General features: G+C 38.6%; 4 protein-coding genes and 1 long non-coding RNA gene across 5 annotated transcripts in view; 2 read left to right on the top strand and 3 right to left on the bottom strand.

Annotated features, from left to right (window-relative positions):
* Window positions 1–122,896: 122,896 nt before the first annotated feature.
* On the bottom strand, window positions 122,897–212,036 carry CUNH12orf50 (chromosome unknown C12orf50 homolog). The gene is made up of 16 exons (XM_061369304.1): window positions 211,887–212,036; window positions 209,659–209,785; window positions 209,400–209,491; window positions 207,921–208,044; window positions 207,115–207,285; window positions 200,794–200,871; window positions 198,097–198,216; window positions 197,710–197,910; window positions 174,834–174,923; window positions 146,724–146,801; window positions 146,513–146,630; window positions 145,360–145,559; window positions 131,254–131,340; window positions 130,179–130,252; window positions 129,532–129,597; window positions 122,897–122,974 (listed from the first exon to the last, which is right to left on the bottom strand). Exons 1-16 carry the CDS (start codon window positions 212,034–212,036, stop codon window positions 122,897–122,899), a joined length of 1,854 nt encoding a protein of 617 aa, XP_061225288.1.
* On the bottom strand, window positions 148,317–159,713 carry LOC133220920 (uncharacterized). The gene is made up of 3 exons (XR_009727813.1): window positions 159,583–159,713; window positions 157,629–157,786; window positions 148,317–148,459 (listed from the first exon to the last, which is right to left on the bottom strand). It is a non-coding gene; the product is annotated as an uncharacterized LOC133220920 (long non-coding RNA).
* On the top strand, window positions 211,960–220,495 carry RLIG1 (RNA 5'-phosphate and 3'-OH ligase 1). Its single transcript, XM_061369346.1, has 7 exons — window positions 211,960–212,124; window positions 213,883–214,000; window positions 214,316–214,411; window positions 217,736–217,852; window positions 218,244–218,438; window positions 219,404–219,573; window positions 220,145–220,495. The coding sequence occupies exons 1-7, from the start codon at window positions 212,035–212,037 to the stop codon at window positions 220,331–220,333; spliced, it is 975 nt and encodes a 324-aa protein (XP_061225330.1). The 5' UTR covers window positions 211,960–212,034; the 3' UTR covers window positions 220,334–220,495.
* Window positions 220,496–220,936: 441 nt separating this feature from the next.
* Window positions 220,937–269,112, bottom strand: CEP290 (centrosomal protein 290). Its single transcript, XM_061369350.1, has 52 exons — window positions 268,991–269,112; window positions 268,775–268,852; window positions 267,935–268,004; window positions 267,633–267,679; window positions 267,013–267,156; window positions 266,739–266,792; window positions 265,604–265,756; window positions 265,048–265,230; window positions 264,648–264,737; window positions 264,450–264,572; window positions 262,565–262,688; window positions 261,845–262,017; window positions 261,060–261,222; window positions 260,329–260,429; window positions 260,149–260,236; window positions 259,564–259,676; window positions 257,807–257,891; window positions 256,375–256,517; window positions 255,697–255,861; window positions 254,582–254,731; window positions 253,498–253,613; window positions 253,105–253,207; window positions 252,725–252,955; window positions 252,018–252,191; window positions 250,107–250,218; window positions 249,206–249,411; window positions 247,226–247,377; window positions 245,338–245,449; window positions 244,137–244,592; window positions 242,918–243,082; window positions 242,574–242,681; window positions 242,352–242,486; window positions 241,538–241,801; window positions 240,239–240,346; window positions 239,484–239,680; window positions 238,596–238,809; window positions 238,263–238,400; window positions 237,955–238,176; window positions 236,445–236,561; window positions 235,171–235,316; window positions 233,584–233,739; window positions 232,841–232,964; window positions 230,479–230,613; window positions 230,113–230,199; window positions 228,304–228,468; window positions 227,838–227,960; window positions 227,383–227,543; window positions 224,623–224,764; window positions 223,204–223,277; window positions 222,949–223,052; window positions 222,015–222,118; window positions 220,937–221,740 (listed from the first exon to the last, which is right to left on the bottom strand). The coding sequence occupies exons 1-52, from the start codon at window positions 269,090–269,092 to the stop codon at window positions 221,552–221,554; spliced, it is 7,389 nt and encodes a 2,462-aa protein (XP_061225334.1). The 5' UTR covers window positions 269,093–269,112; the 3' UTR covers window positions 220,937–221,551.
* An 8,695-nt stretch (window positions 269,113–277,807) lies between these two features.
* The window catches only part of TMTC3 (transmembrane O-mannosyltransferase targeting cadherins 3), a 24,473-nt gene continuing 13,922 nt past the window's right edge, over window positions 277,808–288,358 (top strand). The window contains exons 1-7 of the mRNA XM_061369315.1: window positions 277,808–277,891; window positions 278,474–278,690; window positions 279,788–280,006; window positions 283,988–284,087; window positions 284,770–284,885; window positions 286,541–286,713; window positions 287,426–287,678. Coding sequence (XP_061225299.1) covers window positions 278,502–278,690; window positions 279,788–280,006; window positions 283,988–284,087; window positions 284,770–284,885; window positions 286,541–286,713; window positions 287,426–287,678 — 1,050 coding nt within the window. The 5' untranslated portion in view covers window positions 277,808–277,891; window positions 278,474–278,501. The remainder of the gene's footprint in view (window positions 277,892–278,473; window positions 278,691–279,787; window positions 280,007–283,987; window positions 284,088–284,769; window positions 284,886–286,540; window positions 286,714–287,425; window positions 287,679–288,358) is intronic.

The raw sequence follows: 288,358 nt of genomic DNA, 5'->3' as shown, positions 1-288,358 counted from the left end.
TTGTGATTCAAGTTAAAGCTTCTTATCTAGTATTTAAGAAGAAAAACCTTGATAGCTTAATGGATAAAATGCTGATCTTTCTCAGTCCACCTTCTAAACAATAAGCCCAAGTGCTGTTTGTGGTTAATCTTACAGAAGCAGGACGCTCAGCAATCAGCAATTATTGTTCAAAGAAGACTTGAAGAATGTTTACAGTGTCATTCTAAAACTATTTTAATGGATTATAAATGTTTTTTTTCAACCATATGACCATATACAACATCATTTTTAAAGTGTAAACTTAAGTGTGTTGAAAAAGAACTAGGATGATGTTGGACTTTAATTGGAGCCTTTTTTATAACTGGACTTCACCAAAGTATTAATCAATATAAGAGACATCTATTCAGACAAAGCTAGAAATAGAGAAATGGAATTTAAACTGTTGCAAAGACTGATCTTGCTTGGTGTTCTCAATGCATTCAGTTTTATATTTGTGACTTACTTTGGAAAAGACTTGTTAAAAGTGGCTTTACAGGTTTTCTTATATGAACAGCATGAAAAATAATGGCAAAAAAAGGCAACTGTATCTTGGGCTGCATCAAAAGTGTGACCTACAGGCTGAGTGAGGTGAGTCTCTCCCTTTACTCCACTCTTGAGAGACCCCACAGGTCTGGGGCCCCCAACATAAGAAAGACTCGGACCTGTTGGAGCAAGACCAGAGGAAGCCATAAAGATGATCAGAGGGCTGGAGCACCTCTTCCATGAAGACAGTCTAAGAAATTTGGGTTTCTTCAGCCTGGAGAAAAGAAAGATCTGGGAGACCTTAGAGCAGCCTTCCAATACCTGAAGGGGACCTACAAGAAATCTGGAGAGGGACTTCTTACAAGAGCATGTAGTGACAAGACAAGGGGGAATGGCTTTAAGCTAAAAGAGGATAGATTTAGATTAGCTATTAGGAAGAAATTATTTACTGTGGGAGTGGTGAGGCACTGGAACAGGTTGCCCAGAGAAGTTGTGTCTGCTCTGTCCCTGGAAGTGCTCAAGGCCAGGGTGAAGACAGCTTTGAACAACCTGGTTTAGCAGAAGGTGGCCCTGTCTGTGGCAGGGGGGGTGGAAGCAGATGATCTCTAAGGTCCATTCCAAATCAAATTACTCCATGGTTCTATGATGATGAAATCAAAATATTAAAAAAACCCAACAAATTACTACTGCTTACCTGGGTCCCTCTAGAATCTGCAATCCTATATTCACAAATTACAGAGACAGATGAATCATTTAGTAGTTTAACTGGGCCATTTTAATTGCTTGGAATTAAGCTAATCCTCCTTATTACACTAATAATTGGGGAGGGGTATTTATAATGTTGTTCATGCTTTTCCTTGAAGATGCTTCGGTGTTTACGCCATGTTGCACACTGTTACTAACCTCATGCATATCATTTCACCTTTGTTTTTCACTGAAGCAACTGAAGGATATGTATCTGCCACTTGATATCTCAAGCAACTAGCAATAGTAGACTGGGTTAATACTGAAGATGGAGAGTCACATTGTCATATATAGCAACTTAAAGAGATACCGAGTACATGTGGACCATTTCTGTTACAGGCATTTTACTTGCCAAACACCATAATGTTATGCTTACTCATAGTCAAACTTCTTGCTTGGAAATTGTCTCTCAGATAAAGAAATTAGAAGTACAAGAATGTTCTTCAAACATCTATGCATAAATTAAAAATCAAGATTGCATCCTTGGAAGGCTTTGGAGAGGGGAAAATATATGCCTCAAGATGGATTTAAATGAAAACATAAGACTGCCTTTTCCAGAAGATTGTTTTTCTTTTCAAGATAGATTACATCAAAATCTGTCTTGTTTTTTTGCAACAGATTGTTCTGCATTTCCATAAAGCATTTATTTTTCAGTGCCCCAACCGACTGCCTGGAGATCTTACGCAGTCTCCGCCCTTAGGGGTTTTTAATATTCTGAGGTTCTTTCCAGCTTGATTTATAACAAACATAGCACATCTTGCTCCTAGAACTGCAAATTTATCTGTCAAATAGTTCTGTCAGAATGTGTGGATTCTTCATGCTCTCAGAACAAGAGAGATTTTGAATTAATGTTTCTCTAAAATTGTGAATAAACGTGTTGGAAGAATTCTCTACTAATCAAAGAATGACCTGAGAAGGATGGGATACACCGTTAACGGTGGGAAAAAAAAACAACCAACCAACCTACTCAAATGTCTGCCAGATTTTTAAAAATACCTGTTAAATGCATGACAAAAATTGTTATCTGGAGTTTAACATTTAATTGGACAATTGCTTTTCAGCATAGTGAGGTAGATTTGACATCTCGTTTCTTGATCACTTAGACAATTGTGGTGGGTGGTACTGTCTATCATAACCAGGCAGCCTGACCTTTTAAGTCAGCTAAAAAGGCCAAACAAGCTAGATTCACTGCTGCACCCTTTAGAAATGACAGTAAATTCACTGTGAGATCTCAAAGCTGAGCATGCATTTGAATAGAAAAATGCTTGCCTTTCACTACTTTTCACAGTAATGAAAATAAGGCATTCCCTTGTCTTTCAATTATATTACCAAAGGTTCAATGATAAAGACTTTGCAAGGTCTTTATAAATTCATATCTATGTAGCAAACAGTAGGGCAATAAAAATATTTTATCTATTGAGCACACAGTGCAGGCAGGACTAGCAAATGAAGGAATCAGAATATTACCCAGTTGTCACAGATAACTTTCTCCACTTTTTCCTCACTGAAGGCATGTTTTTAAAATATGAGAGGATGGATAGAAGCATTTTTCTGTCACCTGAAGATGTAAGTTGAAGATACAGATAGGAAATTGCTGATTACATAATTTATTTTTTTTTTTTTTATTGAAACTTGACCTAATGTAGAATTATTTACCTCTAAAACTTAGTATTTGATGTGAGATACCTATCTGGGGGGATTGGAGAGAAAGGTAAGAAAATAAGGAAACAATCTCCTTGACAAAACTGAGAGGCTATTTCTATCTTTCAAAAAAATAAAGATGGAAGAGATTTATACCTGTAACTGGTATAAATACTAAAGAGATGATTCCTGCTGGAAGAAATGGATGATGACCTTAAAATTAGACAGAATGATCTTTCTGAGTTGTTTTCAGCATCTGTTACTTGATATTCCATTTCAGTATTCCATTTTTTTCTAGGTCTTATTAAAAAAAAAAAGCCACCAAGTGGAGTTCCAAGTGAGTAGGGAAATACAAAGTAGCCTGTGTGCAACAGGAAATTAAATAAGAAAAGATGTCCTTTGTGAAACTGCTCTTTCTTTCTCAGTCACTAAAGAAGTTTCTGACAAAGGCTGGTAATACAGTGGAAAAAAAAAACTATTTTGTCTGAAACAGGTGAAAGTCTTCTTTCATTAGGAGAATAAATACTCTGAAAACAGAACAGTTTATGAGTTTTGCCCATTGTCTTCAAAAGCAGTTTAGATTCTGAGGGACTCTTTTACAATAAAAATTGCTATGCAAAACAAAATGATAACCAAGCAAAAGATATGTATACAAAGTATTGCAGGACAGCTTTTGATCTCAGACAAAAGAATCTACCATAGGTCTTAAAAGCAGTATCACTAAATAAGCATAGGGTCACACTTGTGCTAATAAACCCTACCAAGCTCAGCCTGGTCACACCCCCCTGACTACAGAGCTGTCAAAGGTGTTGTTAGAGCATTCGTTCTATGATATGGTGCCCGTGTAACTAAAATATTATTTGGATTTCTTCTGCTCCAAGGCATGAAATACAGACATAATTTCCTCTTTATTTCTTTTGCAGATAAAGCTTTGCAATTGAAAATTCACTTACACAGCTTCAAGACCCAGACATCTACAAATCTTCAAAATGAAATAAATTTCCTAGTGATCTGATAATTATGTGTGCTTAAAAATATTCTGTGCTGTAGCTATATATTATCTATTGCTGCTGAATGGAAAAATGCTATAAATAACTATTAAGTTAATATAAGAGCTTATTTTTCCCTTAGGAATTAATAATTTATCAGAGCACATGATGGAAGGTACTTTTTCCCCATAGTCTTGACTTTAACTAATACTTACCACATTAGCTGGCTTTTAGTATATAGATGCTGCATACACAAGTTCTCCCCAAAACATGTACTTTAAAAATCCTGATTTTTATTTCATAAAAATCTTTGACCTCTGTAAGACACAATACTTGCTGATAAAAGCAATGAAGCAGTGTATCTACACATTCAGTAACAATATCTCCATCTAATTTTCCTGAGATGCAGGAGTCACACAGCACTGCTGTAGATCATTCAAAGCTGTGTAACCCTTGATGATATAAAGCACTGATCTCTCAGTTTTGATGTGTATTTCTGCCATGAGGCAGAGGTCAAAGCAACGAAAGCAGAAATGATATTTTAATTATATTTCAGTGCAGTAACATAAAGCCAATGCTGATTGAAAAATAGAAGGCAAAGGCTTTAAGATTACTTTTTGCAAGGAGTTTTGTTGCTTCTTCATTTGTATTTGGGTTTGTTTGGTTTGTGCTTTCTTGAAATTTATATTGTGATTGTCAAGGAATAAATGACAGTTAAGAAATCAGTTATTTCAGAAAAAAGTGATTACCTACATTTCTTAGGCGATTTTGAGTCCTCTTCCTCCTCATACCACCTACAGTTTTCTGTTTCAAAAGAAAATGTTGTCAAAGGACGCAGTGCTCAAGAGATTACATATTGGTTGGATTCTGTTGTATTTCAAACAGTTGTTATTGAATTGAGAAAAAGCAAAACAAATCAACTGCTGTCATGTCTCTGCATTTCATCGACTACTTTGGGTTACCAGAACAGAAACCAGACATGTTATCACTTTGTTCTGCAAGTCCAGTTTGCAGTGATAGAATAATATAATTGTAAAATGCTTGTCACTGGGATGAAGCATTCAAGATATAATAGCTGAATAGAAATTCAGCACTTCTACACTTACGACAGGTGATTCATTGCTGCTTAGGAAAGCACTTACAGTATCTTTGTAGCCTAGAAAAAATCTGTTCCTGAAATACTGCCCTAACATTCATAATTTCCTCTTCTTCCTGAATTTCATGTGCAGCCTTTGATACCTCTTCCTTGAAAGCAAATGCAGAGAATAAAGAAGTAGAGCAGTGAAAAGTCTCCAGACAAGTCTCCATACCAACTATCATTGGCACAATGTGTTATCCATTATAGCTTTTACACTCAATTGTTTGAAATCATGCAATTTCTGTGTGTTCCTTTACAGATGGTTGTGCTCTAGGATATTTACCTAAGTCTGTCATGCAGGTATAATTTTTAGTCACACAAGAATAAAGGCAAATAAGATTTTAAAATTTCCATGGATTGCCAAAATACTTTTGACTCAGAAAATTAATGAGCATGGAATATAAAAAGTGTGAAAATTCATGAATACCTAAAGTAAGTTGTTTAAAAGCAAGAAACAGGTGGTAGGACTGTATTTTGAGTCTTCCTACAGTCAACAAAGTAACATCACCAGAGCTCTGCAGAGGTCTGAGCAGGTATTTGTACTAATCGACAGAGCCACATGTAACACAGCAAAGCAGACTGAGTGAAGTCAGCCAGTGAGACTATCTCACATTAAAGATAAAGGCAGACTTTGAAGACTTGTAGAAGCATCTCAGAAGATAGATTGACTGTCTCAGCAATAAAATGTCACATGAAGCTTAAGGTAGATAAACATAAGATGACATATAGAATAATCACAGCTTCGTGTATTATCTTCATGAGAAATGCTGAAATGACTGTTATAAACCCAGCAAACAGTCTTGGCAGGGAGGGAAATGGGAGTGTGTTGGTGACAGGCAGTTCCATGAAACCACCATATCAATGGCAGAGACACATTTCTAACATTGATTTGCTTTGTTATTCAAAATAAGACAGGTCAAAGAACAACTTCATTATTCCACTGTACAGATCCATGAGTTGCTCCTACCTTGATTGCTGTGTGCAGTTATTCTCCCTCATCTAAAGAAAAAATACAGCATGACTACACATAAATTGTTCAAAGAAGGGCAGCAAAGATGATAAAAGGCGTGGAACAGCCTCCATATATTGAAAAGGTTAGTGGTCAAGGACTACTTATCTTGGAAAAGATATTACTTACAGGAGATGTGATAGAAGCTTAGAAATCACAAAAAGCACAACAAGGGTGAATAAAGGCAGACTGCTCATTATGAATTACTCACAAAAGCTATGTGACATCCATTTGTTAGGACAAACCATTGTTACTACTTGAGAAGTTAAAAAAAATATATTGCAGTAAAATACTATCAATCTGTTGTTTTCCTCTGTGTAATCACACCACTTCTTATGCATCCTTCCATATTGAAAACTCTTAAGTTTTCTTACATACTGCTTCTTTAATTCATACCCAGAAGGAAAGCTTAGGAATTGTTCACCACAAAAATGGAGATATAATTACAGGATGTAATCAGAAATCAGAGTCAGAGAACCAAGAATCAGAAAAGAATAGCATAAGTTAGGAAAATTCTATGCTAGTATTTTTAATATGATTGGTAAACTTTATCTATTCTCCTGGAAAAGCATTGTACATAACATGTTTAACCACTCGTGGAAGAAGGTTGTACTGGACAGAAAAATCTTCCTTAAGAAATTCTGAGGGAAAAGAAAATCAGACTTTGCGTACCATATATTTCAGAGACAACTGGAAGTTTTCAGTCAAGATATTTAGGAAGAAAAGTAGTTTTTCCAGTTGTTAATTTTAATTCAAGTTGGTTTTTTACCTAGTAGACTCTTCTGCCTGTCTGTACTGGAGGCCTCACCATAGCCAGATCTGGGGTCAAATTCTCCTGTATGATATATAGGATTAAAATTATTTTTTGGCTTTTAAAAGGCTACATTATATACATGAAACAGGAGAGAATAGATGGACAATACAGATATAACTTGAAAAGTTTATGAATCTTTTGTTTTCTATTAATTATTGTTAAATCACTCTATGTACCTCAGTAGCATGTTACACATACCATGTCCTGCAGAAAACTGTATCCTATCATATATTTTCATTCTATACTTATTAAAATGTTACAGGCAGGTGCTACACAATAAAGCCTGAAAGTTACTATTTTATTTTCTGTTTACCATGTCTTCAAGGTTAGGCTCTGTACAGAGACAGGTACAGAAACCTGGAATTTATGACTCCCACTGCAGTTTAGGCAGGAGATAGCTTCCAAACAGATCAGATGTTGTCAGAATTTCAGCTATCTGTTCATGCTCTGCAGCAGAAAGTTAGATGTCTATAGGATTTTGATAGGAGAAACTTGCCTGCCCAGGGAATTGAGTTTGTTTCACACTAGACAAGGATTCTGAGGATCTACATTTTTAGATTTTTATTGCCTAAATCCTTTTGTAAATCAAATCTTCTTGCACTGACATAGTGTCACTGGGATTACAGAAAAATTATACCAAGTAAAACTTCTTTAATTTTTCAAACTCCAAAGTAAGTATGCACCTAAATATGAAAGGAGACCTCACCAAAAGGGTTTTCTTTAAACAGACCAGTGACGATAATTGGCAGCAGACTGTATTTTCTATACTAACTCTAGGCAGACTTATTTTCTTTTTCATTTTATGGCTTAACCTAAGAGCTAATCCTGGAAAGGATTTTTTCTCACTTAGCAATTATGGCAAGAAATGATACAAGGTCTGCTGTAAAAATGCCAAAAAATGCAATATTTTGTCTCTGAGACAGCATACTGATCTGCATGTTAAGAAAAAATGCTGTTCTTTCTCTATGGCTCAGACTTAAAGCTGTATTTTAAAGGATGTTAAAGTAACTACAACTCTCTATAAAGAAGCACACAAAAAAAGATAAATGTAAAGAAACAGTGACAGGTTTTACTAGAAAAAAACAACAAAGTCTGTGACTTTTTATGAGATACATCTTATATTCCACAATTAAATTCAAATTGGTTATCGCTATTCATCTTTAAGAATACTTTTCAAAACTTTTCTTGTTTAAAAAAAATGAAGGATGAACAGACAATATGAGTGCCATACCTGACAAGCCACCGAGTTATTTAGTATTCTGGAAGAGATACACAGCAGCTATGAAAATGTATGTACCTTTCTTTTACTTTCCAGGAATGAACTGAAATTTGTCTGCGCTTGTATCTAAAATGATCTCTCCTGAAAAGAAAGAAGAATTTCTCAGCTTCTTCTGAGACACATGTACACAGAAGTATTATTTTGTAGTTATGATAATCTACTATAAGATGCTGGGAACCCCAGGTCACTTCCCTCTCACTTCACACTGAAATAGCTGAGCCACTTTAATGTTGGTATCCTCCAGAGATGAGGCTTACAAGAATTTTTGTCAGTTTTTACCAGTACAGTATATTCAAACTCTTCTATCAAACATAAGCTAGAGCAGGAGCCTTAGGAAGGGAATAATTTTTACTGTACTTAAGCACATCTCTGAAGCAAATGTGAAATAATGAAACAGTACGAAAATAAACACCACAGCATTAGAGGCTTGAGATTCTGAACACTGTGACTTGTCATCATTATTGCAAGAACACTAATTAGCAGAGTTTGTCAAATGGAAGGTGTGATAGTCTGTATTTCTGTTTGATTAGGTTTCTTTTTAATTTCTTAAAAGAATAAAAAGGAGATTGCAAAGATGACAGTTCTTAAATGTGCTTAATAAAGGCTGCATAAGTCAGATGCACTGTTGCATCAGTTATGAAAATTTGTCTATAAATGGCAAAGTCATAACTGCAAAAATTGTATTATTCTGTTAATTTAAAACCTAACTTCTTTCATCCAAGAAGTCAGCCAAAGGAAGAAGAGAAAGAGAAATCACTGCAACAGCAAGTGGCTGACCTTATGTAAATAACTTTACATGTTCTGAACATGAGCTGGCAGTGTCTGTTTGAAATCTAGAAGGCCCACCATATCCTGAGCTGCATGAAAAGGAGAGAACCAGCTAGTCAAAGGAGGTGATTCTGCCCTTCTGTTCTGCTCTCATGAGACCACATGTGGTGTACTATGTGCAGTTACAGTGTCCTCAACATAAGAAGGATGTGGAAGTGTTGGAGCAAGCACAAAGGAGGGCCAAGAGGATGATCAGGTGACTGATATGAAGATAGGCTGAGAAAGTTGGGGCTGTTCAGCCTGGAGAAGAGAAGGCGGCATGGAAACCTCATAGCAGCCTTCCAGTATCTGAAGGGGGCATATAGGGATACTGGAGATGAACTCTTGATCAGGAACTGTAGTGACAAGGAGAAATAACTCTAAGCTAAAAGAGAGTAGATTTACATTAGATATTACAAAGAAATTTTTGGGGAGGTGAAGCGCTGGCACAGATTACCCCAAAAAGTGGTAAATGCTTCATCTCTGTCAGTCAGTGTTCAAGGCCAGGTTGGACAGGGCCTTTGGGAATACAGTCTAGTCTGAGGTGTCCCTGCCCATAGTAGGGAGGTTGGAACTAGATAATCTTAAGGTCCTTTCCAACACCAACCATTCTATGATTCTGTGGTTCGTTATACTCTCCTTAGCTTTCAGTGAGTATAATATAGATTTTCTTTAACAGAGATATTGGGAAAAAGAAAAAAAATGTATTTTAGATATTAGTACTAGAAAAGCTAAATAGTTATTCAATAAAGCACTATAAGGCAAATAAACCTATTTGATAAATGCTGTTCTGTTTTCATTAAATATTCTAACAGTGTTCAATGATTATTTGTGTGTGAGTAATCCAAAAATCATCTCTGGTACATGGTGTGGTTTTTAATATTTTTCTTGGTTAAATTCTTTAATAATAATTAGAAATGAGAAAATAAAATTGTCCATATATGTTAACAGAGTTATTTCTGAGTTGCAGTCTACAAAGTTTCTTTTTTAACTTTTAAAAGGTAGATTTGTCTGTCAGTGATATAAAATAGCTATGGTACAAAAACAAAATTAAATCCATAATTGCTGAAATAGTTTAAAAGGCATTTAAAAAATCAGTCCAAACAGCCATATTTACTACAGAAGAAACAGAGAAGAAATCAAAATGCCAGAGGTTTAAGCCTAGCCAGTTTTATTCTAAAGGACAAGAGCAAGAATAATAACCCACAGATACTGAAAAGAAGTTAATGTACTAAAAGAAATTATTCAGCTCAGTTCAACCTAAAGTTACAAAGCCTGAATAATACATATAACTAAATAAACTACATAAGTGCTGTCCCTAAAAACACCAGTTTTACACCCACATATTTGCGTACTGATATTTTAAGTGTATCCCAACATTCGTTTTATTTACATGTACATATAAACATATGGTGGATTAAAAGAAAGCTAAGACAAAAAAGTTTCTTTTATAGGGTAATGAAAGCAGAAAATCAAATGTGAAGGCAATGGAATAAATACAAGATGAATTTAGATATTCTGGATTTTAATCAAAACCAGAAAACTGCTCAGTGATAATTTTAGAATCACGTTATCCTTCTGTCTTTCTTATACTCTTATCTTACAATATAGAGCATTATGGAAACATAAAGAAAGAAAAAAAGAGGTGCAAATCAGTCAAAAATCTGTATCTCCTCTGCCCACCTATCCGATGATTCAGAGAAGTCTACTGATTCCAGCGTTTTCATATATTTTAGCCTTTCTGGACCACATAAGCATTTTTCTTGATGGTGCTGATGTGCCTATTATCTGATGTTGTCATCAGATATGTATTTCTACATTTCATGCCAGCCTCCCCATATCTAGAAGTGGCAAATACTTGAAATCTTTATATGAATTCAGCAAAATGAATGTCAGTTACTATAAGTAATTGATCACAGCTTTAAGGATCAACCTTTCATGCCTCTAGGAGACAAGAGCATGAAAACAGCCATCATTACTGCTGCTCAGCTCTTTCCTTCATAAACAACACAACATGTTACAGATGAACATCAAGAACAAAGATATATCATAATGTTGTGAATTAGTCAAGACAGTTAAGTTCAGAACCTTAGACCACAAGAGAAAAGTAAAATTTACAGTATCATTAGGAAATAGACTGGAAAATGGAGGAAATAAAGTACATGAATGTTCAATGTAAGTTGCCAGTTCAGACATGATAAGATGTTTTAAGGGTCAGCCATACATGACACTAATGGGCCCTAAGAGGACCTGCTTAGATAGACCTATACCTAGTAGAGAAGTTTTACAGACTGAGTTGCTCCTTATTCTATCTCCATTTCTCTTCATTGGGAGATAGCTGGATTTTCTAAAGAGCTGAATTCCATTCAGAAACTGACACCACAGTTTCGTCATCAGCTAGTGTCATAACTTCATCATATCTGGCTGATCTCCAGTAGTCTTAAGCAAGCCAACTCACTGGCCTTTAAAATTAAAGCAAGCAACATTGAATATCTGTGCTCTCAAACCCATTCATGTGCAGTTTTCCTTTTGTTTAGATGCAATACTCCATTGCTGAAATTTAAACCCCAGCAGGCAGTTAAGCCCCACACAGCCACTCACTCACTGCCTCACTGCAGAATGAAGGAGAGGATCAGAAGAGTACAACTTAGAAAAATCGTGGATCGAGAAAAAATAGTTTAATAGTTAAAGCTAAAACTTAACACACAAGTAAAGCAAAATAAGGAATTCATTCATTACTTCCAGTAGGCTGGCAGGTGCTAGTCCATCTTAGGAAAGCTGAGCTCCATCACACACACTGGTTACTTGGAAAGACTAACACTTTAATTCTGAATATCCTCTCTCTCCTTCCTCTTACACCCACTTTTATTGCAGAACATGTTACCATATAGTATGGAATATCCCTTTGATCAGGTGGGGATGGCTGTCCTGACTATGTCACATCCCAACTTCTTGTGCGCCCCGAGCCTGGAGGGGTGGTGTGAGGAGCAAAAAAGGCCTTGACTATGTATGAGCACTACTCAGCAACAGCTAAAACATCTTTGTATTATCAACACTGCTTCCAACAAAAAAAAAAAACCAAAAATGTAGCCCCATACTAGTTACTATGAAGGAAATTACCCCAGCCAAAGCCAGTATATCAACCTGAGTCCCTATCATGATCTTACCTGTGAGAAACTGAACAGATGCAATTTATAAATTGTCTGCAGAGATCTAAGATTGAATAAACTCATGACTGAGTTTTACATTTTTCAACAGGTGATTCCAATCCCACTGAGGTCAGCACAACAAGTGGTTTATTGAGAGGTGCAATCATTATTATTTGGCATTTTCTGGATGCATTTGAAACTCAGAGAGCAACACAAGCCAAAGGAAGAGCTGAGTTTCATTATTCTTAAAGGTAAGCCAGACATATATTTAAACAGTTTTACCTTATCAGAATTCATATAAATTTAATATCAGTGGCCTTTAATATTTCAATTTGGTTGTCAACAAAATCTTTTATAAAAAGATCCAATTTATTTTACATATTACCTAGACAGATATAGCAGCCGTTTTATGCCTTGAACATTTGTACATTTTACTGTTGCAGGAAACAGGTAATAAGGGTCTGTTATTACTGCAAGGAAATGGCAAGAACCTTTTCCTGGTTTGTTTTGGTTTTTTTTCCCCAGAACTATTTTGGATCTTAAAAGCTCAAACTGTCGACATAACACCAAAATTGGTTAGAGAAGTTCATTTTAATGTGATACGTAAAAGAACTGCTCTGTTTTAGCAGTATCTGTCCTCCAATACCTCTGTATTTTTTGCCTTATAATCAGCAATGTACCTATAAAGCAAATTTTTATGACATTTCTGGATCTTTAAAGAGAGAATAAATGTCTCAACACTTATTACCATATAATATGGTTAAACGATAATGTCTGCATGTCAGCACCGAACCATTACCTTGTTGAAAATACTGTAATTGGAACATATATGTAGCATCAAACTTGTAATTTTTTTATTTGATTTGGCAGTTAGCAAAGATTAATTACCATGACCAGAGAAACTCACTTGAAAATACAGTTCTCTATCTGCAAAATCTGACTAAACTATATTTAATTTCTAAGAAAGATATGAATGCTTGCAGCAGGTTTTAAAAAATTGAAGTGCATCAAGTCTCATATGTTGATTTTGGAAGGATATAGTTTTGTTTTTTCAAACTAATACGCAATTTGAAAGTCATTTAGTATTAGTATATAATAGAAGTTATAAGGTATGCTTTAATTTAGCCTATTAGAAAAATAAATATGATTTGTTTATTTATAAATATTAGTAATTTCTGCACAAATAAAAAATTAAAGTACTGTTTACTTGGATGCTGGATATAAATAATTGTATTTTTGATTAGTACATGAGAGATTCTACCTTCTTAATGAAGAATTTAAATAATTATGAATTCCGAGTCACACACAGATATTTACAACCAAAATTGTGATAGAGAGAAACGAAGGGCAAGAGATAAATTAGAAAAATGAAGAAGGAGTAACTTTTATAACCCTGAATTTACACATCATTTAGATACTCCAAGTGTTTGGTTTATTTCAGAGGTTTATGATGTCATTGCTTTTGTTACAAACTTATTTTGGTCTACAAATAAAATTTAGATAGCAGACAACATTGAAGGTGACAGAACAAATTACACTTGATGGTATTTTCTATTCTTTAGGAATTCAAAAACACTCATATTTTGAAGTGTCATAGAAATCATGTACTCTAGCTTTACTCCTGTCCCAGACAAGAAGCCTAGGATAAAAAACCCCACCAGGGAACTTGTGCTGAGAATATTTTAAGCTGTTAGAATGCCTAAACTTAAGCTCTCAGCTGACACTCAACAATATGAATCTAAAGGCAAAAGTATAGGCAAATGACAAAACTAAATTAGTGTACAAATCTCTTAGGTATGGCACATTTTGTAATACTGAAGCATATAATTTTCTCACAGACTTACATTTCCTATGATTTTTAAGTACAACATTCTGATTGTAACACAAGTGATGAAATCTTCTGTTATTACTAAATGTATTGAACATTATTGATTAAATCCCTGAGCTTTTTCGCATACTGTTAGTGAGGTAAAATTTTAAAACACACTAGATGATGCAATATGATGAGAAAGGTGTATAGGTGTTCATGGTTCATGTTTAGGTTAAAGTACTAACACAAACATAGTGGAAATATAGTAAAATAAAACTTTTTTTTTTTTAATAGAAACTGAAGGGATAGGTAAGGACTGTTGAAAGCCAGAATGAATTGGGCATTTTGTGATATTTCAAACATATTAAAAATGGTACCTTAGAAAAACAAAAAGAAGAAAAATGACTACTATTCAGTGAGGATCTCATAGGACAATATAAAAACAGATGCATTGTTGTGGCGTTGACCAAATTTCTGATTCCATGTCCCAAATTCTGCCCCAAAACATACTTACTATTTTGAGTACAACACATTTTTTAGGTAAGTTTTATAGGTATTGTGGATCCCTAACACCCTCTATGCAGTCTGACTCAGTCTAAACATTAATCCTTTCTGAATAGAAATCCATTTAGAGTGAAAGCCCATATTAGGAAAAACCTGCAGTAAATTGTCTTAACATTAATCCTTTCTGAATAGAAATCCATTTAGAGTGAAAGCCCATATTAGGAAAAACCTGCAGTAAATTGTCTGGTGCTCAATGAGAGGAAAAGTTAACAGCATGGTAAACTTTTTGTTCAGTGCTTCAAATCATCAGCCAAGCAGAACTTTTGAGAACAAATATGATATTACAGAGAAAATATTGAATGAGTCAGACACTTTTCTGGAGTATTGTCCTTTTCTATGACTTTTGGCCTGAAAGAAAGAATGCAGATCAGTGCAGACAACTTTAATGTAGTTATAAACTTTGAGTACTTCTGGCCATCTACTGGGGTATTTCCTTTCAATTTTGTTCTTAATAGAAAAAAAAGACATAGACACCAGTGAATATACTTGGTCATTTCCAGCTGTGAAAACAACTTGTTTCTGCTATGTACTACTGGTTCAGCATTTTCCAATCTGCATGACTACCAACAGTATCTGTCAGTCAAACCAAAAGCATAATTCAAAAGAATGCAATCAGTGAAAGAGTTAGTTCTTATTCATCAGTGATGGTGTTCCTCTAGGTGTCTTTGGGAACATTAAAAGGATCCAGTCAAAAAGAGAAAGCAGTATGAGAACTGCTAGAGACGAACTAGAAGTATTTGGGGTGCAAAATAATGATTGGAAAATTCTAACTATAGAAGGAAGAGCACAGATTGTAAGTTTTATTCAGGAAGAGCTCTTAACTGACTCCTTAATACACCTAGAACTAGCCAAAGATAATCCTAAACAAACAAATGCATATAAACTCATATTTATGCTGAAACTACAGTTTAACCAAGGCCTTCAACTTAATGATGAAGCTAACTTTGAATAAGTTAAGGGCACAGATAAGTAAATTCTGTTAAAATTAGAAATAAGAGTTAAGTCTTTTTAAAAATCTTTCATTTCTGTATATGTCTACGATTTGTAACAAAAGGTCTGTATTCATGGCTTAGTTTTCATTTATTTTCCCAGTGTGCATACTGCCTATGAATTTTAACACTTACAATAATCTTTAGATCACTGATTTCTCAGCCAGCTGGTGTAATGCAACCTGTATTATTGGCAGTCAAAAGTACAAAGTGTATTTGTATCTTCATTTCTGGCACACCACTTTCAAGAGACATCATCCAGGGAAAGGAAGACTGTCCATCACAACTCACTAGTGACACAAAGACACTGAGAAACAAAATATATCACTTTTACTATTTTGTTCATTGCCCAATTACAGCAAAGCAATTATTATTTAGCATCTGAGCATTTCAGAACAGGTCTGAACAACCTATTAGCAATCAGAAAATGATCATAACAGATGGCATCACTGTAGGCAGTCTATTGACAATTTTTCTTTACCAGCACAGCTTCCCAAAGGCAAAAATCACAGCTGATAATATCCTAGAGGTTTTACATTCAGCTGATATGGAACTGTGGTTAAAACTTCAGTTTACCTGCTGAATTAATAAAAAAAAAATCAAATAAATAAAACCCACCATATTTTTAGGAATTTGTAAATATTAGTAAGTTGTTAAAAAAATACTATGAAAGCAATCTATGAAGAAAACCTAGGTTTCTATTGAAAACAGAAGTTTTCTAAGTGAGTAGGGATTCCATTTGAGATGGCGGCAACTAAACGCTGGTGTTAACATACAAGCTAGGTGTGCAAATCCCCGTTACGATTAGTAGTAAGCTTACTCCAGATACATACTTGTATTGACCAGAGGTAAACTGAGCACCTAAGGTGTCAGTTTAAAATTGAATTCAGCCCAAAGTAATAATAGAATTAATATAAGTTTGGTTTTTATTAATATGATACTTCTAAAAAGAATCGGGTGAAATAGCTGAGAGGCGTTACCTCCTTCCTTTAAAACATGGCAAATACCATACAGAGCTCATAGAACCATAGAATAGTTAGGGTTGGAAAGGACCCACCATCTAGACCCATCATCTAGTTCCAACCACCCTGCCATGGGCAGGGACAGCTCACACTAAACCATGTCATCCAAGTCTCTATCCAACCTGGCCTTGAACACCACCAGGGATGGAGCATTCACAGCTTCCCTGGGCAGCCCATTCCAGTGCCTCACCACCCTTACAGTAAAGAACTTCTTCCTTATATCCAATCTGAACTTCCCCTGTTTAAGTTTGAACCCATTACCCCTTGTCCTATCACTGCAGTCCCCAATGAATAGTTCATCTCCAGCATCCCTATAGCCCCCCTTCAGATACTGGAAAGCTGCTATGAGGTCTCCATGCAGCCTTCTATTCTCCAGGCTGAACAGCCTCAACTTTCTCAGCCTATCTTCATACGGCAGGTGCTCCAGTCCCCTGATCATCCTTGTGGCCCTCTATTACTTGAACTCACACTACAGGTTGAAAAATACATCATATAGCCATTCCATAGCATTTACTTATGTCAATTCTGACACTAACTCACAGCAAGTATTTAACTCAACCTTACATAATATGTACAGAAAAATGATTATATATCTCCAGAAAATATTTGGTAAACTGTTTAAAGATATATAAATTGATTCTCTATAAAAGATCACATAGATTGCTTACAATAATCATACTCTCACATAAATGACCATAAAACAGAGCTACTTCCAGAGATAAAGGGTCTCAGAATTTAAACTATCATTTTCAGAATTATAGTTTAATAATCCACAAAATTCATATGAAAATCTTAATCTTATTCCATTAGTACCAACCATGCTTTACTAATTTTTATTTAGTGATTTTTAAACCTGAAACATATAAAGCACCCTAATAAATATAGCACAGAAGGCCTGCAGCTGGTAGCATCACTATGATTGAAATTAAATGGTATCTTCGCAAGATTGTATTGCCAAGCACTTTGCCAGACTGCCAGTACTTGAACTGAAATTTCACATGGTACTTAGCTACTTCAGTACACAGTTTTATTTATGTCTCCTTATTTTAACATTTTCCTAAGGTGAGGTGAAAATAAAATTTCTTTAGAAGTCCTTCAATTTTTACTCAAAAAGTCACAGCATTACTGTGAATCAAGGAAAAAATGTTCAATCTTTCAAGAAGTTTGGCTTTTTAATCAGAAGGGTTGTTTTGCCACATCTCTTGATATTTTTTCTGTCTGTTCCCAGTTATTTCAAGTAATCCAATTGGAATTCCTCAGAGCAGAATGAACAATGTTAAAATCTCTCGTGTCTTCCTCTTAAAACAATCAAGCTACACCTTCAAAAAAAATCAGATGTAATTACTGATACACAATGAATTAACAGGAAAAAATTGAAAAACAGTATTATATTCAGCAGAAAGAATATCATGATTAAGATCTCTCCATTTCCAACAAATACACTGTTGAAAATGTCCGCAAAGATGTGTCTGCCAAACAAAAGGTTCATTCTTTATAGCAGAAACAGAGAAAATAAAATTAATTACAATAAGTCTATAAAAAACCTTATTAAATTATACAGACTAACCTTAAATTATTTCTTTACCACAGATGTCAATTCACACTTAAAATGTAGGTAAGCCATTCATTAGAATCTCTTTATCATACAAATAATTTGGTCAAAGTCAATCTGTCTTTGATGCAGTGGTTGTAATTTCTAGAAAACATAACCACTTCTTATGTATTATTCTTGAAAGAAACAGTAATTGTGTGCATTTAAATATAACATTTCATTGTTATGAGTAGTACCACCGACATAGACAAATCAGAAAAATTGGATAATTTGTTCTTATAAAACTATTTAATTTAAATGAATCTTCCAAACTCTACTTTCTTTCTCCTTTTTGACTCAGAGTATGCTGCTACTGAAAACTGTATGAATTCCTCATCCTGTATTCTTTCACACCCTATTTTTAATAACATTTCACACCCTATTTTTAATAACATTTTCCTTATGGCAAAAGGAAAGTACTAGTTTGTTAGATGAGTATCTTACTTCCAACCTTGAAGAAATTCCAGAGTCACCTATTTGTTTCTGTAATTTTAGTCCTGTAATAGATTCTGGAAATCTAGGTGACATTTTGTGTATTTCGTTGTTGCATTTTGTACATTTTGTTGTCAGACTTACAGAAGTCTTTTGTTCGGCAGTGACACCAATTTCTGTCACAACTTCGAATAGTTCACCAGATAACCTGAATTCTGAAATTGTATTAGATATTAAGGGACAGTGTAAAAAATGGAACAAATATCATCTTCTCTTGCCCAGCAAATTCAGTCACAAGTTTATCTCTGCGATATTCCTATCCTGTGTGACACAGTGTCACTGTGTCAGCTGACGACCTTTGTATATTGTGATTTTTTTTTTACACTACATAACACATAGGTTGTTCTTATTATCATATGCCTCCAAAAAGAAATTGCATCTGTCAAATCCATCTCTAAGCTTTGCAGTGACATTATGACAATGCACTGCTATTAGAACATCTTTTCATAAAGCTCTGCTAACTGAATGGTAATTTGTACAGCAATACACTGCGTTCTACACTAAAAATTCTGCAGTCATTCTCTTTTGCAGAGGGAAACTCTTGGATCAGATTGCAGCCTCAGATTACAGTAAAATTGATTTCAGAAGTATATTTTTCCTGCTTAATTTCATCCATTGCATATATTCTCCACATGAAAGCAAGTTATTGCTGATTTTCTGAAAATTTCAAAATTTCACTTGGTAAGAAAATGGTTTGAAGTGTTTATTTAAAGTAGGCAAATATTGTGACAACCCATTTTTTCAGCAGACTTAATTCAGTCCCTGTACACATGGGCTACTCATCCTTCCAGGACCCCTTCTTTCACACCTATGGTCTTCAATTCAGGCCATATATATCTTCATTAAAGATTTATTCAAATTAAGATACAGAAAAGGCTAAGATAGCTTAGCCCACATAGGTGGACATTTATATTCACATGCTTTCAGCCAGGCACATTCAACCCATGTAGTTCAGAAGCTGTGCAGCTGCAGTAGCACTGTTCTTGAGCTAACCATACCATGCCTCTCAGCAGGAGAATGACAGTCTATCTTTTAAGTGAAGGATAAATGAATAAGACTTGTTTTGCCTAACAAAGTGAACATCAAGAGAGAATATGACTGCTATCTCTAAACATACTGGGGGGTAAACACTAGAAAGGAATTAGTTATTTAAGCCGAAGGGCACTGTTGGCACAGGAGCAAGTGAGAAACTCACCATGAACACATTCAAGCTGCAAATCAGAAGATTTATATCCAATAGACAATGAAGTTTTTTATTTGCTTTCCAGCAGTGCAGCCCACTAATAGTTTTTTTCGTTTATCATGGGAATTCATAAGTTTACAAAAGATCCCATGAGTTACTCATTGTAGCAGTGGTTTGATGGAGTGATTCTTTGAGCTCTTTGCTCTCATATTCGTTTGACAGATCTGAATAAATATTTCTTCATTATCCCATGTTCTTACATGTTGTTTTGCAATTAGCATACCTTCCTATTTTCATGCTGTAGATCTAACTTTGATAAAAGACCAGAAGCTGAGACAGTGTAGCTGTATTCTCCATCCCCTTCCTACAGAACTGTCTGTCAAAGCTTTCTAAATCTTAACTCCTTCAGATTACGCTTGCAATTTGAAAAGTCCTTTACCTATTTTGGACTAAAAAATGTACCATTTAAGCAAGATAACACTGCACTGCAGAAGCCAGAATATTATGTAGCCATAAGCTGATTGGCCAAGTTCAAATGCACTCATAATTAAAGCAAATGTGGAAGAATGCTGCATCATGAAACTCTTGACTACAAAACCAATGCAACATTTAATAAAATGAATCATGACCATAGAAACACTTCCCATTTGCACTTAAATACGCCCCACAATTTTGGCACCAATAGCTTTATTCAGTGCATAGAGAGGTGTTACTTAAAGTTGCAACTAGTTATTTTTGCTATCTTTAGATTAATTTGACTAAATGGAAATACCTGCAAAGGATAATGTGAACCAAGGGAGATGGTTCCCAGGGGGGGTTTACAGCCAGAAGAAAAAAAAAAAAAAAGAAAGAAGCAGCTTTTTCAGAGAAGACTTCAGGTCAGGAGTGTAACTTCGGTGTCCTAAAATGCACTTTGAAGGGGCATCCAACCCATGAAACACTTGAGGATCATTAGATCGTTAATGATTTCTGACTATCAAATCAAGTTTCATAGTCTTAATCCAGCTCATCTCTTTTGGTCATCTTTTCCTTTCACCTGATGCTAGATCTGGCATTTTCTGATTTTTCATATAACTCAGGTACTGCTTACACAGGAGTCTTCTGTAGTTCTATCGTGGTTTAACCTCAGCTGTCAACTAAGTCCCACACAGCTGCTTGCTCACTTCCCCTCTATCTCCTCCACAGTGGGATGGGGGAAAGAATCAAGAAGAGTGAAAATGAGAAAACTCCTGGGTTCACATAAAGGCAGTTTAATAGGTAAAGCCAGAGCTGCACACACCATCACTCTGAATGTCGTGTCATCATCATCCTGTCCCATCCCCCTGTACCCCCTTTCCTTCTTCTTCCCTAATTTTATATGCAGAGCATGATGCCATATGGTATGGAATATCCTTTTGGTCAGTTGGGGTCAGCTGTCCAGGCTATGTCTGCTCCCAACTGCACTCCCAGCCTACTCATTAGTAGAGCAGTCGCAAGCCCATAATGCCAAAGTGCAGACTGCTACACCAACAGCTACGAGGCACAATTATTGCAAGAGTAAGCTCTGTTTTCTAGTGTCCAAGGGTGGAATACTCCCAGTACACTTGGAACACATATTTCCTCTAGCATACGTACAGGTCCCTCTGAGTATGTTCAAATCACGGTGCTCTTTCCAAATGTACCAAATTGAAGCAGATTTTTCAAGGTTTTGGTATAAAATTTCTAGATTTATTTCTATTTTGGTTTTTTATCCAAAATTTTGTGTACTTTCTTTAAATTTATCCTGAGAAACCTGTCAGCTGAACACAACAAAACAATCATCCAGATTATTATTGATAATATATTTGGTTTGTCATAATTTATTTCAAATAATTACAGTTTAGTAAATATCTATAACCTTAACCTTATAATTTAAAGTGAAGAGCAATATTAATAAAAATGTTACTAACTGGACCATCCAGTGATTTTTTTACACTGAACTTCAGTAACAAAAATTATTTTTTACATATGAAGTACGTAAAATAAGCAAAACTGCTTTGACGAACTTCAGCACCCGCAGAGATGTCTTCCTAAATTAACTTGTAAAGTCTATTTAAGTTTTTGCCAGACAAAAGACAAAGAACATCTACATGTTATTAGTCTGTTTTCATTTGTAGTGTTTTCTTAATAAGATTTCCATTTGTCTACATGGGTAAATACTTGTTGTACAAAATAGTAATTCTATGGCTATACAAGGTTCAAGAACTTCAAATTAGTTTTCAAGCTATACATCAATTTATTGCTTCAAAAGTACTTAAAGTATTGAATTTATAGGTAATTTTTTCCAAAATGCACTAAATTCTCATATAAAGCTATGCAGCATGATGTAATATCAAACTTCAATTGCATTGAAAGTATAAGAATGTAAAATATTGTCTGCATTTTAGCTATTGTTTAGACTGTTTTCCTCCCTATTCTTTGGAGCAGTACACCTTAAAACTGTCTTGCTTGGATTAAGAGTATTTAAAAACATAAACTAAACCAGATGGCAGTGAAAATGACTGAAAAACAGGAGAAAGCTGTGAACTGCAAGTTTCACCAATAGACTGTATCAATCACAAAGACATTGCCAATTACTCACTTTAATAGCCTATGTCCATTTGGCATTTTTTCCAAACAGATTTTAATTAGAACATTACCACATTGGAGAGTACACATATTAAGACAGGAGAGGAGATTCAGCCCATCCAGTGTTCTTGCCTCTCCTGCCAAAAACCAGTCAGAAAAATCTCTCCTTTCCTCTCCTGATTTGTAGCAACATGGCTCAATTTCTGTTTTTCTCAGAGTTCTTCCTTCAGTTTCAATCTATTTTGATTATTGACTTTTGGGTTTGAGGAAAAACTTAAATGAAGTTTGGCTGAGACCAGCATGGTGAAGTCTTGGCCAGAAGAACAATTGCTGGTCTTGACCTTTGTTGGAATACAGCTTCACAGAAATGGAAGTACAGCTTCACAGAATGGTAAATTATCCATATGAGGAGTTTGACAGAAACTGATAGTATTTTAGGGATGCTGACAGAGAATGATGACACTTTTATTCTGAAAGCCTCCAGGTTAGTGACAAAAAGAGAAATCAGAAAGCTTAGGTCAGTTAACAATGCAGTTCTAATTTAAACCACAATAATAAAATCGTTTTCATATATTATCAGCAATGAACATCTTAACATATCAAATAATACACATAAGTCATTTTGCAAATATATAGATAAAATGCAAAAGATACATTTAAAGGAATGGTTCTCTCAGATCTTTCCCAAGACTGCTGTTTCTAGTCCCCATAATATCCTAGTCCTGCCAGGAAATGCTAAAATTAACAAGGTGAACAACCAATTTGAGTTTAGCAATCTGGCCTGTACATGAAAGCTATGTGATTTCTGCTTGAGTGATCTCCTGACTGTGACTAAAGTTAACATGAGTCAGTTGGGCTCTATGTTGTCTTATTTAATGAGACGAGTGATACCACAGGCAGCAATTTCAACTTCTGATGCTCAGAATCACCGATTTTTACAATAGTTATGGAATCCTCTTTGGATTCAGCCAAACGAGTATACTTTTTGCTGTATACATTGCTGTGTATTCTGTGTGTATCATTGTGTTTCTCTTTATTATCATCTAAACTTAGTGCTTTTCTCTGTGTTGCTTTTGAAGTCTTCAGAAGAGTTTTATGGCTAACTGGCAGTCTAACCCAAATATCATTGACTGTTTCAAAATGTGTTCTACTGTTTCCTGGGGCAACGTATGAAAAGGGTTTCCTCAATAATGGTCAAGCTACTCTTTAGCTCACTAAAAACACCAGTTGTGTGAAGCTGCTAGTGGTAATACCTGGCTGAAGAGTCACATCTTGTATATGAGCTGCCAAAAGCAAGATACTACTAGGAAATCTGAAGGAACCAAAATAACTACTGAATTCAGTGTCTATCCTACACACTTTAAAGGATTTGGGTGGAAAAGTCAGTGTATACTGAACATGATAGTGGGTATAATCTCATCCACATATATCTTAACTGATTGTAACTGAATCACGTATATGACAAAAAGATGCATGTTTCTTCAATTCTGTAAGCTGAAATTTGAGTTGTATGCACTGACACAAGACAAGACACATTATTTCTTCATCTGTCAGAGAAGAGAAACAAATAAATGTTAGGTACAAAACCAATATAAATCATATGTTACCCACACTTGAGGCATCAAGATACAGAGTTCTGTTTGTATAGAGGTGTGAGAATCCAAGTTATGAATGAACTATGGAGCTCGAATCTGCTTTTGGCCAGCAATATATCTGAGGTAATTAACTTCTAAAATATTTGATAACCTGGTGATTCAATATTTTAAATATATGCATTCTTTTGAGTCAATCAAAAAGTGATTTTTTTTCAATACACAAGAAAAAAAGAGACAGTGAGCCTTACTGCTGACATGCAATACAAAACGGAGCCTCAGGGATACTTTTACTATTTTTTTATTTTTAAGTGGCCTCATAATTCAGGCAATTAAATTAGATTTGACTCAGGATGATGGATAGAGTGGATTTATTGGCTGTTCTGACTGACAACATAAGTCTCATTCCATTACTGAGGGATTTTTTTGTTTGTTTTAAGGACAGAATATCTATCAACATGTGACAGAAGGCTTACTAATGAAATGTGTTGTGTCATCAATGTCAGTAACTGGCTATTAGAATCTCTGAGATGTGTGATCATTTTGACTGTCTTCAAATTAATAACATGCTGTTTGTCAGCTTGATGGACCCTCAATTAGCATAAGAAATTCACTGAATTTTGCTCCTCTTGAATATTAGGATATCTTAATTAAGAAGGAAAATTGGCATTATTAGTGCCAAACACTGTTAAAATCTGATACCTTCAGATTCTCAGAGTCAATTTAGGATTCATGTGTCCTTCATGGCAGAAAATTAATGTTCAAATTGAACTTTGGCCCTGTAAATCTTATTTTAGACACAGATGAGTAATAGGAAAATCTCATCTAGAAATGCCCAGGTATACATACAGTATGGTTATTAACTTCAATAAAATCTTCCATTTAACCTAAATGTATAAATTAACAACTGGCACATGGAGTGATGATGCCCTATTTGTTTTTTAGAGCAAATTAGAGGAGATGAAATGTTCATTAAGGAAGAGGAATTGCTGCAAGCCATAAGTAAGCACCAAAAATTAATCCCTTAAACTTGTTTATGTTGTATGTCACATACACAAGACCATATTTTTAGATTTTTCTATTCTAGAGGATGTTTTAATTCCTACGTAACAAGGAGAATATATAATCTTCCCATTACTGATTTAGATGTTTTTGTTACAATGTTTATACATATGCAACATCAGCATCCACATCATTCGTGTAGATGACAACTCACAGTGCAGTTAGTTCTTCATACACTTGTGAAAATAGTTTTTTTCAATGTGCAATAATACAATTTGATGCGTATTTCGATTATGTTCTGCTTTAAAGATATCTAGCAGATGTGGATGCTATTGCCTAGAATGTGGATGGCTCCTTGTTGCAAAGATATTTATGCACATAGTCCTCTACAGACATCCCCAGCTCCCACCATCACCCCCAGATGGATTGCTCAAATAAGTAGCCTAGCTTTAAGCGTGGCTTTTGCTGCTGGGAAGGAAACTGAAAAGTTTCAATCTTTCTCTGGTATTAGCTACTGGGGAATCACAGTGTTTGGGATTGTGTTCAAGCCTGTCTAGTCTATGGGATATTTTCTCAAATAAGATCATCCATCGAGTGTTCTTGCTTAAAAGTGAAGATATTTTTATATTGAGAGGCAAAGATACTTAAAGTCACAAGCCCCAGAATAGGAGATATTCTAATTAAGGCATTAATAGGAGATTATATGCTGACATTGCAAAGCAATAAAGCTGGACTCTTCAAGGCGGTAAGCAAACCTTTAACAATATTGGGACATAATTACTCCAATAAATATAACTTTAAGTATGGGATTTAAAACTGGCTTTTTGCATTTACAATTAGACCTGCATAATGAATTAGATGAAGGGTCTGCTATGATTTGTGTGTAGCTGTTATTTTGACAAACCTTGCAGTTCTTTCTTATCCAAGCAGAAAGCAATTGGATATATGTTCTGTAGAGATAACCAGCTATGACAAGCAGATATTCCATGAACACTCTCTGTAATAAAAAAAAAAAAAATTATATAACAATATTTAAGGAAAACTCTGTGAGAAGAATTTATAGAAATATGCCACCTGTCAGACAAGAGTCATTCTGTTTTAAGAACAGAATACCTAGACATCACTCTGTTCTAGTTTAAATATAATAGTTATATATCTTTGGATGCTTAGATTTTAACAAAGGTTAGTTATTTTGTTTGCTTTTTTAAAACAAAAGGAAAAAAGATACACACAAAATTTCTAAAATAGGTTGGGTGTTTTTTCCTTTTCTGATGATGCAGGACTGACATAGAATAAAGCTGAAGTCACAAACATGTGTTGCAATGCTTCTTGTGAAAGGAATACCAAGACAGGATGTGCATAAAGGAGCTAAGAAATGGATGCCATGTCATCCACTTTTGTTGAGATAGCACATCCATGTCAAGTGTATTTGAGTTACCGAATGTCCTTTTTTTTAAGCATGTACTTTTTTCCAAACATGCCCTTCCTGTCTCTAAAAACCTAATTTAAAATTGTCTTAACTCGTGCAGTTAATTCATTCCTCGGTATATTTATACATTTATTACACAATTATTTGAGTTTCCTACAGCATTAACTTTAACAACTTATAAATCACTTCTCAGGAGATCATTTAAAATTTAATGAAGATGATTGCTGCATGTAAGGGGTACTGAACAGCAATTATGCTTTAGAAGATATGCATGTATTTATTATATGTAAATTCAGCTATGAAACTTACCTGTCTTCTGTTTTGATCTTTGTTTTCATTGAAAATTGACCCTTATATTCACAGAAAAACAAGGTTTTTAAAGTTGTGATATAAGGAAAAGAAAAAATTTAGAAGCCAAATTAAAAAAAAAAAACTATTTCATCATGCATATGCATTCCATTGGAGAAAAAAAACTATAGATATTTTAAACATTTTATGAATGTAAATTCTCATGTGTGAAAGCTATAGCATGCAAGAATTTATATTCAAATACACATTACAGTGAAATCATGTCATGATAAAGCATAGAATAAAAAAAAATTAACGAAGTCCATTTTCTCGGGGGTCCTCAGGCAGACCCTTAGGCCCAGTTACAACCTTTCTGCTTAGAAAGGAGAAAGGATTTCTTGCTCAGCCAGTGTGACTGTTGTGGTTTACAATGCTCCAGAGGGGGCTTATGGAGAAAGGTAGCAGGCAGTAATTAGAAAGAGTAATGGACCTAACACAGCCTTGACTGATGGGGAAGGTGTCTTTACCATGGACTTTCCCAGCTCTTCCAAACAGCTTTGTTTTGCCCTCCATTCAGGTCAGCTATTAAGCCACAGGCTGTGACACCAAATCTGTAAGGATCTGCAGGTTCCGAGAGGACAGTATTTTTCACAGATAATGTTAGCATCTTGAAGGTCATTACATGCATCTGAAACTGAGATGACTCATGTAGACTATTTAACAAATCTTCTGGTCTTCCCGTTGTCATCCCTCTCCAGTTCTATTACGTTTCAAAAGGAAAAAATAAAGCAAAACTCTATAATGTCCTCTCAGATTCTTTCAAAATACTGAAAATCTTTATCATCTAGCAATTTCAGAAGTAGTTATATAACTGTACTAACACTCTTAAGTAGACCAGAGAGACCACTCCTTTATGGAGAGGATATAGCTAACAAACTGAAGCACCAACCGCTAGTTTTCCACAGAAACCAGGTGTTCCCCCACTGTTCTGAGATTTTCAGAGGCCCTTGATCTCACTTATAAACTTGCAACTGCTGCTATGCTATAGTTTCTCATACATCTGTGAAAACACCATCAGTATACGTGCAAGAGGGCAATATGCTTTGAAAAGATTCCCAGTGGATCCATCACTCTAACTTAGTAGCATTCTAACCTCGCAAAATGACATGAAAAAGTAATGTGGAATGGCTGCACCTTCATTTTGTAACCTGACAGTTTGTGTAATATTTTAACAGAAGGTTGTTGGAACTATTTGCTTACTTGCAGAAGGACAGACAGTAAACTATCACTTCCTCCTCATCTATTTCCTCCTCATCTTATTTCAGCTGATTTGTCTAAGATAGTCACCAAAAATTTACATTACGGTGATTAGAACCTCTAGCCTTTCCTCAGTTAACATTCACATTCGTTTTGACGTGGTCATTTAACAGTCATGTACTGAAATTCAGTGTAAGATAAATAAATGCATCAAGCATAAATGTTTTAGATTCATCTTTCCCAAACTTAACATAATAATTCTACTCACAATTGGTTTCAGTGGGACTATATATGGAATGCTGTACATTGGCTGCAGATACATTTTCAGTGTATGTAAAATCGACATCGCTCTTCATTAAGCTGTCATTATGTACCATCATAACTAGCAGGTTATTTAATGGGTGCAGACTACTTTGTGTGATGTCTGTTGCTGTCTATCAAAGATAATCTTCAATATGTATTTCCCTCAGGTTATCTGAGAATGTTTGGGTCGCTCTTCTTATTTTTAATCTCTCAGAGTTAATAAAAAATATACAACACAACATCCAAAACCATATATCAATTACTCTCTTGGTTTTAGAAAAAGACGTGTGTAGGCATAAAAAAAAAAAAAAAAAATAAGTTTTTTTGTGTATCCTCAAAATTCTGAAAATGACTGAACCACTTCAGAATTGCAATTGTGGTGAGAAATCTCTTAAGTGCATTTAAATGTTAGTGCCCTTTAGTGCATAGGCTGATCACTGCAAGCCTTGACATTTGTGTCATTCCTCTCTTATTAAAAAATCTGTTCACTCATTTGGCAGTATTAGCTTCAGAAGAAGCTAATTAATATATATCAGTTTTACATAAATTCTTCTGGTATTTGATACCTTAGGTAATCTTACTGTTGAAAAGTAAACTCATTTGATTACCTAGTAACTGCTCTTTTCCTAACCCTCCTTAGAATTTCATGTCACAAAATAGTCTGTAGTCTCTAACAATGCTCCACAACTAGCTAGCAATTCTGAAGAAAATGAAAAACAAAAAAAGAAGGTAAATTACACTTTTTTAAAAATCTCCGTCCTATGTAGGAAAGTTTAAGAATTTGAGGACTTATTTAATTTCATTCTTACATTTCTTATGGTCTATTACTAAGTGAAGTGGGAAAAGAAAAAACAGACCTAATTGATAGAATTAAAAGTTTACGTATTTCATAATCTCTATCGCATGTAGCAAGCTAAAAACTGTTGATTTGAAGCACATAAGAAAGATCACTTCTTTGGTTTTATGTCACGATGTTTATGTCACTGCACCCTGCATAGAGAAAACTTCGATAAGTCACCTTTCTCCCAGAACTCCTGATATGACCAGGTGTGAACTATTATATTCACATGAGAAATAATTCTTTCATTACCAGTGCAATGACTACCCTCTGTCTAAAAGAATGATATTTTAATATCTTTGGCACAAACTCTGTGGTGCTTCGTCAAGGAAAACTAACTTATAATTAGTGTTTGACCTAAGAACCAGCCAAAACAAATTTCATAATCTGAAAGTATGAATGTAAAAGCTGTGCTAATAGCAGAAACATCCTTTGTTACTAATCTTGTTTCTGAGGTAGATGAATTGGCATCTACTTTTAATTCAACAACCTGTAATTCATGAAAAAGAAATACACCAAATTATAAGTTAGATTTGAAAAGGTTTGTAAGAAAGAGTTTCCTGTGTTGCATAGAATTTATTTTCCCAAGTCAAGAAACTTAGTATTTTACATGTTTGAGTGAAAGTATGCGCTCTTCTAGATTAGACATAAAATGGAAATCTGGTTGATAGATTTCTTTCTAAAAACAGCCAGAACATTAGCCTCTAACTTCTGCAGTCACTGTGCCACTGTAGTTGAAGATAAGAAGTCAACAACAAAAGCTTTCTGCAGTAAGATGCCTTTGAACTTCTACCTCTGTCTTTTCCATCACCTGCTTCTGGATTGTTGCTTCTGATTCCCATCTGACATAGTGAAACAGCTGGCTGATGATAATGTCAAGAGTAAGACAGAAACAGGGGTGACAAGACTCTTTTCCATGTAGTGACTTTACCTGTATCATCAAATTGAGCCAGAAGTTGGTGGGTTCAGAAAATTGAAGTACTATGCTGTACCACTTTGAATAAGGAACCCATGATTTGAATTTGCAACACAAAAAGACTGTATTATACAGGATGACTGTAAACTCCTATGAAAAGACAATCCACAGAAAAGTTGTAAGGGATGTCTTAGCTGGAGAATTTGGAAATCCTATAGCAAAAGGGTAAATTTCACAATCAAGATTTTTCTTACAGCTTTTCAGCCCTAAACTAGCTAGACAACGAAATATTGAAAGGAAAAATTGTTTTCCAAATCCTATCACTGTGTTGATTTTTCTGAGTCACCATTAAAACTATGTTTAACTGTTGTGGTTCAAGCCCAGCCTGCAACCCAGAACCATGTAGCCACTTGCTCACTCTCCCTTCCATTCCTTCCCCTGCTTCCAGAGAGAAGGGAAAGAGAATCAAAAGAATGTAACTCCCAAGGGTTGAGATAAGAACAGTCCAGTAACTAAGGTGTATGCCCTCGGTTTACCACTAGCAGTCATTTTTCTCCTTCTTGGTAGCTGGTGCAGTGCTGTGTTTAGACTTTCGGGCTGGGAACAAAGCTGATAGAAATGATGTTTTGGTTTGGCCAAGGACTTTGTGAGCCTCATGCTCTGCCAGGGAGGAGGGGAACCCGGGAGGAAGCAGAGACAGGACACCTGACCCAAACTGACCAAAGAGGTATTCCATACCACAGCACGTCATGCCGAGGGGGAACTGGGAGTTACCCGGAAGGACAGGGGGGCTGCCGGGTCAGACTCATTGTTTGGCGGGTGGTATTGTACTCTTTTCCCTTGCTAGTATCTCTTATCATTGTTGTTAGTGGTGGTAGCGGTGGTGATTTGTGTTGTACATTGGTTGCTGGACTGTTCTTATCTCAGCCCATGGGAGTTGCATTCTTTCGATTCTCCTCCCCATCCCTCTGGGAGCAGGGAAGGGGGGGCAGCCCCTGGGAAGGGGGACGGGACGGGACGGGACGGGACGGGACGTGGGCTTCGATTGCTTCCAGCCTGGCACCACTCACTGGGAGCAAGTGCACAAGCCATCTGGCTGGGGTTAAACCACGACAGTATAACACAAATCACTGATGCTACCACCAATGATAATAATGATAAGTGAAATAACAAGTGAAGAGAATACGACTGCTCACCATCCAATGACAGACACCCTGCCCGACCCAAGCAGCAAACCAGCCCTTTTGGGTAACTCTCCCAAGTTTATGTACTGGGGATGACACACTGTGGTATGGAATACTTCTTCGGCTAGTCTAAGTCAGGTGTCTTGTCTCTACTTCCTCTCAGCTTCCCTTCCTCCCTGGCAGAGCATGAGACTCAGAAAGTCCTTGGTCAGAGTAAACATTACTTAGCAACAACTAAAAACATCGGTGTTATCAGTGCTGTTTCCAGGCTAAAGGCAAAAACACAGCACTGCACCAGCAACTACGGAGAAAAATGACTGCTATTGCTGAACCCAGGACATTAACCTACACAATAAAAATGATATCATGAAAAACATTAACAATTTTATCACTTATTCCTTGCCAAAATAAACCTGAGGATGTATCCTAAACTGTATATGAACACCTAATAACCATTAAAAGTTTAATTTATACCAAATTTTAGTTAGTCTATTTCACATAATGCCAAAAATATGCTTATAAAAATATTTTCCAAGTTCTAAAACCAATTCTTTTGTGGATTTACATACAAGCATTAAAATGCCTGTAGCAGTGGACTTGATATAAAATTTGGGAAGAACATCTCAAATACATTGTACTTCTGTAATGATCCCTATCAACTTTATAAATCACAAAGTTTATTAAAGGATATATATGGCTCTACCTGACAGGTTCATCTTATTATAATGATCTTAAAGTCATACTGCGACCTCTCTGCACAGTTATCAATTTATGATAAATTTCTCTTTGAGTTTTCTCTATTCCTTTCTAGTTATCTTCCTCCTTATTAAAGTACTGCCTCATGTTTCTTATGCATTTAGGGAGTTAATTTTTACTGTTTCCAATTATTTTCCGGCAAAGTGCTGTACTTGAAGTAATGTACATAATCACAATGCTCATTTATTTTAAGGGATATTACTAGTACGGCTGAACTTTTGTACTCAGATGTTGATTATCTCACAATTCTTTACAGAGGTAAGTCGGCTTTATAAAAAGCTACCAGAAGCATTTGAATAGTAAAGAATTCCTGTAATACTCTGACTAGTGAGTTTTAATTTTAAAAATTTGTATGAAAAACTAAGATATCAGACCCATATCTTAAGAAGCAGTGTGCTGTCATTTTCTTCTTTTTCTACTCTACCAATACTTTTCAGTTCTTTTCATAATACTTTCCTGACAGACAGCTTGCTTCTCATTTCTATGCTTGCCCACTCAGAATGACACTTTTTGGTAAACTGGCAATTTAAACTCCATTATTATTATGCATTAAACTGCTCCAGAATGCCAGTCAGGCATTATGATTTTTTTTTCCCCATCCAGCTGTGCTGAACTACAAGTGCGTATGAAGTAATCGACCTTGTTGTTCACTGAATTGTACAATGCTTTTCTACCTACTGTTTTGTGCCACTCACTTGACTTCATGCATCTTCACAAGTCATGACCTTTATGGTGGAAACTAGTCTCCAACATAGACAAAAACAGCCCTTACAAAAGTAAAATATTAACCATGATCAACACAAAATTTAGGCAACAGAGAAGCCAAGCAAACCTGCAGTACTAAGATTAGAGATTCTAGATGAGACCTTTCCAACAAGAGGGAAGAAAATAAGAATTGCTTTTATGAAAATAAACACTTGAAAATCTCTAGTGGACAAGTTAATCCTTCCTATTCTATCAGAAATGCAAGATTTTTTTTCTCTTGCATGTGGGAAAACTAGGCTTATTGAATATACTGCTCAGAAAATTAAACAAAAAATAGTAATAATGGTAATAATAATGGTGGCAATAATAATAGTAATAATAAAGCTGTAGAAGCAGTTCTATTGGCTAAATTCTATAGAATTACCACAGGATTTAAGCTAGCCATAGAGAACTGTTAATACCTTTCCATAGTAGAGACTGTGAAAAATATAAATCACAGTTTATTAAATAAAGTCAATCACCAACATGTGCATTTTATTTCACTTCTGAGGCAACAATTCTAGGAGCTGCAAAGAAAATATGTATCTGTTCCTCTTTAATTTTCTGACTGCTATAATTTGACACCAGATATCAGCAAACAATCTTTCTGAAGATGCAAGTGCAATTTTCAAAAAATATTTGAGACAAACTTTGTATTAGGTGTATCTCTACAGCAGAGCAGCTGTGGGAGACGAGTGAGAAAAATGTGAACACCAAAGTGAGAGAAGAAGCAGGAGCAGGAGGAGATGCTTGAGGCACAGGAGCAAATTCCCCTGCAGCCCACCATGCCAGAGCACTTGGATGACACCAAACTCAGAGAAGTGGCTGATACACCAGGAGCTTGTGCTGCCATCCAGGGGGACCTTGACTGGCTGGAGAAATGGCTGACAGGAGCCTCATGAAGTTCAGCAAAGGGAGGCACCATGTTCTGTACTTGGGGAAGAGCAACCCCATGCACCACTATATGCTGGAGGCTGACTGTCTGGAAAGGAGTTTGACAGAAAGGGACCTGAGGGTATTGTTGGGTACCAAGTTGAACACTAGCCAATAATGTGCCCTCATGTCAAAGAAGGCTAATGGTATTCCTGGCTGCATGAGGCAAAGTATTGCCAGCAGGTTAAGGGAGGTTATCCTTCCTTAAGGTGAGGCCATACCTGAAGTATTGTCTAATTTTGAAATAAAACAACTGGAATTTAGGATAGGGTAGGATAAGGTAGGGTAGGACAGGGTAAGATAGGGTAGGATAGGGTAGGGTAGAATAGGACAGAAAGAATAAACTTCATCCTATTCAATTTTATTCTATTAGGATGTTTACTAATGTAGATGAAAGCCTGTATAAATGCAACGGGTCCCTATATTTCTTATGCTAAGAAATTTCTTCAACTAAAAGAAGACCACTTTTGAATACTTCCTTAGTATTATTAGCACAAGTTTATATGATCATCATACACCAGACTGACAAAGAGTTAATAAAGCATTTTATTGGATATCGTAGAATTATAAAAAAAAAAAAATTGAACTAAGAAACTAAGTGTTCCCTCATGTTTTATTTCTTGAAGTGACCCAATATAAACTTAATCTTAACTTTGCTTTGGCTTGCTAGCACATGCTATTCATTTTCAAGAAATGAAGGAATGTGGTCTCAAAACCAAAGTAGGAAGCCTAGAAAAGGCTGCTGATGATGGTTCTGACTAACCACCACATCCTTATGCTGTTATCTTCTTAATTTAATACAAGTAGGATTGCTTATCTTGAAGAATGTGTCATGTGCCTAGCTTAATAAATGTTAATAAAGTGCTTAGAGACTCAGAAAAGTCTATTCAAATGCCAAATATTAATATAAATAGCATCCTTCATTTTATGCAGAACATTCTTTTCAAAAACTCATTTCTCAGTAGTACACTGACATACCCAATTTCTAGACTAATGCTATATGGAATTTGTAAGTGTTCCACAGAAAAAAAAAGCAACAAATTATTACTTTCATACCAAAATATATCACACATTTTTACAGTAATTTTGACAGGAATCAGAGGGTTAGAAACATAACATAGCTGACCATCTCCCTTTTATCATTTACCACATGGCAGATTTATCTACTCTGAATAAGCAAATCTGGCGTTCCCAAAGAATGCAGACATGAAAATAGATGAGGCTGAAGTGAGCTGCTGCACAGAATAATATTGTGGCTTTAGAATGATCCTAATCTTTAAAACCAATGAATTAATTGAACAAAAAGTAATGGCATCTCAGCAAAAGCTGCACTCATTTAAAATGACAGCACAGAAACTGCCTGGTAGTAATAGTCACAAGATGTCCATCATGTTTATGTATGTGAAGTACATGGCTTCACAGAACCAAGTGCTTCTTAATACCCTCTATATAGTATTTTTCTTGCAAGGTTTTAAAAACTAATAAAGCCTTATGCTTTAAACATGTCAATAGGAAAAGCATCAAAAATGCTGTTCAGATTCCCAGGTTATCTGTTTTACTAGCACCTGAAAGCTTCAGTAGCATTTTAGTCTGGGTTCTTGAATGGTGTTCTAGTAAAAGAAAATCCTGTGGAAAGGATAATAACATTTTACAATTAATTATATTGGAGAAAAATTTTGTTTCAGCCTTGGCTGTTCTTCCTGAAAAATCCCTTTAGACAATCCTGTCTCCAGAAAGAATTCAGGAAGATCTGTTTTCAGTATGCTTTCCAATTAATTTCCTAGGAATTATTCTGTTGTAGAAACATGTTCTCTTTTCTTTGTGTCAGTGTAAATGTCTATGTTTGTACTTGAGTTTTTATCATGCATACATAGAGTATTCAGATTGGAAGCCTTTAGGCAACAGCGTGAGAACCTCACTTTAGCATATAACTAAAGTAGGGCCCATTAGACCTCTCTTAAGTTCCTTTGCACCCAGATCATGGAAGTCAGGTTCGAAAATGTGTATATGCATGTGCCAGGGTGTACACAGAGCAGGGAGCAGGAGACTCAGAAATGTAGGCACATCTCATTTACAATAGGAGTAATTGTTTTTGAATATATATATGTATATATCCCCCTTCCAACACTTACTAAGCCCGAATATTAACAGTCCACATGAAGTTAAGATTAAAACCCTAAGTCTGCTTGAGGAAGTAAAGACATTATAAATTATAACTGTATTAATGGGTGATTATGTTCATTCTCAGAACATATCATTGTACTTGCCAAGAATCCTTCCTGAAGACACAGAATTAATGGAATGAGAAAAACAAACACTAAACTATGGGTAAATAAAGCAGATTCCCACATATGAGAATATCTAACTATGAATGCAGTGGAGTTAGACAACAGTCTCTAGGATAATAAAAGAAGTACTTTATAGGGTAATCATGATTTCCAAACAAAACCTTTAGCTTTATTCTTCCCTGAAAACCCTTCTTGGTCATACTCATTTTGGAATTCTAAAGAGGATTTAATGACAAGGAGTATCTTCCAACAGAGTATATTTCTGCAAAATATGTTTCATCTGCTTGCAAAAAATACATGGGTTCTGCTAATAAGAAGGGAACACTTTTTCAGCACTTCAAAACACCCTTCAACAGCTTTTCAATTGAACAATGAAGTTCACAGCTGTTTCCTAAAAGAAAAAGACATAAGGAAGAGTAACTGCTGAATTACTCCTGAAAGGCAGTTCATTCTATCTGCTCAGAGAGGAGGAATACAAAGACTTGAAACACAAGTTGAAATACTACTGTAAGAAATATTTCCTCTATAAATCACCTTGCTACTCACAGATGAACTGAAACCTTTCTCCTATTCATCTCTGCACTTTCGAAGCATGAAATATTGCACCAGAAATTTTTAGCAAGTTTGAAGCAGAGGGTGGTTTTTTCCAGGAACAAATATATCACCCTTCGTTAGTAAATATTGTCTAGTGTTCTCAGACTCCTGCATTATCCAATGTACTAGCCAGCATGACTTCTGTTGAGTCAGCCTGGATGCTACCTCTGTTGCGTTTGTCTGTAAATATCAATTTTTTATCAGTATAAACTATATACATTTTTCTGCAGAAAAGACAAGCTTCTGGGTACTCAAGTCTCTCTTCAGTCATAGCCCTACAGCCCCATAATACACCATTGCCATTTTAATAAAAAGGTTGCAAGCTACCTATGGAGAACTGGGGTTTGACAGGCTTGTTCTGTAAAGTTTTAATGAACTGCCTGATTTAACAGTAAATGCCTTTTGTTTTTTCATAATTGGGCAGGTGACTGTGTTTAATTTGTTTTGTTTTTTATCTTAGTATGGCAGTACCGGAATAGGTTTATGACTAACATAATGATGCTGTATTGAGAAATAGGCCTGGTATCACAGCTGAGACCTTAGTAAGTGGAGACACAGCGTATGGCGCAGAGGTGCACAGGCATAATAACATGGGATAATGAGAGATGAAGCATTGGAAACATCATGTCTGTAAACATTTCACCCGTGATCAGTTAATGATATGCAGACTTGAAGCTTGATAAAACTGATGTGAGGAATAATAAGAATAATGAAATAGATACTGACATACCCAGTATCTGAAGGGGAGCTATAGGGATGCTGGGGAGGGACTCTTCATTAGGGACCATAGTGATAGGACAAGGGCTAATGGGTTCAAACGTAAACAGGGGAAGTTTAGATTGGATATAAGGAGGAAATTCTTTCCTGTTAGGGTGGTGAGGCACTGGAATGGGTTGCCCAGGGAGGTTGTGAATGCTCCACCCCTGGCAGTGTTCAAGACAGGGTTGAACAAGGCCTTGGGTGACATGGTTTAGTGTGAAGTGTCCCTGCCCATGGCAGGGTGGTTGGAACTTGATGATCTTAAGGTCCTTTCCAACCCGAACTATTCTATGATTCTATATGTAGAAGGCGCTATACGTGGTAAGTTCAGATGTAAAGTGGAGCTGCAGTCCAGTGACAAAAGGAGCAAAGATATAAAAGTATGCTAGAAAATGAGTGAGAAAGAAAATATCATCATGAAGTAAGTAAAGACTTGAAAGTGCTGACAACTCACCATAACACCGCTGCCCACAGTCACTGAAATCAGACTATTGACCTTGGTACTCAGAACAGGGGATAGCTGAATTACTGGAAAAGGGATAGAAACTGAATATGTATAACAATTACTATTATTAAGAGTTTTTCTCTATACAAGCATATTCTTTCTTTTTCTGAAATAATCAGCTATGGACTTATAATAATTCTTGGATCAGGCTATAAATACCTGAATTCTACTAACACTCTATTCTTGACTTTCACATAAGGTGGGCTTTCTCTTTGCCCATAAACTAACATAACACAGTCATAATATACTTTCTGCTTACAGAATCTGCCCCCTTAGTGCCAATCTCCAAGACAGATGAACCTTTTAGCTCTTCATGATGATAGCTTCCTAGGTAAGGATTTCTGGAAAAATAACAATAAGAAGTCAGAAGCAAGCAAACAAAAATCTACCCCATCAAACAAAAAGCAGTGGATACATGTCAAAGTTCTTAAGAAAGGTTCAGACCCCAGCCATACAAACAAATCTGTGAAAACTGAGCAGTCCTGTACATGTCATGTCTTGCAGCCATGGGTACTGAGTCTCTCTCAAATGGTGCCTGATAGCTAGATTTAAGCAACTAAAGGCTAGCTTTACTGGCCAAACTGTCATTGTTGTCAGCAAACAGCTTCCTAGAAGCTACCTTTAGGTGCAACTGCCATGACACAGGATCTTCAAAAGATCTATATTCTTCTGTAAAACCTGCTAAAAATGGGAAGCATGACTCAGCGACTAAAACAGCATTTGAGACTGATTTAGAGCAAGAGGATTCAGTTAAGCAACTGAATTGTGTCCTGAGTGAGTGCATTGCAGTGTAAGCTGAAATTCTCTTGCACCTACTGCTCATATCTAGATATTTAAATATAGGTATCTGATTCTTGAACAGAACTTCACTAAGGAAAAAAAGATTTGTTTCAATTTTTTTTTTTTTTTTTTTTATCTAAGCTGGAGCTTCTGTTATGTGTAGGTTCATGAATTTATCTTCTGATTCCTACCCAAACCTAAGCTCTTATATAGCATAGAAATTCACATTAAAAAGATTGACATGAAGAAACATTAAAATACGCATGAAGGAGAACCTCAATGAAATAACTACATTTTAAGAGCATTTCTACAGGTTACATTTAAAACAGTCTAGCACAGGGGATAAAGCAATAGTCCAAATGGCCAAACTGAAGACATTTACAGCAGAATCATTAAAATAATTCCCAAAACAAACTTTAGAAAAACAGCCATTTATTGGATTTAAACATCCCTCTATATGAAAATCTTCTGCTGTATGAATCTTTGCTGTAAAATCATCCACTGGAGAAAAACCTGTGCTGTAGAAATCAGGATAGGGATGAGTAATAATTATATGGAATGTGTAAGCAGATTTTGGAGAACATTTTCATGTTTTTTAAAGCTTCTACAGCCAGTTCAGCACAGTTTCAAATACATAAAATATGTTTTATGATCACCAGTGTTCTTCTGAAGCAGCATTTTCCTGGCTCAAACAGGGGGAGGATCAGAGCAACTCTAGTTGTGAGAGACTCAATGATTATTTGCCCTATGCAACGATGCATTCCTCCATCTACTTATTTAGTTACAAAATCCTAATAGAGCTATTGAAATATTTTAGAACTTACATTATAGGGCATAATAAATATAATTGTGATGTTTTTCCTGGTGCTACAGAAATTAGTACATTTCTAGAAGGACATTTTGAAATATTCATTCTCCCAAAAGACTAGTTGAAAACAAGTTAGAAGCCTTTAAGAAAAAGGTTCCAACTTTATCTTATTAATTCTGAATGAGTTTCTGGAGGATAACTCAAGTACAATGGTTAAAAAAAAAAAAAGGCGAAAACTATACATGAAAAAGGAGGAACAAAGAGCAGCATGCTTCAAGCAAAACACATAAGCAGTATATGAATGATATAGTCCCATCTGATTCAGCATGTTAGTGTGATGCGGAATCATAATTTTTTTTTATGTTTTTCTTTAAGGAAAATGTGATGGTACACAATAAAATGTGCTGAATTTGTGTTTATGTTCTGGTTCTTAACTCCAGAAGCACTAACCGTTGATGACAGACTTGCCTAGAGAACTACCAGTGTTTAGCATGCTGTTTTCTTAGGATTTTGCTTTATATGTGTATATGAAAGGTATAAATTTTCAACATACTGTAAAGAGCTCAAATCTGTAGTTGTATTGGATATGTTTGGAAAAGTATCACAGAAATGTAATATAAAGAACAACATGATTGTCTAACGCAGATTTGCATGTATTGCCTGGAGGGAGTAACACATAATACCCATGTGACCATAATCGCCTCAAAACAAAAGCTTACAAAGGCAGTAATGGCCTTCCTGTGGTGATTACCAAATAGAAACCAGTCCTTGGATGCCTCCCTTCTCCCTTAAAAATGGTAATGTATCCTTGCTCTCTAGACATCTCTCTATCCCACATGAGAAAAAGACATGCAGTTACATTGGACCAGAAAACTAAATATGAACCCCACCTTAAAACTCATTACACTATCACCATGACCATTAAAATTACCCACAAATAAGATCTTCGTGAAATATGCTCTCAGTTTTTCTTCCTGACAGGAAAGTAGCCTGGGCTCCAGGTCAAGCATTAACAATTCAGCAAAATATTTAAAAAAAAAATCTACTGAAGAAAAATACACAACATGCAAGACAGTATCATGTTGCTGTTTTACAATATATAGCATCAAACCATCCACAGATATAAAAACACAGTCAGACACTTTTGCCTCAGTTGGATACATCTCAACGTACAACGTAACAGTGACAACAACAGCATCATATAATTTAATATGTTAAAAATATTGAAGTGTTTTAAATGCACCTTTTCCAGAAATATTATGTTACTAAGGGGTGTGTATTTAATTCAGTTGTCTTGCTCTAGTCTGTAATTTTTCAAAGAGAACTGTTGTGCTTTAAGCCAAGCCTGCAATCCAGAACGACGCAGCTGCTTGCTCACTCCCCCCCACACGCACACCCCTTCCTCCCCCTGCTCCCAGAGGGATGGGGAGGAGAATCAAAAGAATGTAACTCCCAAGGGTTGAGATAAGAGCAGCCCAGTAACTAAGGTATAACACAAACCACTGCTGCTACCATCAATAATAATAATGGTAAGGGAAATAACAAGGGAAGAGAATACAACCGCTCACCACCCGCCAACAGATACCCAGCCCAACCCGAGCAGTGAACCAAACCCTTTCGGGTAACCCCCCCAGTTTATATACTGGGCATGACATGCTGTGGTATGGAATACCTCTTTGGCTAGTCTGGGTCAGGTGTCCTGTCTCTGCTTCCTCCTGTCTGCCCCTCCTCCCTGGCAGACCGTGAGGCTCAGAAAGTCCTTGGTCAGACTAAACATTACTTAGCAACAACTAAAAACATTGGTGTTATCAATGCTGTTCCCAGGCTGAAAGTCAAAACCACAGCACTGCACCAGCAACTAAGGAGAAAAATCACTGCTACTACTGAACCCAGGACAGTAACTCTGCTCGAATTCTGCTTTTACTTTGTCACTGGTAGAAGAGATCAAAACAGAAACTATTAAAAGGAATCAGAGTAGGACTCTACACTGGAAAAATAGTGAAGGCATATAGCAGCATCAGATTTCTTGCTTTCAACTGTCAAAATATCTCATCTGAGGAAAAAAAATTTAGCACAAATTGATGTTAGTGCTGTCATTCTTCATTATGGCAAATAAAAGAGCAGGCAGCAATACTCTTATATTAAAACCCTAGAAATCCAAGCTCCTAACTGTGTTTAATCAGCAAAGTCCTATACTAGGCTCATAATCATAATTAAATTATAATTAATATGCTTTACATGACTGAAGAGTGACACCCAGTTCCTTAACATTCTAGTTTCCAATTGAAGCTACTATTTTATTCTAAGTATTGATGCCACATACAGTTCCTTCACTAAGGGAGAAGATAAGCAAACAGGGAAGGCCTATTCTCTCTCCAAAACCATAGCAATTCTGACTATAACAGTCAGATTACCTTAGCTGCTAGAACAGACCTCTAGCAGTGAGATATGACTGTTAAAGTATCTTTAACTGATTGTCAAGCTTCTAATTATCTCCATTAGTCTGGACATAAAAAAACCTAAAAGGATTTTCTACCTCCAAGATTGTTGGTTATGCTCAAAAATTGATGTTCGTTCCCCTTTGATCAAGACAATGTTGATATCATTCCATTAAAAAAAGAAGTTTGAGATAAAATATAATTTGGATATGTCTACTTGCCTTATTTACATGTTTCCAATTAAAATGATTCTATGATTCTATTCTATGATTCTATAAATATTTCTATGTACTCAAAGTGTTCTTTTCCAGATTTACAGCAATGTGTATCACAAAGTACAACTTAGGAAAGCCGCAGTTTTATCAATTTCTTTTCAAATTTTTTCAGTGAATTTTCTCTCCAGATGAATTCCCATTTTATTTATAGAAGTTTCTTATTAGGTAAGCATTTTAGATAGAATATTCATTTCAGATGGATATTCATTTCAGTGGATAGAATATCCATTTCGAAATTAAAACCTCAAGATATTAGAAATAATATTTTGTAAGCAGTAAATATTAATTTAATAATAATTATTTTATTATTGTTTAGCTGGGTTTAATTGATTATATGTAGTAGTTGACAGTCTGGAAATAATTAATCTAATTACAGTTCCAGTAGTTTCCTCCCTGTGTCAGTACATTTAGACATTATCAGATACCATGAATCAGATTTTGCTTTTTGGTATCTTGGCCCTAAATATGAGTAGTCTGTTTTATTGTTGATCATAAGTTTATTGAAAAATTTCAGCATTTCAGAGCTTTCCATATCTTCTGTGGAATACACATGGAAAAAAATGTTTTAAATGGATGAAATCAAAGCAATAATTTCCAACGAAAATTCAATTAATGTATCATATTTTACATTGTTGCTGGCATAATAAGTAGTGTAAAAAATGAAAACGTTATAAACTCTTTTCATTTAACACTTTCATTTCTGGCTTTTATCTTATATCCATAAATATATATAATAATATTTTATTTTATTAGTGACCTCACCAAAATCAATTTTATTTCTGGCCAAAAATCTGACTGTGGCAAAACATTTCAACAGAACTTTTCTGATCATCTCTAATCCAGTAACAGTATGTCCCTGAAAGTAAACTAACATGCACTAGATAGGTGGTCTGTATTTGAAATGACTGATTTTCCATTTCACTTCAATTTGGGTTCAAGGCTTTCTGGGAAAATAAAGAAAATAGGCTCAAAGTGTGAAAGAATACAGAAGCAGAGGTTGAATTTGATACTGGCTTGCAGAAAGTAGACCCACATCTCTTTTCTGCCAGCTGAATTCTGCCAGGGGAATTCTGCCAGCCGAATTCTTCCATACTCCAGATACAAGCTACCACTACCTTGGCCCTATGTGTCTCAGTTCAGAAAACTGGTGGGTGGTGGCTAAAAATATGTTATTATTTCCTGAAACAATAATACTAATTAGTGTGGTGATGAGAAAAATGTATATGACCTTATTTCTAAGCTCACCAACTTTTTACTTATCTATATTTGTCAGCCAAGTTCAGCAACTTACTTACAAAAGAGGAACTAATAAAATTATACACTTCAGAAGTAGTTTTGTTACTCCAGTGAATAAAATGGCATTAACCTACTTTATAAAATAAAACTTATACAAAAGAGTCAATCAAAAAGACCTAGGGGGTTATTTGAGTAAAAGCGTACTTTATTATGAATATTTCATAATGTGATACATAAATCATTGTAGAAATGCCTGTACTGCAAGTTAACTCAGGGGATGTTGGAAAGGTTAAAGCCTAGATAAGTAATAAATGAGGGAAGGAAAAAAAAGTCTTAGTAAGATAAGGTATTGTATCATGACAGATTTTTCATAGAATAGATTTATTAATAATGTCAAGCAAAATTTTGCTAAGGACCTTAGTCATTAAAAGGGAAAAATGGACTCACACTGTCATTAGCCCCTGTTTCTACAGTTAACATTACGACAGATCTTTCTTACTCCACAGTTTTGCTACGTGTCAACAAATGAAAATAACCTTTATTTATTTCTTCTCTTTCTTCTGGTGTTCCATCCCCTTCGTTTTCCAACCCCCATCAGAAAAAAAAAAAAAAAGTCAAGATTTCAGTAGTGTTTTTGTTAGAAAAGGGTGAAGTTTTACAATAAAATAATCATATAGAATTGTAGAAATGATTATATTTGAGAAATTTATAAATCAATAGTGTGGTTTTGTAGATTAGAAAATGTTGTAACCTTGCAGTTTCGTTTGCAGTTTTGTACCATGGTTACTCTATAACAAATGTTACAATGGTAGTCTTGGTAGCAAGAGCTAACATAACCATATATGGTGAAGGGTATAGGGGTGAATTTAGAGAAGTATATTGTGAAACTCTATCCAAGCAGAACCTAGGCATACCAGAGGCAGTCAAGGGAAAATAAGAGAATGCTTGCTTCCACATAATGGCTGGGATATGTCCAAAGAAAGAAAAGGTGGAAAGGACAAGCTGAGGAAGACTTCTTACTTCATCCAAGGAAGACTCCTTACTTCATCAAGACGACCACCAGATGGGGGCTGCACAAGTGCAGAATAGACTGATGTCGTAAAAGACTGATGTGGTAACCCTTGATGCATATGTATTGGTCAATTATGTAATCTGTGTTGAATACGTATTAGTCATGAAATTTTTAGTGTATGAATTGTGAACGCGATGTGACAAGGACGAAGCCAGGTTTGGGTGTGTGCCCCCTGGTTTCCCAGAGCTGCAATAAAGCACCTCTTATAACCATTCCGGTGGTTATATGTAAGTTATTACGCTAACATTTTGAAGAGAAATACCCATTCTGCATTGTTCATATTTTCCAAGTTCATATTATTGAACAAAGTTGGGATTTTTCTAATAAATTAGAGCTCATAGGAGGAATGAACATTTGTCCAAGACGGTATCATGTTAAAGTTGAGGGAAGAAAATTTTTATGATTTTGAAAACTTCAGAATAATACAATGTTTTTCTGTAAAAAAGAACTATGGATAATGTTTGCAAAAATATTCTCAAAAAGCATCTTAAATACCTGTGTTAAATTTTTTTACACTACATTTCTTCGACTAAGAAGCACTTTAAAATCATTCAATATCAGTGATTTACACCACTGAAGCTTAACAAGCTTATTTAAGTATGATTATAGATTCCAATGTATCACTGGACATTAGAAAAAAACATAAAACCACGGAAATGTATGCAAATTGAACTTCACTTACACAGCTCTGAAAAAAAGTGTAAACTTAGTTTATAGTTATTTTATAAACATTCACATAAAACAATATTCTAAAATATATTTTATTCTCACTTCTATTGTTATACATACGGAACTGTAAAACTCCCAAAATCAGTGTATGGCCAAATGTTAATATCGCCAAAACACTATTTAAATAAATATAAACAGCGCTAAAAAGAGTATGAATGGCAAAAGAAAACAATAACCAAGAAGTTACTAATTCAGTCCAGAGACCTCAATAACATGTCTGACCATGACAACTAAAACAGGGTTTGTAATGGTACATATTGGAAAGATTCTCTAAGTAGCTTTGCTGGGGAATTCAGTGTGCATGTATAAATATGGAGCTCAACACAGCAGCACCTTACAGATTACACCACACTTAAGAACTTTCATTCATGTTGGAGACGGAGTATGACTGGATGAGGGCAGCAGCTCTATGCTGCATGGGCCTGAGAGGCTGACAGACAGCCCTCACTCTTTTCTTGACTGCTGACCAATATGGTAAAGAATAGAGAAACAGAGTGAAATACTTGAATTATTGGCAGCAGAATAACCAGAATCTAGCTCTACATAAAACAACAAAGCAAAAAGATCTATTGAGCCTCTTCTCACAAGGCTGACATGGGATTTAACTGTGTTGAAGTCATTTATTTTACTGGAACTCTTCAGTACTCAGCATGTCAAAGGAACACACAACTTGGAGAAAGAGAAAAGGGTGGCTGTAAAAGAACCTTTAACTTACTTTTGCAGGTCAGTTATTACACCTTGTCATGCTTATTTTTAAAAGCAAACAAATAACAACCCCATAGACTACAAAAATAAACGTAGATATAACACAGTGCTGATGCTCAGAATGTGATCCTCTTCAGAACAGCCATAGTAGGGTCACGCATTTTCTGCAGAATAAATAAACTATAACTGTTTACTTCTGACCAAACACAAGTGAAAATATTGGATTTGCATTAGGGTACTCCCTTAAAAAACAAACAAACAAAAAACTCCTTAGTACCTCTGGTTTCAGCTGAAGACGAGCTTACCCATTTTGGAAAGAAATCTGAGGTACATGTTAAGCAAAATTTGACCACAATAAAGACAAGATTGGGGATGGTCTTCCAGTTTCAGAAAAGAGGAAAAGTTTAAATATCGTATTTATTTCAAACATAGGGAGGAAAAAATCCTAGTGATGAAAATGATGGGGAAAAAATTGCTATGTTCAGTAACCATCCTTTCAAGAGATTCATTGATCTGTGCTGGACATCTGTATTGCAGAGTTCACTCCCATATCTTTAGGATCAAATAAATTTTACTTGCAGGGCCTTTTTCAGAGTTTAAGATTGATCTTTTAGCCACACTCATAATTTCTCCCCATTGATATATGACACTTTCCAAGCAGCTGCAATCCATGAAATGTGTCATTCAGCTACAGACACACTCCAAGAACTTACTCAGTTATTTTATTCCCTGGTGTGACTGACCTAAGTTTGCCTGACTCCAGCCTCCCATCTGTTCATTACCATCTCGAAACTGCCCTTCTTTCCCTTTGTTCCTGGCTCACCACAGTCAAAGCCAATTCAAATTCTTTTCTGTACCATTAAAACACTCAGTTGTCCATATAAAGATTTTTTCTGTATTGTAATTACTATGAATTCATACAATTATTTTCCTAGGTAAAAAATAAAAACTGACTCATGACTGAAGCAAATTCATACTGTAGAATATAAATTTAACATAAAGACATAGCTCAAAGGAAATTTGCTACTGCTCAGTCATCTAGCGGCTAACAAAAGAAAATAATAATTTTATACTTTCTTCCAGAAATCCCTTTCTTTATCACTAATAAACTATGGTGAGTTGACAACAAGGTTTAGCAATTTGGTCCGAGTTCTGATTCAAAGAGTTTCCTGTAAATTTCAAAGTTTTATTAACTGGTTTCAGTTCATTTGCATTTTGGGGCTACAAGCCTCCACTCTTTTAGTAAGCTCAGATCCACAGCATTCAAGCACTATGAGAGATATTCAGATTCAGATGTTTGTGGAGGCAAAGATTCAAATCTTTTTATTCAAATAGTGTCCCAATGAATATAGTAATACCTTTCTTTCAGTTTTTCTACCTCACGTAAATCTCTGGCTCAAAAGATATTAATTCTATGTCCTGCTACATAGGGCATGTGCTTCAGGTGGTGAAGAACTTTGTTCCTACTCCTGCTTTGAACAGAGTGCACAAGGATCGTGTGGCTTTTCAGCTCCATATAGCATGCCCCATATAGCAGGAGAATGTTTACTCTCATCTGACCCACAAATATCACCTTAGTGATATTTTTGTAGGAAGCAGACATATGAAAGATATAATTCTTCCTCATTTTTTCTCCAGACAGTTCTAGAGGCAGTCTTCTCCTACCTTGAAGAAAAAGATCCAAGTGGTGCTTCATGAAATAGCAAGTATAGTCAGAAAGTGTTCCTTAATTTGTGAATTTTAGGTTTCATGTGCATATTTCAGCAAGCCATGTTTGCTTCACTATTAATGAATGTAAATTAATGCATGAAGAAGCTCTCAAAGGTTTAGCAGTTCATTTAAGAATCCGTTCCACAAACATTTACCAGTGGAACATTTTATGTCCATCTAATGATCCAGGTTATAAAAATGTGCTCATTAGCATTTATCTTAGGCGATCAGAAATATTAAGAAGTTCTCTGCTGTTAAAAAATGCAGGTTGAAGCCTTTGCAAATTCAGCCTTTTCCCATAAGATGTTTACATTCATCAGTGCAGACATGCTGAACAGTCAGGCTAGCATATACATTTGCTAATCCAGCTTGATAATGCCAGCATTATTTAGGTTACTCAAGTCATTAGGTACACTAAACAGGAACTGCAAACACATGAGGTTTTTTCCACCCTGATTAACTTCTTAGTATTTAATCCCTGCAGTTTAAGAGATCCTACTTGTTTTCTTTTTCAGTTATAAGAAAATATTTAACATTTCCATACTTAAAATTCATCATACTGCATGCAATATGAGGCATTCTATTGGTTGTGCATTGTAACTCCTTTTTTATAATGCAAATTCTGTCGTTAAGACCTTAGAGCTCTCTTATATCAACAGCTCCTGTCAGGAATATAAACCTGCAACTGTGCTAAAATTGTTCAGTACAAGTGGTAAAACTCACAAACAAATTCTGGGGTACACATAAAAATTTTCAAACACTCAGGGGGGAAACAACTCTGGGGAGGAGCACCCACCAGTTCTCAATAATCACTGATGAAGAAATAAGCAAGCAGTCATAAACCACAAAGCCAGTAAAAATCAAAAAATCTAATAAAAGAAGTAGATGAGAACTGATAAGCAGCTTCAGAATGGGACAATATTCTAAAAGGTGATGTGTTGCCCCACAGAAGTGCCACATAGCAATTATCACACTCTCACAGAATATGAAGCTTCTGTAAAGCAATTCTCCCCCAAGCCTGTTAGTAAGATTATTTTAAACCTAAGTGAAGACTTATGAACCCACCCAGTAAAAGTTTCAGAAAAAGACAAAGAGGATGAGTATTCTCCTGGTCAGGAGACAGGTGGCAAACAAAGTCTCAGAAAATGGAACATGTGAAGCTGAAAAAAAATAAAATAACGTGTGAACACAAAAATAACATGATCATGGGGGGGGGGGGGGGGAAATGTTCCAAATGTTCCTTAGTATAGTTAGGCAGGGATTATGGCTTGATAGGAATAAAAGGTTTATGCCAACCCTGAAATAATAGATCCAGAAATAAGCAGGTCTTTTGAAAATGCATGAATTTGCAATGGAAGAAAAGGGGAGAAAACTGACATTGGTAGAGTTGCCATAAAATGCAAGAGCCAGAGAGCATGCAACTCCTAGACCTTTTGCCTACTTTTTCAGCCATTCAGGTAAGACTTAATTAGGAGTCACGTGCTAGGATCACCTTTGTGTTTTACAGACAAAAATCATTGCAGGAGAGGAATTTATAGGCTCTAGATAATGAATAACTTCAGTAACCTCACAAAGGGCAAAAGTCAGAGAGCCTGGATCACCGTACTGCCTTGGGGCTGAATATACACTTTCTGTAGCTTCTTTTCTTCACTCTCCCTCTCCTCTTTGCTTCCTTCAGAAGCAGGAGAGAAGTTAGTCTTCAGATCTGCTCTATGATGTCCCTTCCCTCAGCAGCCTGGTCATACTGTAGACCCCAAGACCATATCAGCAATACAATACACTAGCATCCAAAAGCTCAAACACAGCAATAACAAGTATACAGGACATTCAGGAGTCTTTATATAATTTTGTATATGTTATTTGGGGTTTTTATGTGTATGGACATCATAATTAAGTTATGGAGACCAGTAACGAGTGGTGTCCCTCAGGGATCAATGTTGGGACCAGTCCTGTTCAACGTCTGTCGGTGACATGACAGTGGGATCGAGTGTGCCCTCAGCAAGTTTGCCGATGACACCAAGCTGTGTGGTTTGGCTGATACACTGGAGGGAAGGAATGCCATCCAGAGGGACCTTGACTCGCCTGTGAGGTGATGCCAGCCTTATGAAGTTTAACCATGCCAAGTGCAAGGTCCTATACCTGGGTCGTAGCAATCCCAGGCACAGCTACAGGTTGGGCAGTGAAGAGATTCAGAGCAGCCCTGTGGAGAAGGACTTTGGAGTGTTGGTTGATGAGAAAAGGAACATGAGCCAGCTTCAGTGTATGCTTGCAGCCCGGAAAGCCAACCATATCCTGGGCTGCATCAAAGGGAGCATGACCAGCAGGTCGAAGGAGGTGATCCTGCCGCTCTACTCTGCTCTTGTGAGACCTCAATTGGAGTATTGTGTGCAGTTCTGGTGTCTTCAACATAAAAAGGACATGGAACTGTTGGAACAAGTCCAGAGGAGGGCCACGAGGATGATCAGGGGACTGGAGCACCTCTCGTATGAAGATAGGCTGAAAAAGTTGGGGCTGTTCAGACTGGAGAAGAGAAGGCTTCATGGAGACCTCATAGAAGCCTTCCAGTATCTGAAGGGGGTCTGTAAGGATACTGGGGAGGGACTCTTCACTAGGGACTGTAATGATAGGACAAGGGGTAACGGGTTAAATCTTAAACAGGAGAAGTTTAGATTGGATATAAGGAAGAAGTTCTTTCCTGTTAGGGTGGTGAGGCACTGGAATGGGTTGCCCTGGGAAGCTGTGAATGCTCCATCCCTGGTAGTGTTCAAGGCCAGGTTGGACAGGGCCTTGGGTGGCATGATTTAGTGTGAGGTGTCCTTGCCCATGGCAGGGGGATTGGAACTAGATGATCTTACGGTCCTTTCCAACCCTAACTATTTTATGATTCTATGATTATGAAAGAAAAAAAAAAAGAAAAACACTAAGATAGTACAGATATCAAAGTAGAGGTTGTTAAAATCACCTACTTTATTCACCATTGTTGAAGCAATGCCTGTTCTGAGAAATGCCATTTTCTAAGAGGAGGTTTTTTTCTCCACTTCCTCTTGACATAAATGTCTCCACAGATGTTTCCATTCAGCATTTGAAGTTTATACAGAAACAAACACAGATGAAGTTGACATTAGGTGTTTACTATGAAAAACAGGCACTCCGCAGGTATCAACTGATTCAATATAGCAGCTGAAAGCAGAACACACAGACCTTCAAAACGGAAGACTTTTCTGAAAATCCAACCAAAATAATTCTCTTTGCAGAAAGACATATTAGGTTTTCCAGCTGAGATTCATTAATATTTTAGTCAAGTCTTTCATGGCATTTAGTGTAGCATGTATAATGCAGCATTTGAAAAGTTGCCTGACTCTCTTAGGATCATAATTATTTCTGTAATTTTGAAACCTGGTAGGGTGTGGGTAACTGCAGTAATTATAGGCCAATTTTCTTAATTAATGCAGTCTGCAGAATACTCACACAAGCAACAGCAAAAATTATTAGAGTTGATTTCTATGAAAATTAATTCATAAAATAGACACTCAAACAATAACAAAAGACTCTTCCTTGAACTCATTAATGAAATTTACAATGAAAGTAATGAAGTGATAGATATAGTATCAGCTAGGGCAAAGGGGCCAAATTCAAAATTTAATAGTGTAATATGCTTTTATGAGGGTAAAACCAGAATAATGCAATGGAAATGAAATTTTTTTTTTCTGGAATCATAATTTCCTAATTAGTTTAAGCTACTACTAATATTGACAATATACATCAACAGAACAGGATTCTGTGACTTTTGGTTTATTTTTGGCAAATAAAATTCCCTGCAACACAAGTGAAACTACCAAAGCATTTCATAGAATTAGGCTTAAGTCCAAACTAAAAAAAACCAAAAACAAACAAAAAAAAAACAAAAAACCAAACAAAAAAAAAAAAGAAACAAAAAAACAACACAATCTTGCAATAATTCCAGAGGAATTTTGATAAGAATTAAAACTAATACACGTTAATGTATTTAAGAACTAACATGAATGATTATCAGGATTGGCTATGGAGACTTATAATATCTGAAGTAGTGTTACTAAAGAGAAGTGTTTATTTATAAAAGATGAAAAAATTTGAAAGCGATGGTACAGGAAAATAACTAGCAAAATTTTGTAAGTTTGACTTTTTTGTTTGGTTTTTTTTTGTAGTTGTTGTTTTATTAACAGGTGCCTCTCTTTCTTACTTTAAACTCTTATGGAATCAAAAGCTATAGATTATGAAAATTTATATAAATTATTACATTGGTAATTAAAAAGATAGCTATTGATGCAATCCAAGAACAAGCCTAAAGACATGGATACACATCAAGAGATGTGGTATTAGCTAGGACAGATTGGTTCTACTTTGTTGCATTCTGCACAGTTATGCTGGCATGAAGTGAATTTAAAGTGAGCTCAGATTGCAACATGCAATTATGCAGTACTAGTAATATACAAATTTGTAATCTTACACCATCAGGCACATTCTATGACTACTCTGCCAGCAAAACTTAGGGATGTTTAGAGGTAAGAATTTTGTCATTAATTGTAACTTAGGGTTTTAGACAACCAGCTTCTGACATAGGCAGACCTCTGCAGTTGCCTGCCTGGCTCAGGGAAAGCTTACAAGCTGCAGCGGAAGGCAGGGCTTCTGACAAAGCAATCTTTACAACAGCTCTGTTAAACACAAGTGCAATACTTAGATCTCCAAATCAGCTCATTGACCAGCCTAAGAAAAAAACTGATTAATGGCAATATCAAAACAAATAGCCAAATGTTATAAAAATTCTCTCTTGACCATGATCTGATTTAATTATTTTTTTATTACAGTTGATTAATATTGAGAGGCAATAAGCAAGCAGCGCTGGGTGAACTGGGGAGTCTCCGCTCCACCCAAGACGCACACTGAGATTTCTGGGGTACAGTATCTTATACTCCTTGGTCTTGGGTTTCAGCCAATCCTGTTGTCTCCTTCACCCGAATATTGACATGGTTCCTTTTCATTGTTCTCCTCCTTTTGCTGGGGTCTTATCTTCGGGTGAAGAAACTTCTTTAAAAGTCACTGAATTCCTTGGCAATACATTAACAGGGGATGTCTATCACAAGCTTAACCACCATCTTAGCCCCCTAAATTCAATTTCTTATATAGTTACTTATTCAATACACAAGTTTCACCTCATCCTGTAACAGGATGTATCTCTTGGTTACCTAACCCCTTAAGGCATTCAAGCAGTTAAACAAAGTACCCCTGTAATTAGCAAAGTACCCCTTAAAGTAAAGCATTTGATTAAGAAGGATTATTCCTTTGTTTCTTCTTCTCTTTCATCATTGTATTGACAGGAACATCTATCACAATCTGATCATTCTTATACATCCTACACATGATACAATGATTTCAAGGATTTTCGATTCCACCCAAAGTACAATGATGACAAGGACTCCTAAGTTGCTGACACGAATCATTCCTATATATGTCACAATTCCCCACTTTGTTTTTGTGTAACTGATTGATTTGTGTCTTGGCCTCCAGTTCAATAACTGCCTTTTGAGCAGAGGATAATAATGGAGTCATCTTTGTTTTTAATACCATTAACGAGTGGGTTCCTCCTATTTTCTGGTTCCAATGGCATGGCGGTTAATTGCATGTTTTGTACAACTATATGTATCAATCTGGTGAAACATGGGATTATACATGGAATAATTAACAGTCCTCCAAATATTCCCAGTATCACTATACCAGTTTTAGTGATCCAGTCCCCATTTAAAAATTGTCCCCAAGATCCTAATCCTCCTAAATTGATTCCATTCCAGGTTGGTACTGAAACATGGGCAATCTTTTTCATTTCTCTCACAAGCTCACTTATGGCTTTTCCCTCATCATCTATTTCTAAACAGCAGTTACTGAGATTGAATTTTCCACAGACCCCTCCTTCTTGAGCTAGCAAATAATCCAAAGCCAAACGATTCTGGTATATTGCAGTTCTCATTTTAGTATTTTGCTTTGCAAGTAGTCCTAATTCATCTCCTGTTTTATTTACTACTATTTCTACCACAGTTTGTAATCTTATAATCCTATTCAGCATATATATAGGAGTCCTGTATCCCCAGGACCCATCTTCAGCCCAAATTGCCAGATCATAATAAGAAATTATTCATTCAGGTGGCCACTCATTGTCTTTCCAATTACCAATTTGTAGTTCTCTTCTATATTGTTTTCTCCTTAGTTCACCTGTTTCTGTATATAACTGGACTCCCAAGTGTTCCCCTCAGCTTATAGGTAATAAAAAGAAACTGGGTCTGATGGTTCCTAATATACATGATCCTGTCCAATTTTGAGGTAAAAATGCAAAGGCTATTTTACCACAGATCCAATAATGTCCATCTGGAGTGGGCCAACCGTTTGGTATGTTAGTTCCATTAGTCCAGTTACTGAATCGCTGATTTATTTCTATAGGATTTCCCCATTTTTCCCACCTTTCTTTGCTCTGTTCCATATATAACCCCCTTCACAAAGTAAATTTCCTACTGGTTTTCCACCATTTTCTAAATTCTGCCAACAACTTTTCCCAATTATATTTATTTGTAAGATCCATTGTTGTCTCCTATTTTTCCCTTTTTGATTTTTCCAGATTGCAGGGTTGCTTATATTACTCTCCATCGCCTCCCAGGGCCATCTCTCCCCTTGGTTAGTTCCCCCACAAACATAGCAGTTAGTTACATTCAATGCTTTAGCTATATTTTCAGCAAGATTTACAAAGAGATTTTTAGCAACTGTGGGAATTTCATATTGGACTCCTGTTTCCATTTCATGATAGAAGGGATTGAATAATAAGTGGTGTTGTACTGACTCTCTAGATTTTTCTTTAATTATGACTTGTAAAATCACCCCTGGATCTCCTCCAGTTCCATAAATTGATAGTCCAATTTTTACCTCCTCTTGTCTCCATTGTCCTGGATTCCAGATAGTTAGATTGACAGGATTACAGGAATGGGCTATACAATTGGGAAAAGTTATTCCCTTTTTAATCTCTGCCCTCAATTGGGTTCCCTTGCATTCTTGGGGCCATCCCCAGGTAGGAGTTGTACTCCAACAAGCACAACTCCATTCAGTATGTCCACAAAAATGATAACTTCTTTCGGACTGACTATCATAATTCCAATCTGCATAACAACCCGTAGGTAAATATGATCTCTCTTTTGGTCAGGGACAAATATATTTTTCACATTCTCTATAATACCTCCTCCAATTCAAGTTTCCGCAATTTGAATATAGGTCATCATCAATAGCATCACAGGCATCAAAGGTTACCCATACAGGTTGGCTTAGATTAGTTATTATTTGGCTTGTTGCCATTAGTCTTCCTTCTTCTGAGTTTGTTCTTATCTCTATCCAATATTGATAGGGGAGTTCTTTCGGATTAAAACATACCATTTTAGTTCCTTCTTTACAAAGTCCATATTGAGTTTGATTATATGTACAGTAGCTGGTTACCGTTCCTTTACATTCATACACAGTGTGATAGATCAGTGTTTGAGAGGTCACTCCTCCTTGTCTAGTTGTAGTAACACATTCACTACAGTTGTTGTTTCTAGCAGCCACGGCAGTTTCCCATATGGGTCTTATCAGGACCAACACCAAAAGAGTTCCAGTTAGGATCATAATGCTCAGTGGTCACGGCCCAGGGGTTGCAGCCCTCGGCAGACCTTTTCAGCTGCAACACCTTATTCCCTCCGGTCTTGCCATCTCTGGTAGGTCAGAGGTATATTTTCCATCGGTTATTATGGCAATAACATTTGCCCCGAAACAACTGTTCCAATGAGGTGATAATTTTACACCGAATGCAAAAGAACTGTAACTGATTTCTCAAAAATTATTCTTGGTCCTCACTACAAGCAATAATAAACAATTGAAACTCTGGGCCCAGTTATACCTGTGTTTCCCTTATCATTATACAAGAGTCAATACGAATTCCCTCAGTTACTCATTAAGTCCTTTTGAGGGTCAGCTTGGTGTCTCCAGGTTCAGTCATGACCCTCCATTCTTTTACCGGTCCTTTTACTCATGACACGTGTGTCCACCCTTTTTCAGCAGTTCTTATCACCGTTTCTGTGGTTAAGAGAACAAGAAATGGTCCTTCCCAACAAGGGGACAAACTCTCCTCTTTCCAACTTTTTATTAATACCTTGTCCCCTGGTTGAATTTTATGTATTGAAAATTCCAAGGAGGTGCTTTGTGCTAGCATTCCCTTGGCCCTGAGTTCTTGCATGTTTTTGTTTAAAGTAAGTGATACAACGTTGAATAGTAAGATCCTCCAACTCGGGATGATCTATTGGTAGTCCCTGGGTATATGGCATCCCATACAACATCTCAAAAGGTGAGAGAGAGTCGAATTTGGCATAGTCCTAATATTTAACAACGCCAGAGGAAGACATTTGATCCATCACATTTTAGTTTCAATCATTAATTTTGATAACTGATGTTTTAAGGCTTCGTTCATCCTTTCTACTCTCCCAGAACTCTGGGGATGCCAAGGGGTGTGATAATCCCATTGGATTCCCAAAGCCATTACAACACTTTTAAGGACTTTAGAGGTAAAATGAGATCCCTGGTCCGAATCTATTACCTCAATCATTCCATACCTGGGAATGATATTCTCAAGTAATTGTTTCACCACTACCTGAGCTGTAGCTCTAGCAGTGGGTATGGCCTCAACCCAATGTGTTAATTGATCTATCATTACTAAAAGATATTTATACCGTCCTACTTTTGGTAGTTCAGTAAAATCAACCTGTATCCTTTCAAAGGGTCAGTGGGCCAAAGGTCTTACCCCCTTTGGAGTTTGTCTCATTCGTTTCTTATTAATTTTTTGGCAACTTAGACATCCCTGTATTTCTCGCTTAGCTATTTCAAAAATCCACATACAGCCATAGAATTTTAAAAATTGATCAGTAAGTGCTCTTGTTCCCCAATGCATCTGCTGATGCAATCTGTGCAATATTCTTCTAGCATAACCTTTAGGTAACATCTGTCTCCCATCAGATAACACCCATTTATTGTCTTCTAATTTAGCTCCTAATCTCTCATATTCTTTTATCTCACTTTGAGAATAAGCTTTTTTAGTCTGTTTGTTTGGTTTTTCCTACATATTCTTTAGTCACTAAAGTCAATAAAGCTGCCTGTTTTGCTTCTTCATCTGCTAAATTATTTCCTCTGATTCTAAATTGTAATCCCTTTTGATGTCACAGTATCACAGTATCACAGTATGTTAGAGATTGGAAGGGACCTCAAAAGATCATCTAGTCCAATCCCCCTGCTGGAGCAGGAACACCTAGATAAAGTTACACAGGAACGTGTCCAGGCGGGTCTTGAATGTCTCCAAAGAAGGAGATTCCACAACCTCCCTGGGCAGCCTGTTCCAGTGTTCCATCACCCTCACTGAGAAGAAGTTTCTTCTCAGGTTTAAGTGGAAACTCTTGTGCTCCAATTTGTACCCATTACCCCTTGTCCTTTCATTGTTTGCCACTGAGAAGAGCCTGGCTCCATCCTCGTGACACTCCCCCTTTATATATTTATATACACTAATAAGGTCACCCCTTAATCTCCTCCAAACTATAGAGACCCAGCTCCCTCAGTCTTCCCTCATAAGGGAGATGCTCCACTCCCTTAATCATCTTAGTTGCCCTGCGCTGGACTCTCTCCAGCAGGTCCCTGTCCTTTTTAAACTGAGGGGCCCAGAACTGGACACAATATTCCAGATGAGGTCTCACCAGGGCAGAGTAGATGGGAAGGAGGACCTCTCTCGACCTACTAACCACCCCCCTTCTAATACAACCCAGGATGCCATTGGCCTTCTTGGCCACAAGGGCACAGTGTCGGCTCATGGTCACCCTGTCGTCCACCAGGACCCCCAGGTCCCTCTCCCCTACACTCCTCTCTAACAGGTCGTTCCCCAATCTATACTGGAACCTGGGGTTGCTCCTGCCCAGATGCAGGACTCTACACTTTCCCTTGTTATATTTCATCAAGTTATTCCCCACCCAACTCTCCAGCCTGTCCAGGTCCCTCTGGATGGCAGCACAGCCTTCTGGCGTGTCGGCCACCCCTCCCAGCTTAGTGTCATCAGCAAACTTGCTGATAGTACACTCAATTCCCTCATCTAAATTGTTGATGAATATATTAAATAATACTGGTCCCAGTACCGACCCTTGAGGCACTCCACTAGATACAGGCCTCCAACTAGACTCCGCCCCATAGACTACAACTCTCTGGCTTCTCTCCTTCAGCCAGTTCACAGTCCACCTCACTACCCGATCATCCAGACCACACTTCCTCAATTTAGCCGCAAGGATGCTGCGGGAGACCGTGTCAAACGCTTTGCTGAAGTCAAGGTAGACCACATCCACCGCTCTGCCATCATCCATCCACCGTGTTATTTCCTCATAAAAGGCTACGAGATTGGTCAAGCATGACTTCCCCTTGGTGAAGCCATGTTGACTGCCCCTCATAACCCTCTTATCCTTGATATGCCTTAGGATGGCACCAAGGATAAGGTGTTCCATCACTTTCCCAGGAATGGAGGTGAGGCTAACCGGTCTATAGTTACCCGGGTCCTCCTTCTTGCCCTTTTTGAAGACAGGAGTGACATTTGCTTTCCTCCAGTCCTCAGGCACCTCTCCCATTTCCCAAGACTTGGTAAAGATGATGGAGAGCGGTCTAGCAATGACCTCAGCCAGTTCCCTCAGCACCCGTGGGTGCATCCCATCTGGACCCATGGATTTATGGATGTCCAGATTGCTCAACTGGTCTTTAACCCATTCCTCATCGACTAAGGCAGACCGCTCCGTTGACCTATCTTCATCCGAGGTCTCAGCGGTACAGGGCTCTTCAGGACTGCCTCCGGCAGAGTAGACAGAGACAAAGAAGGCATTCAGTAACTCTGCCATCTCTGTATCTTCTGTCACCAGGGCACCCGTCCCGTTCATCAGCAGGCCTACATTGCCTCTGGTGTTAGTTTTACCTGCCATGTATTTGAAAAAGCTCTTTCTGCTGTCCTTGACCCCTCTCACCAGCTTTAATTCCAAGGAGGCCTTAGTCATCCTAGCAGCTTTCCTACATCCTCTAGCAGCAGCCTTATATTCTTCCCAAGTGGCCAGCTCTTCCTTCCATGACCTGTAAACTCTCCTCTTCCACTTTAGCATACCCAGCAATTCCCTGTTTAGCCACGCAGGTCTCCTGACCCTCCTCCTCGACTTCCTACGTGTCGGGATGCTCCGATCTTGAGCTCGGAAAAAGCAGTCCTTGAACGTCAACCAACTATCTTGGGCCCTTTTACCTTCAAGCAGCCTAGCCCATGGGATTTCCCCTAGCAATTGCTTGAAGAGGCCAAAGTTTGCCCTGCTACAGTCCAGGGTTGCGATTCTACTTGCTATTCTACTGACCCTACCACACAAGATCCTGAATTCTACCATCTCGTGGTCGCTGCAACCAAGGCAGCCCTCAACCTTCACTCCTTCAACCAGACCCTCCTTGTTAGTGAGGATGAGATCCAGCAGCACACCTCTCCTGGTTGGCTCATCCACCATTTGCATGAGGAAGTTATCATCTCTACATTGGAGGAACCTCCTGGACTGCGGATGGGTTGCCGAGTAGTCCTTCCAGCAAACATCAGGGAAGTTAAAATCCCCCACGATGACCACGGCCTGTGACTGTGAGGCCGCTCTCAGCTGCCTATAGAAGGCCTCGTCAACTTCCTCACCCTGATCCGGTGGCCTGTAACAGACCCCCACAACAGTATCGCCCCTGCCAGCCTGCCCCTTAATTCTCACCCACAGACTCTCGACTCGCTCATCATCTGTCCCTGGACAGAACTCAACGCATTGTAGCTGCTCTCGCACATAAAGAGCAACCCCACCACCCCGCCTGGCTGGCCTGTCTTTCCTGAAAATGACATAGCCCTCCATGACTATATTCCAGTCATGTGAGCTGTCCCACCACGTCTCTGTAATTGCCACCTGATCATAATCTCCCGACTTAACACAGGTTTCTAGCTCCTCCTGCTTATTTCCCATGCTGAGCGCATTGGTGTACAGACATTTCAGGGAGCGAGCCAAGCACACCGATTTCACCCTAGGATTACAGGAGGCCTCCCAGTCATCATCAATTCTGGAGCGCTGTCCCACTGAGGCAAGCCCAGCTACAACCCCATCCCCCTTCGAATCTAGTTTAAAGCTCTCCAAATGAGCCCTGCTAATTCGTGCCCCAGCATCCTTTTGCCTCTGTGCGATAAACCTTTCCCACATGCCAATGTCCAGGCCAGTGTCCTATAAAACCAGCCGTTATCAAAGAATCCAAAGCCCTGCCTGCAGCACCAGCCTCGAAGCTCCTTTAACATGAGTTATAGCTATTGCTTCAGGTTCCCTTATAGCTTGTAATATTTGTTTTATTAATTCTTTATGTACTAACCCTTTTCCTTGGGTATTTATCAAGACTCTCTCTTCCCATATTTTTCCAAAGGTATGTACTATTCCAAAAGCATATTTTGAGTCTGAATATAGTTCCCCTTTTATTCTGTAATCTTTTTAATGCTCTCAACAAGGCGTATAATTCACATGCTTGTGCTGACCAACTTGCACTTAATGGGCCAGACTCTATTACTTCCCATTTTCTTCCATTTATAATTGCATATCCTGACTTTCTCTTCCCATCAATTACCCGTGAAAATCCATCCACAAACCATTTTTCTCCTTCTTCTAACTCTTCTTCCTCTAAATCTGGTCTAATTTTTGTTTGCAATTATATCGTATCTATACAATCATGAGTGGGTGTTTCTCCCAATTCTCCAAATAAGAATTGTGTTGAATTTTGAGCTACTGTAGATCTTAGTTCCAAGTCGGGAGAATGGACTAAAAATAGTCTCATATTTCAATATTCTGTTATCTGTGAGCCATTTATCTGCTTTTTGTTGGAGGATTCCTCAGATGTCGTGTGTGGTATAGACCACCAGGGATCCTCCAAAGGTCCCTTTTCTAGCCTCTTGAACTAATAAAGCCACTACTACTACTGCTTGTCTTTGGCCAGCCTTTACTTACAGGGTCCAACAACTTTGAAAAACATCCAACGGGCTTTTTACTTCTGGCCCAATCTTGGGTTAATACCCCGTATGCAGTATATCCTTCTATCCACTGTCTACAATATCCTAATAATCCCAACAACTGTTGAACCTCCCTCTTTGTCCTAGGGGCAAGTAAGGCTATAATTCCTGCCACCCAATCTGGGTCTAATTTCTTTTTCCCTTTACTGATCCAATGTCCCAAATATTTCACCTCCGGTTCTGTAAATTGCAATTTAGATTTTGAAACTTTCAATCCCTTTTCTCCAAGAAAGTTCAGTAGGTCTACAGTATTTTCTCGGACTTCCTCCTTTGATTTTCCAGCTATCAGGAAATCATCCATATATTGTAAGAGTTTCACATTACCCTCACTTTGGAAAGATGTTAGCAATTTTTCCAAAGCCTGCCCAAACAAGTTTGGCGACTCTGTAAAGTCCTGGGGTAACACTGTCCATCCCAGTTGCTGTTTTCTACCTGTCTCCAGATCCTCCCACTCAAAGGCTGGGTTTTTTTCCGCTAAAGGACAAGCCCCAAAGGGGTCTTTTAAATCTATTACACTGTACCAGGTATGTTCTGGTGATATCTGATTCAGTAAAGTGTAGGGATTTGCCAACCACCGGGAACCAGGTAACAGTTCTCTGATTAACTGCCCTTAAATCTTGAACTAACCGGTAACTGCCATCTGGTTTTCTGACCAGGAGAATCAGAGTATTATGTGGTGACATGCAGGGTTCTAAAGTTCCCTTCTGTATCAAATCTTCAATTATTGGTTTCAATCCTTTCCTTCCCTCCAAGGAAATCAGATATTGTCTGATCCTAATGGGCTCTTTTAGAGTCATTATTTCTGCTTCCAATAGCTCAATGTTTAATTTTCCTACTTCCCCTTTATTATGCCAGACTTCCGAATTTATACGTTCCTCATCTTTCTCCATTAATTGGTATAAGTTCACTGTAATCACTCCCTTTTCCACTTCCAAATTTATTCCTAACTTTAGAATCAGATCTCGTCCTAATAGGTTGTTCTCTGCTTCTTCCACTAATAGAAAATCTCCTATGCAAATTTTCTTCTCGGATTCAATTTCTACATTTTTAATAACGGGAACCCTAACAGGTTCTCCTTTTGCTCCTACTACTAGAGTTGTTTCTTTACTTATTTGGCATCCCATAGGGATATGCCGGACCGTAGAGCTTTCAGCTCCACTATCAACTAGGAACATTGTCTCTTCTCCCTGGGGACCTATCTTTATCAAGGGCTCTTTTGTTGTTTTTGTCCCCAGGATATATAGCCCCTGACATCCCTATTCCTTATCCCTAAACATTTTCTCACCCTACATCTGCTTTCTGAAATTTCTTTTAAGATGTCCCTTCTTTCCACAGTAATAACATTCCGGTACCTCCCGAGGGGGGGGGAGGGATGTCGTCTTAGGTTTTTCCTTTGGTTCTGTCTGTTTCCTTTCTTGATACCCCAGTCCTGAAACCTTGGGTATCAGTTTGTGTTGTTCTCATCTCTGAGTTTCCTGCACCGTTGCCACAAATATTTTTGCTTTTGCTTTCTGCTTTTCCTCATTTCTCCGTACATAAACTTTCTGAGCCTCCCTTAACAATTCGTGTAGCCCACGATATTGCCAATCATCTAATTTCTCCAGCTTTCTTCTAATATCCCCCCAAGATCGTGCCACAAATTGAGTTTTTAAAAGCGCTTCTCCAACTGGGGAAGCCAGATCCACTCTGGAATACATTTGCAATGTTTTCCTTAATCTCTCTAACCAATCAGTAGGAGACTCATTTTTCTCCTGATGCTCACTAAGGCTTTATTGATATTCTGTTCTCTCGGAACTGCTTCCCTAATTCCTTGTATTATAATTTCTCTCAAGTCTGTCACGTTTTGTCTGTCACGACCATTCTGATTATTCCAATTGGGATTTTGATTAGGCCATTTTTGCTCTCCAGGAGGACCCTGTTGATGTCACCTTTCCCAATTTCGCATTCCAGCTTGCCTAATCATAGATTTTTCGTCCGCAGTAAATAATATTCCCAATATTGACTGCATCTCCCCCCAAGTATAAATATTAGGACCTAAGAACTGGTCCAATTGTTCAGAAACCCCCAAAGGGTCATCTAATAACCGAACCATCTCCTTTTTAACGGATCTTACATAGCTCCTATTCAGGGGTACTGATATAAATCCAATCCCCCCTCTATATCCTCCCATCGGCACCTCTCAGAGAGCAAATAGAGTTTCTTTTTCTTTTGTTTCCTCCTGAAAATTTTCATTCTCCTGTATTTTTATTTTACTTCTGGTGTGACTGGAGGGAGGGGAGGGTGGGTGCTCCGAATCAGCTCATTGACCAGCCTAAAGAAAAAAACTGATTAATGGCAATATCAAAACAAATAGCCAAACATGCACAAAAAATATAAAACACATAAATACCCTTTTATTCATGAACACACTGTGTGCTAATTCAGCTCTAGAAACATAACCCATAAATGCCCTGTGATATAAAGTCTCCCTGGTTCCTACACAAAATTGCATCCCTCAGTTTGCAAGCTTTATTTGAGGAAAAGTTACTTGATATCTTGCACTTTTACACTTGATAGGACTCGAGAACTATGTCTACTTAATTAATCTTGGTAAGAGACAAGTTTAAAAAACATGGTAGACATATCTAGCCACAGTATCATGAAGGATTTGCTGTAAGTGATGTTTAAGCTATTGCAGTTCCACTTAACTCTGGTAAGAACAACCCCAATGTTAGCGGGAAGTAACAAGGTAGCATCATAGAATCATAGAATAGTTAGGGTTGGAAAGTACCTTAAGATCATCAAGTTCCAACCCCCCTGCCATGGGCAGGGACACCTCACACTAAATCATGCCACCCAAGGCCCTGTCCAACCCGGCCTTGAACACTACCAGGGATGGAGCATTCACAACCTCCCTGGGCAACCTATTCCAGTGCCTCACCACCCTAACAGGAAAGAATTTCCTCCTTATATCCAATCGAAACTTCCTCTGTTTAAGTTTTAACCCATTACCCCTTGTCCTACCGCTACAGTCCCTAATGAAGAGTCCATCCCCAGCATCCCTATATGCCGCCTTCAGGTACTGGAAGGCTGCCATGAGTCCTCCATGCAGCCTTCTCTTCTCCAGGCTGAACAGCCCCAACTTTCTCAGCCGATCTTCATATGGGAGGTGCTCCAGTCCCCTGATCATTCTCGTGGCCCTCCTCTGGACTTCTTCCAACAGATCCATGTCCTTTTTATGTTAAGGACACCAGAACTGCACACAATACTCCAAGTGAGGTCTCACGAGAGCAGAGTAGAGGGGCAGGATCACCTCCTTCGACCTGCTGGTCACACTCTTTTTGATGCAGCCCAGGATATGGTTGGCTTTCTGGGCTGCAAGCGCACACTGCCAGCTCATGTTCATTTTCTCATCCCCAAAGAGTTCTGTTCCCACACTGCACCCACACAACTATTTCATGGTTATAGACACTGTCTCCTTTTTCTCTGAATTCACTTACTATATATGAGACATCTGTAAAAAAAAAAAAAAAAAAAAAAAAAAGAGCAAATTTACTCTTTGTTTCCATTCATAGGTAAATGCAATTTCCTACTACCAACCAAAGTCCAAAGTGCAAATATGACATTTATTCAGCAGGCAAAATGCTCTCTTAGCTTTCCAAAAATATCTTTTATATTGATCATTTATTCTTAAAAGTCATGCAGAGTAAAACGGGAAGAAGGGTTTGGCTTTCTGTTTAAATACAGCACTATTCTCCCTATGTACATTTATTTTTTATTTCTTATGTATTTATATTTAAAAACAAACAAAAACAAAACAAAACAAAAACAAGACAGAAAACAACACCAAGAAAAATAAAATACCACCAGCAAAAAAAACACCTTTACTTGCCAGATTACATCCCTAACTGTTGGATTCTGCTGGTGGGGAAAGCAAGCTTGTTTCTGTTTGTAACACACAGTCCAACCAGCTTTCTCTTCACTTGAACAGCACTGCTTTACCTCACTTGTGCATGGTTTCCATCTGGAAAAATCTTTCTGCGCAATTCTGCAGAACTGATATGTTTGCCTTGGATTTTCAGATGTGCAAGTTGCCCATATGATATTTATTCCATAGCTAATAGCATCAAACATTTCATCAGTGGCTGCCAATCATCCCGAAACATCTAAGATCCATACACTGTAGCTGTAGGACACCAGAAGTATATCTGACACTATCTCGAAATACTTGATGTAGTGGCCATAACCTGTGCTATACAGTCAATGTGCATACAGAGTAGGTCTGACGCTTCAAGAAAGCATCGGACTCCTTCACACATGACAAACAGCACAGTTAGGTTGATCTAGGGGATTCAATCAACATATGGAACTCTACTCATGCATTAATAGATTTGGGAGGCTTGAGATTAGATATAGCTATGTTGCTATAAGTCCCCCATCCATCATAAATCCTCATTCAATTGTAAAATACAGATTGCTTCAGCACAGATTGTGGGAATTGTATTAATACATTTGAGTTGAGCTAATAATATGAGAACTTGTAGTACCCTTCCATCATGATCTATAATTATATGCAAGATTGATAGGATTTTTTTAGTTTTGCCTGTAAAGGGAGAGAGGAATTGGTTTACTTGTATTTCTCAGTGTCATTTAGTCTTGAAGGGAGGGCATTAAGCACCAAAATATTTGTCTTTTCAAATTAAGAATTCAGCAATTTATCTTAAGCAAAATATGGGAGCTGTCTTCTGGTTCTTTGCCAAAGTCTGGGGGGGAAAAAAAAAACCAAGAAGAAATAAAAACACAACTTTCAAATTTAAGACAGCTCTTCATGATTAGTATTCATATTTTTGTAACAGTCAGATGGTCTAATCAAGATCAAGGCCATGAGGCATTATTATGCAAACTAAAATTACAGAGTCAAGGAACTAAAAGCAAATCAGTCACAGATCCTCTGCTATCTGCTCCCAGTAGTTTCCTGTACGCTGCCAGCTAGGAGCTGCTAGAAACAAGCATTGTTATGCTGCTGTGCTCGCTAACACCAATGGACTATGCAAACAGATTAGTGAGCATATTTAAGCAACTCCTTGGAAGTTCATTGATAAATAAAAAAATCCTATGTAATATATACTGTCTTTGATATTTCCCAGGTTTGTAAAATCATCTTAACAGCACATCATGCCCCGTTACACTGGCATGTTATGTAAGGGTGACTGCCAAAATAAGAATGCATGACCAGCCAATTATCCTGGCCCGAGTGCCTTCATAACTTTCAGTATGTCTCCAGTACTACAAAATTTGTACTAAATAAAACCAAAATTGCACTGTTGCTTATGTGCAACCACAGAGGATCTTACAGTTCACACAGATTAGGATTCATTTTCAAGAGTACCAACTTTGCATCTAATGCCAAACCTGAGTGTGCATTTCAAGTGTTGAATGTACACCAAGCATGGTCCAAAGAAACTGATTTCGATCATGATTTTTATCATTAGTAGGAACTTCATAAAATAGTTACCAGATAAAGCTTACCCTAGTCATAGCACAGAAAGCTCACACTGTTTTACAAAGGAGTTTGAATGTGAAAGATTTCAGTGGGGGTGACACGGTGATAAGTGAAGATCTAGCAGTGAAGACTGACATCATTCTAGCTGTTTATAGGTTGTTTCTGTGACACTTTAAAAGAATTTCCTGTATTAATTCCTTCCCCAGCTAGTTCTTCTCAGTCTTAAAAAACAAGTACTTTCTACTTGTTAGCATTTTGCCTTAACATTCTCAGTCACACTTGACAAGACTGTCCAGCTACAGGAGATGGCCTCCTTTCCTACCCACCATGGAAGGTTCATGAACATTCCATTAACTAGGTTGTTACTATCACATATTTGCTTACTATAGTTAACTACATTAGATAGATAATCTGAAAAAGAGACATATGACAACTCAACCCCATCACCATAATGATGATTTTCCATTTCCAGTTATAAATTTGCCTTTATAACTTTAGATTTCCCACATTTCCAATTGCTCCTTTTGAAAAATAGTCAATTCCTTTCATAGGAATTCCAATAACATGACAAATTTTGCTTCTGAAATTTAAAGTATATAATGAATAAACATAACACAAAATATATTTACAGAAATCCTAAACTCTGAAAGCTTCTCTTATTGGTAATCAAATCACATCACTGTTTAAATAGTCTGCAGGCTTAATGAATGCACAAAGAGTCAAATGTCAATGATATCAACTGAAATTGTATTTATATAAAAAGTGGAATTAGATACCAGCGAAGAATTATTGAGATGACTTAATGATGAATCACTAGCAACTGTAAGCTACAATGAAACAAGAGAGAATGAGCAAATACTCATCTTCAAAGCTGATGACAAAAGAAAAAACATATAGCTTCCTGTGTTTTAATGTATATAATAAATGAAATACAAATATCCATCTCCTTACATTTGACAACTTTTTTTTTTGTAATATTAGAATTATTGCAAATGACATTAACAAAAATTACTATAATGAAATTTGTTAGAGGTATTTAATTATTGGAATCTTCATTTACCATGTTCTCAGGTTAATTGTTTCAAAACATTCTTTTCATTGTCAAACAGAGATATTCTTAGGTGATATAATACAAGCAACACTCTCCACATGACTGGCACCTTCAATAGTTCTGGAACAGTCTGTATCTTAGTAAACACGTATCTGCTCTGGAGTTCCAATATATTTTTCTAAAAAGAAGTTAGTTCTTAGCAGAAAGCCTGCCTATGAAATTTATTTTAGATAAAAAACTGCTGAGCAAAACACACCTGAACATACATAACGAAAAGTTTGTTCTAGGTAGCCTATAGGAAAAAAAAACACTAAGGTGATAGCACTTAATAACGAGAGCTATTGAGTGAAATAAGCAACACCAGTAGCATTGATAGGCACGCAGAATGGAAAAGCTGTTTCAGAAATTATAGTACCATGATGTCACTGTTCTTACTCTTACATTTCTGTAATCACGCCTGTTTTCAAACCTTCATTATCATTTGCGACAGTAAACAGGAAGGAGAAAAACAGGAATGTCATTGATGTTCACCTTATCTGCCACCAAAGTTTGGGGTTTGAGTTTACAAGAGTATTTACAGAACTAGTCTTCCTAGGTAATCTTTTCCACTCAATGAAAAAAACACCCACATAGACAATGACTCAATAGTAATTAAGTATATACTTCAGGTGAAACTCAACCTTTAATGCCTGTTAATTTCAGTGACATTTAAAGTTCAGCACATTTTATCTACACTACTAAACTGGATTTCCACGTTAGCCTGCTAACATATTGTATGCATCCCATCACAGCCATTCTGTCAGTTCAGTGTTCTGAAATATCAGACATAACATTGTCTAGTGTATACCTCCCATTTAATGTTATCAACAGGCACAATTTCCAGATCAAGTATATCTGTCTACCTTTCTAACAGAAACATATATGTATTAAGATACATAATGAATTTTCACTCTTTTAATGACTTTTAAATGTTAAACATGAAATGTTGCCTGAGGCAATTTCTCTAGCAGTTGCAATTCTCTTCAATATTTGGAAACAAGAATGATCACAAAATTTTCACTTCTTCAGAACAGCTTGCCATGGGAAAACTGCCAGTGTTCTTCACTGCAATGAAGAATGATCTAGCATTTAAAATTATGATAACTTGATACTATTAATTAATAACATTAACATCTGTAGTCCTACTACCTAGGTTCTATTTGCAGCACATTGTTGGTAACATGCCAGCAAACATTAATATCTAAAAACACAGAGTCAAGGTTTGTATTTCTTAATCAACCTGACAACAGAAAACAAAGATCAATTTTTTTTTCTTCATTATTATAGCAGGAGCCAATATCAGTATGCGTATATCTCCACTCGGAAATCCAGGGAACGATTTTGCATTCATAAGACCATAACTTTTCATCCATAAGACAGTAACTTCTCATTCATAAGACAAATACGTAAGTCAGCTGGTTTATGACAAGCTGGGTTCTTGTAAATTCTCTCTACCTAAACCCAAGCAGAGCTCTGACAAGAAACTGAGCCGCAGCTGCACAAGAGTGAATTTTTTTCTCTTTGTAGCACAAAGGTCTGTCATTCTTACAGCAGTTAAAACTATATGCAGAATCTGCATATAGTGGGATGTTCACCCACCCTCACCAGAGACTTTAGAAGAACCTGATGCTTAACAAGCAAATAGCTCTACAGCATAGAGCTAAAGCCTATGACACAAATACTTGTCATCTTCTGCCTTTTGGCTCTTAACTGAAACCAAGACTCCTCTGCACACTGAATACTCTAAAAGATGAGCTGGAGTCTCTCTCATGATCATGCATTTACAGAAGTCTTTCTGCCCAGTCTCATACTATCAGTAGGGACAGTGATAGGCAGTAATTTCTTAGCTTCTTGCTTTCCATGTACTCTTGGAAAGTAGAACTGGGTGTTTGAATCTTTCAGCAGAGGATGCAACTGAAACCACATTTCTCATTTTTTTGGAAAGCACTCTGAACAGAAGACCATTAATGAAAAACCATATACAATCCACATCTTCTCCATTACCACAGTGTTAAAAGAAAATAGTGAGCTATGGTAGTTTCTTTGAAATGATTGCATTGGTAACCACTGTCACAGGAATATTCTGGACTGTGAACAGCAAAGCACCCAGCCCCTAACAAATAGAATTACTTTAAACACATTCTTTTCCTAAATATGGGTCATTAGGCATTTCTAAATAAGCTTCTTTTTTTTTTTTTTGCAGTATTTTAATATTTGTACTTCTTTTTCTCATGTTTTTTGTAGAAAAGATTAAAGAACATTTATTTTCAGACCTGCAACATGTATCAATCAATGTCCTGCTGATGCGTAAAATCTGAGGGTGCCACCTAGTTTCATAAAACTGTCACTAAGGTACAAACTCCATGATATGCGTTAACTTCTTGATGCTTATCAAAGTTGACACACAAAAGTTATGTGGCTGGACTTTACTACCAGTGCAGCAGGCAACTTGAAATCTGGATGTGGGGCAGATTTTCTCCAGGCAATGATTTTTAGATTTCAGGTTCTGGCCTGCATCCTGTTGTAATTTATCTTTTGAGTATTTTCTCAGACAGAAAATAAACTACACATTTGTCCACCTTTTCTCTTTCTTTGGACTTACTATATGGCCACTACTTACTACTGTTACTTAAATCACCAAATGATTGTAAGCCCTCACAATTACAATCAACAACTGAGCCCTCTTTTTTTCCTCACTTCAAATAATCATCCAGAATGATGTGCAATGTGCTTACAGATGCAGAACTGAGCTTCCTGCTCAAAATCTGTAAAGGTATTAAAAAAATATGGTGAAGAGTATGTATCTGAATCTTTATGTCTACAGCACTAAAATCAAAGCAACCAGAAGATGTGTACAGTAGAGTACAAAGATATTCATTCTTCATCTTTGTAATAACAGGCCAGCCAAATACTCTCACCTAAAGGTCTATCAGTTTCTTCACACTATCTGCACAAAAGAGGGAATGACATAAACACAGTAGCCATTCAAACTTATATACCATTTCAGCTTACATTTCCGCTTAGAAAGACAATCTTCCTTTATTTCATCAAGCAATGAAACCACTCTGACTTTCTACCCACAAAAGCCAATACTGACTAAGTTACTGCAACTGTAAAGATTTCCAGACGATGTGCTACTGCAAGGACCTTAAGAGATCTTCTCAAGGAAAAATCACAAATATTCTGGATCTGTGTAATATTTGTCATTCTTTCATCTCACCTAGGATAAGAAATCCCTAAAAAATTGAACCACAATTAATTTTAATGTAAACCTTCCTAAAACCGTGTCATGAGGAACAAAAGTCTTGGCAAGTTCTTATTCTTATCAAAGATACGAAGTAGAAGGAGAAAGGAAGGAAAGAAGGAAAGAAAACAATGAAATAGAATCACCACACACCCATGGATCCAGCGACATCCTCTCGGTCTGATAGCGGAAATTCTTTTAGCTGTGGTCCTTGCATTCAGTGATCCCGCTGGTACCCACGGTGGAGGGATGCGCTCAGATGACTGCAGGAAGGTTGTATTTTCATAGGATCAGGCTCTCTTGGAAGCCTCCCACAGGTGGGGACTCATGCCCAGAGGGTCTGGCTCACGTTGTGCCCTGGCAGACGCCGCAGTGTCAGTACTCTGTCTGCAGGCAGTTTGTTGCCTGGGCAGTTGATATTCACGGCCTCAGGGCAGGCAAGACAGGGAAGCATCCCCCACCCTGCTGGAGCAGGATCCCTGCTCTTCCCGCCCCCCCCCCCCCCGGGCGTTTGCCCAAGCGATAACGAGCTGTCAGATCGAGTTGTTTTGAGAAAAACACAAAAAAGTGTCTCTTGACCATCATAAATACTCATTCTGGAGATGTTCAGTAGTGCTATTATATAGACAGATAGTAAACCAAACCCTTATGAAAAGGGTTATAGTGCCTTGTGAGAATTGTTTAGGGTTTTTTCGTTTGTTTGTGGGGTTTTGGGTTTGGAGTTTCTTTTTTGTTTGTTTTGTTTGTTTTGGTTTTGGTTTTTTTTTTTTTTTGGGCGGGGATTGTTTGGGGGCTTTTTGTTTGTTTGTTGTTTTTTTTTTTTTGTGGTGGTGGTGGTTTTTTTTATTATTATTATTCTTTGTCCTTATGGAGATTATTAGTATTAGTTTTCCCAGATAAAAAACTTTCAACTGCGATATTTTTTCTCTGAGCTTTCTCAGTTCTATGCATGTAAAGCAGTTGTTCTTATAAAGAAATGCCAAGGTCATGATGTTGGTCAGCAGCAGCACAAAAGCATAAAATGTAATCAGCTCTAAGTAAGGTTAAGTTTGATGGCTGTGTAATAGAAAATAACTGAGGTGGTTGAAGGTAGTTGACATAGTCTTAGGTCCTTACGACCTTAGTACAAAAAGTGTAAGAAAAACAGAACAGGAAAACAGGACCTGGGGCATGGGGAGTATCTGGGACTAGCAGATGTCCAGGATGGGCGCAGTTAAACTAACTGATAGGTAGAAGGACAGGATAATTGCTACGTTTGTGGTGTTAATGAACCCATTAAACTGGTGTAAAAATCTACTGGGGAGTATCTGGGACTAGCAGATGTCCAGATGGGAGCAGTTAAGCTAACTGATAAATAGAAAGACAGGATGAACGCTATGTCTGTAATGTTAATTAAGCTGGTGCTTCAAAGACTGCCAGAAGTTATGAAGATTATTGGAAGAAGTAAACGACTCCCAAAGACCACCGCCACATTTTTGTATGCATGCGGGAAATTTTCTGGAAAATGATGTAATTCATGTGTAGCCTCATGAATATGTATGCATGCCCAGTGACCGTATAAGGATGGCCTGTGTAGCAATACGGTGATAACAGGTTAGGAGGTCAAACATGTATCCTATCTAGCAAAGAGTGCAATTTTTTTGTCTTTGTTTGTTTCCTTGTTTGTTTGCTTGGGCTTTTTTGTTGTTGTTGTTGTTGTTGTTGTTGTTTGTTGTTTTTGTTTGTTTTCGGTGGTGGTGGTTTTTTATGTTCTCAGTCCTGTTCTGGAAAACAAAGGTAAGGGAGGGGGGAGGGAAGGATGCAGTGTATTAATCTTTATATAAAGCACTAATACAACACAACCACTTACGAAGCTGTACTGAAAGTAACAAAATCAAGCTGAAGTTTCACATTTTACCACTTGGGCATACTTGTACCAAGAAAAATCAGTTATGTTTTTAACACACCCGACTATATACTTTAAATACATGGTGGATTTTACTTCGTAAGTATTTTTGAAATATTTTGAAAAAGAACCAAAATAATTCTATAACCAACTGATGGAGAGACAGTGCTTCATCCTTGCCTGCACTACAACTGTTATCTTTAGGCTACTTGGTAGTGGTTAAACAAATTTCTTTCTAAGTAATTACATTGGTACAAATCAATAGAAAACCCTACACCTGCTTCAAAGGAGAGAGGAAGTTTTCTACCAAAGCATTCTTCTTATGCCTTACATAATAATAATTTTAAAAAATTTGAGCTCGAATCTCTGTTATAAAAAGGAGATGACACACAGAGGAAATAACATGAGGTAAAAACAACAAAGTTAAAAGACGAAGGTCTTTCTATATGATGTTTAATATGCTACTAAGCTTACAAAATGGATGAATACAAAAATAAAACATATGAAACAGATTATATTAAACACATGCTTAAATAACACTTTGAGGCAGTACACCTCACTCTACATTGGGGGTGGAATCTTTTTTTTATTTTTCTTAAACTGATTTTACATACAAAAATCACATTTAGTTATAAATTCATACCACTTTTTATAGAAGGAGGGTTTATTTGGTATAATTTTATTCACACTTGTGTTCTGACTGGGGAAATTTCTAAAAATGTATGCAAATATCAAAAAGATTTTTCTTTTCCTTACATTTAGATTTGGTATTGAAGGAATATGCATGTCAGCAGTAACAGTAATTCTTTGGGTTATGAGAAAGGGTATCAAAGCATTAACCTTGCAGTTTGAGAGCAAAATGGAGGCTATTAAAAGGTCCCAAGGTAGGAAAAAGATAATGTATGTTCAAATGTGTCTTTCATTTCATAAAATTCAATTTCTACATTTAATATAAATTACACAAACTTGCACATAAAATTCCATGTATTTTGTAATGACAAACTGCACATTTATCACAGTTTGAGCATGAAAGGTAGCAGAGATTGGAAAAAATATATATGAGAAATGTTTATTTGCTTATAAACACAATCATTCTTTGAAAGAGTTTAGGCCTTAACTAGTGGTTTGAAGGCAATTCAGGCAATTTATTCAAAGGATAATCAGTATCCGTTGAAGACATAATCCTCCTTCTCAAGACAGGCCTCCTACAGACAGTAATTGTCAGCTCACATCTGTGCTTGAATCCAAACTTCAGGCCTGAGCAGTCAGCATCCGAAATAGGGAAGAAAACTTCAGTCTGCCGTAACATTTAGAGTCAATTTAAACTTGACTTGATCTGTCCCATCAACTGGGCTGGTCAGCTAATTCCCTCAGCACATATGCCATTTTGCCTTGCAGTGAGGTTCTAAAGTGAGTGCAACTCAGAATTGCTGGTGTCGCTTTCAGCAAACAGGGCAAGATGGAAGTCAGGTAATATGCTTTGCTTTAACATTTATCTGCAATGAGTAAAAAGTGTCTATGCTGTCACAAGTAATTTCAGTATGATAATAGTGATTCCTTATCTCTTATTAATTGATATTAATGGCAGTTCTGGTATAAAATTCTCAGAAGTCTTTGACAGACAGATCCTCTCATCACAGATTTCATTTTCACTGGATGTAGCATTCTACATCCCAGAAGTTTCTTCACTAAGAATTAGAATTCATCACAGCACTGACAAGTGAATCTGAGTGTGGCAGAACCAAAACTGTGGTTTTCTATAGATACATATCTCATGCAGAGTTCTCTAGAATATAAAATAATGCAAGCCCTGACTGAACTTTTTCATCACTGAGACATCCACAGTATCTCACTCACATCTGGCATTCAGCAAGGGACACGAATCAGGGATGTTGCAGAGAGGCTGCCTGCTCTAGTAAGTCCCACTGACTATTACCTACCTCTAGTGACCCATGTGGGTGCTAGTGATATAGATAGCAGTAGCCTGGAGAACACAGAGAAGAACTACAGAGCCCTGGGAGAAGTGGCTAGCTGCTCTGAAGTTCAGATAGTCTTTTTGTCAATTCTCCAGGATACAGGGGAGGACCCTAAAAAAGCTGGGAGGATTGGACAGGTTAATAAATAGTTAGAACAGTAGTGCCATAGTCAGGGATTTGGATATCTTGAACATGGGACTCTAGTAGGCCAGGTCTACTGGGGGCTGGTGGAGCTGGTCTTGTAGGAGGCTTGCCAGACTGGTCAAGGAGGCTTTGAACTAGATGTGTTGGGGGAGGGGGGCATCATTCCATCCCAGCACTCCAAGTCAGTTGCCAGCACCTATAATAAATGGTCAGAGCAATGTAAAGATATTCCAGCCGCTCCAGCCAATGAGCTGGCTTCATTTGGAGCTTGGCTCAGATGCATCTGTACAAAAGTCCGTAGTATGGTGAACAAACAAGACGAATTAGAGATGTGTGCATGTCTATGGGGGTATAATATAATAGGCACCACGGAAACATGGTGGGATGGCTCCTAGGACTGGAGTGTTGGAATGGAAGGTTGCAGACTCTTTAGAAAAGACAAGCCCAGCAGGCAGGGAAGGGGAGTTGCTACTTATGTTAGGGATAGGCTGGAGAGTATCGAGCTCTGTCTGGGGACAAGTGATCAGTCAACAGAGAGTTTGTGGGTCAGGGTTAAAGGGAAAACAGCAATGGGAGGCATTACTGTGGGGATCTGTTACAGATTGCCTGATCAAGAGGAATCTGTGAATGAAGCACTCTACAGACAGATAGGAACAGCCTCACACTCACGGGCCCTTGTTCTCATGGGAGACTTCAACCACCCTGACATCTGTTGGAATGACGGTACGGCCCGGCACAAACAATCCAGGAGGTTCCTCAATTTTGTGGAAGGCAACTTCCTTCTGCAAGTAATAGAGGAGCTGACAAGAAGATGTGCCATGCTTGACCTCATGCTCACCAACAGGGAAGGGCTGATTGGAAATGTGATGCTCCAGGGCAGCCTTGGATGTAGCGATCATGAGATGGACAGTGAGAAGAGCGTGCAGCAAGCTCACTGCCCTGGACTGCAAGAGAACAGACTTTGGCCTCTTCAAGAACCTGCTTAGTAAGGTTCCATGGGCTATAGCCCTAGAGGGGAGGTGGGCCCAAGCCTGTTGGTTGATATTCAAGGATCACCTGGTACAAGCTCAGGAGTCTTGCATCCCAACTAGAAGGAAGTGCAGCAGGAGGGCCAGGAGACCTCCTTGGATGGATAAGGAGCTGCTGAGGAAACTTTGAAGGAAAAAAGAGGCTTATAAAAGGTGGAAGCAAGGACAGGCAGCCTGGGAAGAATACTGGGATGTTGTTTGTGAAGATAGGGACCAGGTTAGGAATGCTAAGGCCCAGTTAGAATTAAACTTGGCTAGGGATGTTAAGGATAAGAGGAAGAGATTCTATAGGTATGTAGTGAATAAAAGACAGACTAGGGACAACATAGGTCGCCTCTGGAAGCTATCAGAAGAACTGGATACCCTGGATCTGGAGGAGGCTGAGGTTCTCAATGACTCGTTTGCCTCAGTCTTCACTGGCAAAAGGCTCTGACTGCACCACCCAAATCTTGTAAGGCAGATGCAGGGACTGTGAGAATTAAGACCTTGGGCCCACTGTAGGAGAGGATCTGGTTTGAGACCATCTTAAAAACCTGAATGTACACAGGTCCATGGGACCTGATGAAATCCATCCACGGGTCCTGAAGGAGCTGGCAAATGAAGTTGCTAAGCCGCTGGCCATCATATTAAAAAAATCGTGGCAGTCGGGTGAAGTTCCTGATGACTGGAAAAAGGGAAATATAAACCCCATTGTCAAGAAGGGGAAAATGGATGACCCAGGGAACTACAGACCAGTCAGTCTCACCTCTGTGCCTGGCAAAATCTTGGAGCAGATTCTCCTAGAAGGCATGCTAAGGCACATGAAAAAACAAGGTGCTTGGTGACAGCCAGCATGGCTTCACTGATGGGCAATCCTGACTGATCAATTTGATGGCTTTCTGTGATGGGGCTACGGAACTGATGGGCAGGGGTAGAGCAGTTGATGTCACCTACCTGGACTTGTGCAAAGCATTCAACACTGTCCCACATGACGTCCTTGTCTCTAAATTGGAGAGACATCAATTTGATAGGTGGACCGCTCAGTGAATAAAGAACTGGTTAGATGGCCACAGGCAAAGAGTTGTGGTCAATGGCTCAATCAATGTCCAGCTGGACACCAGTAACAAGTGGTGTCCCTCAGGGATCAGTGTTGGGACCAGTCTTGTTCAACATCTTTTGTCGCTGACATGGACAGTGGGATTGAGTGCGCCCTCAGCAAGTTTGCCGATGACACCAAGCTGTGTGGTTCGGTTGATACGCTAGAGGGAAGGAATGCCATCCAGAGGGACCTTGACACACTTGTGAGGTGGGCTGATGCCAACCTCATGAAGTTTAACCATGACAAGTGTAAGGTCCTACACCTGGGTCGGAGCAATCCCAGGCACAGTTACAGGTTGGGCAGAGAAGAGATTCAGAGCAGCCCTGTGGAGAAGGACTTCGGAGTGTTGGTCAATGAGAAAATGAATGTGACAGCAGGCAGTGTGTGTGCAGCAGGCCAGAAAGTCAACCATATCCTCCTACTCTGCTCTTGTGAGACCTCACTTGAAGTATGGTGTGGAGTTCTGGTGTCCTCTTGGAGCAAGTCTAGAGGAGGCCCACGAGGATGATCGGGAGTGGAGCACCTCCTGTATGAAGATAGGCTGAGAATGTTGGGGCTGTTCAGCCTGGAGAAGAGAAGGCTGCGTGGAGACCTCTTAGCAGCCTTCCAGTATCTGAAAGGGTCCTACAAGGATGCTGGGAATGGACTATTCATTAGGGTGCTATAGAGATAGGACAAGGGGTAATGGGTTTAAACTTAAACAGGGGAAGTTTAGATTGGATATATATTCTTTACTGTAAGAGGGGTGAGGCACTGGAATGGATTGCCCAGGGAGGTTGTGAATGCTCCGTCCCTGGAGGTGTTCAAGGCCAGGTTGGACAGAGCCTTGGGTGGCATGGTTTACTGTGAGGTGTCCCTGACTATGGCAGGGAGTTGGAACTTGATGATCTTAAGGTCCTTTCCACCCCTAACTGTTCTATGATTCTATGATTCTGTTCTATGTTTCTATGTATATTAAGATATACAAAGAAAAGATAACACTGAATTTAAAAAAAAAAATATCACACTGTATTAAACATGCAGCCAAATTAAAAGTTTACAATGAATGGCAGAAAGGATAACAGTGTTAATGAATGCAAATTATGAACTACAAATTGAAGAAAATTTGTAAGGTAAGAGTAGGGACGGGAGAGGAAAATAGCACAAGCCACCTAACAATGTGAGGAGTGTGTTTTGAATGTACATTTGAGAAAAATAGAAATTCTTATGAATGCATTAATATATTCCACAATTGAAAGAGTAGATAAAATCAGATAGAACTAATCACTTCTGTTGTATACTGGAAAAGGGGGATGGGTGGAGAGAACCGAGGCATCAATCATAAGAGCATTTTTTAAAAATAAGGTATTTCATTCCCATAGTCCAAACTCAAATCAACTAACCTACACCATTTTAGACACACATTTTTGAAACTCAGAACTAGAGTTTCTAGCATGGGAAAGATCATGTCTTTGTAGCATCCTTACTCATCCTTGTAAGCTCCTAGTCTGTGATCTATCCCCCTTGAAATAATTCAATCTGAGTATTACTTCCTTTCTCTTATCCGTTTGCAGAGAGTATTTTGCTATTAATTAAACCCTGATTCTAGTTATTTGCCATGCAATTTCAGGGGAGTAAAATTATCATTATACATTAAACTGATGTAATATGTAGATGGAGAAAATCATTACAGCTTTCCTTCTCATGCCATCTGGAGGTCATCTTTTTCAATATTTTTATAAGACATATTTCTCTAGTAAACTATTTTACATTATCTGTAACACTTTCATAGCTATGGCTCTTAGCAACAGCTAATTTTATTACATATATTTTCAATCACAGTATCCTTAGAATATGATCTGGAGTTACCTCAATAGAGTTTAAAGGAAGCGAGCAAGACTGACATTAGAATTACAACCCTGGACTTCAGAAAAGCAAACCAGCCTCTTCAGGGACCTGCTTGGCAGCATCCCATGGGAAGCTGCCTCAAGAGGGCAAAGGGATGCAGGAGAGCTATCTGATTTTCAGGGACAGTCTCTTCAGAGCAGGGAAATCGGCCTTTCCACTGTGCAGAAAAGCAAGCAAGCATGGTAGAAAGCCAGCATGAGTGAACATGGAGATCCTGTGTCAGCTGAGATGAAGAAAAGTGGGTGGGATGTAAGGTGGAAGCACCAGTACAAAAACATAGCCTGCACACGTAGGAACAGAGTCAGGAAAGATGGAGGTCAGCTGAAACTGGAATTACCAAGAGGAAATGAGAAAATCGAAATTAAAGGTGTATGCATCAGTAGAAAAGGAAAGGTAAGGAGAGTGCAGCAGAAGAAAGAAGTTCAGTACCACATACACCACTTGGACATGCATAAATCCCAGGTACCAGATGGGATACATGTAGGGTGCTGAAGGAGCTGGCCTATGCCATTGCAAGCCCACCCTTTACTATCTTTGAAAAGTGACAACAACTGGGGGACATTCTTGTTGACTGGAAAGTTGCAAAGGCAATGCACATCTACAAGAAGACTAAGGACCCTTAACTCAGTCTCAGGGAAGGCCATGGAACAAATCCTTTTCTAAGGCACTTTTTAAGAAGTGAAAGACAACATGATTGACAACAGCCAGCATGGTTGTATCATGTCTGATCAACACCATGGCCTTCTGTGATAAAGTTACTGGTGCTGTGGGCAAGGGAAGGGCAGCAGATGTTTATAACTTGATTTTAGCAAGGTCTCCGAAAGTGTCCTCTAGTTGCTATCACAACCACGTGTTATCACAACATCCATGAGCTACAGGCTGGCTAAGCAATGAAGTGGATAGAAAATTTGCTGGACTGAAAGATTCAAAGGCTGGGGTCACTGTGCAGAAAGCAGCTCTGCAGAAAAGGGTCTGGAGGTCACAGCAGAAGACTCGCTGAGTAGCAGCACATCTTTACAGCAAAGAAGCTCCTACACCCTGGATTGTAGTGTCAAGAGGGTAGCCAGCTAATCCAGACAAATGTATCTGGAGTACAGCATCCAGTCTGGGGCTCTCCAGTGCAAGTATAATGTTGGCATACTGGAATAAGTGCAGAGGAAGGCCACCATCTTGGGATGGTTGAAGGCTGGAGAACATAACTTATGAAGAAATGTTGAAAGTTCTACCTTTTCATCCTGAAGAAGAGAAGGCTCAGGTAACAAGAGGGCTCACTTCTGTCTACAGCTACTTAATTGGAGGATAAAGTGAAAGCAGCACCAGACCCTTTTTGGGAGCACACAACTGGACACAGCCCCAAGCAACCTAATCTAAATAGCCCTTTTTATAGCAAAAGCTTGAACTAGAATACCTCTGGACAACCCTTCCAAACCAAATTACCATTCCCTTCCTCTTACATGTATAGAGCGGAACCAATAAACTTCTATGTCTAAAACTAAATCGTTATTCTAAATTTCATTTCAGTCCTCTAACAGTCTACATTTTAGGTAGTGGTGTCCTCTACACTGCCTTTCATTAATTATTGCAATCGTTAATGATTTACACCAGTTCTGTGGATGAGATCATAACTTCATTGGAAGTGTAATCCAGCTTGCTGCATCCTATTTTACAAAAGGACAAATCCTAATCAGCACTGGTTTTGGGATTTAAAAGTGTGATTTGATTAACTTAATATTGACCTAGATTTCTAAAAGCTGCTTCTCTGCTGCTCTCAGAGATGAGAGTTCTTAATTTTTTAAATGAAAGAGCTGATTTTTTTAATGCTGTGTATTAAATTATGTTTCTTAAGATGCTTTAGGAGATCCTATACAGGAAGATTTTCCAATTTGGAGGAGATAGCCCCCTCTCAAACTGTTCATAATTTGAACTCAAAATGGCTTCAGAATACTAAAAGGCAGAAAAAGTTAATTTGCTTATTTGATGTATTCCTAGGAAGATTAGAAATATGTAGGAACATTATCATCATCAGTTCTACTCTCACTTCCACTGTCTTTTGTATATTTAAGTTAGTGAGAGCACTGTATCACCTGTATTCTCTTCCATAATCAATGCAGTAAGTTTCCAAAGGTGATATTTGCATAATTACACATGCAGAGCAATGAAGATTAATTACTTCATATCTAGTAGAAAAACATTTTCTATTCACACTGTTGCTCAAAACTGTTTGGCAGAACTAAAGAAGAATGTAGTAGCCCAGATGTTGTTTCAATGACAGGATCATCTAAATTCAGTGTAAATTTAATAGGCAACAGTTAGAGAAGTTATTCTGCACTTATGCGTGTATAGCTGGCAGCTGTACAAAATGACATTTAGAAAGACATGAAGAATGGCAAGCTTTAGGGAAAAAAAAGGGGAGAAAGTAGAGGGTATGTAGGATCTAAGTAGTGTAAAGGTTCAAAATCTTTAAGTGATGTGGGGGAAGACCTAAAAAAAAAAAAGAAAGGCTAACATAAAAAGACTTTTATAATGTTGCTTTCTCTGAAATTTACAACTTTGCAAAGAAATTCAGTGAGACAGCTGATGGTAGTTAAGCATGTAATCCTTTTTGGATGTTAATTCATTACAAAGTCAGCTCGGAGGATTAAAGTTTTCAAGGTTACCTAGAGTAGGCCATCAAAATGAAAAGCTGTATCTGACAGCAACCATTTCATCACAGATACGGCACTTCGCTGTTGCAAAATCTTCTAGAAATGTATTCTATGATTCTTTTTGCATGATTTATTCCAGTCCCTTCCCAATAAACTGTGAAATAACTTGTCAGTGTTTCTAGACTCTTTGGAACGTGACGGAAGAAGATGAGAACTGGAGTAATTTAGCTTGCTTTATCACTGGCAAGACGGAGTTACCCACATGTGTAAAACATTGAACATAGTCATTCTACACACCTCTGCTGGAATTTCTGTGTTAAGAAACACATTATTGACTCATTTTTTCATAAGACTACTGTGTGTTCCAGTATATAGTGTGACATTACAGGTGCAAATACTTTAACAGGCAAATATACTATTAGCTAAACAGTTCATCTTCTCAATTCAGATCACTGAAAATATTGCCAAAACCTTATCATCCAGATCAGAATAGTCAAATATATGCTTGCAAGTGTATATACATACACATGCATATAGTGAATGAAATATTTTACAAAAATTGAACTATTTTAACCATAAGCATATTTATGTGGTTAAAGACAGACATATCTGCTGGGCACATTATGGCCCTTAGCCAGCTCCTAGCCAGAGATATCAAGCTGTATCTAACATAGGACCGTATCTAAGTTAATGAGCCCAGAGCGCTTGCAGTTAAGAGTAGATGCTTTGCAGAATGGGCAGATAGCTTGCTTTATTTCCTGGAAATAATTCTATAGCCATTCTGAGAGTGAAGATTCTATGCTTGAAATCAGTGCCAAACTGGCATAAAATTGAATCTAATTTCCCCAAAATACCAAAGAATACCCTCAGGTTAATCTGGCGTAAACAGCCATTCTTTACAGAAATCAAGAAACTGGGACAGTGATGGAGATTCTTCATTAAAAGGGTCATCAGATAAAAACAACCAAAGTTGGAAAACAATAGATCTAATAGATCTTCCCAAGCACAACTACAGTGGAGCAAATAATGTTGAGAGAATAATATTGTTAGACAAAATAAATTCTAAAAAATGAGTAAAACTAGTGTCATTACATTAAAACATTATGTTTGTATGTAATGTATCGTGGAAAGACATCGGAACAGGTTGCCCAGAGAAGCTGTGGATGCCCGTCCCTGGCAGTGTTCAAGGCCAGGTTGGACAGGGCTTGAAGCAATCTGGTCTAGTGGAACGTGCTCCTGCCTGTGGCAAGGAGTTGGAACTGGATAAGCTTTAAGGTCCCTTCCAACCCAAACCATTCTATGGTTCTATCTGAAGACTTTATAAAGTTACAATATTCTAGTGTATCTGTTACATACATAGACCTCACTAGGAGATCATAGGATGTGTTTTATTTCCAAGATTGATATTTAGAAACATAATTTGAAGATTCTTCTCCCTTTTTGTATCAAAATTTTACTATGATGAGCAGCAGGTTCATACAATTATTTTCAAACAATAAAGATACACCAAAACCTCTGTATCCTTTTTTATTCATTTCCAGTTTTTGCTCTCTTCTCTTGTGATCCATTTGAGAGCTGCACATAAAACAATTTACAGTTCAGGGTGAAGATCAGATTTCATCTCATGTTGTTCCAGAATCTGTGGGTTCTCTCAGCCATATTCACGTTGTATGTGATTCTCTGCAATCAGCAACTGTCACACATATGCCTCTTTACCCAACATGCCAAGATGACAAAAATGTATACAAATGGACAACACATCACAGTTCTGACATACAAGATTATGTTCTCCACCTACTGAAATTACCTCTACAGTATAACAGCAATCATCTCAAAAACAAACAAAAACCCCATTAGTTTTCAAAACCATATTCAATTATGTGTATAATGGAATTCCTAAATTATTCCCTAAATTTAGAATTCCTAAATTATTAAAAAAAATAAAAATAACTTTAATCTTGTTTTTATACACTGAAAAGTTGATGCATATCACTAAGCTTTTCCTTATTATTCCTTGAAGAAAGATACCATTGTTTTTTTACTTTTCTAATAAACATTTTTTCATTACAATTTAGTATTCCTGTCACTGCAGCTTTTTCAACCTTTAAATGTTAGGATGCATTGCTAGAAAGAAGAAAATCACAAAACTCTGAAAATTAAGTTGATTTTTATTAATTCATCTACATAATTCATAGAAAAAAGTGTTCTTTATTAGCTCCTCCACTGAGAAAAGAAATGTCTCACTAATTTTAAACACATCAATCTGAAAATGCTATCCATGTTAGATAGAATAATGACTGACATTAGAAAGAGCACAATAAACTGCACAGAAAATACAATCACCCATTATTCACTGTCACGTGAATTTATGCTTGTGTAAATACACATGCTTTTTTTTTTTACTGTGCAAACTTTGAGAAGTAGAAATCTCAAGAGTAACTGTGACATAGGTAAGAAGTGAGCTAAAGAATGTGGACTTAGAAATTAATAGACGGATAAAATACTGACTTTTGCATACCTTTGAATTAATTGATGTTATCATGCATTCAGTCCTCGCCCTTGGTCCTAAGACCTAGTCACTTCTTGACAGAAAGCAGGCAAGTCAGTCAGGTTCGATTTATTCATGTTAAATCCATTCTGGCCTGTTCCCACTCACTTCTTCCTCTCAGTTCTGGAAGTGACTTCCATGTGACAGCAGTGTTACATTATATAACTAGTATCAGTCTGTTAAGTATATCTAGCTGTTCTATTTAATTTTTGATATCTAATCATTTCAGATGTGCATTCTTCCTTGAGGTTCTTCCAACAGATGTTGTCATTCTGCTTCCTCTTTCTTCTTATACACAGCATGGAAATAATAGAAACAGCCAGACTGTTTTTCTGATGAAAAGTCTTAACATCTGATTGAATGGATGGAAGGTGGGGAAATAAATAAATGATAGTTTCCTAATATATGCAGATGTCAGCTAGGTGAACCTTTTTGAAGATATCAGCTAGCTAAATGGATTTGAAAAAAAAAATAAAAAGCCTGTCAACATATCTGTACACCCCCACAACAACTTTTTGTAGTCCCTGTGGAGGCTTGCTCGTCTCATCCAACATTAGTAATCACATTGTGTTACTTGATTTATTGTAACTAAATTAAAGGTGGTGGGGAAAAAAAATAATTGTCACTCGGGGTATGAGAAAAACAGTAATTCTCAGAGAAGGAAAAAAACCCCAACAACAAAGTAAAATAAGATTTGTAGAGGGGAAAAAATTAAGTGCTATTATGAGGTTTGTTATTCACCAGCATATACAGGCACATTGCACATTGATGCCTCAGTTACGTTCACTGTTCTAAAAGCATGAGCCATTCTTTTCTTGTCTCAATACCTACCCCATTTATTAATTTATATATAATAAATAGGTCAGCCAACCATTCAATTGATATGAAGGAAGATCACACCTAAAAAGATTTGACTTATTAAAGACTTGCAAATTTTTATCAGCTTTGTATCAGCTATTACATCTCTATTTCTCTATTAACACAGGTTATCACTTCTCTGTAAATATAATCTTTAATGCCTGACAACTAATGTCATTTCAAAGAAACTTACACTCCTATTACAGGTCTCATGTTTCTCAAGTAAAACCCGCTATCGGTCTAAATTGACATATATAAGTTTGAGAGAAAAGTATATCTGTCCATAGAAGTGTAGACCAGTTCCAGAAGCAGTCTATGTATGGAAACTTTAAAACTTTACATCCACCCAGCTCATACTTAACTGGAACTTTCTTTATTTTATTAATATTTTCCCTGTGTTAGATGGTGCAAGACCGCATGCAATATTCTAGATGTGATCCAACAACTAGTACCACAAGCAATAGAATATCTGAAATTGAAGGAGTGAGAGACAAGTTTTTATAGTACCACAGAAATCAGCACAAGTTCACATGCATGGAACAAGGCTACCCTTTCTCATTTCCCCAAAGGGAAGTTTGTAAGAATGTCTTCTATGCTAATTATTTCTTTTGAATAGAACACAGGGCTGACACCAGCAAGTTCAGAAATATTATAGGACATTTCTGAAGATATAGTTTACATGCATTTTCTTTTATGTCTTCCATGTTCTATTACTTATTCCTGGCAAGACACAGCAATTAGTTACAACAGTTATGTGTGCAATATGCATTGGTTGCTCTAAATGGATATAATGCATTGCATTTCACAATTAGTATCTTTGATCCTGTTTCACAAGAATTTGAGCAGCTCTGAAGTGATGAAATTAGCAGGTTCCACAGATTCTATTAAAATATCTTCTCTACCCACTAGCAAAGAAGTAATTCTTGCCCACTGCCAACTTTCTTCTCCCATATTACATTTTTCACACACATTAAAGAAAAAAATAACGTATGGCATATTCTACAAATAGCCTGACATTCAGTTTATGATGAGGCAAGTGTGGAAATCTCCAAGTTGAAAAGGCTTTTTTTAAAGCAATGATTTTATCAAAACTATTTCTATCAGAAATCCACTATTCTCAAGTATTTCGAAGTCGGGTGTTAAAATACAAGACATCAAGAATTATTTAAAGATGTAAAGAAACTGTACTAACACTAGCAGAAAATACACACATAGATATCTACCTTTCTCTTGCAAAGAACTTAAAACATCCCTTAAGTAATTTTTAAGACTTCATCAACAAAGTGAAGCTGGCTTGTAGTTCTCTCCACCATCATTTTTCTTTTGTAAAAATGAGTCCAGTGTTACCTTTTTGCAGTCATTGGGGAATTTCCTCAGTGCACACCATTTTAGAAATAGTAGAGATTTCTGACTTGATCGACTTACACTGCTTGTTCCTCTGTTTGAAATTTACGTCTGCGCACAAAAGTTTGGGAGCCCTTATAGTCAACATAGAGACAAAGAAATTGCTGAATATCTCTACCTTATCTGCATCCTTTGTAGCACTAAATGCCTGTCTCGTTCCATCATGAACCCACATTTTCATTTATTCTTTCACTGCTCAATTCTTATTATCTACAACATCCCTTGTCATTTGAATTCTAACTGAGGGCGATGGCTTTTCTGACACCATCCCTGCAACCCCAGTCAATGTTTCTAAGTTCCCCCTCTGCAGCCTGTTCTCATTTGCATCTCCAGTATATGTTCTTTTTGCATTGGAGCTTGGTCAACAGCTTCCTGTTCAGCCAAGCTAGCCTCCTGATACACAAACAAGCACTTTTCTAAGCATTAAGATGAGCTATTCTTATACTTGAAGGTGTGCTAAGTATGTATGGGAAGTCTCAAGGAAAAAAAGGAAGTATAAATATTACCCAAATTATTTATCTGAAAACACTTTAATATACACCACAGAAATAGGATCTTTTTTTCCATAAAATGCAAGCTTCTTCTCTTTTTTTCCCTGAAGCTTACTGCAAACTTAAAACTAGATTTCAAATTTCACCAGGTATAACCCTGTATGTCCTATAGTATTTGCAGAACTGAATCCAGCACCTATGAAATTGACCTGTGTTCACTGACTTCAGATAATCTCAGATGGAAAGCATTAATGATAGCTAAATAATTGAAATTTCAAAGCAGGTAAAATATTAGAAAATAAAAATGGATCCATATGAAAGATACTGAAAGATATATAGCCTTCTTTTTAGTTCAAATAATTAAAAGATATTATTTTGATTTATAATGATGAAGTTTAAATACTAGTTGCAAAATTCCCTGAAAAAAGTGTCTTAAAGCATATGAATTTTAACAGTGATAAATATATACAAATACTGGTTTAGAGGCTAATTAGAGAGAAATTAAGAATAAATAATAATTTATTATTTTGCTTAATCCTTACAGCCATGAGAAAGCATATCCAGGACAGCTGACCCAAATTAGCCGAAGGGATGTTCCATGCCACAGAATGCCCTGCTTAACCTAGAAACTGGGGGAACATGGCTGGGAGCCACCAATCACTGCTTGGGTCAGGATGGGTGTCAGTTGGTGGGTGGTGAGCAATTGTACTGTGCATCACTGTTACTTGTTTGCTGGGAGATTTTTCGTAGACACCCCCCACACACACTTTTTGTTATCCCCTTTTTATTATTATTACTATTAGTATGTTTTACTTAATTTTAAATATTAAATTATTCTTATCCCAACCCATGGTGGAGGTGGGGGGAGGAACAAGCAGAAGGGAAGTGAGCTGCTGCATGCTATTTAGTTGCTTGCTGGGGTTAACCATGACAAGGTCTCACCAGAAATACTGAGAATGATCAATCTCTCTGTGCCATCAATACTTTCAAGGATCATCTTAATGAAAAAAAATCCTTTTTTTTTTCTTTTTTTTTCCTGCTAACAGTAACAGTTCTCAGTAATTATTCAATTTTTGCATGTTCCAAATCCTTTGGATCACGCAGCAGTCAATCAGGTGAACACATCTTTTCCAGTGCTTCAATTAGTAAGCCTGTATTTTATATTAGCTTCTTAGCAACAGGCAATTAGACATTTAACTTTGCCTAGGATCACATCTTAAAATCAAGACTAAAGCTCAATATTCTCAGTATCTGATCTTGTTTGGTTTTTCCCTTAATAGACCCAACATAATGGACCATGGGTGAGGTGTTATTTATTGACTTGCTTTCTAAAAATCCAGAATTGACACAAAAATGTTTTCAAGTACTTTAATTTCTTCTGTCCCCTTACCAATGTTTTTTGGGTTTGGTTTTTTGGGGTTTGTTTTTTTTTTTTTTTTTTTGTGCTTTTTGGTATTGCCTATTTTATAGAATGATTTTGATTAGCAAAAGAGTAATCACAGAACCCATCTTTCTGAAAATTGCAAGTATATTTTATTTACCATCTTTAGCTCTTCAGTTTAAACAGAAATTGCAGTCATGCAGCAACAGCATGTTCGGTCATTTTCTATAAATAAATAAATAAATAGATAGATAAATAAATAAATCTGCTATTTTTACTACTACTCCTACTAGGTATTTGTGCATATTCAATCCAAAAATATATAGTTGAGGTCATCCTTCAGTACAGAGCTTTTTGACTATTCAGATAAAAGAATAGATGCATAGCTATCTTCCTTTCATATGTTCTTCTAAGAAGCCTATTATCCAGAATTCACATTGTCATAGTTTTTTAGGTTCAATTAATTTAGAATCAGAAATCAGGGCGTTTAATTAATAATTGGTTAATATTCAGAAATACTGATTACCAAATCATACACAACTTTGAAGCAATTGCAAAGATAAGAAATATAAGCCATCTCATTAAGGACCTTACAAAGTAAAAAAACCAACTGTATTTCAGATGGGCTGATGCCAGACACCACACCAAATAGTCAAAAAAAAAAAAATTCTTCTAATCACAAGATATGAGGTTAGATATAAGGAGGAAGTTCTTTACTGTGAGGGCAGTGAGGCACTGGAACAGGTTGCTCAAAGCGGCAAATGCTCCATCCCTGGCAGTGTTCAAGGCCAGGTTGGACAGAGCCTTGGGTGACATGATCTAGTGTGAGGTGGTCCTGCCCACGGCAGGGGGGTTGGAACTAAATGATCTTAAGGTCCTTTCCAACTCTAAGTATTCTATGATCTTACAATAACAGTATCTCTAAAATGAAGATAGTGCTACATTTAACAAAAATAATAGTGCAGTAAACTCTAGTCTTGAAAGCTCACCTATGTAAAATCTTCTCAATTCAAGAGGCAGGACTGCGGTGCATGGCTGGGAAGGCTATGTGCATCTAGAGTAAAATATGTATATTATTTTGCCTTGGACTCAATTTCACACAGCTCAAGCTGTTATACAGATTATACTACAAAATCTTGTAGGTCAATATTAATAGTGTTTGGACAGAATTTAGGTCTATCACTTTTATAGACATGATAATAATTCATAAGGCTGCTGACTCCTGGTCCTTAATAAGGGTTCATTAGGAGAATAACTGATGTTAACAAACAGCTTCTCAGAAATACTTGTGTCTTCTTTATACCGCCAACTACCTTCAGTTCCCAGCTCACAGCTCTTCCACAGGACAGCAACTACTACTTGCCTCGACACATTCAAGGAAATGGGGGAACTAGAGCAAGTCTGTCTTATCACAAATCCAAAGCCATAGGCAACTGACTCTTAATTTACAGACAATTCACTACTATATAATCCAAATGAAGAGAATGATGGAGACAGAGAATGAAACAGCTAGAAAGACATCAAGTACATTTATAAAGAATATTTAATGTCTTCACAATTCAGATTATAATCAACTACCACAGAAACAAAGCTAAAATTCACACTGAAAAGGACTTCGGAAATGAGAGTTAATTTACTTATTTGAGTCTAAAAAGCTAAAAGCAAATCTTTCAGATTTCTAATTACTTCAGCTCTTAAAACAGAGACCACATCCCAACTGTGCCACAATCACAGAGCAAACGTATAGATACCTCAGGTCCCCAAGATCTCCTTTGAACTCAGTTGCACGAGGGGAACATCTTCAAATTATCTGTTCATATACAGAATGTATATAGTCTTCACAGGGAAAAAAACCCAGAGTTTTCCAGATAAATACTACTTCCCATATAAGTCTCCAGGTCAAATTTGATTAAATATTTTGAGGTGCTATTAAAAAAAAAAAAAAAAAAAGAAGGAGAGAAAGAGGCAGAGGAACAGAGAATGACCAAGACAGAGTAAGACAACAAGGTAGAGACAGACAGAGAGATGGAGGCAGGGGGCAACAGAGGCACAACAGAGAGAGGCAGCCCAAGTGGCAAATGATTGAAAGCCTACCTAGGTTCAGTGATGGATTCATAACCCTCAGGCAGCACTGGGACTGCAGCCACACCTACATGCCCTTGTCCCATGCAGTTAATCATTGGTGCCAAGGCAACAGTTGAAAAACAAGAGCCCAGATAAACTAGAGCAGTCTTTAAAACAGCGAATAAAGAGACTGCTTCCTATTTGTACCTCTTTACAGAATATAATCTACCTGGAGACCTTTGCTTTATTTTCCTCAAGTTTTCTCAACTGAAGGCAAAAAAAAAAACCAAAACCAACTTAAAGTTAACTTCCGATCATAAAGCAAATAAGCTGTGCTCAGAAAAAGAAAGAAAAAGAACTGTGTTTCCCTAAAAACATCAGTACATCCCATCTCAGAGGCCAAGTCGTTCACCTTGGAAGGCCTTGTACTCTGGATGGATGATTTCTTTAAATAATTACCTCTGCTGAAAGCAACAATACCATTAGTAAAACTGGGTTTGAATCCTAGAGTAAATTCTGGTAGGAAATAACTCTTACATTAGGAATAATTTCTGAAACTGATCTAGAGTTTTCACTGTCTAGAAGGCTCAAGTGGATTAAACGGAGTCCAACTGGACATTCCTGCCTAGTGTCAGCACAAATGAATGCTCTTCAAAGTGGAGTCCTTAAGCATTTGGTGAGCACTTCATAGAAATAATATATACAGATAACAGCACCTAACAACATACCAATAGGTATATCCAGACAAAGCAATTGCTGTAGATGTTAAGACAAGAACAATATTTTTTCTGAAGGAATTCATTCAACTTCCCTTCCCCCATTCCAACCTATTTAGGGCCTGGTTTCAAACAGAGTGTAGCAGGATGCTCCTGTCTTTGGTATACATAATTACTGTGCTCCTTAATCAAACTCTTAGCAAGTCTAAGTATGAAAGTTGCTTAAAAAAAATAAAATTAAAAAAAAGGTGTGATTTGTTAAAAAAGGAGCTAGTGTCTTTAAAAAAATGTAATTACAGCACCATGAGGGGAGGCTTCTCTGTGCAGTAATAGTCAGATTGCCTGTTGCTCAAACATGATAATTTGCAGCTTCCTTAAAATGCAAGAACTAATTTAGTGAATTATGCTATTGCAATGACTAGACCTGGAAAGGATAATTACTCCATGGTGTGTGTGGTTATTGTATCATAATTCTAGCCCTTCTCTTCCGGAATACAATGAAACACTGTGCTTCAATTTCTCCCTGAAGAGAACAATCTTAGATAGATGCTCTGTCAGTGCAACTCTCAGCCAGGTCATTACTCGTTAAATACCTTAAGTACCATCAGTCCTCCTTGGAAAAAAAAGCACACAGGTAACACAAGGAAAAAAAATAAATCTTAGATTTAGATTTGTCTTGCACAGAGAAAGAATTGCCAAAGTTTAACAGAAAGGGCTTGCATAACCATATATTTTTGCTACTGTCCTGAAACTCCCTCAGAGAATTCCAGCAAACACTACATTTAAGAAAGATGGGGAATCAAAATACCTTATTCAAGAAAATTAATTATGGGCATCCTTTACTGGTTCCCTTCCATTTTCAGTGTCCTTGCTGCTATGCTGAGGGCAATATTTCCAAGGTTTTCTTTCCAAAGATAATTCCTTGCTTTTAAAGTGCACAGCATCTTATAAAAAACTGCAAAGAGCAACCATCAAGGTCTTTGCACAGACAAAATGGTTTTTCAAATATATATGACAAAATTGTTTTTCAAATATATATAACAACATGAAAGTAAACTAAAAGAAAACAGAGGTATCCTTAAATGTATGAGGTGATACTTCATCCACAGACACATTATGAATCACACATTTTTACTTCATTGACTAGTTTATCTTTGGTTAGTCACATATTTCATTTTTCCTTCTCCCTGCATGGATAAGTATTTTAAACTTGCACAAGACCTTGATATATAGTATTTGGGTTGGGTTTCTTTATAATCAAACACAGCTACCAGTTAAAATTAAATTTATGCAAGATTAGACACAATATTACAATAACAGTAGTAAATAAAAAATAATAGGTAACTGGCTTGATTTTTGTCTTTAATTGTTCACGTCTAGCTAATAAAGATCTAAGTTTGTGACACTGCTCTGTCATTCATACATTGGCTGCATCAAAATTTTTAAGGTAAACATGCCAAATCATCCAGCCTTCAGGGGACAAATCTGCTGGTTTCCAGAAGTTTGTGTGTGAGACAAACCGGAAAGTTTGTCTTTCCTCAGAAGATCAAAAGAAGGACACAAATTTAGCCTTTAAACACCTCAACTGTTCTGCTGCATACAGGGATAATAGATACCCCTTCTGTGGTAGTAGAAACAAGGCCAGGAGCTGCTGTCTGAGATTTCTGCCCAGCTGAAGGGGCGATCAAATTTTCACAAGCCTTTTCTAACCAATTCATTTGGGCAATCTCTAGACAGCAGATAATGTACCTCTGCCAGCACAGCCTGTCAGGAACTGAACAAATCTCAGTAATAAGAACAAAGGGTAGATTTGAAAAGAAACGCTCTTCTTCAAGAAAGACACATGATGATAAGAAATGTTCTTTGGGTGATATTTTCCCAGAAAATATTATCAAGATGCAATAAGAGGAAAATAGAAGAAAATTCACAAGTGTGGATTTTGTCCCACAGTGCTTGCTTTTATGTCACTGTTCATTCAATGTTTCTTTTGCAAAACATACAGGTTCAAAACCTTAATGTTAGCAAATTGTATGGTTAGGTAATGGGTGAACTGAAAGTTCCATCGATCTGATGTTCTGTAGCTGGTGGAATATTAAAAAAAGGTCAGTTTGGGATCTCAGGCAGCAAAGTCAGAGACCTCTATTTGAAATAAAATACCAAAGTGAAACACTGAAATGCATTCAGGCAGGGTTTTTCCTCCTCTCTCTCTGTCCAGTGTTTTGCCTCTCCTTAAATGCACTTCCCTAGGAGGCCACCATCCTAGGTGAAGGGCTCAGCTGTTTCCTGCAATACCAGAACTCGCTTCAGAAAATGTAGTCAGGTTTTGTCCAAAAACAATGGTGTGTGCCGAATAAGACTGCTTGAACTTACACCCTCCTCAAACTTGCCATACTGCTTTTGAAAACCTTCACAGAATTGAGCTCTTTAACAAACTGACACTTATGAGCAATATTTCCTCTATTATGAGATATTGTTGAGCAGCATTTTAAAATGGTTGTTTCAAGAGGTATTGATATGCACACATAGGCAGAACATGTCATTTCCTTCAATACTTAGAATTCACAAGACATTCTAGCTGAAAAACAATATTTACTACATGAGCTATGTTTATAACACCTGAGAACAGTTGGAATTCTGAATTATACTGTAAAAGGTCAACAGAATTAATAATTATAGCTGTAGCTATGTGTGAAAAACTGTAACTACGCTTTTTCTAAATAATAACAAAAATAGTCTATAGAAAAGCAAACTAAATCCTTGGTATGGATGCAGCAATATTTTTTTTTTTAAACCATATGTAAAACCCAGTCATACCCCATATTTTTCTATCAATCCACATTAATTTTCTGTTCTTCAGTGTGCTACTATTCATTGTGTGAATTGGTGTATAAATGGAAAGTTACTTATGTGTACTTCCTATCACACTGTTCATCTTTTCTCTCTTAGCTGTTATTAAAGATCAATAATTTTCAGATAAAGCAAGCAGAATGCCAAAGAAGAATCAAAATACTGACATGACTTGCCCTTCAGATCTGAGATCTCTTCAGAACCTCTCTCAAGATGTTAGTCTTCCTGCTCACTGAAGACAGGCAAGAATTTTTGCCTGCTGAACATTCTAGAGCCCCATGTAATTGTCAAAGGATGTAAAAATGTTCTCAGCTATTTTTTAGTCAAAGTACAAAATCTAAAGTAATCCCTTTGAAATTACAAGTATGCTCTCCCATCTGTCCATAGCCTGCTCCCACATTCCTTCAACACTCTCTCTTAAGATGACTCCAAGTCCTATTGTCCAGTCCACTGGCTCCACAGCCAAGCTGATATATGAGCTCCAATCTTGAACCTTTCAGGATATTTTAGATCTAACATTAATTCTCCTTTAAAATGCTTAACTGTCTTTAGTTATGTGTAACAAAAGCTCTAACATTTTTTTCAGGTCTTTTCAAACAATGCAGATACTAAGACTTTTGTAATCCTAATTTCTTGATTTCAAGAAGGTAGAGTCTAGGTTCGCATGACGTTTTTTTCTCTCTCTTTCTAAACAAACATTCCTTTTCTGTATCCTTACCCCACATCTTGTGTTAACTTCTATAGATTCTATGGAAATGACAGTTTCCAGAAAGCTTGTACTTGGGGTGAAAGTACTCTTTAATACCTTAAAATGCCTACAAAGGGGTAATCACTTTTGCTGATTGTCAAACCCACACAAACAATCCATACTCACTATGGACTCACAAATTATCTGTAAGGATTCAATGAACTCTTACTGGTGTTCACCACTGTAGGATCTAGGTATAAAGTTTCTCAGTCAACTGCAGGATGTATCTGCCTGCCTTTCATGACCACTACAGGTGTTCAAGAGCAGACAGGAAAGGAATAATTAGTGCTCCTAGAAAGTAAGAACAAGTTTTTCAGATTATTCTCTTTATCAGCTTCTGCAAATGAACACCAAAGGGGCGGGGGAGGGGGGGCGGGGGGGGGGGGCAGGGAAGTTTTTACAGAGAATTACAAACCTGTGATGGTCACTGTGTCCTGCTTCTCCTGTCTGCTTGCCTCTAAATTCAGATGAAACCATGAAGGAACACCTTCCACACTTCAAAGAAGAACTCGGTGTGCTTATCTAGTAGAACGCTGATGTAAAACCACGTGCCCCATGGATGATAAGCATACTTCCAGAAGAGGGCCAAGTCTCTTACCAACTCCAAAAGGTTACCAAACTAATAATTGGTAAACATCAAATGAGGTAAATGAGAACATGCAAAATTTACATCCTCATGAGGCTTAGTAGCAGCAGAAGACAAAAATCATAATTTGTTAAAGAAATGCCAAGAAAAGCATAAGCCATCTACATATTGCTTCAGCTATCTTCCTATAATTCTTTTTTTGTTCATTATAAAAAAAAAAAACCCAAAAACCAAACCAAAACTACATGACCTCATCTCAAGATTTTATGTACTTATTCAGAGTAGTCCTTAGAAGTCATATTGAGCTAGAAGGTATTAAAAAAAATAAATAAACCACAGAACTGTGCTACACCAAATGAAGGACTAAATTCTATTATTTCATAAAACACACTAACTGAATGGACTGCAACAGAAAACACTAAGAAAATTTCCACTTCACAGAAGATTAATCTAAGTGAACATTAAGCAATGGGACAAATAAGTGTTAAACAAATTAATCAAACTTGAAATTTCCCCCAGAAAATTAAGACAAATTCTAATAGTCTGAAGGGCACTGTCAAGGTTTTTTATAAACCCATATAATGAAATGAGAAGTGGCAGCTCCTTAAAAACATTTCTTTCATCAAGCAGTTTTGAACAGTGAGGAAGCACCTCGAGAGACACAATATTATCTTTTTTGCTGTATTTACTTTCCTTATCTTTTCTGTACCTTTCTTAAAAAACCATCTGGATACATCTATTAACAATGTGTTGACAGCTTATAAGCAATAAAAAGTTGCCAAGTTAACAAATTTTTGTATAGCAAATCTTGTTATATTGCAACAGATTTACTACAAAATGAAGTAAAATGGTAAGATAAAACAGAACATCAAAGCATAATATAGTAACAAGAGATGTGAAAAAAATTACAGTGAATAATTACATTAAATAATCAAAGCTATGATACGTAAGCAGATGCGATTTTAATCTCACATGTATAGCTCAGCATACCTATGCAATTATTTATCTTGTTCTGCACCTCTGATACTGAGCAGATGCATGTTTTCAGCTGTAACTAAGCAGGCACCTTGATTCTGGCACCAACTAGAAAGGTTCTGGTACTTAACAGCTCTTGGAAAGGAGGAAAAAAAATATCATCCATTATTGGCCCACAGAATAACTTCATCTGGCAGAGTAATAAGCAGTCAGGTTCAACAGAAAGATGATTTGTTTTTTGAATGCTTGTATAGTCAGTTGGAAGTTCCACATAGTATAAACTCAATAGATCTAACAATTAGTAATTTGAAAAAAAAATGATTTATCTGGAAGAGTGAAATTAATTTTCAAAATGAAGCACAGGCTGGCATGTGCTCATCTAGCAAAAGAAGAGCAGAAACGGCACGAATGATATTAGGAGAGAAAGAGACAAACCAGTACTTTCACCATATCTTTCTCAACAAGGCTGGACTTTAGAAGCTGCACAAGCTGCAGTCAGACTAGCCTTTTCTGAAGCAGAAAGCCACAGGGAGAGAGCTCAGTACTTCTGACCTAAGTCTCCCGTCTGGAAAAAGGATTTGCTACCAAAGCATACTCTTGGGGCAGACAAACAACTGCATGGCATGCTCCCAAAGTCTTGACAATTTGGTCCTTGAAAGCCTCCATGACATCGAAGAGCACATACGCTTTCTGGGTTTGGGTAAGGGTTTGGGGAGAGATAAAGCAAGGAGTCCCAGTGTTTGTAAGGCTATGAAGGGCCTCCCAAGGGAAGGTGAGGGCTGCTGAAAGCTGTCAGTCCTGGCCACTTCTGTGTAGAATTCATAGATGGAGGTCTGTGTTGGACCAGGGCTCTATCTACATTTATGGTTACATTTTGCTTTCAGACAGAGAAAGCAAAAAGCCCTAGTATTTGTGGGCAATAAATAAATAAATAAATAAAAATAAATAAAAGGGGCTGACAAAACCCTTCAGTCCTGGACCTTTTTTTGTTGAAGCCATAGCTGCAGGCCTGTGCTTTCACTTCCATCTTCCACACATAACAGCGAAAGCAGATCAAGAAAAGATGGAAAAAAATAATCATTTTTAATCCTGTGCTTATAAGAATTGAGGCTGCAATTCTATTTATGTTGCTGCCATACCATTCTAGCTACTGCTACTAAAGATCACAACATAGTCTCAAAAAGCTGCCCAGACTGCAACTATATTAAATGAAAGTTTAAAGACCTCAATTTCAAATTCCTTAGCCATTAGAATTGCAACATCTATTTTGCTTTGCCTAGACTGAATCTCCTTCTTTGGAGACATTCAAAACCCGCCTGGACACGTTCCTGTGTAACCTTATCTAGGTGTTCCTGCTCCGGCAGGGGGATTGGACTAGATGATCTTTTGAGGTCCCTTCCAATCTCTAACATACTGTGATACTGTGATACTGTGTGACTATTTCAACTCTGTTCCAAAGACTGGATCTGCTCAAAGATTTGGTCTCCTATATGTTCATTAAGTAATAAAATTCCACCTATATTTCCTTCTATTAACCTTTTTGTATTTTGACTTTTTGGAAGAAAAACTTTATGGAAAGCTTTGAAATTTTATTTGAAGACACCAAGAACTGAAGAATAGCTCATCTCCTTTGGTGTCATATCCAGATGGCAATAGGTTCCTAAACTTTAGCGTTTTAGCTCAGACTAGGAGTGAGCTTTTGAAGATCTCCCAATCATCACTACTCACAATACATGGGTTTGTGTTGCAGAAAGGACTTGAGGTGTACACTCTCTAGTTTTTCTGTTTGAAGCCGTACTAGCAAATGTGCTCTCTTAGTGGATCTTCAAGACATGAAATCTTAGTTTCCTCTTTGATCTTTTCTTTGCACAAGAGCAGTGTTTGAGAAATTTCAGATAAGACAGTCAAAGCTTCCCTCTCAAACATATAAAAGTTTCTTTAATTTTTACTTTCTTATGAAATATTAAATATAATACCACAGATAAAGTTTTGCACCATGGAAAATTAATATTTAGATCCAGTATTTGAATAACTCTTTTCATTATTATCAGACAGACTCAGAAACAAATAAAAAACACATATTGTATCATAAAGACAAATGTGATCAGAGGTGCTTTAAATTCTTATAAAGGATAAACTTTTCATGATAAAATATGATGACTTATTCAAGCCAGTTCTAGATGAAATGGAACTAATTCACAGGAAAATTAAAAACTTCAGGTAGTTTCCTGTAAACTCATCAATATTTCTGTTCACCCTTCAACTGGCAATTCAGACCACTCATTTTTTAAATCCTTCAAGATGTTGTACAAATATAAGGACAAGCACAGATGTGCTGGTTATTGAAGCAACGAACCTCTCACATACATTGAGAAGAGTTGTACTAGGGAGCATGTTTATGTTTTTTCATTTGCTATCCCTTGTGAATAAATAACACATCCTTAGGTCAGACAAACATTAAAAAGACTAGCCACTTTTAAGACTGAGATGTTTCTGTTCACATAGCAAAGCCAGATTTCTCTTGCTTCAAGTTTCATCTCCACAGAAACCAGACATACAGGTTTATTTTCACTTAATGCATGATGCAGTAAAACAGCCCCCACAGGGAATTCATGTCAGGCTGGCAGGAATGCCCAGAAATCAGACACATGTAGTAAGAGATACTAACAGTGCAATCTCTAAATTGAAATAAGAATGGAAATAATCAAGAACTGAAATAGAAAGTGATTTCTTCTGCCCCTCTAACAGGGCAGATATAATGTCCTTAAAAGGATGCTGAATGCTTATTTCACAACTGGATTTTTTCAGCACTGCTTATGAATTTGTTATGTATTTTTCTAGCTGGAAAAACAGTCTCAGAGCAACTACTCAGTTCTGCAGCTGCGTATTTTATGCAGGAATGAGTCAGCCACATGGCAGTCAGGAGTGCCTGTTTACAAAGGTAAACTTCTGGTGGGAGCCAGAGAAGTTCTGCTGGAAGGGCTGTCACTGCTCCTCTGGACTCTACTCAGCTGCAGGTTCTGAGTCAGCTGAAAGAGCTGTAAAAAAAAACAGTCACCCATTTCTCCTCCCTTCATCTCCTAGTCTTAAACATGCAAGATTCTGCAGTACAACTGTCCATTGATAGTCCAGTGAGAGTAGAGCAAATTCCCTTTTGTACTGATGTCGCTGTTTTGTGCTACCAGCAGACCTTCTGCAAAGTGAGTTTAATTTAGCTCTTCAGGTCTAAATTATAAGATGCTGGGCAAAGAATGAAGAACAGATCAGAGGAGATTGCAATCAGGCTGTCAATATATGTACTCCCTAGTGATATTTAGTAGAATATGATCTGATGGACTCTGACTCCTTTTTTTTCCCTCTGTTTTCTCTACCTATTAAGGCTATTGGTCAGACCCATTAAACAAGAAATTTTATTCGTAATTTCTCCATGATGCTTCAAGGAAATCAACAAGCAGTGCTTAGTATAAGGTAATTTATATTACTTCAGTGTTAGGTGGAAAATTAACTCACTTGTGTTCACAAGGTAACGTGCAGCCTTCTTTAAAAGTCCTAAAATGCAAGTCAGCAGTGACCCAAAGAACAAAGCCACAAAAACCTGAACTGAAGTAAGCAAAGGGAATAAAGAAGAGGCTTTCAGTTCTGAAATATTCATCATTTTCTTATAGTCAGGAGGATAAGTTACTGAACTAATCCCTGAAACACAATAGAAACTATTCAGGAGGGATACTTTTGTCCAGAAAGGGCTCTTACAGGATAAGGACTTCAGATTTTTCTCCTTTAATGTTATCTGTATACTTTAGGAAAATTGAATGGATTTTATATAAATAAATACTTTGGTCTGTTAATGCAATGATTTTATTCTGCTTAATAGATACGAACACATTTCCACAGTACAAAATATGACATACAGTATCTACCTATATGGGTATTGTCAGATGCCAGCTTGATACTGAAATTGAACAAGAATGTTTTGGTGTGTATCCCAGCAGAAGAGGCCAATAAGTCTTTTAGGCAAAATACAGAACGTTTTACAAGAAAAGTAATATTAAGTAACAGAGCAGTTCACCTGTTATTTGTTTTCATGTTTATCCCATTTTTACTTCCTTCTCTACTGGGCACAGACATATAACATTTATCAAGAAATCATTGTTGCAATGCAGCCTTTATCATGCTTCCAGTACACCCATTTAGAAAAGCATGTACCATGCTTCGAATGATTTCCAGTTTATACAACTACTTGGTAGGAAAGAAATACAAGTACATATGCTGGAGTCAGTGTGTTTCTTCATACAAAGCTGGGTGTGAGAGTGGTGGGATATGAAGTACAAGCAATAGCTATGTTTTTAAACATTCTGGAATTAGGTATTCTTGCTCTACAAAGCCTTTCACTAGTCAGTCTAAAGGAGGTAATTTTAGACATCACAGAAAGTAAACAAGCAATCTCTGCCCTTGAGATACGAATAAAAACTATTTCAGACTTCACCACATTAGACTGTAGTTGAACTAGAGCTGGATTAAATATTTTGAGCCATGTCTGAACACACTCAGGCCATTTCTAAAGTGCATGAAAAATTTAAATGGCAACACTTAGTTCATTAATTTTTTATAAAAACATAACAGATGTGTGTGTCTTATTAATCTTCTCATCACAAAACCTTCCATAACCCTCACAGCAAGAAAGTATAAGTCACAGAAAACAACTGCGAACTGGAGTTGAATTACAAGAAATATTACACATAAAATTCAAACTGTAATGACACTGCAGATGATCATCTGTCTGTTCCAGTTACCCAACTGTCTGCTTTTTCTTCTAAGAACTGCTAATATCAGCTAATTGCCATAAATTTTTGAAACTTAGGTAATTATATACAGTGTTCACTAATATTTTCGTGAACTAACAACCAAGCCATTAAATATTTCACTTGTGCAATTTGCATTCCCTTAGAAAGGAAGAACAAAGTCAGCAACAGGTACAGTCTATCTTTTCACCCCACACATACAAGGTTACATACACACACAATAAGGCACATTTTGCCTTCTCCTCCTCAGATATTTCCACTTGTATACATTATTAGTCAGAGGATAGAAGTAACTAAATTCATATATTAAGGTAATCTGAATTTCTGAATCTCCTGAAAGAGGAGTAATTTTCTGAAAGGTAATCTCTAAGGTCTCTGTCACAGTCCTAATAAAAATTAAGATTTTCCCCCTCCCCAAAATGAAAATAATACCTTTAAAAATTACACAATCAGACTTGGAGTAATTACGTTAGTTTTCATTTTTAGTCCTAAATATATAAATTTATATTTTGTGAAAACAACTTTTAAACTACATAACTATTATTTTAAAGTTTGTTTCTTGCTAGTTCCTTCCAGTTTTCCTGTGCTTAAGGAAGCAGAAGCAATACTCACTAGCCAAGAGAAGGTAAGAAGAAAAGAGCATCCAGTTGCCTGGGAACTAGGTTGGTTGGTTTTAATTTTCTACTTGAAAAAAAAAAGGAAAATTATAACAAAGTAGAAGGGAGAAAAGGAGCTGAACAGTGAAGTAAGAGGTTTCAACACAAGTCTGCCTACATAACTGAAGGGGCAGAGCTCAGGTCTGACAGCTCCACTTACTACATCCCCTGCCACTCAAATACAGACACCCAGCACACACACATCACTAAAAGGCACAAAGACAATGGAATAATGCTATGCCCAGGCCCACTCTGCCTATTCAATACAGCCAGTCAAGTTACATTTCCTGGACCTCCCAACCCATGATCTTTTTCCATTCCTTGAAGACAGTAACACAGAGAGTGAACACAGGAATAGCTCAGCTAGCCTGAGTAATGCTGTGTTACTGAGCCTGTAAGACCCACACCATCACCTTAGTATTGTCTTGTACACCCATCTCCCTCCCCACCACTGGGCCCATCCACACCCCTTCCTCATACTACCAATCCAGCCCAACATCCAAATTATCCAATACCATTCCAGTGCTTAGTGTGTCTGCCCCCACCCCAAGCAGAGAGAGATAACAACAGCAGGATCTCAAGATAAGGGGAGAAGGATGCAGCTGCGTTCTGGGATTGAGGATAAGAAGAATGAAAGGTCAAAATACATATGTGAGAGGGTCAGGAACCACTTCAGTATGGAAAGAGATGTAATAATCACACAAGAAATTATTAAAGAGGTCTCACTCCAGGTGTCATGCTGTCAAATTAACTCCTTAGTTGAGACACACTGCTTGTATAGAGCACCAAGTGAGGAAATGTCTTTTTAATTTTTTTTTAAATCCACCATGAAGTGAAAAGCTAAGGCACACAAATCGGAGTGCAGCAACCATCGTAACCATTCTCGTTTTCAAACAGAAAGAATAGGTAAGTGCTGTTTTCTGAGCTGTGCTCTTGATTGATGGACTACATGGATTAACAGTCTATTCTGTGTCTCTGGAAATAGAAATGTTTATTTTGCAATGACTCTGGTTTCTAGCCCTCACAGCTGAAGACGTAGAATGATGCTTGCCCCAATCAATGTGTCCATTTCTTCCCCTCAAACTTCTTATCTTACGCTTCTACAAAACTTTATTATTCCCTGCCATGTTGAGGATAGATGGAAAAATATTGATAAAATTAATATACATAGCAAGACGCAAAATAAAGATGTAATTAAGATTACTTCCAAATCTTAAGTGTTCAGTGCTTATCACAGATTTAACAGATTTCACATAGGGCTTTTTTTTGGTAATTTATTGGTTTTAGTGTCACTGTCAAACACACAACAAGTTCTGTAAAAGTACCAATGCAGCATTACTTGCTTATGTCCAGTTAACAAGAAGCTGCCGAAGTGTAAACACTGGGACAAATCCAAATTATTTTTTCCCTTCTCTAAAACCTTTTTCTGCTACATTTTAACATAGCCCAGCACTCAGCAAAGTACAGTAACCATTTCTTCCAATAAGCCAACATGTATCTTTATTTAGAGACATACAGTCAGTAGTGGCTTGAGCCCTTCCAAGCTGGCACAAGTACAGCTGGTTGCATAGAAGCCAAAAATTTTCATATCCCTAGTCCTCAGCTATCCTGTCCCAGAAAAACAAACAAACAAACAAACAAAAAAACAAACCCACATATATGTGATCTACCCGAATACTACTAATTCAAGAAGTTTTATTTTTTGGAAGAAAGCTCTGTATGGAATCATCAAAAAGGATCTATAACTGACATACCAGCATCATTGCACAACCATTTATACACACTACAGTTTTCCTGAGTTTTGGGGGGAAGGGGGGGTGTGTGATTATTTATTTTTTTTTTTAAGGAAAATATGGTGATAATGGACTATTTCAACATGCAGGAGAAAAAAAAAAGAAAAAGAAAAAAGAACACTTAATTCAACTGCACTTAGAAAGCACTTTAAAGCTATGTAACTTGTAAAACCCAACAATTTTATAGTATTATTCAGTCTTCGATACAGGCTATAGCATAAATAATACTTGTCAGAAAGATTTTAACTGCCTACACTTTCTTCAAATCATCTTATTGTATCAGTCTTTTAAATTTAATATGCCTATGGTTGTGGGGGCACCTAGTGGCAAACTAAATATGTTTGTGTATAAAGCAGGTGATCATCAACTACCGGAAGTCTGTATTCTTTCAGTGCTGGAGAACTATTCTCTTACTTGCATAAAAGCTTCCACTCCTCTGTGCAAAATGAATTTCAACACAAAGCAACATCAAGAAGTAACAACTGAATGTAACACATTGGCAATTCCACTGACTCCCCCACCCCAAACTGACATGCGTCTGCAAAAGTTGAAAAAAAAGATTTTGCAAATACAAACCATTTTTTTCCTGTATTTTCTCTCAGAACCCATTACTCTCTGAGCAGCTTCTTTTAGACATTCAGCATGAGAAGGGTTTAATGTTTAGTACCAAATTTGCTTAACTGAAGATACTACGTGTTACACTGGATTTTGATTTAGCAGAGGGATATGACAATGTAACAAAATCACAATACAAGCAGAACACAGCAATTGGATGTATAGTTGTATCACAATACAAATACAATTTCTACTACTGGTCCGTGTGTTCACTATCGTGGCACCGGGTATCCCCATTTACCAGGAGGGAATACTTAAGTAGGATCCAGCTCAAGCCCACTGCCATCTTCAAAGTTCATTCTGTTGCCTGCTAAGTTTTTATACTCTATTGCACTTCCTCCATGCTGGTCTGGCTAGCTCAAGAAAACATTCCTATACTTGATTAACTGGGAAAGAAAAAAATAAAAATCAATTACACAGCCAGTTGATCCACTCAATTAATACAGCCAGCTGATCTAAAACAAGCCCATCCTCTGGTTCCTGTTGTGTTGACCTAAATTCAGATTTCCTTACAGTAGATGCAGTCACTCCTTGCTTTCTTCCCTGAGCTACACAAGCCGAATACCTGTGCCCATCTCCTCTGAGCAATCTTCCATAGTGGTGGGGCTGTTGATCAGTCACATCACTATCTCTTTCCTTTTCTACATCAGAGAGCGACCATGAAGGGACAGATTGCCAATTATGTCAAAGCTGTGCTCAGATACAGAGAGAAGGAGACCATCTGGAGAACAGTTTCCTCTCCTTCATCCCAAGCTGTGCAGCATAGTATATTCAATTGTTACAAAGACCAGAAGACTCTTTCATTTGCAAACCTTTCCTAAAAATTGAACACCTTGGCCATAACAACAACAAAAACAACAACAACAAAAAAGGATTTTCAGCATAAACTGCTTTTGGTGTTCTCCCCTGTGATGGGGCAATATTCTTAACTGCCTAGATGAGAGCTCATTTTGAGCATCCTAGACAATACAAAGGACCTCCATCTGCATGTGAGGCAACTTTCCCTCTCCCCTTCTTACTGACATTAACATAAGGTATTTTCTTCTAGCAACCCAGCACTACATTGTCACAAAATGTTATTCACATATTTAGATCTTAGAAAATATTTCTCATTTCAGAAATTAACTATGAATAGTGAATGCTCTCTGTAGGTTTTAAAGTTTGTTTCATCTATTCAAACTCTAGATGCAGTTTTCCAGTCAGCGTCCTATGTTGTCTTCCTTAAGGCTTTCTCCCTGATCAGTTGCCCAGATCCTTCTGCTAAATTGTTTTTCCTTTCCTTGTTTCTGCCCAAGGCAGAAAAAAAAAGCATCCAGGGCTTCTTCAGGCAAGCAGTCTGGCTAAGCCTTTATTCTACAGAGCAAATCCCCAATGTTTCTCAGAATGGCATCATACAAGTATATTCTACTTGCTCCTCACAGTGTCCTTGGCACTAAATTTTGGCCTGCAGATTATTCAATACACATTCTGGATGTCAAAGACACTGACACTACAGTTATTAGTATTTTAGCAACACCTCTTCAGCTGCTCAGAAGCCTCACTCACTGGCCATATCATTACAGCACTAAGTCATGAATGCCAGCTTAACTAGACACCTGTTTTTATTGGGGGAGCTGTGGGAGGAAGAGAGAGAGGAGCAGGGAGACGGTGTTTTACCTAGGTATATCCAGCAGCAAGTAATTTGTCTACTCCATCTCCACTGAGCTGTACAGATCCTGCACAGAGTTTTCAGAACTGGTATACACTACAGCTGTTCTCTTGCAAGGCAGAGAAACAAAAACAATCAAAAGCAGATTTTTCTATGGAAATACAGCACAGTTTTACCATGCTTAGGATCAGAAAAAGCAAGCTAAACTGACAGTCTAAATCCAAATACATACCTAACATATGATCCTGTACTAATACCTCCAGGGGTTAATCTTCAAAAGCCAGAAGTTTTACCAGGACTCAGCAACCACAGAGTCCTGATCACTCAACCTACTCCTCACAAGCAAGAAGGAACACTAATTATATATCCTCAATTACCTTATGTAGCTCAGTTATCCACATCATTTTGGCTAACAACTCTTATCAGCTGGATCTCACCATCAGCTACACAGAAAGTTCACTGAACCCATTACAGCCAGCAGATAGGAATCACTTGTTCATCTTTATGGCAGGATACAGAAATTTTGTGCAACTATGTTGTTGCATTGTAGGTTTCTCTCCATAAAACTGCATGTTTTCACATCTGTCTTAAGCCTGCTTTATCAAAGAAGTCTTTTCATCAAAAAGCTAGCAGCATTTACCTAGATATAGAAATAATTGATTCTTTTGTCCAAATTATTCTATCAAAACAGAATCTTGCCATTATAATAAAGCATTATGAATTAGCTATAAAACAATGAGTGAACTGCTTTCTGAGTCTCTGGTAGGGTCTTACTGCTTTATCTAGGACTTTTCTAGAAAAACTAACTAAACCCAACACTGCTTAAAATCATAAAGTCAGTCTTTTCCAGCCCACGTTAAGATAGCATAATTGAGTAAAGCTATTAACATAAACAAACACAGAAAGTGATTAGTCAATTAGTCAACCTGATTTACACTGCTTATACAGCTGTAAGGCAATAATTTCCATGCCTGAATGAAACAACTAAGATTCAGTAGTTTCAGCCGGAGGACAGCCATAAATGTACAAAATACAAATATTTGTGTGAAGGGTTTTTTTAGTTCATATGTATAATGACATTGCATTGCCTCATCTGTTGTAATTAAACTATTTTTATAGTACAACAGTTGTAGTGCTGAAAAGGTGGTATTATTGTCAAAGTGCCCTGAAAAAAACTTTCCGTGCAATGTGAGTGTTGGAATTAACTCTTTCCTATATTAACTGCATCAGAGGTGTCATCCCTTCACAATGACAACAGGAAAGGGAAATCTCATTTTTATCTGCAAGGATTCACAAGTGTGAAAAATTCAAAGAAATAAAAAGTATAAAACACATGAACAAACTTAGAAAAATTATATGGGATACTACAGAAATTTCAAATGTATTCATTGGACCTATTTCCAGTACTGCTAAAGAGTATTCTGTCATTGTTACCTTTTCATCTTTCCTTGCCAATACCTACCTATCTTTTCTCTGTTTAAGTGACATATCTCCTATGTACCCTCTGTATTGTATACATGCTATGGTCTTACCACTGCACTACAAAAAGCATACAAGACAAAGTTGGTTTTCATAGTCCAAAACTAGGATGCCATGATTTATGAAGCCTGCAGAGCAAGAAGGATTCCTATTAAGACTCATTTTCAGCAATGAGGAGCTATTCTAGTGCATTCATTCACATGTGGATCAGGTTATGCCCTAAAAATGGCGTCAAGCAGATGTTAGAACTTCACATTTTTTCTCTCATGAATACTCAGCTGTATTTATAATTCTACCTGTTCAAATCAATCTTTTCTAGTTTCAAGTGCTCTTTAATTCTAATATTAAGGGACTTAGCGAATAATAGCTCAAATTCAGCTTCCTCCCTAGCCTTTTCTAAGGTGAGATTTCCCTGTCTTTCCTCATTAGGCAGCTGTTCTACTCCGCTGATGGTTCCAGTTGCCTTTTTCCAGCTCATCTTTTCTCCTTACAGCACTCCAATTCTGTCATGGTTTTGATGTCCGTCTTGATGATGTCCGACATTCTGTTGACCATTTTGGTTGCTGCTGCAAATCATTACATTAAGGCAATGATTTCAGATGACTGTCAAAAATTACTCTAAGATCTCTTTCTGAATTGTAAACACCAATTCCAAATGTAATACTGTGTCAACCTGGATGCATTCATTAGATGCTTTACCTTCAAGTACTTGAAACTGAAGCTCAGCTGCCACCTTTTCCCCAGTCTTTCAGTTTTGTAACATCCTACTTGAAGCCCTTGCTGTTGGAACGGCATTTGCCTGCCCAGCACAGTATCTATTGCACTTTGTGTAATAAATCTAGCAGCCTGCATTCTACTGGGAGACTTCTTGGGTTCTAGAGGTTTGTATTAATGTAATTTCTCTTCTGAAGCAATGCTTAGGATTTCCTTTCTCTTACCGAGCTGTAAGCTTATTAGATTACCTACCAACACATGTGAAAATATTCAAGCATATTAAGACAACAGGAACAAGCTGACCTGAAGGACTCTGCACCTTCACCAGTGCATACTTCCACTGAAAATTACTCTTTTGGTTGGTTGCCTGCAAGTCATTAAGCTATTGCCTTTTATCCTCACCTGAGCATGGTAAGGCTTCATCACTTTATAAGGGTCTTTTCTAAACCTGTTCACACTCTTTTTACATAGTCTTGAGAAGCAGGTATGCAGTAAGCCTTCAGCTATTTGCCTCCTGCAAATTTGACAGCTGCTCTTTCAGAGTGCGGGACTGCTACCAAAGAAGCACCCTCTGTCCCCAGAGACTAAACACTCCCTGAGTTTCCCTGTACTCCAAACTAAGGAGTTCTTTCTTCTGCCCTTCCCTAGCAAAGCTGCTGTGCAGACTGCCCTCTTAGCTATGTTCTTATCATCACTCATCTACAGCTTTTTAGTGTTGCCTGAGCAAGCTATATATTTCCCCTTAGAGGCTTCATTAACTGAGACAGGGAAGCCTAGTTCCAGCTATCACTCATCTTACCTAAGCATCTCCCCAAAATGATCACAGTTTTGCCATTTAAATTAATTGTCATTTAACAGTTAATCAACAGACATACAAGCAACCTATAGCCAGAAGATGCTGACATTTCAGATTCTATACTTTCCTTTCTGGCATGAGTTAATTGTTGCCCACAAACAGCCTTCCCCATTTTTAAATGTCTTTCAGACAAACACAATTAACTGTCCAGGGTCTGCTTATGTGATCTCAAAATAAGTGTTGAGGGTTTCCTAAGGGTTGATAACCAGGGGCCAGGCTTCAGCCTCTCTTTTGCTTCCCTTCTCCCACAAACCTTTTCTATTCAGCAAATATCTGAAGTCTACTATCCTATAAGTTGATGTGCCTGTGTACCACACTGTCTTCTTCTTATAGCACCTTTTTCTTCTGTCCCTATGCATGCACGGAAAAGGCCAGGATCTAGATGCGGAAGGTGAATGTGCACAGATTAAAAATTATTATTTCAGGGAAGAAGTAGGGAATGGGAGTTAAGATCCCTTTGATTCAAGCATGCTGTGGAAGGATGAGTAGAATCATAAAAAAGTACTATTGATAGTGTGACATGGGAGCAGAAAACAAAATCTAACAAAAGATGCTATCCCAAGAAATTTTCCTGTAAATGCAGATAAATTGAAAATCATGAAAATGGCACAGACATGTTTTACTGGAAGAGGATTAGAAATACCAGGTTAGCCAAAGCACATATTAATATCCAGAGGAGAAAAGGCTGCACCCAGTTATGAAGAAGGTGTGTATTTGTCTGCCAGAGGAAGAATATTTCCAATTTCTGCTTATCATCAGTTTCTGTCAAAAACTTAGACACCACGAGAGATAGCTACTGGATTGTAAATGAAGACAAAAAGGACAAGAGTTGCCTGAATTTGAAACTACCTGACATGTGCCCAAGACACATTTTATAAAATTAATGTGAAGATTTCTCTTGGCTAAATCTGCCATCAAAAGTCATCACCCCACTGAAAAGACACAGGTTGGGAAATAATCTGCTACAAGAAAAGTAAAGGTAAAATGTTGACCCCTAACTTGCTGACATTTAACTTCATCCCTACATGTTTCCCAAACTGTAGTACTAAGAACTATTCAAAATGGTATGGTTAAACTTGCATATGTATGTGCATGTGTCACTGAAATCTGGGAAATAAACTCTAACCAGAATGAAAGGTTAGGAAGCCGGCGTTACTTTATTACGGTACCAGGTGCATGGGGTATCGCTCCGTCTATCGTCCACACAAGAAGAGACAGTTTACAGCTCATATATATGTGTTATATATATATTCATTATAATTCCATTAAATGCCCACCCAATTCTCTTTACTCATGCATATGGTAATTTGGGCAGATAAGTCTCCAGTGCAAGTGCTGTGAATTTTGAGGAGTGGCCTCTGTGGGCTGTGGGGGTTGTTTTGGGGAGAAACACCCCCATTCATTTTATCCTTTTATGGAAACCCATTAGTTAAGGACATTGTAATGTATTTAGTCTTTCCAGGTAACTACATGTTCTTATTTGGTCTAATTTATGACCCTGAGAGGCTCCATGAGTTCTTTTCTTTCACAGCCATTTACCTGTTTCTCAGGCCTTATCAACAGGAGGAAGGCCTAAATTGGTTTGAGAGAAATTATCTGGTTATCTTGTTGCATGCCTTCCTTATCTCCATTTCCTCTATACACAGTAAAATTATAGCTTAAGGATCCTTGTAGCCTTGTCTAAGTCTCTATATTCAGTGAGATACTAATCTGATATTAATTATACAGTGAAATACTAACTTAATTCAGTATCATGTGCAGTATTAGAATTTATGCCTGTGTGAAACCTATAAAGTCTAAATGGAATTGTATTAGTCATAGGTGCTAAAAGGTCAACATATAACCTTAAAAGTGCTTAGGAAAAAAGGTGTCTTATTAAGGATACTTTTTTCACTAATTTAGGTGAAGAGGTAGGCAGGAGATGAGGAAAAATAAGTGATTTTTTTTTTTCGAGTAAATATTACATTTTCAAGGACAAGTAATACTTTTAAAAAAATAGTATATCTAGAGATTACTTTTTTATTTTCATTTAATTTTGAAATAAAGAAAGTCTCAAGGTGACATGTCATGAAACAAAACTGTGACAAGTCTTATGAACAAAGGCCTGGGTCCTGCAAAGATTTATGTACATGCTTACAGTTACAACATTCAGCTATTCTCATTGACTTTGATAAACCTTTTCAATATCCAAGATCTTCTGTGTCTACACAGAGCATACATTTCAGTGTGTGTGTGTAAACTTCATCTTCTTACATTTTTAAATTTGCTGCCTCTCCAACTTTGATCTTTCCAATTCTGAAGTTGACAAAGTCTACACTTCGCTTTGTTTCTCTCTCATAAAATATTTCAAGAAGACCTCATGTAAATCAAGAGAAGTTGCTGGCAAACAAAAGATAATTTCCCTAACATTGTCAATGATCCAAGAATACTACTATTAGAAATACCAGTAGGATTAAACAATGCCTCTGTGAGTAAATTCAGCATTCTAATCATTCTGTCTCAGACCTAAGCTTCCTTAGTTATATATCAAACAAGAACAAAACCAAACACAAAGATTTCTGTCCTTTCTTTTGCAGTAAACTATAAATTGAAGAAATTAGTTTCTGCCTTATCTTCCAGATATATGTTAGTTTTCTCAAAAAAAGTTGATTTTATGTAACTCAGATGGAATTTGTGCGTAGCAAAGTAACTAGTGTGCTGATTTCCAGGGGAAAAAAAAAAAAAAAAAAAAAGAAGTGTTTTAATAATATCACATTTGCCCACTTAAATTTTTGAGACAGAAGGGATATCATAACTGTGCCATTTGCGCTAGTGAAAGCTTTTTAAGAGAGGAAAGTTTTATTGACATTCTTTGTGAGTTATTTACAGATAAGGAAATTGTCAGACAGAATCAAGCACCTTATTGCAACTATTGTTAGCCACTGCAGGGGGTCTCATGGCAGGATCAGTTAAATAAATTTATAGGAATTTGCATGGATGCAGGGAGTCAGCTGAGCTCAGGTTACAATATGATGATAACTAGAAGTTTATTTTAATCAGTAGCCCCAAATGCGCTCTAGGAACTGAGAATAAAACTGTAGTGATTAAGAACAGGTGAAATTCACTGGCTGACTCCATCAAGATAAGCAAAGTCACAGTAGCTGTAGTTACAGTCATATCAGTACTTCTTAAGAGCTTTGATTTATAGACATTTAATTATTTTTGGTGGATGTGGAGGCTTAAGTATAGCAAATCGAAACACTGACAGTTGCCTTGCTTTATAGGTTGTCCATTATATGCTTTAGACATTGTTTCTGATCCCAATTAGAAAGCACTACTAGTGCCTATACAGGAAGACATCAAAAAAACTCACCATTACTTTCTCAGTACCATAGTTTGGACACCTAAGATATGCTTTAGAGACTTAACCTCTAAGAAGGTCTGATTACAGCTAACATCTGCAGGGAAGAGGCAAGAACCCTAATTCTTCATTAGGATGAAAATCTAAAATGGTGTAAACATTTTTTTAAATAACAAATTATTACGTCTCAAATTGCATTCCAGCGACACGGTGACATAGAAAATCATTCTCCTTCTGCCTTTAGGCTTATAACTGTTTTATCTTGAGTATTATATTCATACAGAAATTGTAAGAGATTAAAGAAGGAAGAGGCAGAGGAGCTTTGTTTTCTTTTTATTTATGTCAGTAGCATTTGACAATTCACTAGGCTGTTTTTTTTATGTACTAGACTTTGCGGACCATGTCAAGGCAGCTTGCAGACAGCACATTTTTTATTTAGGAAATGGCTTTAGTGTCTGAATCAAATTTTGTGTAGTGCCAGCTTTGGTTTCATTTCATTTGGAATCTGGCAGAAAAGAAGTCACAGAAGGGAAAACAACAAAACCTCACACTCCTTGTTTATGTCCTTTCCCCAGCCACAGTTGAGGCAGACCATGAATTAATTATGAGTCCATAAGAAGCCAATACCTTAGTGACTGAGGTCTTTATGTGTTTTGATGTTTTATTACAATATTATATTCAGTGATTGTATTTCCCTTGTTTTCGTTTACATTCAGAGTTGCAAAGATCTATGTGCATGTGTTTCTCTGGGTTTCTTTTAACAGATGATTTATCTGAATGTAGTTAATTTAAGTGCTAAATATGTTCATTTGGTACATATTCAAGTAGTTGTTCTAAAAAAAAAAAAAAAACAAAATAGATGAATGCTGAATAGCTTATTTAGGTCTAAGAACTGCTATTCCCCTGCAGGTCCAAATGAACTATGGGAATTAATACTTTTTTATCTCTGGAAATAAATACAGACCTGTGACATTAATTATGGATGTGTCTTTATGGAAAGTATGGATCAAAAGAGAATATATACAAATAATTACATAGCAAATGTATACAGTACTGTCCCAGAAACAGATGCAAATCACACTGCAACTTCACAATAAAAGAAAGTTACTATTAAAGAGAAACATGAATCATTGAATAAGCATTTACAGTGCTACAATGTTTGTTACAATGCAGTCAAATACCAGAGACCTGTGTTCAAGAATTCAGATGCAGGTTACACTCTTAGAATACAAATACACCCTTAGGATACTCAGAAGGGTTTCAAAAAGCTTGTAAGTAATTGTCTCAAAACTCTTCAGATCTTCTAAAAGAGGTAACAGTAACCTTAAAAGATCTAAACTAGAAATACTGAGTTTATGTGGGAAATGAAGTCATGTCTCTGCAACAACAGACGCTGCTTGGGCTGTCTACCATGTCTCACATAATCAGTTTCTCCTACTTGGACACTGATGCTGCAGCTTTGCAGTATCATACAGCACAGCTTGATACAGCACAGCTATATAGCCAAGACTCGGATCTGCTAAAAATTGTTATTGCTAAGCTGAAAGAAAGTTACTAAGCTAAGGCCACTGCAGATAATAAAAGTAAAACCAGAGCGTAGTTGTTGATACAGTGAGTGGCTCAAGGATTCAGGAGGAAAAATACTGACACAAACGGATATAAAACTCTTAAGCTGCATATAACCTGCTTTCATTGTACACATAAAAAAATCTCAAACAAAAGTGACCTACTGAGCTAAATTGCAGATAACATCCTACCACAAGCAGTGTAAGACTTCAAGCCTTAACAAGCCTTTGGGTTTGATGTACGACAGCAGTGTAAAATTTGAGAGCCTGTCATACTGAGTAGGTAAGACTACATGATTTAGATATCCTTTTTGAGCTTAGCTTCATGAATTTACGTCTCTCTCAAGGAAAGGATACCTTTGATTTTTAAAGAGAAGAGGTAATAACATTAGAATGCCTAGATGCTAACAGCAGCATCTTTCCCAGGCTGGGAAATGTAGAGGACCCAGAATAACTGTGTGAATAGCTGCCATAACAATACAGGATTGTGCTTGACAGTGGTATGAAAGAAAATTATGCTGTAGAATGCCTTAACTGCCTGAAATAAATAGGATTTTTTTTTTGACATGTTTAAAATATGTGTGTATAATATTTTCCAAAAGCAGAAAGAGCATGCCAGGAGAATCAGCCCACAAAGATAACAGCCTAGCCAATGCCTAGGCGGCCCTAAAATGATAGTATCAAAGAGGTCAAAATATTTCATATTTTCGCCAAAACAACCTTCCTTGCTGGCATATTTGTTTTCATCAAGAAGCTTTAAAAGTGCAAATGAGCCTCCTTCAAATCTCAAGTCTCAAAACTTTGAATTCAAAAAGTGACTTAGAAGTAAGCCAGACACAGTTTCATATGAAGGCATTTTCAGAAGTACAAATGTTGTCAAGACGGGACAGTATGGAGATCAGTGATTTAAGAGTAAAAATACTAACAGAAAAGGGTAAAAATCTTATATGGAAAAAAAATATGTAAAGAACAGACAGCAACACAACAGCACGAAGGGTTATCCTATATGAGAGAGCTGCAGAGGCTAATACCTCCTCACTTCACAGGCAACTGTTGGGTTGGCACAGTCCCTTCATTGGACCTGGTGAGTATATTAATACTTACCCTCCTAGCTAATTAATCTTAGCTATCTATCTGTTGTGTACAGTCACCAATAAACAATTGCTGCAGAGACTCTCTGTGATTGGTAAAAGCTCCTGAAGTGGCCCAAGCTGGTTGGAAAGACAGCTCTCAGCACAGTGTGCAGGTGTCCTGGCTCTATCTTATTTTCTGTCCAGCTAAGTTAACCCTGAATTACTTAAAAGAAGGTGAGATGACAAAGCCATATTTTCCACATCCTGTTATTTTTACTGTCAGGAAATAATGTAAGTGCAGTACTAGGCTGTCACTACCCTCTCCTACAGCAGTCATGCTTTGAAAATTCAGTGATTAGCTCTTACCACCCTTTCAGAGAGTGCTGAAAACAGGTTAGGGGATTACTCTCAGGATAAGATTCTTCTTTCTGAATTTCAAGTAGAATCACATCTTTTGCAATGAGTGGTCTGACTTCAGCACTAAAGCTCCACAGAGGAAACAGAGATTATACATTGTACATAGCTGTTTCCAACCAGCTCTAGGAGGCTTTCAACCAAGCTTGGGATTTTTTTTTAATTCACTTTCTGAAGTTCTAATTCTCCCAACACATTATATTAGAATCCTCATCAGTCTTCATAATGCTCCGTGAGGCCATTCAGCTACAGTTTAGGATTCTGAGTATGTGAAATTATGGACACGTGCAAGCTGTTGCGGGATTGCAGCCTGGCTTAATGTGTATTTGCGGAGATAGAACAACTGATTAGTTTTGCTGATTTCAAGGACAAGGCATCAACATTAAGTCAAATATATACAGTACACATTAAAATCCACATAGATAAAAAAGCATTGAGTCTTAGTAGAGGTCCTCTTTCTTCAAACTTCAAAACCATGAAGACAAAATTAAAATGAAGAAAAAACAAATAAACAAACACAATAAAACACTACCCCAAAACCATCCCACCCTGTCTATTCCATTGAAATCTTAAATATTTATTACAAATTGGCAGGACTGAACCACTTGGGGAATCAATGATTAATCAGTAGAAATGTTTCCGATCTCTTATAAATATCAAAGGCTTTTAATAATTACTATACAAATCCAGATCAGCACAAGTAGTGAAGACTTCAAACGCTGTGGGAGGTGGAAACACAGTAAGAAGCTGAGAGCTTTAAAATTTATAGAATATGAATCAAATATGTTTTGATGCTATACTGTCATGTTACAAATGAGACAAATACTATAAATATGATGTAGCATGGATTTTCTGATGCGCGCTGGAGTTACCAACAAAGCTTTTCACAACTTTAATGATCCAGAACTAAACCCATAGAAAAGTCACTATATCGATGACAAACAGTTCAGGTATTAATAACACTTCAAAGCAAGTGAGCTTGCAGTTGCTGTTAGAAAATAACCTTATTTTTGAATCTTATAAAAAATACATTAAAGGTTTCTAAAGTACTATTTTATGGGAGCAAATTAGCAAAACTCTAGTGGATTAAGTTCAACTGTAAAAAACCTCAAAATAAAACTAAAACACCAGACCTCCCCTCTCCCCCAAAAGCCTGAAGAAACCCCCACATGTATTCTGAAAGAAAATTGTTTCAAGTGGAATGTCAATGCTGACCATTTCCAATTATGAAAAAAAGCACAAGAAATTCATTTAAATTAGACAATAGTACTTAAACCATAGTTCTGACGGTTGTCCTGCAAAGGCAGGATATCCATGAAGAGTCTTTTTAACTCTATGCAAAAAGTAGGAGTTTTCTGTATAAATGATGTGAAATCTTCTTTTACAGTTTTGAAATGCATGCTACAAAGACCTGAATTTGAAAGTGGTATTTGTCACTCTTTCCTTCCAATCTTCTTTCAGTTTAGGAAACAAAACCGTATTTTCATGCTAAGATATTTGGAAAAGCCTCTTTCTCTTTGGTTTTACTTTCCTTCCTCTCTTTGCCAAAGTCCACCAGTCATAGACATTATCATCAGCTAACCTATAAAGACATCAAAATCCTATGTTCCACCTCAAGTAAAGCAAAACACTAGGGTATAATTTCCTTTGCATTTTTTGCGTGCTTGCATTTTTTTTCAGGTATCCAACAGCATAAGCTATCACACTTCTGATAAGGCAGGTATTTCTCACATAGATCATAATGGTAATAAGTTCAGTGTTAAGTTTACCTTTGATCTATGCATACTTAGCAAGCCTGACACATCAGACATTCTCATCATGCCATAAAGAATCTGTTAGAAACAGTGTAGTATATCTATCCCAGCCTATAAACAACTCCAATCAGTACCACAGTTAGTAACCAAGAGGATTAAAATAAGTGGGGAAACAAAAAGTGGCTGGTAACAAGTGCATGATCCTGCAGTGAGGTGCAGACATATGGAAGTCCAGACATTTATTTTAACCTGAGCAGCTGAGTCTATTTGTCACTGTCACTTTATTCAGTTGCCAAAAATCTCTTCACCGTCAAAACATACCCCGTTACTAAGGTATGCAATTATATATTAATACTTCGCTTGCAAAAGAAGGCAAAAGCATTTCTCTCTCACATTCCATTATACCTTAGTAAGTGGAATTTGTACCTAGTATTTGGAATTTATCTACGTTCCTTCATGCAAAAATTGCAAGGTGTCAGTAAATAGACATTTATAATTTAGATCTTATGCTGTACTCCACCCTGTTTAGTTAAGAAGCAAATGCAATTAACTGTAATAACCGGCACAGATTTATTCTGGTTATTTATTAGGAGGGAGAAGAAGCAGCAATAATAGTCTAGTAGACTGAACTAAACTAAAGCAGTTGCATAGAAAAAAAATCAATCCTGGTCTTAACTGTAGCAGTAGTACAGGATGGATCTAACTTTTATTTTTCAGGAGAGCCACAGTCTATGGCCCCCCCTATAACATCACCGACACCAGTGAAGGAGAAAAGAGCAAACTAAGAGGTCTGCTGAATTTAAAAGCATTTGACAGTGGAGTTCCTGGTAGAACCCACACAGAGCTCCTATTTCTTTGTGAAAAAAAGATCACTCTGTTGTAGAGTTGTTTTCTGGTTTACAGGAATATATGGGCTGTGCCTACCTGGTATAACGTGAATTAATCCTGGGATGTATCTGTCCATATTTCACCAAAGAGGTTGTATTGTGTTAATTAACTCTTCACTAATTAGGGTTTTTCTTTCTAATTCTGTCAGATTTACATGTCTATTTTCTCACACTCTGTATTTTGTAACAGTTTAAATACAAGCTTCCTACTTTGAAGCTAATGGTTCCATCTCCAGCACATTCTTTTGGCTCAAGTGGATATCATGCAATAAAAATTGAAGTCTTAATCCTCTTAAACTTAACTCTGAAGTTGAGGTTATATAACAGCATTCAACTCATGAGTGATTTATTTGTAGAGTGAAAGCTAGACAGAAAGTAATATAATTACAATGATTGCCTTTGAGATCACAAAAGGCAGAATCTTGCAAGACCTAAGAGTTTAACCTTATCAAAGATATAGCAGCATCTCAGAGGAGAAGATCAGGCAAGGCCAGAGAAGACTGGCCACAAAATAAATGTTTGATTGTTGCTGAACTGTTTTCTTTTGGCAAAATGAAAATGATTTCTTATTTATTAAGTACAGATACAATGGTGACAGCAGACATTCATAAAAAGTTGGGTAAAGTACAATAGCATTGTTTTCTCTACTTCAGTACAGAGTATCAAGGGGAGAGGATAGAAAAGAGTAAGGCTTTGATCACTACTTAGCAGCTCAAATGAAACAATTATAATGGCGGTATTTATTTTAATTTGAAGACCCAGAAGTATAAATCCACAATACCTTCTGTTTTATTTTATAGCTACATTCTATGATTTGTTCTAGTTTTTAATCTTCTTTCAGAAAGAAACCAGCTCCAAAAAGAAATGGCTACATTAGCATCATATTTTCCTATTTTTACTTCCATCTTGTGCAAAATAATGTTTTGACTGCCAAGAAACTTATAGAACAAAAGAAGAACAAGAGTGTAACAAAATATCAAAGTTCCCATAAACGCTGTTATAAAGTAGGTGGCCAGCTGCAAGGGGAAAAAACAAATCAAACCAACCTCCTTTGCTTAATTCTGCTTCCTCCTTCCCAAGTTACAGTAAGTACTCAGTTGATATTAAGTATCAAAGAACCCGCGCAAGTCCTCAATCTCAAGACACATTTCCAGGAAAAGCTCTTTGAAAACCGCAGGTTGTTATCTGTTTGGTTTGTTTGTTTGTTTGTTTTGCTTTGCCGACTTTAAACTTTGTAACATATAAAAGCCACTTGCAGGCTATGAGCTGTAGTTGTAAGCATCCCGTCCACACTGAATGGCCACAAAATCACACCTATTCGCATCAAATTCACAAAGTGATTTTTCCTCATCCTCTTGACTTGTTCTCCTTCAGCTCCCTCACTTGTTAGTACTTGTCTTGTACATCTCAATCATGCACATATTTTCAATTACTTTCTTGGTTTTATGTTAGATTTTCCCTCCTCCCATTTTCAATGTTTTTCCTCCCTATTTAATCAAAGTTAATTAAAGTTTCATAAACTCTGTTAGGGCAGCAAGTCTCAAACATTATTCAAGATAATTATAACAATATCATAACAATATTATATTCAATATTATTAAGTTCAGTATTATAACCAGAGCACTTAGAATATAATCTAAATGTGTTAATAAACCCCTGGGTGCAAACAGGTGGCACATACTAGGTAGACAGGAGTAAATTTGGGTTGATAATCAGAGGTCACTGATATCTACCATACAATAAGTATGCAGAGAGAAGGATGCTCCTATTCCTTACAGACGGGAAGCTAAATAGAAAAGGCAATTCAGAGTACTAAGAAAGAGGAGGTACGTTCAGCTTCTGTAACAGGTTCAAAAGCTCTTCTGCTTTTATCATATTTAATGTCTGACCAGCTTCCGATTCAGCTGCTCATGAGGACTTTCCCAGAGGCATTTTTGCTACATCCACCTGGCAGCCCAAGTATCTATTCATGCTTGGGTACTGTATGAAGCAGAAGTTGTCAAAGGGTCAGGTAGTGTACCATTTGAGTTATCCAGTGAATTTCTTCCCTCACAATCAGTCTTCCTCAGCTATTTTGCCTCCAGCATTTCCTAAATAACTTCTGTGGTTCATGCTTTGTCTCAACCCGTCCCACACCTGTCCCTTTAGTTATGCTGATTATCATAGCTACCTCAGTTTTTTATTCCAGAAATTAGGTTAAATCTTCATCACTTCTTACTCCTCACAGGTTTTGTGCAGTTACACTGAGACCTCACTTCTTTCCCATTAGCCTAAACAAGACTGTAGGGTACCTCCACACCCCAAATCATGCCTTGGACAGTGACTGTAAACTGCTGCAGCCTTTTACCCTACCTAGAGTTTACTTTTGTCTAATTCACAGCTCACGCTGCAAAGAAAACTCTTCTCTTGAGATGTGGACGAAAGCAACTGTCCTTCCTGATGCGCCGGGGAGTACTGTAACTGTTCTGCATTTGTAAGTGAAAATCCTGGGAGCAGGTGAGAAAGGAGAAACAGGGGAGCAGAAAAGCACTGTCTTACCTAAAAAGATAAGGGAAGTGTCACCTTACAAGGAAGGCACCATTTACCCAATCACTGTCACACATCTGCAGTTAAATTCCATTCAGCTACAAAAGAACCTATGCAAAATAAGCAATGGTTGTGCGCTCCCTCCCAGCACAGCAGAGAGGCGGAGCAGGATGCCGCCACTTCTCATGCTTCATTAACAAGTGTTCTTGGTTCAGCAGTAGCAGTCATTTTTTTTCTTCTTAGTAGCTGGTGCAGTGCTGTGGTTTTGACTTTCAGCCTGGGAACAGTGCTGATAACACCAATGTTTTCATTTCCTGCTCAGTCATGTTTAGTCTGACCAAGGACTTTGTGAGTCTCATGCTCTGCCAGGGAAGGGGGGAAGCCAGGAGGAAGCAGAGACAGGACACCTGACCCAAGCTAGCCAAAGAGATATTCCATACCACAGACATCATGCCCAGGATGTAGAACTAGGGGCAGTTACCCGGAAGGGAGATCACTGCTGGGGTACGGCTGGGTGTCAGTCGGCAGGTGGTGAGCGGTTGTATTCTCTCCCCTTGTTATTTCCCTTATCATTATTATTATGGTGGTAGCAGCAGTGGTTTGTGTTATACCTTAGTTACTGGACTGCTCTTATCTCAGCCTGTGGGAGTTACATTCTTTTTGATTCTCCTCTCCATGCCTTCAGGAGCAGGGGGAGGAAGGGGGATGTGAGCGAGACTGTGTGGCTGACTGGGTTTAAACCACGACAAGAAGCTTATCTGCTAAAATCTGCTAAGCTACACCTCCGCAATCCTGACTGTAGGCCCTATGTTTGCCAAGGTGCTGCTAATAAATCAGTGAGAAGAGTGGAGTTTGCACAGGTGTCATAGAGAAGTTAATTTGATTCCTCTTCATTTTAAATATTGGTCATCCCTTGGGAAAGAAAAATAAACCAACAATTTGATATTTCTGGAGCCCTAGTTGAGTTTTTAGTGTTGGTAGCTCATAAGACTGGGGTTTGGGGTTTTTTTTAGTGGGTTGACCATTAACATTAGAAGATTATTCAGAGATAATACTCATTTATACCATATTTCACAGTATCGCAGAATAGTTATGGCTGGAAAGGACCTTAAGATCATCAAGTTCCAACCCTCCTGCCATGGGCAGGGACACTTTACGCTAAATCATGTCACCCAAGGCTCTGTCCAACCGGGCCTTGAACACCGCCAGGATTGGAGCATTTACCACTTCTTTGGGCAATCAGTTCCAGTGCCTCATGACCCTCACAGTAAAGAACTTCTTCCTTATATCCAATCCGAACTTTCCTTGTTTAAGTTTAAACCCATTACCCCTAGTCCTATCGCTACAATTTTTTATTAAAAGTCCCTCTCCAACATCTTTGTAGGCCCCCTTAAGATACTGGAATCCCTTATACCCCTTTGCAAGAGCATTATTCAGTAGGATGTGTAAAGCTCGTCTTTTAGGAGGAAGAGTTTCTTCCGACACTTGCTTTTATCATATGTCCAGGACATGACTGAGCAAGTTAGGATGAGCAGGTTCTCTCCTGGACAGTGCTTTTCCAAGAAGTAACTGAAAGGTAAATTGAAAATATAAGTTGTGTTGCTATTGAGCTATAAATGTATGCAAAGAATCATGCCTACTTCAGTGCTTTAGTAGCTGACAAATTTCTCTTATGAGCATCCACTGGCAGGAAGGATTGAGCTCAGAACCTGCTGGAAGACAGCTGTTAGAAAAAAAATCTACTTTAATCCATGTTATTTGTTTTACAAGCATCAAACTGTTACAGTGCAAAAGCCCAAGAGGTTAAACTGATCTCTCAGCAGTTGTCTACTAGATGTAGAAAATGAAATTAAACGAAATCTAGAACATTCATTCATTTAAATGGTTGGTGTGCTTATCTCACAGCAGATAGCTGGCGCTAGAAAGCACATAATAAAAAATTAACAAAAGCTCCAGACACAGAGTATTTCCACAGCAGCCAAAAGGTTATTTTTTCAGGAAGCCTTCAGGTCCCTTAAAAACAGAACATTTAAGCAAACACCACAGACAGTTTTATGAAACTGGGGTTAGAAATTTAAATGAAGGAACTCATCTTGCCAGTTCTCATCCTAAACAATAACGCTGACCAGTTATGTATCAAATGATTTTTAAAGTAATACAAGGAAATAATTTCTTCATACAACAGGCAGTCTGCAGTAAACTCTAGGCTTCTGAAGCACAGTTCTTTGAGAAAACTATGGAAATGTGGTCTTCCTCTTAGTATTTGCTCCTCTAGTAACTTGCAACTCAGGTGTGTAACTCTGAGAGGAAGAGGGGGTGCACACTTGGTGATGGACAGGACAGTTCTCTGTGGGGAAGGCATTTCTTCCACTTCTCTCCCAGATGTCTTCTGGTGCAGTGTGCTCACAGAGTCCCAGACCAAATTTCAAGCTGTGATCCTTCAGGGTAAGCCTGACTGCAGAACCACTTCCCGTCTGTTTCACAGGGCTCAGATAGTGACAGACACTGGGAAGAATAATCTGACCTACTAATGCACCTTACATTACCTTACAGGGCTCTAAACTACTTGCAACCACAGAGGGGAAAAAAGGACTTGAATACTTCTGTGAACAACTCAGTAACAGTGTCTGCTCAATACATGGCATCAATCAAAAGAGCAAACAGAATATTAGGATGCAGACAGAGCAATGTTGAAAATGATACTGGAAGTGAACACCATCATATAAATCAATGAGAGAGATTCCTCTGAATCACCGTTCTGTGCTGATTACTTCGTCAAAAAAAAGGATGTGGCAAAGAGCTTACAGACAGGCAACAAAAATGAAGAGAGGCTTGGGAAAACATTGATTATGTGGAGAATGAAATGACTGGGACATTTCAGTTTTGAGAAGTACTATTTAGGGTGCCATGAATAATACATTCACTAAATGGAACCTAGGGAGAGCTGGTTATTTTCTAACTGCTTCATTGGGGTAGAAATCGTGAACGTGTCAAAACAAAAGGCTTTTGTGGGAATGTATCATTTTAAAAACTTATTTCAAGGGAATCGCAGTCAAGGTTTCTGCCTGTCAAGAACTCTTCTCCCATTAGAAACATGCCTCATTTTCTCCAAGCTGGCTGTCTGCGATCTCAACTTTCTGTGACACATCTGTGTCATGAGCCCCCTAGACAAAAGACAAGGGACTATTTATGTTCAAAACTCCAGGGCAAAGCCACCCTAGGGGCAGCCAAGAATTTAAAAATCAAGATTTCCAGTGCTCAAGGAGCTTGGATCTGACAGCACTGTGCTTGGATCCGGCAGCTCCCCCCAAGTGGAGTCTCTCAGGATTTCGTGAGTATGGCTTGAGCACATATGAACCTTTGTGGTTCAAGTAGCATACTCTTCTTCATAAAGGCAGATGAATAGGCACCTACAGACAAGAATCCAGGGGACGCCAAAGGATGAAGCACTGTGTCTTTCCCAAGAAGCCTTCTAAGACAACAGTGACCCTGCATGAATAGTCCTTCAAACCCAAACAGCAACTTAGTGGTAGATCTCACAGTTTAGGTCTGCTCCTGTGGCTTAGGTGCTGGACTGAAAGAGCATGGTACCTGCAGAATCCAAACAGTTCAGGCACTCCCAGTGAGAAACTGTCTTGATGATCTCAGTCATGTTTCCCATTAACACTATCCATAAGAATGGGGCTAGAGAATGGCTACAGATACCTTGATGATAGCTTTTTTTGTCTTCATTTGTATTTATCTACCTCAAAATGGCCAGTTGCTGAGTAGTCAGGTTGGGTCAGTCAGGCTATCCAGGGTGATAACCACCATCTTGAACAGTTGCTCCTGAAATGCTGTCAAGCAATGACAAAGTCATGGTACTGCTCTTGGCAGAAGGCCTCCACTCTGCCCCTCCACATGCAAAGAGCTTCCAGCATCCATTGTTAGTCATCTCCTGTCCTGAGGACGTTAACCCACAAGCTGGATGTTGCCTCATTCTCTAGAAACAATGTCTGATCAATAAGAGGCAGAGCAACTGCAGAGACTCTGAGGATTTTATTAATCCATCTTCCTGATTTGCGAAAGTTGAGAGCAGATGTCCTCTCAGAAGTATGCGGCAGCTGTTTGAGTAAGCTTGTCATTCCCTCATCTATCATCGGGCCTTTGCAGTGGTCACCAGCATTTCAGACAGCAAGCATTTCAATGTCGTCTATAAGAAAGCTGGAAATGAATGAGCAGGAACAGAATTCACGCTTCACTGAGGGTGATGGTCATCGGGACAGTGATGTGCAATTATCATCTATGCGGGACAGGTGAAAGGACACAGTAGCAAATCCTCATGAGGTCCACTTATTGATGGCAAAGGTTTCAGGAAAAACTTCCTTTGTGAGTGCTTGGGAATGCATCTTTTCTCCAGAGCACTCTAATACGCACAGTTACAACTTTCTACTCCAAACCTGGCGAACACCCTACTTTATCCTTAAATAAAAAAAAAAATTTACTATTTCACAGTTTTCTGACAACAGCCTGTGGAAAACTGACTTTGCAGGGAAACACAGGTATAGTGACATCGCAAGATTCCTCAGAACTGAGAAAGCAAAGCGCTTTTATTTCACAAAAATTACTGGGGAGGTATTAGGAAGGGGGAACATGATGACACAACTTGTAGAAAATGAAACATTTAATTATAACATTTTTGAAATGTCATAATTTTTAACAGAAAAAAATACCAATTGTGTGTCTTCAGTGTAGTTAGTTGTTTATAGAAAAAGGACACATCATCTAAGGGAAAGCAAAATCAAGAAGCTGAATCTGATTATAAAAGAGTATGTTAAGTACAACAGGGGAAAAAAAGCTGTGGAATTCACCATTCCAGTTATATTAGACAGGAGGAAGATATATTTGAAAAGAAAATAAAAATCACACACTTCAAGCCGTAAGATGACTCCTAAACAAAGAAACTTTCCAATGCAGGTACTGCTCATCATTTCCCTGCTTTGAAAATGCCTGCAGTTTGCCTGAAGCACCCTCTTTTGGTCACTGCTTGAAACGGATTATTGGTATATCTGGATTGGTAATCAGCCTGGAGAAATCATAGTTTATGAGCTTGTAGAGTTTCAATCAGCATAAATATCCTACACATGCAGTGACTACAAATTCTAAGCATTGCCAGTTGTAGGTTCTAAGAAGAAAAAGGTACAGTTTAAGAATTTACGTTACAAGATCACTGAAACAAGCCATGTAATGTGGTAAATACTACTTCTATCAACAGCAAAATAGTGTACATTTAAAAAAAATAAAAATCAGGAAACCTGCTTTTCAGAACATTACCTCTTTGCTACTGTTTGCCTGGAGCTTACATGGGACTTAAGAGATTGGTTTTGTCTAGAGCAGCTCTGATGAGAGTCATGTATGAAATTCTTGAGAGATGAATGACATGACTTGGTAAATTAAAACTTATTTCAATTATTTACCCTAATAAAAAGTGGTTGCTAGTGTAGTAGAGTAGATCTTGCCCACTGCTATTCCTTGACTTTTAAATAACATTAGTGTATATACTATTCAAAGGATTTTCAAATAATGGCTTTTGAAACAGTTTTCCAGTAAATCAAATATTGGATTAATCATGCTGGAATAAGGGGAGGGAAGTCTCCTGTGAGTCCTTGAGGTGTGTCACTTTAAAATAGCTCAGGGCACTCTAGGGCAAATAAAACATTTGTAAATCAGGAGAGTTCAACTTTTGTGGCTATTTATTCTACAGCAACTTCATGTCAAGCTACACTGGCTGTTTTTCTAATGCCTTAAACAATAGGTATCTGTGGCCTTAAGGTAAGAAATGCTAAGCATCTGCCAGTTTCCAGACTTGAAACATTGCAGCTGCCTTACTGGAAGGAAATTTCGCTGTTAGTATACCAGGAATCTCAGAGCACCATTTTGTACTTTTTTTTCACTAAGGAATACATGATTGCCACTTTAGAAAACACTGGGAAACTCCCTCTCCCAAAGATTAAATTTTAAGCAATTTGAAAAATATTTTGGTTATAATTCCCTATACTGGCCACAAAAATACAGCCACAAACTATTCCGTTTTGGTTCTTTAACGACCTCAAGACTTCTCTTGACTGCTGGCAGTGACATTAGTGTCTGTTTCAGCAGTTCACATGTCCAAGCTGTACTGGCACTATTCCTCTTGACTTCTGCTTTCACCCACGAGAAAGACCTGCAGATGTAAACATAATGGAGTAAAATGAATAATCCCCCCAAATAAATATTTGATTTCTTAATGTTAATGATACGGTACTTTTGAGCACAAGCTATTTATGTCTTCTGTCTTCACCATAAGGTTCTCCCTATGCCAAAAGAACAAAGGTTTTGATTGGCACCTACCAACTGAAAAAGCTGGTTCAAAGCATGTTTTATCTAACTTGCAACTGGTTGTCACTTTTCCATAATTTATTGCTTCTCCTGCAATCCTCTACTATATTTGCCCAGTCTGCAAATTTTGCTTTGAAAATTAAAGTCTTGCTGCATTATATGCTTTCATTTATCTCCAAGAGCAATACCAATTTGGCAGGCTGCAATGTGTGCTGCAATGAAAACCTTGGAGGTCACTCTGCTGTGATCGCTCAAAATACACTTGGGTTTAAAACCAGGAATAGTTGTGCTGAAATCAATAGAATTACCATGGGTCATGTCAGATTACGTTGTGCTTGGTGCATACTCCTGTAAGGCAGAATAATCTTCAAGATCTGATCTGCAGATTCTCCTGGGGGGCAGAAAGAGTTGTAAAGCTGTAAGCAGCATATTTATCCGTACAGTGGAAACCATTAATAAAAATTCATCATGTAGGAACAGCAACAACAAGGATATCAACTTTGAAAGACATTTAAATATTTAGTTATGCCTAATTACTTTTTTCTTAGTAATTCAAAAAGAGGAAAGAAGCAGGAGGGATTCCCTTGTGTTTGACGCATAATGGGTGTCTCAAATATTTCATATCATAATAACGTTTCTATTATTATCTTCACCTGTAAAAACAAAACCAAACCAAAAACCATAACGTGAAAAGATACATAAAATTATCTAAAAGGTTTCCAGACTTTAAAGGTTAAAGGAGGCTCTCAGTCTATGAACACCTCTTTTGAAAGACTATTTCCCTGAGAAGAAGTTGTGCTGAGGGCTGTCCAGATCAACAGGTAACAGAAATGCCTTTTGGAAAGCCTGTAGGAACAGGGAGAAGTAGGGTGACATCATGCCTGTATTCTCAGAGACTGACCATAGCCATTTAGTAACTTTAATTACAGGTTGTTGTACCGCCCCCCTGAATTAGGAAGCATAACAAGCCTACTCCACCCTTTTCTCTTAACATAAAGCTATCACAGAACACTGCAGGGAGGCTTAAGCTCTGAAGAGCTGGAATGAAGCTCACGCTAATTAAAAGTTCGCTCCTGGGCGTTGTTCTAGCCCACTCCTGTGGCTGCACTGACCCCTAGTGACTGCAGAGATAGTTAAATAATCGACAGCCGTTTTTAAAAATAAATTATGAATTTACATAAAGCATTGTTATACAAGGGATATTTTATAAGCAAATGTCTTAATTAGAAGGATATTGTAAAATCCTTCGGTTTTAGGCAATCTTTATAATTCCTGGGGAAGTTTCATTTTGTTTTTATTTTACAACCAATTTTTTTCATGTTTGGATGTTGACTAGAGATGGACTTTTCCACCTCAATTAATAAACAGCTTATTTAAGATACCAGTGCTGCTAAGATGCTGGGACTTAGCAGTTTCAATTCAGCTGTATAAGTTTATTCAGGAGTGTAGGATCTCTGGCTGGAATCTTTGCAAACAATTAATAAAATACAGGTGGTACCTCTGTTAATCTGTTTACTGTTTAAGATGATTCCCCTATTCTAGGTGTGTTGTTAGAACTACCATCTAGAAAAAGCGTAGCATATTTTAACATGTATAAGGTGAAAGCAATAAATATCTTTCTTCTTCTTTCAATTTAGCAGCAGATAATGTACATGCATATAGAATACTCAGGTAAATTCAACTCTCTTGCAGTAGCACTCCAACTCTTATCTTTGGCATATTATCTCAGAACTTACTTTCAAGTACTGTTAGTTTAAACCAGTGTGGGTGATCTGTCATGCAGTGGGCATATGAAAACAGAAATGCAATCTTTAGGAACTCACTGCATGAAATGATGAATACCCCCCAGTACCTTTGGCTCCTCCCTGAGGCTCTAATGATAGAGACAACCAGGCAGAAGGGGATTAAGGAACATAAGAGGGAATTCATCTGTGATCTGGAAAACATGCATGTATTTTTATTATGCTAGTGGCTCTTGGAAGGTGTTACAGGAAAATCTGATATAAGGATTTGATCATACAACCCACTGATCCCTTCCTGTTCCTCTGATGCCAGCCGAGAGTAGTAAACACCCCACAGGAACTGTTAATACATTGTTGAACTGTGTATTTATTGTACAATGATGAGGTGTTTCGTACTATCTGTGACCTGCCAGCTTGAGCAAGTAACGACTAAAGAGAACTGTATCTGTAATTTCTCTGAAGGAAGATACAGTGAAAAAGGAATAGACACTGTCATGAGGCTCTGCTTCCACAACAATCCATGATCAGACAAGTATTGCTCTCAAGGCCAAGTCATTCTCCTCCTGCATTTCTGTTTTTTTCCCTTGAGCTGCGTCTGACACTTAGCCCGATACTCTGCTGAGAATAGTGGCGTGTTAAGAGACTTGAGAACTATTTTCTTTGGACTTTGGCTTGGTAGGTTGGCTTCTCAGGCTGGGGAGGTGGGTTACGTTGCACCAGAAGGTGCTGTTTCTTTATGATCTCAGTTGGAATGATGCTCAGATTCTATAAAGCAGCTATTACGATGCTGCTTTTTTTGGAGAGCACACCAAAAAGACCAGGAGGATACCACAGATAATCAGATCAGATCAGATGCTGGCAGCCCCAAATTGTCCAACATCAAATCTGACCAATGCCCAGAAAAGCCTGCAGATCCCATCCAGAGAAAAGTGACTCCATTTGAGATCTTACAGGATTTCCCCCCAAGAAGCAACTCGATTTCTCAATTCTGCTGTCAAACAGAAAGGATGATCATCTGAGAACCTCTCGCGGCACTGTCAGAGAGGAGGCGGGGTAAGAGGTCTTATGTGACTGGATACAGCATCCCTTAGAATTGAGATTTTAAATTGCCTAGGGCATACACTGTATCAAATATTGCTGCAAGGCATCATGTACTACAGTGATGTCCACAGTTCTGCTGCTCTGCTAAAATGGCAAAATCTCAAGATCAAACTCTGACTGAGCCCCAGAACATCAGCCAAACCACTAAACCATATAAGAATCTGGTTTTCACACCAAAACAGCTACTTCCTGGAAGGCAGTATTGTTGCGATTAACATTAAGTCCTCTGCAATTGCTAAGTAAAACTAATTGTTTTTATTCATAATACTAATTACACATTAAAAAGCTTTGCAAAAATTAATTCACGGAACAAACTTTTTTAACAGATTAAACTTCTTCAATATATTTATGAACTTTATAGGTGACAATTCAGGGCACACTTTCAAAGTTTCTGAACAGTTTTCACACATCGCATGTACTTGCTGCATCTTATTATTTGAATTTGCAATATTATCATCTTTGGTTTTTACATTTGAGAATTTTCTTATTTCAATTCAGATTTTTCTTCTGAATTCAAGTACTTTCTTCATCTCCCTCCTGTCTTCATACCGTTTTCCTTTTCGGTTCACTTCCATGTCTTCTTGGTGCTGTTGTCAAAATAGAAACAAAGAACATTTTGTGCATACTTTCAAAAGGCAAAACTATACGCTCTTTCAGAAGCAGTTTAAGTGGTAAACCGTCAACACAGGAGACAAGGTCAAGTTGTCTTCTCTGCTTTCTGCTCAGCTGTAAAATCTATTAATTTTGGGCCCTCAGGGCACCCTGTGAATGTTTACTAGCCTGATTCCTTTCATGAATTTGGACCGTGGCTGATCAGCGGTCGGCTGTTGGAGATGCTTCACAAGCAGTCAGAGACAAATAGACCACAGTCATGCAGTGTCTCTGCTGTGCTTTGTCCAGTGCTACAAGTCAAACCCCCTCCTGTAGCTCCTCACTTTAAAGGCACTTTTTGCCTTCAGATCAGGAATACTGTCCAAAATTAGGAATCACGGGTTAGTTCTACAGGCCAAATTTCACGTCTGCAAATCAATACAACTCTTAACTGTTCTTTCAGACTGCTCAGCATTGCCTGGAATCTTTGAGATTTGGTAGGGGAATTTGTTACTGTGAAATTTTGGTTTCTAGGTGGGAAAAGACCAGATGGTCAGAATCTCTACCAAGCAGTTACCTGAATGGTTGTTTTTGCCTGTGGATTTCTTTTCCTTGAAGTTGGTGCATTATAGGATCCTGAAGTGTGTTTGTCTGTAGGAAGAGCATAGACATGGTTTCCTCATATGAGATGCACTTTCTGGGAAGACTTTCTTAGCCTGACAGGTGAATCAGATACTACATTATTACAAATACTATGTTATCTGAAGTACCCATGAATGTATTGGGTGAGTCCTGTAGCACCTCTAAAAGAGAAGCTAGGATTAAGTACAGAATCTCTCTCTCTCTAGTTCTCTTTGCAACGAGTTTTGTAATCTTGCAGGCTTTCCATGAGGCTCTGAGGACCTTCCAAGCGAGGCATGGTTTAAGTCCAGCCGGTAGCTCAGAACCACAGCTCCACGAGGGATGAGGAGGAGAATCGAAAAAATGGAACTCCCATGGGTTGACGTAAGAACAGTCCAGTAACTAAGGTATAACACAAGCCACTGCTGCTATCACTCGCCAACTGATACCCAGCCTGACCCGAGCAACAGTCTGGGCCTTCTGGGCAACTCCCCCCAGTTTATACACTGGGCATGACATACTGTAGTATTGAATACTCCTTTGGCTAGTTTGGGTCAGGTGTCCTGTCTCTGCTTCCTCCCAGCCTCCCTTCCTCCCTGGCAGAGCATGAGACTCAAAAGTCCTTGGTCAGAGTAAACACTACTTAGCAAGAACTAAAAACATCAGTGATATCAATGTTGTTCCCAGGCTGAAAGTCAAAAACACAGCACTGCACCAGATACTAAGAAAAAGAAAAAAATTACTGCTACAGCTGAACCCAGGACACCCTGCCATGGTTGTCAGGGACTTTAACTAAGTGCATGTTCCTGTACTCAAAATCTTCCAAAAGGCATCAGCTGCTTTTAGAGGAAACACATCCATAATTCAGTCCTCCTGTTTTATCTCTGCTTGTGAACACACTTAGATGCAAGGCAACGTTATGCTTAAGTACCCTTGTTTTCTCTTAGTTCCAGACTAAGTGCATTAATGCACATTATTTATTCCATACTAAACCTGAAATTTTCACTTTACACCCAATGCTGCGGTATTACCATAGTTTCCTGTTTGTGTCCAAAATCTCCTATTTTTGCCAGGCTCATTCTTTCCTTTGGAGCATTTCTGAACAGATGGCTCAGGAACTGATGAAAAAAAACAACCCAGTAACCAAAATGGTAACGGTTGCTGTTATGAGAATAATGCTGATCACCTTGTTTTAGACACGCTGTATCCTTTTTTAACCTGGAAGCTTGATAAGATGTAGTCTTCACATTAAGAATGATCTCTCTGTAATTTCTGCACCCATCTGTCCACATTTTATCAAAGCAAACATTAAAAGCAAAAAGAAAAACCCCACAACTATTAGTCCCTGGGATAGAGTACTGATCTTGGGATTCCTTCCCCTTAACCTTATTGATCTTCTCCATATGAAAGAAGTTCCCTTCACTGGAAAGACCTGGAGGCACCTCGAGATGGAGATTCAACATGGTTTAAGATAGGTGACCAAAACTGTTTAGAGGAAATGACTTTTTAACTTAGGGTTATTGAAATACTTTATTTACTAATTTTTATGAAGTGACAGATAAAACAAGCAATTTTCCAGAGTAATGATGGACAGGGCAGGGAGAAAGGCACATAAACTTCAAATTATGTACTTGATTATGTGAAGCTCTATTAGAAAATGAAAAATAAAGCAAAAGATGTACAATTATGATTGCATCCAAACTAGATACCCAAAAAGGAAGACCCAGGACTCGGAATGCCACCTGTCAGCTCCTGCCAAATTTATGACATAGTATGGTCGATCAGGAGGATAGGGGCATATTTCCAAGATGGAGAGAAGTTGATGGAAAATATCATCCTGCATGAATGGCAGGAAGAATGAACTCAGTGCTCTGTCCAACAGAAATAATGTGAAGAAACAATAATAAATTGCAGAAATTTACACTGCATGTAATTCAAGAAAAGCAGCTTGATTACAATCCCAGGACGTTTTTCTTGAAGATGAAAAATAAGTTTAAATTATGAAAACAATCATAAAATCTTTACATTTCTTTGTGTGTGTACTGCTGCAACCTACTTGTGAAAGTCACACTGGATCAAATTTACTCTTGCTCATCTTTACACACAAATCTTCATATTTCTCACCTCCAGGCAGATAGTGACTGTAGCACAATACAGGCAGGTGTATTAGAGGCATTTTAAGAATCCTCCCTTTGAAGCAGGAACTCACCTCTAGGTCCGCTGGACTTTGGTTCTTGGGTGACAGTGACAGAACGGTAGACTACATATGCTGATCTTCGTGGTTCTGGAGAACAGAAGTAAGGCTTTCTCCCGGTTTCTCTCTCATGTGGAAGAGAAGGAGTTTCACCATCGTTACTTTGACCATTTGTTTGGTGACTGGGCTGTACTTTGGGGCTGGCAGTGTGGCTTCCTAAAAGGGAAAAAAAAATAATACTGTTGACTTAATGCTGGAAGACAAGCCTAAAAACAAAAACCATTTTATTTGTGGATAGCCCAATCAAATATAGACAGTTACGTCATTCATGAGGTAACGGTTAGCCATAAGAACTCCAAGCAAAAGTATCTTACCTCCATTACCAAACGATTTGCAACCTGCTTTTAGAGGAAACTAATGCATAATTCGGTCTTCCTGTTTTATCCATGCTTGTGAATGTACTTAGATGCAAGGCAATGTTATGTGTAAGTACCCTTGTTTTCTCTTAGTTCCAGACTAATTGCATTAATTCACATTATTAATTCCGTACTAAAACTGAAATTTTCAGTTTACACCCAACACTGCGGTATTACCGTAGATGTCCGTTTGTGTCCAAAATCTCCTATTGTTGCCAGGCTCGTTCTTTCCTTTGGAGCATTTCTGAACAGATGGCTCAGGAACTGCTGAAAAAAAAAACACACCACAAAACAGTAGCAAAAATGGTAATTGTTGGTATGACAAAAATCATATAAACATAGAATCATATAATCACAGAATGGTTAGAGTTAGAAAGGACCTTAAAGATCATCTAGTTCCAACCCCTCTGCCACAGGTAGGGTCTCCTCAAAGTAGACCATGTCACCCAAGGGTCTGTCCAGCCTGGCCTTGAACTCTGCCAGGAATGGAGCATTCACCACTAATTGGGCAACCTGTTCCAGTGCTTCATGACCCTCAAAGAACTAGTTCCTCACATCTAACCTTAACATTTAAGTTTAAAACCATTGTCCTATTGCTACCATCCCTGATGAAAAGTCCCTCTCTGGTATCCTTGTAGGCCCATTATGGTTTAAGCCCAGCCAGCAACTTAGAACTGGCTGGGCTTAAACCACCACAGCCCCCTTCAGATACTGGAAGGCTGCTATGAGGTCTCTATGCAGCCTTCTCTTCTCCAGGCTGAACAGCTGCAGTTTTTTTCCGCCTGTCTTCATACAGCTCAAGCTTCCTTATCATCCTTGTGGCCCTCCTCTGGACTTGTTCCAACAATTCCATGTCCTTTTTATGTTAAGAACATCAGAACTGCACACAATACTCCGAGTGTGGTCTCACAAGAGCAGAGTAGAGGGGCAGGATCACCTCCTTTGACCTGCTGGTCACGCTCCTTTTGATGCAGCCCAGGATACAGTTGGCTTTCTTGAGTGTGTGCGCACTCTTCCGGCTCATTTTCAACTAATACCCTGAAGTCCTTCTCCGCAGGGCTGCTCTGAATCACTTCACTGCCCAACCTGTAGCTGTGCCTGGGATTGCCCTGACCCAGCAACCTTGCACTTTGCTATGTTGAACTTCATGAGGTTGGCATTGGCCCACAACTCCCCCTGGATGGCACCCCTTCCCTCCAGCTTGTCAACCAACCCACATAACTTAGTGCCGTTGGCAAACGTGGACACCGTCCATGTCGCCAACAAAGATGTTGAACAGGGATCATTCCTAACACCAACCCCTGAGGGACACCACTTATTACTGGTCTCCAGTTGCATGTTGAGTCATTGACCACAACTCTCTGTGTGCAGCCATCCAGCCAATTCTTTATCCACTGGCTGATCCATTCATTAAATGTATGTCTCTCCAGTTTAGAGACAAAGATGTCGTGTGGGGCAGTGTCGAACGATTGTCACCAAATATCATCCTGCATGAATGGCAGGAAGAATGAACTCAGTGCTCTGTCCAACAGAAATAATGTGAAGAAACAATAATAAATTGCAGAAATTTACACTGCATGTAATTCAAGAAAAGCAGCTTGATTACAATCCAAGGACATTTTTCTTGAAGATGAAAAATAAGTTTAAATTATGAAAACAATCATAAAATCTTTACATTTCTTTGTGTGTGTACTGCTGCAACCTACTTGTGAAAGTCACACTGGATCAAATTTACTCTTGCTCATCTTTAACCATAAATCTTCATATTCTACCTCCAGGGACACAAGTGACTGTAGCACAATACAGGCAGGTGTATTAGAGGCATTTTAAGAATCCTCCCTTTGAAGCAGGAACTCACCTCTAGGTCCGGTGAACTTTGGTTCTTGGGTGACAGTGACAGAACGGTAGACTACATATGCTGATCTTCGTGGTTCTGGAGAACAGAAGTAAGGCTTTCTCCCGGTTTCTCTCTCATGTGGAAGAGAAGGAGTTTCACCATCGTTACTTTGACCATTTGTTTGGTGACTGGGCTGTACTTTGGGGCTGGCAGTGTGGCTTCCTAAAAGGGAAAAAAAAATAATACTGTTGACTTAATGCTGGAAGACAAGCCTAAAAACAAAAACCATTTTATTTGTGGATAGCCCAACCAAATATAGACAGTTACGTCATTCATGAGGTAACGGTTAGCCATAAGAACTCCAAGCAAAAGTATCTTACCTCCATTTCCAAAGGATCTGCAACCTGTTCTGGAAATACTCTCTTTTGGTACTCTCCTTCCCGTAGTCTTTCCTTCTCTACTTGTGGTGGTCAGTTCTGGAGGAATTGTATTGCTGTCACCTGTGAAAGCATCAGAAAGAATGTTTCAGCTGCTGGTGTTTAAGCACTGGGAATGGCACTGCCATTGGCTTCCTCCCACGTCTGTGAGCTTGTCTTGAGTTCAGTGCAGTTGCCTTCCAACTCCCTTTCTATATTCTTCTCTCTCTTTTGGCTGTTCTTTGGATCCTGCCTGGAGTAACTCCACTACCTGAGCTATAACACTCATGCCCTCTAAGAAAATACCATTGTACACAGAGTAAAGAAGACACTGGCTCCAAAGTAAAGAACCAGCACCAAGTTACCTGCTTGTTCTTCAGCTTTTCACTTTTCATGAATGATATTTATGAATGCTACCTGACCAAACCGATGGTATTTTCAAGGCGCCTGTCATCACAGAACTTAAAAGCCACAGAGAACTCAATTAAAGAACTGCTTTGGGTAAATCTTTCTATGCTTTCCTCAGAATGTACCTTATGAAAAATAAGGATGTGCCTTAAACCCAGATATTTCTTACTGTTTCTCTCATCTGTAACCTAAACATATATAAACATGTGCCAGAAAAAAAGTCATCAAATCTATTATAATAACATGCATTTTAAATGTAGAAATGAGAAAACCAAGAATCTGCCAAATTCTGTGGAATAGTTTAGAATTGCAAAATTGGTCACTCAGTACTATAAAGTGAAAAAAAATCTTAGGATTGTTCAAATTACACTACATAAATCTAGACTGTGAAGAAAAATCAAAAGAGAAACCAGTGTTATGCATCTCTGGAAAGTACATGTGGGGTTAATAGCTCATTTGCACCTTTTTCATTGACAGCTGATGCAGGTAGTCACCATGTGTGTGATACCCATACACACAAATAAGAAGAAAAACTAAGTATTTTTATGACATTTGCAAACGCCTTAGGACTGTCCCTCAGTTGAAAAAGAGGAGAGGAGGGGCAAACTCTGTCATAGTTTCTCCTTGTAAGAGTAATTGCAAAAGTGGTACCCATTGTCCAAGGTGATGAAAAGTACTTGCCTTTCTGCGAGTCCCACTGGGTACCTTCCAAGGGCCGTAGCTCAGTTTCCTGAGATGGTGACACAGGGCTGGGTGACTGCTGTTGGTCAGGCTGCTGAATCCCGTAAAACTCTCCTGAACGTTATCCAAAAGGGAAAAATACCCCTAAGTTTACTGTGTGTGCAGCATGGCTGCTTAGAAAAGAGTGACAACTCCTTTCATACTTACCAGATTTATAGCATATGTCCTTTATTGCTCTTTCCTCTTCGATATTCTCAGCAGTCTTACGCACCCAGTCAGAAACATCTGTGGGAAATATTTAAGTTAGCTAGGCAAAGAACTTCAACAAATCTTAACAGTCAAATACATAATGAATTTTAGTTGGTTACGTTTTCTGGGTTTTAGTTTTCCTTTTCATTTCCATCCCAATTATAACCTCTGCTTCCGGACAGGGAAATCAATCCTTTAGATTCACTCTTCATGTATGATACGTATGAATTCTGCCTGATTAAATTGATGGTATTTTCAAGGTGCCTGTTATCACAGAACCTAAAGCCTCAGAGAACTTGGTTGAAGAAAAGCATTGGGGAAACATCTCTGTCCTTTTCTCGGAATGTACCACTACATCTCATCATCTAGACACAAAAGACGTCCAGCAGAGAGTTAAAAACACCTCTGGGAAAGGTGTTTTTTACCGTTCTTTGGCATCCGCATGGTGCAATAAATAGCTCTATAGAGTGTAGATAGGGACTCTTGTGCCTATTTACAAGAGAGAGCCTGCTAGAGAAATTGAAACCAGTTCTTAACATTAGAATGGTTAGAATACATAAATTGTGATTTTGAAGAACAATTACACAAAAAAACTGGTGTTGTCTACCCTAGGAAAGTACTCCTGGGCTTAATATTGAGCCCATTTTCACCTTTTCCATTGACAGTTGATGCAGGTAGTCACCACGTGTTTGATACCCAGATACCACTGCTCAGAAAAGACTGACAACTCCTTTCATACTTACCAGATTTATAGCATATGTCCCTTATTGCTCTTTCCTCTTCAATATCCTCAGCAGTCTTACGCACCCAGTCAGAAACATCTGTGGGAAATATTTTTAAAAGATTAGGAGATAGCCAGACAAAGACCTTCAACAATTCTTAACAGTCAAATACATAATGATTTCACTTGATTACGTTTTCTGGGTTTTAGTTTTCCTTTTTATTTCTATCCCAATTACAGCCTTTGCTTCCAGACAGGGAAATCATTCCTTCACATTAGGTACTTCCAAGGGCAAGGGAACTGCAGTTACAAGCCTTGTAAGAAGATAACATGTGTTGACTTAAAATTATTAGTACTGAAATTTGTGCAGTTTGTGCCTTAGAGCAGGTTGTTCACTTGCTTTCACTCACCGGGAATGTGCAATTCATCTTCCCTATGGACCTCCCATCTCTAAAGGAGATTCACGGAATGGTTCAACCACATTTCAAAACTTTTAAAACATAAGGACCTAAGTATATAAACATACACATTCAGGTGAACTAGGAAAGAGCTTGGTATGGATTTTGTTTGCTAGAGTTCAGAATAATGTTGTGTAAAGAGACTGCCTATGGAGTTGAGGAGATCAGTGGAACAGGTTATATAAGTTGAATTCACACAATTGTCGTTTGTAAACAAACCTGTGACTCCCATCACCTTCACTGAGGAGTGAGTACAGCCCCTGTTCAAAAGCTGATTTCCAGGAAGAGAAGTACCTCCTAAGCCTGTAATGTCATCTCTGAATTGTGAGGACTTGTGAGGAGTTTTCGATGGCCATCTGAATTGTGGATCGTATTATTTGAATTGGGGATCATCTTTTAAAGTCTAGTTAATGAGAAAGAGGAATGTGAGTTATACCACTGCTGAAACATACAGCTGGGCATTTCACAGGAGTTAGAAAATGGTGCCTCACTCACCGCTGGTGACTGTCAGGTCTGATAATTTGGAGATTTGCTGGAAACTCTTTTAGCAATTTGTCAACCTCTCTTTTACTCAAATAAGGCTTATTCTAATGAATCAGTTGGGTGAGAAGTGCATTGTCATGTTTTACAAAACCCATTCTACTTGGGTGAGAAGTGCATTGTCATGTTTTACAAAACCCATTCTACTTGCTTGTAAAGGATAGAAAAAACTTGCTTACAGTTCTCTTCATCGTCCTCTTCATCATCTTCTTCATCATCCTCTTCATCGCTGAGGTTTATGATCAGTGGAGGGTGAATCGGTATTACAATATTCTCTGGACTTGTGAGTGAGCCTTGACACTGGGCTGGAGGCAGAATCACTTCTTGGTTATCCTGTGGCAATGGCACATCTGCAGAAAAGAGCAGGATCAGTACTAGAGAGATTTAATCTACCAAATGCCCAAGGAAAAATCATTCCTGCTCCATTGATCTCAGCAGTCTAAGCGACCGTTCATGACTTCATCTTTCATACCAGGCGTTGCTGTGACAATTTGTAACATGATAGGCAAAATTCCTGCAAAAAGCCTATTCCAATGCCAAAGCAATTCCATTCCTTGACTTCGGTAGCTTGCTATAGCAGATCATACCTGACTGTCTTGCCATGGTACATCTCTCGCCCTTAATATACAATATGGAAGCACTAGAGCAAGAGTAGAAGGATGTTTTCTGAATTCTAATGAAAAATCTGTTGAGAAAATATTTTCACTCACAGTTAATAGGTGGCAGAAAAAGTCCATTGACATCAGCAGCTCTAGTTTTGAAACCATTATCATAAGGAATTAATCATGGAGAGATTGTGCCTTTCAGGAAGAATTTTCTGCAGAGGTTGGCAAAAGAGCATCTTCCAGCTACAGAAAGTCTTAAAAGTCATATTAAAATTGACAATATAGGGACAAGTGTAATTAGTAATACCTGGTCTGAAGTGAATAAATGAGTTCAGAGTCCCACCACTGTAAAAGATATGTCAGGCTACCTTTTCCGTGGGGAATTTCAGGAGCACAAAGGGTTTGCTTCTGACTAGAAGTCTTCCTGGACTTCTCTCATGACACCTGTCTCCATCTCTGAAGTTAATCCCCATGAACAACTCTCTTTTAGCTCTCACTCCTGTTTATGCTGCATTTCTGATATCCAAAGATTTGTAACACAACAGCAACAAAAATTCCTGCAACAACCCTATTCAAATGCCAATACAATTCCTTTACTTGTGTTCCAATTGCAGGGATAGCAGATGATACCAGACTGATTTGCCATGGCAAATGTCTTGTGTTGACTATCTCTAATGAACAAATTGTTGAGAAAATGTATTTACTCACTGTTTGTAGGTGGCAGAAAAAGTCCATTGATATAACGAGGTTTGCTGTGATGGAAGGCACAGCTGATCCTCACACAGCCTGAGGGCTGTCTTTCCCACAAACAGGCAATGTCCTTCAACTTCTGCTGCAGGAGAAAACAATTTTCAGATACTGTAAATGAACTAGTAAAAACAGACTTAATGGATTAGTACATGATGTAACTACTGTGCACATCCAAGTAAGACTTGGTGGGAGTGTATTCTGATATTTTAGAACATTTAAAGAAACCTTGAATAAAATCTGCTGTACATGTGGCAAATCTTATGCAGTTAATCGCTTACTATTACAAGTACACGGGTCTGTGGGAAAATGAGAGGTGAAAAAGAAACCCCACAGAGATTCCCAACAAGAAACAAAACCCTAAACATTTGGGAACTTGTAATCCTTGCACAGACCTGTTCACACTTGGACTTAAAAATCTGGAAAAAAATCTTTTTTTTTTTTTTCCAGTTCCCATTGGAAACATCAACTTGGCTGCAGGAAGTCACTTTTGTTTTCAAACAAAAACATGTGTTTTGAAGGGGCTTGCTCCTTTCCACCTGTTATTTCCGTATCTCTAAATCCACTGAACAGATGTGAATATCTCCATTTCTGTAGCGGGTGCACAGTATCACATCCAAGAGGTTTTCCACACTGATAGAATCTGCACCCGAAGAAAATAAATTTCTGGATAGTCACACTGGTTTCCCATACCCCCAGGGCTGTCATAAAGGTGACTCTGCTCCTTTAAAAGATTTTGGTTTTCATAAATGGGGAAGATGGTGCAGTGGTGCATGTGTAACAGTGTCACAGTGACAAATGTAAACTCAAGTTTTTTATCCTGGATACAGACCACATCCCAGCTGAGAGCTATACACGCCAGGTGACCTGTTGTTTCTCAGTGAGTTTGTGTGTGAGTTTTTAAAGGCAACAAAGACACACTTTAAAATGTTAGAGCATTTGAAGGTCGACTTCACCCAGTTCCAGACATTTAGAGCTGGGTGTAGGGAGCTTTTTTTCACCTGGTGGAACATAAATATTATTTTTTGTGGACAAACCCATTTTTAAGGGCATTGTTTTAAATAACAGATTTAAAGGAATTCAGGTAATTGCTTGAGGCAGAAATGATAAACATGGCCTATTTATTGAGAATCAATATAATATTAACTTAATAAGAAAGTGATGAGTGGTCTATAGGCATGATTTCTAACTTCTGTGTTCTTTGATTGCCTGTGCCCAGTTTAAATTGTATATAGTTTAGATTACCGTTAGCTCTTCTCAACACCTCTGAAAATATTGTATTTTGATTTACACGTGCTGCCGTGACACAGAAGGATGCCATAGCAACTTGAAAGTTTGTATTATGGCCCTCCCTTTCAACATAAGGCCCTCCCTTTCAATATTCAACAGATACCAATAAAATCAAGGATACAAACCACTCTAAAATGTACAGCATTACCTGTGCATAGGGGGAATGAAAATGGAAACTGAGTTCATTCTCTGCTGTGAGCATCTTCGCCTCTTCTACCTTTCCTTCTCTCTCAATACTCTCTGAAGATACATGAAAACGTTAAAGCTTTTACATTCTGGCAAACCGTAATCTTATCCTAAAATCAGTAGCTTTGTTTCAAAAACTGGACCTTCAGAATATTAGCTCTGCTAGGACTTTTTGAAACAAAACTCCACAGAGCAATAGGCTTCAAGGAAGGATGTGGTACCTCCTCTAGGCATCCTGAGCTGAAGAAGGCAGTTGCTGTCCAGTATAGAGTGTTCCGTTTCCATGGTTACCAACGGCTCCTCCTGTGGGTGACATCAGCACCATGGTTTCATGTGGCCTGTCCAGCTTGACCATCTTCCTTTATCTTGTTGCTTCAGAGTAAAGTATGGAAAATGGGACTGTCTCTCAAGAGTCTCCCATTCTGGTGTTTCTTTACTGTAAAATGTAGTAGGGTGCTAGGTGTTAACTTGCTGGCGTTCCTTGCTTTTTCTTGCTTCCATGATGTCCAGTGCCACAGCAGAAAGAGCAGTGGACACATGGATCCCTAACAAAATCTCTGTTCCCGTTCAGGTCCCAGGCTGCCTCCGAACAAAAAAAAATATTTTGGGGGGAAATTAAATTTTGGTCCTGGAAATCAGTGAAGGCATGCTGTTATCCCCAGTTCATGGGATCAGATCCACAGCAGTGAGAGACGTCTGTGACTTGGAAATGAACACTTACAAGCACTTTTTTTATAAAAATGGGGAAATTAGGGAAAACAAACAAAGAGAAAATCACAAAGTAAAAAAACCCAACAAACTCCACAAGAACCTGGCCCGGCAGTGCATGGTGACTTCACTCACAGGACAAGTCAGCAGAGCACAGCGGTGCTGTACGTCATTGGTGTGCCAGGGCAGGACTGACTGGGGCACACAAGGGAAGGAGAATTCAGGAAAGCAGATGAGGTCCGTGAGTAAGGAGCCATCAGTGGGCAGGAGCAGCCCTAGGAAGGCCAGGTCAGCTGTGCCAGGGGCTGTCTGTAGTTGTGCAGCTGGGCCTACATGAGGCACTGAAGCACGGCTGGTCAGGAAGAACTGATTCTGCCCAGGGTTTGTGTGGCAAAGATGTGGTAGCTGGGGGCTACAGGGAGGAGCTGCTGGAAGCTTCCCATGTGTCCAGCAGGGCCGATGACAGCAGGGGAGAAGGGACTGGTGGGGGGAAGGCGTTGAGAAATTTGCCTTTTATTTTTTCATGCCCGGCTCGGCTGCGATTGGCAATAAACAGAGAAAAGGGTGAGTGATCTCTGTCCATGTCCTTGCGTCGACCCACGGGCCTTTCGTTGTTTGTTCTCCCCTCTGTGCAGCTGAAGAGGGCAGTGGTAGAGCATCTTTGGTGGGTGCCTGGCGTCTAGGCAGAGTCAACCCGGCAGAGACTCATGGGTTGTACGCCGAGGCAGGGAGCCTGGGTAAGGACAGGAGGCGGCTGTCCTGAGGGAGAGGTCCCCACAGCTTGGGGCCTCAGGCCGGCCTCGGCCTCAGCTTCGTGGCCGCCTGGGCCCATGTCCGAGCACAGCTGTGAAGCCCGGGGCGGCCCCTGGCCCGGCGGCAACTGCCGCTGGGGAGCGCGGAGCTGCAGCAGACCCACGGCCGGGCGGGGCGGCGGAACCGACACGAGGCTGCAGGCTGCTGGAGACAGGCAGCCCAGCTAACCCACCGCGCCCACGGCCGTGCCGCAGATGGCGGCGGGGGGCAGTAATGGGCTCCACGTCCCGTGGCGCCCCGCGAGCGCGGCGCAGGCGCAGTGTGGGCTCGGCGCGGGGCTGGCGTCGGGGGTCATGAGGTGTTGGGACGCGGTGCAGGGGACCGTGGTGTGTTTGTTCCTGACGGTGGCGAAGAAGGAGCCATTGGGCAAGCGGGAGCGGCAGGTGGTCGGGGCCGGCCAGGGGGTTTGGGCTTCACGGGGCTGGGCGGCAGGCAGGCAGGCAGGCAGGCAGGTGGTGTCCCGGCCGCCGCCGCGGCTCCGGTGGCGGGCCGACGGCAGTGAGGCCGCCATGTGGCGAGGGGTTTGGCTGCAGGTGTCTGTCGAAATGGACGGTGCGGCATCCAGGAGCTCACGCAGGTGTTGTGTTTGCTTTTTCTAAGTGTCGGGAACGGTCACAGCAAGGAACGGGGTCACTCCAAGATAATGGTACTGGGAAACTTTCAAGGGACCCAGCCGGCTTTCTGACTTCCCGAGCTAGAAGGGGCGGTCTACAGACAGACTGGGAAAACAAGAAGTAAGGGGGGGAGGGGGGGGGAGATGTTTGGCTTGATGTTGCTTGTCTTCCCGACCCGTGATGATGCCCACTTTCCCTGGAGACGTCTGAACACCTGCCTGCTGATGGGAAGTGGTGAGTGAGGTCCGTGTTTTGCTTTGCTTGTGTGCGTGGCTTTTACTGGACCTATTAAACTGTTTTCATGTGAACCGAGGAGTTTTCTCACTGTTGCCCTTCTGATTTTCTCCCATAAGTCAATGGGGCGGGGAGTGAGTGAGTGAGTGAACGAGCGAGCAAGCAAGCAAACTGCTGTGTGGGGCTTAGTTGCCTGCTGGGGTTTAAACCATGGCACTTCCTCAGGTGGTGTTCCTTCCTAAAGAAGAATCCAACACGGGATTAGATCTCAAACTGGCCCATGCATATTCAGAGATTCTGTATTTTATGCTTATGGCTACAAGGCCAGTTCTTAAAACAAAAAGTATTTAACAGCAGGATGCTTTTGCCAGCGTTCACTGGACTGGCCTGGGTATTGCTTGGAATAAAATGGTGCTATTGCCTTTCAGCTCCAAGCTGAGAGCTCAGAGCAGCTCATTGGGATGAGTTTCCATTGCCCATTGTCGTAAAGGAAGGCACATCTCCAAAAACTGCAGTGCTAGGCTGGAAACCCTTCTAGTGCATATGCCCTAGCTGAAGTGCATACAAAGGCAACATTATCTCTAATCAATAATGGAAAGGCAGAGAGAGTTCACAAGGAGATTGTCTTTCTTCTTTTGTCTTAGAGCAGTTTCCAAGTTGGCATGTCTTCGGGAAACACTGGAGTACTTAGATAGGATTAGGAATCAGGAATGGGATGGATAGGGCTGGGCTGATAGAGTCCAGTTGTCTGGAAGAAGAATCTGCATGAGAACAAGGCAGTAACATAGCCGTGATGAAGGATTAAAATTTAATCATTTTTGAAATGTTACAGTGTACTTCCTACATGTTATTTTTGGAATTTTGTTTGATGTCTCCTCTTGAGAATTCCCCTATCTTTCTGCAATTCAGGTTGTCCTTGTGAATTTAAGATCTCGCTTCATCTCCCTCCTGTCTTCATACCCTTCTCGTTTGTGGTTCACTTCCATGTCTTTTTTGGTGCTGTTGTCAAAATACAAACCCAGAACACCTTGTGCGTAATTCCCTATGGCAAAACTATATGCTCTTTCAGAAGCAGTTTAAGTGGTAAACCGTCAACACAGGAGACAAGGTCGTCTTCTCTGCTTTCTGCTCAGCTGTAAAATCTATTAATTTTAGGTCCCCAGGGCATCCTGTGAATGTTTACTAGCCTGATTCCTTTCGTGAATTAGGAGCTTGGCTGATCAGCATTTGGCTTTTGGAGATGCTACATAAGCAGACAAAAAGAGACAAATAGACCACGCTCCTGCAGTGTCTCTGCTGAGCTTTGTCCAGTGCTACAAGCCAAACCCTCTCCTGTAGCTCCTCATTTGAAAGGCAGGTACAACTTTTGCCTTCAGATCAGGAATACTGTCCAAAATTAGGAATTATGGCTTAGTTCTACAGGCCAAATTTCACGTCTGCAAATCAATGCAACTCTTAACTGTTCTTTCAGACTGCTCAGCATTGCATAGGATCTTTTGGGGTTTTGGTTGGGGAAGCTGTTACTATGAAATTTTGGTTTCTAGGTGGGGAGAGACCAGACAGTCAAAATCCCTAACAAGCAGTTACCTGAATGGTTGTTTTAGTTTTGGAGAATGTTTTTGCCTGTGGATTTCTTTGCCCCCAGGTTGGTGCATTATAGGATCCTGAAGTGTAGTTGTCTGTAGGAAGACCACAGACAGTGGGAATCTGTATATTTGTGCATATCCGCATTCATTCCCCTATGTTGGGTAGAGAAATGAATTCCTGCTTTGAAGGTGGTTAATTTCTGTTTATGAGTTTTCTGTCTGACTAATTGCAGAGCTTTATAAAGCTTTACGTTTCTGTCAGTGAGTACGGCTGCACTGTAGTTGTGAACGTTTTGCTGGATCATATGTGCTCTTACCTGTCTTCAGGCATAAATCACTTCATGTTCACCTGCAGGATCACACTTGACTGTATCACAACACAGGCAGGTATATTGGAGGCATTTTAAGAATCCTCCATTTAAGCAGGAACCCACCTCTGGGTCGGCTGAACTTGGGTTCTTTGGTGACTGTGACAATCTGATTGACTACATATGCTGATGTTTGGGGTTCTGAATAATAAAAGGAAGTCTTTCTTCCAGTTTCTTTCTCATAATACAGAGAAGAATTATTTTCAACATCCTTACAGTGACCCTTTGGTTGGTTACTGGGTTGTAGTTTGGGTTCTGCAGTATGGCTTTCTAATAGGGAACAAAACCCCAAACCAATACTGTTGTGCTGTTACTGAAAATTATACATACTGCAGGAGACATGACACTTAAAAGAGTTATTTCACTGAAGATACGATGTTCAGCAATGAGAAGTCAATGATCAAGTATCCTCTCTCCATATTTCAAAGGAGTTGTGATCTCTTTTGGGAATACTCTCTCTTGGTACTCTTCTTCCTGAACTCTCTCCTCCCTTTTTTGTATCATTAAATTTTATAGGATTTGGATATGAGTTACATGCTTGTTCTTTAGCTGCTCACTCTTCATGTATGATACGTATGGATTCTGCCTGATTAAATTGATGGTATTTTCAAGGTGCCTGTTATCACAGAACCTAAAGCCTCAGAGAACTTGGTTGAAGAAAAGCTTTGGGGAAAAATCTCTGTCCTTTTCTTGGAATGTACCACTACATCTCATCATCTAGACACCAGAGAGGTCCAGCAAAAAGTTCAAAACCCCTGTGGGAAAGGTGTTTTTTACCATTCTTTGGCATCCTCATGGTGCAATAAATAGCCCTATAAAGAGTGTAGATAGGGACTCTTGTCCCTATTTACAAGAGAGAGCCTGCTAGAGAAATTGAAACCAGTTCTTAACATTAGAATGGTTAGAAAACATAAATTGTGATTTTGAAGAACAATTACACAAAAAACTGATGTTGTCTACCCTAGGAAAGTACTCCTGGGCTTAATATTGAGCCCATTTTCACCTTTTCCATTGACAGTTGATGCAGGTAGTCACCACATGTGTGATACCCATACACACAAAGAAGGAGAAAAACTAAGTATTTTTATGGTATTTGCAAATGCCTTAGGACTGTCCCTGAGTTCAGAGGCCTGGAGAGTAGGGGCAAACTCTGTCATAGTTTCTCCTTGTAAGAGTAATTGCAAAAGTGGTACCCATTGTCCAAGGCGATGAAAAGTACTTGCCTTTCTGCAAGTCCCACTGGGTAGCTTCTAAGGGCTGTAGCTCAGTTTCCTGAGACGGTGACACAGGGCTGGGTGACTGCTGTTGGTCAGGCTGCTGAATCCCGTAAAACTCTCCTGAACGTTATCCAAGAGGGAAAAATACCCCTAAGTTTACTGTGTGTGCAGCATGGCTGCTCAGAAAAGAGTGACAACTCCTTTCATACTTACCAGATTTATAGCATATGTCCTTTATTGCTCTTTCCTCTTCGATATCCTCAGCAGTCTTAGGCACCCAGTCAGAAACATCTGTGGGAAACACTTAAGTTAGCTAGACAAAGACCTTCAACAAATCTTAACAGTCAAATACATAATGGACTTCAGTTGGTTACGTTTTCTGGGTTTTAGTTTTCCTTTTCACTTCCATTCCAGTTACAGCCTTTGCTTCAGGACAGTGAAATCATTCCTTCACATTAGGTACTTCCAAGGGCAAGGGAACTGCAGTTACAAGCCTTGTAAGAAGATAACATGTATTGACTTAAAATTATTAGTACTATAATTTGTGCAGTGTGTGCCTTAGAGCAGGTTGTTCTCTCGCTTTCACTCACCGGGAATGTGCAATTCATCCCTTCCCTATGGACCTCCCATCTCTAAAGGAGATTCACTGAATGGTTCAACCACATTTCAAAACTTTTAAAACATAAGGACCTAAGTATATAAACATACACATTCAGGTGAAATAGGAAAGAGCTTGGTATGGATTTTGTTTGCTAGAGTTCAGAATAATGTCGTGTAATGAGACTGCCTATGGAGTTGAAATCAGTGGAACAGGTTATACAAGTTGAATTCACACAATTGTCGTTTGTAAACAAACCTGTGACTTCCATTACCTTCACTGAGGAGTGAGTACAGCCCCTGTTCAAAAGCTGGTTTCCAGGAAAAGAAGTACCTCCTAAGCCTGTAATGTCATCCCTGAATTGTGAGGACTTGTGAGGAGTTTTCGATGGCCATCTGAATTGTGGATCGTATTATTTGAATTGGGGATCACCTTTTACAGTCTAGTTAATGAGAAAGAGGAATGTGAGTTATACCACTGCTGAAACATACAGCTGGGCATTTCACAGGAGTTAGAAAATGGTGCCTCACTCACCGCTGGTGACTGTCAGGTCTGATAATTTGGAGATTTGCTGGAAACTCTTTTAGCAATTTGTCAACCACTCTTTTATTCAAATAATGCTTATTCTAATGAATCAGTTGGCTGTGATGTACATGGTAATGTTTTACAAAACCCATTCTACTTGCTTGTAAAGGATAGAAAAAAACTTGCTTACAGTTCTCTTCATCATCCTCTTCATCATCTTCTTCATCATCCTCTTCATTGTTGAGGTTTATAATAAATGGAGGGTGAATTGGTATTACAATATTCTCTGGACATGTGAGTGAGCCTTGACACTGGGCTGGAGGCAGAATCACTTCTTGGTTATCCTGTGGCAGTGGGGCATCTGCAGAAAAGAACATTAGGTTTCTTTTGTTAAGAGGGACCTGTAATAATCAAATCCAGGTTGAGACCATCTGGTCTAATTTCAAAACCATTATCACATACTGCAGTCATTTCCACCTGTGGCCATTTGCACGGCTTGTGCTTCTCTACTCTCACTCGCACGGAGGAGATGGTAGCTTCTTTAGGCTTGTTGAGTTCACATTCTGTACCAGTTGCTAGGCAGTATAGAATGTTCCATTGCCATGGCTACCAATGGCTTGTCTAGCTGGTGACATCAGCATAATGGTTCCATGTGGCCTGTCGAGCTTGAACATCTTCCTTTATCTCGTTTCATCAAAGTATTGAAAATCACACGATCTCAAAGAGTCTCCCATTCTCCTGTTCCATGTTTCTTTAATGTAAAATGGAAGAAACTCGTCTTGTGGTGCTTAAATAATACCCAACTTCTTCCTGTAGAACCTGTTGTCTTGAGAGTGTTGCAGTTGAAATAACGCGTTAGCTGTAGGAGTAGTTGTGCTAAAGGCTTAGAAGGATTCTTCGGCCGGTGTTAGGCAATCAGCCATGGGGAACTGTTAGCTAAAAGAACAGATTGTTTTTATCTAGTGGAGTGTAGAACATTTGTTACTAACAAAAATGACAAAAATGTAAGTTGAAGATACAATGTATCTATAAATCAACAGAAATGTTAGAAAATGCACGTAGACTCAGAACTTGTGATGAAGTAATCATTTTGCAAACAGTATATAACCTCCTGAAAATTTTGTCTCAGCGGGGCTCTGACTCTGGACATTAGTCCTCAGGTCCCCAGGGCCCTCAATAAAGCACCGCATAAAACAACTTTGTTGTTTTGTGTTTTCTTTCTTGAACGGGCAACAGTTTTCTGGCGACCGCGGCAGGACTCCGAGGGCAGCTGGGGCGGTTCGCGTCCTGATCCACTCTACGCCGGCACCGAGTGATTCTCGGGGAGTCATCGATTCATGCCCGACCACCGCGCCTGTCGGACGACTGTAAAAGGTAAGCCCGGGAGGTGCTTTATTTGGTATTAGAATTCTGGGTGCCTGCTCATAAGATGAGGCAGTGAACCTCGCAGGGTTGGGCTATAGACGTCTTGGTGGAAAGCCTAGGCGCCGACCATAAGACGCGGCGAAAGTCTCGCTGGTTCGGCACTTGCCCCTCGCGGCTCTGAGAAGTGGCAAGTTTGGTTGGATTGGTCTCTGGTACTGTCTTTTGGGTTTATTCCTTTTCTTACTGATAACTATTGTATTTCTTACTGTGTAAATGATGCCTTTCAAAACCTTTAAGGCTTTGGTACAGTCAAATGGGAAAGTCTCGGAAAACACCCCTTTGGGATGCTTACTGAGTAGATGGAAAAGTGCGGGATTCGTACAGGAATTAAAAAAGGATAAAATGACAGATTACTGTAATCATTGGTGGCCACTGTATGAATCAGAAGGAGGCCCTGAGTGGCCTTTTAATGGAACAATTGATGTAAATATTATAACACCTCTGATGCATTATCTAAGAGAAAACGAGAAATGGGATGAAATACCGTATTTGGATCTGTTTTATTATTTGGGAAAGAAGCCTGAGTGGCAAAAGGAGTGTGGTATGTTATTGGTAAAAGCTGAAAATGGGAATGTGTGGGATGTAAAACTCGGAATGAGTGTATAAAATGTGCCGTAAAGGTATCAGGTAAAGAGGAGGAGGTATCATTACTTGTTGCCCCCCCATCTCGGGTAGTTCCCTCGGCCCCACCGCCAGAGTCTGAGGATGGAGGGGAGAGTTTGGGGGAGACAGATGGGGAAGGGGACATGGAATCCCCCAGGGATTCTGGGTCTTCTCCCACCTCAGTAGTTCTCCGTCCACACACTCCCTCTCCTGATACTGCAGCTCGGAGGGTACAAAGAACTCCGATTGCGGCCCGAACCCGACAGGGTCGGCGAAATCGGGATGAGACCCCCTTGATTGCGCCACTCCGGGAGGCGGTGGGACCCCAAGGGGAAAGGGTGTTTGTAAAAACCCCTTTCTCTCCGGGGGACTTGGTAATTTGGAAACAATCGTCTGGGAGTTATCGAGAGGATCCGGAACGGGTAGCAAGGGTGGTGAAAATGGTGGTTGAAACTCAGGACCCTGATTGGAATGATTTACAAGTGTTGTTAGATACCTTGATGGATTCTACAGAGAAGGATATGGTAATAAGAGCTACTAGAGAGAGAGCTAGGGAACAGATAAGGGTGCGTGTTTATTCTGGGGCCACAGTAGATCAATTGGTACCTGGTGACGACCCAGAGTGGAATCCAAATGACGCGGGGGATTATAGAAGTCTAAAAAGATATCAGGAATTATTAATAGAAGGCGTTCGTACTGGAATGCCTAAAACCCTAAACTGGTCTAAATTATATTCGCTAAAACAGGAAAAAGTAGAATCCCCCTCGGCATTTTTGGAAAGATTAAAAGATGCTGCTCGACGGTTTACTAGTTTAGATGTGGAAAGCCAGGAGGGTCAATTACAGTTAGCTTTGCTTTTTATGGGACAATCCCAAGAAGATATAAGGAAAAAGCTACAGAAATTGGAAGGTGAGGATACACGAAGATTGGAGAAGTTACTGGAGGTAACTTGGAAGGTTTATAATAATAGGGAAAAAGAGACAGCAAAGAGACAGCAAGCTGAGACATTGGCAATGATTCAGCAATCTATGGGAAGAGGAGAACAACGGGGTAAAGGAAGAGGACGAGGAGGAGGCAGAGGCGGTTTTGGTAGAGGTAGAGGAGGCTTTATGAATGGAGGATCATTCAATAGCCCTGGTCAGAATGGGCAAGGAAGACTAGGACCCAATCAGTGTGCTTTTTGCCGACAAATAGGTCATTGGAAAAATGAATGCCCTGTGAAAAATGGAATGGGAATTGGGGGAGGTAATTTAGTTGGAAATTATTCTATGGGACCAGCAGATGTCGCCCAAGCACAAGCTCAGGCGATGATGTTGGGGAACTACCAGAAGCAAAGCTGACTAGACCGGGATCTAAGGGTGAGAATTGAGATTGAGGGAAAAGAACATGAATTTATGGTAGATACAGGGGCGACCTATTCGGTTCTTAATAAACGGCTGGGCCCAGTAAGTAACACCACTGTTCAAGTGGTGGGTGCTACAGGACAATTAGAAGAACGACCCTTTTTACAACCACTTAATTTGAAATTTGGAGGGAGAGAATTAGATCATCAATTTTTGTACATGCCTAATTGCCCTCAACCTCTATTTGGCCGAGACTTATTGTCATTACTAAATGCTAAAATAATATTTGAAGAAGGGAGAGTTAAGTTGGAAATTCCGAAAGAAGAGATTGGGAAAATTTTTGTAATCAAGGAAAACACAGATCCCGTTCCAATTCCCGAAAAAATCGATCAAGCTGTGGTGCCTTGGGTCTGGGAAACGGGAATGCCAGGTAAATCCAAGGCAGCCCAGCCGGTTATAATAGAACTGAAAGAAGGAGCGACACCTGTAAGAATCAAGCAGTATCCTATCAGGGCAGAGGCAAAATGGGGAATAGCCCCCATGATAGCACAGTTTCTTGTCCAAGGATTGTGAAAAGAATGTGAATCAGATTTCAACACACCGATATTTCCAGTAAGGAAACCGAATGGCAAATATAGATTGGTGCAGGATTTAAGGGCCATTAATGAGATTGTTAAGGATATTCACCCGGTGGTTGCCAATCCGTATACTTTGTTAACATCTGTGTCAGAACGTTTTCAGTGGTTTACAGTAATTGACCTTAAAGACGCCTTCTTCTGCATCCCACTGGCAACAAATAGTATGAAATATTTCGCATTTGAATGGGAAGACCCGGCCACCGGAAGAAAGAAACAGCTAACCTGGACCCGGCTGCCACAGGGCTTCAAAAACAGCCCCACGATTTTCGGTAATCAGTTGGCTAAGGAATTGGAAGAATGGAAGACGACGCAGGTGAGAGAATCTCCTTTCTCCTATATTATATTACAATATGTAGATGACATTCTATTAGCTACTGAGGAAAAAGATAAATGTCTCCAACTTACTATCGCACTATTAAACATGCTGGGACAAGCGGGATACCGGGTGTCCAGAGAAAAGGCGCAATTAGTAAAGGAAAAGATCCTGTATCTGGGGTGTGAGCTGACACAGGGGCAGAGGAAATTAGGGACGAATAGAGTTGAGGCAATCTGCTCTATTCCACTCCCGAGAAACCATCAAGAATTGAGGTCATTTTTGGGGATGGTCGGCTGGTGCAGGCTGTGGATACTGAACTTTGGATTAATAGCAAAAGCCCTGTATGAAGCTCTAAAGGAACCTAGACTGGAATGGAATCCGGCTAGGGAAAGGGCCTTTCATGAGCTAAAACAAGCATTAAAAGAAGCACCTGCCTTGGGATTGCCAGACTTAAACAAAGACTTTCAACTGTATGTTAATGAAAGACAGAAATTGGCGTTAGGGGTATTAACCCAAAGATTGGGAACCTGGAAGAGACCCGTAGGATATTTTTCGAAACAGCTGGACAATGTTAGTGCTGGATGGCCGTCATGCTTGTGGGCGGTTGCGGCCACAGTGATCCTTATCCAAGAGGCTAGGAAGCTGACCATGAGGAGGAAAATGGCAGTTTATGTTCCCCATATGGTACTAGCCGTTTTGGAGCAAAAGGGGGGTCACTGGCTTTCCTCCAGCCGAATGTTGCGGTATCAAGCTGTGTTCCGGGAACAAGATGATATAGAATTGCAGACTACTAACCATGTTAATCCAGCAGAATTCCTTCGCAGTGAAACGACGGAGGAGCCAACACATGACTGCATAGAAACCATTGAACAGGTGTACTCCAGCCGACCAGATCTGAAGGATGAGCCAATGGAAGCACCGGATTGGGAATTATTCACAGATGGATCCAGTTTTGTCAAAAATGGAACCAGGTATGCTGGTTATTCAGTAGTGACTGTCACTCAGGTGATAGAAGCAAAAGCCCTGCCTCCGGGAACGTCAGCCCAGGAAGCTGAAATTATTGGACTTACCAGAGCACTGATATTAAGTGTTGATCGAAGGGTCAATATCTGGACTGATTCGAAATATGCATTTGGTGTGGTACACATTCATGGGGCCTTGTGGAAAGAAAGAGGTTTAGTCACATCCCAGGGGACAACTATAAAACACCGGACTGAAGTGCTAGCCTTATTGGATGCAATTCAGGGTCCGAAGCAGGTGGCCGTGATGAATGTGCGGGGACATCAGAAGGAAGAAGGAAAAATATATGAAGGCAACGCTTTGGCGGATTACGCAGCACGGGAGGCAGCCCGGCAAGTAAGGACTCAAATGGCACTGATCCCAACAAAGGTAAATCCAGTTACACCATTTTTAAATCAGTTACCCCATTACTCGATAGAGGATGAAAAACTGGCAACCTTATTGAAAGCCCAAAAGAATGCGATTGGATGGTATGTAACCAACACCGGACAGGTGGTCGTTTCCAGTCGGGTGATGAAAACGAGTTTGGTTACTGAGCACAATAAATGCCACTGGGGAGCAGAAGCGCTGGTAAAATTTTTAAAACAAGAAGTTATTTCTAATCAGATGTTAACATTGGCAAAACGAGTAAATGCAATTTGCCCAATATGTCTAAAGAATAATCCGGTTGTTAGAAAACAAATTCAGATGGGAAAAATACAGGTGGGACCAGAGCCAGGGGATTATTGGCAGATTGATTTCTCTGAGCTACCAAAAGCGCAAGGGTACAAGTATTTGTTAGTATATGTATGTACCTTCTCAGGTTGGCCGGAGGCCTTTCCATGCAGAACAAACCAGGCGAAAGAGGTAGTGAAGAGTCTGTTCAAAGAAATAATACCTAGGTTCGGGGTACCTTTGGGTATGTTGTCTGACCACAGACTTTATAGCCAACATTGTGCAACAGATAGCTAGAATGCTAGATATAACCTGGAATCTCCATACCCCTTGGAGACCTCAGTCCAGTGGACAGGTAGACAGAATGAATCAAACACTAAAAGGTCAGATTAAAAAGATTTGTCAGGAAGCAAAAATACAGTGGCCCCAGGCATTGCCGTTGGCTTTGCTGAGAGTCAGAATTAAGCCTAGAGAAAGGATAGGAGTCAGCCCATATGAAATATTGTATGGGAAACCCTATCATGCAAATACCTTGAAAGGGGACCCGCATTTAATCGGGGAACAAGCAGTGTATAATTATGTGATTTCCCTGAACAGGATCCTCAGTACCCTTCGAGGGACACTCCAGTGGAATCGACCTCTCCCATTAGAAAATCCCATCCATGACATTCAGCCCGAAGATCAGGTGTATGTGAGAAACTGGCAAACTGATCCGCTGAGGGAAACGTGGGACGGTCCTCACCAGGTGATCCTGACAACGTTTACCGCAGTCAAGATAGCGGGGAACGAAACATGGATTCATTATACCCGAGTCAGAAAGGTTCCAGCAAAATGGGAGTCGCAGATGTTGTCACCTACTCGGCTGGTGTTTCATGCAAAGTAAACAAAATTGGTCTGTTATTCTTGTTGTTGTTAGAATTCGGTTATGTTAAGAGTTTTGTACTTATTACTGTTCCAGAACCCATAATCGGAGCTATGGATGGAATGTCTGTAAACTTGACTTGTGAATTCACTGACAGTCAGGGAGCTGGAGCCGAGGAGGTGAAAGTCTATTGGAGAAAAACTACCGTGTTGCCCGCTGTGAGTACTGTTACAATCTGGAATACGGATACCCAGAAAGGAAAGGCTACTTTACTTTTGGAAAATGTAACTATATCAGAAGCAGGAGACTATACTTGTATCATATTGATCAGGGTTAGTTTTGATTATAAATCTGTCAAATTATTAGTGCAATCATGGCAACAGAATGACATAGGAATCGCAGTAATGCCATTCCTCGCAGATGTTGACATGTGGGATGTTCCACCACTGAGGATAAATTGTTCCTTTACCTCGCAGTGGCAATGTGGTTACCCTTTGACGATAACTTGGTGGAAAATGGGAGATCAGAAAATGTGGGAAAAACCAAGAGGAAAGAGCAGCATATGGGAAGTAGAGCGGGCAGGAAAGGGATGGTTAAATTACAGTCAGCCTAGGCTAGGGGAAGATGATAGATTGTACTTATGTGTAATAACATGTGGTTCTCAGAGTGGATACGGAAAGCGAGAGGTGCAAGGGAGAAGTCATACTGGACAAGGAATGAGATCTACCCATGGGGTTTATAGAGCTGTTCAAGGCTCCTCAGTAATCCTAGTTTGCGAAATAGATCCACAGTTAGTGTTCTCTGATTTTGGATGGTGGTTCGGGAATGGAAATGTGCAGACAGGAGATAAGTATCAGATAGAACGACGGTTGGGAAATTCATTGACTTTAATTGTACGAAATGTACAGCCTGCAGATGAGGGAATTTATTGGTGTTGGATAGCGAAAGATAGCTGGTGGATACACGCCAGGACCTTAGTCTCGTTAACCAGAAGAAGATTGGGCGGAAGGAGAATTCGAGACGTGACGAGTATTAATGTAACTGAAAGTTTGAATGTAACTTGGGCAGAGCACAAAGTAGAAGAACAAGAAAATTTAATAGTGGGATTGATTATGGATTTTGGAAGAGTCCAAAATGTATCAAAGGTGACAGCTTGTTTACCGTTGCCCCAAGCTGCAGGAGAGCCAATCCCCTGGGGAATAATCCCTGTCACCTATATGCCAGAATCATTTGTAAATGTGACATGGAATTGTAAATTAGAATCTTGTGAGTATTATGAGACGGTGGAGGGATGTTCAATTCTCAGAAAGATGACAGAACGACTTTGTAAACAGTTATCTGGATATTATGTGTGGATTCAGTCCCTAAGTAAATGTGTAGTTACAGGACCTGTTCTAGAGCCCTGTAACAAACTTACCTTAAGAACAAAAAGGACTAAGCAAGAAGTTTGTCAAAATATAACCCAGACACAATCTTTAACCGATGAATGGGACACAATTTGGGGCCCTAGCTTATTGGAAACATATAGCTATCTGGGGGATGTTAATTGGTGTGTACAATGGTCAGGAAAGAGAAATCAGACACACACTAAGGTAATAAACTTACAGACTACATATAGACACCTAAGAGATCAAAAAGACATATGGACTTGTAAACAAATTTTCACTTGTGACACTCCAGGAGAACAAATAGGTTTAGTACCCGTAAGAGTATTATTAAAATGGGGATGTGAATGTCGAAGCTTGAGCCATACGATAAAAGGAGAGGGCGTAGACCGGATGATAAAGAGTTGTAAATCTACAACGATAAGAAGCCCTGGAAATTTAGTTTGGGTTATGGGACATGGACAATGGACCACCCACATGCCAATTGATGGACCAGTTACTCAAATTACATTAGGAATATCTACTCTGTGCCCGTTTTGGAGACAATCTAAATTAACAACCCGAGCCAAAAGAGAAGTGAATGATGAAGATGAATGGCATGAGCCAGACAGTGGAGTTAAATTTGGATGGGCACTAGAATCCTTGTTTACACCCATAGCCACATATCGAAATCGAGATATGTTGTATAGACTAATGGGCCAAACTGAGAGATTAGCTGCAGCAACTAAAAAAGGGTTTAAAGACCTAAATTTACAGCTGCAAGCTACCACTAGAATGACAGTACAGAACCGAATGGCATTGGACATGCTCCTCCTAAAAGAACATGGAGTATGTGGGTATCTTAATGAGAAAATTGACCATTGCTGTATCCATATTCCAAACGTAACAGTAGAAGTTGAAAAAGATATATCTCAATTGGAACATATTGAACATGACACTAAAGAGTTAGAAAAACAAGCAGAACACAATTGGATTGGAGAAATATTTAGTTCATTTGGGCTCCAGATCTCTGGTTGGGCCTCTTCTCTAATTCAGTATGCAATTATGCTTTTAATATTGATACTTATCATCTTTGGAGTTTACAAATGTATTCTAGGAACGATTTAAAAGGAGAAGATTCATACTCGAAGACTCATCAATGCAATGACCCGAAACCTGCCACCTCCACCCTACAAAGAAAGAGAAGAAGAATCCGGGATTTGAGCATTCTTGCATGCTAGAGTCTGAAGAATGCTCAAAAGGGGGGACTTGTTGCAGTTGAAATAACGCGTTAGCTGTAGGAGTAGTTGTGCTAAAGGCTTAGAAGGATTCTTAGGCCGGTGTTAGGAAATGAGCCATGGGAAACTGTTAGCTAAAAGAACAGATTGTTTTTACCTAGTGGAGTGTAGAACATCTGTTACTAACAAAAATGACGAAAATGTAAGTTGAAGGTACAATGTATCTATAAATCAACAGAAATGTTAGAAAATGCACGTAGACTCAGAACTTGTGATGAAGTAATCATTTTGCAAACAGTATATAACCTCCTGAAAATTTTGTCTCAGGGGGGCTCTGACTCTGGACATTAGTCCTCAGGTCCCCAGGGCCCTCAATAAAGCACCGCATAAAACAACTTTGTTGTTTTGTGTCTTCTCTCTTGAACGGGCAACAAGAGCACAAAGATGAACATTATTCTGTGAGCATTTTTTAATGCAAGTCCTTGTGCTCCACGTTTCTTATTCCACTCCTTCTAGTGAACTGAGAAATTACCTGATTCCTGCTCGTAAGTGCTGTTTGTTAACTGCTTACACTGCTGAGGTTCATTGTTTTTTCTTGCTTCCATGATGTCCACTGCTACAGCAGAAAGAGCAGTGGATGCTTGTGTCCCTAACAAACAGCTCTGATCCCATTCAGGCCCCAGGCTGCCTCTGAACAAATATATTGCCCTGTGTTCAGCAGTAGCAGTCATTTTTCTCCTTCTTAGTAGCTGGTGCAGTGCTGTGGTTTTGACTTTCGGCCTGGGAGCAGCACTGATAACACTGATGCTTTTAATTCTTGCTAAGTAATGTTTAGTCTGACCAAGGACTTTCTGAGCCTTATGCTCTGCCAGGGAGGAGGGAAGCTGGGAGGAAGCAGAGACAGGACACCTGACCCAAGCTAGCCAAAGAGGTATTCCATACCACGGCGCGTCATGTCCAGTATGTAAAACTGGGGGCAGTTACCTGGAAGGGCTAGATTACTGCTGCGGTTGGGCTGGGTGTCAGTCAGCAGGTGGTGAGCAGTTGTGTTCTCTTCCTTTGTTATTTCCCTTGTCATTGTTATTATTATTGGTGGTAGCGTTAGTGGTTTGTGTTATACCGTAGTTACTGGACTGCTCTTATCTCAACCCATGGGAGTTACATTCTTTTGATTCTCCTCCCCATCCCTTCTGGAGTGGGGTTGGGGGAGAAGGGGGGAAGTGAGACAGAGACTGCATGGTCTGATTTACATCTGGGTTTACACCACAATAAATATTTAGAGGGGTAAGTGAAGCTGTAGATTTGACATAGGTTCAATTCCTCAGCAGTGAGTGACATCAGTGACTTGGAGATAGCAGCAACAGTGGCAGGGCCTTTGGAATAACATGTTTAAGAAAGGAGAAAAAAAAACTAAAAACCCCAAAAACCTGCAGAGATGCACCTGAAGAGAGGGATGAGAGTCTGTGAGTGCAGCAAATCTGCAGACTCCAATTTCAGTGAAGAAGTAGTTGCTGGAGCAGAGATACCCTTGCAGTCTATGGTGAAGACTGTGGTGAAGACCATGGTGAGGCAGGCTCTCCCCCTGCAGCCCATGAAGGATACCACTTTGGAGCAGGGGATGCCCAAAGGAGGTTGTGACCCCATGGGAAGCCAGCACTGCACATGTCTGAACACCTGCCTGCTGATGGGATGTGGTGAGTGATGTGTGCATCACTTGCTTGTGTGTGCAGCTTTGCATTCCCCTTTAAATTGTTTTTATGTGAACACAGGAGTTTTTTCACCTTTGCCCTTCAGGGAGGAACGAATGAGTGATTTAGCAAGCTGCTGTGTGGGTCTTCGTTGCCGTCTGGGGTTAAACTGTGGTACTTCCTCGGTTGTTGTTTCTTTATACAGAAGATCTGACAGGATTAGATCTCAAACTGGCACATGCTGGTTTTTCTTTACAAAGTACAGGCAGAGATGCCAGGGAGGGCTGTGACTGCTAGGGTAGAAGCAGGGAGGTTTCTGGAAAATTCATCTGAGTGTTTTCTCTGTCCTCTGAAAATTTCCCTTTTCGTGAAATCTTCATAGATGCAGCATTTTAAGATCAGTGGTGACAAACCTGGTTTCTAAGATGGGAAGTATTTAACACCAGGATGCCTTTGCCATCTTGCATTGCACTGGCCTGTTTTTAACGGCATAACAGAGGAAGTTTTGTTGGTTTGAGGTGCCAAGTTCTCTGCAAAGAGCTTTGAGGTTGAAGGATGAGGCTAAAGAAGGTGTAATACTGTGCTTGTCAATTCAATGTGATCAAAGTTCAGTGTAATTTATATTAAGTGATTACAGTCTTAATACAGGCAAGGGAAATAATGTATATAAAATATGACACGTCTTTACTGCTATTAGGTAAATATATCGTACATTTAGGATTAGAGTGAAATTATTGTTAAACAATTTCCACAATTTCTAATGTATTGAAACATTACAGAGAGTACTCTGTATCTTACTTTTGAAATTTACAATTTTATGATCGCTTGAACTACAGTTGAGAATTCCCTTTTTTCAGTTTAGATTGTTCTTGTGAATTCAAGTACTCGTTTCATCTCCCTTCTGTCTTCATACCGGTTTCCTTTTCGGGTCGCTTGTTAAAATAGATACACAGATATAACCAGTGATATAATGGTAGTCTTGGTAGCAAGAGCTTATATAACCATATATGGTGAAGGGTGTATGGGTGAATTTAGAGAGATATATTGTGAAATTTTTTCCAAGCAGAACCTAGAAATTATCAGAGGTAGTCAAGGGAAAATAGAACAATGCTGGCGTCCACATAATGGCTGGGATATGTCCAGAGGACAAAAAGGTGAAAAGAACAAGCCGAGGAAGACTTCTTACTTCATCCGAGGAAGACTCCTTACTTCATCAGGACGACCACCAGAGGGGGGCTGCGTAAGCGCAGAAGAGGCTAATGTCATAATAGACTGATGTGGCAATCCTTAATGCATATGTATAAGTTAATGATGCAGTCTGTATTGAATATGTATTAGCTATGTAACCTTTAGTGTATAAATTGCGAACGCGATGTGACGAGGTTGAAGCCAGATTTGGGCGCGTGCCCCTGGTTTCCCAGTGTTGCAATAAAGCACCTCATATAACCATTCCGGTGGTTATGTGTCAGTCCTTACGCTAACAATAGCAAAAATTCATGCAAAAATTGCAAGGTGTCAGTAAATAGACATTTATAATTTAGATCTTATGCTGTACTCCACCCTGTTTAGTTAAGAAGCAAATGCAATTAACTGTAATAACCGGCACAGATTTATTCTGGTTATTTATTAGGAGGGAGAAGAAGCAGCAATAATAGTCTAGTAGACTGAACTAAACTAAAGCAGTTGCATAGAAAAAAAATCAATCCTGGTCTTAACTGTAGCAGTAGTACAGGATGGATCTAACTTTTATTTTTCAGGAGAGCCACAGTCTATGGCCCCCCCTATAACATCACCGACACCAGTGAAGGAGAAAAGAGCAAACTAAGAGGTCTGCTGAATTTAAAAGCATTTGACAGTGGAGTTCCTGGTAGAACCCACACAGAGCTTCTATTTCTTTGTGAAAAAAAGATCACTCTGTTGTAGAGTTGTTTTCTGGTTTACAGGAATATATGGGCTGTGCCTACCTGGTATAACGTGAATTAATCCTGGGATGTATCTGTCCATATTTCACCAAAGAGGTTGTATTGTGTTAATTAACTCTTCACTAATTAGGTTTTTTCTTTCTAATTCTGTCAGATTTACGTGTCTATTTTCTCACACTCTGTATTTTGTAACAGTTTAAATACAAGCTTCCTACTTTGAAGCTAATGGTTCCATTTCCAGCACATTCTTTTGGCTGAAGTGGGTATCATGCAATAAAAATTGAAGTCTTAATCCTCTTAAACTTAACTCTGAAGTTGAGGTTATATAACAGCATTCAACTCATGAGTGATTTATTTGTAGAGTGAAAGCTAGACAGAAAGTAATATAATTACAATGATTGCCTTTGAGATCACAAAAGGCAGAATCTTGCAAGACCTAAGAGTTTAACCTTATCAAAGATATAGCAGCATCTCAGAGGAGAAGATCAGGCAAGGCCAGAGAAGACTGGCCACAAAATAAACGTTTGATTGTTGCTGAACTGTTTTCTTTTGGCAAAATGAAAATGATTTCTTATTTATTAAGTACAGATACAATGGTGACAGCAGACATTCATAAAAAGTTGGGTAAAGTACAATAGCATTGTTTTCTCTACTTCAGTACAGAGTATCAAGGGGAGAGGATAGAAAAGAGTAAGGCTTTGATCACTACTTAGCAGCTCAAATGAAACAATTATAATGGCGGTATTTATTTTAATTTGAAGACCCAGAAGTATAAATCCACAATACCTTCTGTTTTATTTTATAGCTACATTCTATGATTTGTTTTAGTTTTTAATCTTCTTTCACAAAGAAACCAGCTCCAAAAAGAAATGGCTACATTAGCATCATATTTTCCTATTTTTACTTCCATCTTGTGCAAAATAATGTTTTGACTGCCAAGAAACTTATAGAACAAAAGAAGAACAAGAGTGTAACAAAATATCAAAGTTCCCATAAACGCTGTTATAAAGTAGGTGGCCAGCTGCAAGGGGAAAAAACAAATCAAACCAACCTCGTTTGCTTAATTCTGCTTCTTCTTCCCAAGTTACAGTAAGTACTCAGTTGATATTAAGTATCAAAGAACCCGCGCAAGTCCTCAATCTCAAGACACATTTCCAGGAAAAGCTCTTTGAAAACCGCAGGTTGTTATCTGTTTGGTTTGTTTGTTTGTTTGTTTTGCTTTGCTGACTTTAAACTTTGTAACATATAAAAGCCACTTGCAGGCTATGAGCTGTAGTTGTAAGCATCCCGTCCACACTGAATGGCCACAAAATCACACCTATTCGCATCAAATTCACAAAGTGATTTTTCCTCATCCTCTTGACTTGTTCTCCTTCAGCTCCCTCACTTGTTAGTACTTGTCTTGTACATCTCAATCATGCACATATTTTCAATTACTTTCTTGGTTTTATGTTAGATTTTCCCTCCTCCCATTTTCAATGTTTTTCCTCCCTATTTAATCAAAGTTAATTAAAGTTTCATAAACTCTGTTAGGGCAGCAAGTCTCAAACATTATTCAAGATAATTATAACAATATCATAACAATATTATATTCAATATTATTATGTTCAGTATTATAACCAGAGCACTTAGAATATAATCTAAATGTGTTAATAAACCCCTGGGTGCAAACAGGTGGCACATACTAGGTAGACAGGAGTAAATTTGGGTTGATAATCAGAGGTCACTGATATCTACCATACAATAAGTATGCGGAGAGAAGGATGCTCCTATTCCTCACAGACGGGAAGCCAAATAGAAAAGGCAATTCAGAGTACTAAGAAAGAGGAGGTACGTTCAGCTTCTGTAGCAGGTTCAAAAGCTCTTCTGCTTTTATCATATTTAATGTCTGACCAGCTTCCGATTCAGCTGCTCATGAGGACTTTCCCAGAGGCATTTTTGCTACATCCACCTGGCAGCCCAAGTATCTATTCATGCTTGGGTACTGTATGAAGCAGAAGTTGTCAAAGGGTCAGGTAGTGTACCATTTGAGTTATCCAGTGAATTTCTTCCCTCACAATCAGTCTTCCTCAGCTATTTTGCCTCCAGCATTTCCTAAATAACTTCTGTGGTTCATGCTTTGTCTCAACCCGTCCCACACCTGTCCCTTTAGTTATGCTGATTATCATAGCTACCTCAGTTTTTTATTCCAGAAATTAGGTTAAATCTTCATCACTTCTTACTCCTCACAGGTTTTGTGCAGTTACACTGAGACCTCACTTCTTTCCCATTAGCCTAAACAAGACTGTAGGGTACCTCCACACCCCAAATCATGCCTTGGACAGTGACTGTAAACTGCTGCAGCCTTTTACCCTACCTAGAGTTTACTTTTGTCTAATTCACAGCTCACGCTGCAAAGAAAACTCTTCTCTTGAGATGTGGACGAAAGCAACTGTCCTTCCTGATGCGCCGGGGAGTACTGTAACTGTTCTGCATTTGTAAGTGAAAATCCTGGGAGCAGGTGAGAAAGGAGAAACAGGGGAGCAGAAAAGCACTGTCTTACCTAAAAAGATAAGGGAAGTGTCACCTTACAAGGAAGGCACCATTTACCCAATCACTGTCACACATCTGCAGTTAAATTCCATTAAGCTACAAAAGAACCTATGCAAAATAATCAATGGTTGTGCGCTCCCTCCCAGCACAGCAGAGAGGCGGAGCAGGATGCCGCCACTTCTCATGCTTCATTAACAAGTGTTCTTGGTTCAGCAGTAGCAGTCATTTTTTTCCTTCTTAGTAGCTGGTGCAGTGCTGTGGTTTTGACTTTCAGCCTGGGAACAGTGCTGATAACACCAATGTTTTCATTTCCTGCTCAGTCATGTTTAGTCTGACCAAGGACTTTGTGAGTCTCATGCTCTGCCAGGGAAGGGGGGAAGCCAGGAGGAAGCCGAGACAGGACACCTGACCCAAGCTAGCCAAAGAGATATTCCATACCACAGACATCATGCCCAGGATGTAGAACTGGGGGCAGTTACCCGGAAGGGAGATCACTGCTGGGGTACGGCTGGGTATCAGTCGGCAGGTGGTGAGCAGTTGTATTCTCTCCCCTTGTTATTTCCCTTATCATTATTATTATGGTGGTAGCAGCAGTGGTTTGTGTTATACCTTAGTTACTGGACTGCTCTTATCTCAGCCTGTGGGAGTTACATTCTTTTTGATTCTCCTCTCCATGCCTTCAGGAGCAGGGGGAGGAAGGGGGATGTGAGCGAGACTGTGTGGCTGACTGGGTTTAAACCACGACAAGAAGCTTATCTGCTAAAATCTGCTAAGCTACACCTCCGCAATCCTGACTGTAGGCCCTATGTTTGCCAAGGTGCTGCTAATAAATCAATGAGAAGAGTGGAGTTTGCACAGGTGTCATAGAGAAGTTAATTTGATTCCTCTTCATTTTAAATATTGGTCATCCCTTGGGAAAGAAAAATAAACCAACAATTTGATATTTCTGGAGCCCTAGTTGAGTTTTTAGTGTTGGTAGCTCATAAGACTGGGGTTTGGGGTTTTTTTTAGTGGGTTGACCATTAACATTAGAAGATTATTCAGAGATAATACTCATTTATACCATATTTCACAGTATCGCAGAATAGTTATGGCTGGAAAGGACCTTAAGATCATCAAGTTCCAACCCTCCTGCCATGGGCAGGGACACTTTACGCTAAATCATGTCACCCAAGGCTCTGTCCAACCGGGCCTTGAACACTGCCAGGATTGGAGCATTTACCACTTCTTTGGGCAACCAGTTCCAGTGCCTCATGACCCTCACAGTAAAGAACTTCTTCCTTATATCCAATCCAAACTTTCCTTGTTTAAGTTTAAACCCATTACCCCTAGTCCTATCGCTACAATTTTTTATTAAAAGTCCCTCTCCAACATCTTTGTAGGCCCCCTTAAGATACTGGAATCCCTTATACCCCTTTGCAGGAGCAGTATTCAGTAGGATGTGTAAAGCTCCTCTTTTAGGAGGAAGAGTTTCTTCCGACACTTGCTTTTATCATATGTCCAGGACATGACTGAGCAAGTTAGGATGAGCAGGTTCTCTCCTGGACAGTGCTTTTCCAAGAAGTAATTGAAAGGTAAATTGAAAATATAAGTTGTGTTGCTATTTAGCTATAAATGTATGCAAAGAATCATGCCTACTTCAGTGCTTTAGTAGCTGACAAATTTCTCTTATGAGCATCCACTGGCAGGAAGGATTGAGCTCAGAACCTGCTGGAAGACAGCTGTTAGAAAAAAAAATCTACTTTAATCCATGTTATTTGTTTTACAAGCATCAAACTGTTACAGTGCAAAAGCCCAAGAGGTTAAACTGATCTCTCAGCAGTTGTCTACTAGATGTAGAAAATGAAATTAAATGAAATCTAGAACATTCATTCATTTAAATGTATTTCTGTGCTGACCAATCTATTATTAAACATTTTTTTAAAGGCAAAAAAAAAAATAAATCCATGTTACAATAGATTTTTCTTCTTTCTATTTTCCTTGAGTTTTTTTTTATTTGCTCTTTGTGTTTGTCTGTAGGAGACAGCCTGTGTTGGTTGGTTGGTGTGCTTATCTCACAGCAGATAGCTGGCGCTAGAAAGCACATAATAAAAAATTAACAAAAGCTCCAGACACAGAGTATTTCCACAGCAGCCAAAAGGTTATTTTTTCAGGAAGCCTTCAGGTCCCTTAAAAACAGAACATTTAAGCAAACACCACAGACAGTTTTATGAAACTGGGGTTAGAAATTTAAATGAAGGAACTCATCTTGCCAGTTCTCATCCTAAACAATAACGCTGACCAGTTATGTATCAAATGATTTTTAAAGTAATACAAGGAAATAATTTCTTCATACAACAGGCAGTCTGCAGTAAACTCTAGGCTTTTGAAGCACAGTTCTTTGAGAAAACTATGGAAATGTGGTCTTCCTCTTAGTATTTGCTCCTCTAGTAACTTGCAACTCAAGTGTGTAACTCTGAGAGGAAGAGGGGGTGCACACTTGGTGATGAAGAGGACAGTTCTCTGTGGGGAAGACATTTCTTCCACTTCTCTCCCAGATGTCTTCTGGTGCAGTGTGCTCACAGAGTCCCAGACCAAATTTCAAGCTGTGATCCTTCAGGGTAAGCCTGACTGCAGAACCACTTCCCGTCTGTTTCACAGGGCTCAGATAGTGACAGACACTGGGAAGAATAATCTGACCTACTAATGCACCTTACATTACCTTGCAGGGCTCTAAACTACCTGCAACCACAGAGGGGAAAAAAGGACTTGAATACTTCTGTGAACAACTCAGTAACAGTGTCTGCTCAATACATGGCATCAATCAAAAGAGCAAACAGAATATTAGGATGCAGACAGAGCAATGTTGAAAATGATACTGGAAGTGAACACCATCATATAAATCAATGAGAGAGATTCCTCTGAATCACTGTTCTGTGCTGATTACTTCGTCAAAAAAAAGGATGTGGCAAAAAGCTTACAGACAGGCAACAAAAATGAAGAGAGGCTTGGGAAAACATTGATTATGTGGAGAATGAAATGACTGGGACATTTCAGTTTTGAGAAGTACTATTTAGGGTGCCATGAATAATACATTCACTAAATGGAACCTAGGGAGAGCTGGTTATTTTCTAACTGCTTCATTGGGGTAGAAATCGTGAACGTGTCAAAACAAAAGGCTTTTGTGGGAATGTATCATTTTAAAAACTTATTTCAAGGGAATCGCAGTCAAGGTTTCTGCCTGTCAAGAACTCTTCTCCCATTAGAAACATGCCTCATTTTCTCCAAGCTGGCTGTCTGCGATCTCAACTTTCTGTGACACATCTGTGTCATGAGCCCCCTAGACAAAAGACAAGGGACTATTTATGTTCAAAACTCCAGGGCAAAGCCACCCTAGGGGCAGCCAAGAATTTAAAAATCAAGATTTCCAGTGCTCAAGGAGCTTGGATCTGACAGCACTGTGCTTGGATCCGGCAGCTCCCCCCAAGTGGAGTCTCTCAGGATTTCGTGAGTATGGCTTGAGCACATATGAACCTTTGTGGTTCAAGTAGCATACTCTTCTTCATAAAGGCAGATGAATAGGCACCTACAGACAAGAATCCAGGGGACGCCAAAGGATGAAGCACTGTGTCTTTCCCAAGAAGCCTTCTAAGACAACAGTGACCCTGCATGAATAGTCCTTCAAACCCAAACAGCAACTTAGTGGTAGATCTCACAGTTTAGGTCTGCTCCTGTGGCTTAGGTGCTGGACTGAAAGAGCATGGTACCTGCAGAATCCAAACAGTTCAGGCACTCCCAGTGAGAAACTGTCTTGATGATCTCAGTCATGTTTCCCATTAACACTATCCATAAGAATGGGGCTAGAGAATGGCTACAGATACCTTGATGATAGCTTTTTTTGTCTTCATTTGTATTTATCTACCTCAAAATGGCCAGTTGCTGAGTAGTCAGGTTGGGTCAGTCAGGCTATCCAGGGTGATAACCACCATCTTGAACAGTTGCTCCTGAAATGCTGTCAAGCAATGACAAAGTCATGGTACTGCTCTTGGCAGAAGGCCTCCACTCTGCCCCTCCACATGCAAAGAGCTTCCAGCATCCATTGTTAGTCATCTCCTGTCCTGAGGACGTTAACCCACAAGCTGGATGTTGCCTCATTCTCTAGAAACAATGTCTGATCAATAAGAGGCAGAGCAACTGCAGAGACTCTGAGGATTTTATTAATCCATCTTCCTGATTTGCGAAAGTTGAGAGCAGATGTCCTCTCAGAAGTATGCTGCAGCTGTTTGAGTAAGCTTGTCATTCCCTCATCTGTCATCGGGCCTTTGCAGTGGTCACCAGCATTTCAGACAGCAAGCATTTCAATGTCGTCTATAAGAAAGCTGAAATGAATGAGCAGGAACAGAATTCACGCTTCACTGAGGGTGATGGTCATCGGGACAGTGATGTGCAATTATCATCTATGCGGGACAGGTGAAAGGACACAGTAGCAAATCCTCATGAGGTCCACTTATTGATGGCAAAGGTTTCAGGAAAAACTTCCTTTGTGAGTGCTTGGGAATGCATCTTTTCTCCAGAGCACTCTAATACGCACAGTTACAACTTTCTACTCCAAACCTGGCGAACACCCTACTTTATCCTTAAATAAAAAAAAAAATTTACTATTTCACAGTTTTCTGACAACAGCCTGTGGAAAACTGACTTTGCAGGGAAACACAGGTATAGTGACATCGCAAGATTCCTCAGAACTGAGAAAGCAAAGCGCTTTTATTTCACAAAAATTACTGGGGAGGTATTAGGAAGGGGGAACATGATGACACAACTTGTAGAAAATGAAACATTTAATTATAACATTTTTGAAATGTCAGAATTTTTAACAGAAAAAAAATACCAATTGTGTGTCTTCAGTGTAGTTAGTTGTTTATAGAAAAAGGACACATCATCTAAGGGAAAGCAAAATCAAGAAGCTGAATCTGATTATAAAAGAGTATGTTAAGTTCAACAGGGGAAAAAAAGCTGTGGAATTCACCATTCCAGTTATATTAGACAGGAGGAAGATATATTTGGAAAGAAAATAAAAATCACACACTTCAAGCCGTAAGATGACTCCTAAACAAAGAAACTTTCCAATGCAGGTACTGCTCATCATTTCCCTGCTTTGAAAATGCCTGCAGTTTGCCTGAAGCACCCTCTTTTGGTCACTGCTTGAAACGAATTATTGGTATATCTGGATTGGTAATCAGCCTGGAGAAATCATAGTTTATGAGCTTGTAGAGTTCAATCAGCATAAATATCCTACACATGCAGTGACTACAAATTCTAAGCATTGCCAGTTGTAGGTTCTAAGAAGAAAAAGGTACAGTTTAAGAATTTACGTTACAAGATCACTGAAACAAGCCATGTAATGTGGTAAATACTACTTCTATCAACAGCAAAATAGTGTACATTTAAAAAAAATAAAAATCAGGAAACCTGCTTTTCAGAACATTACCTCTTTGCTACTGTTTGCCTGGAGCTTACATGGGACTTAAGAGATTGGTTTTGTCTAGAGCAGCTCTGATGAGAGTCATGTATGAAATTCTTGAGAGATGAATGACATGACTTGGTAAATTAAAACTTATTTCAATTATTTACCCTAATAAAAAGTGGTTGCTAGTGTAGTAGAGTAGATCTTGCCCACTGCTATTCCTTGACTTTTAAATAACATTAGTGTATATACTATTCAAAGGATTTTCAAATAATGGCTTTTGAAACAGTTTTCCAGTAAATCAAATATTGGATTAATCATGCTGGAATAAGGGGAGGGAAGTCTCCTGTGAGTCCTTGAGGTGTGTCACTTTAAAATAGCTCAGGGCACTCTAGGGCAAATAAAACATTTGTAAATCAGGAGAGTTCAACTTTTGTGGCTATTTATTCTACAGCAACTTCATGTCAAGCTACACTGGCTGTTTTTCTAATGCCTTAAACAATAGGTATCTGTGGCCTCAAGGTAAGAAATGCTAAGCATCTGCCAGTTTCCAGACTTGAAACATTGCAGCTGCCTTACTGGAAGGAAATTTCGCTGTTAGTATACCAGGAATCTCAGAGCACCATTTTGTACTTTTTTTTCACTAAGGAATACATGATTGCCACTTTAGAAAACACTGGGAAACTCCCTCTCCCAAAGATTAAATTTTAAGCAATTTGAAAAATATTTTGGTTATAATTCCCTATACTGGCCACAAAAATACAGCCACAAACTATTCCGTTTTGGTTCTTTAACGACCTCAAGACTTCTCTTGACTGCTGGCAGTGACATTAGTGTCTGTTTCAGCAGTTCACATGTCCAAGCTGTACTGGCACTATTCCTCTTGACTTCTGCTTTCGCCCACGAGAAAGACCTGCAGATGTAAACATAATGGAGTAAAATGAATAATCCCCCCAAATAAATATTTGATTTCTTAATGTTAATGATACGGTACTTTTGAGCACAAGCTATTTATGTCTTCTGTCTTCACCATAAGGTTCTCCCTATGCCAAAAGAACAAAGGTTTTGATTGGCACCTACCAACTGAAAAAGCTGGTTCAAAGCATGTTTTATCTAACTTGCAACTGGTTGTCACTTTTCCATAATTTATTGCTTCTCCTGCAATCCTCTACTATATTTGCCCAGTCTGCAAATTTTGCTTCGAAAATTAAAGTCTTGCTGCATTATATGCTTTCATTTATCTCCAAGAGCAATACCAATTTGGCAGGCTGCAACGTGTGCTGCAATGAAAACCTTGGAGGTCACTCTGCTGTGATCGCTCAAAATACACTTGGGTTTAAAACCAGCAATAATTGTGCTGAAACCAATAGAATTACCATGGGTCATGTCAGATTACGTTGTGCTTGGTGCATACTCCTGTAAGGCAGAATAATCTTCAAGATCTGATCTGCAGATTCTCCTGGGGGGCAGAAGGAGTTGTAAAGCTGTAAGCAGCATATTTATCCGTACAGTGGAAACCATTAATAAAAATTCATCATGTAGGAACAGCAACAACAAGGATATCAACTTTGAAAGACATTTAAATATTTAGTTATGCCTAATTACTTTTTTCTTAGTAATTCAAAAAGAGGAAAGAAGCAGGAGGGATTCCCTTGTGTTTGACGCATAATGGGTGTCTCAAATATTTCATATCATAATAACGTTTCTATTATTATCTTCACCTGTAAAAACAAAACCAAACCAAAAACCATAACGTGAAAAGATACATAAAATTATCTAAAAGGTTTCCAGACTTTAAAGGTTAAAGGAGGCTCTCAGTCTATGAACACCTCTTTTGAAAGACTATTTCCCTGAGAAGAAGTTGTGCTGAGGGCTGTCCAGATCAATAGGTAACAGAAATGCCTTTTGGAAAGCCTGTAGGAACAGGGAGAAGTAGGGTGACATCATGCCTGTGTTCTCAGAGACTGACCATAGCCATTTAGTAACTTTAATTACAGGTTGTTGTACCGCCCCCTGAATTAGGAAGCATAACAAGCCTACTCCACCCTTTTCTCTTAACATAAAGCTATCACAGAACACTGCAGGGAGGCTTAAGCTCTGAAGAGCTGGAATGAAGCTCACGCTTAATTAAAAGTTCGCTCCTGGGCGTTGTTCTAGCCCACTCCTGTGGCTGCACTGACCCCTAGTGACTGCAGAGATAGTTAAATAATCGACAGCCGTTTTTAAAAATAAATTATGAATTTACATAAAGCATTGTTATACAAGGCATATTTTATAAGCAAATGTCTTCATTAGGAGGATATTGTAAAATCCTTCGTTTTTAGGCAATCTTTATAATTCCTGGGGAAGTTTCATTTTGTTTTTATTTTACAACCAATTTTTTTCATGTTTGGATGTTGACTAGAGATGGACTTTTCCACCTCAATTAATAAACAGTTTATTTAAGATACCAGTGCTGCTAAGATGCTGGGACTTAGCAGTTTCAATTCAGCTGTATAAGTTTATTCAGGAGTGTAGGATCTCTGGCTGGAATCTTTGCAAACAATTAATAAAATACAGGTGGTACCTCTGTTAATCTGTTTACTGTTTAAGATGATTCCCCTATTCTAGGTGTGTTGTTAGAACTACCATCTAGAAAAAGTGTAGCATATTTTAACATGTATAAGGTGAAAGCAATAAATATCTTTCTTCTTCTTTCAATTCAGCAGCAGATAATGCACATGCATATAGAATACTCAGGTAAATTCAACTCTCTTGCAGTAGCACTCCAACTCTTATCTTTGGCATATTATCTCAGAACTTACTTTCAAGTACTGTTAGTTTAAACCAGTGTGGGTGATCTGTCATGCAGTGGGTATATGAAAACAGAAATGCAATCTTTAGGAACTCACTGCATGAAATAATGAATATCCCCCAGTACCTTTGGCTCCTCCCTGAGGCTCTACTGATAGAGACAATCAGGCAGAAGGAGATTAAGGAACATAAGAGGGAATTCATCTGTGATCTGGAAAACATGCATGTATTTTTATTATGCTAGTGGCTCTTGGAAGGTGTTACAGGAAAATCTGATATAAGGATTTGATCATACAACCCACTGATCCCTTCCTGTTCCTCTGATACCAGCCGAGAGTAGTAAACACCCCACAGGAACTGTTAATACATTGTTGAACTGTGTATTTATTGTACAATGATGAGGTGTTTCGTACTATCTGTGACCTGCCAGCTTGAGCAAGTAACGACTAAAGAGAACTGTATCTGTAATTTCTCTGAAGGAAGATCCAGTGAAAAAGGAATAGACACTGTCATGAGGCTCTGCTTCCACAACAATCCATGATCAGACAAGTATTGCTCTCAAGGCCAAGTCATTCTCCTCCTGCTTTCTGTTTTTCTCCCTTGAGCTGCGTCTGACACTTAGCCCAGTACTCCGCTGAGAATAATGGCGTGTTAAGAGACTTGAGAACTATTTTCTTTGGACTTTGGCTTGGTAGGTTGGCTTCTCAGGCTGGGGAGGTGGGTTACGTTGCACCAGAAGGTGCTGTTTCTTTATGATCTCAGTTGGAATGATGCTCAGATTCTATAAAGCAGCTATTACGATGCTGCTTTTTTTGGAGAGCACACCAAAAAGACCAGGAGGATACCACAGATAATCATATCAGATCAGATGCTGGCAGCCCCAAATTGTCCAACATCAAATCCGACCAATGCCCAGAAAAGCCTGCAGATCCCATCCAGAGAAAAGTGACCCCATTTGAGATCTTACAGGATTTCCCCCCAAGAAGCAACTCGATTTCTCAATTCTGCTGTCAAACAGAAAGGATGATCATCTGAGAACCTCTCGTGTCACTGTCAGAGAGGAGGCGGGGTAAGAGGTCTTATGTGACTGGACACAGCATCCCTTAGAATTGAGATTTTAAATTGCCTAGGGCATACACTGTATCAAATATTGCTGCAAGGCATCATGTACTACAGTGATGTCCACAGTTCTGCTGCTCTGCTAAAATGGCAAAATCTCAAGATCAAACTCTGACTGAGCCCCAGAACATCAGCCAAACTACTAAACCATATAAGAATCTGGTTTTCACACCAAAACAGCTACTTCCTGGAAGGCAGTATTGTTCCGATTAACATTAAGTCCTCTGCAATTGCTAAGTAAAACTAATTGTTTTTATTCATAATACTAATTACACATTAAAAAGCTTTGCAAAAATTAATTCACGGAACAAACTTTTTTAACAGATTAAACTTCTTCAATATATTTATGAACTTTATAGGTGACAATTCAGGGCACACTTTCAAAGTTTCTGAACAGTTTTCACACATCGCATGTACTTGCTGCATCTTATTATTTGAATTTGCAATATTATCATCTTTGGTTTTTACATTTGAGAATTTTCTTATTTCAATTCAGATTTTTCTTCTGAATTCAAGTACTTTCTTCATCTCCCTCCTGTCTTCATACCGTTTTCCTTTTCGGTTCACTTCCATGTCTTCTTGGTGCTGTTGTCAAAATAGAAACAAAGAACATTTTGTGCATACTTTCAAAAGGCAAAACTATACGCTCTTTCAGAAGCAGTTTAAGTGGTAAACCGTCAACACAGGAGACAAGGTCAAGTTGTCTTCTCTGCTTTCTGCTCAGCTGTAAAATCTATTAATTTTGGGCCCTCAGGGCACCCTGTGAATGTTTACTAGCCTGATTCCTTTCATGAATTTGGACCGTGGCTGATCAGCGGTCGGCTGTTGGAGATGCTTCACAAGCAGTCAGAGACAAATAGACCACAGTCATGCAGTGTCTCTGCTGTGCTTTGTCCAGTGCTACAAGTCAAACCCCCTCCTGTAGCTCCTCACTTTAAAGGCACTTTTTGCATTCAGATCAGGAATACTGTCCAAAATTAGGAATCACGGGTTAGTTCTACAGGCCAAATTTCACGTCTGCAAATCAATACAACTCTTAACTGTTCTTTCAGACTGCTCAGCATTGCCTGGAATCTTTGAGATTTGGTAGGGGAATTTGTTACTGTGAAATTTTGGTTTCTAGGTGGGGAAAGACCAGATGGTCAGAATCTCTACCAAGCAGTTACCTGAATGGTTGTTTTTGCCTGTGGATTTCTTTTCCTCGAAGTTGGTGCATTATAGGATCCTGAAGTGTGTTTGTCTGTAGGAAGAGCATAGACATGGTTTCCTCATATGAGATACACTTTCTGGGAAGGCTTTCTTAGCCTGACAGGTGAATCAGATACTACATTATTACAAATACTATGTTATCTGAAGTACCCATGAATGCATCGGGTGAGTCCTGTAGCACCTCTAAAATCGAAGCTAGGATTAAGTACAGAATCTCTCTCTCTCTAGTTCTCTTTGCAACGAGTTTTGTAATCTTGCAGGTTTTCCATGAGGCTCTGAGGACCTTCCAAGCGAGGCATGGTTTAAGTCCAGCCAGTAGCTCAGAACCACAGCTCCACGAGGGATGAGGAGGAGAATCGAAAAAATGGAACTCCCATGGGTTGAGGTAAGAACAGTCCAGTAACTAAGGTATAACACAAGCCACTGCTGCTACCACTCGCCAACTGATACCCAGCCTGACCCGAGCAACAGTCTGGGCCTTCTGGGCAACTCCCCCCAGTTTATACACTGGGCATGACATACTGTAGTACTGAATACTCCTTTGGCTAGTTTGGGTCAGGTGTCCTGTCTCTGCTTCCTCCCAGCTTCCCTTCCTCCCTGGCAGAGCATGAGACTCAAAAGTCCTTGGTCAGAGTAAACACTACTTAGCAAGAACTAAAAACATCAGTGATATCAATGTTGTTCCCAGGCTGAAAGTCAAAAACACAGCACTGCACCAGATACTAAGAAAAAGAAAAAAATTACTGCTACAGCTGAACCCAGGACACCCTGCCATGGTTGTCAGGGACTTTAACTAAGTGCATGTTCCTGTACTCAAAATCTTCCAAAAGGCATCAGCTGCTTTTAGAGGAAACACATCCATAATTCAGTCCTCCTGTTTTATCTCTGCTTGTGAACACACTTAGATGCAAGGCAACGTTATGCTTAAGTACCCTTGTTTTCTCTTAGTTCCAGATTAAGCGCATTAATGCACATTATTTATTCCATACTAAACTGAAATTTTCACTTTACACCCAACGCTGCGGTATTACCATAGTTTCCTGTTTGTGTCCAAAATCTCCTATTTTTGCCAGGCTCATTCTTTCCTTTGGAGCATTTCTGAACAGATGGCTCAGGAACTGCTGAAAAAAAACAACCCAGTAACCAAAATGGTAACGGTTGCTGTTATGAGAATAATGCTGATCACCTTGTTTTAGACACGCTGTATCCTTTTTTAACCTGGAAGCTTGATAAGATGTAGTCTTCACATTAAGAATGATCTCTCTGTAATTTCTGCACCCATCTGTCCACATTTTATCAAAGCAAACATTAAAAGCAAAAAGAAAAACCCCACAACTATTAGTCCCTGGGATAGAGTACTGATCTGGGATTCCTTCCCCTTAACCTTATTGATCTTCTCCATATGAAAGAAGTTCCCTTCACTGGAAAGACCTGGAGGCACCTCGAGATGGAGATTCAACATGGTTTAAGATAGGTGACCAAAACTGTTTAGAGGAAATGACTTTTTAACTTAGGGTTATTGAAATACTTTATTTACTAATTTTTATGAAGTGACAGATAAAACAAGCAATTTTCCAGAGTAATGATGGACAGGGCAGGGAGAAAGGCACATAAACTTCAAATTATGTACTTGATTATGTGAAGCTCTATTAGAAAATGAAAAATAAAGCAAAAGATGTACAATTATAATTGCATCCAAACTAGATACCCAAAAAGGAAGACCCAGGACTCGGAATGCCACCTGTCAGCTCCTGCCAAATTTATGACATAGTATGGTCGATCAGGAGGATAGGGGCATATTTCTAAGATGGAGAGAAGTTGATGGAAAATATCATCCTGCATGAATGGCAGAAAGAATGAACTCAGTGCTCTGTCCAACAGAAATAATGTGAAGAAACAATAATAAATTGCAGAAATTTACACTGCATGTAATTCAAGAAAAGCAGCTTGATTACAATCCCAGGACGTTTTTCTTGAAGATGAAAAATAAGTTTAAATTATGAAAACAATCATAAAATCTTTACATTTCTTTGTGTGTGTACTGCTGCAACCTACTTGTGAAAGTCACACTGGATCAAATTTACTCTTGCTCATCTTTAACCATAAATCTTCATATTCTACCTCCAGGGACACAAGTGACTGTAGCACAATACAGGCAGGTGTATTAGAGGCATTTTAAGAATCCTCCCTTTGAAGCAGGAACTCACCTCTAGGTCCGGTGAACTTTGGTTCTTGGGTGACAGTGACAGAACGGTAGACTACATATGCTGATCTTCGTGGTTCTGGAGAACAGAAGTAAGGCTTTCTCCCGGTTTCTCTCTCATGTGGAAGAGAAGGAGTTTCACCATCGTTACTTTGACCATTTGTTTGGTGACTGGGCTGTACTTTGGGGCTGGCAGTGTGGCTTCCTAAAAGGGGAAAAAAAATAATACTGTTGACTTAATGCTGGAAGACAAGACTAAAAACAAAAACCATTTTATTTGTGGATAGCCCAATCAAATATAGACAGTTACGTCATTCATGAGGTAACGGTTAGCCATAAGAACTCCAAGCAAAAGTATCTTACCTCCATTTCCAAAGGATCTGCAACCTGCTTTTAGAGGAAACTAATGCATAATTCGGTCTTCCTGTTTTATCCATGCTTGTGAATGTACTTAGATGCAAGGCAATGTTATGTGTAAGTACCCTTGTTTTCTCTTAGTTCCAGACTAATTGCATTAATTCACATTATTAATTCCGTACTAAAACTGAAATTTTCAGTTTACACCCAACACTGCGGTATTACCGTAGATGTCCGTTTCTGTCCAAAATCTCCTATTTTTGCCAGGCTTGTTCTTTCCTTTGGAGCATTTCTGAACAGATGGCTCAGGAACTTCTGAAAAAAAAAAAAACACACCACAAAATAGTAGCAAAAATGGTAATTGCTGGTATGACAAAAATCATATAAACATAGAATCATATAATCACAGAATGGTTAGAGTTAGAAAGGACCTTAAAGATCATCTAGGTCCAACCCCTCTGCCACAGGTAGGGTCTCCTCAAAGTAGACCATGTCACCCAAGGGTCTGTCCAGCCTGGCCTTGAACTCTGCCAGGAATGGAGCATTCACCGCTAATTGGGCAACCTGTTCCAGTGCTTCATGACCCTCAAAGAACTAGTTCCTTACATCTAACCTTAACATATAAGTTTAAAACCATTGTCCTATTGCTACCATCCCTGATGAAAAGTCCCTCTCTGGTATCCTTGTAGGCCTGTTATGGTTTAAGCCCAGCCAGCAACTTAGAACTGGCTGGGCTTAAAACACCACAGCCCCTTTCAGATACTGGAAGGCTGCTGTGAGGTCTCTATGCAGCCTTCTCTTCTCCAGGCTGAACAGCTGCAGTTTTTTTCCGCCTGTCTACATACGGCTCAAGCCTCCTTATCATCCCTGTGGCCCTCCTCTGGACTTGTTCCAACAATTCCATGTCCTTTTTATGTTAAGAACATCAGAACTGCACACAATACTCCGAGTGTGGTCTCACAAGAGCAGAGTAGAGGGGCAGGATCACCTCCTTTGACCTGCTGGTCACGCTCCTTTTGATGCAGCCCAGGATACAGTTGGCTTTCTTGACTGTGTGCGCACTCTTCCGGCTCATTTTCAACTAATACCCTGAAGTCCTTCTCCGCAGGGCTGCTCTGAATCACTTCACTGCCCAACCTGTAGCTGTGCCTGGGATTGCCCTGACCCAGCAACCTTGCACTTTGCTATGTTGAACTTCATGAGGTTGGCATTGGCCCACAACTCCCCCTGGATGGCACCCCTTCCCTCCAGCTTGTCAACCAACCCACATAACTTAGTGCCATTGGCAAACGTGGACACCGTCCATGTCGCCAACAAAGATGTTGAACAGGGATCATTCCTAACACCAACCCCTGAGGGACACCACTTATTACTGGTCTCCAGTTGCATGTTGAGTCATTGACCACAACTCTCTGTGTGCAGCCATCCAGCCAATTCTTTATCCACTGGGTGATCCATTCATTAAATGTATGTCTCTCCAGTTTAGAGACAAAGATGTCGTGTGGGGCAGTGTCGAACGATTGTCACAAAATATCATCCTGCATGAATGGCAGGAAGAATGAACTCAGTGCTCTGTCCAACAGAAATAATGTGAAGAAACAATAATAAATTGCAGAAATTTACACTGCATGTAATTCAAGAAATGCAGCTTGATTACAATCCAAGGACATTTTTCTTGAAGATGAAAAATAAGCTTAAATTATGAAAACAATCATAAAATATTTACATTTCTTTGTGTGTGTACTGCTGCAACCTACTTGTGAAAGTCACACTGGATCAAATTTACTCTTGCTCATCTTTAACCATAAATCTTCATATTCTACCTCCAGGGACACAAGTGACTGTAGCACAATACAGGCAGGTGTATTAGAGGCATTTTAAGAATCCTCCCTTTGAAGCAGGAACTCACCTCTAGGTCCGGTGAACTTTGGTTCTTGGGTGACAGTGACAGAACGGTAGACTACATATGCTGATCTTCGTGGTTCTGGAGAACAGAAGTAAGGCTTTCTCCCGGTTTCTCTCTCATGTGGAAGAGAAGGAGTTTCACCATCGTTACTTTGACCATTTGTTTGGTGACTGGGCTGTACTTTGGGGCTGGCAGTGTGGCTTCCTAAAAGGGAAAAAAAAATAATACTGTTGACTTAATGCTGGAAGACAAGAGTAAAAACAAAAACCATTTTATTTGTGGATAGCCCAACCAAATATAGACAGTTACGTCATTCATGAGGTAATGGTTAGCCATAAGAACTCCAAGCAAAAGTATCTTACCTCCATTTCCAAAGGATCTGCAACCTGTTCTGGAAATACTCTCTTTTGGTACTCTCCTTCCCGTAGTGTTTCCTTCTCTACTTGTGGTGGTCAGTTCTGGAGGAAATGTACTGCTGTCACCTGTGAAAGCATCAGAAATAATGTTTCAGCTGCTGGTGTTTAAGCACTGGGAAGGGCACTGCCATTGGCTTCCTCCCACGTCTGTGAGCTTGTCTTGAGTACAGTGCAGTTGCCTTCCAACTCCCTTTCTATATTCTTCTCTCTCTTTTGGCTGTTCTTTGGATCCTGCCTGGAGTAACTCCACTACCTGAGCTATAACACTCATGCCCTCTAAGAAAATACCATTGTACACAGAGTAAAGAAGACACTGGCTCCAAAGTAAAGAACCAGCACCAAGTTACCTGCTTGTTCTTCAGCTTTTCACTTTTCATGAATGATATTTATGAATGCTACCTGACCAAACCGATGGTATTTTCAAGGCGCCTGTCATCACAGAACTTAAAAGCCACAGAGAACTCAATTAAAGAACTGCTTTGGGTAAATCTTTCTATGCTTTCCTCAGAATGTACCTTATGAAAAATAAGGATGTGCCTTAAACCCAGATATTTCTTACTGTTTCTCTCATCTGTAACCTAAACATATATAAACATGTGCCAGAAAAAAAGTCATCAAATCTATTATAATAACATGCATTTTAAATGTAGAAATGAGAAAACCAAGAATCTGCCAAATTCTGTGGAATAGTTTAGAATTGCAAAATTGGTCACTCAGTACTATAAAGTGAAAAAAAATCTTAGGATTGTTCAAATTACACTACATAAATCTAGACTGTGAAGAAAAATCAAAAGAGAAACCAGTGTTATGCATCTCTGGAAAGTACATGTGGGGTTAATAGCTCATTTGCACCTTTTTCATTGACAGCTGATGCAGGTAGTCACCATGTGTGTGATACCCATACACACAAATAAGAAGAAAAACTAAGTATTTTTATGACATTTGCAAACGCCTTAGGACTGTCCCTCAGTTGAAAAAGAGGAGAGGAGGGGCAAACTCTGTCATAGTTTCTCCTTGTAAGAGTAATTGCAAAAGTGGTACCCATTGTCCAAGGTGATGAAAAGTACTTGCCTTTCTGCGAGTCCCACTGGGTACCTTCCAAGGGCCGTAGCTCAGTTTCCTGAGATGGTGACACAGGGCTGGGTGACTGCTGTTGGTCAGGCTGCTGAATCCCGTAAAACTCTCCTGAACGTTATCCAAAAGGGAAAAATACCCCTAAGTTTACTGTGTGTGCAGCATGGCTGCTTAGAAAAGAGTGACAACTCCTTTCATACTTACCAGATTTATAGCATATGTCCTTTATTGCTCTTTCCTCTTCGATATTCTCAGCAGTCTTACGCACCCAGTCAGAAACATCTGTGGGAAATATTTAAGTTAGCTAGGCAAAGAACTTCAACAAATCTTAACAGTCAAATACATAATGAATTTTAGTTGGTTACGTTTTCTGGGTTTTAGTTTTCCTTTTCATTTCCATCCCAATTATAACCTCTGCTTCCGGACAGGGAAATCAATCCTTTAGATTCACTCTTCATGTATGATACGTATGAATTCTGCCTGATTAAATTGATGGTATTTACAAGGTGCCTGTTATCACAGAACCTAAAGCCTCAGAGAACTTGGTTGAAGAAAAGCATTGGGGAAACATCTCTGTCCTTTTCTCGGAATGTACCACTACATCTCATCATCTAGACACCAAAGACGTCCAGCAGAGAGTTAAAAACACCTCTGGGAAAGGTGTTTTTTACCGTTCTTTGGCATCCACATGGTGCAATAAATAGCCCTAAAGAGTGTAGACAGGGACTCTTGTGCCTATTTACAAGAGAGAGCCTGCTAGAGAAATTGAAACCAGTTCTTAACATTAGAATGGTTAGAATACATAAATTGTGATTTTGAAGAACAATTACACAAAAAAACTGGTGTTGTCTACCCTAGGAAAGTACTCCTGGGCTTAATATTGAGCCCATTTTCACCTTTTCCATTGACAGTTGATGCAGGTAGTCACCACGTGTTTGATACCCAGATACCACTGCTCAGAAAAGACTGACAACTCCTTTCATACTTACCAGATTTATAGCATATGTCCTTTATTGCTCTTTCCTCTTCAATATCCTCAGTAGTCTTACGCACCCAGTCAGAAACATCTGTGGGAAATATTTTTAAAAGATTAGGAGATAGCCAGACAAAGACCTTCAACAATTCTTAACAGTCAAATACATAATGGACTTCAGTTGGTTACGTTTTCTGGGTTTTAGTTTTCCTTTTCACTTCCATTCCAGTTACAGCCTTTGCTTCCAGACAGGGAAATCATTCCTTCACATTAGGTACTTCCAAGGGCAAGGGAACTGCAGTTACAAGCCTTGTAAGAAGATAACATGTATTGACTTAAAATTATTAGTACTGAAATTTGTGCAGTTTGTGCCTTAGAGCAGGTTGTTCACTTGCTTTCACTCACCGGGAATGTGCAATTCATCTTCCCTATGGACCTCCCATCTCTAAAGGAGATTCACGGAATGGTTCAACCACATTTCAAAACTTTTAAAACATAAGGACCTAAGTATATAAACATACACATTCAGGTGAACTAGGAAAGAGCTTGGTATGGATTTTGTTTGCTAGAGTTCAGAATAATGTTGTGTAAAGAGACTGCCTATGGAGTTGAGGAGATCAGTGGAACAGGTTATATAAGTTGAATTCACACAATTGTCGTTTGTAAACAAACCTTTGACTTCCATCACCTTCACTGAGGAGTGAGTACAGCCCCTGTTCAAAAGCTGATTTCCAGGAAGAGAAGTACCTCCTAAGCCTGTAATGTCATCTCTGAATTGTGAGGACTTGTGAGGAGTTTTCGATGGCCATCTGAATTGTGGATCGTATTATTTGAATTGGGGATCATCTTTTAAAGTCTAGTTAATGAGAAAGAGGAATGTGAGTTATACCACTGCTGAAACATACAGCTGGGCATTTCACAGGAGTTAGAAAATGGTGCCTCACTCACCGCTGGTGACTGTCAGGTCTGATAATTTGGAGATTTGCTGGAAACTCTTTTAGCAATTTGTCAACCTCTCTTTTACTCAAATAAGGCTTATTCTAATGAATCAGTTGGGTGAGAAGTGCATTGTCATGTTTTACAAAACCCATTCTACTTGGGTGAGAAGTGCATTGTCATGTTTTACAAAACCCATTCTACTTGCTTGTAAAGGATAGAAAAAACTTGCTTACAGTTCTCTTCATCGTCCTCTTCATCATCTTCATCATCCTCTTCATCGCTGAGGTTTATGATCAGTGGAGGGTGAATCGGTATTACAATATTCTCTGGACTTGTGAGTGAGCCTTGACACTGGGCTGGAGGCAGAATCACTTCTTGGTTATCCTGTGGCAATGGCACATCTGCAGAAAAGAGCAGGATCAGTACTAGAGAGATTTAATCTACCAAATACCCAAGGAAAAATCATTCCTGCTCCATTGATCTCAGCAGTCTAAGCGACCGTTCATGACTTCATCTTTCATACCAGGCGTTGCTGTGACGATTTGTAACATGATAGGCAAAATTCCTGCAAAAAGCCTATTCCAATGCCAAAGCAATTCCATTCCTTGACTTCGGTAGCTTGCTATAGCAGATCATACCTGACTGTCTTGCCATGGTACATCTCTCGCCCTTAATATACAATATGGAAGCACTAGAGCAAGAGTAGAAGGATGTTTTCTGAATTCTAATGAAAAATCTGTTGAGAAAATATTTTCACTCACAGTTAATAGGTGGCAGAAAAAGTCCATTGACATCAGCAGCTCTAGTTTTGAAACCATTATCATAAGGAATTAATCATGGAGAGATTGTGCCTTTCAGGAAGAATTTTCTGCAGAGGTTGGCAAAAGAGCATCTTCCAGCTACAGAAAGTCTTAAAAGTCATATTAAAATTGACAATATAGGGACAAGTGTAATTAGTAATACCTGGTCTGAAGTGAATAAATGAGTTCAGAGTCCCACCACTGTAAAAGATATGTCAGGCTACCTTTTCCGTGGGGAATTTCAGGAGCACAAAGGGTTTGCTTCTGACTAGAAGTCTTCCTGGACTTCTCTCATGACACCTGTCTCCATCTCTGAAGTTAATCCCCATGAACAACTCTCTTTTAGCTCTCACTCCTGTTTATGCTGCATTTCTGATATCCAAAGATTTGTAACACAACAGCAACAAAAATTCCTGCAACAACCCTATTCAAATGCCAATACAATTCCTTTACTTGTGTTCCAATTGCAGGGATAGCAGATGATACCAGACTGATTTGCCATGGCAAATGTCTTGTGTTGACTATCTCTAATGAACAAATTGTTGAGAAAATATATTTACTCACTGTTTGTAGGTGGCAGAAAAAGTCCATTGATATAACGAGGTTTGCTGTGATGGAAGGCACAGCTGATCCTCACACAGCCTGAGGGCTGTCTTTCCCACAAACAGGCAATGTCCTTCAACTTCTGCTGCAGGAGAAAACAATTTTCAGATACTGTAAATGAACTAGTAAAAACAGACTTAATGGATTAGTACATGATGTAACTACTGTGCACATCCAAGTAAGACTTGGTGGGAGTGTATTCTGATATTTTAGAACATTTAAAGAAACCTTGAATAAAATCTGCTGTACATGTGGTGAATCTTATACAATTACTTTCTTACTATTACGAGTACACGGGTCTGTGGGAAAATGAGAGGTGAAAAAGAAACCCCACAGAGATTCCCAACAAGAAACAAAACCCTAAACATTTGGGAACTTGTAATCCTTGCACAGACCTGTTCACACTTGGACTTAAAAATCTGGAAAAAAATCTTTTTTTTTTTTTCCAGTTCCCATTGGAAACATCAACTTGGCTGCAGGAAGTCACTTTTGTTTTCAAACAAAAACATGTGTTTTGAAGGGGCTTGCTCCTTTCCACCTGTTATTTCCGTATCTCTAAATCCACTGAACAGGTGTGAATATCTCCATTTCTGTAGCGGGTGCACAGTATCACATCCAAGAGGTTTTCCACACTGATAGAATCTGCACCCAAAGAAAATAAATTTCTGGATAGTCACACTGGTTTCCCATACCCCCATGGCTGTCATAAAGGTGACTCTGCTCCTTTAAAAGATTTTGGTTTTCATAAATGGGGAAGATGGTGCAGTGGTGCATGTGTAACAGTGTCACAGTGACAAATGTAAACTCAAGTTTTTTATCCTGGATACAGACCACATCCCAGCTGAGAGCTATACACGCCAGGTGACCTGTTGTTTCTCAGTGAGTTTGTGTGTGAGTTTTTAAAGGCAACAAAGACACACTTTAAAATGTTAGAGCATTTGAAGGTCGACTTCACCCAGTTCCAGACATTTAGAGCTGGGTGTAGGGAGCTTTTTTTCACCTGGTGGAACATAAATATTATTTTTTGTGGACAAACCCATTTTTAAGGGCATTGTTTTAAATAACAGATTTAAAGGAATTCAGGTAATTGCTTGAGGCAGAAATGATAAACATGGCCTATTTATTGAGAATCAATATAATATTAACTTAATAAGAAAGTGATGAGTGGTCTATAGGCATGATTTCTAACTTCTGTGTTCTTTGATTGCCTGTGCCCAGTTTAAATTGTATATAGTTTAGATTACCGTTACCTCTTCTCAACACCTCTGAAAATATTGTATTTTGATTTACAGGTGCTGCCGTGACACAGAAGGATGCCATAGCAACTTGAAAGTTTGTATCATGGCCCTCCCTTTCAACATAAGGCCCTCCCTTTCAATATTCAACAGATACCAATAAAATCAAGGATACAAACCACTCTAAAATCTACAGCATTACCTGTGCATAGGGGGAATGAAAATGGAAACTGAGTTCATTCTCTGCTGTGGGCATCTTCGCCTCTTCTACCTTTCCTTCTCTCTCAATACTCTCTGAAGATACATGAAAACGTTAAAGCTTTTACATTCTGGCAAACCGTAATCTTATCCTAAAATCAGTAGCTTTGTTTCAAAAACTGGACCTTCAGAATATTAGCTCTGCTAGGATTTTTTGAAACAAAACTCCACAGAGCAATAGGCTTCAAGGAAGGATGTGGTACCTCCTCTAGGCATCCTGAGCTGAAGAAGGCAGTTGCTGTCCAGTATAGAGTGTTCCGTTTCCATGGTTACCAACGGCTCCTCCTGTGGGTGACATCAGCACCATGGTTCATGTGGCCTGTCCAGCTTGACCATCTTCCTTTATCTTGTTGCTTCAGAGTAAAGTATGGAAAATGGGACTGTCTCTCAGAGTCTCCCATTCTGGTGTTTCTTTACTGTAAAATGTAGTAGGGTGCTAGGTGTTAACTTGCTGGCGTTCCTTGCTTTTTCTTGCTTCCATGATGTCCAGTGCCACAGCAGAAAGAGCAGTGGACACATGGATCCCTAAAAAAAACCTCTGTTCCCGTTCAGGTCCCAGGCTGCCTCCGAACAAAAAAAAATATTTTGGGGGGAAATTAAATTTTGGTCCTGGAAATCAGTGAAGGCATGCTGTTATCCCCAGTTCATGGGATCAGATCCACAGCAGTGAGAGACGTCTGTGACTTGGAAATGAACACTTACAAGCACTTTTTTTATAAAAATGGGGAAATTAGGGAAAACAAACAAAGAGAAAATCACAAAGTAAAAAAACCCAACAAACTCCACAGGAACTCGGCCCGGCAGTGCATGGTGACTTCACTCACAGGACAAGTCATCAGAGCACAGCGGTGCTGTACGTCATTGGTGTGCCAGGGCAGGACTGACTGGGGCACACAAGGGAAGGAGAATTCAGGAAAGCAGATGAGGTCCGTGAGTAAGGAGCCATCAGTGGGCAGGAGCAGCCCTAGGAAGGCCAGGTCAGCTGTGCCAGGGGCTGTCTGTAGTTGTGCAGCTGGGCCTACATGAGGCACTGAAGCACGGCTGGTCAGGAAGAACTGATTCTGCCCAGGGTTTGTGTGGCAAAGATGTGGTAGCTGGGGGCTACAGGGAGGAGCTGCTGGAAGCTTCCCATGTGTCCAGCAGGGCCGATGACAGCAGGGGAGAAGGGACTGGTGGGGGGAAGGCGTTGAGAAATTTGCCTTTTATTTTTTCATGCCCGGCTCGGCTGCGATTGGCAATAAACAGAGAGAAAAGGGTGAGTGATCTCTGTCCATGTCCTTGCGTCGACCCACGGGCCTTTCGTTGTTTGTTCTCCCCTCTGTGCAGCTGAAGAGGGCAGTGGTAGAGCATCTTTGGTGGGTGCCTGGCGTCCAGGCAGAGTCAACCCGGCAGAGACTCATGGGTTGTACGCCGAGGCAGGGAGCCTGGGTAAGGATAGGAGGCGGCTGTCCTGAGGGAGAGGTCCCCACAGCTTGGGGCCTCAGGCCGGCCTCGGCCTCAGCTTCGTGGCCGCCTGGGCCCATGTCCGAGCACAGCTGTGAAGCCCGGGGCGGCCCCTGGCCCGGCGGCAACTGCCGCTGGGGAGCGCGGAGCTGCAGCAGACCCGCGGCCGGGCGGGGCGGCGGAACCGACACGAGGCTGCAGGCTGCTGGAGACAGGCAGCCCAGCTCACCCACCGCGCCCACGGCCGTGCCGCAGATGGCGGCGGGGGGCAGTAATGGGCTCCACGTCCCGTGGCACCCCGCGAGCGCGGCGCAGGTGCAGTGTGGGCTCGGCGCGGGGCTGGCGTCGGGGGTCATGAGGTGTTGGGACGCGCTGCAGCGGACCGTGGCGTGTTTGTTCCTGACGGTGGCGAAGAAGGAGCCATTGGGCAAGCGGGAGCGGCAGGTGGTCGGGGCCGGCCAGGGGGTTTGGGCTTCACGGGGCTGGGCGGCAGGCAGGCAGGCAGGCAGGCAGGTAGGCAGGCAGGTGGTGTCCCGGCCGCCGCCGCGGCTCCGGTGGCGGGCCGACGGCAGTGAGGCCGCCATGTGGCGAGGGGTTTGGCTGCAGGTCTCTGTCGAAATGGACGGTGCGGCATCCAGGAGCTCACGCAGGTGTTGTGTTTGCTTTTTCTAAGTGTCGGGAACGGTCACGGCAAGGAACGGGGTCACTCCAAGATAATGGTACTGGGAAACTTTCAAGGGACCCAGCCGGCTTTCTGACTTCCCGAGCTAGAAAGGGCGGTCTACAGACAGACTGGGAAAACAAGAAGTAAGGGGGGGGGGGGAGGGGGGGGGAGATGTTTGGCGTGATGTTGCTTGTCTTCCCGACCCGTGATGATGCCCACTTTCCCTGGAGACGTCTGAACACCTGCCTGCTGATGGGAAGTGGTGAGTGAGGTCCGTGTTTTGCTTTGCTTGTGTGCGTGGCTTTTACTGGACCTATTAAACTGTTTTCATGTGAACCGAGGAGTTTTCTCACTGTTGCCCTTCTGATTTTCTCCCATAAGTCAATGGGGCGGGGAGTGAGTGAGTGAGTGAACGAGCGAGCAAGCAAGCAAACTGCTGTGTGGGGCTTAGTTGCCTGCTGGGGTTTAAACCATGGCACTTCCTCAGGTGGTGTTCCTTCCTAAAGAAGAATCCAACACGGGATTAGATCTCAAACTGGCCCATGCATATTCAGAGATTCTGTATTTTTTGCTTATGGCTACAAGGCCAGTTCTTAAAACAAAAAGTATTTAAGAGCAGGATGCTTTTGCCAGCGTTCACTGGACTGGCCTGGGTATTGCTTGGAATAAAATGGTGCTATTGCCTTTCAGCTCCAAGCTGAGAGCTCAGAGCAGCTCATTGGGATGAGTTTCCATTGCCCATTGTCGTAAAGGAAGGCACATCTCCAAAAACTGCAGTGCTAGGCTGGAAACCCTTCTAGTGCATATGCCCTAGCTGAAGTGCATACAAAGGCAACATTATCTCTAATCAATAATGGAAAGGCAGAGAGAGTTCACAAGGAGATTGTCTTTCTTCTTTTGTCTTAGAGCAGTTTCCAAGTTGGCATGTCTTCGGGAAACACTGGAGTACTTAGATAGGATTAGGAATCAGGAATGGGATGGATAGGGCTGGGCTGATAGAGTCCAGTTGTCTGGAAGAAGAATCTGCATGAGAACAAGGCAGTAACAGCCGTGATGAAGGATTAAAATTTAATCATTTTTGAAATGTTACAGTGTACTTCCTACATGTTATTTTTGGAATTTTGTTTGATGTCTCCTCTTGAGAATTCCCCTATCTTTCTGCAATTCAGGTTGTCCTTGTGAATTTAAGATCTCGCTTCATCTCCCTCCTGTCTTCATACCCTTCTCGTTTGTGGTTCACTTCCATGTCTTTTTTGGTGCTGTTGTCAAAATACAAACCCAGAACACCTTGTGCGTAATTCCCTATGGCAAAACTATATGCTCTTTCAGAAGCAGTTTAAGTGGTAAACCGTCAACACAGGAGACAAGGTCGTCTTCTCTGCTTTCTGCTCAGCTGTAAAATCTATTAATTTTAGGTCCCCAGGGCATCCTGTGAATGTTTACTAGCCTGATTCCTTTCGTGAATTAGGAGCTTGGCTGATCAGCATTTGGCTTTTGGAGATGCTACATAAGCAGACAAAAAGAGACAAATAGACCACGCTCCTGCAGTGTCTCTGCTGAGCTTTGTCCAGTGCTACAAGCCAAACCCTCTCCTGTAGCTCCTCATTTGAAAGGCAGGTACAACTTTTGCCTTCAGATCAGGAATACTGTCCAAAATTAGGAATTATGGCTTAGTTCTGCAGGCCAAATTTCACGTCTGCAAATCAATGCAACTCTTAACTGTTCTTTCAGACTGCTCAGCATTGCATAGGATCTTTTGGGGTTTTGGTTGGGGAAGCTGTTACTATGAAATTTTGGTTTCTAGGTGGGGAGAGACCAGACAGTCAAAATCCCTAACAAGCAGTTACCTGAATGGTTGTTTTAGTTTTGGAGAATGTTTTTGCCTGTGGATTTCTTTGCCCCCAGGTTGGTGCATTATAGGATCCTGAAGTGTAGTTGTCTGTAGGAAGACCACAGACAGTGGGAATCTGTATATTTGTGCATATCCGCATTCATTCCCCTATGTTGGGTAGAGAAATGAATTCCTGCTTTGAAGGTGGTTAATTTCTGTTTATGAGTTTTCTGTCTGACTAATTGCAGAGCTTTATAAAGCTTTACGTTTCTGTCAGTGAGTACGGCTGCACTGTAGTTGTGAACGTTTTGCTGGATCATATGTGCTCTTACCTGTCTTCAGGCATAAATCACTTCATGTTCACCTGCAGGATCACACTTGACTGTATCACAACACAGGCAGGTATATTGGAGGCATTTTAAGAATCCTCCATTTAAGCAGGAACCCACCTCTGGGTCGGCTGAACTTGGGTTCTTTGGTGACTGTGACAATCTGATTGACTACATGTGCTGATGTTTGGGGTTCTGAATAATAAAAGGAAGTCTTTCTTCCAGTTTCTTTCTCATAATACAGAGAAGAATTATTTTCAACATCCTTACAGTGACCCTTTGGTTGGTTACTGGGTTGTAGTTTGGGTTCTGCAGTGTGGCTTTCTAATAGGGAAAAAAAACCCAAACCAATACTGTTGTGCTGTTACTGAAAATTATACATACTGCAGGAGACAGGACACTTAAAAGAGTTATTTCACTGAAGATACGATGTTCAGCAATGAGAAGTCAATGATCAAGTATCCTCTCTCCATATTTCAAAGGAGTTGTGATCTCTTTTGGGAATACTCTCTCTTGGTACTCTTCTTCCTGAACTCTCTCCTCCCTTTTTTGTATCATTAAATTTTATAGGATTTGGATATGAGTTACATGCTTGTTCTTTAGCTGCTCACTCTTCATGTATGATACGTATGGATTCTGCCTGATTAAATTGATGGTATTTTCAAGGTGCCTGTTATCACAGAACCTAAAGCCTCAGAGAACTTGGTTGAAGAAAAGCTTTGGGGAAAAATCTCTGTCCTTTTCTTGGAATGTACCACTACATCTCATCATCTAGACACCAGAGAGGTCCAGCAAAAAGTTCAAAACCCCTGTGGGAAAGGTGTTTTTTACCATTCTTTGGCATCCTCATGGTGCAATAAATAGCCCTATAAAGAGTGTAGATAGGGACTCTTGTCCCTATTTACAAGAGAGAGCCTGCTAGAGAAATTGAAACCAGTTCTTAACATTAGAATGGTTAGAATACATAAATTGTGATTTTGAAGAACAATTACACAAAAAACTGATGTTGTCTACCCTAGGAAAGTACTCCTGGGCTTAATATTGAGCCCATTTTCACCTTTTCCATTGACAGTTGATGCAGGTAGTCACCACATGTGTGATACCCATACACACAAAGAAGGAGAAAAACTAAGTATTTTTATGGTATTTGCAAATGCCTTAGGACTGTCCCTGAGTTCAGAGGCCTGGAGAGTAGGGGCAAACTCTGTCATAGTTTCTCCTTGTAAGAGTAATTGCAAAAGTGGTACCCATTGTCCAAGGCGATGAAAAGTACTTGCCTTTCTGCAAGTCCCACTGGGTAGCTTCTAAGGGCTGTAGCTCAGTTTCCTGAGACGGTGACACAGGGCTGGGTGACTGCTGTTGGTCAGGCTGCTGAATCCCGTAAAACTCTCCTGAACGTTATCCAAGAGGGAAAAATACCCCTAAGTTTACTGTGTGTGCAGCATGGCTGCTCAGAAAAGAGTGACAACTCCTTTCATACTTACCAGATTTATAGCATATGTCCTTTATTGCTCTTTCCTCTTCGATATCCTCAGCAGTCTTAGGCACCCAGTCAGAAACATCTGTGGGAAACACTTAAGTTAGCTAGACAAAGACCTTCAACAAATCTTAACAGTCAAATACATAATGGACTTCAGTTGGTTACGTTTTCTGGGTTTTAGTTTTCCTTTTCACTTCCATTCCAGTTACAGCCTTTGCTTCAGGACAGTGAAATCATTCCTTCACATTAGGTACTTCCAAGGGCAAGGGAACTGCAGTTACAAGCCTTGTAAGAAGATAACATGTATTGACTTAAAATTATTAGTACTATAATTTGTGCAGTGTGTGCCTTAGAGCAGGTTGTTCTCTCGCTTTCACTCACCGGGAATGTGCAATTCATCCCTTCCCTATGGACCTCCCATCTCTAAAGGAGATTCACTGAATGGTTCAACCACATTTCAAAACTTTTAAAACATAAGGACCTAAGTATATAAACATACACATTCAGGTGAAATAGGAAAGAGCTTGGTATGGATTTTGTTTGCTAGAGTTCAGAATAATGTCGTGTAATGAGACTGCCTATGGAGTTGAAATCAGTGGAACAGGTTATACAAGTTGAATTCACACAATTGTCGTTTGTAAACAAACCTGTGACTTCCATTACCTTCACTGAGGAGTGAGTACAGCCCCTGTTCAAAAGCTGGTTTCCAGGAAAAGAAGTACCTCCTAAGCCTGTAATGTCATCCCTGAATTGTGAGGACTTGTGAGGAGTTTTCGATGGCCATCTGAATTGTGGATCGTATTATTTGAATTGGGGATCACCTTTTAAAGTCTAGTTAATGAGAAAGAGGAATGTGAGTTATACCACTGCTGAAACATACAGCTGGGCATTTCACAGGAGTTAGAAAATGGTGCCTCACTCACCGCTGGTGACTGTCAGGTCTGATAATTTGGAGATTTGCTGGAAACTCTTTTAGCAATTTGTCAACCACTCTTTTATTCAAATAATGCTTATTCTAATGAATCAGTTGGCTGTGATGTACATGGTAATGTTTTACAAAACCCATTCTACTTGCTTGTAAAGGATAGAAAAAAACTTGCTTACAGTTCTCTTCATCATCCTCTTCATCATCTTCTTCATCATCCTCTTCATTGTTGAGGTTTATAATAAATGGAGGGTGAATTGGTATTACAATATTCTCTGGACATGTGAGTGAGCCTTGACACTGGGCTGGAGGCAGAATCACTTCTTGGTTATCCTGTGGCAGTGGGGCATCTGCAGAAAAGAACATTAGGTTTCTTTTGTTAAGAGGGACCTGTAATAATCAAATCCAGGTTGAGACCATCTGGTCTAATTGCAAAACCATTATCACATACTGCAGTCATTTCCACCTGTGGCCATTTGCACGGCTTGTGCTTCCCTACTCTCACTTGCACAGAGATGGCAGCTTCTTTAGGCTTGTTGAGTTCACATTCTGTACCAGTTGCTAGGCAGTATAGAATGTTCCATTGCCATGGCTACCAATGGCTTGTCTAGCTGGTGACATCAGCATAATGGTTCCATGTGGCCTGTCGAGCTTGAACATCTTCCTTTATCTCGTTTCATCAAAGTATTGAAAATCACACGATCTCAAAGAGTCTCCCATTCTCCCGTCCCATGTTTCTTTAATGTAAAATGGAAGAAACTCATCTTGTGGTGCTTAAATAATATCCAACTTCTTCCTGTAGCACCTGTTGTCTTGAGAGCACAAAGATGAACATTATTCTGTGTGCATTTTTTAATGCAAGTCCTTGTGCTCCACGTTTCTTATTCCACTCCTTCTAGTGAATTGAGAAATTACCTGATTCCTGCTCGTAAGTGCTGTTTGTTAACTGCTTACACTGCTGAGGTTCATTGTTTTTTCTTGCTTCCATGATGTCCACTGCTACAGCAGAAAGAGCAGTGGATGCTTGTGTCCCTAACAAACAGCTCTGATCCCATTCAGGCCCCGGGCTGCCTCTGAACAAATATATTGTCCTGTGTTCAGCAGTAGCAGTCATTTTTCTCCTTCTTAGTAGCTGGTGCAGTGCTGTGGTTTTGACTTTCGGCCTGGGAGCAGCACTGATAACACTGATGCTTTTAATTCTTGCTAAGTAATGTTTAGTCTGACCAAGGACTTTCTGAGCCTTATGCTCTGCCAGGGAGGAGGGAAGCTGGGAGGAAGCAGAGACAGGACACCTGACCCAAGCTAGCTGAAGAGGTATTCCATACCACGGCGTGTCATGTCCAGTATGTAAAACTGGGGGCAGTTACCTGGAAGGGCTAGATTACTGCTGCGGTTGGGCTGGGTGTCAGTCAGCAGGTGGTGAGCAGTTGTGTTCTCTTCCTTTGTTATTTCCCTTGTCATTGTTATTATTATTGGTGGTAGCGTTAGTGGTTTGTGTTATACCTTAGTTACTGGACTGCTCTTATCTCAACCCATGGGAGTTACATTCTTTTGATTCTCCTCCCCATCCCTTCTGGAGTGGGGTTGGGGGAGAAGGGGGGGGAGTAAGACAGAGTCTGCATGGTCTGATTTACATCTGGGTTTACACCACAATAAATATTTAGAGGGGTAAGTGAAGCTGTAGATTTGACATAGGTTCAATTCCTCAGCAGTGAGTGACATCAGTGACTTGGGGATAGCAGCAACAGTGGCAGGGCCTTTGGGATAACATGTTTAAGAAAGGAGAAAAAAAAAATAAAAACCCCCAAAACCTGCAGAGATGCACCTGAAGAGAGGGATGAGAGTCTGTGAGTGCAGCAAATCTGCAGAGTCCGATTTCAGTGAAGAAGTAGTTGCTGGAGCAGAGATACCCTTGCAGTCTATGGTGAAGACTGTGGTGAAGACCATGGTGAGGCAGGCTCTCCCCCTGCAGCCCATGAAGGATCCCACTTTGGAGCAGGGGATGCCCAAAGGAGGTTGTGACCCCATGGGAAGCCAGCACTGCACATGTCTGAACACCTGCCTGCTGATGGGATGTGGTGAGTGATGTGTGCATCACTTGCTTGTGTGTGCAGCTTTGCATTCCCCTTTAAATTGTTTTTATGTGAACACAGGAGTTTTTTCACCTTTGCCCTTCTGTTTCTTTCTTACAAGTCACCAGGGAGGAACGAATGAGTGATTTAGCAAACTGCTGTGTAGGTCTTCGTTGCCGTCTGGGGTTAAACTGTGGTACTTCCTCGGTTGTTGTTTCTTTATACAGAAGATCTGACAGGATTAGATCTCAAACTGGCACATGCTGGTTTTTCTTTACAAAGTACAGGCAGAGATACCAGGGAGGGCTGTGACTGCTAGGGTAGAAGCAGGGAGGTTTCTGGAAAATTCATCTGAGTGTTTTCTCTGTCCTCTGAAAATTTCCCTTTTCATGAAATCCTCATAGATGCAGCATTTTCAGATCAGTGGTGACAAACCTGGTTTCTAAGATGGGAAGTATTTAACACCAGGATGCCTTTGCCATCTTGCATTGCACTGGCCTGTTTTTAACGGCATAACAGAGGAAGTTTTGTTGGTTTGAGGTGCCAAGTTCTCTGCAAAGAGCTTTGAGGTTGAAGGATGAGGCTAAAGAAGGTGTAATACTGTGCTTGTCAATTCAATGTGATCAAAGTTCAGTGTAATTTATGTTAAGCGATTACAGTCTTAATACAGGCAAGGGAAATAATGTATATAAAATATGACACGTCTTTACTGCTATTAGGTAAATATATCGTACATTTAGGATTAGAGTGAAATTATTGTTAAACAATTTCCACAATTTCTAATGTATTGAAACATTACAGAGAGTACCCTGTATCTTACTTTTGAAATTTACAATTTTATGATCGCTTGAACTACAGTTGAGAATTCCCTTTTTTCAGTTTAGATTGTTCTTGTGAATTCAAGTACTCGTTTCATCTCCCTTCTGTCTTCATATTGGTTTCCTTTTCGGGTCGCTTCCATGTGTTCTTGGCTCTGCTGTTAAAGTAGATACACAGAACACAGTTTTGTGCATAATTTCATACAGTAAAATTATACACTCTTTAAGTAAAACTATACAAAATTAGGAATCACTTAGTTCTACAGGCCAAATTTCAGGTCTGCGCATCAGCACAACTCTTAACTGCTCTTCCAGACTGCTGAGCATTGCATAGGATCTTTTGGGATTTGGTTGGGGAAGTTGTTACTGTGGAATTTTGGTTTCTAGGTGAGAGGAGACCAAACGGTCAAAATCTCGATCAAGCAGTTACCTGAATGGTTGTTTTTAGTCTTAGGGAATGTTTTTGCCTGTGGATTTCTTCTCTTCCAAGTTGGTGCATTATGGGATCCTGAAGTGTATTTGTCTGTAGGAAGAGCACAGACATGCTTTCCTCACTTGAGATGCACTTTCTGGAAAGACTTTCTTAGCCTGACAAGTGACTCAGATACTATACTATTACAAATATTACTTTAGCTGAAGAACCTATGATTGCATCGGATGAGTCCTGCAACACCTCTGAAATAGAAGCTAGGATTAAGTACAGATTCTCTCTCTCTCTAGTTCTCTCTTCAAAGATTTTTTTATAATTTTTCAGGCTATCCATAAGGCTCACAGGACCTCCCAGGCGAGGTGACTCTGCCACGGTCGTTCTGGACTTTAACTAAGTGCACGTTCCTGTACTGAAAATCTTCCCAAAGGCATCAGCTGCTTTTAGAGGAAACTAATGCATAATTCGGTCTTCCTGTTTTATCCATGCTTGTGAATGTACTTAGATGCAAGGCAATGTTATATGTAAGTACCCTTGTTTTCTCTTAGTTCCAGACTAATTGCATTAATTCACATTATTAATTCCGTACTAAAACTGAAATTTTCAGTTTACACCCAACACTGCGGTATTACCGTAGATGTCCGTTTGTGTCCAAAATCTCCTATTTTTGCCAGGCTCGTTCTTTCCTTTGGAGCATTTCTGAACAGATGGCTCAGGAACTACTGAAAAAAAAAAAAAACACACCACAAAACAGTAGCAAAAATGGTAATTGTTGGTATGACAAAAATCATATAAACGTAGAATCATATAATCACAGAATGGTTAGAGTTAGAAAGGACCTTAAAGATCATCTAGTTCCAACCCCTCTGCCACAGGTAGGTTCTCCTCAAAGTAGACCATGTCACCCAAGGGTCTGTCCAGCCTGGCCTTGAACTCTGCCAGGAATGGAGCATTCACCACTAATTGGGCAACCTGTTTCAGTGCTTCATGACCCTCAAAGAACTAGTTCCTTACATCTAACCTTAACATATAAGTTTAAAACCATTGTCCTATTGCTACCATCCCTGATGAAAAGCCCCTCTCTGGTATCCTTGTAGGCCCGTTATGGTTTAAGCCCAGCCAGCAACTTAGAACTGGCTGGGCTTAAACCACCACAGCCCCCTTCAGATACTGGAAGGCTGCTGTGAGGTCTCTATGCAGCCTTCTCTTCTCCAGGCTGAACAGCTGCAGTTTTTTTCCGCCTGTCTTCATACAGCTCAAGCCTCCTTATCATCCTTGTGGCCCTCCTCTGGACTTGTTCCAACAATTCCATGTCCTTTTTATGTTGAGAACATCAGAACTGCACGCAATACTCCGAGTGTGGTCTCACAAGAGCAGAGTAGAGGGGCAGGATCACCTCCTTTGACCTGCTGGTCACGCTCCTTTTGATGCAGCCCAGGATACAGTTGGCTTTCTTGACTGTGTGCACACTCTTCTGGCTCATTTTCAACTAATACCCTGAAGTCCTTCTCCGCAGGGCTGCTCTGAATCACTTCACTGCCCAACCTGTAGCTGTGCCTGGGATTGCCCTGACCCAGCAACCTTGCACTTTGCTATGTTGAACTTCATGAGGTTGGCATTGGCCCACAGCACCCCTTCCCTCCAGCTTGTCAACCAACCCACATAACTTAGTGCCGTTGGCAAACGTGGACACCGTCCATGTCGCCAACAAAGATGTTGAACAGGGATCATTCCTATCACCAACCCCTGAGGGACACCACTTATTACTGGTCTCCAGTTGCATGTTGAGTCATTGACCACAACTCTCTGTGTGCAGCCATCCAGCCAATTCTTTATCCACTGGGTGATCCATTCATTAAATGTATGTCTCTCCAGTTTAGAGACAAAGATGTCGTGTGGGGCAGTGTCGAACGATTGTCACAAGTCCAAATAGATGACGTCAGCTGCTTTACCCTTATCCATCAGTTCCATAGCCCAGTCATAGAAGGCCGTGAAATTGGTCAGGCATGATGTACTCTTGGGGAAGTCATGTTGGCTGTCACCAGCCACCCTGCTGTTCTTCATTTCTTTGTCTTTCATTTTCCCCTTCTTGAAAATGGGGTTATATTACACTTTCTCCAGTTGTCAGGAATGATGCTGACCACCTTGTTTTTAAATGGTATTGGGGAGACTCCTGTATCAGAAGTGAAGACAGGGAGGCAGCTTAAGATAGAGATTCAACGTGGTTTAAGAGAGGTGACCAAAACTGTCATGATAAAATGACTTTTTAATTTAGGATTATTGAAATTATTTACTGCTAGTTTTCTTGATGAAGTGACAGATGAAACAACACAGTTTTCCAGAGAATCTCTGGTCAGGAACAGGAGAAAGGCATATAGACCCCAAATGATGTACTAGATTTTTGAGGCTCTGTTAGCAAGTTAAAAATAAAGCAAAGGTCATACAGTTATGGTTACATCCAAACCAGATATCCAAGAAGAACAGAAGAAGTCTCAGTATCCCACCTGTAGGCTCCTGTCAAATGTGAGAATAGTACATACTATCAAGAGGACAAAGACAATGGGAAATATCATCCTGTATGAATGCAGGAAGAATAAAATTGTGCTGTGTCCAACAGAAAAAAAAGTGAAAATATAATAATCATAAAAATTTACACTGCATTTGAATGAAGAACAGTTTGAGTAAGATCTAAACCTTTTTTATTCAAGATGAAAAAAAAATCCTGAATAACATAATTGTAAATCATCCAATAATGGGGAAGTTAAAGGTAACTATTACAAGGTTTAATAAATATTTCAAAAGAATGAAAAACACATTGTAATGAATGTGGATCGGTACATTCATACGTATCAGCACATCATTGCATTCGTCCCTCTCTGTTGGGCAGAGAAAAGAATTCCTGCTTTGAAGGTGGTTAATTACTGTTTATGAATATTCTGTCTTGACTAATTGCAGAGCTTTATAAAGCATTACATTTCTGTCTGTGAGCACTGCTGCAGTCTAGTTATGAAAGTTACGCTGCATCAAATGTTCTCTTACCTGTCTTCAGGCGTAAATCACATATTCTACCTGCAGGGACACAATCGACCACAGCACAATACAGGCAGGTATATTGCAGGCATTTTAAGAATCTTCCATTTAAGCAGGAACCCACCTCTAGGTCGGCTGAACTTGGGTTCTTGGGTGACTGTGACAGTTCGGTAGACTACATATGCTGATCTTCGTGGTTCTGAAGAATGGAAATAAGTCTTTCTTCCAGGTTCTCTCACATTAGGAAGAGAATTGTTTTCACCATCCTTCCAGTGACCCTTTGGTTGGTAACCGGGTTGTGCACTGGGTTCTGCAGTGTAGCTATCTAAAAGTCAAAAAACAAATCATACTGTTGTGCTATTACCGAAAATTTGACAGACTGCAGGAGACTGAAGGCTGGAAGACAAGATTAAGAAAATGTTCATTATGGAGAGCCCAATCCAAATATAGACAGTTAGGTCATTCATGAGGTAACGATTAGCCATAAGAACTCCAAGCAAAAGTATCTTACCTCCATTTCCAAAGGATCTGCAGCCCGTTCTGGAAATACTCTCTTTTGGTACTCTCCTTCCCGTAGTCTTTCCTTCTCTACTTGTGGGGATCAGTTCTGGAGGAATTGTATTGCTGTCACCTGTGAAAGCATCAGAAATAATGTTTCAGCTGCTGGTGTTTAAGCACTGGGAAGGGCACTGCCATTGGCTTCCTCCCAGGTCTGTGAGCTTGTCATGAGTGCAGTGCAGTTGCCTTCCAACTCCCTTTTCATATTCTTCTCTCTCTTTTGGCTGTTACACAGTATCACAGCATGCTAGAGATTGGGAGGGACTTCAAAATATCATCTAGTCCAATCCCCCTGCCAGAGCAGGAACACCTAGATAAGTTTACACAGGAATGTGTCCAGGCGGGTTTTGCATGTCTCCAGAGAAGGAGACTCCACAACCTCCCTGGGCAGCCTGTTCCAGTGTTCTGTCACCCTCACTGAGAAGAAGTTGCTGTTCTTTGGATCCTGCCTGGAGTAACTCCACTACCTGAGCTATAACACTCATGCCCTCTAAGAAAATACCATTGTACACAGAGTAAAGAAGACACTGGCTCCAAAGTAAAGAACCAGCTATAAGTTACCTGCTTGTTGTTTGGCTTCTCACTTTTCATGAATGGTATTTATGAATCCTACCTGACCAAATTGATGGTATTTTCAAGGTGCCTTTCATCACAGAACTTAAAGCCTCAGAGAACTCAATTAAAGAAATGCTTTCTGTACAGCGCGACATCTTCCGATCGCCAGAACCTAACTACCTACAAAATGCCAATACAATTCCTTTGCTTATGTTCCAATTGCAGGGATAGCAAATGATACCAGACTGATTTGCCATGGCAAATGTCTTGTGTTGACTATCTCTAATGAACAAATTGTTGAGAAAATATATTTACTCACTGTTTGTAGGTGGTAGAAAAAGTCCATTGATATAACGAGGTTTGCTGTGATGGAAGGCACAGCTGATCCTCACACAGCCTGAGGGTTGTCTTTCCCACAAACAGGCAATGTTCTTCAACTTCTGCTGCAGGACGAAACAGTTTTCAGATACTGTAAATGAACTAGTAAAAACAGACTTAATGGATTAGTACATGATGTAACTACTGTGCACATCCAAGTAAGACTTGGTGGGAGTGTATTCTGATATTTTAGAACATTTAAAGAAACCTTGAATAAAATCTGCTGTACATGTGGTGAATCTTATACAATTACTTTCTTACTATTACGAGTACACGGGTCTGTGGGAAAATGAGAGGTGAAAAAGAAACCCCACAGAGATTCCCAACAAGAAACAAAACCCTAAACATTTGGGAACTTGTAATCCTTGCACAGACCTGTTCACACTTGGACTTAAAAATCTGGAAAAAAATCTTTTTTTTTTTTTTTTCCCAGTTCCCAGTTTGTGTGTGAGTTTTTAAAGGCAACAAAGACACACTTTAAAATGTTAGAGCATTTGAAGGTCGGCTTCACCCAGTTCCAGACATTTAGAGCTGGGTGTAGGGGGCTTTTTTTCACCTGGTGGAACATAAATACTATTTTTTGTGGACAAACCCATTTTTAAGGGCTTTGTTTTAAATAACAGATTTAAAGGAATTCAGGTAATTGCTTGAGGCAGAAATGAACACTTATGAGCACTTTTTTATAAAAATGGGGAAATTAGGGAAAACAAACAAAGAGAAAATCACAAAGTAAAAAAACCCAACAAACTCCACAGGAACTCGGCCCGGCAGTGCATGGTGACTTCACTCACAGGACAAGTCAGCAGAGCACAACAGTGCTGTACGTCATTGGTGTGCCAGGGCAGGACTGACTGGGGCACACAAGGGAAGGAGAATTCAGGAAAGCAGATGAGGTCCGTGAGTAAGGAGCCATCAGTGGGCAGGAGCAGCCTTAGGAAGGCCAGGTCAGCTGTGCCAGGGGCTGTCTGTAGTTGTGCAGCTGGGCCTACATGAGGCACTTAAAAGCCTACATGAGGAACTTAAAGCCTCAGAGAACTCAATTAAAGAAATGCTTTGGTTAAACCTCTGTCATTTTCTCAGAATGTATCTAATGATTTATCACTACATCCCATCATCTAGACACGCAGGAGATCTCTGGGAAAGGGACTCATCTCATCTTCCTTTGGCAGTCTCTTATGGTGGAATAAAAAGGTCTTTAAGAGTGCCTCTTTTTGTGAAAATCTCTCTCCTTTTACAAGAGAGAGCCTAGACAAGAACTTTAAACTACGTTACTAACCAAAGGATGGTTGATAGCCTATTTCCAACTTTCACCTCTACAATCAATACACAGTCACCCTGTGTGTGACACTCACAATATGTGTTATATATATATATATACAGGAAATATGCGGTCTTTAATTGTCCCTGAGTTCAGAGGCCTGGAGAGGAGGGGCAAACTCTGTCATAGTTTCTCCTTGTAAGAGTAATTGCAAAAGTGGAACCCATTGTCCGAGGTGACGAAAAGTACTTGCCTTTCTGCAAGTCCCACTGGGTAGCTTCCAAGGGCTGTAGCTCAGTTTCCTGAGACGGTGACAAAGGACTGGGTGACAGCTGTTGGTCAGGCTGCTGAATCCCATAAAACTCTCCTGAACATTATCCAAGAGGGAAAAATACCCCAAATTTACTGTGTGTGCAACATGGCTGCTCAGAAAAGAGTGACAACTCCTTTCATACTTACCAGATTTATAGCATATGTCCTTTATTGCTCTTTCCTCTTCGATATCCTCAGCAGTCTTAGGCACCCAGTCAGAAACATCTGTGGGAAACACTTAAGTTAGCTAGACAAAGACCTTCAACAATTCTTAACAGTCAAATGCCATGACAAATTTTGTTTCCATTACATTTTTGGTTTGGCTTTCCTTTCTTTTTTTTCCTCCTTACTGCAGTCCCTGCTTCTGGATAGGGAATTTGTCCCTTCAGTGTAGGTATTTCCAAGGGCAAAGGAACTGCAGTCATAAGCCTTGTTAAGAAGCTAATGTGTGTTGATTTAAAATTACTAGTACAGTCATTTGTGCAGTGTGCACCTTAGATCAGGTTGTTCTTTCACTTTGACTCTCCAGGAATGTGCAATTCATCCCTCCCCTGTGGGACTCTCACCTCTAAATGAGGCCACCAAATTGGTCGGGCATGATTTGCCCTTAATGAAGCAACATTGGGCTTGTTTTTTCGTATGCCTTAGCATGGTTTCCAGGAGAATCTGCTCCAAGATCCTGCCATGCACAGAGGTGAGACTGACTGGTCTGCAGTTTCCTGCATTAATATAAAAATACAGAAAAGAAACACATTCAAATAAACTGGATAAACGAGCGAAGAGCTTGGTATGGATTCTTTTTGCTAGGTGTGAGAATAACATTCGGTAACGAGACTGCTTACAGAGTTCAGGAAGTCAGTGGATCCCTATGGATCTCTCATCTGTAAATGAGATTCACTGAACGGTTGAACCACATTTAAAAACTTTTAAACCGTAAGGACCTAAGTGTATAAACATACTGTCCTGGGTTTAGCAGCAGCAGTCATTTTTTCTCCTTCTTGGTAGCTGGTGCAGTGCTGTGTTTTGACTTTCGGGCTGGGAACAAAGCTGATAAAAATGATGTTTTGGTTTGGCCAAGGACTTTGTGAGTCTCATGCTCTGCCAGGGAGGAGGGGAAGCCGGGAGGAAGCAGAGACAGGACACCTGACCCAAACTGACCAAAGAGGTATTCCATACCACAGCACGTCATGCCCAGGGGGGAACTGGGAGGTACCCGGAAGGACAGGGGGTCGGCCGGGTCGGACTGGTGGTTCGGCGCGTGGTATTGTACTCCTTTCCTTTGCTATTTTCTCTTATCATTGTTGTCGTTGGTGGTAGCGGTGGTGATTCGTATTGTACATTAGTTGCTAGACTGTTCTTATCTCAGCCCGTGGGAGTTGCATTCCTTCGAGTCTCCTCCCCACCCCTCTGGGAGTGGGGAAAGGGGGCGGCAGCCCCTGGGAAAGGGAGGGGGCGGACTAACGTGGGCCTCGATTGCTTCTAGCCTGGCACCACTCACTGGGAGTAAGTGCACAAGCTGTCTTGGTTGGGGTTAAACCACGACAGTTCTTTTTGGCGCCCAACGTGGGGCACGAAGGGGTTGAGATAACGACAGATCTGACCGGATTAATAGTCACTCATCACAATGCTGATTTATTGGCTCTCAAAGTTGTTCCTCTTGATCTCACAGCTTCATAATGTTGTAACTTACTTAGATCTGGTATTTGCTGTATTAGTGTTTTTCAAGTGTGGGGCTTGGGCTAAAGTTCTTGTCTCAGTGTACTTTATGATAATGACTTGTAACACAATAGAATTATTGATCATGAAACTTATCTGGCTTATGTTCCCAGTATGGTCACCACCTTTATACTTTGGGAGGTATATAATAGAAGTGCTTAGCAATTACACATATTCTTTCTCCTTCTCGGGTGGTCAACCTGTGAAGGAGGCATTCTTTTACCCTCCCAGTCCTCCCCCCAGAGCATTTACAGCATCATTTGAGAGTTTTGAATGGCCTTTTAATGCTATTGAGACTTGTTTGCTGATTGTGATGGGGATCACCATGTTGGCACGTATACAGAGTGTATTTTGGCCACAACTATTTAATCTGTTTTCAGAAGTTAAGCAGAGTCAGGTTTGGGTCTTGTCTGGGGTTAAACGACGAAGTAGGAGGACCAAGAGATTTTCTCTGAGGCTGGACAGCCATGAGTGGCAGGGTGTGTGGGACAGTATGGGCAAGTATCTAGGTCAGCTGATCCGTAGACTGGAGAGTCAGGGAGTGATCAGCAGGACCCGCTCGCCCTTTAATAGCCCCATATGGCCAGTGCAAAAGTCTAACGGAGAGTGGAGACTAACAATAGACTATCGTGGCCTGAATGAAGTCACACCACCCTTGAGTGCTGCCGTACCAGACATGCTAGAACTTCAGTATGAACTGGAGTCAAAGGCAGCCAAGTGGTATGCCACGATTGATATTGCCAATGCGTTTTTCTCAATTCCTTTGGCAACAGAGTGCAGGCCACAGTTTGCTTTTACTTGGAGGGGTGTCCAGTTCACATGGAACCGACTGCCCCAGGGCTGGAAACATAGCCCTACCATTTGCCATGGACTGATTCAGACTGCACTGGAACAGGGGCAAGCGCCAGAACACCTGCAATACATTGATGACATTATAGTGTGGGGCGATACAGCAGAAGAAGTCTTTGAGAAAGGGAGGAAAATAATCCAAATCCTGCTGAAAGCCGGTTTTGCCATAAAACGAAGTAAGGTCAAGGGACCTGCACAGGAGATTCAGTTTCTGGGAATAAAATGGCAAGATGGACGTAGACAGATCCCCACAGATGTAATCAACAAGATAACAGCAGTGTCTCCACCAACTAATAAGAAAGAAACACAAGCTTTCTTGGGTGCAGTGGGGTTCTGGAGACTGCACATCCCAAATTACAGTTTGATTGTAAGCCCTCTCTATTACGTGACCCGTAAGAAGAATGATTTTAAATGGGGACCTGAGCAACAACAAGCCTTTGAGCAAATTAAACGCGAGATAGTTCATGCAGTGGCCCTTGGACCAGTTCGGACTGGGCCAGATGTAAAAAATGTATTGTACACCACAGCTGGGGAGAATGGCCCTACCTGGAGCCTCTGGCAGAAAGCTCCAGGAGAGACTCGAGGTCGACCCCTTGGTTTTTGGAGTTGGGGATACAAAGGATCCGAGGCAAGCTATACCCCAACTGAGAAAGAGATACTGGCAGCCTATGAAGGGGTTCGAGCTTCTTCGGAAGTGATTGGCACCGAAGCACAGCTCCTCTTGGCACCCCGGTTGCCCGTGCTAGGCTGGATGTTCAAAGGCAGGGTCTCCTCTACGCATCATGCAACTGATGCTACGTGGAGTAAATGGGCTGCACTAATTACACAATGAGCTCGAATAGGAAATCCCAGTCGTCCAGGCATTCTAGAAGTCATCATGGACTGGCCAGAGGGCAAAGATTTTGGAATGTCACCAGAGGAGGAGGTGATGCGTGCTGAAGAGGCCCCACCATATAATCAGCTGTCAGAAAGTGAAAAGCAGTATGCCTTCTTTACTGATGGGTCCTGCCGTATTGTGGGAAAACATCGGAGATGGAAGGCAGCTGTATGGAATCCTTGACGACAAGTTGCAGAAACTGCTGAAGGAGAGGGTGAATTGAGTCAGTTTGCTGAGGTGAAAGCCATCCAGCTGGCCCTGAACATTGCTGAACGAGAAAAGTGGCCAGTACTTTATACTGACTCATGGATGGTGGCAAATGCCCTGTGGGGGTGGTCGCAGCAATGGAAGCAGAGCAACTGGCAACGTAGAGGTAAACCTATCTGGGCTGCTGCACTGTGGAAAGATATTGCTGCCTGGGTGCAAAACCTGGTGGTGAAGGTACGTCATGTAGATGCCCATGTACCCAAGAGTCGGGCCACTGAGGAACACCAGAACAACCAACAAGTGGATAAAGCTGCTAAGATTGAAGTGGCTCAGATGGACTTAAATTGGCAACATAAAAGTGAATTATTTTTGGCCCAGTGGGCCCATGACACTTCAGGCCATCAGGGCAGAGATGCAACATATAGATGGGCCCGTGATCGAGGGGTGGACTTAACAATGGACACTATTGCCCAGGTTATTCATGAGTGTGAAACATGTGCTGCCATTAAACAAGCCAAACGGTTAAAACCTCTTTGGTATGGAGGACGATGGCTGAAGTATAAATATGGGGAGGCCTGGCAGATTGACTATATCACACTGCCACCAACCCGCCAAGGTAAGCGCCATGTGCTTACCATGGTGGAAGCAACCACCGGACGGCTGGAAACGTACACTGTGCCCCACGCCACTGCCCGGAACACTATCCTGGGCCTTGAGAAACACATTTTGTGGCGACGCAGCACCCCAGAGAGAATTGAGTCAGAAAATGGGACTCATTTCCGGAATAACCTTATAGACACTTGGGCCAAAGAGCATGGCATTGAGTGGGTATATCACATCCCCTACCATGCACCAGCCTCTGGGAAAATCAAAAGGTACAATGGGCTTTTAAAAACTACACTGAGAGCAATGGGTGGGGGAACTTTCAAGCATTGGGATACACACTTACCAAAGGCCACCTGGTTGGTCAACACTAGAGGATCTGCCAACAGAGCTGGCCCAGCCCAATCGGAACTTTTACATATTGTAGAGGGGGACAAAGTTCCTGTGGTGCATATGAAGAATTTGCTGGGGAAGACAGTCTGGGTTATTCCTGCTTCAAGTAAAGGCAAACCCACTCGTGGGATTGCTTTTGCTCAGGGACCTGGATACACTTGGTGGGTAATGCGGGATGATGGGGAAGTCCGATGTGTACCTCAAGGGGATTTAATTTTAGGGGAAAACAGCCAATGAACTTCATTGTATGTTGTTGCCTGCTGTGTAATACTTTAATAGCCCATCAACCAGATGTCTTCAGGCCACCAGCGACTAGCCCTGACTTTTCTTCAACCATCATCCCAACAGAGAGCGAACTTTGACAGAACCAGACAAGTTCTACAGTAAGGGAATGATCAGCATCAGCAGGCAACGACCCAATACTGCACGCGGCCTCTCCTGTTGTGAAAGACTGTTACAAGAGATGGAGCCTGACTTCATGGACCAGATGGACTCAGCAGCTTTATAGGGACTAGTCTTTGCACTAAGATAGAAGTGCACTGAGATCAGAGTGATGGTATATTGAAAATGTAGGATCTGAGCATGACGTGAATGGTATGGAATAAGGGGTGGATAATGTCCTGGGTTTAGCAGCAGCAGTCGTTTTTTCTCCTTCTTGGTAGCTGGTGCAGTGCTGTGTTTTGACTTTCGGGCTGGGAACAAAGCTGATAAAAATGATGTTTTGGTTTGGCCAAGGACTTTGTGAGTCTCATGCTCTGCCAGGGAGGAGGGGAAGCCGGGAGGAAGCAGAGACAGGACACCTGACCCAAACTGACCGAAGAGGTATTCCATACCACAGCACGTCATGCCCAGGGGGGAACTGAGAGGTACCCGGAAGGACAGGGGGTCGGCCGGGTCGGACTGGTGGTTCGGCGCGTGGTATTGTACTCCTTTCCTTTGCTATTTTCCCTTATCGTTGTTGTCGGTGGTGGTAGCAGTGGTGATTCGTATTGTACATTAGTTGCTAGACTGTTCTTATCTCAGCCCGTGGGAGTTGCATTCCTTCGATTCTCCTCCCCACCCCTCTGGGAGTGGGGAAAGGGGGCGGCAGCCCCTGGGAAAGGGGGGGGGGGGGGCGGACTAACGTGGGCCTCGATTGCTTCTAGCCTGGCACCACTCACTGGGAGTAAGTGCACAAGCTGTCTTGGTTGGGGTTAAACCACGACACATACACATTCAGGTAAACTAGGAAAGAGCTTGGTATGGATTTTGTTTGCTAGATTTCAGAATAATGTTGTGTAAGGAGACTGCCTACGGAGTTGAGGAGATCAGTGGAACAGGTTATATAAGTTGAATTAACACAGTTGTCGTTTGTAAACAAACCTGTGACTCCCATCACCTTCACTGAGGAGTGAGTACAGCCCCTGTTCAAAAGCTGGTTTCCAGGAAGAGAAGTACCTCCTAAGCCTGTAATGTCATCTCTGAATTGTGAGGACTTGTGAGGAGTATTCGATGGCCATCTGAACTGTGGATCGTACTGTCTGAATTGGGGATCACCTTTTAAAGTCTAGTGAGTCTAGCGAGAAAGAGGAATGTGAGTTACACCACTGTTGAAACATACAGCTGGGCATTTCACAGGAGTTAGAAAATGGTGCCTCACTCGCATCTGGTGACTACCAGGTCTGATAATTTGGGGGTTTGCTGGAAACTATTTCAGCAACTTGTCAACCACTCTCTTCTTCAAATATAATGATTCTTCTAATAAATCAGTTGATTGTGAAGTACATTGCAAGAGTTGACAAAACCCATACTACTTGCTTGTAAAGGACAGAAAAAAACTTTACAGATCTCTTCGTTGTCCTCTACGCTATCCTCTTCATCATTCTCTTCATCACTGACATTGTTGACCATTGGAGGGTGAATTGGTCTTAAAATATTTTCTGGACTTGTGAGTGATCCTTGACACTGGGCTGGAGGCAGAATCACTTCACGGTCACCCTGTGGCAGTGGGGCATCTGCAGAAAAGAGCATTAGATTTCTCTTATTAGGAGTGACCTGGAATATAAAATCCATGTTGACATCAGCAGCTGTAGTTTTGAAACCATTATCATAAGGAATTAATCATGGAGAGATTGTGCCTTTCAGGAAGAATCTTCCGCAGAGGTTGGCAAAAGAGCATCTTCCAACTACAGAAAGTCTTAAAAGTCATATTAAAATTGACAATATAGGGACAAGTGTAATTAGTAATACCTGGTCTGAAGTGAATAAATGAGTTCAGAGTCTCACCACTGTAAAAGATATGTCAGGCTACCTTTTCCGTGGGGAATTTCAGGAGCACAAAGGGTTTGCTTCTGACTAGAAGTCTTCCTGGACTTCTCTCACGACACCTGTCTCCATCTCTGAAGTTAATCCCCATGAACAACTCTCTTTTAGCTCTCACTCCTGTTTATGCTGCATTTCTGATATCCAAAGATTTGTAACACAACAGCAACAAAAATTCCTGCAACAACCCTATTCAAATGCCATACAATTCCTTTACTTGTGTTCCAATTGCAGGGATAGCAGATGATACCAGACTGATTTGCCATGGCAAATGTCTTGTGTTGACTATCTCTAATGAACAAATTGTTGAGAAAATGTATTTACTCACTGTTTGTAGGTGGCAGAAAAAGTCCATTGATATAACGAGGTTTGCTGTGATGGAAGGCACAGCTGATCCTCACACAGCCTGAGGGTTGTCTTTCCCACAAACAGGCAATGTTCTTCAACTTCTGCTGCAGGAGAAAACAATTTTCAGATACTGTAAATGAACTAGTAAAAACAGACTTAGTGGATTAGTACATGATGTAACTACGGTGCACATCCAAGTAAGACTTGGAGGGAGTGTATTCTGATATTTTAGAACATTTAAAGAAACCTTGAATAAAATCTGCTGTACATGTGGCAAATCTTATGCAGTTAATCGCTTACTATTACGAGTACACGGGTCTGTGGGAAAATGAGAGGTGAAAAACAAACCCCACAAAGATTCCCAACAAGAAACAAAACCCTAAACATTTGGGAACTTGTAATCCTTGCACAGACCTGTTCACACTTGGACTTAAAAATCTGGAAAAAAATCTTTTTTTTTTTTTTTTCCAGTTCCCATTGGAAACATCAACTTGGCTGCAGGAAGTCACTTTTGTTTTCAAACAAAAACATGTGTTTTGAAGGGGCTTGCTCCTTTCCACCTGTTATTTCCGTATCTCTAAATCCACTGAACAGATGTGAATATCTCCATTTCTGTAGCGGGTGCACAGTATCACATCCAAGAGGTTTTCCACACTGATGGAATCTGCACCCGAAGAAAATAAATTTCTGGATAGTCACACTGGTTTCCCATACCCCCATGGCTGTCATAAAGGTGACTCTGCTCCTTTAAAAGATTTTGGTTTTAATAAATGGGGAAGATGGTGCAGTGGTGCATGTGTAACAGTGTCACAGTGACAAATGTAAACTCAGGTTTTTTATCCTGGATACAGACCACATCCCAGCTGAGAGCTATACACACCAGGTGACCTGTTGTTTCTCAGTGAGTTTGTGTGTGAGTTTTTAAAGGCAACAAAGACACACTTTAAAATGTTAGAGCATTTGAAGGTCGACTTCACCCAGTTCCAGACATTTAGAGCTGGGTGTAGGGAGCTTTTTTTCACCTGGTAGAGCATAAATATTATTTTTTGTGGACAAACCCATTTTTAAGGGCATTGTTTTAAATAACAGATTTAAAGGAATTCAGGTAATTGCTTGAGGCAGAAATGATAAACATGGCCTATTTATTGAGAATCAGTATAAAGTTGACTCAATAAGAAAGTGATGAGTAGTCTATAGGCATGATTTCTAACTTCTGTGTTCTTTGGTTGCCTGTGCCCAGTTTAAATTGTATATAGTTTAGATTACCGTTAGCTCTTCTCAACACCTCTGAAAATATTGTATTTTGATTTACAGGTGCTGCCGTGACACAGAAGGATGCCATAGCAACTTGAAAGTTTGTATTATGGCCCTCCCTTTCAACATAAGGCCCTCCCTTTCAATATTCAACAGATACCAATAAAATCAAGGATACAAACCACTCTAAAATGTACAGCATTACCTGTGCATAGGGGGAATGAAAATGGAAATTGAGTTCATTGTCTGCTGTGGGCATCTTCGCCTCTTCTACTTTTCCTTCTCTCTCAGTACTCTCTGAAAATACATGAAAATGTTAAAGCTTTTACATTCTGGCAAACCGTAATCTTATCCTAAAATCAGTAGCTTTGTTTCAAAAACTGGACCTTCAGAATATTAGCTCTGCTGGGATTTTTTGAAACAAAACTCCACAGAGCAGTAGGCTTCAAGGAAGGATGTGGTACCTCCTCTAGGCATCCTGAGCTGAAGAAGGCAGTTGCTGTCCAGTATAGAGTGTTCCATTTCCATGGTTACCAACGGCTCCTCCTGTGGGTGGCCTGTCCAGCTTGACCATCTTCCTTTATCTTGTTGCTTCAGAGTAAAGTATGGAAAATGGGACTGTCTCTCAAGAGTCTCCCATTCTGGTGTTTCTTTACTGTAAAATGTAGCAGGGTGCTAGGTGTTAACTTGCTGGCGTTCCTTGCTTTTTCTTGCTTCCATGATGTCCAGTGCCACAGCAGAAAGAGCAGTGGACACATGGATCCCTAACAAAAACCTCTGTTCCCATTCAGGTCCCAGGCTGCCTCAGAACAAAAAAAAATATTTTGGGGGAAATTAAATTTTGGTCCTGGAAATCAGTGAAGGCATGCTGTTATCCCCAGTTCATGGGATCAGATCCACAGCAGTGAGAGACGTCTGTGACTTGGAAATGAACACTTACAAGCACTTTTTTTATAAAAATGGGGAAATTAGGGAAAACAGACAAACAGAAAATCACAAAGTAAAAAAACCCAACAAACTCCACAAGAACCTGGCCCGGCAGTGCATGGTGACTTCACTCACAGGACAAGTCATCAGAGCACAGCGGTGCTGTACGTCATTGGTGTGCCAGGGCAGGACTGACTGGGGCACACAAGGGAAGGAGAATTCAGGAAAGCAGATGAGGTCCGTGAGTAAGGAGCCATCAGTGGGCAGGAGCAGCCCTAGGAAGGCCAGGTCAGCTGTGCCAGGGGCTGTCTGTAGTTGTGCAGCTGGGCCTACATGAGGCACTGAAGCACGGCTGGTCAGGAAGAACTGATTCTGCCCCGGGTTTGTGTGGCAAAGATGTGGTAGCTGGGGGCTACAGGGAGGAGCTGCTGGAAGCTTCCCATGTGTCCAGCAGGGCCGATGACAGCAGGGGAGAAGGGACTGGTGGGGGGAAAGTGTTGGGAAATTTGCCTTTTATTTTTTCATGCCCGGCTTGGCTGCGATTGGCAATAAACTGAGAGAAAAGCGTGAGTGATCTCTGTCCGTGTCCTTGCGTCGACCCACGGGCCTTTCGTTGTTTGTTCTCCCCTCTGTGCAGGTGAAGAGGGTGTTAGAAAAAGAGTGAAATTTTACATTGACATGATTATATAAAGTAATGGAAATGATTATATCTGAGAAGTTTTCGAATCAAAAGTAGACTTCTGTACATTAGAAGAATGTTGTAACTTTGCTGTTTTGTATTTTAGTTACTCTATAACCAAAAATACCACAATGGTAGCCTTAGCAGTAGAAACTAACATAACCACAAGAAGAACACAGGATGTCTGGCCTTAGACTTTGTGGTTTAAAACAAGGAACTGTGCGTCTTGATAATACAAATGTTCATAATCTTTGTTTTGTTTAAATGAAGCTCTGTGTAGAAATAGGGACTATGTATCTTAAGCAGCAGACAAATTTGTAATCTCTGCAATACTGATAGCTTTGCAAAATTACTCTAACATAGAAACAGCCAAGTGAGGAAGTTAGAATGTTGGCGTCCACATAATGGTTGGGGCCTGTCCAAGTAACGGAAAGGTGAAAAGCATAAGGTGAGGAAGAGTTTCTATTTCATCTGAGGAAGACTCTTTACGTCATCAGGACGACCACCAGAGGGGGCTGCGCAAGCGCAGAGGAGGCTGATGTAATGAAGTAATCCCCGATGTGTATGTATTAGTTAACGTAGCAACCCATGTTGAATATGCATTGTGAAATTTTTATGTATAAATTGTGAACGCGATGTGACGGGGTTAGAAGCAGATTTGGGTGCGTACCCCTGGTTCCAGGCGCCTCAATAAAAGCACCTCATATAACCATTCCGGTGGTTATGTGTCAGTTCTTACGCTACCAAGGGCAGTGATAGAGCATCTTTGGTGGGTGCCTGGCGTCCAGGCAGAGTCAGCCCGGCAAAGACTCATGGGTTGTACGCCGAGGCAGAGAGCCTAGGTAAGGACAGGAGGCGGCTGTCCTGAGGGAGAGGTCCCCACAGCTTGGGGCCTCAGGCCGGCCTCGGCCTCAGCTTCGTGGCCGCCTGGGCCCATGTCCGAGCACAGCTGTGAAGCCCGGGGCGGCCCCTGGCCCGGCGGCAACTGCCGCTGGGGAGCGCGGAGCTGCAGCAGACCCACGGCCGGGCGGGGCGGCGGAACCGACACGAGGCTGCAGGCTGCTGGAGACAGGCAGCCCAGCTCACCCACCGCGCCCACGGCCGTGCCGCAGATGGCGGCGGGGGGCAGTAATGGGTTCCACGTCCCGTGGCGCCCCGCGAGCGCGGCGCAGGCGCAGTGTGGGCTTGGCGCGGGGCTGGCGGCGGGAGGGCTTTCGGGGCTGGGGCCGATATCATGAGACGCCGGGGTGCAGTGCAGCGGAAGGTGCCGTGTTTGTTCGTGACGGAGGTGAAGGAGGAGCCGTCGGCCAAGCGGGAGCAGCAGGTGGTCGGGGCGGTACGGTCCCGGGAGAGCGGTAGGAGGTGGGGGTCCCAATTTCCGCGGCGGGGCCTAGTCCTGTGCCGGGTCGAGCTGAGCGGAGCCCGACGGGTGTGACGACGGGGTGAGTCAGCCTTGTGGTGAGAGGTTTGGCTGCAGGTCTCTGGCGAAATGAACGGTGGCGCTTCCAGGTGCTTACGCAAGTTTCGGGAGTGGTTACGGCAAGGAACGAGCCTGCTCCAGCATGGGGAGACTGGGAGTTCTGTTAAACTGTCGTGCCATGCCCTCCCGTGGGCCTTGTGGGGAATAAACACGCTTTTTGTCTTTTTTTTTTATTTTCTTTTTTGTTGTGATCCAGGCAGTAACAGGGTTATGCGAGAAGAATTCCTTTGAGGCTGTAAAACGTGGGATATCTAATAAGGGGAAAGTAGTGGATCCGAATCACTGTTACGACTTCCTGAGATGGAAATGTCTGTGTCAAGACAGACGGGTGTGATTCACCTCTCTAGGCATAGACCTTCAATCTTTCTTACCTGGTTTTAGTACCAGTACCTACTGTTTTCTGTCAGCTGCATGGTGAACTTGTATACATGTGGGTGACTTTCACCCTTTAGTATTTCACTTCTGGACGGAAGAGCTGAAATGATTGCCAAGATTTCAGTAGATAAGTTGTTAAACTCTTAGTAGCAACACTATCATGGTAATGGTCATGTATGGGTCTCCCTATTTTATTTTTTTTTTAATTCATACAGAAGAAACCATTAGGGGATTAGATCTACAACTGGCATACGCTGTGTTTTCCTTTTTTTCAAACAGCAGGCAAGAATTCCAGAGGGGGTTCTGTTTGCTAGGGAAGAAAGGGGGGGGGGGGGGGGGGGGGGAAGAAAACCAACGGGAATTTTAGCTTCTTACCCTGAAAGTTTTTCATGTAATCTTCATAAAATTGTCATAGATGATTACAAATCTGGTTTCTAAAATAGAAAGCAGCCCATTTATACAAAGAAAGCCTGTAGAAGGTTCTCATTTTATGAATTCAGAGTTCTGTTTTGAGATTTACAACTCATAGGTGTCCTGGGAGAGAGGAAGAAGGGGAGATGGTTTTGCGGGAACATTTAAATCCAAACACAACTGATATGTTTACAGTGACTCTGTTACAGAACCCCGCTTAGAAATTTGGAATAGTTGTGGCTGGCTGTTTATTTCAGATGCCTGGATCACTTGTGTCTTTGCTCTTTGAAGTGGAAGACTGTTTAGTTGGCAGCTCTGATACCAAGTGTGTAACACCAGGATGCTTTTGCTACCGTATGTTGCACTGGCCTGTGTATTTCATGGCATAAAATGGTGCTGTTGGCTTCCAGCTCCAAACTGAGAGCTTGGAGCAGCTCATCGGGATGAATTTCTGTTGCCATTGTCATACAGGAAGGCACATCTCCAAATACTTCAGCATTAGCCTGGAACCCTTCTAATTTATGTGCACTACTTGAAGTGCATAAAATGGCAAAATTATCTCTAAATAATAATCAGGTGTGGAAAAGGGGGAGAGAGTTTGCAAACAGATTGCTTTTCGTCTTTTGTATTAGAGCATTTTCCAAGCTGCCATGTCTTGAGGAAACACTGGTGTATTTTGATAGGATTAGAAATCAGGAATAGGATGAGTAAGACTTGGCTTATAGAATCCAGTTGTCAGGAGGAAGAATCCACATGAGAAAAAGACAGTAATCTAGCCATGATGAGGGTTAAAAATACCTGTTTTTTTTTTTTCAGCCGTTTAAAGTTTTGGCTACTGAAACCATAACTGCAAAGGCGATAGAGGCAGATATATACAGTGCAATTCCTACTGAAAAGGTGGATGGAACCTGCTGTTATGTAACTACCTACAACGGTAATGCAACAGTTTTGTGAGTTTTCTCATGCTGAATAGAAGCCTTGTTTTATGTAGCTTTTGCTTTTGTTGTGAGATTTATTGGATTACAGCTTTTGTGAATGCAGCTGCCATTGAAGATCTTGACCATGCAGTAATAGTTACTGTAACCATAGGTCCGTGTAGTCTAAGGAATGTATGAATTTATGTAGTGTCATTGGCTGTAAAATTTCTCTTGTTGCAAATGAGAATTCATATCTTGTCTTTTAAGTACTTGATTTCAGCGGGTATGGTCATCTCAGTAAACTGCTGGTTTTCTTTCTCTGGAAACTCTAGGGCAACCCTATCTGTGGGCTAGGCTGGATCGTAAACCTAACAAGCAAGCTGAAAAAAAGTTTAAACAATTCTTGTATTCATTGGAAGATTGCAAAGGTTGGTGAAGATTTCTTACCTTTTTTTTGTTTACCAATCTAAGTTAATCTAGTTTGAAAAATGGCTCTCTAATGCAGGAAATGTCAGTGATTATACTCAAATTTTTTTCATGTCGCTCTTCAAGAGAACTTTAGAGTTAACTGTGGAAGGAGGTACCAAAAGCAGTGCAGTAGGTGAGATAAGGGCTGGCATGGTATCACGAGTGGTTGGCAATGCCTGTGGGAATGTTTACAGGTCTCCTGGGAGCATGGAGAACTCAGTAATGTATCTGAAATTCTTGTACACCAGTGCATGCAGTATGAGAAGCAAACAGCATGAAATGGAAGCATTGGTTAGCTCCCAGAATTACAATATCATTGGTATTATTGATAATTGACAGAATGAGTGGCACTATTGGAGTGCTGGGAGGGAGGCCTACAGGCTATTTAGGAGGGATAGGGCAGGTGAGGTGGAGGTGTTGCACTGTGCATAAGGGAAAGGTTTGACTCTACAGTCTGTATGGTTAATAGGTGATGCAGTTGAGGAGTAGGGGAATGGAAAACAAAGGAGACATTATAGAGGGGTGTCTACTTCCAATAGCCCAGCCAGGATGCAAGCAGCAATAAGTTATTTCATAGGCAGTTAGGAGATGTTTCTGGATCAGTAGCCCATGTCCTTGTGGGAGATTGCGACTTCCTAGACATCAACTGGGAATATCATACTGCTGTGGTGAGCAGGTCTTGGAAATTCTTGGAAAGTTTGTAGGAGATAACTTCTTGTCACAGGCATTCAGTGAGCCAACTAGGAAAGATGCCCTCCTAGACTTCCCGTTTGTGAATAGAGTAGGACACATGGGGGACATGATGGTAGGTGGCTGTCTTGGTGACAATGATCATGTAGTGGTTGAGTTTAAAATTTTCAGGGCAGGAGGAGAAAAGGACAGCAGAGTTGCTGTCTGGACTTCAGGAGAGCGAACTTTAAGCTTCTCAGGGAGTTGTTTATCGGAGTACCCTGAGAATCTGCTTTTAAAGGCTTAGGAGTCCACAAGTGCCAATCAGTCTTTAAGAATTATTGTTTAGAAGCACAGGAGCAGGTAGTTACACTGGGTTGTAAGTCAAGCAAAGGGGGCAGAAGTTCAGCTTGGCTGAACAGGGAACATCTTCTGGAGCTGAAGAAGAAAAGGAAATCCTGTGATCTCTGGAAACAAGGTCAGGCTTTGCTGGGGTATTACAGAGACATGGTTTGTGTATCATAGAATTGTATAGCAGTTAGGGTTGGAAACGACCTTAAGATCATCTAGTTCCAACCACCCTGCCATGGGCTGGGACACCTCACAGTAAACCATGTCACCCCAGGCCTTGAACACTGCCAGGAATGGAACATTTACAGCTTCCCTGGGCAACACATTCCAGTGCCTCACCACCCTTACAGAAAAGAACTTCTTCCTCATATCCAATCTAAACTTCCCCTGCTTAAGTTTTAACCTATTACCCCTTTCCTGGCACTACAGTCCCTAATGAAGAGTCCCTCCCCAGCATCCCTATAGGCCCCCTGCAGATACTGGCAGGCTGCTATGAGGTCTCCACGCAGCCTCCTCTTCTCCAGAAAGAAAAAATTATGCTAAGTTCAATTAGAGTTGAAACTGGACAGTGTTGTTTCAGTTAACAAAAAGGGCTTTTTCATGTATGTTAGTAGCAAGAGGAGGTCTAGAGAAAACATTGGGCCAATATTTGTTGAATATGGTCTTTTGGCTAATAGGCTAATAGGGATGAAGAAGAAGCAGAGGGTTTTGCTTCAGTCTTTAATAATACTGATAGACCTTGGGCTGCCTGGTCCTCTCAGTCAGAATGACTTGCCATGTGTGGATGCTGGAATTGTAGGGGACAAGCTGTATCAGCTGGATGTTCACAAGTCCATGGGGTTTGATGGAATACATCCCATCATGTGAGGGAGCTAGTCCTGTTAGGGCAGGACCCTTCTTTATCATCTATCTACCAAAAAGGTCCTGGGAGTTGGGAAGTCCTCGCTGGCTGGAATGTAGCCAATGTTACTCCAGTCCACAAAAAGGGCATGAGGGAAGACTAGGGAACCTGCAGACCTGTTAGTCTAATGTTGGTTGCAGGAAAAATTATGGAGAAGATTCTACATGGTTCTGTTGAAAGTCATCTAAAGAATAATGCAGTCATCTGGCAGTCACATGGATTTACAAAGGCAAAGTCCTGTTTAACTAATTTGGTATCCTTCTATGATTAGGTCACCTGCCTACTGGATGAAGGGAAGGTGGTGGAGGTAGTTTTTCTGGACTTTAGTAAGGCTTTTGATACTGTCTCTGACAGCATCCTTCTGGATAGGTTGGCCAACTGTGGGGACTAAGAAGGTTCACAGTGTGCTTGGTGAAGTAGCTGAAGGGCAGAGGTCCAAAGGTTGTAGTGAATGGGACTGCATTTGGCTGGGAACTGATCACCAGTGGTGTTCCTCAGGGCTCAATTCTAGGGCCAGTTCTGGTTGACAGCAGGCTCAACTGGTTGACAGCAGTGTGCCCTGGCAGCCCAGAGGGCAAACTGCATTCCGGGGTGCATCAAACCAGTATAACCAGTTGGTCAAAAGAGGTGATTATCCTGCTGTATTCAGTGTTGGTGGAGCCTCACTGTGAATCTGGTGTGCAGTTCTGGGCCCTAGAGCTTGAAGGACATAAAGGTCCTTGCATGCGTTTAGAGGAGGGCAGCTGTGGTGGTAATGGGGCTGGAAAGAAGGTACTCTTGAGTACTTTGGGCTTGTTGAGTTTGCAGAAAAGGAGGCTGAGGGGTGATATATTTTCTCTCTACAGCTTTCTGAGGAGGGGAAGTGGAGAGGGTTTAGACATTAGGAAGCTTTTCTTTACGAAGAGGGTGGTCAAACACTGGAAGAGGCTTCCTATAGAAGTGGTCAGTGTCCCAGGCCTGTCACTGTTCAAAAGGCATTTTGACAATGCCCTTAACAACAACAACATGCTTTAAGTTTTGGTCAGCCCTGAATTGGTCATGCAGTTGGACTGGATGATTGTTACGGGTCCCTTCCAATTGAAATTCTGTTCTGTTTTGTTCTTATTTATCTTGTTCCACTTTAAATACAATGTTGGCTATTTAGATGACTATTTTTACTTCTTAGTTTTGAACTTTTAAACTACACCATCCTGACTGTAGATTGCCTGAGTGTGCCAGATTTTAGTGCTTGTACTACCTGGGACTACTGTCTGTAAAACAAAGTTTAGATCAGTGGTATTTTAATAGTTGCATTGAAAGACGATCAAAACGTAAAATTGGCCAAGAGTTTTCCAGGAACTAAATATCATACTTACACATCTAGAATTTGCTTGGAACATTGAAGAGGATTTCAAGCCTGTTCCAGATACCTGGATTCCAGCAAAGGATATAGAGTTTTCTAATGGCAATCCCTTACCTGATGAAAACGGACATATGCCAGGTACTTAAGATGCAGAATGGGTAAAGTAGGTGGGAGGAAATCCATTTTTGAAGTTAATTAGAATTAGTTGTAGAGTAAAAAGTAGTAGTTAACATATTCAGAAAAGAATTGGAATGTCATTCATTCACTGTCTAGAAAGGCTTTGTTCTTCTGACATGAAAATAATTGCAGTTTGCTGTACAGTCTTACAGGGCTTCAGCTGAAGGCATAAGTTGTCCTGTTTGCATTCCTCTGATATTTCTCTGAGATACAACAGAGTTTCTCTTGGTACTCTTTCTGTTCATAGTTAATGGTGTGTATTGTTGTTTTGGTTTTTAATGCATGTACAGTTCTACTACATGTTTGATAACTTCAGGTATTTACTTTGGTAAAATGAAATGTTTTCTCCTAGGTTGGGTGCCTGTGGAAAAAAACAGTAAGCAGTATTGCTGGCACTCATCTGTTGTAAATTATGAGGCTGAAATAGCACTGGTATTGAAACACCATGCTGATCCAGGGCTTCTGGAAATCAGCCCGGTGCCATTATCAGAAATTTTAGAACAAACACTGGAGCTTGTTGGGACTAATATTAATGCAAATCCATATGGTAAGTTTGTATGGTGTTAAATACTTCCCTATTTGGTGATATTTTTGAGTTAAATAGATGCTTTTTTTTTTTTTAGTAAGTTTTCTTTAGAAGTTCCAAGTTAGCAATGTAGTCTTTTTAGAAAGGAGAGAAGGGGCTGGCTCAAAAAAACACTCACCCAGAAACGCTCACCTCAGAAAGCTGAGTTGTCATGAAACTATGTCTGTTAAACCTGTTTTCACCTGCATGTTTTTCAGGAGTTACTAGAAGAATGCTTTGCGTTACGTCTTTAGTTGTTTAAAATGTTACTATTAAAATACTAAAATATTTAAGATTGTTTGTTAGTGTCTTTTCTTGGCTTTTTTTTTCTTGCTCTTTTGATGTTCCTTATTTCATTAAAGCAGAAAATGATTGGTTGGTTGTTTTTTTTTCTTGTAAAGTCATAATTTTTAGTTATAAAATCTTATTAATACTTTTTTAGGGAAATGTAATATAAGCTAAATTTTGGTTGTGGCTTCTCTGTAAAATCCTTACAACAACAAAAATAGGTATGAGCACAATTGATTTCTGAGCGTTGCTGTTAGGGTAACTTGCAAGGACAGATAGGAAAAATAGTAGTGTCTGGTCTAAGCATTTTCTCAGAATGTAAAGAAAATGCAACACAAAAGTTTAACGGCTGTATTCTTAGATGGAGACATATTGAACAGTCAGTGAAGCAGCAATGCAGTTGTTAACAGTCTGGCTTAAGTATTAATCTATATTCATAAGAAAATATAAAAATAAAAGGTTACATAAGGAAGAAACAGCTACATTTGGTACTTAAAAGTACATATTTAACTGTTCCCTTAAAGAGTTCTCTTAACTGTTACAGAATCTAATAAAAGTCTACCTTTAATAGTGCTTTAGATAGCCATAGTAACAAAAGTGAGGAAAATCTTAACACACGTAAGTAGCAGCAGGTTTGTTTGTTTTTTTTCTTAACATAGGATTAGGAAGCAAGAAGCAGCCTGTACATCTTCTTGTGCCACATGGAGCATTTGAAATAAAGAATCCACCCCCTTTGAAACAAAATGACATACTATCTTGGTTTGAAGGCTGCAATGAGGGTAAAGTGGAAGGAATTGTGTGGCACTGCAATGATGGGTGTTTAATCAAGGTAAATATACATGTGGGCATGGGAGAAGCAGTAGCGTAATTCATACTACTTCAAGTGAGGTATTCACTTCTTGTCTCGCTTTCCAAATTCTTTAGTAGTAACGTTCTCCTAGCAAGCGAGATGACAGTAGAATTAGTCAGGACAGTGGATCACTACAGTGACAACATATTAAACTTTTTCATTATTATGCTAATAAAGTAATTGACAACATAATATTTTCTTGCCTCTTGGTATAGGAATCACTCAACATCTTAAAGCTTCATTTCTTTATCTTAAAAATTCCTTTCTTGTAATGTTGACTTATAGAACAAGTATTGCTAATAAGAATGTGGGTTTTGATTAACTGGCAAGTCGTATTCTTTTCTGAAGCTCTGGATGACACCTTGGTTCTAGTTTGTCTTGTGGTTTGCTGTTACTCGTGTTACTCAGATAACTGCTTAATGATTCTAAGTGCCCCAATGCAGAGAATTTTCAAATTAAAGCGCATGCACACCCATACCTCCCTGCAAGTTGGAACTGTTGGGCTACTATATCAAAACCTCTAAACTAATTTTACTTCTTTCTGTTTTAGCTCCATCGCCATCATCTTGGCTTACGCTGGCCACTTGCAGAGACATACCTGAATTCTCAGCCTGTTGTAATTTCTTTTAACAGAGCTAAATATGACTGTGACTTTGAACCAAAGAGTTTGTTTCACCATTTTTCAAACTTGAATGGTCAAAGATTTGACAGACTCCAAGATATCAAGTTTGATGCTTGAAATGATTTTTATGAGCTACATTCCTCTTGTGTCTACCACAGACCTCCTTACAAATAATCTCCTATCTCAGGCAACAGCCTAGGTACTGTATACAATGTTAAGTTTTTCCTAAATGACTGATTTTATGTAACAAGAGATCCAACATCCAAGAGCAGAGACCTAGCTTTTCGCATGTTTATTTTCAGTTCGGAAAAATTCTTAACTTTTGAATCCACTTCTGGAAACTGTTGTAAGTGTCAGAAGCATGCTGTAAAGGATGTATTTCAGGTGGTCCCATAACATTGCATTTTTTATTTTTATTTTTTTCTGAGTTGTAACAGTTTCTTTTGGTGGGAAACTTTTCATTGGTATTTCTTAATTGGTAAGCTGCAGCATTATACTATTACTCAAAAACCTACTCAAGCTATATGCTACTTAACTACGTTTACTATTTTGAGACAAAAAGCGTGAAAGAAAGTAAACTTCTATGTTAGAGATCCTCAGTAATTTGAGACATGACTTGGCTTAATAACACCCATTTTCAGACTGCGTCTCAATTAGGAAACTTCATCAAGGGCATATTAAGAAAGATGACATATAAATAATAAAGGTGAGAGTGCATGATTGTTTTGAGTTGGCTTTATTTTATCTGTGCTGTAAAAATATACATCCAGCTATATAAAATATACAAGATGAAAAGTTATTTAAATACCAAAACACCATTAGATTGGTTGAAATACTACTATAACTTTATTTTCAATTCTTTGTTCTTGGATTTTCTAAATTTTGAGGTAAAAACAGTCAGGGATGTAAGAACAGATAGTCAGCACACTGACCCTGAGTCCACAGTTAAGGATCGTAGCACGAGAGAGCAGAATGAATTACATGTTTTTAGTGATTTGGAACTTGGCAGACTTAGTACATTTTAAGAGTTTCTTGACTTACAGGGTAAGTCCAAGGTTTCAACTTCACTTAACACCTGTGTATTACCCAAATTACTGTTCTAAATTAACATACAGTATTGCAAAGGGGCTGGGAGAAGTAAAACTCATTTTTGACTGATGTATACAAATACTGACCATATTCTGTTGACTAATCCAATTCTGTGCTCTTAGGTATGTGCCAAACTATTGTAACTTTAATAGACTTGTATTATTCCAAGATAAAAACCAGATAAATATTATGAAATTGCCCCAGAATCTATTTACTGTATCCATACTGAGGACACTAAAAACTAGCTTAATCAACAGAAACATTGCCTGGACTATCCCCTTGAATGCCAAACTCTTCAGAAAGCTGCTTTAGTTTCTCTTCTAAGATGATATTTTTTTTAACTTCTTCATTGTAGTTATATTTCAGATCTTCAATTTCTTCAAAAAAGGAAGGGCCATAGTTTTCTAGTTCTCTTCTTAGCTTTTTTGTTTCTTCCTATTAAAAAGAATGAAGGAATACACTACCTTTATCTGGAACTTGAGAAATACATGTCAAGAACTTAAGTGGTAAATGATGAGATGATAATAATAAGCATGTTCTCTAGAGACACAAAAATCTACCCATGAACAACGCATTCACTAACAACAAACTGGGCTTCATAAACATAATGCTAAGAAATTGATTTTGCCATTAAACATTAGATATTAAACAACTCCTCCTAGATAACCACTGTCTCATTGTCTGGCCCAGGATGATATTTGCAACTCACCCTTAATTGCTGTTTCTCCAACTCAGAGGCTTTCAACTGTGTCTGGAGGTCAGCTACTTCCATTAACCTGTCATTTTTATCCTTCTGTAAAATTTCATTCTGTCCTGCAAAAATAATGACAATTTGTTACGAAATTTAAGGTAATGAAAAACAATGATACAAATAATCTTGTCACAGTAATTCTGCATCCTCTGAAATCTGAACAATTTGTAAGAGTGTGTAAACTCAATGGGGATCAACAACCACCAAAAGTTCAAGTCACTTGGGCTTTTCTTTAGTTCTTATACAAATTAAGTGGGTGTGTCTGGCTCCTATAACTGAATGCAGTGCTCCCAGTGCCAATCCTGCATTCAGTTTCTCTGAATAAAATGCAGGAAATTTGGTAATAACATAGTGTAAGGATCTTGTTAACTATATTCATAATTTCAAAAAGCGTTAGTTTTTCTTTTCCCAGTCATATGGCAATGTGGTGCTCTATAGTGCTCTGCTTTTCCCTTGGGAGTCTTAAACTATTCACAGAGCTGGTATCTGGGAAGAGATTAATAGAATTCTATGGCAGCTTCAAATCCAAGGCAAAAGGGGTAAGCAAGAGGATTTCAATGAATGACTGACACCTTACAAGAAGTCTTCTGAGGTTTATAAAGCAAAGCGATGAACTATACATCTTCTCGGAAAGGGAAATCTGACAAATATTACAGCCTCTTGTTCGTAAGATAGTAAAAATCTCCACAATTGGTTAACACCTCTATAAAAACCTTGTGTAACTCACTCCAAAATCCAGGACCTTAATTTGCTCCAGTTTACACTACTCTGTAATTAACATAATTCAGATAATTCTGTAGGTTTATTACCATTTTGCACATACATTTTAACCTATTTTTACTTAAGGCCCCAAATACAGGAGGATCATCATTTTAGTATTGAAAACAATTACCAGCTGCAGAAACTTCACTTGTACATGTGTGCATGTGGTGCTTATACTCTTCCACCTGCTGAGCTAGTTCTGCTTTGTCTTTCTCTAATTGGTTATTAGTTAATCTGGAATATAAAACAATTTTAGAATAATTTTTAAAAACTTAAAATATTTTAGAATAGAAAATATATAAGTAAAAATCGCAGTGGCCATTTCCTGATTATTCTCATGTATATTGGCTGAATTATTTATTTAGTTATTTAAAGAGTACATTACCTTAAAAGCTGAAGCTCCCTGAAAAGGCTTTGCTCTGTCCTTGTACCTTCAGGAAACTGTTTGAGAAGCTCAATCTTTAAAAGAAAAATTAAGAAAGTTTTACTCTTGAAACAGTATCCAGAGATAACACAGTTCAGATGGAGTTCTCTTTGATACTGAATTAGAAAAATGATGAAAATAATACGGAGGACATAACCAAGTACTAGATTATCAGAGTGTTCATCTACTGACAGTTTTCACAAAGCTAATTATCTACAGAGAGGGTGTAGCCTCTTCAAGTGCTTTTCAGTAGAGGATGCAGGAGCAAAAAATCAGAGACTATATATTTGAATGCAGTGACAATTTATGAACTCTCCTAAGGCTACTGCCAGTGATAACTGTTTGTTCTGTTATTAACTAAAATGGTAAGGATTTGTTTGTTGTTGTTTTTTTAACAACAATCAATCTCGTTTCTTTTTATTGTAACTCCCCTTGACAAATCTCTTCATCAGTATTTGAGACACAAAAGAAACTGGGCAGTGTGTTGCTCCAGAGTAGTATCACATAATGAAATGTGTTAATTTTGCTGCTGTTGTACACTTCCTGTTAATAATCATGACTTTAGAAAAGGAAAACCAAGCACAAATTAACAAAATAATTTTTTTATAGCGCTCTATTCCAAGTTCTGTTTATTGAATGCATTTAGTTGCCTACAGAAAATATATGACTTCCTATAGTGGAAGTTGTTTGATATGTTACAACAAGAATGGCCAGTACAAGATGCCTGGGGAACAAAACTCTGCACGTATTAATAAATGAGAGGATGGAAGCTAATCTAGGTGGATAGTCCTAGGGCTACATCTGCAGAGTACTTAAAAGCCAAAATTTGATACATCTTTTCAAAGGTACCAGAGTTTAAAATTTATCAACTCTTCCATGTGTGAAATAATATTTGTATGACTTACTAGGGACTGCATATTCAGAGGCCATATTGGTCATAGGCATGAAGATCCATACCCTTTGTGATGGCAGAGTTAATCAGTCCCCCAAAAAAGACCTGGAATAGGTAAGTTCCTGCAGCAAACTCACCGCTGCAGTGGAACAAGCTAGAAAGATTTTATTTTGAAGCATCTGTACCTAGATGTGATTAATGAAGCTATCATTAAAAAAGACCCAAACAAACCAAGAACAAACACATGAAGAATACAATAGAAAAAAAAATCCCCTAAGACTGCAAGTCAGAAATATATGTTGATAATCTGCAGTAAACCTCATTAATGGCTAAAACATGTAAATGTTCAGTTACAGCAGCCAGGGCTGAAAAAAAACCATAAAAGCATGAATCAGAGAAAAATAACAAACCAAACTCTGCCCATATAGAAATTAGAAATTAATAATAAGCAGTTTATTCTCAGAGGCATCTGGCTAAATTTTACTCACTTGTTCTTTTAGATCTTGTAAGTTTTTATCAGCATTCTGTTCACGTTCTGTTGCTTCCTGCAGCAGCCGTTTAAGGTCAGTAATGCTTTGGGTTTTTTTAGCAATATGCATTTCCATTTCCTTTACCTTCGTTTCGTGCATCCTGGTAGTATTTTTATTTAGAGAAAGATAAGAGCAGAAGCTAATACTTTTGCAGAAATAGAGACTAAAATATCTGTAGGAGATAAAATGCCATAAAATACACTCTAAAATGTGTTTGGGGCATTGGTCTTCAGTGAGCTGGAAGAAGCATAAAGAAAAATGCATTTTTAATCTTAGAATAAAGGCTTTTGCAAGCGTTACACCTTTGTGGATCTTACTTAGTGTCTACTTTATTAAAGGGGGACTGAAATCTTTTTATTCTATTACACGTAAACCCTAAACTACCTCCTGCTAAAAACATGCACATCTGTTATTGATACAGCATGCACATGGGTTGGGTCTTACTTCAGTGTCATATCTTTGATTGATTGAAATAAATTAATGTACTGAGAAAGGGGTAATATAGATACAGAAGATGAAGTCTCCAAAGACAAAACATTCTGCAAGAGCTTCTGTTTACCCTGGAGTAACAGTAGTTGGAAGAGGATTCTGTTTTGATTTGAGCCATAGAAGGCTACAAAAAGGTTTTTGTAGAATCATTGAAATGTTGGCTGGAAGGTACCTCTGGAGATCACAAGGTCCAATCTCCTGTCTAAAGTGGGTTTTCAGATACCGATATGATATACATCTTGCTACCTGCTGAAGAGCCTTCCAAAGGATCACTTGGATCATCCCCCTGTCTGCCCTTCAGACACCTACTGTAACATCCATACTTTGTAAGATTTGCTGGTGGGGTGGACTGCACGCTGAAGTGCCCTGGTGAGTTCCTTTAGGTTAGTAATGTCTTAACCTCAGTCACTTTAAAATCATCTTAAAGTAAACACAAATAAAAGTTTATTCACACCACTTGAAATAGACAAGCACAATTAAGCATAACCATGTATTTTATACCTACCTACCTGTCTACAACTATGTATATCAGCTAAACAGAACTAAGTAGAAATGTTTTCAAACAGGTGGAGAGCTAGAAGAAAAACTAAATTCAAACCACTGAGCTGATACACTAGTTACTAAGGGCCTACCATCTTCACTGCATGTTCCTGTCTTCCTCCTCCAGTGCCTGGCAGCCAATTTTGCTTTCCTTCCTTATGCTAAATATGGCTGTCACTGACCTTGCATAGGGACATTTTACCTCACTACATGGTTAGGGGGAAGGTTAGGAATTTAAAAAAAAAAAAAAGAAGACAGCTTTCTGAAGTCTCAGTGAAGTAAAATGGCTCAGCAGTATGGCAGAGACACGTTAAATCTCCTGCAAGGGATCCTGTGGGACTACAAGACTGGGCATCAGCAGAAAGATTGTTCAACACTGTTATGACCTAGGATGAAATCAGACAAGCCTCTCCTGTCCAGCTGATTTTCTGCCCTAATAATGTGGCTGTCAGAGGTTCTGGTTTTGCAGATATCTTCCACTTCCGTTTACAACTATTAAAGAGTACTTTTGCAACATGTCATCTTATGTCATCCTGACATCATCCATGACTAAGTACTTCTTCCCCAGATTTGCTCCCTTCCATCCTTATGCAGGACACAGGCTGTTCATTTATTTTAATGGCACATGCATTGTTTTGTTTTCATGTCCTTTTCTGAGTTACAGCAGTACATGAGATAATATCCAGTTAAAAATTCTTGCCTCAAGAGAAGTAAAATTCTCATTCCTCTTCTACTTTGATGAATCCACACACAGGTGTATTTCATGTGAATGTATCTTCTATGTTTATTCCGTATCACTCTAGCATGACATATAACTAGCATCTTTGCAGCTCATAACTGACAAAGGGTGTTAACAATAATCGTCTGGGGGTGACTGTTTGCCAAAATAATTACTTTAAAACAAGTGATAGGTAATTTTCAGATAACTTGACTGGTAAAGAGTTACAGACATTTAATACCAAACAAAACATGATTTTTGATGCTGATTTCAAAGTCTGAGTTCTGTCTAAAAATCTGGAAATGGTGGTTTACACACTTCAAATAATATATTGAAAAAGACAATCCAGTGCCAGTCTGTCAGTTTTTCTCCCTTCTACAGATAACAGAACTAGCTGGTTGACTGCAATTAGCCTTCAGAACACAGACAAGGGAGCATCAGCTATGCCTATATGCCCCAAGGAATATAGAAATCCAGTGTGTTTCCTAACACAACCTCTGCACATTCACATGGTTAAAACCTAGATTCAAATCCAGCCAAGCTGGAAAAAGCAGGTTCCTGACTTACAGTTTTTGTTTTAGATTGCGATCCATGCGGTAAGGTACTGGAAAATTTCTAAGCTCAGCAAAAAACGCTGACATTCCACAAAGCACAAATACAATACACTTAACCAGCAAGAAACAAAAAATACTTCTTTTACCAAAACTATCCACAAGCCTACAGCTAATCTGAAGAAGCGAGATAAGTAACTGGCTACTCTGTAGAAGCAGCTGACAGGCCAGTATTTAAGGACACTCAGTCTCTGCTTGACCTTTATACTGATTCTACATACTGATATATAATCAGAAAATAAAATACTGATAATACTAAACTATCTTCAAAAGAAGAAAGAAATTATGAAAATTCAAGCCTAATTTGTTTGCTAATATCTAAAGAGAAATTATCTTCCTTACTTCATTCTCAATTCCTACCTTGTTACAGTGGACTTCCAGCTTTTGCTGTCAGCGCCGTCAATTTGGCTCTCAGCCAAATTTAGCCTCTTAATGGTTTCCTCCAGCTGTACTGTTAACTTCTCATTTAATATCTCCAAGTTATTCTTTGCTATTCGTAGCTTCTCTCCATTGTCAGCTTCCTATTTTTCAATAAAAACAAAAGTTTATGGAATACTTAACCTAACAAAGCTGAGGATTATCTGAAGTGACGGTGAGATAGGGTCAGTGCTGATTTAGAGGAAAACTACCTACAAGATCGCTACTGCTATAACTTCCAAATTCTGTCTTTGGCTGCTCCCTGGATGTCTCTCCTCCATGTATAATTAAAAATTCTATCATAGCAATATCAGTTCTTAGAAAAGTGTCCATATCAACCATTAAGAAGTATATATAAAAATATACTTACTACAACCAGTAACTAATGGAAATCATACCTTTTTCAGTTCTTTACGCAGCCTCTCGTTTTCAGTAATGACTTTTTCCATTCCTTTGGTTTTAGAGTCATGATGCATACCCAGCTGGTCCCCCACATGAAGTTTCATCTTTTCCATTTCAGACTAAATATCAAACAGTTTCTTAAAATACATACACATTGCTTAGTAGAAAATTTCAGATCTCCATTTTTAAAGTATGGCATAGTGACAGCTACCTAGCACAATGAACATAACATTTAATCGTGTATTTAAATATATCCTTAAGGCACAGAGTGCCATTACATAAAAGATGCAGTATGTTATACTACAATGAAGTTCTGCTTTTCTATTCTACAGCTTTCATATTTGGTATTTTTAAACCACTTTTCTGCCAATCAATACCAGTAACAGGCTTGCTGTTCCATTTTCTTACTAACTTGCATGCCAACTGGCTATCTGAATATAGTTGCTGGAGAGATATCAGTACCTTTAGCTTCTCATTTTCCTGTTCAAGACCAAGTAATTTCTCATTAGAAACCACAGCTGGAGTTTTTTTCAGATCCTCATTTTCTCTTTGGACTCTCTCTACAACCTTTTTCATCAAACCAATTGTTTTTTCCAATTCTGCAACTGTCTTTCCACTTCTACCAGCCTATAGAGAGGAAAGAAAAAAGTCAAAGGAAGTAAACAGTTCATCTTAACATTCTGAGATACTCCAAATCTTATCACTTATTTCCCCACTGCAACGTCTACTTATAAAAAAGATGTTATATTTTGGTGTGAGTTGAACCCTGAAGTTTCTTGCATACTTAGCTCCTCAAAGACAGCAATTCCTTCATTTTCTGTGTTAAGAAAGCTGCAGTTAGTCTCAAAATCTGCTGTGCTTATGAACTAGACTGAAACATCAGCAAAATACATTAAAGTACTACTTTATTTTTTAGCTTTCTTGTAGAGCAATTCCCTTATCCAACAGACCATGCAACTGCTTCAATGCTAATACTGTCTGAAGGAAAAAAACAACTGCTGGATTAAAGTGACAAGAATAACTACGTCTTAAAGCATAAGTAAATCTCCCTTTTCCCAAGGCATATATTCTTGCAGAGTGATAAATAAATAAATAAGGGGGGGAGAGAAGCTTGTAATTTCTTCATTTTTCTTCTTTCACTATGTTCCTTTCTGAGGTAGGAAAGTTCATAAAAGGTCTTCACATGCATTTATTTTCTCATCATCTTTGTAGTGACTGCTTTCCTCAGCTGTTTCTTGTTCTGGGCCCAAGTATCTCCTTTTCTTTCTATGGAGGTAACGAGCACAGTATTGTGCAAATCAGGGAGAATTCTAGTCCCTGGAGTAAAACATACACAGCAAAGTTCTGGAAGTAAAAATGACCTTTCTTCTCTAAAATAACTAGCGATTAGGAGGTTTGTGTTGGTACACAATGGAGTTAAAGAAAAACCTGTCAGATCTTGGTGCCTGAAAAGGGAGGAAGACTTAGAATCTGCTCAGACCCTATGCATGAAATACTTCTATAAACGGAATTTGCTTATCCAAAAATGACCACTGTATAAGAGATAAGCAGATACACAAGCAGTCCATGCAAAGTACAAGTAGAAGAATGAGAACTGTACAATCTTTTTCAGGTACCCAGAAGTAGTACTCAATTGTCCTTGTATACTGAAAGAGCTACAAAGGCACTGAAGAGATTTTACTGTCAGCTTCCTTTTAAAGGTCATACAAATAGTTTGGCAAGTTAGTGGCAAGAGAGATACTGGGAACTGCTGAAGCATTTTTTTCCTGATTTCTGAAGTACTGCTCTATTAAAGTAGTTGACAAGAGCGAAGGTAAAATTTAATCTCATCATCTTGCATAATACATCAAACAAAACACTAACAATAACTTAGGCTTTCTAACATCTGCATCAAATTAAAATCCTGTTTTAAATAAAAAAGCTGTAATGGTATTATGCACTTACATAAATACATTAATATAATTTTCAATATTAGGGCTTTAACTCCTATTTTTTTGTACAAATATGATTCCGAAGATAACTTTAATCCAAAAATCAAAATAAGGCCATGACAGTGCAACTATTTAATAGTGTAGCTCTAGTCCTTCTAATGGTCCCATTACCTGAATTTCATTGATTATTTTAACACTTTGGCAATAAAATAAACAAGTAAGGGGAATCCCTCTTTGCTTTTGGTTGATTCCAAATAATTTAGCTTTAATAAAACATTGCTTTTTTTTTTGTATTTCGGTTTTATTTAGTTATGATGAAAAAAGCTGTTACAATACTCACGCCTCTAACACTGCCCAGCTTTCGTTCAACATCTGCTTTCTCTTTCTTGAGAAGTTCACACATTTCTTTCAAGTCACCTACTTGGTCCTATAAAAAACAAAGTAACAAGCAAGTTATTTAGATTTCAAACTGAGGTGAACATTAACAAAATTACGGTTGGTTTACTTAAAAAAAAACTCGTGTAAAGAGAAATCAATTTCCCATGGCAATGGCACTTCTTATCATCTCTACCAGCTATTCAACCTTCTCATCTTCCATAAAACCATAAAAAACTTAACATTATGTACAGGAAAGATACACATTTCTTTCTAAGCAATCCTCTTACTTTATTCAGGGCAAAGGGGACTAAAGGTAAAAAGATGTTACCTTTAGTCTTGGCAAATCTTTATTGGCTTGCTCTAGCTGGAACCTTAGTTCAATGTTTTCAGATGACAATCTTAAATTTTCCTTTATAACTTCTTGTTCTCTTTGGTGTTGATCATCTGATCCCATTCCTGACGTCTTGAGGAAACAGGGAAAAAAAGTGGTAATGCACTAGTCATCGTATCAGTTGTAGCTGATAAAAAGCAACAGAGAACTGTTTTTCACAGAAATAAAATAAATGACAGTTGTATTTTGATCTAATTTGCTCTGACTTTAACTCCTTCTCTCACATCTTCTAAACCTGCTTAACCTTTAAGGGAAGTTTACAAATCAGTGTAAAGCAGTAAAAATTTTGTGAAACCAAAATTAACTCTCAGACTACTGGGAAGAAATAAATGTCAAAGTCTAAAAGACAGAAAAGCTACTGAGTTTAGTAAGCTATGACACTACCTAGGAACAGCATCTAATTCTAAGGATATATTCTGACACATTTATTAAATAGTACATATAGCATAAGGAATTTCACTTAAACAGGTCATAGAGCAAGTCAGGAAGCACAGTACATTACTAGTTTTTAGTCTCTAAATTCCTACAATCTTAAATCTTTATTTAGGGAGGCTAGTAATTTCTGTTACATAAAGCGTGTTTTCCATGCCTTACATTGCCAATTCAAATCAAAAGTATATGTAAATTATTACACCAGGCTAGTAAAGAGTGAAAGTTTTTGATGGTATGATAATCAGCAGGTTTTGCTCATATAATTATGGAGTTAATTAACCATATTATCAATTAATCAATAATAATACTAGGAACAAAGTATATGGTTAATTAAAGCATTTTTTTTTCTTACTGCATGTAATAATACATCGTAAGTCTTTTAAAGAATGAAGGTCATCAAGTAGCTGCGGGTATCACCAGTGTCATCTGCAAACTTGCTGTACCAAAATTTTAGAGTTGACAGTAGTTTACACGAGAGCTGTAAACTAAGGTTTACAGCTTAAACTGTAAGGTTTAAGGTTTCCTTTATGGATCCATTGGTGACTACTTTAATATCCCTGCAGAGGATGCACAGGAAAGCACTCCATTATCTAGATCAAACAATTCTATTTCTACATAATTTATACAGAAGAAATGCTAGTGGACTGCTAGAATATCAGACCTCAGGCATTTCACAAAGTTCTGCGGTTGTTTCAAGCCCCTCTGTACCACTTTGGGAAGTTTCATGTTTATCCTCTGCAATGCCTTCATTCACTTCATTATTCACATTTACTTTTAATGCTTCATAGTCATTAGCCTGATTAGAAGGCTCCCCTGGATAAGACAGATTGCAGCTCATTCTGTTAGTATCAGGCTCTTCTACACTTTCATCACCAGCAGCATTTGATTGCTTGAGTATTTCTTGTTTCCTCTCCTCTTCAAATTCCTCATTAAGTTTTCCATTTTCAGGTTGGGTTATATTTTCTCCTTTTTCACTGCAGTTCTCTTCATCAGCTTCATCTGTATTTTTGTTTTTCAACCCTTCCCTAGAAATATCTGTGCCCTTGCATTTCCCACTATCTTCGGGATGCTGTTCAGGAGACGCTTCTGTGCTTGCATCCGTAGTAGCCTCATGCCCTTCATTAGGTATGATGCATGTTTGCATGTCTGCTTCCTTATCTATTTCATTGTTATTAGTAATGCTGTGATTAGCCAGATGTTTGATTTCATTCCTACTTGCAACAGATTGCTTTTGAAGGGGATTCAAATACTTTTGTTTACTGATACTGACAGGAACAGACTCGGACAGTTTAGTTTGGTCACCTGTACTCTGATGTAAGTTGAAGATAGAATGAAGCATGAAAGAAAGCAGAAGACAATAAAACAAATCAGGAAATAAAGAAACCTAGAATGTACTGGTAAAGCTACTTCTTGAAGACTACAGTACCCTAATAATGCAATATTTGCAATATAATGAACCTTGTAAAAATCAAAACACAACAAAAACGCGTAACTGAAATGCACCTCAGTACTTCCCCAAACTCTGTATCCCAAATTTTCAATCAATATGGAACATGAAAATAGTCTCTCAGTTGCAGACTCACATATTTAAAAAATACATATCCCTTATTTCTCCACATATGCTAGGATGCTGAATATTTCAACTTCTAAATGTAGAACACAGAAACTGTAAGTTTTGGGGTCTGGGGATGGGGTTGTTTTGTTGTGTTTTATAAAACGCTAAAAACTAAGCATTTCACATCCTATTCTAGAATGCTATAATTTTAAATAAAAACAGCTAAATGACACAGAATACCAAATGGATAGCAAATATTTTTGTTAAATAGGTGCAATTCTTCTAGGTAATATGGTTACAATATTAACTTACTGATGGTCTAGAATACGCCTGTCTTGAATATTGTTTCTGCAAAGCATGAAGCTTTTCCTGGAGGTACTGATTTTTGAAATGTAATTCTTCTACAACAGAATCTCGTGGGATTGCTTGCTGTGTTCTACATCAAAAAAAGAATCAAGCCAAAATAAACAAATGGTCATTAATGCAGAAAATCAGCCCTTAAAGTAAAAATCCCCATGAACTTCTGGATTTCTAGATTGGATTTTCTAGGATTACTGGGCTAGTTATTCTAAAGCAATGCTAGCCGTATACACTATTTCAAATAATCCCCATGAATCAAAAGTAAGTACTTTGGCAAAAGGAATCTGCTCTTTTGAGGTGCGTACAGCTTTTATTACTCAGGTCCACTATCCACTGTGATAGTTGAAACACTGAAAAAGAATACAGTCCGTAACTGCAACTTAGCAGTTCCCATAACTTTCAAACCCTCTAAACTGTAATTGTAATTTTCCACAATACAAACCAGATATTTTTCATATTATTTACCTGTTTAGAATAATGAACCAATGCTGCATATTTTCTGAACATGCACATTTGCTCCAAAGTAGATTTTAAGTTTGCTCATCAGAGACGCAAAGAAAGATTTTTGAAATTCCCATCAATTATTTCTTGCCCTTAGTGAATCAGTTGGTCTAACACAGACTACCTCCTTCCACAGATATTTTTTCTCATGTAGATTTTTTAGTTTTCATAGATTCTTTTGTAATGCCTCTCACCTCATGTGAGCAACTTCATTTTCTAAATCTAGATTCCGTTTTCTTAGTTCTTCCAGTCCCTTTTCAGTCTCTAAGGCTCTTACTCCAACAACACGGTCAACAGTGACACCAGTAGTTTTCAGTTTCTTCTGTAAAGTAATTTTCTCTTTTTCAGTCCTGCAACATCCAGTAACTACATTTAAAACGTTATTGGATAACATTTGCTTTAGGAGAATGTATTTTCTGCCTCAAAGAATCCACATTTGCAACATATTTGCTCACTGAACCACACCCCCTTGTCTGCTTAATAAGGTTATCTTATAGACAGTACAGCTTCACGAAAAAAACCACTCCAAAACCAAACATGGAAGAAGCAATGAACATTAAGTCAGTCTCATGCATATCATAAACCACTTGCTGCTTTGCCCATCTTTTATGTGAAATTCATACAAGACTGCGGAGAATAAATGCCATCTTGAAGCAGTTTCAAACCAAACCTAACAAGAGCTACAATAACCATGACAGTTTCTGGTCTCTTCTGCATCTTTTATCAGTAAATCCCTGCCACTACTGTACTGAAGTAAACATAACATTTGCGGAGAGTTTGCACGTGTAATTTTTTTTAAAGGCTTCCAACTCATAATCGTAGAACCGTAAGTACTGCAGTAGCACTACACATAGCAGTAGCAGTGTCCAACCCTACTAATCTAAGAAACAGCCTCTCTTCATAAAGCTGTTTTTGTTTCACGGGCAGAACAGAATATTACATGCAAGAAGCATAACCATGGAATCATAGAATAGTTAGGGTTGGAAAGGACCTTAAGATCATCAAGTTCCAGCCCCCCTGCCATGGGCAGGGACACCTCACACTAAACCATATTACCCAAGACTCTGTCCAGGCTGGCCTTGAACACCGGCAGGTATGGAGCATTCACAACCAACCTGGGCAACCTATTCCAGTGCCTCACCACCCTCACAGTGAAGAACTTCTTCCTTATATCCAATCTAAACTCCTCCTGTTTAAGTTTTAACCCATTACCCCTTGTCCTATCACTACAGTCCCTAATAAAGAGTACCTCCCCAGCATCCCTATATGCCCCCTTCAAATACTGGAAGGCTGCTATGAGGTCTCCACACAGCCTTCTCTTCTCCAGGCTGAACAGCCCCAACTTTCTCAGCCTGTCTTCATACGGAAGGTGCTCCAGTCCCCTGATCATCCTTGTGGCCCTCCTCTGGACTTGTTCCAACAGTTCCATGTCCTATGTTGAGGACACCAGAACTGCACACAATACTCTAATTGAAGTCTCACGAGAGCAGAGTAAAGGGGCGGGATCATCTCCTTCGACCTGCTGGTCACTCTCCTTTTGATGGACTTTAGTTTTATTCATGGACAGTTTCTTCTAATAAAGGTTTTGGCTTCCACAAGGGAAAAGGTACTAGAATAATATCCTGCTTCTTAAAAAGTAACTAATCCTTTTAATCTCAATAGCAATGTCAAATTCTATACATCAATCTTATAAACATTATGAACTGTTCCAATTTTTATGTGACAAACACTTGGATTTCCCTTATGTCATAATTTCGTAACAGTCTATAAAACCAACTCACTTGGTGTAAATTTCCTTCAATGTATTCAACTGTTTGACTAAAGCATCTGCTTCTTTTTCCTTTTCCCTTAGCTTGTTCCGCAATCCTTCTGTTCTGATTTGCCATTTTTTATTTTCTTCCCATTTAAGTATTTCCTCCTTGGATGTCTGTGAGGAACATAATCAAATTATGTATTTCTTTTTTTTTTTTTCTTAAAGCAAAAATGTTAAAAAGCTAAAAATGGTATATTCTTCATTTATCAGTTTAAAACATGAAGCCATAGCAGGCACATATTATTAACCTCATCTATCAAAAGGTAAATAGCAGTATGCTGTGGTGACTGGTGTAGTTCAATGTATCCTTTTACTCAGAATTACATGTTAGTAAAGTGACAGATTAAAGAAGTGTTTTTCTATGCCAATTTACAGCAGATCTGCAGCTCACCAGGATTTTATATGCCCTTCCTGCACAGCTGTACAACTGGTTATCTTAGTGTATTTTTTCCTATGAGAAATGGAATCTCTACTTACAATTCAGTAGCTGTAAATTATACATCAGATAAAACCTGTACCTATGTGATCACAAATGGCTACTGAAAACAGGTCAATACAGTTAATATTTCTGTAAGCAATTTGTTTTTTTTTAAACTTGTCTTTTTCTTTCTTCAGTACCCCTGTACTTGCTTTTCTGTCTTCTTTCTGAACAGTCACTGCTACTAAGGGACAGATAGAAAGCGGAATCTTGGAAAAAGGAAAATACATGCAAAGTCTGAGAAAAGTATCTCTAGATACTAAGCAAAAGGTATTTGAAAAGACTAATTAATTGAAGTGTAAGTGTAGTCATCAAATAATGTTTAATATCATAAATGTCATAAATAATCTGAATGCATCCTATAATATTCCTGTATACTTTATAATTACTATGGTAAGCCACTAATCCCTTTTAGGATTCACACTTCTGCTCCTAAATACTTCATGTTTTATCACAGCATTAATTTCACAAATGCACATGTGACGGCACTTATGTAATGAATTTCACTGCTACCTATAAATCTTAGTTTTCTAAGATTTGTAATGGATCTTCAGTTCTACAAGGGCAGAAAAACATTAATATACCAGTACTAAGCAACAAGAGCAGTAAAAACAAAGAGCATGGAAAACATGGAGAAGTTACAGTCATGAAACTACTTTTCTCCATATAAATTTTGGTTGGGGATTTTTGAGAGGCAGGTAGGGTTGAACTGCCTAGACTTCACTGATGATGTCTTTCAAAGCCACGATCCAAATACCACATACCTTGTCTTCTCTTACACCTTTTTTGTCTGTTTCTTCACACTTCTTCTCAAGTTCATTTTCCAACTTCTTTATTTTTTTCTGAAGTGCATCTATCAGGTTTTGCTCATCAGCTTTGCTCTGAAAAATTACATTTTTACAAACTTCAGTTTTAATGACCTGGACAGGCTGGAGGGTTGGGCGGGGAATAACTTGATGAAATATAACAAGGGAAAGTGTAGAGTCCTGCATCTGGGCAGGAACAACCCCAGGTTCCAGTATAGATTGGGGAACGACCTGTTAGAGAGCAGTGTAGGGGAGAGGGACTTGGGGGTCCTGGTGGACGACAGGGTGACCATGAGCCGACACTGTGCCCTTGTGGCCAAGAAGGCCAATGGCATCCTGGGGTGTATTAGAAGGGGGGTGGTTAGTAGGTCGAGAGAGGTTCTCCTTCCCCTCTACTCGGCCCTGGTGAGACCTCATCTGGAATATTGTGTCCAGTTCTGGGCCCCTCAGTTTAAGAAGGACAGGGACCTGCTGGAGAGAGTCCAGCGCAGGGCAACTAAGATGATTAAGGGAGTGGAGCATCTCCCTTATGAGGAAAGACTGAGGGAGCTGGGTCTCTATAGTTTGGAGAAGAGGAGATTGAGGGGTGACCTTATTAGTGTATATAAATATATAAAGGGGGAGTGTCATGAGGATGGAGCCAGGCTCTTCTCAGTGGCAAACAATGAAAGGACAAGGGGAAATGGGTACAAATTGGAACAGAAGAGGTTCCACTTAAACCTGAGAAGAAACTTCTTCTCAGTGAGGGTGACGGAACACTGGAGCAGGCTGCCCAGGGAGGTTGTGGAATCTCCTTCTTTGGAGACATTCAAGACCCGCCTGGACATGTTCCCGTGTAACCTTATCTAGGTGTTCCTGCTCCGGCAGGGGGATTGGACTAGATGATCTTTTGAGGTCCCTTCCAATCTCTAACATACTGTGATACTGTGATACTGTGATACTTACCTGTTTTCTCCACTCAAAAAACAAGGACTTTTAACTGCAATTGGCAGAGTTAGTTTACAACCTAAATGTTCTTTTTAAAATTATCTTTAAATTATTAAAGTATTGGAATGTAACTTTCCATTCTAAACTGAGTAATCAGCAACAAGTAGCTGAATTTAAAAAAGTAAGTTAGATGATTCTACTATATATTCTTCACTTTTCTTCTGAAAGGGGAAATAAGAAAAGGAAAATCACAAAATTCCATTTCTGAAAGAAGTCTTGAAAGTGGTGATTCAACTCCTCAGACTCTTTCAAACATTTCAAGAAGCAAGTATTCTTCAGTCTCTTTCTTCCTTTCATTTGAAAAATGCTTCAAACAGCAAAAGCTAACAGCTCACATGTAACCCAGCTGATGAGCAAAAGTAACATTTCAAATCCAGTATGTCTCAATGCCTGCCAAAAATACTCAGTCTTATCCCCAAACCCAGCACATCTGCGCAGAAACTTGACCAAGATCGAACATATTTTTAAAAATCACTTCTACCTGAATGTTACTGCTTATCCTCTTAACCTGTTTCTTCAGTTCTTCATTTTCTTCTTCCAATTCATTTTTTTCTTTCAACATTTTAGCAAATGCTTTTTGTTTTCTCAGAAGTTCTTGGTTCAATTCATTTCTTTCATCAGACAAGGAAGTTTCCCTGGTTTTACTTGTTTTAAGGTTATCTGTAAGTTTTGTAATCTGAATATTTAATTCTTCTATCTGTGTCTAGAAGAAAACAAAAGAGCAAACCCCTCAAATCAGGATTATCAGTAATACAACAATTCAATACAATGATATTACCTAGTACTCACCGTAAACCCCTTTGTTTGTCTGTCAACAATCTCCTGGACATTCATATATGACTCTTTTTGTGATGCAGCAGAAATAATCTGCTGTTCAGCATTAGCAGTCATTTCTGCTCTGAGTTCCAGAATTGCTTTACTCAAAGCCTGAAAACAGTAAATTCAAGTTCCTTTAAGTAAAGAAGTTGCTAATATGAACATTACAAAACAAGAAAAGGCAACTGGATTTTACTATGTTATGTTATGCAGTTATATTCTCCCACTGTACTATACACAGGATTCTTAAGCACTAAGCAACATTACACATTTATGTGACATAGGGATTAATTTTTATTGACTAACTTTCTGCTGCTTCTCTTTTATGGCTAACTGGCTCTTCAGCTGCTCCACCAGATTCTTCAGTGTTGCTGTGGGTGCTCTATTATTTGCTTCTTTTTGGACCTCTAGTTCAGCTTTTACATTTGCAAATTTCTTCTCCATCTGAGATACCGTGTTCCTCAAGACATTTGCCTCATCTGTTAGTTGTTCGACCTCAGCTTTGTGTTTTTCATGAAGCCTAATAAAAAATAAGCATTAATAGAGTACATTGCAGTAATAAAGTTAGCAATTAGTAATTAAGTAAGAACAATTTTTTTATCATTGTTAAAGCAAATGACACATTGATTTGGAAATAACAAGAAAGGACTCACTAAAGCAGGCCTCCATTTAATAAGAAAATCACTCAAGAAGATCACGAAAATAAGGTTAGAGCATTGTTCATTCTCATTTCTGGCCTTTAGATGTAAAGAAAGCATTATCGTTTCTCCTTTAAAACAGCGGTTAAATTTTCATTACTTTAAACTTGTTAGGTTAATTTTTCCCTATCAGGGGAAAAAAACCCCAAACAAAACACAAAAAAACTGCACCGAAACATAAATCAGAAGTATCACAATAGCTTAAAGGCAACTCTGATACCAAGACTCCTTGGATACTTTCTTTTCCACTGAATGCCAAAGCTAACAACTGAAAGGCATTTTTCCAAGCCAGTTTTTCAAATTAGCCCCAGCGAAAGGCTACAGATAAAAATAACTTGCAGCTATCAACCATAGTAACTCTTTTGGGTTAGCTTTTTCAGCCAAATGTTAAATTCAACAAAAACATGTTCACTTTTAGATCTGTCCTGTAGCAGCAATACATAATTTACTTGTCCAATCCAGTTGTGACTTACATTAACCCAGTCTAAAAACTTACTGGTCTCTGATAATCTCAAACTCTTTGATATTCATTGAAGTGATTTGTTTTTGTTTCTCCAAATCAAATGATGTTTTCTTTAACTTTCCAACAAGCGAAGCAATAAGATTATCCTGTTCTGCTACAGCTTGCTCCATTTCAGCTAAGCGGAGAAAATGTTTGTTGTTGGAAAGTGATGAAGTCTTTTTTGCTAAATCCTGTAAAAGAGAACAAATGCATGTGGTAACATTTTAAGCTTTAAATCAAAGCTAAGCATTACTGATGCATTTTAAACTCATCCCTGAATACATTCAAGCATTACTATCCAATGTATTTATTTACTGAAATGTGTTTCTTAGTCCACAGAGAAAGCAGTCACTCTGGTTTGAAAAGAGCTTTGTGTGTCTAATGATCCTCAGAATAACCAGTTAAATACAGGTTTCACTGTATCATAAAGAGTCAAGAAAAAATTTGTATTGAAATGGTTAGTTTAATATAAGAACAGACTGAAGAGACAAATAATATACTTCTCTCTCCTAGAAGTCTCCATAAATTAGGCTGATACGAAAAATACTCATATATACTGAGGTGGCAACTTATTTTACACTTCATTTCTAAGCCATTTCTCATGAACTTTCTCAAGAATACTATAGTAATTCTGTATCCACCACCCATTTATTTCTCCTGTCATCATTCATTACTTACTTTTGACTGCAAAAGTGTTCTTTTAGTCAACAATTTTAAAAATTTGGGAACAGTTTATTGATCACACTTACCAAAGCAGTCTGTTTGAATTTATTAAGGGAATTGTCAGCATGCAAATTTAACTTCTGGTGTAGAACTTTAAGATCTTCCTCATGCTTCTTTGCTATTTCTTCTTGTTCCTGTTTGTTCAAAATAAAAGTATAACTCACTGATGTACAGTATTCCAGAAAGCCATGAAACTACAGTACCTTCACATTCATTCATCACTCATCGTTCAGTATCATTCCCCAAATCTTCCTTTAATTCTGTCAGTTTTAAAAATTATTTTCTTCTTGCTATAATCACAGAATCATAGAATAGTTAGGGTTGGAAAGGACCTTAAGATCATCTAGTTCCAACCCCCCCTGCCATGGGCAGGGACACCTCACACTAAACCATGTCACCCAAGGCTTTGTCCAACCTGGCCTTGAACACCACCAGGGATGGAGCATTCACAGCTTCTTCGGGCAACCCATTCTAGTGCCTCACCACCCTCACGGTAAAGAACTTCTTCAACAAAGTAATAAGTAGTATGGTGCAACAGGACAGGAGCTGGAGAGCAAACCAGCTGGTGTTGGTCTTCACCAACTATGAATATCACTACTGATAGTGATATCCATATTACATACTTCTCCATTCTATTTACTTTGGAATACAGTATGATCCCATGGATTGTATGTCTGCTAACAGAGAGAGCACTCATTTTTAGACTGCATCTTCTGGTTTAGTTTGAAACAAAAAAAAACTTTGTTTCCCCCAGAAGTAATAGCTAACACATGTTAACCAAAGCACATTAAGTGAAGATGATGCTAAGTCTGCTTTGTAAGTGACACAAGTGTGACACAAGGTTTATGCTTTAAGGATATAAAGTATGCTTAGATACATTGTTTATGCTTTTAAATATGCTTTAATTTAAAGTATGCTTTAAAAAGCATATTTGCCATAAGTGATGTCTTTCGTGTACCTTCAAAATTCACTACAAGATGCAGTCCAGAGATCATTGTTGCAAGTACTGGAAAATTTCATATAACAATGCAGTAAGTAAACATATGGAAACCACTTCTCACAGCAGCATTTTAGTTTTCTTCCTGTCACACTGATTTAATTCCTACACAGACATCATATACATAATGTCCTGACTGAGCAAGCCTCCTATTTTAAGAAGCTAAAAAATTCTACATGAATTTTCTACATAGGAAGTTACAAATTGTTTCTGCTCTGTTACCTCTGAGGTCAGAAACTTTTTAAGATTTCAGTAGCAATGAGATAAATGAAGAATCAACTAAAATAGCATAAAAATAGAAGAAATTTTGTGCGAACATTTTACGTACCTCTCTTGCTTTAGCAAGCCAATGTTGGTATTTTTTTAACACTTCCTCCTTTTGATTTAATCTTGCTTGCATATTTGCAATGGTTTGATGAGCAATTTTTATGGCATGACAGTACTCTGGATCATCTTGTTTGCCTGACTCAGCCACTATTTTCTCTCTTTCTGATGGTGCAGATAATCGAAGTCTTAGTTCATTTATAACTTTGTCTCTTGATAAAACATTTTGTTCAGCTTTCCACAGAGCAGTTTCCTTTTCTTTTAATTTCTACAATGAAAGGCAATTGTTGCATTTCCATAATTCAAACACAGCAAAAAGATCTTACTTTTTAAAAAAATTACCAGAAGATTCATCTAACACAAAATATTTTGCACTCAGTTCTGGCTGCATGGGATTACTATTAGATTTTAAAAGCCCCAGAATGTAATTACTGTGCCTTTATGTGTTATCTACTTGGCACAAGACCCTTTGCAACTCATTCTGTGCTACCAAATTAAGCTGGTGTTTTTCAAATTTCTTAAGAACCACAAAGTATCTTCTGTAATAGAATTTCAGTTTAGCAACCCATGATAAACAGATTTTTCTTTGCTACTTCTTATATCTAATGTAACACTTGTTAAATTGAATTAATAATTTGTTCCATTGGAAAAAATGTTTCAGTTTGGTCACGATGTGATTTACCTTTTCTCAGTGTTAAATATTTTTAAGGGACGGGACACATCCAAGTGACATTTATAAAAGGATATTTATTATACACAAAAAATTAAAGGGCACAGAAATACAAACTTGTCCCTCTTTATGATAAACATTTAATTACCTCCTCCAGTGATTTGCAGGTTTTCCTGGTTTCCACGATTGTTCGAATATGCTCTTGTATTTTTCTCAAAGCCAACTCAAGCTGCTGTGGAAGTGGTAAACTAGAGTCTGGAACTGACCCAGTAGCCTCTTCTAACTGTACAGAAATATTAACATTTGTGTAATCTGAGAGCTCTGCAAAACATGCTTCTAAGTATATTTTTAGCTAATTCACTGCAATTACCTTTACAGCTGTATTACGTGTTTCATTTTGTTGATGATCATACAGGTCTAATTGGCGCAGCAGTTCTACTTCTCTCTGGTCCCAAGCCATTTGCCTTTCTTCATGAAACTAACAAATGTTTGATAAGGTGTTTTATTTAGTGAAGATGATGGGAATTTTATAACTCAAACAGGAAAAAAAAGAGATACCAAAATGTAAAATACTTAAGTGTGCCATTAAAAAAGAATTAATGTAGCTAAGATACAAGCATAGGCTAAAAACTTACTAGGAAGAATCTTTCTTTTTTAAAATCTTAGTAAAATAAGGAATATGCTGTTTTTCTAATAGCATACAGAAATACATACCTTGTTTTGCTGTACAATTTCTTCTTCCAGGTTACTGACTGTACGTTCATATTCAGAAATTATATTCTGCAAATGCTTCACCTCTTCCTTTTGCCTGATTAACTCTCGATTGAGTTTAAGTTCCTGCAGATGGAGTTCCTCCATTTTCATATGCCATTCAATTACCTAATAATGAATAATACATAGTATTATAATTTACCAAGCCCACAGGACAATTAGATGCAGTTACACTCTTTGACTTTGAAGCAGTTATGTCACTGATCAAACCAACAGGAAGACATTCTGCCTTTTTAAACTTCTTCCCTTCTCTTGAGTGAGTAGGCACAGAATGCCTAAAAAGTGCAGGAGACAACAGGAGAAGCAACAGGTTTCCCATACACTGACATAAATGTATTACAAATAATTTTCAAATTAACTAAGGTAGACCCTGTCCTGGCTGAACAAAAAAAGCATGCAAGAAGTTTGGTTGACTTCTAAAACAGCACAAGATTTTCAAAACCCTTAAAACTGGAAGTATTCAAAAATGCAAATGTGCTAAGAGTACCAATCATACTCATGTCAAAATGCTCTAGAAGATTCGTTGAAAACTGGCTTAAACATGCCAAGAGCACTACAACCATTGCTTACATGCAGACATCTTTAGCCATGACAAACATAACCGTATTATATAATATACAGAAGAATGAGAAAGCCTTAATCAAATTTCAAGGCAACTTTGTTTACAATAGCAAAATATTATGAAGTAGAACTAAAAGAGTATAACAACATTTCTGACCATGCTGCCTAATTACTGCCTGTGGATTTATTTAATAAGATATGGATTTGTAGAGAAGATTTCAGTGCAAGCTCATGGTACAGAGCTTCAGAATGCTACTCTTGAGTTTAATTTAATTTTATTCATAATTTAATTTGATTCCTAATTTAATTCAATTTAATATAAGTGCTTTCATAGTTAGCCTCTACTTTCTTTGCCACTTAATTGGGCACAAAAGAAAATTAGTAAATCTCACTGTGCCAACTTTAACAGGGTAAATGAGTAATGATGTATTACTTTAAAAAAAAAAAACAAAAAAGTGATAGCTGTCATATTCTAACAAAGTGTATTTTGAAATCATTAATTTCTATATTAAACTAGATGTTTAGGTAACAAGCTGAACTGAAATGCAATTGAAATGCAGATCAAATGAACAAAGTTATTCAAAGTTGTAAAACAGCAAACCTTTTGAGCTCCTCTTGTGTCCTTCAAGGCACTTATTAATTCTTCTAAACTTTTCAGTTTTAACTCCATCTCTAATGCTCTGTTTTCGGCATTTCGACGCTCCTCCTGAGCGTGCTGAACTTCCTCCAGGATCTTCAGTTTGTCACTCTGTAGCTGAATCATCGTTTTAGAGAATTTTTCTTGCTGTGCTAAAGGCAGAGCACCACTAAACTGTCGACGCAAAGACTGAACTGTCTGTTGTAGATGTTTGGTTCTATTTCTTCCTTCCAGTCGAGCAAAATACAAGGCTTGTTCCCTCTCATCAAGCTTCTGCTCTAAACGTAGATTATGGATCTCCATCTTCTGTAATTTCAATTTAAGCGTCTCCAACTTGCCTATAGCATCAGATTCATTATTTTGAAGGTATACGATCTGTTGATGTAGTTTTGCAATAACTGTTCTTTCATCCGACTGTGCCTAAGAACAAAATTTAAAGAACAAATCTATTTTTCATTTTGAATACGTTATTGAAGTGTATATGCAAATACAAAGCTACTGTTTTTATTATTTTCTGTACTGCATGTATTTTATTCCATAGATAAGAGCAATAATTAGCCTCTAAATCCGGCTTTTTATTTTTCCACTATTGTTTCTACAGCCACATTTCAGAATTACCAAAATACCAGGAAATGAGGAAGAAATGTATATCTAAACCTAGAAAGTATGGTAATAAAAACTGACACTAAATGTTGTATTTGGAAACTCAAACCATTCTAGAACATGAAAATAAATCCCACAAAATTGTTTCTGCTAATAACAAAACAATGTAGTAAGTCTACTGCAAATCTTCAAGATTTATATGCCATTGCTTGTCCTGTAAATAAGCTTGTCTTGCTTGTAAAAAAGATCAAACTTTCCTGATATTATATTTAAATAAGATCATGAGCTATTAATCATATGGGAATAAATATCAGCTAAATAACACAGACAAAAAAAGCTCAGGATATCTAATAGATGTACATCTAGAAACGGAAGAAATGAGGAGTGAATAATCAATGTAATACAGAACTCTTGAAAGGGTATGGCTGCTACAAGTACCAGCTTGCTAAGATCCTTCTGAAATGCTTTTGCAGTTTCCTAGTTCACTGTAAAATTACTTTGTTTCTTCTCACTCCAGGGAAAAAAAATTCAAACTGCAGTGCTAATAAAGGTTGCCTCTTACCTGATAATCTAAAATTTGCATCCTAAGGCATTCCACTTCTTTATCTCTGTATTGCTGGCGTGCTTCCAGAGCTTCAACTTGCATTTTTGCCACATCAGACAGTTCTCTTAACCTTGCATGGAAAACAAAATTATTGTGTCACCTGAAACCACTGAATGTCCTATGAAGTTTTTCTACACAGAAGAAAAGATGCTTAGTATGTTTCCTCATATCAAAACATTTGAAGACTTTGCTCTTTTCAGCATACTCTTACATAATACTTGGAGTCCTGGTTTTGAAAATTCTGTATGCTCTGTTTCTTTAAAGGACATTTTCCTATAAATTATACAGATGTTAGCTAGCTGTAATCTACTCCAGGAAACTAGTGCCCTGTTTTTTACTTGAACTAAGTATCTCTTTCCTCTATCTCTCTCCTACTTCAGGACATAAATGCTCAAAAAGTTTCATTCTCAGTTCCTTTCTCTGCTTCCCCAAGTCTCATTACTCATTTTCAGTGTCAAAAATCACTGCAAATATCCCACAGACTTTGCTGTTTTACCAATACAACAGGATTACATCATTTACTCAATTACAAATGTCTTTATCAACGTAGCTAAAAAGGTCAATTTTTTAATTTATACATGCAAGGTTAATCTCTTTTAAGTAAATGGTACCTCCTGCAGTTTATCTTTGAATTATCTATCAGTCACTGAAAACGATAATCATTTTCCAATTTATGAGTTCTTTATATATTTAAGGAAGGTTGTGTACCAGAAAGAAAATAAGCCTTAATTCTTAGTTTAAAAATACCAGAAATAAGTGTCTAAGCGCACACTTACCCTATCCAGGCCAGCATTTAATTCCTTGGTGAAATTAAATTTAATTGAACTACTTTCCTTGTAGTCATGAATTAATATATAATGCCAAAAAATTAACATTAAAAGTTATGTTAGAAACACGTAAGTAGAGTATTGTTCGGTTGATACACTGGAGGGAAGGAATACCATCCAGAGGGACCTTGACACACTTGTGAGGTGGGCTGATGCCAGCCTAATGAAGTTTAACCATGCCAAGTGCAAGGTCCTACACCTGGATCGGAGCAATCCCAAGCACGGCTACAGGTTAGGCAGAGATGAGATTCAGAGCAGCCCTGCGGAGAAGGACTTGGGGGTGTTGCTTGGTGAGAAACTTAACACGAGCTACCAGTGTGCACTCACAGCCCAGAAAGCCAACCGCATCCTGGGCTGCATTAAAAGGAGCGTGACCAGCAGGTCGAAGGAGATGATCCTGCCCCTCTACTCTGCTCTTGTGAGACCTCACCTGGAGTATTGTGTGCAGTTCTGGTGTCCTCAACATAAAAAGGACATGGAACTGTTGGAACAAGTCGAGAGGAGGGCCATGAGGATGACCAGGGGACTGGAGCACCTAACTTATGAAGATAGGCTGAGAAAGTTGGGGCTGTTCAGCCTGGAGAAGAGAAGGCTGCGTGGAGGCCTCATAGCAGCCTTCCAGTAGCTGAAGGGGGCCTATAAGGACGCTAGGGAGGGACTCTTTATTAGGGACTGTAGTGGTAGAACAAGGGGTAACAGGTTCAAACTTAAACAGGGGAAGTTTACATTGGATATAAGGAAGAAATTCTTCACTGTGAGGGTGGTGAGGCACTGGAATAGGTTGCCCAGGGAAGTTATAAATGCTCCATCCCTGGCAGTGTTCAAGGCTAGGTTGGACAGAGCCTTGGGCAACATGGTTTAGTGTGAGGTGTCCCTGCCCATTTCAGGGGGCTTGGAACTTTATGACCTTAAGGTCCTTTCCAACCCTAACTGTTCTGTGATTATGTAAACCTATATAGCTTAAATTTTTGCATGCTTCTAAACATACTGCATGTGAAATTTGTTACGTCAACACTTACTTTGATACCTCAGTCTTGAGCTCCATCTCACGCTTTTCTAGGTCCATGATTTGTCGTCTATCTGCATCACTTACTGCCTTACTTACACTCTTTGACAATTCGTCTCTTAATTCCTGTTCCACTTTCTGTGCCTCCAGGTTGATTTTGGTAAGCTTAAAAAAAACAACACCAAAACAAACCAGAAAAAAAACAAAATGTATTCTAAGCACACAAATGCTGTCAACCCTGCAAAGAAAAAGCAGTGCCAAAAGTATCTTTTCTTTAGTTGTTTAAAAACACTGTTCAGCTGTGTTGAAAACACAATTTCACTTATTAGGACTGGTAACACAAATATAGGTTATCAGTGCAAAGTGTCATTATAGTGTAGATCTTTTGTTATTTCTAATATGAAAGACTTTCATATTTAAGTGATATTCTTTCAAGCAGCCTGATTTTTCAAATACCAAGTAACCAATGTTTTCAGTCCAGACCAACAAGCATTAAGATATCTGAAAAGTGTTAGACAACATGGAGAAGCCTCAGGAATTAATTTAGTAAATATAATTTACAGTGGCAGATTAATCTGATACCACCCCTTAATAAAAACTGGTTTCCTAAACAGAGAAAACAGTGTGATGTATCTTATTACCTGCACTTCACATATCTGAAGCACTGCTATCTGGAAATCTAACAGTTGTGTTGAAGTAGATTTATGTGTTTAGAAGGAGATGTCTGGTAGATTTTTTCTACTTACCAATTCTTAAACTGATATCACTTACAACTTTCAATGATTACCTTAGCACAATCTTGTTATATATATAGATATAAATATCTCTTTCAAAAAAAAAAGAAAAAAGCAGTGATGCTGGGTTAGGAGGCACTGACAACAGGAGTGTATGAAACAGAAAACATACATCCTGGAGCTACAGGAATGAGGACAAAAGGGATACACAGAGAAACTACTAATGAAAAAATGTGGAGTTCATCAATTCAGGATGAAGGAAGATGTGTAGACCTAAATATATCAAAAGGTAGATAATATATGCACAAGAGAAAAAGGAAAAAGTGATCCCAGGGTGCATGACCTGGGGTATTTCTTAATGAAATAAAAGAACACATGCAATCAAAGTTTTTAACAATACAGCACCGCTGCTGAAAAGCTTTATACTTTCAGTTACTCCATGTCCCAAATAAATTAAAATGAAAACCGTGTAACAAAACACTACTAAAGCACTGAGAAATGGTAAGTCAGACAACAGCAATGCAAACCAGTTAGGCTATATTCTAGCAAGGCACAAGCAGGAGGAATGAATACAATCTACCAACATTCCAGTCAACATAACTATTTCTTCTCTTGTGTTTAAATTACAGACCAACACTGTCACAAGAACAAACATGTAAAATTGCTTAAATAAATTTAACTGGAAATTATAATAAAGTTTCCTACAACTAAAGTATTTGTGTAACATATTTCAAATACAAGTAGTTAGGACAAAAAGATTAAGACTGATGTGACAGGAATACTATAGATCACTAGCTTCACTGGCACACTCTTCTATTCCTGCATTATAGATAATGTTTGGCATGTAACAGAGGACATAACCTGTCTGTAACAGAATCATGACACTATCATTTGCAAATGGGATGCTAAGGTCTAACATTTTTTTAATCATTGGTAATTAAGGAAAAGTTAGCAGAAAAGGGATCATATGAATTAGACACAAGAAATAAGAACAAAACTTTTTCTAGCAGTCTGCTGAATAAGTAGCAAGCTATTTTACAGAGATGATGTAATAATGCATTTTACAGAGATTAACTAAACTACTGACAAATAAATTATCATATGTACTGTGCATGCAGAACTGCAGCTCTTAAAGGCAGCTATATTTTGCATCATAAGCTTACTTGCCAGTTGTGATATAGATTTAATATTTTTTGAAAAGCTCAAGAGTATGCTTCTAAGATGTGTGAAATTACGTTGTAAATTCTCAACAGATTTACCTCAGCAAATTTTGTTTCTAATTCAAAATTACGTTCTTCTATTTGCTTTACAGTATTCCTTAACTGTTCATACATTCGTTGTGAATGTTCTGCTCTCTGTCTTTCATTTAGTTCCTTCATTTCCAACATCGTGATTTTCTTAGAAATGGACAAAATCTCACTGTTGGTTACTGCTTTTGTGGCCTTGTCCATGGTATTGTCATCCCCTACATTAAAAAAAATATTTACATTAGGAAATATACAAACTGATTCAACTATAAAAATTATTTGCACCATGAAACAGAATGTGAGTTTTGACTTATCTCTGTCAGATAAACTTTATGGTGTTACTTCTTTAAACTGGGGACATGGTTATCTTGCCTTATTCCATGTTTGAAAAGTATCTAATTTGAATAAAATATCATTATCAATTATAAATGGGCATATCTGCAACTATCCTTATTGAGACTGATAAGTATTTTCAGTGTTGCCTTTCATTCTGTCCTGAATTCATCTGGCAAATCTTCAGGAAATTTAATTTAAGATCTGTAAAAGCAATAGAAGTGGATGAGTTGTTCCTGAATAATGGGACTGTAAACTGTACAGAAGGAAGCCTCAGCTATCAAGAAAAAAACACTTTGCTACAGAGCATGAAACCAGGAAATTCCAGCTTTTAAACCCTTAACCCAAGAAAAATCAACGTGGAACAGTTTACAGAGGAAGAAAAACAAAGTTGGTATTGGTCCAATAGATAAATAAAATGAAACAAACAAAATCACCAAAAAAATTGAGATCGTTAATGACAAATACAAAATAGTTTTGATGTTCTGTTAAGATGCATAAAGTTTAAAAACATTTTGAGATATTTCATGGAGGACATACTATTTGATTTTTAATGCTACAAAATAACATTCATACTTGCCCAGTTTAGTCATCTGTTCCCAAGCCTGTTCTACAGTGTGAAGTTTCTCTTTTGTGATCTCCAATTCCTTATTCAATAAATTTATCTGTGCTTTCAAGGATATATTCTCACACTGTATGACAAAAAAGTTGCGACATAACAGCAAAGTATTTAACTGTAGCAGAATTAGTATCTATAAAATCTTTTCAATTAACAGATTTAATTAATGCATAACCCATAATCTATATACACTCTTCTGTTGCAGTGTAAGTTTCCCCCAAGTGTAAAAATGCTAGTCTTTTCTCTCCGTGCTGTATCTTACTGCCAACTAGTATTACTGTGAACATTTATCACCAGTGACTGATTCCTAGAGTGTCTAGAATTAGATGAAGAAATCTGTAATATTAAACAGCTTACTAACACTGGGAAAGAAAAAAAGTACTTCTGGAAGATATTTCAACCTGCACAGGATACTTCATCTTGCACATAAATACGTACTTGAGATGGATCATATGCTTCTTTTAGTGCTTTTAAACATCTAATATGATGAAAAACATCAGTTTTGTAAACATTCCTTCACTCCTCCACACAGAAACAAAAATTTCCACATTAACCAGTAAAGCAAATTGAATAATTCATATTAAGGAAGCCAACTGTATCCTGGGCTGCACGAAAAGGAGTTTGACTAGCAGGTTGAAGGCGATCCTGCCCCTTTATCTGCTCTCATGAGACCCCACTTGGAGTATTGTGTACAGTTCTGGTGTCCTCAACATAAGAAGCACATGGAACTGTTGGAGCAAGTCCAGAGGAGGGCCATGAGGATGCTAAGGGGGCTCAAGCACTTCCCATATGAAATCCGGCTGAGAAAGTTGGGGCTGTTTTATGATTCTGATTTCTAGCTTTCTAAAAACAGTTTTTGTTTGCTACGATAAACAATTCTCTACCTCTGTGAAACTGCTGAAATAGGCAATGCACAAAGTTTCAGAAAATTTCAAAAAAATTCAGCTGACACAAGTGCATCCACCTGTTCCCAAACAGACAAATTTCAGTAAGTTTACCCAGCACATGTATTTAACCCCTGTTAACCAAAGAAACCCAACAGACAAGAACATGACATGAGCTTGATCTATTTAAACTACTACTTTCTTGGACTGTTATTTCGAACATGAATGAAAAGTGGGAGGTAGTAATGTAGCTTTGAAGCCAGCTTTACAGTTCTTGAAAAGAAGTTCCTTTCTACTTGAGAATAAATGTTCAAAAGAATAGCTACATATTTACGGTCCCTATAACATTTTGCAAATGCATTGTGAGCAATCTTTGGTTGCTTACTTTTTTTTTGTTTATGGTGCAAAAGGCTTACTGCTTACTGCCTTTTGGAACTGTACATTTCATTCTTGTAAATCAGAAATTAGTAACAGCATTTACTTTGAGAGAAAGCTTTAAAAGTGTATACACTCATTCTATTTTCCTTATTACCTAGAAAACTGAAGATGATAAAAAATATTCCTTCTGCCAACCTTGTTTTGGTAATCAAAGAATTAAAAATACTTTGTGGGGGAACATACCCATACTTAAAAAGCAAACATAATCAAATAAACCAACACACCAAAACAATTCAACAAAATGATCTTAAGGTCCTTTCCAACCCTAACTACTCTATGATTCTGTGTATGCTTACTGAAATAAAATCTGTGACTTTGTGTATGTTTCCTAATCCACTGAAAATTACCGGAGACATGAAATCAATTCAATAGCAACAGTAAGACTGGCTCTAACATCTCATACCCACTATGGGACTGATATAACCAGCAGTATCAGTGCTGGGACTTTGTTCTATCTTTCTATTAAGTGGGAATAAAAACCAATACGAAACAAATGTATAATGAAGGAGTTTTTCACTTAGGACAGGTTCAAACATAATGGAAACATTACCTCCACATGTTCCATGTTCGTTGTCTGCTGGACGAGCACATTATCTTTTTGTAACATATCTCTGTATTTAGCAGTTAATGCGTTATACTGCTTATTAGCCAGCTCTAGCTCAGACAATGGCACGCTAGCATCCAACACTTTTTGCAGAGCTGCAATCTTAAAACTAGCCATTTCCTATGAAAATAATCAGCACAATACGTTATTACGGTCTGCTGGATCTTTAAATAGGAAAATTAAAATTACTCCACAGAAAAATAATGCTATTTAATATAATGCTTCAGAACATAATACTGGTTTATTTTACTAAACTACTGTCCATCTTTATAAACTGCTTGCAATAAGCACTGATAAAATTTTTCTGGTATTCCAACTCTCTGGGTGATTTTATCAGCAGTTGCCTCCTGAATGCACTGTCAAAACCATACTTTACAAAGATGAGTTAATAGAGGCCCTAGGAACCTGCAAGGTCAAAACGTAATTTGGTTTTGTATGACACTTTCCAAGTAAAAAGGAGGGACAAACTGACAGGTTTCATATTATGATGCTTATATAAACACAAATAATTTTTTGACAAAATTTACAGCACTGTTTGACAAGCATCAGGGTAATGCATTCAAGAAATTAATAGTGCCTCCATTTAAAAAAACAAAAAAGGCATCTATTGCCAAACTGTAAAACATATGTACTATTACTACTGTAAACTGTACCTTGAATCGTTGCAAGTTTCCAATCTTCTGTGTAACTGCAGTCTCTATATGTGTTATTTCACCCTTTAGTTTCTCATTTTCTTTTCTAAGATGCCGTTCTGTTTCAAGTAAAGTGGTATACTGCCTTGTTAATGACCTCTCATTAACTTGTAAAACAGTTATTTTTCTACTATTTTCTGCAAGTACTTTCTTTGTTTCATCAGGATCCAGCTGAAGTGCACTGAGTAGATTCTGTAAAACAATTTTTTAAAAGAACCTTATACAGAAATAAGGTAAAATTCAACTCCATAGACAAGCTTTCTTGTACAATTTTATCTAGGTGTGAAAATTCTGTTCATCTGTCTTGAAATAATTTCTTTTTGCTAATAAAAATTACTTACAGAATATGCCTTTATTTTTGTAGCATCCTGTTCTTTTTGCTCTTCTAGCTTTCTCATTTTCTCTTTCATATCTTCAGACTCTTTCTGCCAGCTTTCCTTTTGACTAAAACAGTAATTAAATATTTTCATTTATAATGATAAAAGACATGATGATTTTTAAAAGTGTTAACTATTTGCAAATATTGCAAACAAAGATATTTATTTTTAGGAGTAACATAACTTGAAAAATATATTATAAACTGTAGCTGTATTACTGAAAAGCTATCCCCTCCCTCTGTTTAGGCTGCATCTGATTTAATGATGAAGTATTCTTAAGTTAAAGTGTCTTATCTCATCCACATTCTTCAACATTCAGAGAGTTGAACTTTCATAATATAGAAAAGAGAGCAATACCTTTGATATTCTTTATACAGCAAGCCTTGTTGATGACGAATTACTGCAAATTTTCGCTTATAGTCTTCTACTGCGTCTTCTAATTGTTTAAGTAACTGTTCTTTATTTTCCAGTTCCTAATAATTATTTTCCAAATATAATACTGAAGTGATTAACAAAGGTTTTACACATGAAAGGATTAATCAAAATGACAGTTCTCCCTTGTTTTTTTCATGATAGAACCTTCTGTCATGAACTGTACAAACTGCAGATATTAACTGTGTGTTTTCTTTAGAAGCAACAGATAAAACCAAGTCCAATAAAATCTGGGATACATATTAATAAAGGTGTGAAAGAGTGCATCCTTGCACTGTGACTTACAGCCCTCAGTGTTCAAGCCATCACAACATGAGGCTAGCCCACAAAGAATACTAACTGAATGTCTGACTGAAAAGCGATGTTTTCTTAGGTTCCCAAATACTCTTCTATAATCATATACACCTGAAAGATAATCTCTAATCACGAAAATTGATCAAATACAGAACAATATAATTTAACAATAAGAAAAAGGTAAGTTCTTTTTACTGTACAAGCCTTCTTTATTGTATGATCAATGGCTCCTGTTTCAATGTATTTATGCCTCTCTTTATAAATGTTGATGTATTTTGACAAATAATGGAAAGAAAATTCATATGGTCGATAAACAGAGACCTTTGCTCTATACAGAAAACCTATTCAGAGTAGGATTTGCACATGCAGACTCAGGTGTAGAGTCCAGACAGCAGTAACAGAGAATTTCTCACAGAAAGAGTGCAACTACAGAAGTAGAAGAAAGAGCGGTCAAATATTTAGATCAAAATTTAGATTAAAAAAAAAATAATCTGAATTGTTCTAAGATTTAAGTATTACCTTCCAGGTTTGCAACACAGCAAAATACTTTCAGCTTAAAAATGTAAACAGAATAGCTCAAGGAATTTAGCTGATGTCAGAACTTCAAAGTAATTTTTGAGAAATCTCCTGTGTCTATATAAGGCATGGTATTACATTTCAGAAGAATTAGCCATATGTTACAAATATTCTTGATGTTAAGGAGCAAATGATTTACCTGTACAAGACGTATTAAATATTCATTCAGAGAGTTAATCATATTAACACTTGAAGGAACCATTCCTTCTGGAAGATTCACTGTTTGGAAGACAATATTGGCACCTTCTGACTGCTGTAATAAGGAAATTTCATTTTTCAGTTGTGCAATCTAGAAAAAAGAAGCAAACCCATAAATCAGCTTTTCCTATTCGATTAAAAATAAACTTATGAAAAAACATAGTTTTCGTATGCTACATCAGTTGTTATTAACAACCTAATTCACCCTCCACTTATGTTCTAAAGTAGTCAAATACTCTTTAAAGTAACCTTTTAGAAATGCTGTGATTCCATAAATCTTTAAATTTGGATCTTAAGCCAAATTTATGAAATTAATCCAGTAGTCAGGGCAGCTTCATATCTGAATATTCACTACAGTTTTATGCCAAATTGTTTAAAATGCAGTGCATTTCTATTCCTTTTTAAAAGATAAAGTTTTGGAAAGAATTATTACAGTGGTATGATGGTTTATTCTAAACAAATCTTTGCCTTTCCATAAAACTTTTTAAAAGCTCTCTGATTCTCTACTCTAACAGTACATAAAACGCTATTCTAGAACATTAATTACTGGGAACTCTTTTTGTATCACCAAAGCTATTCTAAAAAGCAAATTTAAATTTGGCTTCTTCTCAGACAATAATTCATTCCTCATTCCTGCCCTCAAAAGCAGCATTCCACAAAAATCAATTGCATAACTGAAAACAAGAGAAGATTTTAGAGAATGATTAATATTTTAGAACACTTAATCTCTGTTACTTAATAAAAACAAATGCAACATTACTGGCTTCTTGAAGATAGAAATCTGTGAGCTTTTGGGGGACATCTCTCTCCAAAAGATAGGTATGAATGGAGTTTAGCCTGATAGGATATTCCAAGGATAAAGTAACATTAAGAAGAGTAAGATTTGAACTTAAAATGGTCAAACTGGTAGATCCAATATATATACTTAAGATTTGCATAATTTCACTGTTCATATAAGCTAAATTTAGTATCTTACAGTTTGTGTGGTTTTGGTCTGAATTATTAGAGCAGCCACTTTTCCAGCACAAAATAAATTGTATAAAATAAATCGTATACCTTTTCATTTGCACTTGCCAGCTGATTAGAGAAACTTGTTGCCTCTTTCTGAGTCTGTTTCAGTTCCCGTCTTAATTCTTCATTTCGTCCTGAAAGCTGATCAACCTGAGCTTTCAAGTGCACACTAGTATCAAAGATTCCTTCTGAATTCTTTGACTCCATTGCCTAACACAGTAAACATTTAATCAACAAAACAGAGAAAATGTAAAAAACGAAAAAAAGCTTTTCTGCACATAATAAACCGGAGCCCTCAAATTTAGTCTACATAAAATTGGCAAAAAAAAAAGAAGCCTTATAAAAAAAAAATCACCCTATATTTTATTTGCAAGATGTTTGAATAAAGAATTTTTTTCTTAAACTCTGCAGGTCCCAGAGATAAATGACAAGCAAACAAACTTTTACCTAAGCTTTATGACTGGTACAATAAATTTACCAAAGCCAGGTTTGTACCATCCAGCTGAAGGTGTTTTGTTTAATTTTTACTAACAATCTCCTGTTGCTGAATATTATAAATTTGCATTTTTAAAGAGGTATTACACTACGTACTCCTACTTCTAACTACAGATGCATATGTATAAGGAAGCTAATATTTAATTATACAATAACCCAATAATCGAGGAGAAAACAGAAGCCTGTAAATCCCATAAAACTAAATAATACTTCAGAGAGGCAGCTTACGTTAACTAAACGATTGAGACTCGGGATTATTAAGGCTGTTTCTCCTCCCTTCACATTAGAATCCTTCTGCATTTCCTTGACAGCTTGCAATATTTCTTTCATTCCTTGTTCAAGTTGTTTATTCTCTTCTGATAATTCTTTTACTGTAATAAAAATTGTAAATGCATCTAAAAGCACTGAAAAAATAATTTAAGATTTCCTAGGACATGTCATTATAATGCTTGTTGATTTGATATATAGAAAGAATGTTCATACTATATATAAATATAACCAATTAGGATGTGAAAAGTAAAGCTGCTAGGAACATCTACAGAGTGTATTTTGCTGGACAAATACAAACAAAATATAATATGAATGAAATATGAAATGCTTCATGGGAACAGGTTTGATTTTTTTGAATCTTCCAGCCTTCAATGTTTCCTGCCATTTTCTTCAATTCCTTAGTAGCCTGTCTGACTAGCTTTCACAAATCCAGAAATGTGGCTATCTTGGAAATGTTTGGGCTTTACAAAGAGGTATATGCAAATTGCCTGAATTCCCCGACACTGGGAAAAAAAAGAACATTTAAATTACTTGGCTTTAATAAGGACTCTCAAAACATACAATTTTCCTGCCACCATTAGTTTGACAGTAGAATTTCAGATTTCCCAAGACAGAGCAAGAAGTCTGGAAACTTTAAGAAAAACCCAAACAAGAAATCACTCAGGACTTTTTCTGCAAGTTTACAAGATGGCTAACTGTTCTGAAGATCCAGGAGTGCATGCAATATTTGGAGCAATAAAAGATTCTTGTCTAGAGAAATAAGCATTGTTTTTACTTTGGATTTTTTGAGCAGTTCTCTTCAGCTAATGTATACGTAAACAATGAGTGGGTTTAATTCCCGAACACTTCCTTGGAGTCAAACAAGCACAATCACACAAGTAAATTGCTCTAATTGGGATCACTCACAGACTTAAAGCCCTTATATGGTCTGATTCAGGAGGGAAATACACGAGAGATACTAGTTTAACATATTTAGTATGAGTTAACTATGTTTCATGTTCTATCAGTAATTTAAAAGTAGCAGCACCATGTATGTATTTATACACAAAAATACACACTAAGATAAACACAAAATGTTAAAAGTCATTAATGATAATTCAACCTGACAAATGCCATTAACATTCATTGTTTTCTCATCATTGTGTTCACACCTGGACCAATCCACAACTATAATGCCCACAGTTCAGAAGTATGTAAGAATGACTGTCTAATAACCTTCTATGCACACAGCAAATACTATCACTGTGAAAGACCAAAGTAAACTGCATTTAAAACAGAAACTGCCAAGTTAGATATTTGTGGTCACAATCACAAAATAAGCAAACTATCTGCAGGTGCCTGATAACATCCCCTAGTTTTAAAACAGGCTTACATTTACATTTAAACTTACATTTACATTGAAATTTGGCTATTACGGTCCTGTTCTTCTCCAAATCTCGCTCTCTCATACTTAATTCATTTGCAAGATACTCATTCTAAAGTAAAGAAGAAAGACGTCTCAAAAATCATAGTTCAGAAATTTCAGTATTAGAATTTTTGTTAAGACTCTGTAGTTAAATGAGAATGCTTGAAAATATTGCTAATTCATGTATGTTCAACAGTGAAATTACACAGTACGTAAAGCAAAATGAGGTGTTACATAGAAGGCAACAAAGAAACAGCCTCATCTTCACAGCAACAAAATTATCAGGAAAAAAAAAATAACCATAAATAAATTTTACATAAATATTTACCCTGTGGGGTTCTGTGTGTGGTCTTTGTTTGTTTGTTTGTGGGTTTTTTTTTTGAGGCTTTTTTTTTTGTTTTGTATGAGATGCAAGGCTGCATGCACAGAGGAAAATGATGAGTACACAGATGTGTGGAAGATCTTAGAATAAAAACTATTCTGTCTTTGTACCTGTCTGTGTGTGTGTGTGTGCACAGGTGTTATGCAAATTTTTTCCACCAATGGAATGAAAATATCTGCCTACATTTTTCAATTCTATGTTAACAAATAAACTGAAAATTAATGACTTGGCACTTTTTTTATTAGAAAAAAAAATATTCCAGTTCCATTTGAAGTATCCTATAGCTTTAATTAATAAAGATGAAGGTAAACTAACACATCTGCATTATTTGAATTTACCTTCTGAACAACTGCAATAGATATAAGCATACACATACTATAAATGTCTCACCTGTGATCTAAGAAGGGCTAATTCTCTCAATTGTTCTATGAGATTTTCAACAGGATCTACCTGACCTGAGTGTTCTGATTGTCCATTTCTGAGTCCATTTTCTAAAGTTTTTACTTGCAACAACTGTATTAGGCATTTGTTTCCTCTGTCTGCTTGAAAGGTAGTTAAATCAGAAAACTTTACTTGCAAATAGTTTTGCTCATCTTTCAATGCCTTTACTTGTGCTTTGTTGGTTACTGGCTTTCCAAGAGCAGATGCACAAACAATCAGAGAGTTTTTGCTGACAGACTGTCTTGGGGAAAAATTTTCCTCACCTGTTTGGTCTGAATTAGAAGTTCTGGACACTTGATACTGAAAAGATGGCTTGTTTCTGTAATTTTGGTTATATACCAAATACAGGTCTCACACACTGGCTGATAAGGAGAAAATGAACCTGTGCAGCTTGATTTTAAGTCTTCTGATATCTCTATTGTCTGCATGATCTGTTATCCCTGATGTCTGTGAAAACTGTAGGTCTGCTGATATGTAAAGCTCTTTTAAACAAAGAGTTTCATAACTACTTAGTTATGAATTCATTAATTAGTTGCCACACTGAACATAAATGAACCAAAGAAATACTTCTACTTTCTTTCAAGGCATCTGAATTCTGAAGTATGCCGGAAGTTCTTCTACATAGACTCTCACAGCCTTACTTTTTTCAGCTGTATCTTTCTCTGACTTCAGAAGTCTAACTGGTGCTTCTCTGTCTGCGTTTCTCCCTTCCATGTTATATGAGCTGCTAGCCTATATTCACAAAAAATTCAGAATACTAGCTAGTTTTCTAAAAAAAATTACAAATTATTAATTCTTTAAAAGTTGTGAATAAAAGCACCGCATATTTAAACAGATATTTACAAATATCTGTTACATATTACTTTTATTTCAAAAGACAAATACAATAAATGATTATGAACTTGCTTTATGAACCTACCTTTGCTTTTGCTTCAGTAATATCCTGTCTGTTCAAGAGATCCAACTTCCTCTTATTCATTCCCTTCTCTTCAGTAAAGCTATCTGTTATCTGCACATTACCAGTATCCAATCCTAATTGCAAGTAAATGTATGCATGATGATTATGAATTTTTTACTTTCCAAGCAAAGGGATATATTCCACTTAATACATCTGAGTTCTGGTTTTCTACCTGCAAAGGAAGGAGCTGTAAACCCTTCCATTTGAGCACATGCTTCCATGGGGTGGCACAGAATTGAAATTTTAAGATTTCTGAAACACATACATTATACAGATCTCTTGGAAATCACGGTGAGAACATCTGTCATCTAAGAACTGCAACCCAACCACACAACTCTCAGTGATGCACTACTAGCCACTACAAGTCAAAAAGCTAATGGGCTATAAGACTATGAAAATACAAAAGCACTCACCTCTTCCTACAAATTCAATTCAATGTATTTAGCCTTGTAATTTAAACAAATGAGCAAATATAACATATAAATAGGTATAGACAACATCTGTTTGAAAGAACAGTTTATAACAAACAAAAAAAAAAAATCCTACCTGTTGTTGAAATTCTTCTTCCTTTCTCCTGAGCCAACTTACGAATCTGTTTTTTCAGTTCAATTCTTTCTTCTTCTAGTCTTTCAATCTGCACATTATTGTTCACAGATCAGTATTTCATTTTGTTCAACCACATTTTTATTACGTAGCTCTTACACAAAAATAAGATTTAGCACTTACCTCTTGCAAAAGAATTTGGTTTTCAGCTGTATATTGCTGCTGCTTCAGTGCTTTGCTGTTTCTGAATTCACTTAAATCAATCATTGTCTTTGGCTCAAGACCTAAAACATAGTAAACACTATATAATTATTCATTATGCAGGAACACTAATGTTAGCAATCATTAGAATGCATTTAATTTTAAAAAGGACATAACTAGTCAAGTAGATTTTTTTTTTTAAAGGAGATAGTTGAATATATGCACTTTAATAGGTGTCCATATTTTATGCTACATATAACAGCACCAAGCAGAAGTATAATTTTACCTCACTCAAACCCCAAAATGCAATAAAATACCACCTAAAATTTACTATATTAATGTTTAAATTAAAATTAACATTTATGTTTAGATTCTGTGTAAAAATAAGCCTGTCCAAACTCTTCTCTGTTTTTCAATCCATCACTACAGCTTCTGTTTCCAGTTACTGTATTATGAAATTAATTAAGCAGTTTACAGTCAGAGGAATCAAAGCCAAGAAAGGACTACAAAACCTATTATCCCATTTCCTTCAGTCAAAGCAACCTGTAAGCCATGTACATTCATGCAGTTTGTCCTAACTTGATACTTGCAAATATTACCAGAATATACAAAATTATTTCCAAGCAGTTACTTGGTATAGTAACATTCCATGATACAGTATTATTTTAATTCTTACAGAACAAATAATTGAAAACACAATGGATATAGCATACCTAAGCGCTCTCTGAGTTCTTCGTTTTCATCAAGAAAATCATTTATTTTAAGTTCAAGTTTATTGCCTTCCTTAATTAATGTTTCGATCTCATGATCTCGTATTCTGATTTGCTTTTTTAAATCATTTATTTCAGCAACAGCCTCTTCCAAACCATATATTCCCTGAAACCAAATGGAAAGTAAAACAACCAACAGCAGTGTAAGAAAAATAAATCATGAATATAGTTTTCATCACTACACAGATAAGTTTTTCAACCTGTATAACTCCTCTGCATTACACTTAATGAAAAAGGTTACTGAATAAAAAGCAGATCTACAAATTTGTCTTTTACAAATTTAATCTTTTAACTATAGAAGACCCTCTGCATATTTCAAAACTGAGTCCTCTTCCTACATGATTCTTTGAAGAATCTTATCTTGAGTGCTCAATTACTATTCAATGGACTTCAGAAGCTCATACTAATATGCTAAAACTGATGACTTGTACAAATTGTTAAATATGGCAAGCAGTCAGTGACTGCTATAGAATCACAGAATGGTTCTAGTTCCAACCCCTCTGCCATGGGCAGGGACACCTTACCCTAGACCATGTCACCCAAGGCTCTAGCCAACCTGGCCTTTGAATGCTAAATGTTATTATTAAAAAAAACCCAATAACAAACCCCAGCATCAGAAGTCTTTAACTTAATTTCTAATTAGAACAGGGTCAATAAAAAAATGGAAGGACAAAATGACCTCCTAAAAATATGATGTAATACCCTGTCCAGTCTGACACACTGCTTACCAGTTCATAGTCTCTCATTCGTTTCAGAGTTGCAACAAGTTCTTTGTCCTTTTCTCTAGCATCTGCTTCTGCTAATTCTGCTGCTTTCTCAGCCTCCTTAGTTCTGTCCTCTAGCATTTTCAACTTTTCTTGCATTTCCCCAATGCGATTCTGCTGAGCAAGAGATGAGTGACCTGCAAAGAAAACCCTAATTTGTTTATAACTAGGAATTCTTGCTATCAGGCATCAAGCAAGAAAGAAACACTTTGGATGTTGTTATGAAGATCTTACCCTTGCTGCTCTTTTAAATTAAGTAATTGCAAAAGACTACACTAGTGCTTTTTCTCCCAATTGTTCATTCAAACAATGAGAAATGCAAATCATTTTTTGTTATATAGTATAAATATATTATATTGGAAGTGCAGTAGAATTTATTTTGAATTGCATGCTACTACTCACTTGGAATTCTTCATAGGGCTGAGATCTTATATGTTATGCTCTAACCTTTACAAACCAGGTATAGTTAACTACACACTGCATTGCCATAAACCCCATGAATTACTGTGAATGAATTTAAACTCTTTATGAATGTTTAATAAATGAAAATGAACAAAAAAATACTAGAGACTAATATTACTCATGTAGTGCAAATATTTTTTCGGTATTTTTAGTGAATAAAGAATGTACAGTAAAATTCATGGTTTCTTATCACCCTTCCATAGACATTAAAATGGTTGCTACCTTTATCTTTTTGGAGATCATTTCTTAATTCCTCAATTAGCAGTGTATTTTGTTCCATTTCTTTGGTATACTGTTCAACTTGCTCAGTAAGCAATCTTATCTGCGCATCCCTCTCTTGCACACCCTACACACACACAAAAAAGAAACTCCATTAAGAATTCTTCTCTACTGACAGGCAAGCTACCTATATAGAACACCACACAATAAAAAGTAGCTAAGACAAAACAATTTATAGAACACCAAATATACTGTACTTACAACTGAGAGTTCAGATATTATCTAGAAGTTGGGTATATAAAGGCAAAGCAGGAAAAATAAAAGAGTGAGTAAAAATAAAGCACTCAAACACATACACACAAACCAGTATTTTAGTACACTGATTTTCAATGGAACTGCCCTCTCAGAGTTAAACGTTTCAGATGATACATGTTTCTTACAGTTTCCTCATAAACAGTTGCCAGTGGGAACCAAGAGATACAAGTCAAGACTGGGAGGACTAACAATCCATCATACATGACACCTGTTGCAGACTGCCTTTCAGCAAGGCATCGAACTTTTAGAAAGTCATATCACACCTTATTTTGCATGCATATATATCCGTAAGTACATACAGACTGTGAAAGTGACTTCTATTTAAATATACTATTTCTGTGCTTATACATGAACTTTAGAAATATAAAGAGCTTCATCTTATTTTTTCTGTGATGAACAAAAGAAGAGGAAAAAGATACAAAAGATACTCAGAAAAAAGTTACAGAATGTAATTATAATGTAAAAATCTCAAGAGCTGCTGAACTTACTTTACACCAATATTATGAAAAACAAAAGTGCAGGCTTTATTAGAAGACAAATATAACCACAGTTCAAACCTAATGGCAAAGAGCAAAGTTGTAAGGAGCTAAATATAACCCTTTAGAATGTGAACATACACTGAAGCATAAGAAGCTCAGTCCATTTTGAGTTAAAACACAGCACAGTAAATTGATTTGGCTTTAAAGCATCTGTTTTAAAAATACAGTTATTTCCACAAAACTGTCATACTGTCATGCTAATGATGGTCATCGAAAAAAGCAACCTCTAGAACCATCTAGTCAGCTAAAGCCAGACTCTACAACTCTTAGCAAAGTTACTGTCAGCTGCCTTCCTCTTCTGAAGAGGAAGAGGCTGATTTGCACCTAAGTTTTTGGTTGTTTTTTGGGTTTTTTTTTGTTTTTTTTTTTTGTTTTTTTTTTTTTCTCCTGAGAAGCTCTCTGTTCCTAAATTTATCTCACCTCACTGCTTGGTCTACATGGGCCCAATATGAAATACAAATGTCAAATAACTCCTTGAAGCAAGGCACAAAATCATCCTGTATCATACAGTATGCTTTCCATGGTGAATATTTCAATGTTATTAATGGGCTGCTTATTTATTTATTCTCTTCATGTTTGTGAAGAAAATGGGGAAGTTCAAAATCTTAGAGCTATGTGAGTGATACACTTCAGGGGCTGAAGCACAGACTTAATAGTAAGGCATGAGGTGAAATAAAGAAACATAAAATTAAACACTAGTAAGAGTCTTCCTTGACTAACAAATTTAGGAGACAGAAACTCAGCTGTAATCTAAAAACATTAAATTACGGATGCTTAGAAGTTAAAGCAATCAGTCTAATAATGCAAAAGATAAATATGAAACTAGCAGAACAATCACCAAGAGCTCAGTTCATACATACAGCAAGAGAAGTTTCCTTTGCCACTGTCTATTAAGCTATCTTTGCAGTGGAATGACTTGGCCTGTTTCATAATACTCAAGCAATACATATTCTGGTACTTGCAGACTATGAAAGACTCTTATTATTTGGTCACTAGCATATTTAGTGAGTGGTAATTTCTCACACAGACTGTACCTGTTGAAGGGCCATTATACTGTTTCTGTCTACATCAAGTTGGGCCATTTTCAATTTCTCTTTCAAGTTAAACAACATTTGCTGATGCTGTAGGAGTTCATCATCTTTTGAAGCTAAGATATTCTGAAAAGAAGATAAAATACCATCAGAACACTTGGAAGTAATCCATAAAACTAATAAAAAAGTATTAAAAAGTACCTTCCATTCTTCAACTTTTGCATTTACAGCTGCCATAAGTGGATAGTCTTCTTCATTCTTTGCTTTCAGCTGGTCTGAAAGCTCCTGAACCTAGAAATGCCATTTGAATTAATATCATATCACAAAAATGTTTTGCTTAGTATATACGTATAAACACATTATATCAAGTGCATACAATTTAACAGATTAGCATTACAGCAGCAAGGGAAGATCATGACTCTCAAGAACACAACTATGACTAACATTTTGTACAAAATATCTGAAGGCAATTTTTAAAATTTGCACCAAATTTAAAGATCATACTACTTTTAGAGAGTGTTATTTCAGTAGAATGTATATTTTTAACTGGATATGTTGACCATTTTTTTATTTTAAATTAAAATGTGAGTGAAGTTCTTACTTGAAATTTGTACTGTTCTTTCTCTTTTCTTAAGTGATCCATAACAGTATCAGATTGTTGCACAATTAATTTCATTTTGTTATATTCATCAGTCATCTTTTCCATTTCTTGTACTGATTCCTCAAGATTCTTCCTCATTTCTTGGTTTTGAATGTCTAACTTCTCATTAGCTTCAGTCAAATTCTGCAAAATTAAAGAAAAAGCTGCTTTTAAGTAGTGCACATCTAAAGATCTAAATAAGCACTAATTGACTAATAAGCACTAAGCTCCCTTAAATATTAAGACTTGAAAGTCTTACAAGAAATTAGCACAAAAGAGAGTATTTTTCACCTCTAGATTATCAACTGCAACAAATCCTAGCAGCAAACAAAAGACACATCTCCCATTTCCAGTGACTTAATTACCTCTGCCAGATTCACCAGTGCTATGCATAAGCATCACAGAACCCAACTACATTATGAATTCCCTTACTCCACATGAGTTGGACATAGCTTTGTGAAAAACACTATTGTCAGTAACAGTCTAATAAGTACTCAATAGCATGCATAGATTTTACCTGAATTTCATCCAAATACTGGACAAGCTCGAAGTTCTTTTTGGACAACTGTGATCTGTAATCAGAATTCTCTCCTCTTCGTAACAGAATTGCTTCTTTCTGAGAATCTATTTGCCTCTGATAGTCAACTACATCCTGACACAGCTCTTCATTCTGCACAGAAAGCAATCCAAACTGAAATCTATTTTGAAGATTTAAAGACAAAGACATTGCTTTTCTAGCAAGCTAACACAAAGACCTAAGACAGTCAAATGCCATTCAAATTCCTACAGTCTGCTTTTAAAAAACTTAGAAGCCTCACCTTTTTCTGTAAGCGTTTTTTCTTCAGATTAAAAAGGAGAGAACAAGACCAAGAAAAAAAAGCATGAAAAACATTAGAAATTATCTTTTGGAAGACTAAATAGGAATCAAGGTAGAGACAAAATAAGAGAGATTTCTCTATACCTGTGTATGCATATACAAGCATATACACACATATGCAAGAGGGCATTTTGATGAACAATTCTCAAAGGTTTCCCCATGGGACTTAATTTAACTTTTGCTGTTTTATTCTCTCAAAGGCCAAGATTACAGGTATTTTTTTTTCTAAAAAATAACCTGTATTTTTTAGAAACATGTATTTTTTTTCTAAAAATGGCTACAAAAAAAGTAGTTTTAAGAGAATTACACTAAAATCTAGGAATAAAGAATGTTAACTCTCTCTTTGCATTTATTGTTGTATTAACTTTTGACTTTTTATAATTTTATGTTAACCAATCAGATAATCTTAGCAAAAGCAACAGGCATAAATCAGTTCTTGTCTAATATCTACAAAATCTATTTGTCAACAGTACCTAAGAATAAAACTAAAAATTCAAAACACAAAATCAAGACAAAATTAATGCATATTAGGACTACGTAAATTCAAGTGGTGACAACTCCTGACCTCAATGAACTATGTTTCATTGCAGCAGATGTATAACATATTTACTAAATGCGACTAAAATTCTGTATTCTCTTTGTACTGGTAGCCACAAAACATTCTAAAATGGAATTAAACATTATGCCATGCTAAAGACCATAAATACAAAAAGATAATGATTTATTTATAAAGAATGTTAAAAATATAGTAAATCAGCAATAATTCTTTACTAACCTCTCTCCTTAATTTGATGTTTTCTTTTTCAGCATCTTCATTTCGAAGAGCAAGCTAGAATGAAGACAGAAAACCTTTATATGTATCACTAAAAGAACAAACTATAAAAACAAAGAACTCCAGAAACAAACCAGAAAATGTATGCAGAGCAGTCCAATTTCACCTGTGGGTTTGGGTGTTTTTTTTTAATTTCAGAGGCTATTTTCAGAACATTGACTTTTCAAAAGATGTTCCAGAACAGTTTTTAGAGGTGTAAAGATGGATTACTTCTTACCTGTTCATTCATTTTCTTCTCTTTTTCCAGGTCTTTTTCTATATCTGTTAACTGTCTCTCTTTTTGTTCTAATTGTTTTTCCAGTTGGCAGATCTCATCACGCAAAAAACGAGGATCACGACCACCAGCAGATTTTTGTGCCATCTTAAAAGCATTAAAATAACATTCTAAGTATAGTACAGTTCTTCAAAACAGAAAGAACTAAAAAAAACACAGCAGATGCTAAGATTAATGTCCCTAATATTCAGGAAAAGCAACAGGAAGGACTCACTAACTTCTTTCAATAATACTCAGAAATTTCTGAAAATAAATGGGATTTATTAAAGTATAAAAAACTCATTGTACGTACAGCACTTTGCAAACCTGAGGCTAGACAGCATTCGTAAGCCAATAAAAAGCATTAGTTAAAATGTAGTTAAATTAGTAAAATTTATTTTTTTAATAAATTTAAAAATGTATTTAAATTTATTTAAAATGTAATAAATTAGTTAAAATTTTACATCTCTTTACTAGATTAAAAGAGCAGTCTAAAAAAAAAAAAAAAACAAAAACCAAAACCAAACTCGTTTAGAAAAACCAGTGAACAGCAATCTATAAAACAGGAGAATTTGAAAACATACCTGTAATTCATTTTGAAGTTTCATCACCTTTGCTTTAAGTTTATTTTCTGTTAAAACGGAACACATATAATGAAATACCTAACCAAGTAAAAAGTACCCAAAGTAACAATGCTTACCCTCAGTCTTTAAATATGACTTCACTCAAACAATTGACTTTAGAGCAGTTGGTATTTTATTCAGTTTCCTAAATTTAAAAAAAAAACAACCAACCAACCAAAGCACAAACAAAACCAACCCACACTAAAAAATGCATGAATACATTTAACAAATCATTTAGGGATAGCTTATAAAGGTTTGCTTACCACATTTGGCTTGCTCTTCCCCAGCTTTTTCAACTTCTTCTAGTGCCAGCTCTACCTCTTGAGTTTTCATCTGGAAAAAAAATACAGTAAACAAAAGAAGAAATATTTACTACTTATGTAATTTAAAAGATTTTTCCATAGACCTCGTATTTGAAACAATGAAAACATTTACAAAAGAATATCAATTTTCGCTCGTTAAACAAATTGAACCACTCTCATTTTTGCCCATGCTGACAATTAAGAAGTTCACTGTTGAAATACCCTCATTAGTAATTTATTCTAAAGGGCTACCTAACCGTTCAAAAGCATATTGCTGAGAATCAAAAAAAAATAAAAGAGCCTCTCTAAAACCAACGTGCTGCCATTATTTTCAGCTGTCAGTACATTCATAAGTAAATACAAGAAAGTATGATAGATTTAGACAATCAGTTTTAGGATGAAGGTGTTTTCTTCATTCATGGTGACATTTCCCTTTACTCTAAAACATCAACCTATCACAAAAACTTCTATTAAAGTTAAAATCATTACCAATAACTTACAACATCTAACAAATTTTTAGCTACTTGCTTGTGTTTTCTATTTATGGAACTAAGTTTCCTTAACTATATGTTAGTCCTATTCACTTTACTTCCCACTGCTAAATGCTGTAATCCCAATGGCTACAAGCAGATACTGTGGTGCAAGCACATGTTTAGCATATAAACAATCTTAGGAGTAACCTAAGGTCATTATTCAATGCAGGGAGGGGAAAAAAAAAAGTAATGAAGATTTCATTTAAAAAAAACCCCAAACCCAAACAATGCCTCCGCAGAATTGTAGAAAGTAAGAATTAACACAAACCTTCAATAATGACTGAGTAATTTTAAAAAGGTGTATCAGTTTTCCCAGGGTTTCAGTTTTTAGATCTTTCCCATCAACCTAAGCAAAGAGACAACTGTTTTTATACAAATATCAATGAAAACAACAAAATAAATCACTTATGCATGTTAAAAACCAGAGACAGTATGGGTAAGAATGTATAACAAACCCTCTATGTTCTGTTTTTCCCTTGAGTACCTTCAACACGGTCTCCAGCAATCTGTCTGCTAGTTCCTCTTGACGAGGCAGAGCATCTGGATCCACTTTCATAAGCTTCTTCCAATCTAAAATCTGTGCCATATTGAATTTATAATTTTTTCCTGGAACAAAAATTAAAATAAAAGTTATCAGACATTCTTATGTCAAATGACTTAATGTAGGCTGGCCACTGAACCACACAAGATGATTATAAAAACTGTACTGATTTTGTAACATTTACTAACATTGTGTTCACATTTTGGTCTACTGCAAACAAAGGTGGCTATAGTAAAACCATTTTTCTTTAACTCAAAAGTTACATCACTCATATTCAATGAATTTGTGACACTAACAATGAAGAAAAGGACACATGCAAAACTTCTATTATAACTTTAATATCCTTCTTTTCCTCCCCACCTTTCAATGTGGTATTTTTAACAAACACAACTGGATACCTATTTGAACCAGCCCTTGTAGGATAAACATCTCCTTGCAGTCACAAAAACATTATTTCTAATATTTAAACAGAACACCTGCTTTCGATTGGTACTATGAGCATCCATTTCCAGATATTAATTTATAAGACATTAAACTCTTGATTAGAATGTTTGAGTTGATAAAGAACAGTAAACAACCTGGAAACTGACAAAAATCTGATCAGGAAGTAGGGCAAAGTTTTGTTCTACTGCTTACCTATAAGCTGCTGTGGGACACAGTGACTTCTTATATATCTGAAAGTCAGTGCAGTTTCTGAAAAAGGCAGAAGGGATTGGAAGCCTTGGATTATTTTATGCTCTGGAGCTGTCTCTAGCCTTTAGTATCAATATTTCAAGAATTATAATCTGCCGAGTTTAAACCAGAACATTTTTAAGGTACTTATTGCCTTAAATTATGAATAGAGCATAAATGATTAAGAAAATTAAGAAAGAAATAAACCTAACTAGAATATTAAATTCATTATCAGCAACAAGCTCTAGTAACTCTAACAATGATCTACACTGTGCATGATACTAAGATCTGTTCCATCAAAACCAGCATAATCACATGGCAGATATCCTCCGCGGTATCTCCTGAATTAGTTTCACAGAATCAGAGAATGATTTTCCCTGAGCCTCAGCACAGTTTCCAGGAGGATCTGCTCCATGATCTTGCTGGGCACCAAAGTGAAACTGACCAGTCTGCTGTTCCCCAAGTCTTCCTTTTTTTCCTCTGCTTTAAAAATGCAGGCTCTGCTTCCTCTTTTCCAGTCAGTGGGAACTTTCCATGACTTCTCAAATGTAACCAATAATGGCTTGGCAACTACATCAGCCAGCTTCTTCAGGATCTGTGGATGCATCCCATCGGTTCCCATGCGTTTGCACACCTTTAGGTTCCTTATAGTTTCAAACCTGATCTCTTACAGCAGACAGATTTACCCGGACTAACCCATCTTAAGCTATTTCTGATTTTCAAATTACATCACCGAGACTAGCTCTCGTCTACTAGCTCTACAGAGCACTAGATCTTAACTACAAAGCCCAAACCAAAATGGAATCTCCTGCTAGCTTCCTATTTTCTTTGTATAATTGTATATAAAATGATAAAATTTGTATATAAAATGATACAATGACAGACTGCAATCCCTCCTGGATGCTACTGAGGCACAATTTTGTCTCCGTTTCATCTGACTCTGCCGAATTATCAAATTGCCTTATTTTACACAACGGGGCACTGTCGAAACATCCATCAGCCTACAGCAGACCTGTACAGCGGCCTATAACCTTTTCCAGGCACCGCATTGAGACGGTGCCCGCCCCCGGTCGCTTCTGCCGGGGACCGGGGACCAGCGGCCTCCGCCTGGCCGTCGGCCTGGATGCCCGCGGCGCTGCCGAGAGATCGCAGGAGTTCCTGTCTCCTTCCTCAGAGCCCCGCCCGCCCCTTGACCTCACCGCTCCCCGAGAACGGTAGTGGCGGCGGAGGCTGCTGCTAGGCGACGCCATCAAGCTCTCCCGCCGGCTTCACTTCCCGGATACTCGTACGCGCAGAGAGGCAGCCAACGATGCCGCGGCGTACGGGCAAGCCGGGCACTCCGAGCCCCGAGGAGCTGCACAGCCACACAGCGGGCAACTAGGAGAAGCAGGGTCTAACCGTCTCACTGAAGGAACGGCTCCGGAACTACAACTCCCGCTTTGCCTCGGAGATACCGTCCCGGAACTGGATCTGTTAGTTTCCCTTGCTGGTAGCGGGGGTGGCAGCTGTGCGCATGTGCAGTGCCTGGAGACAGGCGGCAGTGCGCGCTGTGGGTGGTGGCGCCGGTAGTGGGGAAGTTGCTGCTTCTGCGGCCTCAGGTAGGGCGAGTAGCGGCGGGCTCTTCTTTCGTAAACGGAACTTGGGGTGTGGGAGGCCTGGGTCTGATGTAGCTACTGGCCGCGGTGGCCGATTGTCGTCTTTGTGTCTCTCTCCCTTGGCTGTGCTTTCCGGGCCTCATCCGTGAGCCTCCGCTCCGGGCTGCGGTGCCGCTTTGGTCCCTGGCCGCGCTTCCACGTAGCTTGAGAGGAGCACGGACTCGCGCCCCGGCTTGTCCTGTCCCTTCCGCAGGCTTTCGGCAGTGGTAGCTTGCCTGTTGTTCTGCACCCCCAGCCGTCCTTAGGTTTGCTTCTCGACACGGGTTGCGGGCGGCGGCATGCTCTGTGCAACACGGCAGGCTGACTGGAGGGCTGAAGCACTGCCCCGGTATGCGTGTGCTATATATGTGTGTTGGTGTGTAATAGTCAGAGGCCAAAATATAGCTTGCAGAGCGGTACAGGAAAGATCACATCTATAAACTAAAGGAATCCTTTGAGTGCAAATGGCCAGCGAGGACGTCTGAGCAATGATAGTGGTCTGGTGGCCCCAAAAGTTTGAGATCCTGTGTTACCTAAATGGCTGTGAACGCATCTTTTCAAATAAAAAGGAAAACCAGTAGCCATTTGCGACGTGTATATATCTGTATTCATTCAACAGCTGTAGAGAACTGAAGAGAATTTGTTTTCAGATTTCTTAAGGGAAAAAGAAACGTGATTATAGTGTCATCTTTGGACTTTCGTCTTTTTCTGGACTATTTATTGTCTACTTTTTCTTTGCTGTCTCTTGATTAGTGTTGATATTTAATGAAGGCTGACAAGATGCAAGCTGCTTGGCAGTCGTTGTGGTTATGCAACTTGTTCCAGTCATGTGGAAAGGGGCTACGCAAACAAAATGATTTTTTTCTGTCATTAAACACTTGTATCAAATCATCATAAAGAATATTCATTTTAGCCAAAAATGTAGAAAGAGTAGCAAGTAGGCAAGACAGGTGAGGACATTAGCACAGCCTCAGAAGCTAAATTAAAAAGCCATTTTTAAGTGACTATACTACGGGCTTTGGTAAACCATTGTATATATCTTTGCTGATATTCATCAGTTCATCTTAAATGAACTTGATGTTCACCTGTTTAAAAGTGGAAATAAATCTAGGAGTAGTTTTGTCAGGTCTTTCCTTTCTTCCACCTTTGATAATTTGTCAGTTTTCTGTGTGAACTGTAAATACGTTTTAAGCAGTCCAGGACCTTCAGTGGCTATGAGAGTACATTTCTCCAGAATAAATGAGATGTACAGCTCTTTTTGGAAGCTTATTTTTGTATATCTGTGTCTTCACTGCCTTTGGAGCTCCAAACAGGAGAATGGAAAGCCCACATTTTATGATTAGGTATGTGCATAAAATAACTTATTAGCTTGTTTTCAAAGCTTTTCAAGAAACTGCCTGATCTGTATGCAAATTGCCTGTTTTGTTATTTCTAGCAGCCTAATTAATATAACACAAAATTAAGTTCCTTGAGATTTGCATAATAAGTATTTGCATATTGCACAGGCTAAAGCACTGATTATCAAAGTGACTCTGTGGAGTTACAGGGTATTGCTTCACTGATGCTTCCCAGTCTACAGACTGTTCCTTCACTGATGCATAGTCATCTCCAGAGAATAGTTGCAGTTTGATTACAGTTGCAAATGCTAACATCTTGATATGACGGAAAGGTGACAGGTGTATTTTTAATATCTATAAATATTTAATGAAGTGTGAATGAAAGTAGCCTCTGCGTGTGAGTTTAAAAAGCTCTTTAAACTGTAGTAACTAATGTTCTGTTATGGGCAGTGAATAAAGTGAATTTAAAAAACTTTCTGACGGCTTGAACTGACTTTCAAAATACTGACTGTATCGAAAGCTGCAATATGTCAATTATGGTGTGTATTTTCAGGAGTAGTAAGAGCTTTCATACAAATCTGAAACAAGTTGAAACTTTGCAATTCTGACATCCATTTGAGATTATGTTTGTTCTTGCCAGTTTCTGTGAAAATCCTGTGGAAATCTTTAGGTGACTTGTGCAAGCTTTTTCCCCAACAGAATTGCCACGGTTCCCAAATTCTCTAATACTTCCGCTACCTGGTGTCCTGTTCTCTAAAGAAGAAAAAAGTGATTCATAAAACATATTTTTTCTTTTTTGAAGTAGGATTGATTGGAACAGAAGTTGTTATTAATGAACTTCTGGGTTTAGAAGTGCCATTACCTGGTAGAAGATTCAGATGTGTGTTTAAATTTCTAAAGTTAGGTAGTAAGTTGTGTCTAATCAACACAAGTATATTTGCTCTTGCTAGGGTCTGTTGTTGGTAGAAGGTGACAGCACATTTATTAGATAATAGCTAATTATGGAGTGCTGAACGACTGTTGAGTCTTTAGGCATTGCAGCTGTATTCCTCCCTAAGTACATCCTAAATTTTACTAAATTCATATGATCGGAAAATGGCTCTCACACTCCCCAAATCTCTCAATTGAGGATACTCTTAGATCATTGTGCATTTTTTGTTCATGTTGCAATTTTTTTTGTGCAGACTACTGTATTTTGCAGTGTATGGTGTTAAACTGTTATTGTAGAGAAATATTTTGTTTTCCTAAAAACAATTTTTTGTTATGTAGTACTCGTCTGTAACGAACTCGTCTGGATGAACTGGTAAAGGGCTCCCCATAGCTGGGGAGAATACATGCCTTACAAGCCAAACCTGCTTGAGAGCTCTGGTTCTGTCCTTTCTATTCAATGTCTCTGTACACACATGAGAGCAGTACAGTGCAAAATGCAGATTTCTGTGCCAGGCAGCTTGAGAAAATTGGACTAACAATCAGTTGTGTTTTTCTGTGCAAAACACCTGTTTTCCACAGTTGGCTGTCATGATCATGCAGTTTCTGTCTCCCAGGGTTTATCTTGCTGTTTATTATTTTCAGACATATATTTTTCATGGCATGGTCAGATACTGTTGTAAATTAAAACATCCAACAGAAATCTTGGTAATAAAGTATGTATCTCTCCTGATTTCAGCTAGTCAAATGTAGCTCTGTGGCTGTTCCATAGACCACAGACTGGCAGTCATACAGCCTGTTAAGGTATCTGATGGGCAATCTGTGAAAGTAGCAGGTAGGCATGATGAAAAAAAAAAATAACTTGAGGGACAGTCAGTCTGTTTACATGTGTTGGAGCAGTCAGTGATGTGGTTTCCCATCACAGGAAGGCTGTGTTAACAAACAAGTTGTTAGGCAGCATTTTACTGGTATTTATCAAAACACCTATCACTGGCAGCAGTGAAGTACTGGCACTTGCAAGACCGTACTTGGGTTGATAGCAGATTTCAGCGTGTCTGTTGGGCAAGAAGGGGAATATATCCACTCACTCAAGTAGCCCAGTCATAGCCAAGGCTTCAGCAGCCTCTCGCACATCTTTGATTGATAAGGTTCTCAGTGTTGCATAATCCTCATACAGCCTCTTTCTTTCCGATATCAAACTGATAACAGATTTATCTGGTGTGAATAGTTCTGGTTGCCAAATAGCAATTGCTGTTCTCTGAGATTAATGGCAGACATAAAACATTTTGCCTGGTTTACCAAGTACACATGAGCTTTTTATAAGCCTCCCTCTGTTTTAGTCTTGCATTCTCCACACGCTGGTGATCACTCTGGGTTTGAAGCTTTGAGTTTGGTGGTGGACCAAGCTGTAGTAGCAGATAGGAAGTAGTAGTTCTGATGGTGAGCCTTCCTCAAAATCTGCCTTGTTATGCTTAATGTAAAGGACAGTAAAAGCATCTTTTCCATATTTATGCTTTAATTTAGCAAGAGCATTAAACTACCCTGTAATCAGCTGAGGTGGAAAAAGTGACTTCCCTAACTTTTTGTATCTTTACAGTATATTTCAGGAAAATAAGACCTTAGACTACCAGATTGCAAGTCAGAAGTAGTATCTCTGCTACGGTTTTGTGTGATCTACAGATTGTACATGGTCTTGCATTTCCTGTTTTTCTCTTTGCTCTTGTCCTGGAAACAGATTGCTGGAAAATGGGGGTCTTCCAGATCTCCATTTTTGCCCATCTGTTATCAAGACCTCCTAGTGCTTTTGCACACAATAAAAATTTGAGAGATATACTGTGATGCTTTTGATATTACCAAGCATGGCACAGTTCAAGCAGTGTGTTGTGTGGCTTGCTGCCAAAACCAGAACAGTAAGTTTTGTTGCTTATGTTCCTCAGAGCAAACTTACTAAGCTATTCAGTATTGTTTTGAGTGTCTGTGGCTTGGATACTTGTCTTGAAAGACCAAATTATAGCCATGTATTTGCAGTCGTATCTATGGTTGAAATGTGCATGGAAAGGAGAAGGTAAGTTGCAGATTAAAAAAATGTGATGTTAAAGGTGAATTTCTTCTGGAGTTCTCAAACAGGTTTCTCTGGTGGTGGGCTAGCCACTTAATCCTGACTTTTGATACAGCTTAAAATACTTATTTCTTTCTGCCTAAGAGTTCTCTTTCATTCAAATATAAACCATATATTCCCTACAGGTGGCATGTAGGGAAATGCAGCTCTGTTAAGGAAAAGCTTAGTCAACAGTGGTATAAAAAGAGTTGTGGGTGGGAGAAGTTCTAGAAATTCAGAATGGAAAGGGCTTATGAAAAGCATCAGAATTGCTTAGGGTTAAGGGATGATTAAGGCAGCTGTCTTGACACACATTCTATTTAGGGAAAAGAGAAATAAAAACATGCAAAAAGTAGTTGAGGAGCTAGCAATTAAGGTTGGTTAGGCTTTCCTTTTGATAGGAGGCTATATTTAGGAATCTATCCCTTTTTTTTGCTAGTTGGGAATCATAAGCTGTTCCTGAAATAGGGTTGCTTCTGAAGAATTACCTTGAGTTACTCTTTGATACACAAAGCAGTGTCTGCAAGGGCTTACTACTTGAACCAATCCAATAAACTTATATCATTAATAAAGAAGTCTCAAGTCACCCAAACCTACTCACCTAGTGAGGCTCTTTCTTGAAGGGTGAATTTAAATAAACCTTATGGTTGTTTCTGTGTGGCAGTATTATCTTGTCCCATTAAGTTTTGGAGCACAGTATTTAAGAAATGTAGCTTATATGTTGGAAAATCATTACGTATTTGCTGTAGATCCTTTTCAGATGTGACTGCTATTCAGTAGAACTAGTGAAGTTCAGGAAGTAGGAAGCACACTGTTCTACACACTGTTGTAAACAAGGATTTTCAGACTCTTTTTCTAGCAGTTTCTTCTCCTTATTCTTGGGGGGTGGATGACGACTAAAAAACTGGTGGGTTGAAATTCAGAAATGGGCTGGCTTTTCATGTATTCCTGCAGTAAGCTTTGTTTTCTTATTTATTTATTTTTAATAAGATTTCCCTGGCTGCCACAAAGATCATAAATATGTTCTAATTTAATCTTGGCTTAAAGTACTTTGATCCAGCCTGGCAAAAAGACATAGCCTCCTCCTTTAACATTTAACAATGTTCTCTCTCTCTCTTTAATTAAAAAAAAAGGCTTTTTATTGATTTAAGTAACACCATTTACCAGTACTCCAGGTACTACAAAAGAAAAAAACCCATAACCTTCACTGACATCGTGTGAATAACACTGATTGGATTGATTTGATTCCTTTTAAATGATCTTTGTCTTGCTTTTTAGTTAACTGCACCTGCATCTTTTGCACATGTATTCCTTCTTGTACTACTGCTCCTTTACCACTAGTTGTGGTAGGTGATTGTTGTGCTCTCAGGTGCAGCCCAGGCTGCAAATCACTTCTGAAAATTACATGTGTGGGTGAGATTTTTCTGTGGGCTGTTTTTAGAGGATAGTATACTTAAATATGAGTGCAAGTAAAAAAAGACAAAACAACAAACCAAAGGAAAAAAAATATCACCAGCATTTCATCATCCAAATAATATAGCATATAATAATACAGCATCCAAATCACTCATCAGCTTTGATGTGTGAACCATGATGGACATAAGGGTAGTGTGTTTATATATTTATGGATCTGCATTATCCAGCTAATACAAGCTGTTCTCTGTCCTTAGGGATATTAGCCCTGGCTAGTTTTGGGGAAGAGGCTGCATTTTTTTTTCAGTCATCTCTGCTTTTTCTCAAAACTAAGTCAGTGTTTGGCTGTCTGTAGCTTTTCACCAATTTGGTCCCAACAATTGGCAGTAATCCAGGCTGTGTCAACCATGGGTCAGAAAGAATGCCTTTGACCTGTAGTTACCTTCTTATTCTTCCAAGGCAGAACAGTGTTTTCAACAAACCTAATGCATAGTAATTTCACCTTTTGATTAGGTCACCCATGTATTATTATTTAAATAAACCTAAAACTGCTGTTTAATAATTTCTAGAGCTTAGGAAGTTTATGCAAGATGAGAGAAAATAAGATAAAAGTTAATTTGTAGTGTCTTTTTTGCTTGCTGTTTCTTTAGACAGGACACTTATGATCATTTAATGACATCAGAACAGTTGGCCGAGTTGACAAAAATGACTTTTTCATGAACTTCTATGAAGAATGCAAATGATCAAAGTGTGAGCTTCAATGGTAAGTTTAACTTTTTATTATTACTTATGTTCTTCTTTACCTGTTCTTGAGCACCTATATTTATGAAGTTCTTAAAGGCTCCTGTTTGTTCTTCAGAATGTTTGAAATTTGGTGTTTTTTTAAACTGCTTTTGAAATATTTTATGAAATACTTTTAAACAGTATGAATAATTAATGCTCTGCCTTCCTTTTTGATGATGTAGTATTCTGTGTCAGTATGTTAAACTACTCAGGGCTCTAGGGAACTTAATTTTCATAATTCTCTAGTTTTCAGCATTCATTTGAACTGCTCTCTGCTAAAAACTACATCTCAGTTTATCATCAATCTTCTTTTCTTAGTAGACCATGAAATGTAGCAGTGCATCCAGCTTGTGAGGGCTTTTTAGGGATGAGACTTATTTAATGAGAATATGTCTGTTAGACAATAAATTGTGCAAGATGGAAAAGACTAGCGGAAAGCTTTCTATTTTACTGATTTTTAGATACACAGTGTCATTAATTTCTAAAATATTGTATGTCTTTTTGACTTTGTCAAGTTTAGTTTATCAGTAACATTAGTCAAGTTGCTGTCCATGTATTTCAGCTTTTGTCCATGAAAACTCTTAGAGAAGATGGCTGATGTAAGCCTGAAGGAAGCAGCACTAATAGTTGGTGTGGTGGCAGCCTGCTACTGGAACAGTCTCTTTTGTGGCTTTGTTTTTGATGATGTTTCAGCAATTTTGGACAATAAAGATTTGCATCCTTCTACTCCACTAAAAAATCTGTTTCAGAATGACTTCTGGGGCACTCCAATGTCTGAGGTAAATGATTTGTGAAACACTTAGAGGCATTTAGGAAAAGAAAAAAAGCCTTGCAAAGAGTATTTACACTTTTTCCTAACATGGCTTTAATAGAATAGTTTGTTTCTGATGGAATGTGGTGATGTTAGTGTTTTGTACTACCAGATCAGGAACAGATGTCACTTATATTCTTTCCCTCTGTTCAATAAAAGAACTTGTAAGAAAATTTAAGTAATACGTCATGATTCAAGATGCTGTGTGTTATCTAATTTCAGTATTGAAATTGGACAACCCTGACCATTTTCACTTTTCCTCCTGCAATAGCTGGACATTGACATACAAGGAGGGTATTTATTTCTAATTGCAATACGGAATTAAAGATAACATTCTTCAACAGCAAAGCTATAAGTTAGAGAATGGGTTATTGAATTATTAATTTTTTTTGAGGAAGTATATTTATGTGAATTCATAGGGCTTGGTTTGTAGCCTATCTAGAGTGGCTATGTTTTCATTTGAAAAGCTGCATTGGTGTTAAAGTTGTTGATAAACATTGTTAAGTGGTGGTGGCTGAAGTATTTACATACAGTTTAGGAGGCTACACATGGTGCCATTGCAAATGAGCAAAAATAAGCTGATAGTCATAGGTCATTTTTGCCTATGCATTCCACCTTGTAATCTCTTTTCTTACGTTCATAACATACAGGGTTAGTTCTTTTTGAGATACTAATCGCCCACTCTACAAATAGACTTTTAATTCATAATTTTCATACAACCCTGTAGTGAAAGCTTCCAGACTTTTTTAGATGCCATCTAGTCCTGCAGTCATTGAGAGTGTGTTCCTAAACTTCTCCCAGCAAAATTTCAAGTAGTATTTTTCAATATGTTTTTACTCCAAAAAAACCTTAACACGTTTAGGGAGAGAAAGCCATCTCGGTACTGATTTTGCACTGAAAAACCAACAGAAGGGGTAATTTTAACTTATGAACTCAGATTAATTTGGTCATTCATGGCTTTTAAAATACCTTTTTCCTGTCCGTGTTTTTGTCTTTCTGTACGTGCAATTTGCTTCCCTGTGTGGGAGTTGGTGGTGACTAATTGATTTATTTATTTTCTTTCAGGAGAGAAGTCATAAATCTTACCGTCCCCTTACAGTTCTTACATTTCGTTTAAACTACTTGTTCAGCGAGTTGAATGCAGTTTCTTACCACTTCCTAAATCTGGTCTTTCATGTGGTGGTTTGTGTAGTCTTCCTCAAGGTCTGTAAGCTTTTTCTGGATAACAAGAGCAGCATAGTTGCATCCTTGCTCTTTGCAGTGCATCCAATACATACTGAAGCGGTAGGTATAGCTGTGATGTGCTTAATTTGTTCAAGCTGTATTAATTAACCTTAAATTTCATGGGGGTTTTTGTCCATAAATTATAATTCCAAAAAGTGTGTGGTTTTACTTGTGCTTAACTCTGCCCTTTTCAATGAGTGGTGAAAGTGACAAATTCATTGTTTGATATTGCATGCAGCTACTAAAAATAATTAAAGAAACATTAATTTAGTTATTAAATAACTTAGGTTTCTGCTATGAACATTGCCTTTTATGATGATGGCTACTGTAGCTTACATAGATACTTGTGTTCTGTGATGATTCATCCAGTACCATATTTTGCAGATACTATGAATACCACTTCATTCATTTCCAGAAGTGCTAACCACTTGCCTCTAGCTAATTACCAAGTCAGTTCTTTTATGTCAATATACCAATCTCAGCAGACCTTTTCCTAGGATTGTTGTTGCTATGCTACATCCACCTTAGGACCATTCTGTTTGAACCTTCAAATTTGTCAACATATCTGATATAAGAATGAGGAATACATTTCTCACTGTTCATAGTTACCTTTCTTTTGATCCTGAATGAGGTTTTTTTTCACTGCTATGCAAAGCATTATTTATACAACCTGTCTGATAATACACCTTTTAATGTTCAAACAGGCTTGCAAGGTTGTGGAGTAAATGGAGTTTTGTGATCACCATTCATTAGATTTGTTTCCTTCAGAAATACTGATAAAGCAGATCTGTGGAATTCTTTGCTGTTATTACTGCACCACTTAGCTTGACTTTCATAGATTCCAGTTCACAGGTGTTGCAAAACCTTTTCTTAGTTTCTTTTTTATTTCTTGTAGTATTACCTGATTTTCAGGAAACCTTTTGCTTTGGAGATGTTATCAATTTATTTTTTTCTTTTTTTTTTTTTTGTTACGGTGGTTTTTGTTTTGGGTTGCTTTTTTGAGTTGTGTGGGATGGCATTTGAGAAAATGAGGGGGGTTTGCTGTTACCTTATTGGGATGTTATTTTTTCTGATTTGTTATGGTAAAGAGTTTACATCCCTTTCTTGCTCTCTAAAGACACAAATCCCTGCTATTAGCAATTCAGTAGCCTGCATCTGTGAATTTTGAGAAAATCTTTATAGGAAATAAGTTCATGGAGTTTATAATTGGCTGCTGCTATTTGAGCAACTAACATGTCCTCGCTAGAAGAAGTTAGGTGCATGTTTAAAAATGCAGAAGTTAAACACTTGAAATTTTTTGCTGGCTTTTGTGCTTGAAAGCACAAACCCCCGTAAAATCTTGGGTAAAATGTGGGTTAAAAAATAATTTGTTAATTTCATTTGGTTTTCTGTTTCTTTGAAAAAACATGCTTTATATTTAAAAGTTTGGTTTTGCCTCTTGTAGTAAATGTTTATAGGAGCATTATCAATTTGCTACTGACTTACAGTAATGGTTCATGGTTTGGATTATCCTGTGTAATTTTATCAGTTCCATTTGAAATATGGTGGTTTCTTATGCTTGAACAGTCAGATTCCCTATGAGATAACAGTAACACAGCCACATTTAGTACTTTGTAACAGAGTTAGCAAAAAGTGTCATACAAATCCTACAAAACATTGTGTAATAAGGTATTACGAAGTTATGAAGTACAGTTACGAAGCAATTTGGTAATAAGCATGTAATTCGGCATACTAACCACATGAGGGCACTTTAAGATTGCTAGAGCTTGATGTACTTAAGAAACTCTGAGATTGAAGTGCAATTGAGTTCTCCTGCTTTTATACTTGGGTGAAGAATCGTTTAGGGGGGTTCATTCTCCTCCCCTTGCCATTTTCAATTTAAGCTTTTTGGTTTTGAGAAATAGTGTGTTTTATCCTTTCAAGTGTTTGCATAGAGAATTCTGCCTAACATCCAACAGAGAAAGAATTCTTAGTTGAGAGTTGTTTATATGTATAAAGGAAAAATCACCAGAAGTTTCCATACATGGAAAAGAAGAGGTCATAATGAACTGGAGACTTGACTGCCACTAACTTACTCAGGTTTTTGTGAAAACTCCAAAGCAGGTCTCATTCCCAGTTTTTTCTATTATGGGATATGTGTATCTTTTATAATAGGAATATATCTGATTTTAATTCCTTCAAATAAGTTTCCTATTTATTAATCCCCTGTACAAGAGTTTGAAACGGCAGATACAATCCATATTACCTATCTTATGATAAATGTTTTTTTTTCCTGGATAAGTTAGCAAAGCAGGATAAAGAGAAGTAATTTTCTGCTTGACTTCAGAGAGAAGCTGGTTCCTTCCAGTGGTAATACCGTCATTTTCTGAGGAAGAATCTTTGAGGAAATGCATTGAATAACAGCGTTGTAATTTCATTTATCCTTGTCTTTAGAATTCCAGTTCAGTCTTTCTAGCTACTTTGCTATTGTTTTGGCCAGAAGCATGTTGATCACCTTTACAGCTACAGGATGTCAACTAACCTTGTGAATGCTGGAATTTTCACTCATGCTTCACCTTTATATCCAGAAATAGAATCTTTCTTTGTTGGGAAGAGACTGGAGGCACACCAGCACACTTGCATTCCTAATGATCTCTTTCAGTTGATCTACCAAGTTCTCCTGTATTTTGAGGTCCAGACAGAAATCGTCAAAACAGCTTAAGACATTTTGGAAACAAACACTTATATACTGTCCAAAATGTTAACACAAACTCTGCTGCCCTGTCAGTGATGAAGCATGCTTTGTCTGTGCATTATTCATTGAGTCCTTTGGTAAACGTATGCTACTCCCAATGGAAGCACCAGAGCATGATTTCACATTCAGATTTGAATATTTATACTGTGACCTTGGATATTGAGTTGCTTTCTCTTTTTATGCTGTGCTGGATCAGTTGTGCTTGACCAAGGACGTAGTTAGCAATAAAAACTTTACAGTTGGGTCCAGATGGCTGAAAGTAAGTTTTCAGCATCATCATCATTAAATGATGAGGTAAGAGATTTCTGTATATAAATATGACAGTCTACTTTGGGATAGCATGCCATTTTTCAGCCATCTTACTTGTAAAAAAATTGGTGCAATCAGAAACATTGCAGAATAGGACAAATGAAGAAGACAGTCCTAAATGGTATTGTGGTCAGCACAGTGGTAACTACAGTAACCATTAACACAGTGACCTGTCTTTGATCTCTGCTTGTTGATTGCACCTTAGCATTTTGGGAAAACCGCTCCTGAAATGGAAATTAATCCGTGTTTCCTTGGGAATTCCATAATAACCTTCTGCCCTATGGATTTTAATGCTTCTCCAAATTTTCAGAAAATCCATTCTTCTCTGTGTCATTACATTAATATTGCCAACCCAATTACCATTTAGAAAACTGTGAGACCTGTAATAAAGGCTAAGAAAGCCTGACTCATTCCTTAACTCCGTTGCACAGAGTTTGCCATCAATTCAGTCATAACTGTTGTCTGCTCACCTAAGAGTTACCACAGCAGCAGTAAAAGGAATGCATCTTTCAGATTTAAATCTGTTAGGTCAGTCGGAAAAGGTATGAATAAAAGTAACAATTATAGTTTCTGTATGCCATTGTCAGCAGGATATATACATACATATGTCCTTGTCAGGCTCCACTTAAATCTCCTATTCATAAAACCTAGTTCTTCCAAGTATTACAAAGAAAGAGATTGTTAGCGTGCCCAAATTCCACCTCAAATGCTATTTGTGTCTGGTGCTACTAAAGATAAGAGAAAGTACAGCATTTCTCAGTTGTCTCGTTAATGGTGATACTTAGGGGCACATCAGCCATAGGGGGCCACTAGTCACCTGTGTCATCCTGTTCTTGAATTCAGTACTGGTTGATCTGAAGGCAGCCTTACTCCTCATTGCCTTTATTGCTTGGTTTACAGATCCTGTTTATTCATATCCTGATAGTGTATCAGTCACACACTATTCTAGTAGTAGAATAGTTGTAACAATAATAATCTTGGGTTTTTTTCTTTTTCAGGTTACTGGAGTTGTGGGCAGAGCAGAGCTTTTGTCATCTATCTTTTTTCTAGCTGCATTTTTGTCATATACAAAATCTAAAGGGCCAGATAATACCATAGGTAAATGATTGACAAATATATATGTAACTTTATTTCTGTATCACTGATAAGAGAGCTCTTAAAATGGTAATATGGGTGTATTGGTTATTCTGCAAGTGTGTACAAAAAATCTTCATCCCCAAGATCCCGATGTAATAGTAGTTTTCGTTATAAATTGCCTTTTTTTTTTTTTTCTCCTCATGTAAGACTTAAGCACTTCAGTTGTTTTACACCTAGTGTAAGGGCTCTTGCACTCACTTCTGTTAATACAGGTGAGTTGAAATACGCTGAAATGCTTCAGACGGTCACAAGTATGTGGAGATGTATGAGACTTGCCTCTTGTCCAAGGTCAAAATGATTTTACAAAAATTCATGACTGCCTATAAAACATTACATTTGAAAAAGTACTCTGGTGAATTAGGAAAGATTGGATTTTTTTTGTTTGTTTTCCTAGTCTTTCACCTTTCATTTAGTCCTTTCAATTTACAGGAGGCAGTTTTAAAATTGATGCATGTATATTAATTTCTTGAGAGAAAATCTGGTAATCTTCCCTTTAATAACCAATGTCATACTGAGTAAGTTTACAGAAATAGCATGTTCAAATGTAAAGAACCAAAGTCTTTGCTTTTTAGCTTAATTTACTTTATTAAATGTCTGGGCTTTTTGTAAGATGGAACATTTTCAACGTCTTCTTTATTTGCAGTGTGGACTCCAATTGCAGTGACTGTGTTTCTTGTAGCTGTTGCAACACTGTGTAAAGAACAAGGAATAACGGTGGTTGGGATATGCTGTGTCTATGAAGTATTTATTGCTCAGGGGGTAAGCTGTTGAAAAATAAATTGGATTTCTTCTCAGGAATTCTGTAATGAGATACTAAGTATGCTGAAGAGTCATATTTCAGCACTGGTATTTGTCAGTTCAGGCTAACTCTATAGTTCTGTTACATATTTTTGATTTTTTTATTTTTTTTTTACTTAGTTGATGTTTAACATACATAGTTCATGGTGAGGGAGCACAGTGACTTCTAAGTTGTCTTTTACATGCTTACCAAATATACTCAATGAAGATTTGATATGTCTTAATAGAAACCAAAAGTTTTAGTTGACTGAGGTTTGCAAAGACTACTGTGTAACAGTCTGATTTATCAAGTCTGAGGTACATAAAGATGAGGACTATTTGGTTTTAATTCCTGTAGTAAAAAATAGCATATTATATACAAATGCCATTTGATGACATTCTAATGAATAACCAGGCATTTTAGGGTAGTCTTAATCAGTAATATTCTCATGAAATTTGTCGTTAACAATACATTTAAATTTCATTTCTAATCTGATTGGTTTCATCTTAAGCATTGATATGTCTTTGAGGGAATAGTAACTTTTGTTTAGAGAAACAAGGTGTTCCTGCACTTAAATAATTCTTGGCTTTTTAACAGTCACCAATGTGCAATTTAAAAATATATGATTGCATATGCTAAGAAATTTGTGTAGTTTACTATTCTTAATTACTTGAAGGAATATTTTGCAAAAGCTGCACCAGTAAAAGCTGAAATGTCTGTCTTAGTCAAAATACCCAAATCATATTTTTATGTGCTTACAGAAATACATGTGCTTGTAACTACCGCCTTTGCAAGTCTGATAATAAGCATATTTTTTTCAAACTGCATTTCTAAGGAAATCACTAGTGTCATGTCCATATGCATCAATCCACTCTTCCTTTCTTTTGGTACCTTTTGATCTGATCCTCAGTTTCTTGAGAAAGTTTAAGAAGTTTTTGTAAGTCAACTGAGTAGCAAAGATTAAATCCAAACTGAGGCTTCTTCTGAGGTTACAGGTATACCATGAGCTAAGAGTTTGACCAGTTGTCAAAAACCTGTCAGTATCTGTAGTTCAGCCAACCGGTGTATATAAAGCAATAAATTATCCCCAGCACAGGACATAAATAAATAGGGAAAGAGGTACAGGGAAGAAATTAGGGTATGTAATGGGGAACTGTGCATGATCATAATGTTCATGAGGCAGGGAGAGATGGTTTACTGCAGTAGAGACATAAAATAGAAATCTAAGGCTTATCAGGAAGTGCATAGAATTTCTACCATTCCTAAGGAATTTCATTTATAGGACAAGTTTTCAGAGGGGCTGATAATACTAAAAATAGAGATTTTTCTTCTTCAAAATTTGTTTCACAGTCATGCTTGATTTCTTGAAGTCTTTGAAGGTGGTGTTTTTTTTTTTTTAATCTGTCAATGCATAGTTCAGCTGTGATAGTGTTAGCAAGAATACCTGAGTAGAGTTACTTTCATGAGAATGGTGGACTTCTTTTTGGGGGTTTTCATGAAATCTCTAAGAATCTGAGTTAAGTAACTATTAGGATCAGGCATTTAGAGAAAACCAAGAAAAAAAAAAAGAAAATATTAGATAGCTCATATTTATCTAAGGGATTACTATCTGATTATAGACCTTTTTCCTTTGCAGTACACCTTGCCAGTGTTGTTGGACACAGCTGTACAGATTCTTCGAGGGAAGGGCAGTATTCCTTTCTCTATGCTCCAAACACTATTGAAGCTCATAGTCCTAATGTTCAGTACACTGCTGCTTGTAGTTGTCAGAGTCCAGGTTATCCAATCTCAACTTCCGGTGTTTACAAGGTAATAGTAAAGTGTCTCTTATTCACAGACACTAATAAATAACCTGTGATTTAATGAAGTGTGAGTGAAATGGCCAGAAGTTCATCAACTTAAGTGTTTATTAACTTATGGTAATATTGGTAAGCAATGACTGTGAAATATTACTTACTTTTTTTTTTTAAAATTGATACATTCTGTATTTCAGTACCTGTTGACAAGCATGTCCACAGTGTTGAGGTACCTGAGCAGGCATTCATTTTTAAAACCTCTGCAGTTGCTAGTTTGTCTTAGTAGTTGAGAAATTAAATGCCTTATTACTAAAGTATTTTGTGTGGGCTATGAACCTTAATTTGTCTTAAGAGTGTGTGAGCAATGTAGAAATGCAAAAATCTAATATTTTCCCTGGAAAATGATGCAAACTAAAAAAAACATGAACAAGGACCAATGAACCCAACTTCCGGTGTAAATTATTCTGTTTCTTCAGACTTACGTTGGTTATATCCCAGACTAGTTTCTTAAAGTGGGAAGAGGTTCTGTCCCATGCTGAGATGAATCCTCATGCATGGTTCCCAAGCTACACATCTGATAAATACAGGAAGATTAGGATATTATACATGTCTGTGAGTGGTAGCTCTAGTTATGTGTCTAAAATTTGTTGGTTTCTGAGCACAAAGTGTATCAAGACCATACCTTTTCTTTCATTAAGAGCTTTTATCTTTTTCTTTTGCTTCAGGTTTGATAACCCAGCTGCTGTTAGTCCATCACCGGCAAGACAGCTGACTTTCAACTACCTCCTCCCTGTAAATGCTTGGCTTCTTCTCAACCCCTCAGAATTATGCTGTGACTGGACAATGGGAACTATTCCTCTCGTGGAATCTTTGTTAGATGTTAGAAATGTTGCCACCCTCACATTCTTTTGCTTTCTGGGATCTTTGCTTGTCTTCAGTCTACGATATCCTGGGGATTCCTCCAAGACTGTATTGATGGTATGACTGATGCACTAGTTTTGTCCTTTTTCTTTTTCTTTTTTTTTTTAAAGACTGTAAATGGCTTAGGTTGTTTGGTCACATGTCTAATCTATTCTGACACAGAGATACTGCATGCATCTCCTTCAGGGGAGAGGGATGCCCCTTGTTAAGTATTTTCAAACAGTACCGCAGCCTTTCTTAGGTATTCAGAACTCAACTAGCAAATTGTTTTTTTTTTAAGAATTGAAATATGTTTTAAGGATCAGAATGCATTTCCATCCTGCAAACTGTCTACCTTATTTAAATGTCAGTACTCATGTTGCATATTTAGCAAGTCACTTGATTTTCTTTCTCATAGGTGTAAAAGGAAAAGACATATTTTGGCATTTAGGAATACAAGTTTTCCTGTTTTGTTGGTTTTCTTATAACAAAGGCACTCTTCTGTAGCCTTTTCCATACTCTAAGGAAAAACTAGTTTTGTTAACCTGTAAGATTGGTTCCTGTTTTTCAGTATCATATGGCCTTAAAACTGAAATGGATTAACAGAAAAGAATATTTTGGAGGAAATGGAAAGGAGCAAATGAGCTAGTATTTTTTTCATCCAAAGCCTGTCATCTTTTTAATGCTTCCATTGCAAATTTTCACAAGATTAATGATTATCTGATATCCTGGTTTGTATTAAATCAGTGGTACAATTA

Source organism: Neopsephotus bourkii, unplaced genomic scaffold (assembly GCF_033783945.1).
Source record: "Neopsephotus bourkii isolate Nb327-2 ecotype Australia unplaced genomic scaffold, CSIRO-AGI_Nbou_v1 NB_1493, whole genome shotgun sequence".
Classification (NCBI taxonomy): Eukaryota; Metazoa; Chordata; class Aves; order Psittaciformes; family Psittacidae; genus Neopsephotus; species Neopsephotus bourkii.
The sequence above is the reverse complement of the archived record's forward strand: the minus strand, read 5'-3'. Positions and strand labels throughout refer to the sequence as shown.

What these genes read in the sequence shown, in the direction of transcription:
- RLIG1 (XM_061369346.1), top strand. Translation starts at nt 212,035, where the DNA reads ATGAGACGCCGGGGTGCAGTGCAGCGGAAGGTGCCGTGTTTGTTCGTG. An exon ending in TTATGTAACTACCTACAACG is followed by an intron (nt 214,001 to 214,315) that starts GTAATGCAACAG and finishes TGGAAACTCTAG; the next exon opens with GGCAACCCTATCTGTGGGCT. An exon ending in TGAAAACGGACATATGCCAG is followed by an intron (nt 217,853 to 218,243) that starts GTACTTAAGATG and finishes GTTTTCTCCTAG; the next exon opens with GTTGGGTGCCTGTGGAAAAA.
- CUNH12orf50 (XM_061369304.1), bottom strand. Translation starts at nt 212,036, where the DNA reads ATGATATCGGCCCCAGCCCCGAAAGCCCTCCCGCCGCCAGCCCCGCGC. An exon ending in TTCATTCCCCCTATGCACAG is followed by an intron (nt 208,045 to 209,399) that starts GTAATGCTGTAC and finishes TTTCTCCTGCAG; the next exon opens with CAGAAGTTGAAGAACATTGC. An exon ending in GGACATATGCTATAAATCTG is followed by an intron (nt 198,217 to 200,793) that starts GTAAGTATGAAA and finishes ATGCTTTCACAG; the next exon opens with GTGACAGCAATACAATTCCT.
- CEP290 (XM_061369350.1), bottom strand. Translation starts at nt 269,092, where the DNA reads ATGGCACAGATTTTAGATTGGAAGAAGCTTATGAAAGTGGATCCAGAT. An exon ending in AAGAACAGTACAAATTTCAA is followed by an intron (nt 264,738 to 265,047) that starts GTAAGAACTTCA and finishes TGGCATTTCTAG; the next exon opens with GTTCAGGAGCTTTCAGACCA. An exon ending in CTCAAGACTGAGGTATCAAA is followed by an intron (nt 245,450 to 247,225) that starts GTAAGTGTTGAC and finishes TTTCCATGCAAG; the next exon opens with GTTAAGAGAACTGTCTGATG.